A 288,358-nucleotide genomic window follows, 5' to 3' on the forward strand; every position below is an offset into this window, starting at 1 on the left:
CTGGAACCACAAACGTGGAATGAGGGCCAAACTCGGAGGTTCCTGGCTGAGCGTCCACCACACATCCAGGAAGTTTTCTCTCTTCAGTCCCTTCCTGGGTTAATGGAACTAGCTGCCACCTCTGATGATGGTGTCACCTCCCACAATAAGATTCACATTCTAACCCCAAGAGCTGCTCATTTTAATTCCTTTGTTCTCTACTGTTAAGAATTCATGTCCTTGCTCCCTTGTAAAACAGATGCCCAACCTTCTGGTTTCCTGGCATCACTGCTTATGCACCTCTGTGTCTCCCACTCCCACTGCTGCTCCCTCCAGGGCACCCGGTGAACTGAGGGCTGCGCCAAAGGCCCCCATATGCCAGTTCAGGCCCACCTGGCCCACAAAAACCTCCCGCATGATACAAAAAGTACCCTAAAGTGGATCACAGACTTAAATGTAAAACAAAAAATTATAAAACTTTTAGAGAAAATAGGAAGAAGTCTTTGGGATGCAGGGCTAGGAAAAGAGTTCTTAAGCTTGACTTAACATCACAATTCATAAAAGAAAAAAATGACAAATTAGATTTTATCAAAATTAAAAACCTTTGTTCTGAGAAAAACCCTGTTAAGAGAGTGAGAAGACAAGCTAGACTGGAAGAAAATATTTGCATTCCATATATCCATATGTCTAGAATACATAAAGATTTCTCAAAACTTCGTAGTCGAAAAGTACACAATCTAATTAGAAAATAGGCAAAAAACCTGAAGAGACCTTTCACCGAAGAGTATATACAAAAGCAAATAAACATGTGAAAAGGTGTTCAATATCATTAGCTATCAGCGAAATGCAAATTAAAATGACAATGAGATATCATCACACAGCTACCAAATTGGCTAAAATAAAATAAAAATGGTAAAAGTATGGCACACATCCGTTTCTGGTGGGAATATAAAGCTAAATATGCAACCGTCTTCCACCCCAGCAATTATGTTCCTGAGCATTGATCTCAGAGAAATGAAGACTTATGTTGACACGAAAACCTCTTTAAAAGTGTTTACAGCAGCTTTATTCACATTAGCCAAAAACTGGAACTCTCCTTCACTGGGTGAATGGTTAAACACGTGGTGGTACAGCCACATCAGGCAATGCTATTCAACAAAAATAACAACAACAACAACAAAAACAAACAAACAAAAGCTATTGCTACATGTAACAACCTGAAAGAAACTCCAAGGAATTATGCTGAGTGAAAAAAAGTGAATTTCAAAAGGTTGCATACTGTATGATTCCGTATGTATGTAATATTATTGAAATGACAAAATTATAGAGATGGAGAACAGACTCGTGGTTACCAGGGCTTAAGGAGGGGATGGAGGAGGGAGGGAGGAGGGTGTGGCTGTAAAAGGGCAGCACAAGGCATGCTTGTGGTGCTGGCACTGTTCTCTGTTTTGACTGTATCAATGTCAGCATTGGCTGTGATGTTATATGAGAGTCTTGTAAGATATTACCATTGGCAGAAACTGAGTGAAAAGTACACAGGATCTCTCTGTATTATTTCTCTCTCAACACATAATCTTTGCTTTTTCCCCTTATCTACCGGATGGCTGGAGACACTCCAAGGACCCAGAGGCCAAGCCACAGAGGGAAGGAGTCTGGGTCCCTGAATGACTGTGTGGAGTAAAGTTGCCCCCTCACTCTCGCACACTGGGCTGAGCTGTAATCAGGAAAAACTTTTCATGTGTTAAACCACTAATGTCTGGGGTTCGTTTGTTACTGCGATCACTTCTACTTACCCTGAGTAATGACACATGGGAGGAACTGGGGTTTTAACCCAAACTCAGTTTCCATGGGGAACGGACAAAGTGTGCTGATTTTTCCATAAAGCTATTTTGTTTTCTAGTACAAAGAAATTACCCCATCTTCATGTCTGTGTGCAAACCTGGGGTCAACTCCTACCTGCAGTGTGTACCAGCTTTTTGAATTTGAGTAAGTCACTGGATATCTAAGCCTCATTCTCTTTGGCTGCAGGACTCAGGAGTTAGGAAGGGAGGTGCCCCTACATGGAATTACTGACTCTGCATGCCAGGATTGGGGGGTTGTGTATCCAGCAGCCTCCTCATTGTTCTCTTTGTGATCTGACTCCTCTGGCCTTCAAGTTACTCTCCGTCTAAGCCTCAAAGTAACCTTCTTTAGAAAGGAAACTGATCAGTTGCCTTGGTTAGGAAATTGGAATAATGACAATAACAAGTGGTAGTAATGCTATTATTGATAATAGCTGTCATTTATCAAGCACCTACTGTGTTCCTAGCCACATTTGTAAGCAACCTCAGTCTTTACCCTTGAGCTTGTGTTGGCATTTCCAAGCCCAGCACCTTCTAAATGGCTTCCTCCCTCCTGCACTGCAGGTGGTCATGCTTCACTTCAGCCATTTATCACCATGGCCATCCACGACTCACTCGCAGGGCAGTGTGTCCCTTGTTTGAGGCTGTGACCTCAGAAACAAAGTGTAGGAGGGCCTGGGCTTTACCAATTACTGAATGGATTTACATGGCAGGCACTGGGTAGAGTGCTTTGTGTACAGCATCTTACCTGGTTATACACAATGTCCTGCAGAATGGGAAATTGACAGGCTCTTCTTAGGACTGGCTCCTAAAACTGAGGGCCCCAGACCTCTGTAAGGCCATGATGACGTTTCACTGATTGTACTAGTTTTCTATGCTTTCTGTAACAAATCACCACAAATGTGGGGGCTGAAAACAACACAAATGTATTGTTTTGCGGTTCTGTAGGTTCGAAGCCTCACTGGGCTAAAATCCAGGTGTCAGCAGGGCTGCATTCCTCTGCAGGGGCTGGGGGTGTGGAGGACTCCATTCACCTGTCTTCTCCCGCTTCTAGAGGCCAGCCTCACTCTTCAGCTCATGGCTCTTCCTCCATCTTCGTAGCCACAATCTCAGTAAGGTCTTTCTCACATGACTTCACTCCTACCTCCTCTTCTGCTTCCCTCTCCCACTTCAGATTACATCGGACTCGTGACTATAGTGTGCCGGCCTGGATAATCTAAGAAAATCTCCTCATCTTAAGGTCTGTTCTTGAGCAACCTTAACTCTATCGGCTGCCTGAATTCCCTTTGCCATGGAAGTTAACATATTCACAGCTTCCAGGTGCTAGGAGGCGGCCATCATACCTACCATACCAGTCCACAGCAAAATGAGAAAAATGACAGGATAGTGACTTTCCTATGAAGCTATTACGTTTTTTAAATTATAATTCTGGATGCATGAATGTCCTTGTGAGGAAAAAAAAAAAAGTAGGCAAACTGAAATTTTTCTGGTCCATAAAATTCTAACCTACAAGAAACAATACTTTGGGCCAAATAGTCTCATGGATGCATACCCGACTCCCTCCCCAGAGCATTGTCCGACAGCAGCCACGGTTGGCAACATCGAGGTGCCGCTGAGGAACTGGGGTCCTGAAGGACTGTGGCATGGCCGAGAATCGTGGAGATGTGAGGGATGCCGGTGAGGGATGCCCACTGGCTCCCTGATCAGCACCCAAGTCAGGCTGAGGAATGGGGGCCTAGGCTGTGAGCAACCTCAGGACAGCTATGGGAGGCAAGCTGAGGTAACTAACATGTGTCACCATCCTTAGCTGACAGATGGGGCAAGTGAGACGTATATATATATATACACACGCTTGCCTTTGACAAGTTATTCAACCTCTCTGAGCCTGTTTCTTCATCATCAATAAAATAAAGAGCACAACTTCAAGGGCCTTAGGAGCCTAACCAGCCAACCTACATCAGAACTGCGTAGTTTACATACACATGTTGCATTTTAAGTAAACAAATACCAGTTTTTACCTTACCTTGTGGAGAATAGCTTTCACATTTTTGAGGGTTAAAAAAATCACTATAATCTTTAACATAATCTGGCTTTTGGTGTTGCTATTGTCCTTGATTTTAGAGAAATAAGTTAAACCAGAAACAACTTTAAAGTAGCTTCTAAGTCTACATTTCAGTTTCAAGATGGTAATAGAAAATTCACTGAAGAGATAGGATAAATCCAGCCTTTGACAAACAAATTAATTTAGTTCAAAAGTTGTATATTTATAATGCTTTCAAACATCTAGTAATCTATTAGTTCCACAGGTATTTACCAACTGGTGAGGCCTCTTAAAATATCAGCAGATGATTTAAAAGAATAGAATAAAAAAAGAGAGAAAGAGAAAGTTTTGATTTTGGTTGATTGGTTTAAAAATCATATGAATCACTTTTCCATAGGTAGGAAAATTAATATATGGATATTGATGTATATATAAAAAAACATACAAAGGAAAAAATAACTGTGACTCTTGTCACTGCTACCCAGAAATAAATGCTGGTGATTTTGTGGCATCCACTTCTGTTGTGTCATTTTTAACCAGCAAGAATAAAGCAATTTTCACATTGTATTGCTAGCCCACAGAATCCTACCAATGTAACCAACTGACTTTAGTAGAAAACAGAAGATGTTTTAATGTTTTTCTAATCATTAAATAACATAATTCTCTCCCAATATTTATAGATGCCCAGCAATATCTGCTTTGACTTCATATTTTCTATTTTTTCCTCTCCTAGAAACTCCTGGAATCTTCTAGTATTTTCTACTGCACTAGTCTAATAGAACACAGCTTTTAGAACCACACCGAGATTCATCTTTGGTCACAGATACCAGGGAGCCCAGGAACAATGAATGTAGGGAGAGAAGGGGACACATGAGTCCTGTTCCACATTCCTGTCCTTCACGCGTTTATTTCATGACCACCATGGTAGCATGGTGGCTGGGGGCTCAGCCCTCGTCCCACCTTTCTTCTGACTCACCTTTCTGATATCCTTGGCCTGGAACACTAAACAACTTTACCAAACTCTCTGGCACCTGAACTTTCGCATGTGAGTTTGAGTTCATGACAGGTTTGGGAGATGAATGAGGAGGAAGAGTGTTTGTGATTTCTGGGCAAGCTGTGGATGGACAGCAGGAGGCATAGGGGGCTTCCATTTAGCTGGGATGGATGGCAGTGGGAAGGTGTGGTTTCTGGAGCTTGCAGCAGTGTGGCTGCTTCTCAGTTACAGAAGAGGGAGCAGCTCCTTGGTGGCTTGGTTCTGCAGTTGGCTTTGGGAATCATCCCTGAAAGCTCAATCCGTAGGTGGTTTTTTAGCCCTCCCACCAATTCTATAAAACATTTTGCCTAATTAAGCCGAACTAATTTACATTAGCTAGAGTGGATTCTGTTCTTTTTAGCTTAGCCCACACTGATACTGCTATTCTATCAGATCTACCTGGAGCATCTGCAAAGAATCCACATTGTACCAGGCAGGAAGGGTCTTCAGAGAAGTAATGTAATAGATCACAACGTGCCACACTAACGTTAAGTCAGCAGCCGTAGGAGCTAAGTACTAATCTTATACAGAAGAGGAACCTGAGTCACAGATGGATTAAATAACTTGCATGAGGTCACTCATACAGAAAGAGGCAAAGCCAAGCTTTGTCCCTGCACAGTTCAGCTCTAGGGCCTACAGTCTTTAAACTCACTTATGTACCCTGTCCATCGTACCTACAGTTTGGGCAAAGTCTGATAGTTGGTTTGATGTCTCATTTCTTTTGCACAGGATAAAACCAAACACTGTAATTATAGGCAAACCTCAGAGATATCGCAGGTTTAGTTCCAGACCTCTGCAATAAAGTAAATATCACAATAAAGTGAGTTATGTGAATTTTTTTGGCTTCCTAGTGTATATAAAAGTTATATTTATGCTATTCTATAGTCTATTAAGTATGCAATAGTATTATATCTTAAAAAAATGTGCATACCTTGATTAAAAAATACTTTATTGCTAAAAAATGTTAACCATCATCTGAGCTTTCGGTGAGTCATAATCTTTTTGGTGGGAGGTCTCCCCTGGATGTTGATGGTTTCTGAGTGATCAGGGTGGTAGTTGTTAAAGGCTGGAGTGGCTGTGGCGTTATCTTAAAATAAAAATAATGAAATTTACCATGTAAAATAAAACAATGAAGTTTGCCATGTCGATTGACTCTTCTGTTCGCTTGAATACTTAGAGGCCATTGTGGAGTTATTAATTGGCCTAATTTCAATACTGTTGTGTCTCGGGGGGTATAGAGGCCCAGGAAGAGGGAGACAGCTGAGGGAAGAGCTGAGCAGTGGAGCAGCCAGAACACACACAACAATTATTTGTTAAGTTCACCATCTTACACGGGCGCAGTTTGTGACGCACCAAAACAATTACAGTAGTAACATCAAAGATCATTGATCGCAGCTCACCATAACAAACGTAATAATGAAAAAGTCTGAAGTATTGCCAGACTTACCAAAATGAGGCACAGAGACATGAAATGAACAAATGCTGTTGGAAAAATGGCTCCGATAGATTCGCTCAAAGCTGGGTTGCCATAAACCTTCCATTTGCTAAAAAGGAAAAAAAAGCAATATCTACCAAGCTCAATAAAGTCCAGGGCCATAAAATGAGGTGTGCCTGTACAGTTATGAAGTGGGCTGTTTCTTGACTCATTGATTTTGTTCCTCCTTATTTGAGGGTTTGTAAATTAGACCTGAGAGGTTTTCAAACCCCAAATCAAACAAGGGGCCCCGAAGATCACACTTCTATTATCTTTTTCTATGTAGAGTATTTAGACTCTTTTCTGCCCTCCCCCAACATGATTCTCCAGCAGAATAATATTCCACAGGAAGCCCATTTAGCTCTTAGAAACTGATTTCTTATGTCCTGCATTTAAACTCTGGAATATTAACCAAATGATTACTACCACAAAAGACATTTTCAGTCTGTGCCTGGGCATGTGAATAACACACCCTACATAGTTCTTGCTTTCTTTGTAGGGAAGATTAGTGGGAAAGTTGCTTTTCTCTTCACTCCTCCAGAGATAATTTATCACTATTTGAAGAGTTGTAAGTTTCTGTGGTTGCTTGGTTTGGAATTGCCGCAGACATTCAGATTTCCGCAAAATTCCATTTCTGATCTGCAAGGAATGTGACTCAACTCACCAATGTCTTCCATAGAGCAAAACTAGCCCTATTAATAACATAATCCTCAGCGCCTAATGACACCTAGAGCCTTGCCACTGACGCTATCAGTCTCTTGATTTCATGATTTCACTGTATACAGCTAAGGTCTTCCCACCAACCCCTGCCCTGCTCCATCCAGCGCAATGCTAACTTGATGGAATTAAAAAATGCCAAAACCACACAAAGGAATGTAGGCCTGGGTGTAGCACTCATCTGCTAAGCATGAAATCTTTCCCCCGTGTGAGTGTTCCACAAACAAGGTCAGTCCCGAAAGCGATACCACCTTAGCCAGGGAGGAGCTGATGGCGCCATTAAAAACTCTTGCCAGCACTTACCTCAAACTATGTAAATACAAAACTGGTGCTTGTGTTTATTTAAAGTTATTGGCATCAGGCCCACTCCTGGTAGACAAAAATTATCTTGTTTACAGCAGCATCCAGATGATGGACAAGACTCTGTATAATATAAATCGAACTATGGAAGGGGGGAGCACTCGTTAGCATAAACAGCTTTCCTCAAGCAAAAACAAATCCTGCCAAGACTCAAGCTGGAATTCATTTATTATCCAGCTCTAAGCTGACTTGTTTCAACATTAAACAACTGCAAAAGCGAAGGGACAAGAACTGATGTCCAAGGGCATTACAAGCCTGTCCCTTCGACTGCTAACATTTTTACAAAAGGTGTTTCTGGCCTTGTCGTTTTGCAATGTTCACTTCTCTGCAAATGCTGTCACTCGTGTCACCTCACAGGATGGTGTGGCTGTGGACTGTGCATGCATATAGAAGGCAGGAAGGGGCCAGGAGACCACCTCAGACTTGCCATTGTCCTTTCAAAAGCATTTGGCTAGCAGATAAACCTATATTGGGAACTTCAGCGAATTTCACGATATAGAAACAGATACTAGGATTTCAGCGTAAAGGTACAGAGCTCTAGTTGGGTGATGACTTCTGCCCAGTTCTGGGATTCAGACTGGCCCGGGGAACCACAGGGCCCTCTGGGAAAGGTCATCTAAGTGAAGAGAGAATCAAGCAGACAAGCCAGCCTCAGAGAGAGGAGTGACTCAAGGCCCTGCCTGCTGACTCAGTGGGAAAAGTTGGGACTGGGAAACACAACAACCCTCCAGAAGAGAGTGTGGACATGAGAAGGAAGAACAGCCGTGATGGAGGTTACACCGAGAACCTCCCAAGGAAAAAGAAACTCTGGTGGGGGGCGGTGGGGAGAGGAAAAGGGCAAGAGGAAGATCAGATTCCTGCCTCAGTTGTTGGGAGTCCCCTCTCTCCTGCACAGCACAGGTGACACCAGGTAGAAGCGGCCAGTGGAATTTTGTTTCTCTAAAGCCAATTTTCCTCTCAGGGATTTTCTGCCTTCATTGTCTGTTTCTCCTCTAGATTTGGACCGCCTACTTCTTTATCTTGGTATCCCTGATAGCCCTAAAATGGGAGGGTTCGGCACTGGGAGTTATTTACTCTATCTGCTGGCCCACCTGCAGTCTGCTATCTCCTGGGGCGGCCGGGGTCCTGAGTGCTTTATGGCTTATTTAGAGGCTGTTATGCTTTCACTCTTTGAAAAAATCTCTCCGAAGCCTCAAGTCACCCAGAGAAGACACTTTTATCCCCGTCATCTATTGGCCCAAACCACTTCCCCATATATGTTCAGACTTTCGGCATCTGAAGGTATGTCGTTTTCCCCCAACCTAAGCCGCACTGCTGTCCTGGTGGCTTCACCATCCCTGAGACTTATCTCCACTGACCCTCACCTTCCTGTAACCTCATGCACACAAACATGTCCCCCTCAAACAGGAAACCCCACCCTCTGACTTCTCTCTGTCTTGCCCACTCACCCCCACTCCTACTCATGTGCTCTCTGATTTCACAGAGACTTCCAGGGCCATGACTTCTCATCTATCTGGTCCCACTTAATTCTGTGGTTCAGGGTCTCTCACAGGTTGCAGTAAAGATGTCAGCCAAGGCTGCAGTCATCTCAAGTCTTGATTGGGGCTGGAGGGTCTGCATCCAAGATGGCTCCATGCCTGCTGCTGACAGGAGGCCTCAGCTCCTTGCCACAAGCACTTCTCCATCATTACGACATGGCAGCTCACTTCCCCCAGAACAAAACAAATGATCCAAGAAGAAGCCACAAAGTCTTTTGCGACCTAGAGTTGGAAGTCACACACTGATTCTTCTACTACATGCTATTCCTTAGAAGTAAGTCACTAATTCCAGCCCACACCAAAGACCACCTATGAGAGGAGTGTCAAAGAATTTGTGGACATACTTTAAAACCACAACAGTTGATCTCATTCTTTCTCTTTCATGACAGCAATCACTCTACTTTCCTGTCCCTTGATGGCAGCCAGAGTCAACTGGTGAGAACTTAACTTGTATGGGTCTTGTTATCCACTTTCTTTGCTTCTGTGTTTGGGCAGTTGAGCCCTGATGGAGACAAATCCTAAAAACGGGCCATGGGACCAAGCTGTTGTGTTATCTCCAGCCAGTCAAGCTCTTCCTGCGTCTGGTGCATCTTCTCCAAGACCCCAGGTGACTCTTACTGCTGTGTCCTGGTGGCACATCTAATATTTATCTCTCTCCTCAGTACTGATCACCACCTACCCACTCCCCTCTCTCTTAGTGGACAATTTGCCTCCGACTCTGTTGATGACATCTGCTTCCTCCCGTCTTTCACAAATGAATCTGTATTATACACTATCTTCCCTCACATCTTAGGGGAGGAGGAGCTTCTTTCCTTTTGTTTAAGCATGATCATTCCTTATCTAATTCTCCATCCTTCCAGCAATCAGCACAGATTCCTCTCAATCTTTAACCTTTCTAGTGGGTTCCACCTTCCACTCCCTCCCCCATCTATATAAAAACTCGTGTTGGTTCCAGTCTTTTTTTTTTTTTTTTTTTTTTAAGACAAAAGAAAATAATAACCCATTCTTGGCCCAACCTTCCCCTCCTCCCACCTCCGGAAGACATGCATAGATTCCCTTCAGAGACTGTCTGTATCTCCTTCACTTCACAGTGAACTTCTAGAAATAGTGGTCTGCACTCTTGGTTTCTTCTTCCCTCCTTCTGGCCACCATCCACCTTTCAACCTATAGCAACCCAGCGTCCACCTCCATGGCCTCTATATACATCAGGGGCCACCACATGGCAAAACACATAGGCATCGTATTATCCTGTCTTGTGTAGATAGCCCCAGTCTCCCTTGGTGATATCTCCTTTCCTTTTGGGTATACTTTCTTACCCCATTCTCCTCTGGCTCCTCATTCCCCTTTGGCTCCTCTGCCTCTTCCTCGAATGTCCTTTGCCTTTCTGTGGGATCTCACCAAACTCATGTCATCCTCACCTTGGCATTCCTCAACTGCACTTCTAGCCCAATCCTTGATTAGGAGCTCAGAATCTATTATCCAGTCCTTGGCACTGCTCCCATCTGGATGTCACACATGAACCTTAACCTCAACATGTCCAAAACTAGACTGATCACATTTCTTCCCAAACTTGGCATCCCTGTCTACCTGATCACTCTACCCAGAACCTGGGAGAACTTCCATCTCCCCCCACCCCCCATGACTAATCAATTAAGTAATCTTGGCAAACAAAACAATTACAACAAAATGTCTGAGGCCATACTTCTGGGGTTCACAGCTGCCTCTGCCACCTCTCAACCTGCTGGCACTGGGAGGCTCTTAACCTCTGTGCCTCTGTTTTCTCATCTCTAAACTGGGTATAATAACAGCATCTATTTCATACGGGTGTTGTACTGATTAACTGATGGGTATAGGCAGTGCCAGAGAGTAAGAGCTGGGTCAGGGTCGGCTCTCACTCTCTGGTCCTCTTCACCCCCAGGGATGGACACTGCCCGGGCAGTGCTGCTCAAAGTCTACTCCACAGACTGCGGCCAGTTTGGGAAATGTTCCTTATTGGTCTGTAATGAGATAAGTGCAGAAGTTGAGAGTAAGCATTTAAAACTGTTATATAGCAATTTGACAGGATCATTTTATACCTGTTGAACCTAATGATAAAAAATTGTTTGTTTTTTTCTATATCAAAAGACCAAAAATTAACAAGTGTTGGTGAGGATGTAAACCTTTGTGCACTGTTGGTGGGAATGTAAATTGGTGTAGCCACTGTGGAATAGTATTGTGGTTCCTCAAAAAATTATAAATAAAATTACCAGATGATCTAGCAATTTTATTTTTGGGTATATACCCAAAAGAATTGAAAGCAGAAACTTTAAGAGATATCGTACACCCATATTCATGGTGGCATTATTCATCATAGCCAAAAGACAGAGAGACTTAAGTGTCTATTGACAGATGAAAGGATAAACAAAACGTGAAATATTATTTAGTCTTAAAAAGAATGGACATTCTGACTCATGCTATGACATGGATGAATCTTGAGGACATTGTGCTAAGTGAAACAAGCCCATCTCAAAAGGATAAATACTGTATGATACCACTTATATGAAGTACCTGGAGTAGTCAAATTCACAGACAGAAAGTCAAGTGGTGGTTGCCAGGAGCTGGGGGGAAAGGAAATGAGAGTCGTTGTTTAATAATGTAGTTTCAGTTTTGCAAGATAAAAAGGTTCTAAGATTGGTTGCACAACAATGTGAATGTGCTTAACGCTACTGAAATGTACACTTAAAATGGTATATTTTATGTTATTTGTATTTTACCTGAATTAAAATATTTTTGATTAAAAAATTAAGGCTTGGATGTGGTTCCATAGTGTAGCGATTAGCATGTCTGCTTTACATGCAGAAATTCCTGGGTTCACACCCCAGTGGAGCCATAGTCTATGGTCTATGGCCATGCCACCCTGAACAAGCCCAATGTCTGATCTTGGAAGCTAAGCAGGGTCAGGCCTGATTAGTACTTAGATGGGAGACCACCTAGGAAGACCAAGTGCTGTAGGTATAAATAATAACAACAACAACAACAAAAACTAAGGCTTATATTTTGTACGTCTTTAAAATTTTTCTTTTTCTAGTATTTTTACAAAGATATCCGTACAGGAAGGACTGGAAACAAAATAAAATGGGTCCTTCACTGCACGACACGAATGCTTCCAGAAGCACCGCCCTGGGCCAGGTAGTCCTCCCATCCTCACTGGTCTGCTTGCCTCACTGTCACCCCTCTCCAATCCGGTTCTCAACTTGTGGCCACCGTGATCTTTCTAAGGAGCGAGTTTAACTTCATGTCTGTCTTTACAGTTTTCCAGTCTTTTTTGTTTGCTTCAAGAAAAACCCCGAAGTTCTCAGCTGGACACACAGGGTCCTCTGGGCTCCAGTTGGCACTTCTGTCCAGCATCGTGGCTCCTCATCCCAGGGATGGGCCTGCCACTCCTCCATGGCCCTGGGGCCTCGGTGTCCCCTCTCTGAGGCACTGGCTCTCCTTTTGTTTGCAATGCCTTGGCCCCTGTGTCCCACCCACAAGCAATTCTTGCTTGCCTGTAAAAGGCCACCTTCTCCAGGAAGCTTCCTCTGAAGGTCTAGGCATCACTGTTTCCGCATCCAATGATTAGCCAGGGGGAAAATGAGCCTCCTTTGCTTTGAGGCAAATGTAAGAGGGTAGGCACTTTGGCCACCGGGGGGGAAGCTTTAGGCAAGCAGTCTACTTGACACTCCTCAAATGATTCCTGGAATGTGTTCCTGCCACTTGCCATGTGGTATCTCCCCAACCCCACCCGTTCCCTGCTGTGGCCTAAGTCTCTCTCTTCCATCCTGCTGGGGGAACCATTGTGCTTCCTGCGGGAACTGTTCGAGAGCCTTCTCTGAGTACCTGGATTCCAATTATGTGCCCAAACCGCCAAATAAATTTTTCTAATTGCTCCAAATGATAACTGCAGACAGAGGCATCTCTTTCGTTTCATGGTGGCTACAGAAGGGGCAGCATAGTCCTAAGGCCAGCCTCCTGGTGTGTGTGTGTGTGTGTGTGTGTATGTGTGTGCGCGTGCGCGCGAGTGTGTGTTTTTAAAAAATTAATTCTTTATTATACATAGACCCAGCATAGGAATTAGGAATTATTTATGGTTTCCTGCAGTCCTCCCAGGTATAATATGTCAGATTCAAACTGGAAACTATGTCTGGGATGAAATCTTACTTGAAACAGTTTCTTGTGGTTCATATATTAATGACTGATGACTGGTGGGTTTACACAAACAAAACGAATATTATAATTTTGTGGATAAGCAAATAAATTACTTTTATAGGATTTAGGCACTTTCCACGGAAGCTTTGATTTATCCAAAGAAGTGCCTATGCATACACGTTACTAAATTGCCAACTTGCAACTCTCGAGGCCTGGTTCTTGGATTAAACAGGAGGCAGACTTCCTGTTTAAACGGGGAAATATAAAATGCTTGATAAATAGAAAGATTCTTTGTTGACATTCTTAAGCCAGCTGGGAGCCTTGAGAATTCGAGATTTGACCTCCATACAAGGGAACGGACCTTTCACAGGCCATCCAGTGCCTGGCAGGGATTGTGGAGGACAATGGCATGCTAGAGATAGCCAGCATTGTATCTTGGCCACACGGAAGCTCTCTGGCTCTGCCAGCCCTTGGCTCTTGGTGAGATCTCTGCTGGTTTTAAATTGCTACAAGGTATGAGCAATCCTTTTGAGTTTTCATAGCTCTGGAGCATGACATTACTGACAGATAAAAAGACTTCCACAGGATAACTATCAAAGCTGATGGGCTGTATTTGTGTAAATACCCAAACAAACCCACCAGGGAGCTATATGGTGAGAGACAAACTCTCTGGAATCTGAGGCAAAGATAAACAAGCCAGTGGCAGCGACAGAACCAGATTTCATAGGAAATATTCTTCGAAGAAGCTTTTGCTGGCACAGACCCCATGAAGAGAGAGAAGGCTGTGGAAAAGAAGCCTGCTCTTAGTAAAGCAGGCTTGGCCCGGTTCCACTTGCCCCAAGTGAAATGGGGCTCTTTCCTGGAGATTTCAGTAGAAGACGTGGAAGTGACTTTTCAGACCTGGGGTTTCTGATCTTTCTTTGATGAAGGGAGGTATGTGGGGTACTGGACTCAAGGCCCAGAGTGTGTGTGGAAGGCTCCGAGTGCTGGACACCCAGGCCCTGCCTGGGAGCTTTGAGGAAGGGGAATGAGGAAGCCATCAGCTACTCCCTGCCCCCAGGCGCAGGCCTTGTTCAGCTACAGGTCTCTAGAGGGTCGCACCTTGTCAATGACCCCATAATGTGCCACTGAGGAGTTGGGAGCAGATGATTTAATATTTCTACCCTTATTTGATTCCAACGTTGTCCAGAGTAAGTTAGATCTAATCATTTTTAAAAGATGGGACTGTGTGCTGTTAATGTGAATGGAGGATGGCCAGCCTGACCAGGCTTGGGAGCGAGGGGTGGGGTGGGAGGTCAGGTCTGCAGTGACCAGGGATGGATTGTGTTACTGCTGAGCTGAACTAGGCAGTGGGTCCCCAGGGATGGGAAGGAAAACGTGCTCAGGGATCTGCATACTTAATTTTTATTTGCAAATAGTTATGTAAACACATATGCAAGCTGGCCACTGCCTGGAGGGTTCTGGCATGTAGTCAACCCCTCCTGGGGGTCTTGGTCCTGGGGTGCCTCAGCTTTATAGCATTTGGAAGGCAACTAGATTGGGGCAGGCCATGGACTTCGCTGATGCCGGGAAATTATTTTCTCTTGGATTCAAGCCCTCTTTTCCTTGTTGAGAAAGGGAGACAGCTTGTTCTGGCTGAGCACTGGTGAGAGATACATCATTCTGGTTCTTTTGGATGCCTCCAAGCCCCCAGCACAGACCTATGAGTGCCCTTGGTGGACAAGCAACAATTTAGGCCTTGGCTCAAGTGTCGCCTCCTTAGGGAGACCTTTCCTGACCAATATTCCCAAACAAACAAACAAACAAACAAACATAAAATGACTCATCCTGGCCTAATTCATTGATACCACTTAATCCTACCTGGAAATGTTTCTTTTGCTTGTTTATTATCTTTGTCCCACTGGACATGAGCTCCATGAGAGCTGGGACCTTGTTTTCATGGTTATTGCTCTATCCTTGGCATTCCTAAACAGTTCCTTAAAAAATTGTGGAATATTAATGAATGTGCTTTAAAACGTACATAGGATTTATTTTTATAATGTGGTTAAGACACACAGAAATGACTGGCCTGACAGAAACAACTGTAATGAAGGAAGGAGTCTATATGCACAAGTCCCCAGAAACAGGAGGCACAGCACAGCACGCAAGCCACCTGGGGAAGCTCCAGGGTCCATCAGCTGGCGGAAGGTGAGGGGAGAAAGCATGGGCATAAGCCTTTATTGTGGTTTTCCTGGGAAGGAATGGGCGAGGCATGGTAAGTGGCTGAGCAGGTTTAGGATTAGACAGTTGGACTAATTTGTGGGGGTCTCTGGGCTATGGTGGTGACCCTTAGTTGTCTAGTACGTGGTGATTAGGGCAGATGAATACTGCCTCCTGGAAATTTTTCTGTTTCCATTTGTCTTGAAATCAACATGTTTCCTTTGGGTGGTTTTACCAATGGAATCCTCAGTGGGCATGATTTTTTTTCTGATACTACTGCCTCTCAATGTTTTATTGGAGTACAGCATACATACAGAGAATTGCATCTATCAAAGGTTCACAAACTGAACACATGCAGGAAGCCAACACCCAGATCAAGAAAAAGGACTTTACCAGCAATTATAGCCCCTCTTGTATCCCTCCCGTTTCCAATGGTAACCGCCATCCTGACATCCCATAGCATAGGTTAGTTGTGTCTTTTTCGCATTCATATAAATGGATTCAAATTGTGTCTAGCTTTTTTCTAATTATGTTTGTGAAATTCATGCATAAGAAAGTTGATTCTCATTACTGTGCAGTATCCCATTGTGTAGATATTTCACAAGTTATTTATCAATTCAAATGTTAAGGAGCCTTTGAAGAATTTTCAGATTGAGACTACAACCTCTCCACTAGCTTTTCGCCCTCTGGTGTGACAGTCAGTCTTTTAGTTGTGAGAAATAGAACCGAACCTAGATAAGTTGATTCAGAAAGATGGATTGATTGGAACCATTCTATGTACAGAGTAGGAGGAAAGGGCGGGTATAGCCAGGCTTTGAAAAGGATGTGAATCAGGGCTCCCCCTACTGGGGAATCCTGGCAGCAAGAAGGTGTGGACGACCTCTCTAAAACAAAAAAGTAAGTCACTCCACTTGCCTGGAGCCAAGTTTCCTATCTATATTGTGTGGGATATAGGAATATGTGGTCTGTAGGAATTTTATAATGTTTCATGGAAAAAAATTAAAAAAGACTCTACAGTTAAGTCAGTTGGAAAAACTCGTTAAAAAAGCTGATTCTTCTCCAGACCTTTAATATGAAAAAGCATGTTTTAACCTTCCAGGAGGGCAATGGTTCCCAAACGTGACTTTTCCCATGGAGCATAAATTTACCTTTTAAAGGGCATTCATGTTCCATGGAACACAGGTTTGGGAAATGCCAAGCCAGAGCAGAGTGGGAATGAAGGGGAGAAGTGGAAAATGTGTTTGGGGCTGAGTTCCCAATGCAAAGATTAGAATTTGGGATGTTTTTATTCTAGAAAATAGGGAACCATAAAAATAAATGGCAGTGTCGTACTTCAGGAATAAGTCTGTCAGGTGTTACAACAATACCGTATTTCTGTGTGAGTTTTGCAGGTCAGAGAGTACATTCGAGCACATTACCTCGGTCTCCCTGAGGGTGGGAGTTATCAGCCCAGATGACAGATTCGATCATTGGTGCTTTGGGCTCTTAGCAAGCTGAGAGTCCTGGACAGACAAGGTATGCAAAGTGAATCAAGCTGCCCACTGACCCAATTTAAGACTTGGTTCTAAACTGTGATTGTAATTTAAGCATGGATGTGGGTAAGATCACCCGGGCGAGAACGTAGAGAAGAAGGCCTAGGGACACGGCTTGGATAATATCAACATATAAAGGCACGCAGATGAAGATGGACCTGCAAAGAATTCTCATAAAGAGCAGCCAGAAACATTTGAGGAACATCAGGAAAATACTGAGCTATAGAGGCCCAGGCAAGATGACATCTCAGAGGAGGGAACAGGTCCGTGTTGCAGTGCTTCAGAGAGGTCAGGTAAGATGAAGGCTGGAGGACATTCACTGGACTTGTTGCCATGGTGGCCGTGGCAGTGTGGGGTACACAACTCAGATGTCCCTTCAAGAGAGAACCTGCCCCAAAGAGTGCAATGACTGACGGCCTCTAGCTGTGGGTGATTCCAGGGTCTGCCTGAGTGTTTGAGCAAGCCATCAGCCAGCGACTGAGCCAAGTGATGATATAAGGGCTCATATTTCTGGCCAAAGTGAGTAAACTCTGCACTTCAGCTCCATATAGGCTGCCTAGACTTTCTCAGAGCCGCCTGCAGCCCAAAGCGCTTCCTACGCTGTTCCCTCCACGCCTCTCTCCTTCATAGGTATTAGCCCTGGGACGCAGTCGGAAGGCTCTCCTACCTCCTTCTCTTTGCCACTTGATCTTCCACAGGTGTTACTCAGAGTGAATCTTGTGTATCTGAAACTCCACCTCGGAGTCTGCTTCTGGGAGGACCTTAATTGATTTGGCCATTGATGACTTCAGAGAGATGTTTAGGTAGATTTATGATGCTAGAAGCCAGACTAGAGTGAATTAAGAGTGAGTAGAAATCGATAAAATAAAGCCCATGAGTATAAACAATTCCTTTAAGGAGGCTTGGGTGAACCAAATGCTTTTGGCCATTTGAGATGGAGCATCTTCTAAGCATTCCTGCAGTCCTCAGAAAGAGGTGAGCACCATATAAAAGAAAATCAAAGTAATAATGATGATTCATTTTCTCTTTTGTGGGCACATCTTTCTCAAAGCTGCATTTCTTTTTTATGTCTTTGCATAAAAGAACATCCCAACCAAGCTGGTCGATTAGCATTGCCTCCTCCTTTCCATTTATTGGATAGTCATCAACTTCTCACTTTCTTTACTGCCCTTACTGGATAATATAAAAGCTGTTTGAAAGCCCTTTAAGATATAAAGGAGTTAACAAAGTGCTAAAATCAGCACTTTTCAGAAAAAGATAAACTTGGAGTGTTTTCTCCAATAAACATTAACTAAAGGAAATTCTGGGATGCACTTCAGCTAGTAGAAAAGGTCCGTGATGGACAGTCTGAGAAGCAATAAGAATTGATGAACAAAGAAAGTAAAAATACTGGCATAAATGTAAACAGAATTATCTGTATAAAACAACAACAACTGCGATGTCCTGTGGGTTTCTTTCTTTTTCTTTCTTTTTTTTCTTTTCTTTCTTTCTTTCTTTCTTTCTTTTTTTTTTTTGAGATAAACATGATTAAAAGAGCACATAAATTGGGATAGGAAGCTTGGAGTTAAAAACGTTCTAAAGTCCTTGGGTTGTTTGGGAAGAGGGTAAAAACACTGATTACCCGCAGGTTTGATGTGTTTAGTATGCATGCTAAAATGTTTAAGGAAACAAAACAAACAAAAAATAGAGTGTTTGCTTTTATCCAAGGATAGAGAAAAACAGAAATGAGAAAAATACTCCAGTTTCCAAGGCTTGGGCAGATCTCATTTGTAGAGCGTGCACCTGACGTATGGACTCCTGGGCCTGAGAGGTGGCCAAGGGGTAGGTATCTGGCAGAGCTGCAGGGTTATATGAACAGAGCTGGGATGTCCACATCATTGTGAGTGAGGCCCCTCTTAGCTGAGTGATGGAGCCATGGGCAGAGAGGTTCTAGGTTGGGGCCTCCATTTGTAATCTTGGCCAGGGTTCCACAAGTGTTAGGAAAGGAAATTGGGAAGGAAGGAAGGAAGGAAGGAAGGAAGGAAGGAAGGAAGGAAGGAAGGAAGGAAGGAAGGAAGGAAGGAAAAGGAAAAGGAAGGAAAAAAAAGAGAGGGAGGAGGGAGGGAGGAGAGGAGGAGGAGGAGGGAGGGAGTGGGGAGGGAGGAGGAGGAGAGGAGGGAAGAGGGAGTGGGAAGGGAGGGAGGAGGAGAGGAGGAGGGGAAGGGAGGGAGGGAGGGAAGAATAGAGGGAAGGAGGGAAGGAAGGAGGGAGGTAGGAAGGAAGGCCCTCTAAAAGTGGCAAGTAAACGACCACCCATCCTAACTGGAATGGAACTGCTCCTAACCACCCGATCGGTTAGGAGCTACCAGGCAGGAGGGTGGTAGGCATTTCTGACTCTGAATCCCAGATGAAGGAGTAAGAAATCTTGAGGCTCCTGGCTTTAGATTAGGATAACTCTAGGGCACAATTTACTCTCCAGAGTTTTCTGTGAGATTAGGTTCAACCTATGTCCACTAGATGCAGCCTGAAATCACACCCTTTCTTGGTTTCCTCCTTTTCCTTCCCAGCTTCCCTCCCTCCCTCACCCATCTCCCCTGATGGTACTTCTTTAATACTTCATATGCAGACCAATCTTTGTCCTGGGGCTGCTTCTAGAGAACCAAACCTAGACCCAGGAAACTCATGAACAAAGTGTGTGTGTGTTGTGTGTTTTTTGTGTGGTTTGTATATGGCGTGTGATATGTACATGAGCATGGTGCATGTGGCATTTATGTGGTGTGTATATGTGGTATGTGTGTGTGTACTGTGGTATGTGTTTTATGTGTGGTGTGTGTGTGGTGTATAGTGTATATGTGTGCGGTGTATATGTGTGTCATGTGTGTTCTTATATCCAGGGTGTGAAGTGGAAGAGGATGAGCTTGTGACAAAGACAGTACCTCTGACCCTGCCATTTGTTGCTGAGTTTGCTTTATTCACCTATGCATTCAATACCCCAGAAGAGGGGACCTGCAGGAGAACTCTCCCACTTTCCCCCACAGCTTTCTCTTCCCCTTTCAGTGATTCCTGCTTCCAGCTTCCCCTCTGCCCCCCGTACCCATCCCCGCCCCACCTAAACCAGTTATTAAGCTCCCCATCAACCCAGCTTTGCTCTATTATGTTGGAACTATCACAGAACTCTGAACCTTACCCTCTACCAGTAGTGGTTACTAAAGAGAGCCTGCAGGGCTGAGGCCTGAAACAGACCCGCACTCCCTTCTGTTTGTTTGTTCCTGTTCCTGTCAGCATTGCCCCCAAATCCTTGTGACTGCAACAGTGGCCATGGTTTCCTGTTTTTGGGTTTGCTTCCCTCAGTCCTAGGACCAGCATCATCTCCTCTGTCAGAGAGCTCAGACCCACTGACTGGCACATTCAACTCAGAGATGTGAGCTCATCTCTGCGGAGGCCCACCTCAGGCCCAGCCAGGCGCTAAGGTCTGGTTCCAACGCCTCAGGCAAGGCCCCTTCTCCAAGCTTCTAGAACCTGGGTTCTCAAAATCCTAGCTTCTTCCCTTGGCTCCTTAGAGACGCTAGCTATTTCCTTCAGGTACAATATCTGTGTCCCTTTTAGTCCATCATCACCCATTCAACTAATTCACTATGTTAAATGGTCTCTTCAAATAAGGGGTGTAGTTTGTCTTCCTGACTGAACCCTAACTATAAGAACTCTCTGCCATCACTCACTGCCATCACCTGCTCTGTTTCTTTTAATTGCTTTTAATGCTTTTTATGCTAACATCTAAAAAGTACGGACATTGATGCTTTGGGGGAAAAAATCAATGCCGTTTCAAAATGGAGCACTCAGGTTCTCAACACTGAGCTTGTATCATGCCCATGGCACACACTCTACTAATCAAATGGGCCTGGGCTGTAATGAGAAGGCATCTGCCTCAAATAGAGACTGAAAGGTTTTCCCCCATCTCCTCTGGGTATAGAACAAGAAATACTGGAAGACGTGAAGTATACAAGATTTAGATAAGACTTCAAACCATCGTGATGGGAGGAGTTGCTGGGTGCTGGAATCTACAGGTGAGCCACATTATTAGGACCACATGCTCTAATAACCTCTGGATGTCGATCAGAAGAAAACGTAACCAGAGAATGTAACCAAGGAAGAGTGGCTTTCTCTTTCTCAAGATGAATCTTTCTAACTTTCTGGTGAGGGTTGTTTTAGTATCAGCGTTTATCTACAGAGACAGTCAAACTCTCAGGTATCCTTAGTAACTTTACTTCTATTTTCTTAAACACTAATTGCTTCCCAGAAGAGAACAGAAGAAACCACCTAAAAAATGTTACTAACTATTGCTTCAGTAACCAAAGTGAATGAAGCCAGCTTTTGAAGGAGAGTAGGACTGAGTGGCAAGATGGAGACACTGGGCCTGAGTGATGTTCACTGAGCTTCCATACCAAACCACTTCTGAAATCAGCCTTATACCAGTAATGTTCCTTTTTGTTTAAGCCAGCTTGTGTGACTTGCATTAAAAGAGTTCTACCAGATACAAAAGATTTCTTTAGAAGACTTAAGGAAAAGACTTGAAGCCGTTGCAATGGTTTAGGCATTGGAAAGGAGGAAGTAGGGTCAAGATACTTAAAAGGTAACATCAGTAAGACTTGGTTACTGAATACACATAGTGAGAGAAATGGAAGCATCTAATAAAAAGATGGTGCTCAGATTTGGGTATTAAGGTCAATGACTGACAGTAAAATCATTGAGTTAGGAGTTAAATATAGGAGAAAGACAAATGCAGAGTTAAAGATAATGAATTCCATTTTGAACACGAGTGTGAGGTGCCCATACATCATCCAAGGCAGTATGGTCACACCGAAGCAATGGGGTTTTGAGTCTGAAACTCAGGAGAGATGTCAAGGTCAGTGCTGAGGATGTGCGATCGCCCACTTAAAGATTAGTTAGAAGCATGAAAATGAATGGAGATTCTACAGTGTGAGACTAACCCTAGATTGAAGGCAGCATCTTAGGAAACATAGGGACAAATTGAGAAGAGGGAGCCCACTAAAGAGACCAAGAAAGTACTGGCACAGAGCTGCAAGGACAGCCAGGAGCACAGCCTTCAAGTAAGGGAGCAGAGCATTAAAGGAGGTAACGATTTGCTGTGTGATGTCATGGGCCACCTCATCTCATCTAGGAAAGCAAAATGAGTTCTTTTCTGAATACACTTGGGCCAATGAGGAAGACTTTAAATAATCGATGTCCTGACTTCCCTTCATCCATTTTGCTTATATGCTCTCCACTTCCTGGTCACCAGCACCTCCGCCAAAAGGTTGTGAAGAAAATTACTAAAACAGAGATTCTGACGAGGGAAAAGAAAGCTTTGGGGTTGCTTGGTGCATGCTGCTCTGCCTCTTTTTATGAAGTGACTAGACCATGGCCAGGCACAGGGGTGGAATCACTTTGGTTACTGAAGCAATAGTTAGTAACATTTTTTAGGTGGTTTCTTCTGTTCTCTTCTGGGAAGCAATTAGTGTTTAAGAAAATAGAAGTAAAGTTACTAAGGATACCTGAGAGTATGACTGTCTCTGTAGATAAACGCTGATACTAAAACAACCCTCACCAGAAAGTTAGAAAGATTCATCTTGAGAAAGAGAAAGCCACTCTTCCTTGGTTACATTCTCTGGTTACGTTTTCTTCTGATCGACATCCAGAGGTTATTAGAGCATGTGGTCCTAATAATGTGGCTCACCTGTAGATTCCAGCACCCAGCAACTCCTCCCATCACGATGGTTTGAAGTCTTATCTAAATCTTGTATACTTCACATCTTCCAGTATTTCTTGTTCTATACCCAGAGGAGATGGGGGAAAACCTTTCAGTCTCTATTTGAGGCAGATGCCTTCTCATTACAGCCCAGGCCCATTTGATTAGTAGAGTGTGTGCCATGGGCATGATACAAGCTCAGTGTTGAGAACCTGAGTGCTCCATTTTGAAACGGCATTGATTTTTTCCCCAAAGCATCAATGTCTGTACTTTTTAGGTGTTAACATAAAAAGCATTAAAAGCAATTAAAAGAAACAGAGCAGGTGATGGCAGTGAGTGATGGCAGAGCTTGCCCCTGGGTGAGGAAAACTATGCTTTTTTGAACGCTTTGAATTTCATACATATTATGCATTTGTACAGAAAAATAATTAAAAATTATATTAAAAAGCCATAGCACTACTGATAGGATATGTATTCCAGGAAGAAAAAAGAGCATATGTATTACATAATAGGTATCTTTCATTCAGAAATAGAAAGTAGGGGATTCACTAGAGCAAACACTGGTCAGATGGTCCCTGTGCATTGCAGTCTCTGAGTCTCTGCCTGTTTTATCCAGGTCATGGAAGGGTGGGTGGGGAGAAATCACCTTAATTCCTAGGCAGGAAATGGGGGCCAGGGCCTCTTGTGGTGTGATTTGTGGGTCCTGAAAAGGGGACCACGGCTGAATCCTGATTTCCCAGCCATTACTTAATAATAGAAATCTCACCTCTCCAGGACAAAGGCATCCCAGACAGTGCCTCATTCGCATGCAAAGGAAGTGGCAAGAGGCTGATGCTTGGCAGGGCTGGGGATGGGAGGGCACTGGGGGTGTGGAGGGCTCTAAGGAGCCTGTGTTTGTGGAAGAAGGAGGAGAATGTCACAAGTCTGTTGTGGGGTTAGGACACCTGTGGTGTCTGCTGGATGCAGCCAAGCAAGAGGAGGGTAGAGGAGGCTGTCAGGTGAGCACCAGGAGGAGGAGCCAAATGTGGAGACTGTTTTAAGTTGTCCATGCCCAGAAACTCAGATGACTAATCCGTTAAAAGCAAATGGAAGAGCAATGGGGCCTCTGAGGCACTCAGGATCAAACTTGACCTGACATCCACCTGCCCTATCCACTCAGTTAACAGATGGTCAGTGCCACCTGGCCCTCAGGACACAGCTGGTGCCGTGGGTCATTCCACGCTGTTAGGGCCATCAGGGCTTTCTGCAGAAGTGCGCTGAAATGGTGGAGAAACAGACTCAGAGGTGGACTGCCTGGCTCTGGATTGCCTCTGCTGTTCACAAGCTGTGTGACCCTCGGTGCCTGAGTTTCTTCCTCTATAAAACAGAGATGATAATAATACCCAGAAGGGTTGGTGGGCAGTTAAATGGGAAAATCCACCTGACATTTAAAAAATGACACATAGTAAGTCCTCAATAAACGTGAGCCCAAGCCCTCAGAGCCCAAGTCCCCCTCCCTCCCCTGGCCTGCTCAACAGAGGAAAGATGAGGTTTACAACCGCCAAGGTTCCTGTGTGTTTTAACACGCGCTTCGGGGGAGCAGTGTGGAAAATGGATTTAGGGAGGAGGAGGCTAAAGCCTAGGAATCCACAGAGAAGTCTGCAGGCGTCCAGGTGGGAGGTAGAGGGGTAAGAACTAAGCCCTGGGATTCAGGAAACATTTTGCAGACGTTCTCCCTAAGACTTGATAACAGGTTGGGAATGGGCACTTGTGGAGGAAGTTGGAAGGTAGGGAAGGCAGCTTCAGGGAACATTTTAGGGGGTGTGGGCGGGAGACGTGAGGCTGGGGACTTGAAGCAGAAGCAGCAGACTCAGAGGCGGCGGTGAGTGCAGGGCTGGGGTTCACGCTAGAGGTGGAGTATTTCATGCCCGTGGGGGGCCAGCTTCCGAGCGCAGCCGGCCTCTGTCTAGGAGCTGTGTGACGAGGCGCTAAACCCGATCTCCAACTTGGACTGGCAACTTCGCGGTTGTCGGGTGTGCCCAGGGCCACTGGCTGACTCCGCACTTGGGACGGGCCAGGAGGGCCATCTCGCTGAGCTTCCGTCCTTCCTTTCTCCGGTACCGTCCTCAGTCAGACCTCCCATTCTGCTCATCTCCCCGCGCCTCCGCCTTACAGCTTCCCATGACCTCAGACGCGCTCGGGATCAAGTTGAGGCTGGTTTCTCAGCGGGCCGCGGGCCAGACCGCAGGAACCGCCGCTGTTCGCACCCAGCGGCCGCGCGCCATCCGCGGCCGTGAAGGGACCGGCGCGCACGGAGAGGTTGGAGACCCTCTTGGCTCGATCACCGCATCACTGGCTGCGGTCGGCGGAGGGGCTCGCCTTCCACAACGAGAATTGTGACCCCCACGGCGCCCGAGCGGTGTCTGCGCGCGGGGCCGATCGCCCGCTGGGCGCTGCTCACTGGGCTATGTTTGCGCGGGAGTAATTCGCGCGCACCGCGAGGCTGGGATTCCCGCGCCCCGCCCGCCCACGCCTACCCGCAAGCCGGGATCCCTTACCCGTCCCCGCCTACCCCCTGCAAACTCCGGCCTCGTTTCCCAGACCGCGGGGTTTGAAGATTATCTGATGCTCCAAGCGCCCGAAGCTCGAGGGGAGGCAGAACCTCACAAAGGGCTGCCCCTCCGCCTTCACTGCCTCCCTTTCCGCGGTAGACAAGCCCCGGGCCTGCTGGAGAGCAGCGGCCGACCACCTATCGCTTTCTGCGCACGAAGGGGGTTGGGAACTTTCCTGAAGTTTGAGGCTAATGTGGCAGATAATGTTCTCTCTCGAGGAGCAAGCCACTGGAGTTTACTTTCAGGTTTTCCATCAAATACAGCCTGGACGTCGGGGTGTGGGGATGGGGATGGGGAATGTCATTAGTTGCTCTTTTACCCAAAGAAAAAGACCCTGAATAGAGGAGCAGATAGTCCTTCTTGCTGGGAGTGGAGGTGAACTGCTGCTCGGGTTTGGTGGCACCACAGCGGGGGTTTCCAGTCAGGACCCTCAGCGGTGGCAGGTGGCCTTCTGGAAACTCGAAGAGGAAAGTTCAAACGAGCTTTTTTTTATTGGAAGCAATTTCTACCTACACATGCTCTCTAATATTTGCGGGCCCTGCGGGAGGGTTGGGCGGAAAGCGGATGGAGGCGAAATCACTCTTCATTGCTATTCTGGGGGTAGGCGTGCAGGGCCCAGCAGCAGCCCGGCTCCCGGGGGCCGACACCGTTCCATAGAGTAACAGGCCAGGGAGGAAAGGCCAAACAGAGCCTCGCCTCACAACCACCACCTTGCCCAGACTCAGGCTGTGTCCTGGGCCAGAATCAGGAGGAAAATTTCTGCGTGGCGCCGGCGGTTCCTAGACACTCAGGACACTTGGTCTGGTTCTCTCCTGCCCTTTTATGCTTCCACCCCAACCTGCGCCGGTACCTAAGAGGTTAATTGTCAGAAGCTCTTATATTCGGCTCATCTACAACACGGACTTCTCCACTAGGCCCACATTCCTGCTCATCTGGGGTTTTAAAGGCCAAGGGAGACTGGAGGACGTGATGTTCTGGCCTTCTCATTCTTTCACAGCTGGCCACCAACCCAGCTCCAGAATTTGGGGGTGGACTTTTCTGGTCAAAGCATGTTTCTTTTCCCAATTTCGGTCTTCGGAAGCCTACCTTCTTTCCAGCACCTATTTGTGCCTGGATTCCTGGTGAGTTGTCTTGTACCCTTACATGCCCTCCTGGAAGACACTGAGCTTCCTGAGAACAGCTTGTTCACCCCGAAATTCCACAGGACACTTCTGTTCCCTAAGGACTGCAGGAGCTCTGGGCTGGTTCAGGAGGCAAATTGCACCTCTGCAAGGGCTCCATGGACTGTTTGTTTTTGCTTTTTCCTGGCAGGTCAGTAAATTGCTGCTCCTAGGGGTGACTTGCCAGGTGATGTGGCTTCTGGAATGTCCCAGGTATGACATTCAGAACTTCCTCCCACCGTGCTCAGCCTGCTGAACTTTGCCGGTGGCATTTCCTGACCTAAGTGGAGCAGGAAGGTGAGGTGTCTACTTAAATGGGGGAATTGGGGGAGTTTAGAGGCCTGAGTATGATGCAGTATTTGGGGAGAGGAAGTGGGGAGGGAGAGCTATTAGGTTGCTGGGCAGGGCATGGAGGGCTCCATGAAACTGGTTAATAAGATGCTTGGGGGAAGGATAGGGGGTGCGGGGAGGCAGTAGTCAGGGACTGACCTAGAAGGGACTTGGAGCTTTTTGAGGAAGGCGGTTTAGGGCATTGGCAACGGGGAGAGAGGGCAGTGAGTACTGGCTAGGGAGCAAGAGTTGACTGTTGGAAACACAGTGAGGGTGCTGGCGGGTGGTTAGGGCAGGTGGAATCTGATCAAGTGAGATCAGAGATTCTTAAGGAGCATTGCACATGTTGGCATTTATGTTTTGAAAATTGAGATTTATTTTGTTCTTACCAATGCTTTCATAATAGTTTTAGAAAAGAAAAAATATATATGCAATAGCTATATTGAGCCTTCTTTTGAAGTCTTTCAGTTCAGAAGCATGTCTCACTTTAGAAAAAATAAAGAAAATCCAATGTTAAAAGATTTTTGGGGAGGGGTAACTAATTCATATTTTACTTTGACAAGACAACTCACTGGAGTTTCCTTAGAAATTCAGAGATGCACACTTTCCCTTGTTTACATAAGCTCAAACAATACAGAATGATTTTCAGTTATTTCTTTCAATGAGACAGAGGGGCCCATTTAGGTATAGCCAGAAAGACACCTGTAGAAAGAGGCATTCTTGATTTTTAACTACAAAAGCAGTAAGAAACCAAAATGTCAACCAGACATTATACATAACAGTGACAGAAAAGCATCATATTCATATAATTAAGACTGGTCTTAAATTTGGACATATAGGGGGTAATATAACCATCACAATTTGTTAACCTGTAGCAAAGCAAATAAAGTATAATCAGAGGAACAATGCTATGAGTTTAGTTGCACAGGTGCTATTTTCACTCTGTGTGTAGGGGGGTGAGGTGCTAGGAGAGGCTCAGTGAAGCAGAGGGAAGGTCAGGCAGGTGAGTCTTGATCAGCAATAAAGTCTCAGACAAAACATTAGCACGTCGGAATTATTGTGAAGCTTAAAAAATAAAAATGGGTGCTAGTGCTGAACCTTAGGCTTCCTGAACTAGAATCTCCTGGGGAAGGACCTGGGCACCTGTGTGTTGAAAATGTTCTACACGAGGTTCTGACTTGCCATTTCAGGGCTGGTAACCGCACAGCCTCTGACTTCCAAAAGGAGGGCCACTCTGAATCTTTTCCTTTAGGAGCAGGGAGTAAATACTCAAAGGGCTGTTTTCATACTGAAAACTCTGCACCCATGGTTGCCCTTTATCAGAAGTGTGCTGTTCTGCCCACCTGCCACAAACACCATATGGAACCGGCATTGGGGTGGGGGGAGGAGGAGTGCAAAGAGGAAGTGCACGGGGCTGTTACTCAGAGCAAATGCAGTGTCACCAGTGTGAAGATGTGTTCTTGAACTTATGAGCCTTCTCTTTAAAAGGTCCCTCAGAACCACTAGGTGAAGGATGCTTTAGAAAAGCAGATGGGGATAGAACTGGGAAACATGACCACATCAATGATGGTTAAATGAGAATTAGGTGAGAAGCCTAAAAGGCACTGTGCACTCTGGGGTTTTGGAAAGCGATGCATTTTACAGGATCTGACTTCCTTGGTGGGTCCTAGATCCATTGTTAACTGGATTTATGACATAGTGAACATGGAGCTCTATTCCCTCTTATATGGTAAAAATGATCTTTGAGGCAGGCAGCAATCCCATTCTTTAAAATTCTATAGACTAGTAAAAGTCAAATAAAACTTTTGGGAATTGACATATGGTTATCAACTTTTATATCAAGTAAAGACAGTGAAAAAGACTAAAAACGACGATGATCTATTATCGTTTTATTAAAAGAGGGCTATTTTAATATCAGAAAGGAAGGATAACTTCAGAATTTAAAAACTGCACACATTGAACTTTGAAAACAACCCTACATTGCCCTTAGCTTTCTCATTTTCTGTGGACTGATAAGTTTATCACCAACTAATCTCTGCAAGCTAAGGCTTCTTTGCCTTGAACCCTTAGGGCCATCCATACCACTTGCAGATGTTGTTAATGTACTCTAAGAAACGGTTTCGGGGATTTAGGGAACCCTGAGGAATTCAAGTGCAAACGTCTCTCAATATCTTGCCTCGGTTTCCGATATTAATAACTGTGTTGAGTGCCAGCAGCCAGGAACTGTATCATTGCTTTAAAGAGAATTTAAAAAGACAGATTATGTCAAAAACACTCATAAAACTTGAATTTGGAAGTTTTTTTTAAGTAATAATCTCATCGCTGAGGATTTTCAAACTCGTGCTCCATGGAGCCATAGCACTACTGCTTGAACCAATAGACCTCCATTTTAATTGCTTTAAATAATTGAGCTTCCCAATTAGAGTTCAATTGCTTTAAAAAAAAAAAAGTGCTTGAAGACCACTGATCCAGTCCATTTTAAATGCAAAGGGGAAACTGGGGCTGAAAGAAGCCCTGGAATTAGCCGGAGACCACCTATTTTGTTGGCAGAACTTGGTGGCACAACACTATTGGAGTGAGGAGGAAGGTTTCTTACTGTCTCTGTCCACTCTTCAGAGTGTCTGTTCCCAGATTCATCAATGGCTGAACCAAATCTTCCCAGTACTTCACTGCAGAGAAAGTCAACCCTTACAGTTTCCCTTCTGGAACATTCTGACTGGCTCCCTTTCATACTGGACCCTGTACTCTGCTTGGCACATTGTTCTTGCATGATAATAATGACAAACGTTTCACTGATAACTGCTGGAAAGTAATTTTAAACTCCAAGTCTGTATTTTTTGCTCCCATTTTGACTATCACTGATAAAAATCTCTTTAATAGTACTTCATTATAGATGAAGAGTATAGAGTTAATATTTGTATGAATATTTGATGATTCTAAGGTCATGTCTATGTAAAAAATTCAAAAGGTATTTTATTTTAATGAAAGATACGCTTTTATTAAAATGTCTGAACTCTGTTGTCTGGTATATAAACAAAGATGAAGAGGTATCTCTGTGCTTATCCAAGTTCCCTGAACAGCTGGTTACACAGCGGGCTAATAACGTTTATATGTCAAGGCTACCACATACTGCACAACACATTCATTTTGTAGCAAGCACTTCAGTGGTGAAATGTAGCATCTGATAAGTCTGGACATAACTTGGCTTTATGTAGCAAAAAAAAAAAAAAAAAAAAAAAGGGAAAGAAAAGAAAGAAAGAAAGAAAAGAAAAACTCTATATAACTTAAAACAGTGATTTTGAAACTGTGGTTCCCAATCATTAGTGAGTCATGAAATCAATTTAGTGAGTTGTGAGAACATTAAAAAATATACATGCACAAGAGTCAAAAGTATAATAGAAGATAAAATATCAAAGCGTGTTGCATGCCTTAAGAGTACATATTATTTCATAAACATTTTATTTCAATTATATATATGTATTAACACAGATATACTGCGTCATGATATAAAGTATATTTCATAGCCCTCAGTATTGCCCTAGTGAAAAACATACTTGGTCATTCAGTCCCTTGAGAAAAGATTTCTTTCTTCTTTTTTTTTTTTTTCATTTCTGGGCAATGGCTCCTCATCCTGAGTCCTATGAAGTCCCTCTCTCCTCAACACAATAACAATGATCTCTGAGCACCACCATTTCCTGGTTCACAGCTAACTACTGGACACTTCCTCCTGTCATAGCCCCATGAGCTCAACTGAGCGAAAGTTTCTACAGCAACATCCGAATGTGGGTCAGGAGAAGCCGCAGGTGCCTGCTACCATGTGCCAGGCATGAGGCCAGGGGCTACAGAAATGACTCTTTACAGACAGGGTTTCCTTTCTTTTACCTGTAGCAGTGCCACACCTGGACATCTCAAGCTCCTAGCATAGTATACACAGAGGCTGAGTGAATATTTCCAAATAGATGAATTCAACAATGAACATATTCCATTGGTTATAAACCATATAAATTCAACAAAATATAAGTATCAAATAAAATGAACTATTTAATCATTTCTTTATACTTAAGAAATACAAAAGTACTATAAAAGCTTTACCTGTATTGATCAAAACATGACAGTTGTATAAAAAGCTGAGACACTGGCGTTCTGTGGCAGAAGTAGTAATTATATTACTTCAGCATCATATCTCATGTGGTAGTTATACGACATTTACCCTTTGATTTTAAGCAGTTATAAACTTACTATTTTAATACTATATATTCAGTTCTAGTAATTACTGTCATCTAAAATAATTTAATAGTAGTAGTACACGATATTGAGGGAAAAAGAAAAGTTAATAATTTCCCAAATGTTTGTAAGAAGCACATCAATGTACACCTGATTTGGAGGGTGAATATAATCTGGCCTATGATTTAATGGAATCCAGAAGAGTGAACCAAAGCTTTTTAAAATAGGATACTCATGTCGATCAAGTTCAAACCCTTCATCTTCCATATTAGGAAACAGCTGTACACCAGAGTAAGTGACTTATCTGAGGTCACATAATTACTCAGTAAAACAGATGTCCAGGTCTCCTAATATAGAATCTTTTCCATTCCATAACAAAGGTTTATATTACAATAAAATCACTTTTTAAAAAGATCAATTAAGATATCAAGGAAAATAAATACATGATAACATTTTAGACTTAAAATAATAACCCTAGAGCAAGAGTTTAATAAAAATATTTGTTGACAAGTGTGTTCAAGTTACCATAATTAGTGTGGAATACAGTGTTATAAATATTGATGGTAGAAGTTCATTGGTACAGTAGTTCATTTGCACATTTATGTATCAGTCTTATGTATTAGTTATGTTTTCATCTGTATCACTTGAATTAAATTTTTTCCACAAAAAGTTCTCATTTGATTTCCAAAGAGAAGTTTCCAGTTCCTCTTTCCTTTTGGAGGATGCAGCAGGGGGCACTTTTTCACATAGAGTCTCTATCACTGCCAAGTTGGTGAGTTTACTAAGAATGTCGTCATTCTGCTCATTCAAGATGTCCCAGAAATCTTTTGGTCTCTGTTTTGCTTTTTCCACGGGCCCTGAAAGAACTTTCTTTGGCAGTTGTGTGGGACTATTCCCGTGACTTTTAAAGAGGTCATCGAGAATAGAGGTGTCACCAAGTAAGCCTACCACAGAAGCATTTTCTAATGCTGGATTTTCTATCTTTTTGTTTTCCACTTTGAAAAGGGATCCATTTCTTGAAGTGCCCGTTCTTGTGAGGTCCTGCTGGTCTTTCATGGTATTTTCTAACGTTCTCTCATATGCTTCAGACCTACTGTTTAGGGAACTGGATGCTATAGTATCTTTGGATACTTGGCTGTTTTTCCCATTGTCAGCCTCTTGGGTAGAGCTTATTGGTAATTTCTTAGTTACTACAGCATTAGAAAATACCTCTTCTCTATGGAAACCATGATTTTGAGACTTAATTGATTTTTTCCTGTATATTTTTGGGCTGCAAATTTGAGGAGTTTTTTTGGTAGAATCTTTAAATGACAAAGTTTCAGAATTTGGCAGCCTTTCTTTTATAAGAGACTCTCTCTTTTCAGACTTATTCCTGACTCTCTTTCTTTCCTTGTAGGCAGGTTTAATGAATTCTGTAGCAGAATCCACGAAAAATTCCTTTACTTCTGGATATTGAGAAGCATAAAAGTCTTTTAGCATTTTCTGTCGTTCTTCTGATGTGGCATTAGTTATATGTTTAGCAAATTCTTTTACAGAAGACAAATTGAAATAAATAGCCATTTCTTCAAATTGTTTTCTGAAGATTTAATGAACAAAAGCAGTGGTTATTTTTCTTACATTTTACTTTTAAAGAACTCATCATCAGTGATATGAAATGTAGAAATGAACCAAAGTAATCTTATTCATGTAGTATATATTAGCTTAACTCCTTAATAAAAATGAATTTTATACTAGCAGAATGTGGCCTCTTTCCTTGAACTATTGAGAAAAATATTCTAGCTTATGAAATCATCAGCTTTTTAAATTATTCTGATTTATATTATGAGGTATTTCCAGGGAATTATGGGATCTCAGCATGCTCCTCCAGTCAACCAATTTATAACTGACATGAGAATCATAATTTATATAATCTGTATTTCAAAATTTGCATTGCATTCAAGTTCCATGAAATAAAGTTGTCAAAGAAAGTCCTTAATAAACAGAAAACAGAAAATTCTGAGGAAAATAGAAAGGAATTTTTACTTCTCTGTCCTTTTTTCCCTTTCTTCCACACAAACAGAACAACTTTTTGATGAGCCTAAAGGAAAGTTCTAAACTGATAAACCTAGATTCTTTCTTCCCCCAATTGGTCCAACTTCAGCATAGAGAGCTAAACTAAGAAGTAAGATGCTACTTGAAGAAGCAAGTTTAATTCTTAGTATAAGATATGTATAAAAGCTCTTACACGCATATGTGAGTAAATGGGCCTTCTGGAACTCTGGTAAGATGGAGGCAGAAAATTTGATCAAGAACCCTAGGCACTAGACTCTGCTCTTTTCCCCAGTTGAGGGTGCTGTGGATTGAACTGTATTCCTCCAAGTCATATGTTGAAGCCCTAATTCCCAGTGTGACTATATCTGGAGATAGAATCTTAGGAGCTAATAAATAGGAGCTAATAAAGTTTAAATGAGGTCATCAGAAGTCATCAGAGAGCTCTCTCTCTCAGCTATGAGAGGATACTGTGAGGAGGTGGCTGTTTGTAAGCCAGAAAGAGAGCCTTCACCAGGAATCAAACCAACTGGCACCTTGATCTTGAAACTTCTCAAGCTCCAGAACTGTGAGAAAGAATTTTCTGTCATTTAAACTCCAGCTGTGGTATTTTCTTATGGCACCCCAAGCAGATTAAGATAGAGGGTACTGCTTTGCTGATGCTGAGTTTGGGTCATGAGTCAGGAGAGCCCAATGTTTGTAAACATTCCTTTTAACAAAAGTCATAGCCAGTATTGTAGCATGTGATTCAAAGTCCCAAACTTTTAGGATTATATCTATATTTTATATAATACTTCCTTAAAACATTGATTTAGTCATTCAACAAATACTTATAGAGCCCTCTTATGCGCTAGACACTGTAGTAGGAACTATAGAACAGTGAACAGCCCTAGTTTCTTATCTTCAAGGACTTTATAGTCTAGTTGGAAGAGACAGATGCATGAAAATCAAACCAGAAGGGAATGGTAAATCCCATGATGGAGGTTAATGCAGGGCCCTGTCGGCGCTTACGTTAGAGGTGCCTAAGCCAGTGACTGGCAGTGGGCAAGGCAGCAGGCAAGCCTTATCTGCTGTTGCCTCAAGCCAGTCAGGCAAAGATGAGTGAGGAAGCCTTCTAGGGAGAGAGGGTATGTGCACAGGCCTAGTTCTGAGAGGACCTGGTGTACAGAGGGGTAGGAAATAAACTGCCAAGGAAGAGGCTGAAAATCATGAGGGGTCTGTATGCCAATTTCAGAAGTTTGAATTTTATCTTGCACACAACAGAGAATCCTGAGGGTAGAATAATATACTTTTTAAAAACATGTGTTTAAGTTGGAGCTTTAAAATCACTATAAGTTTTGCCACCCAGACCAAGTTCTATAAAGTTTGTCTTTCCTTTGATTGTAGTGGTAATCCATACTGCATGCCCATGACTTTCTTTCGTGGCTTCAGGTGAGCACCGTGGCTTCCAGTCCTTACCACTCCTGTTAACTGTTCCAAATCCAGGTACTATCTCTGCCTGATCAACCGCTACTCTCATCGCCAATAAAATATTTAATAACACAAATACAAACTTCTAAATTTCTGTCCTGGAAAAAATTGCCAATGTTCTTGTTGGAAAGCAACAAGCATGTCCTGAAAAGGTTCCAATTTTCACTTCACATGAAGCAGTGAGGTATTATTTTGTTTAGTTATCATCTCCAAATCTATTTTCATGGTCTTTCTAATAAATATTTGTGCCATGAAGATTAAGTTATCAGCAAGGTTACAGGCTGATGTCTTTTATTTACCCAAGACTTGGTGCTGTCTCAGAAGCTGCCAAAGGACTTATGCCTTTGCTGTGCTGACCTTGCCATGACCCTGTGATTCTGTCACCGCTGGGAGGAGAGCTGCTTTTGACCCCATTTTATTTTAGTATGCAAGTCAATTATGCTGCATGGTTGCCCTCTACAGAACGAGTTATGATTGTAATTCATTTTATTCTGTCTTTTAACTTGCTTTCATAATTCTGGGTCTTTAAAAGAACTTTCTCTAAAAGTTTAAGGAACTGCAAGGTATGTCCACGGGGTATAAGCTAGCTATTTTGTGAGGAAAATTTAGTAAATCAGAGCCACTTAGAGAAAAAAAGAAAAGAAAACCAAAAATAGGTATCTTTCAGCAAGTGTATCTGGAGTGGTTGTGTATTATAGATAAAATTAAAATTTCTTTCTACTTTTCTTAAGGAATTGGGGGAACAGGGTGGAACACAGCTAAAATGATCATCTCTCTGCTTAAGCTTTCTAAAGAGAAGGTAAGACTGAACACTTCATTCAGATGATCCATGGGGCTGCAGCATGGAACAGTCTTGATTCTCATAAAGTAGGATGGTTAGCAGGGAAGAGGCGTCAACAGTTTGGACACTGTTCCCTAGTTCAGATGTTGGCATTCCAATATTAGACACTCTTCGCCAAACCACCAAGGAAAGCATCTGGAATCCACAGTGCCACCATGACTATCCTCAAAGGCCATGAGGACCAATGCCTCCCATCCCTGTTTACCTCATCCTATTCCTTGGTACCATAACCGCTGACCTCTCATCTCCTCCCACTCTGTACATCCCCTGATCTAATCCAATTACCGATCGTTCCAGACCATCCCTTGGTGCCCCTGAACCAAGCTATGATACCAGTTCCTCTGTGTCTCCTGTGCTGAATGGCCCCTCAGTTGCTTCTTGAGACTGCCTTCTCACATGCAGCCCTTATAGGTCAAGGCTCATACCTCACACCCCAACCTTGGTTCATGCTTTATATTGCTGCGTCCAGACCATTTTCTTAAAAACTCCTTTTCCTCTATAAGGTTTATGCTATCCAGTTAAACCATTCTCTCCCCATTTTGTTAACTGACCCCTTAGTTGCTTCCTGCTAGTGACTGAAAACTCAAGATCCTGGATTACTGTTGCTTCCTATCCATCCCCTGCCATCATTCTGATACTTACCGTCAATATCCATGTGGATGTCCTACCCAACTCCTGGTCCACCAATTTCTTTACCTCCAAAGGCTCAATTCCATGTCAGGTCCCTGTTCTCAAGGTCCTATACTGCCACTGTCATTACCATTAACTGTACCACCTCCAAATTGCTGAATTCAATCATCACCTCATGCTCCAGCTCAATTACCCTGTGACAACAATGTTGGAATCAAGTCTTCCAATTCACTGACTCTTCTGCTTTCTCACTATCCCTTCGTCTAGCTTAGGTTCAATTTTATAATCACTCCTTGGCAAACGTCCTTTAGCCTCTTTGCTTCTCTCTCCCTCCATTCTAACCCCTAGCAAAATCTAGCCATCTCCTATTCTGTGTTTGCCATTGAGCAGCTGAAGTTTGTTGAATGAAGTCTGCATGACTGCACAGATGTTTTTACTGGAATTGTTCTCAAACAAGGATTTAATATCACCAAGAATTCTAGTCCTACTAAGCCTGCTTTCCTACTTTATAAATGATTTATTTCATAACTTCTCTCTCTCTAAATCTCTCTCTGAAATGATAACTTTAATTCTCAATTAATTGAGGAAATATTACTGTATCTTCATCTCTTCTCTTTCAATGCCTCTCAAAGGCTGGAACTACATGAGAGGTCTAGATCCCGCCCTCACCTGCTTCCAGGACTCCACTCTTCCTATTATCACCTCTCTGGCATGATCTCTTTTCCCCGCTATTAGTCTATTCCCAACACACAAACAGGTTCTATTATTTCACCAACTTAAAAAGCCTATACTTGATCTCACAGTGCCCTCCACCTACTGCTACTTTTCATATCCAAACTTAAAGAGCTATGGCAGGTCTGCCCAGTCACTGTTTGCCCACCTCACCTGGTATTTGCCTACCCAAACTGCTCATGTCAAGGCACTCAATGAGTTCTCTGCTGCCAACTCCAGGGGGCACTTTCCTACTTCATCTGATTCTGGTTCTTAGCGACATTTGATAAAGTTAAGAGCTCCCTCCTTTTTGAAATTCTCACTTCTCTTGGACTTCAAGACCTCACACTGTGTCTCCTACAATAGTGCCATTGTTACCTCCAGGTTCAGTCCTGGGGCTGCTTCTCTTCTCTTTATGCTCTATCCATAGGCTGTTCACACAGTCCCGTGGCTCTAAAAACCGTTTATAATCTCTATGATGATGACTTCCAAATTTAGATCTCCAGCCCCCAAATCCCAGAGTAGCATATCCACTGCCTAGCTGACATGTCTATAGAACCTCAAATTTAATATGAGCAAAAGAGAATTTGTGATTTGTTTTTAAACTTCAAGCTTGTTTCTCTCCTAGTTTTCCCTATTCAGTTAATCCAATCTGTTGCTCAAGACAGAAAGCTAGAGTAATCCTATCTTCTCTCTTTCCCAACAACCAGTTCAACACTAAACACATCCTTTTGGCTGTGTCTCCAGAGCAATCACTCTGTTGCAAACCTCCATTACCTAGTTCCTTATGGTTTCCCCTAGTCCACTCTGCCCTCTTCCACACAGAAGCTGGAACAATCTTTTAGAAACATACATCAGATATGTCATGCTTCAATAGCTTTCTACTGCATTTGGAACAAAATCCAAACTCTCCCACAATCTATGAGGCTTTGCATAATCCAGCCCCGTCTATGCACTACCTTCATCTCATGCCACTCTGCTAGGTTAATTAAGTACTAAGTGCACTAATCTTCTCTCAGTTCCTCAAATACACCAAACTTCTTCTCTCTTCAGAGATATTCTTACTCTGGTTCTTTGCCCAGCTATCCTTCAGGTCTCAACTTAAATGTCACCTGTGTAGCAAAGGTCTTCCCTGACTGCCCAATAGAAAGGTAGCTGCACACTTCCCAATCCCATTATTCTCTATTAAAGAGGCCTATCCTTTTCTTACTTATAACACACCATTTTATAATTAGTCTTTTATAAGTTATTTTTACTTTTAAAAATTTTATGGTTCAATGCCAACCCCTATATCCCACTGTCTTTTTTTTTTCACACTGTATATTCGGCACTCAGCACAATGTCTGGGTGCATACCAGGTGTTCGATACATGTTTAATGAGTGAATGAATATAATGTACTTAATTATTTTATTTATCTATATCAATTGATTTCATTTATCAATTCAGGCATTAGCTTTCTAAAAACATCTAAAACATTTAAAACTTATTTTTTAAAGTACACAAATTCAGATTTTTCTGAAATATGCCAGGTATGATTAAAATTCAAATAATTTGTGTATTTTACTAAGAATTTATATTTCTTTTAAGAAATATAAATTCTTTTTTTTTTTTCTTTTTTGCTGGGAGAAGCTGATTTTAATCATTGTCATTTCATCTGATGTAATATTTCCCTGGGTGCTTTTAGCTGGGCTTAATTTTCGGCTCCCAAATAAGTAACACAGGGCACGTTTCTCACATTTCTTGACTCCTCCACGAATTATTCTTAAAGTCCAATGTTGTTATAGATAGCATACCTGCGGATCCCTTTTGGTGTTTCTCCAAGTATAAAGGTTGTCTGGTCTGTGTGGTAGACTTTTTTCTTCTTCTGGCTCACAGGGTGTGAAATGTAAAGGGGACATGAAATGCCTCCTTCACTTGATTGTTGTCCTTTCTTTGTATGTGTCAATGTATCTGCCTTCATTTTTTCTTTATTTGTCTGAAAAAAGGGAAGGAAGCAAAAACTAAGTCTCGAAAAATAGTCATTTTTGGTCAAATACGATTGTGTTACTTTTCCCCAGTATTCTTTATAATCAAGTATATCATTTTCTCTTACTGATAGCATTGTCAGAAGATGTTAACCTAGATCTTCTGGATCTTTCTTAAAGACATTGAAATAACGGAAATACTATGTTTCCATTATGTCTATGGTTTAAGATATATGTTAAAGATATATATCTTTCTTAAAGTAATGGCAATAATATCATATTTCTATTGTCAAGACTGTGGGCATACTGATGCACATGCTGACATCTTAAATAAGGATGAAAATTAATGATTATATAAATAATGGCATAAAAATTGGATATTAAAAATTTTTTAATTCAGTACTTTCTCTCAAATTAAGTGAACTTGCAGTTATTTAATTTTACATAAGTAGCCAAACTTAAAAACAACCATCTTTATACAATAATTAAATAGGAAATCATTTTCGCAAATTCTACTTTTCATCTCTACTGGGTTATAAGAATATTTAGTGATTTTAACATGCTTAAATCAGTTGATTGAAATTATAGATAGAATCACATTTATTTTACAGACTATGGGTTGCTTGTTTAACGTAAGTTGTTAAAAACAGTGGGTCAAGAAAAAGTAATTTTAAACTATATGGTTCCAGTTTCCTAACAAGATAGTATGGTGAATATGTGGAAAATTGCAATCTCATTCCACAAAGAGAAATACTGGATACGATTTGACAGCAACGATGAAATTCTATTTAAGTTAAAAGTAAGAAAAGAAAATCTTTAGGTGCCAAAAACAAATAAGTAACATAGTGGTGAGTGGGAGCTGATGCTCACAAGCCTCCAGGGATAGGGTCTTATGTCATAATCTGCAGGACCTATGTGTAGAGAGAAGAGATAAAAATGATATAACTCCTTAAATTAAAAAACAAACAAACCAACAGGAATTAAAAGATTATCAATGTGCAAATTGAAGCTAGGAAATCCCAAATGCAGACACGGGATAGAAGCAGGTTATCTTCTTACTCTAGATAAAAACAATCACTGGTGAAAAAATGGAATGCCCAGCCTGTACCATTTGTAGAACTTGATTCTGTAGCACTTGGTAGTATGGAAAGTCTAAGGTAAGAACTAACATAAAGAACTGGATTAAAATTAGTGAAAATCATAGATCTAAATGAGGGGTGAATACGAAAACATACTACAAGACAACTTCCATAATCTAGAGAATACTTGTGATTCCAATGTGATTGGGGGAAGGAGTTCGGGCAAAAATTATAAAGAACATATAAAACCCACCATCATGAAAGTGGGCAGATGCAACAAATGAGAAGCCATAACTGAGGAAATACAGATAATAAAGCAATCTGAAAGAGACTAAATCATTAGCATGTACAGAAAGACAAAGGAAGAACTGGGTATTATATAGTCAGATCTGAGAAAAACTGATATACAAACTCTAAAAAGGAAATACGGTTTTGAACTGAAAAATAGAGATAGAAACAAACTCAAAATATGGATTAAAGAGCAGACTAAACAGCCCTACAATGATAGTTGATAAACTGGTAGGATGAAATTACTCAGAATGCAGTAGAGATTAAACAAGGGGGTGAGGCGGGGCGAGAGAGAAAGAGAGAGAGAGAGAGATAGGGAGGGAGAAAGGGAGAGAGAGAGAAAAAGAAATAAGGAAAGAAAGAAAAAAGAAGTTAAGAGACAGAAGACATAGCCAAATTTCTAAAATACCAGGAAAACAGAAAAAGTGGAAGAGATAACGGCAGAAAATTGAGGAAGGCATGAATCTTCAAAATAAGAAGAATCTCTAGTGGAAAAAATGAAAATAAACCTTACCTTGTTATATCATAAAAGGAATATCTTTAAAAATATCAGAAAGAAAAGATAATATATCGCACAAAAAATGACAATCAACCTAAAGGCAGATTTCTCATTACCACCACCACCACCAGAAGATAATGAGATAGTGTCTTCAATATGCAGAGAAAAAAACTGTCAACCTAGAATTCTATACCCAAACTACATTTGAGAAAATTTTCAGACATACAAAGACTACAAGAGTTTACTAGATCAAGATTCTTGTTGATGACATATTGTTCTTTTATAGGTGTCTGATGGGATTGAAGTGGCACATATCAATGAATGTGGGTAGGGAATGGCTTTTTCATTTTACAAATATTTACAAAGTACCTATTGTGTTCCTGGTACCATGTTCTGCAGTTGAGAACAAAGATATTTACAAATACAAAGATACAAAATACCCTTAAGGGAATATGTAAGATACCCTTACATATACATATACAAAATACCCTTAAGGGAATTAAAATTGACAAGCTCATTTTTTAAAAAAGATGGTACATTTAGATTTTTTCTTTTTAAAAATATATTTATTTTTATCTCAATTTATATTCAGGTTCATCTTACAGAAATAAACTGAACATAAGATAAAACAGACACAACTATATGCTCTTTAGTAACACTAGTAACGCATAATTTCTAGAGAAAATAAAATGACTTTTCGAAATCTACTATGACTCAGATGAACAAACACAAAATGCTGAAAGCACTTTCCTTAAAGATTTAATTTGTTAAATCTTAAAATATTATTAATAAAAAGAAGAAAATGCTGTCCTTTAAAGATAATTTTAAAAGATATTTGATGCATTTATTTTACATCTCAAGAAAACAAGATGAATGCTAAAAGTTCCTAATAAAAAGGCTCATTTTCTTAGATGATCCCCAAGAAAGAATTATCCATTAATTATCCATTATTGTAAGGAGGGATGTGAATGTTTACATGACGGTAAAGGGAGTAAACAGAAAGAGAAGTAACTGGGCCAACCAAGAACACTCCCTCCTCATATATTGCAATTTCTGAAGCCGTGGGGAAATCATGCCAGGAAATGGCAATTTTTAGTCATTTACATGATTACTCTGGGTCTTTCTGACCTTGGCAGCATTGCTAACTAAGCTCACATTTTGTACAGATATATTTTTTCATAAATCAATTTATAAATTCTTCAGGAGATTTCAGCTTTTCCAACCACAGCTATCAGACATGTGGATCTTTAGTTTTTGTCACATATTCAACATTTTAAAACTTGATTATTTTACACAACAGTAAAAAGAGAAAAGCATTCATGTTTCACATGGGCTCAGTATCTTTTATTTAAAAAATATCTATGTTCAGATTTCCACTTTAGTAGGGTACTTTAACATTTTACTGAAAGAAGGCTGTGAAACAAAATTTTGTTAGTTAATTCAATAAACTTTGATGCTCTTTTATCCTTTACAGTAGTATGCAATCCAATATAGAGATGAAATACTTTACAATAGTATCCTTTACAGCCCTTTACAAAAGGATACAATAGTATAGTTTACAACATCTTTTACAAGTGATACAAGGAAAATAGTGCCATAGTGGAGCTGCAATTGTAGTGACAGCTATAATTTATTAAAAAGCAAAGTCCACGGCCTATGGCCAAGATGAAAAGATTCTGGATTATGTGAACTGGACTCAAATTTATTCATTACCACTTATGTCAAAGCCGTGAAGTCATATTACACTGAGGCAACCCTCAGAAGAAGCAATTGTAATGAAAGCTCAAGTAACAAAAAAATTCAGTAAAATGAGCTAGATTACGAATTTAGGATAGAAGATGAGCTTGCTTAAGAAAGCAAAATAAATCTAGTCCTCTTTTGCCCAGAGAATAAAATGGCCAACACCAGGAACATTATGTCTATATTTTATAGGAAATTTTGCAAATGTGAAGAAAGCAGAAATTCTAGTTTTTGAAAAATAATCTAATTGTTCCTAACTTTTTCCTAAAAAGTTTTCTTCAAAATAATCCATCAAGATATGCCTTGAGGAAGTACCTCTATATTCCGTGATTCTGATGAAGGTTTCCTTCATCTTTAAATTTATGGTTATTTTGAGGAAGGTATTATGAAAACAAGAACTTTGTACAGTATTTGTATAGTATAAATACTTCTGTTAATAAGTATTTTAGAAAGCTTGCCATTGTTAGAGTATAATTTCTAACTTAGTAACTGCCATGTTCATGATTATTTCCATAAGTTACTGGGTATTATTATGTATTTCTACTATAGTATTTATATGAAAAAAAAATCAAATTCAACTTATGGAATCTTTATTAAAAATAAAACTTAGTAAGCATAAGGAATACAGTAATCATTTCTAGATAATGTAAACATAGTTAAAAATCTATTTGATGATGAGATTAATTAAATGGAAATGGGGGTTACTTAAGAAGCCAAATTTGTCAGAGAATACTGAAGTAATAATTCTAATTTATGAGTAATATATCTTCCTTCTTTGGACATATACATACTATATGGAGTAGTCAGTTGAATTGAAAAAATACTACAATTTAACAGGTCTAAAAGCGTATAAAGGGTGTGCTATGGCTAAGTCCAATTTGACTTATATAATTGAAAATTTAAACGCACAATCTGTTATCTTTACAAAAGTGATTATTTGTTATTAAAATAAAATTCAGAATATAAAAATTATTTAATTAAAATAATATATATTATTTCTATAAATGATAATTGTTCCAATATATTTTGGCCAAAATAGTCTCCTTACCTATCCACAATTAAATGTTTAATTTGGAAATGGCTCTTCAGAGACTTAATGAATATTTGCTTTGATTTAATTTTGATAAAGTTATAAAATCATTGTTGAATAAATTTAAAAAATCATTGTTGATTTTTCTGATGTATCTATAAAATATGCTTGAAAATGTTTCATAAAAATTACTATTTAAAAATGTATAATGTATATATTCCATAAAAAAAAGCTATAATTATTTTAAGTTGTAAAATAGGATTATAATAAGTGAGGGGGCACTTTTGTAGGAAAAAATTCCTTCCACAGTAGCCAAAATGAATTCACACTAGAACTAATAAACTGTGCATAATTTTGTACAACTTATTTCTTACTATGAAGTTTTAGGTTTATATTGGTTCTACCAGGAAAGTTCTTTATCTTTAGAATAATAGTATGAAACATTCAAATAGCCTTTGAAAATAAATACTCTTTTTCTTTTTCCTTTGAACCAAAAGTGCACTGTTTATGTTTCACGGCATTAGATCTAAGCTTTGCATTATTTTCATTGAACCAATAGTTATTTTTTGAAAGGCATAACTGAAAAAAAAAAGATAAGATATATAGATTTTCAGTATGAAAAAGAAAAAATAAAATTCTTTTAAAAGTTTGCAGATAGCTATCTTTGATGTTAGTATACTGAGAAAAGACAAAAAGGAAATTCCCCCTACCTCACAGCCATGTGATTACATTAACATTTTTCTATTTATTCTGCTACGTATGAAATCTATCTTTATATACTAGGAAACTTCACTGGAATAGTGCTGAGAATGTTTACGGAAAAGGAAACTTCTATTAATAGTCTTTGAAGTAAAAAATAATTTTGGAGGTAAATTACTAAAGAACTGTACAGGGCACCTAGGTAGGAATAGCAAGGAAGTGAGAAGAGTTGATAGGAATCAATCTTTCCCATACTCACATGCCCCATAAAAGATGGGGCAAGAAACATTACAATCCAGGAAAGTGAGTTTCAAAAGCAATCATGAAGTGTCTCTAGTTCCATTTTGGCAGGAGAAATACTATTGTAATCTCTGCCATCTTTCTAAACCTCCTTGGGGCTAATTCCTGGAGATACATCAATAGCTGGTGCATTATCTAATAATGCTGACTCCTTCTCTGCTCATCCATACCCCCATGGAGCAGAGGAATCTTGGAGTGCACAGTGGAGCAGGATGGCCTGATAGGGTGGGTAGGCTGTCCACACTTGACTAATAGAAATTAGTGAAATGCTTTATTAAGCAATTTATTAAGCAATCTGCCTGTGGGGCTGGTTGCTAGAGAACACACCTTACAGAGGACGTACACCAGAATAAAAAACAGTGTATATTTAACAGTGACATATATTGTTTTTCCCATAGTCAGATGGTTAGGCTTGATTAGTTAGTTATTGAGGAAATTGGAAGCAGGAAGAATATTTTTGATGGCGTTGGAAGGTCTTGATGTCTCTGACCCACTGAGAAGCCTGAGTGGAAGAATTAAAATTTCCATCACAGGAAAGCCCTTTGGTCTACACCTAGTTCCTGAGAACAGCACAGAGCTTCACACTATGGTCATTGCCACTGTGGGCATACCGTGTGGGCCATAAGCCCTCACGTTGACCCGATCACACCCACTTTGCCATAAAGCCTAAAAAATCTAGTGCTTTCATTTTCTTCTTCATTAAACCTTAAATAGTGAAGTCAGCAATGCTTTTGTTTACACATCTGTTCAAACAAAAGATTAAAAAAGAAATCTCTCTTTGGGTAAGGGCCAACCCTGTAAACACATAAAATGTCAAAAACTTGCTTGTCTTTGCAAAGCAGGGAATCAGGAGTCCTATAAAAACATATAGCACATGTAAATAAATTCATTCAAATGACATCTGAGAGTCTGTAATGACAAAAATTTTGAGGATCTTTGCACAAGTGTGAAAAAGCCCTTTCCTCAAAGTAATCATTCAAGTAATCTGGCTGAGGTAGGAAATGTTACTTTAAGTGCATTTTTCCAGCACTCGAAAAAACCTAAGGCAACTAGCTATGAGCTACCCTTGAACTGTCTTCACTCACCCTCTAGAGAAAACGCAGCTGGTCGGAGGACCCACCACGAATATATACTGAAGTCAAATTTTCTGTATATGTTTAAAAATGACATTCAAATCTGAAAAAACAACACTGAGATTCAAATCCAAAAATGCTCTGAGGTTAGGTTCCTTTTTTATCCATAAAAGTCAACTTCTTATTGTCCAAGAAGCTTATATATCTAAAAGACAGGACAAAGTGACAGCCTTGGGAGAGCACACACTACAGACAGAAACATGTAAGCCCCATCTCTTTGGGATCTGTTAATCTGAAGGCACTGCCATTCGTGACCATAGCAGTCAACCTGTGGGAAAGGGCCAGGTGGCAATTACTTTCACCAAAGCCTGCAGATGAGAGTTCAAAAGAGGAGAGTTCACTAATACTCTCCGTTCTCCAAAGGCAGGTAGTCAGGAGCAAATTTCCTTTAATATCTCCTACAAAGGCTATAGCAGGATTGGGTCTTTTGGGGTAGATGTCTGAGCACTGGACTCAGCACCACAGGCCCTGATGTCCAGGCTTTACCCGGCCTCTTATTGTATAAACTTGGGGAGATTTTATATTTTTTTGAGCCTTATTACTTTGGGGAATGATGAGGGATTTGGGGATCAGGATCTGGAGGGTAGAGAATTTGGATCTGGGACTCTCATCTGTCTCCTCCATATTTAAAATTCACAATTCTACCAGTCTTTATAGACTATCTGGTAAGTAGTAACGAATAGGTCCTTAGCATCTTAGCCCTGATCTCAACTTAAAATCTTTAAGATGTATGGAGTTTTTTAAATTTCTGGAAAAATTTCTCTAAAGACTACTTGAAGGTCCTATAATTAGATAATACCTATTCTATGAAAAGAACAGAAGGGTGGTGCTGATGGAAAAAAATTTTTTAAAGCCTTTCTTGATAGGCACTCATCCTTGCCTTTCACGGGTGGCACTTCCTAAGAGAAGCTTCTCACTTCCCTCTTCCATGCCCTCTAGCTTGAGTAAGTATAGGCTACTAAGTATAGGCTGATTTGGTTACAAGGCCACTAAATGGCTCTCCAGCATCTAGTGAAAGATATTTCAAGTACCATGACACAAATGGCACTGGGACATTGCAACTAGTTGTGAGGTATAATAATAACAAAGTACTTAAATCTCTGAATGATTCACATTTTTAGTAAATTAGAGTAGATTCCCTATAACTACATCATTTTTACTCTCTCCTATTCTAATATGCTTTCTTGAGTCACGTAGGAGAGGACATAAAACTTTCTTACAGAGAAAGGCCAATTGGAAGCATATCCCACTGGAACTGAATTTAATGATCAGGTGACTCTTTCCTATGATCTAAAATAGCAGTTCTGAAGCTTTTTAACCTGTGGGGGCGCAAAACACAAACAAACAAACACACAAACAAACAAAAACAACTTTCTTCTCACCTACATTTTCCTAGCTGGGCTAATAATCAAATTAACAGAGAGAATAACAGGAGAAAATGTCTAAAATGTACATTCAGGAGTATCATAAGATATGAGACCCAAAGGAAAAGTAGGGCAGGGGTCTGAGATTTCAAAGGGGAAGCAGGCAACTTACAGGTAGATGGAGAAAAAGCAAACATGTGGCAAATAAATCCTTGCTGGGCCACCCAGAAACAATGGGACCACAGGGGAATCTAGTAAACAGATTTTTGCTTGGATCCTCCCTATCTGCCACACTTGATTAATAGTGCAAAGGTGCTAAGGTGACTATGATAAGATTCCCTTCCTGAAGCTGGTTTTCTATCTGAATTTCCTTTAGGCAGAAAGGAGGTGGGTCAAGGTTCTTTCTGAGTCTTTTGTTTCTTAATAACCAGCTTAAAATCAATATCCTGATAGGCACATTATAGGGTGGCAAAACTCTGGTCCCCTTCAGGTCTTAGAATCCCTTTATACTTTAAAAATTATTGAGGACCCTAACATTATTTTGTTTATGTGGATCATAGCTATTGAAGATTTTAAATATTTATTAATTTATTAAAAATAACAATAAGCCAATTACATGTTAACCTAAATAACTGTTGTTTTTTAACACCAACAAAAAAGTCTATGCTATCCAAAGCAAACAAAAATTAGAGAGAAGAGTGGCTTTGTTTTACATTTTTGCAAATTTCTTTAATATCCAGCTAAATAAAAGACAGCTGAATTCTCATATCTGCTTCTGCATTCAATCTGTGGCAGCAATGTTGTTTTGACTGGAGTATATGAAGAAAACCCACCTCATACAAATATGTAGAAAAGGGAAGAATATTTTAAAAGCCTTTTCAAATAATTGTAGATATTCTTTGTTGATACTATATCAAAACTCATGGTTAATTTCATGTAAAATATCAGTATTTTTTTTATATTGTTAAAATTAAAACTCATTGTGATAACTGGTATTTTAGGTGATATTTTCCCCTATGTATGATTCTGTAATATCATTCAGTGGTCATTAGAAAATATTGATTAACTGAGTTATGTAGATCTTTCAAATTTTGACACAATTATACAACACTGTAAAATCATATTCATTGTTATCACCACCTACTGCATCTGAAAAATCTTGAAGTATTGGGAAGGTGTCATGGTCATGGTGGCAGATACAAGTTTTTCAATGTTTTAATTTTCACTTGAAATCTTAAATTTTATCACCGGCAATAAGAACTGTTTGTTATTTTCTTTGAAGTGACATACTAAGTTCATTTTAAAGAAATTATCTACTAAATGCACAAGTCTAAATAACCATAGTTTCTCCCTCAGTCATTCTTTCAAGTACAAATGATGTTCCATAAAAAAAGTGGCTAGTTCAGTTTGCAGTTCAATTATGTGAGTGCTTATGTATACTTCCTAGTTTCATCAAACAGAATATAAAAAATATGAGTGCTAAAGGGTTGAGAGTTAATAAAATTAGTACTTTTTACTGCTTCATCAAGGATACTCATAAGAGAAACTAGTTTTCTTTTCCTGCAAGTTTGTGAAGGTAAAGAATTCAATGGCCACCGGTACAATTTAGGGATGGTAACTGATTTCATGTTAAGCTGGCAGCAGTTTTCCCACCATTGCTTTTACATGATTTGTGCAAATGCCAACAAGTGAGAAGAGCACTTTGTATCATTCCGAAAATAGTCTGACCTTGCAGATCCCTGAAAGAGTCTCAAATAGCTTGTCTGCATTGCTTGTCTGCAATATACTGGCAAGCCATTCAGCACATACTTGATACCTCCATCCAGACTATCTGAACAGGACGATCAAGAGCAGATTTTGGTTTCACCCAGCTTTACGTACACAATGAACATGCAAAGGCTCCCTTCTTGAGTAAAAATTACAGAATAATGATTAGATCTACCTGTTCCAGCTATGGCTTTAGGCCTTCAATTTTCAAATGGTTAGATATCTGCACATGTTGAAAGTTACTTGTCAGAGTATAAACTCTAACATTTCAGTCTGTTCATGTCAGTTTAACCTTTATTGATTATTTCTTTAAAAGGAGAGCCTTTCATAATCTGTTCCCAAACCCCTATGCAGCTTTACTCTCCCTGTTGCCCAAGTCAACCTGATTAGGTCAGTCTTCTCACGACTGTCAAACACATCATGACATATATTTCTAGCATTAAATTTCCTCGACCTTGCCTCTGCCCAACATAGTCCTACTCATACTTGAAAGTCTAGCTTCATGAGACTTCCCTTGAGTACTTCTTTCTTACATTATTATTTCAATTTCTCATTTGATAGATTTATTATATAAATGTACTCTATCTTGATTTAAGATTTTATGTAATCACACATAGCATACCAAATCAAGCACCAACAATTCTGCATGTAGGCCAAAGATCCTAATTTCACCCAACAAAAGGATCAAGGGGCTCTCTTGGAATAGGCAGGGCCCTGTACTATTTTGATTGTTTAGATCTTATTATTATTTAACTAGATCATATATACCTCCAATCCAGAGAACAACCATATATATTTTTTTGTACTGAGTCCTGAGTCATGTACCCTATAGGCTCTCAATAAATTAGTGTTAGATCAATGTAAATGTACACAAATATAAATAACACAACTAAAACAATTAATTTTTCGAAGATATTTACCTACTGACTTTTACAAACAAAGTGAAAAGAGTTCTTCCTCTTAAGGTATTCAATAATTTACCTGGCAACAGTAACAGGACAGCCTTAAATATTGAATAAGATAGTAAGATATGAATTTCCAATTCCATTTTGAAGCAGTTAATGCTAAATAGTAATGAAAACTGTTTATAGATTAATTGAAATTTGATTCTGAGAGTAATTTGGCTACAAGATGACCAACGCAGTTAAAATAAAATGTCACCTTACCAATAATCTTGCTGTAAAAGTTGTAAGACTTTGGTTATAGTAAAAGGAATATTATTCTCCTTAGGAAATTTGCAAAAATATATCATAAATACCATATTAGATCAAGGACCATAGTTCAGATATATTCACCCTGCCTAAAGCCAATCCACCACACAAGAATTCATGCTATAAACTAGAGTAATTCTTCATATTTTTACTAACAGAATCTCTTTGAGAAGGCTTTATTTAGTATCTACTGAAAATTCGATTGAAATCAGTAGGTCTTGAGAATAAAAGATAGAATAAGATGCAGTTCTTAACACAAAAGAGTTTCAGTCTCATCAGGAAAATGGTGTCAGGCATTGTTGATGGCCTATTAACAGACACTGCCTCTCTCTTTGTTGTCTGCGCGAAATTGGGGTTCTCTTAGAAATGTGCTCAGGGAAGGTGGATTGCTCTCTCAATTATTGGGGGATAATGTGAGATTAGTCAAGGCAACGTTCTGCCAGAAAGATTTTCCTCCCCAATGAAAGGATATAAGATGAAAGCCATATCTTCCTGTCTGTGAATATATTTGTATGAGGAAATGAGTTCCTGAGATACAGGAGTTATCCTGAAATATGAGACGAAGGTCCAGGGACTAAAATATAATTTACTAAGGCTAGAGGGGGCAGTAAATGAAAGAGCCTGAATCCTTATGATGTCACTGGGCTGTAGCTCCAACCCTGGAAATACTTCCCTCCAGACTTGCTGATATGTTAATTAGTTAATGATGTATTCTGTAGACCCATTTAGATGGTTATTCTATTCCTCGCAACTAAAAACATCCTGTAGACATATATATAGTATCACATAATACAATGCGATAAGTGCTATGCACATACACACATATACATACACACAAATAAATAAAAATAAAGATGAAGAAGACATTTACACTGCTTTGGAAAAGTCTTAGGGGAAAGCCATCATAGATAATCCAAGGGAGAGAGGTTCAATAGGCAGACACAGGTGAAATGGAATTTTAAACAAAAGAACCACAGGAGCATAGGCATAGAAGGGTAAAAGTAATGTAGGGAAGAGGCATGAGAACTAAATGTTAAATTAGGCTATATTCAGAGTCTGCAATGTGCTGCTGCCAAACCACGGAAATGTACAGAACAAAGGAAGATTCCTACTGGAATTACTAACAAACCATTTACCCATATCGTGATGGGAAAATAGGGTCTTTAAATTCTACCCTACACAAAATCCAACCATTCATTCCCTAGGCCAAAAACCATGAGGAACCTATGGAACAAAGGCTGGGGATTGCCAGCAGGTTTTCTTGCTATATACCTTTATCTTTCACATTGTATACCCATAGGAAAAAAGGTAAACAGAGTCTTTAAACCGTAATTCATAGAAACTAAGAAGGATATCTAAATCAAACTCCCTAAATACTTGGCGTCTCTCTCTGTCTTTCCATCTGTCTTTTTTAATCTCGGTCTTTTCTCCCTCTCTGTCCCTCTCGGTTCTCTCACTCTTTGCCTCTGAGAAGAGACCACGCTCTGTCTATGGAGTGTTATCCTTTCTCTAACACTTTCCTTTTGACTCTAACTCTAGTATGAATTCTTTCCTGCGCTCAGTCAAGAACTTTCTCTCTAGGTACAGGACTTGAATCTCCACTCAGGGGGATCCGCCCTGTCCTGCATCAAAAGGAGTCCAAAAGGTGTGCTTGGAGACTGGTTCATTAGCTGAAGGCTGACTAGAAAGACCATTTGCTTTTATATCCTCAGTGTCTAGCATAATACCTAGCACACAGTGTCAATAATCCTGAATGAGTATCTTGAAATGAGACTGGAAAAGCAACCTAGGGTCAAATTGAAATAGGCCTTGTGTACCATGGAAAAGAAATACAATAAGACATTTCACATAACTGAGGAAAACAGAAAATTAATCATTATAGCGACTGCTGAGATTTCTTAGTGCTAGATGAGGAAAGCTCACAAAGTCATGTATGGGTAGGGATATCTTTCTGACACCATTTTCCATATTCTCCCTTCTTGAGTGAGTTCCTATACTTCACTATGGCCGATGGATGACAAGGCAATAGGTGTTTCCATTAAGTGGGCATGTCCAATTGATACCATGGTTTTCAGAGAGGGATAAAATATAATTTGAAAAGGGCTAAGTGCTTAACATTCTTTAAGTAACTAGGTGGAGTCAATCAAAGTTCAGTGAGGCCTTATGTCGCTAAGCTTTTATATTGTTACTTAAAAGGCATTATTTGAAGAAACGGTATTTTTTTTAACAAGTTAGAATCTTCCAACTATTTTAAAGAGAGAAATTGTTCAAAGAAGCTATATTTATCTTCTATGTAATTGGAACTATGACCAGCTAAAAGAAGAGTTAGAATCAAACTATTTCCTAATAAGCAAAGATTTTTTTTTTGTTTGTCAGTCCAGTCTATTGCCAAATTAGTTTATAATTTCTTTCAAATACAATTTTTTTCTATAGTCGTCTTCATGACAAATCAGCCATAGTTCAAGGCAGATCTTTCATCTACAAAATTAGACGATTGGATTAGCTATCTTTAATAATATTCTAAAGTATTCTACTATTGGTACTATTAACAACAAAAATAATAATATTCTCTATATTCTCCATATTCTCATTATAGAGGATAACAGAGGGAGTTTCACTCATTACCCCTACTGATCATCAATAATCATAATTACAATAATAAAAATTAATATTATATTTTGAGTACATTTAATGCCTTTTTTTCAAGGAGTTGAATGTGTTTTGTACACATTAATCATTATTCTACTAATCCTGGTTAACATCACTGTGAGAAAGGGTGCCACAGTTTCTCAGAGCCACCAGGTAGGAGGAGAATAGGTATATATATTTGCAGTTAACACCAGATTCTTCTTCCTCTGACTAGGTAACAGGTATTCTTTATAAATGACATACTATGTTTCTGAATCAATCCTAGTTCTAAGGATAGAAACACAAAAGCCTTTTTCATGCCAAAAGTAGTCACATAATTTCATACATACACACAATTTTACAAACCTTGATCTCTATTAAAATCACTTGAAAGAATAACTTTCTGATATAAACATCATAAAATTAACACCTAGCTATAGAAAGAAAAATGATAAGACCGAGAAAAATCCCACCCAGTAAGAGTTAATTCTATCACATGCTGAAACCATAAACCTTCCTTACTGAACTGCTTCATAAACTAGTCATTTGTGAACAATTACTTTAAACCATCATGCCCTTCACCATCCTGAAAAACAGGATAATGGAATGCTATATCTCCCCAAAGTCTGCTCATTGTAAACAGTCCATCCCTCCTTGCTGACTCCAAAAGCTGTATAAACATACTGCAATCAAATCCACCAGAGCTCATAGAAATCCTTTCTTTAAGTTGTCTACAAAATGCCAATTTAATACAAATACAAGAAAGAGAAGTTCTTACTAACACAACATTTTGTATTTACAGTATTCTGAACAGTGCTTAAACCTGCACTGGTTATATAAAAGGCACTCCCCCATCCCCCCCACCATGCCACCCACTGCCCCCAGGCTGACAGCATGCTTAGTTCTCTCATTTACACCACACTGCAATAACATAAAGAAGGGTTTACTATTAATCCAGGTTTTACTACAAAGCGACCTGTTATTTCTCTGTCAAATACTGGTGAGAGTGCCAAGTGTCTGTCATCCAATTCAAGGGATTAAGTCTTCTTTTATAGTCTGATACTTGTACCAATTTATAAAAATACAGATATAGTTTCTTAGAGTTGGTCACAGTCTATATTTTGGCTTGGATTCAGGCAGCAGAGGTTGACTATGACAGCTGGCAGGAAGCTGAGGGGAGAATACATCCTCCCTCTTTCAGTCACCACATCTCAGTTGCCATAGTGATTAATCCTTAATTGAATGCTGTCTTTGTACATTTCTTTTCAGAAAACTTTAAGTAAACTTAAGTTGAAAACATGCAGTTGATTGAAAAAATGAGGCACCACATCACAAACAGGTATAGCTAGGTTTTGTGACATACTTCCATATATTAAAAGAACAAATTAACTCTAAAAAAGGCATTTATTATCAGTTCCTTCAAACATTTAAAACATTTCTTTTGGTCTGAGCTTAACTCTGAATCACACAGGTTTTCCCTCTTGTTATCAGACATCTCATCTTTTAAAATAAGCTGTCTTCAGAAATGGTTCTAAAATATCCAAGTATAATTTAAGACAAAACAAATTTTTATTTTATATTGTTTGTATTACTATATAATAAAAGCATAATTAAAAATTTATTTTAGGGGAGATGGGTTTTCATTTAAGACATCTATAAAATGTGTTCTATAAATAGAAATTATTTATAAAAGTACAAACTACAAGAAACCAAAGGAAAGATAGAAATAGATATTTTTAAATATTAGGCCTTATCTTAATATATAGTTAAATTTGAAAAGCGAGTTCACCGCTTTTGTCATTTTGGTTATCAATAATTACATCAAAAGGACTGAGAAACTCTGAAAGGCCATAGGATTTTATCTAGGATTGTGGTATATATTACTTCTCTTTTGTAAGTTTACTGTTTAGTATATTCCTTTGCAATTTAGTTAAGCCTTTAACTTAGACTTAACTATAGTCTTCCTTGGAAAGTGAAATACTTGCATATTGTGGTCACTGTCAATCGTGTATTGCTATCTTACAAATAAATAGTATTTGTTTTCTTAGAAAGTGAGGCAATACATCTGCATCTGCCTGCAGGCACGCATGCACGCACACACACAGGCACAGACCACACGCACGCATGCACACACACAAACACACAAAATCTTTTCAAACGCAAGTAAAGGTCTCTAATAAAACTCTGGTGACAGACATGAAGCACTCAGAAGAATTCTCAGTAATCAAAAAGATTCTGGATGTGAGCCCCAGATGAAAGACACTATACTATAGGTGGGAGGTCTGGGGATTTTTGGAGTCTTCAGAAGCGAGAGGTTTACAGATTTTTCTAACACTATGGCTGAGTCTCTTTTGTCTTCACTTTGCTTCATTTCCCTTCACCTTAGTTTACTCTCTTTTCTTCCCATAACTATTTTAAAATTTTTTCAAAACTGCAAATTTGCTATTGCCACCCACCATCATACTACAAGCTGTAAAACCTCTCAGTGAGTGATATATGTATCTCTAACAAATGTTCCAATGATGTATTCATTAAAAGAGTTAAAGTAATATTGACCAGATATGATGAAATCAGTGATTGTGAACACTTTTTTCTTAGAAATTCTGTGAGATGACTTTGAAATGTCATCAATATCTCATCTATGTGTGATAGTATTATTTTAAAACATCTCTTCAGAAATCCTTAATATAGTTTACAAATAGTTTTAAAGAGAAAAACGACACAACCCTCTTTCTATCTCCCTGACATTACTGAGGTTGTATTTAGTTTCCAGAAGAATGATAATGAGGAGAACCAAGAGTATTATGTATAAAGATAATGCAGAAGGACTAGTCTGAAGGCAGAGTGATGTCTCACTCATTTGACTGTCAGAGCTATGGAGATATCTTAAATTAGAAGGAGTCACTTCAATTGATGAATCTAAAGAGAAAAGGAATCTATCAGCTTTAAAGAGAAAAAAATTACTAGTAACTTCGATTCTCATATAGACTATTATAAAATAAATTAATATAAATTATAAAGAACTGAGTGGCTATTTTCATAAGCAAAAACTCAATAGTCACATATAAAAGTTTGAAAAATATTCTATCATGAACATTCTTGGTTTTTTTTTAAAGGGAGTCTAAAGCCCCAGATCTACTACACCACCCATTCTTTTATTTATAGTTAAATAGGGTTGCATACAACTGTTTATGATTACTTCTAGTTGATTCCCTGGGGATCAACCAGGGGAGTTAGAGTCCTGATATCAGTCTTATCCAATGGTAGTAGTAGCAATGAGTGCTACTTTGTGTCAGGCACTGTTCAGAGAATTTTACAGGTATTACTTCATTCAGTTTTCATAAAAAACCTTTTGAGGTAAGAAGTATAATTATTTGTATTTTAAACACAAGGAAACTGAGGCACAGGGAAGGTAAGTAACTTTCTCATGGCCACACAGGAAGTATGAGGTTCAGCTAGAATTCAAATTCTGGCATTCTGAGTAGAGTGCATACCACAGGCTAGTTATAGCCATCACAATTCTTTCTGCTTATGGAAGATTACAGAGTTTAACAAATTAAAGATGAGACTCATTATATGAGTTATTTAATTAATTTACTTCTAATTAAACTAAAAGGAGAAAAGCATAAGGTATGTCTCAGCGGTTGTATTTTTGTCAAAAATACAGTAGTTTTAGTTTTTGATAATGGTGAAAAACTAAGAACATCACAAATATGTATGACCACTATCTATTTTGAAAATTCTGATTTTCATATAGCAAGTAAGACCTTTTAAAAAAAATAGTAAGTTTATAATATTGTCCCTGAGTAATTTTTATATATAGGTAATACATCACAACATTTAAGATGCTAAAGTACAGCTATATTATTAATCTGATATATTAAATGGTGTAAGTCAAACCTGAGGGATTTATTCTTATTTTGTTGGAATTTTACTGTACCAAGTATTGATTTAAAGAAGTTGGCCACTGAAATAAATGTCTATACAGACAGTTCTTGGCCTGTGAGCTTTGGTGGCATGGGATTGGACCCCTTGTTTAGTGGCTTTAAAGCTTCCCTGAATATTTTATACCAACCATGATTTAGTCATGAAACAACAATTTTCTTTGTTTTCTCTGTAAAAGAAATATTAAGTTTGTCTACGTGTGATAGGGGAAATATATGGCCTCAAAGGGCATATTAGAAGCCCTAGGGGATAGATACTTCAGTTTGTTTCCTGGTAAGAAATATCCCTCACTCTGAAAATCACTGTGAAGAGATGAGGTTTCTGAGGAGAGTGTGCCGTCTACCTCAAGAATGTTGGGGCTGAAAAAGACTGAAAACTATTGGTATTGTTAATATAAGGATAAAATAACTCCCCCACCCACCCCCCACTCCCTGCAAATTAAAGGCAAACTATATTTGCAGTATTTTCATTTTTATAACTTTCCTTAAGAAGGTTCCAAAGGGGCTTTTTATTGCTTCTAGATCTAGGGGTTGCTTCTCGGGTCCATTTTGGGAGGAATTATACACCTGTAAATTTCTTCTCTGCAAAATATTTAAATAAGCTAATAATTAATATCTAGTTAAATCATTTCATTAGCATCTACTACAGAGGTCTGACAAACTCTCTTACTTCTTTCACATTAAAATTTGTTTAGAAAAAGAAAACCCTAATAAAAAATGAGCTATTTAAAAGATACTGATATGTTCTTCATTTTAATAAAGCAAGTTTCTGGCAAACTCAACATATTTTTTCCAACCTTTTCCAGATAGCTCCTACAAGGTAGTTAAACTGTAGAAATGTCTACAGTATATTTCTACAAATATACTGAGAAACAGTATATTTCTGGATCAAATGTCTACAAATATACTGAGAAACAGTATATTTCTGGATCAAATGAGAATAACAAAAAGCAGCATACCTGAGTCTTTTGAAATGAATGCTTTCATGAGTTGTATTTTGGTGTTGGCCCTTTGGATTACATTGAAAAATGCTAAAAGCACAGCCTTTCAAAGTCCGTTATTACATTTACTCTTAGGATATTATAAGACAACTGACTGTTCACTAGACCATTCAGTGGTCCTCATTTAAGAGCCAGGAGGCAAATTTCCTTCAAATTAAGTGCTAGGAAAAGTTTTCTTCTCCTTAGAAGAGCTGGTATTTTTTCCCCCTTAAGGACAATCATTTAGCTCAGTGTTTCTCAGCAGGGTGTTATGGCATTTTAGGCAAAACAGTTCTTGGCATGTGGAGTGTTATCCCCTTAAACAATAATTGAGTATATCTGGCCTCCACACATTAATGCCAGTTGGGCACTTGGTCATTGCGACCACTCAAACTGCCCGCACACATTTCCAAATGCACTAGTTGAGAAAACAATAAATAAATTGTTTATTTCCTTTGTTTTGTCTACTAGGAAACTCAATCAAATTTGTCATTAAAAAAAAAACAAAAAAACCTGGGTAAGAACATCATGTCCTATATATCTGCATTTTAACTTCCTCCCAGTCTTGAACTTCCAGTTTAATTTATGTCTCCCTTGGTCCTGAATTTCATTTTGTATTCTGATTTTATTGTTAAGACAATCCAAAATCCTTTACTGAATCAAATAAACAAAGACAGCTTGAGAGTTCAGAAGCATTCGTTAGAAGCTTTTATTTATTTATAAGAGCAGTACTAACTTGAAATAAAGTACCACTGTATAAGGTATGCATTTTAAACTTCTACACATAAAGTGATAGGAAAACTACTCAGACACTTAGCTCTTAGAAATTAATGAAGGATAATAAGACAAAAGAAAATATCGTTTTCAAACCTTTGATGAAAGTGACTATGTGTCAATAAATATCACATTTATATAAAGCTTAGTTCTATATAACAGCAATTTTAAATGTGAAGAGTCTATAGGAAATATTTATCACTTTTAACACTATAAAAATCATTTTGCTAAAAAAAACAAATTCTATATAAAGTTAGTTTTGTGTCTGCCTTCATTTTAGATGAAAAACTTTGGAGGAAATCTAATCATACACTTCTCTTTTTCCATAGGAGCAGAAGTGGTCTTGATTCTGATTTAACTGCCCGATTCCCTCAGATTCCTCATTTTTGGCAAACTTTTCCTGAGGGATACTATGAATCAACTCACCATTATTACATTTAGATATCAATCTGTCTTTTACTATAAAACATCTTCACTGACTACAATGCCCCAAATAGTATTGTTTTTTTTATACTTATTTATATGTCACAATCTTAGCAGCTACTTTTGAGGGAGTATTTAGAGATCTTACTGAGTAATTTCTATGAAAATGAGATAAACTGAAGATAAAAACTAAAAATGAGATAAAAATATTACTCTACATGCTTCTTACCTTAGAAATACAAACAGCTATGTTAGCAGGAAGCTGGGAAAATTGCTTCAATTCAAATACATCACGTGCAGCCCATCGGCTCATGTGATTTTCGGCTTTGCTTGATCCAATCACATTCTGGTTTGAGTGAATGTAAGCCACTTCTCGAACACCATCTACAAGGTAATTGATGTTTATTCAGTGATGTCTCATTATGAAGCAATATGGTTCCATATATACTTTAAAAGTTAGAGGAGATACACTAAAAAAGTTATGCTTGTTTTGTTTTTAATCCTCAGGAAAAACATTCAGTTTGCTAACATCACAACATTCTTTTAAAAAAAACAGTTCAAATATGTTGGTCTAGGTTAACTTGGGAAGGACTTTTCCCTCTTATTAATATGCGAACTTCTGAGATTAGGTGACAATCTTTAGATTTAAACCTGAATTGAAGGTTTTGGCAACAGAAAAGTTATGGTGGAGGGTCATTTCTATGAATTTGTTGTTCCAGTTGATTAAAAAAATAGTTTACTAATTAACAGAGCAGTGCTAGCTTCATCTGTTCTTTTAAACATGTGTTTGATTACAGTGATAGAGTGGGAGCATGGGGTTTATGACCAGGGAGTTTAGTTTGGTTGGCTTGTTCGGTTTTACTGTTTGTATTATGTCTTTTTTGTACATATGCCCAGAGAATGTCAAGATTGGGAGGAAATTTAGGAAATGAAAAAAAATTAACTTATAGCTTTTATCCAAAAGAAGTTTAAAAAATGACTATATTTTTTATTGCTTTGCTTCTAGGCACCTATAATTTACTTTTAAATTGTGGTCATAAATACAAGGCTAGAACTAAGGTCTGTAAAAGTTCCCTCAAACAGCTCTGGCAATGAACCTTGATTATGACCTTCAACACGTGTAGTGTTTCCAGTCCTGAGTTTCGCTCAACCAGAATTGCCAATCATGCAAAAACAAGATGACGTTAAATAAGATGAGTGAAAGAGCAACTAAGATAATATTCTCCTTACATTTCAAGACACCAGGGGATGTGTATGGTAATAGTATATTTTCTACTATAAATATCACAGAGAGCAACTAGAGAGCAAAACCAAAATGAGATGACAAGATACCCCCATGAGCTCTAAAATAACAACAAGCAGTTGGGGACAACCCACTAACAGCTACACACTCTGCGTGGCATAAGGGTCTTGCACGGAGGAAGAAGGAAGTAACAGGGCAGCATCTGATGGATCTGAGAACAGGGACCCCAGAATAGCTAAAATGTTTTCACTGGAAAACACAATGGGAAAATTGGAGACAGTAGCTGAATCTGGGAAGGTTTTCTGCTCTCCAATGCTGAGTGGGTGGGTGCAGGAGGCTTGAGGTAAGATGTCCTGAGGAGATGGAGCAGGCTAGCACTGAAGAACTTTCCAAACTGACCCACCAGGCTCCCAGGTCAGGGCCACAAGGTGGGGAAAAACTGGTGAATGTCAAAATTAGCAGGACAGGAAGAACAGGGATGAGGAAAAGAGAAGGTCTAGAGCAAGGTAGGGGAGAGGGAGAGAGAAACACTATACAAAACCGCAGATATGGATCTTTGTGAAGTTAGAAAAATGTCCTAAACTCTGCCTTACTTTAAAAATTCAGAGAAAATAATTTCTACATAAGTAAGAAAAAGGATCAAATCTCATAAAAATTGTTATAAAAGTAAAGAGAATAAGCAACAGAATTTATCCCTACAATGAAAACATGCCAGAAATATTTGCTAACAAAACAGATGAAAATTGCAACTGATTTCAAAATGAGGTAAAAGACTTTAATAAATGATAAAATACAAGAACCAACAACATAAGTCAGAATTAAAATAACCTAGAAATGAGTGCCAGAACTCAGGAAAAACTTAGAAATTAAAAACATTATTTCAGAAATGAAGACTAAACTAGAAACATAAGGAATAAATAAAATAGATAATGCTTTAAGAGAAAGGAGAAAACTTTTAAAAAGTAAAAAGACATGAAAATGAGATGAAAAGGATTTGAGAGAATGTGACAAAAATTTTGAGGACAGGAAAAGAAGATTGAACATATAAATAACAGGAGTCCCTGAAGAAGAAAGCCAAAGCAAAGGGATAAAACAAGTAATTAAAAACACTAGTACAAGAAAGCTTTTCCAAAATTAAAACTGAGTTGAAACTAGACTTTGAGAATACTGACCCAGAATAACCAACATTGCTTTGGAATGAGTTTTTGTTCCTTCGTAATACATATGTTGAAGTCCTAAATTCCCAGTGTGATGGTATTTGCAGTTGGACTTTGGGGAGACAATTAGATCATGAGGGTGGAGCCCTAATGAACAGAGTTAGTGCCCTTATAAGAAGATACAGGAGAGAGATGATTTCTCTCTCCACCATGTGAGGATACAGCAATAAGGGGGCCATCTGCAAACCAGGAAAGGGGCCCTAAACAAGAACCTAACCTGGCATCATGTCCCAGCCTCTAGAACTGTGAGAAATAAATGTTTAGGCCACCTAATCTATGGTAGTTTGTTATAGCAGCCTAAGCTGACTAAAACAAACACCAAAACACAATCTAGTAAAATTACTGGACAATAATGAAAAGGAAAAATTCCTATGGGCATCTAGGAGAAAAAAATAAAGAACACATGACACAACACTTCATGCCAGAAGAAAATGAAGATATGTATTTAAAATATTTAAGAAAAGAAAGTGTGAGCCAAGGATTTTATATTCAGCAAAAACGACTTAAGTATAAGGGCGCATTGTGTTATCAACAAGAATCAAAAACAGGGAATATTATTCTCATGAGCACTTTCCAAGGGATCTGCTAGAAAATAAGCTTCAGATGACCAAAATGACTTAAGAGACACTGATATAAGGACTCATGGGGATCGATAAATTTATATTTACCTGCAAACCAAGAATAAACTAAGTCTAAGAGGGGGAGAGTATATAATTCAATGTCTGCATGTCCTGACACCATAGATACAGAATATCCATTTTCGAAATAGGAAGAAATAGAAGAGTATATGCAAACAAACAAACAAACAAACAAACAAATCCTAATGTTTCCAGGAATCATAGTGTAGCAGTATTGGTATTTTTATTCTTTGACTTTTATACAATATGGGATAAAACTAATGAGTAATTATGGGACACTATAATTAAATCATTCCCTATATGCTTAAGAACCAGAATTACCATTATGGAGGAAATGGTACAAAAATGTGACAGAAAAGAAGTTTAGTAAAATATACTCTCATATTAAGTATCGATATAAATATGGAAATATCAACATAAACACATAGTCTTTTATCATGATATATAAAAATATATATGCACATAAATATATATAAACATATGCATATACACAAATAAAAATATATACACATGTGTATACATGCATGCACACGTGCACACATACACACATATACACAACATATAATCTGTCCACTGAAAATGTCCAGAAATAATAACTAAGCAAGTAGTAGCAATGACCATTCCTAGCAAAAGGCTGTGGTCTTGAATCACAGTTTCCCCCTAAAAGACTTCTTGGAGAAATGACTAATTCTAGCTCTGGGGCAGAAAATGTATGAGATGATCCTGGAACATTTTGTAATACTAAGTAGCAATCAAAGATGACTAGTGTCATGTCAAAGGGTCTCAGGAACCAAAATGCTCATGTCCATAGGCTCCTGCTCTCCAAAGAGCCAAATGAGCCTTAATAATGATATTAATTGCAATGGATTGAGATCCATTAAATGTCTTTGAATCACTAAATTCATCCTCTAAGGATGATAGCGAATCGATTTATACTAAAAACTGGTAAAGACAGGAATTATGTTCCCTGCCTTTTCTATATGAACTATAACACTGGGTAAGTAACAGTAGATATAAGTATCCTTTTACAGAAACATTCTAATTCACAAATGAAAAAGAAATAAGAGTAGAAAACATCATTTTCCTACTCTGGATAAATAGTTACAGGCATTTAAGCATCAATGGCTGCCAAAATGATAGAGAGACCAGTGACATTTTGTGCCTCCCATACTTTTGCCAAACACTAACTTTCGTCTTGTCAAAGGAATAAACCTGAATCTGAAATAGTCTCTGATAACGCTAATTTGTAGCAAATATGGAGGGCAAAGGAATATGTTCAGTACATCAAGAGTACATAATTAGCAAAATGCAAATTGAGGAAAACTCTATAGATGGTACAGGTTCTTTAGCAGATAAATTATAAGAAAATAAAAGGGATAAAAAAGGAATACTACAGATTAAAAGAGACTATATAAAAATATTTTTAAAAATGAGACTAAAGTGTAATATCTAGGGATACACGTTTGTGTGATAAAATCATAAAAATGCAAAAAAGTGATTACTATACAAGTTTGAATTCGTATTTATGGGGATTGAGGGGCTGTGATTCAGATGGGGCACATAAAGGAGGCCCTGGGAGAGATAACAAAGTTCTCTATCTTGAGCTAGCTGGTATTCCCTTTATCTTGGCCCCCACCCACTTCATTTGTGCTTCAATGTAACTTCCTGACCGAGAGAGTTATTTTATAAGCTAATTCAAAAATCTCTTATGGAACTATTTGCACATAACAAATGAGTAAAGTTTTTAGAAAGTATATGTCGTTACCTAAAAATTTATCCATTGATTCATACATCTGCTCTTGATGGACAATACTCTCATTTGAAAATTTCACTGGTTTTCTTGGTACGACAGTGCTATTTTTCTTATGGTTAGGAAATTTTGAAGATAAACCGATTCTCTCTTTTACAGTTTTTGGTCTATGTCTCTGTTTAGAGAAACTGATACGGCTAACAGAAAAATCATCATCTGAGGATGAAAATTCATTAATAGTCTGAGAGTTACAATCTTCATCTGTTGGATATAGTTGGTTTGCTTTCTTCATTGTTTTTTCTCTCTTAAACCTCAAAGAACTAGTAGCTCTTTGTTTTCTTACTCTTGACTTGGAGGATATTTCAATGTCATCAGACTCATCACTAATATCACTACTGCCTTTTCTTTTCATAATAGATTTCAAGGTCATGTTCTCAGGATTTAATTGTTTTGAAATTAGTCCATTTCCTCTGACATCGGTCTTTCTATCATCACCATTATTTCTTATTTTTACAGGGTTTTCTGTTTCAGAATCTATAGATCCATCCATGGGTGGCTTAAACCTTACACTATTCTCAGGGAATTTCTGAGTTGTATATTGTGTGGGAAAGATGACATCACTATCTTCCGATTCTGTGACATTCTGTAAAATGCAAAGGTGGTCAGCTGTATTTTTAAAATTTTTCTCATCATCAGACTCAGAAGAAACATTCTCTTCTAAACTCTTCTCACTTTTATCAAAAATACATTTTTCATTTGGATTTAGAATGTTAGATAATGTTTGATGTTTTGAAGTACCAAGAGAGTCTTGACTTTTCTGACAACCAGCATCCTTGTTTTCTGTTGAAAGGCAGGTGGGCTGTTCATCAGAACTTTTATCTTCAGATGTAATATTTTCATCACTATCTTCAACTGATTTACATTTTGTCTCAAGCAATTTCGAGAAACCACACTGGAGTAAGGTGAGCTGTCCAAGAGAACTTGAAGCTTTACTTGAGTCAGATGCTTTGTTTTTAGCAGTCTTTATTCTTGAATTTTCCTCTGCTTCATCATCACTAAAATCACTGCAGAGATCACATACTTCTTTTGCCAGAGGTTCTGCAGGTTGTTCTGGACCTCTGTGTTCTTGACAGTCAGGCTCTCTAGGCTACATAGGAAGCAATGACAGAAATATTTGAAAATGTCAAGATCTATCACACTGGAAAGTAATTAAATTTGGACAGATAATTTGTACAAGTATATCACTTGGTATTTTGTAAAAGTATATTTAATAAACAAATATGAAGAATTTAATATTATAGTCTGGTATACTCTTTTCTCTTTTCAAGTTGAATAACTTTCCAAAGTAAGTAAGAATTTAAACTAGAATACCATGTGACCAAATTATTTATAAGAAAAACAGAGCCGAGTGGTCAGCTCCTAAGAGGCTGGGACCAATTCTGGCCTCGAGAGTGAAAAGTATACAACTATTGCTTACTATAGTCTAGCAGATGCATCTAATCATGCTTTAAGAACAAAACAAATTTGTAGGAGTTAGCAAAGTAAAAAATTCACAACTGGAAAGTGGTTCTAACTGATTAGAAACAAAAAGAGCAAAAAGGATCTTGACAACTAGAAATAAAGAAAATATTGATATTTTGAAGTAAAATTTGCTACAAGTTTAAATCCAATATTTAAGTTTTTCACATTAGTCAAAGCTAAATATATCCTTCAGTTTCCTTATATTGAGGCTTTATTAGTAAAAGATTTTGGAAAAGTATTATTTAGCAATACTTTTGCCAACATTTGATATTCATGTATTTCTATAAATTTAGAAAAATATTCACCCCATATTCTAAATCAATAGGCTATTATAAATTTATATAACTTCCTAAAACCAAACAAGGAAAAACAATAACAAAAAAAAGTCTTCTACATATATTCTTTACTTTTAAAAAGACCCTTTGATGGCAATATAGATTTTGCAGTATGCGAAATGACAAACTACCAAAAAGATTACAAGATTAAGGACTCAAATAAAATAGCTACTTGAATAAGAAAGTAATTTTGATGTTTGGATTTAATATTCTTAAATACATTTGGATTGCTATTTTGCAACTTAATTTATTGTTGAGTAAAAAATTATTTAGATTGGATTGATCACCTATACAGTGTATTTAATTTTGGATTTACAGTTTGGTATAGTTAAAATTCTAGTCTAAATATAAAGATATGAGTGCTCCTGAATTTGTTCTTATGATACGAAATGTTAAATTAGCCTAAATTATTAATTTTAGGGACAGTCCTCTGATATTGTGTCCTTGACTTTTTTAAAAAAGACTTTTTCTTTACACATTGGAAAATAAAGGAAAAAGGAAAGTAAACTTAAAATTGTCACAGTACATGTTTTCTAGGAGTTCTGGGTTACAGATTCAAAAATTGCTTACTGTTTCTAGTTTGTGTCCTGGAGGTTCCTTTTTCAACCATGTTGTGGCTGTCATGATCCCTGCTTCCACTTGGCCTTCTCTCTATAAAGAAAATACATAACTGTAAAATATGGAGTAAAAACAACCAGATAAACAACAGCAGTGGAATGCTAAGACTTGAGAGTTAAGAAAGGAACACTGAGTGCAGCTTGCTTAAGCTCTCTTATTTTCAATTTGCCACATAAGGAACTCATATATACTTTATATAACATTTTAAAATATGCTTAATTCTTAATTCTTAGGTAGTAGCCTGCCACAGTGGAAGTGTGCTGGGCCCATAAAATACTCTTATTTCTTATCTTAAAGCTTATTTTTTCAGATAGAAAACTAATAATACTTCTCAGCCAACTCCATTAAAAGCTCTAGTAGGTGAAGGAGGGTGAAAAAACATATATAGACACACAGTAATGAGTCTATAATAACTACATCTATATAATAATTATAGTAAGGACATATTACCTATATTTCAAACACCACAATAATGTTGAGTATTGGGAACTTGAAATTCTAGCCTACATTGCTAGTGTATTTATTGTTCATATTTATTAAAATGTTCATTGATTCTTTAAGTGTAGTAGACATCAAAATGAAAAGGTCCACCCTAAAATAAAACCAAAAAAAAAGGTCTTAATTATATAACAGGTTTGCTACATATTTTGGGAATGTATCTATGCTTTTAGAGATTTTGCTATATCATTTAACATACATATATATATGTACATATATATATACATATATATGTATATATACATATATATGTATATATATATAAAAAAACTAAACATATATATGTATGTTAAATGATATATACATATATATATGTATGTTAAATGATATAGCAAAATCTCTAAATATACATATATGTATGTTAAATGATATATACATATATATGTATGTTAAATGATATAGCAAAATCTCTAAAAGCATATGTATATATAATTGCCTAGATTCTAGAATATTAAATTTTACTTCAAAAGGAGATTAATATATTTCTCTTTCTAAGGTTTTATTTGTTGATAGAACAGGGGTAAATAATACTACTATCACCAGAGTTACAAATTTGTATATTCATACAAATTTATGAATATACAGCCATACCAATTGCATGGTCCCATCCATGCAATTGGTATGGCTGTATATCAAAACCTGGTATCCAGGGCAACAAGTAAGAATTTCTCCTACAGAACTCTAGAGACTGGTAAACAGTTCCTGAATTGTCAAGAGACCTTTTCTTCCAATGCTAGAAGCCATTACTGCAAGGGAGTGGAGAGTCTCCTTCCTAGCACTGCCATTTATCTTTATAACAGAAGCTTAACTGGCTACAACAGATCCAACTGGCAGCACCAGAAATCCCTCGTTACCAGAACCCCTTTGTGATAGGTCAATGGCAACTCTAGTCCTCTGCTGCACAGCCCAACATCTTGGAGTCATCCTTAACTCCCCCCTTTTTCTCATACCCTTGATCTTATCCATCACCACTATCACCCTGGCCCAAATCACCATGATCACACAGACGAATCATGGCATTATCTTCCTACTTCGATTCTTGCTTCTACTCTTTTACTTTTACTTCTACAGTCTAATTCTAAATATTTACTCCAGATAATATAGATCAGACTATGCCATTCTTCTGTTCAGAACCCCCAAATTGCTTTTTGTCTCACTTGAAGTCAAAGTCAAAGTTCCTGCATGACCTGGCTTTCTGATATCTCTCTGGCCCCATCTCTTACTCTTTTGCTTATCCCCCTCCAGCCACTCTGAAATTATGCTGGGCATGCTCCTCCTTCAGGGCCTTACTATTTGTTCCTATGTTTAAACCGCATCTTCCTTCCTAGTCTCTTCAAAAGGATCAACTGCAATCTTACGGTGAGAGCTTCCTTAGCTGCTCCATTTACAACTGAAATGCTGTTTCCTTGACAGTCTCCTATTTCCCTTCTCACTCTCATTTTTTAAAAATTGAGATACAATTTACATATAACACTGTATATGTTTAAGGTGTACAACATGTTGATTTGATACATTTATGTACTGCAAAATGATTACTACCTGTGGCTTTAGCTAACACCTCTATCATGTCAAGCAATTATAATTTCTTTTTTGTGTTGAGAACATTTAAAATCTAGTCCCTTGGCAATGTGGAAGAATGTGGAAGAATATAATCCAGTACTATTGACTATAATCACTATGCTGTGCATCAGACTTCCAGAACTTATTCATCTTCTACCTGCTCTATAATAAACTACACGCTTCACTTATTTTTTATTATCTGTCTTCCTCAAATAAAATGTTAATATTTTATAGGCAAGATTTTTGTCTATTTTATTCATTTCTGTACGCCTAGTTCTATGAACGCTACCTGACATTTAGCATACACACAATAAACATTTGTGAAATGAACTCTCAATATCTAACTCTAAAAAGAAACCATGATATAGGTAAGTCAATGAAAAATAGAATTAAATTGTTTAGAAATCATCAGATTAAAAATGTTCTATAAATTCAAATTTCTACATCTTAAAACATTTTAAAAGAGATTTTCTACAGCCTTTAAAAATTAAAAACATATCACAAGAAGTAAAATACTTCTTTTACATTGTGATGTATACTTTATATATATACAATATATATATATACATTGTTTGGCAAAAAGCAGCATGAATCTAACTAACCCCGAATAATTTTAAATTCTGGTTGATAACAAATGAGCAATTTTAATTCAATATTTAATAATCGAGTGCCAATGATGTGCTTAGCAAGAAGGTAAGCACATTTTACCACAAACAAAATAAGACATGGAGGGTCCTGTCATTAATAAAGAAACACTACTGGAGGGGACACAGATATACTGAGGATAACCAGAGAAGAAGAGAAATTTCCATTTAATAAGTCGTCATACTGAAATATCTTACCTAACTCTTGTTTAACAAAAGAATAGGTGGCTATTCTCATAAAACGGAAAACTAAATTAATTTGATATATGGAAGAAAACAGGATAAGTAATATAACACTAATATATTTTATAGATAATGATTTCAAATTAGAAACATGAATACAGGTTGGTGTGTTAGGTAGTACTATGAGATGAAGGTAAGATCTGAGGGGGTTCTGGAGGACAAACAAGGTTATCAATTAGAGAAGAGGAGTGGGAAAAACAATTCATAAAAAGGAACAGCATATTCAGAAACAAGAAGAGGGAAGTAAGGGGGACTTTAAATGGGCTACTCATTTCAGAATCAAAGTTACTAAAAAATAAAAGCTTAGTAGTAAACATCATACATTCTATAACAGTTGTAATATGCACAGGATACTAATAAGATAAACCTTCCTGTTAACCATCCATCAGTGATCACCTGCTAACATTAGATTAGATTCGTACTGCTACCGAACTTGCTTAACATATGCTTTCTGATAATACATGTTCATTATGTAAATGTTCTCTCCCACCTTCCATCAAAATGGGTCTAAGTTCTTTAAGGACAGGGACAAATTGTCCTTCGAAGTGTTTTTATTGTACTTACTGAATAAACAAAGTATTTAAGGTTTTACTACAAAGTCCTGAAAGTTAAGGAAAGTATCCTTAACTCCAAGACTGAGTTTCCTCATGATGAGAGGGTTGAAAAAGATGATATTCCAGAATTCTATGATAGCCATATCAATATCAACTAGAAAATAGGTTAATTTCCCTAATAATCTGGCATATTAAAGAATTTAAAAGATTTTTTAAAGGATATAAATATCCTGTTTAAAGAATAAGAAACATCTGTATGCTGAGGATGAACACAACTGGGAGAGTTTGAAATATTGGTGTGGAATTTTTATTGGGAACAGAAAACAAAAATCTCCATGAGACATGAGAGTGCATCTCAGGGAGTATTTGGTAACTTTTAATCAAAACACATTTTATATTTTTGTTTATTTAAGAAAGTCTCTTTTTTTTAGTTCCTGACTTCAACAGCTGTTTTCAAAATAATAAACTTTTCTTTGCCAGTCTGAAAATGGCTTTGTAGGTCACACTATCTACTACATGTATCTGTATTATGTGTATACATTATTTATAACTTTGCATGGGAAAATCTTAGTTTAGAGGTACAACAATTCGTTTCTTACTTCTGTAAAAGTAGAAATTCTAAATGTAAGGCATCTTTATGAAGAAAACCAAAAATTTATCTGAAAAGACACCAGCAATTATATTTCAAGTTTCCTGAGGGAGAAAACCATGTTTAAAATAGTATTGAAAAGGTCAGAAAACAATTTCACACCTCCAGGATGTCCCTCGTAAGACAAGACCCTTGGGATCTTAGTTTGAAGAGATTATAGACCCCAAAAAGCTCTCCTCGATGCTCTTTTGATCCTTGAACTGCTTCAAAATACCGCTTGGCATTTTCACTTCCAACCACCACACAGTGAAGTTGCTAAAACAGAAAAAACACAAGATATTTTTGAAGTGTTTGCTCCAACAATATGTCAGAATTTCCTGGCATTCCCTGTATATACACAGCTTTAGCTGGAGCAGGCAGAATCTCCTTAGGGAGGAAATTTTATTTTAATTTCCCTAGCAGATGTTGCCATTGTGGTGAAATAATAATAATCTGGCCAATCTTATTGAAGAAGAGATCATATATTTCCTATTTTATCTGTTTCCTACCAACTCAGTCAAGATCACATCTCTAAGGACTATCCACCTCACATAAAAAATTAAATAACATGGGCATATATTTGGATACACCTTCCTCCTTTCTAGACTCATTACAATAGGAACTATAAAACTGTCAGAAATAATCACTATATTACCAAAGTTAAATTATAACCTGAAGTAATTATATAACTATGTTAGTGTCAAACTAACTGTGGCCATGTTTATACTGTCAACTAACAGCAAAAACCCAATCACTATTTAGAAACATTGTTTCTGTGAAACAATTTTGAATACAGAAAGAATACTGACATGGAACCCTTAAGGATATATGGCACTTCAGTATCAACATTAATGTGCCTCTTTATTTACTGGCTGTTCTACTAAATGAAATGTAAATACAATCAGATTAACTCCAGGTACGCTTTAATTTCTTGGAAGAAATAAAGAATACAAAGAATGGAAAACAACTTTAGTCAGTTGTTGATTAGTAAGAATTAGTAAGAAATGATATGTTATGGTGATTATCATTAGAGCTGACTTGCACTGAAATAAATTACTATAGGCAATTATAATTATTCTTAATAGCTGTTACTTATTAAACACTTATTACATGTGTAGCATTTTTACATTCTCTCATTTAATCCCTACACCCCAGTAAGATATTATCTCCCTTTTAGAAATAAAGAAACTATAGCTTCTCTATTTTATAAATAAAATTAGGATTTAGAGAAACTGAGTGCCTTGTCCACAGCTACCAGTTAGGAAGTGTCATTTCTAGAATTTATACCTGGCCGAATCTAAAATTTATACTTGTAATAATTTTTTACCTCCAGGATGTCTCTCTTAAAACAAGGCTCTTGGGACCTTAGTTTGAAGAAGTTATGGATCAACATACCAGCTTAATCAGTTTGATATCAACGTCCCAGAAACATGGGCTATAGTCCTGGGAATATACACTCGCAATATCAAATGATGCACCTGATGGCCCAGTTACCTGACTTTACCCTTGCTACTGACTCTAAAGGCAGACTATATTGTCAGACTGCAGAACTAATAAACAGAATCACCAAAGTAATTTCTAAAAGGATTAAATCTGAATCTTTATAAATATTCTACCAAAATTTTATCAAAAACCTTATAAAAGGCACATTATTTTTTACTTAAAATAAGTTTTTCCAAAGTGGTTCAGGTAAAAGTGAAGGCCAGATCATCCACCTGTAGACTAACTATAGAAAAAAAATCACGCTGGAATTCAAGAGGGTAGGGGAAACAAAATCAGTAACTAGAAAATGTAGCTTAGCTTTTAGTTTAAGAAAAACTCATACAAGGCTACAAAATACTAGTATTTTGTATTTTGTATGATGAGAGGATTGAAAAAGATGATAGTCTTTACAACAATATACAAGATATACAGGAAGGAATGTTCATCATATTAAGGATTTCATAACCCCTTCCTCCATTTTCAAGGCCAGCAGCATGGCATCTTCATAGTATTCCCTCTAACCCTTTGCTTCTGCTGCCACATCCCTTTTTCCTCTTTGACCCTGCCGCCTCTTCGTTCTGTAAGAACTTTTGTGGTTACATTGGGCCCACCCAGATAATCCAGGTGGGTACAGGGGGTTAAGGATGTGGACATCTTTGGGGGACCATTATTCAGTTTATCACAGTAAGGAAGTGTAAAAAGAATGATGGAGGCTTGTCAAAATGACACAGAAGCCACCTTGAAAGGGTTCCCACTGGCCCCAAATGAGACAGTTCGAATATCAAAATAGTAATGTTCAATATGTTGTAATCTGTTACTAAAATAGGATCCCATGAGTCCACACAGATTAAATAAATAAACAAAAGAGAAGGGAAAAACCTTGCTCTTATGTTAGAATGCAAACAAATAAAAAAACAGGAATAATGGAAATAGAAAAATCACCATCTGACACTCATCACAGTGGTAGCTGGTTCAGCTGGGAATCATCAATAAATGCTAAGGTTGGTGGGTATCAGTTTGATGAGGGACAAGATATTAGCATAGTCTTAGAGATTTCCCCATAAAATACAAAGGAAAAAAATGGCGACTTAGCAGGAGAAAGCTGGCAGACAGAAACCTGACCTGTGATCAAGGATAACATCACCAATGATGGGGCAGGTCACCACCATGTGCCTTCTGATCAATGCAATGAGTAGAGTACAGCATTGTTTCTATACTATTCATGCACAGGCTTCTTGGCTTAGTCTGGACATGAGGAAACATCAAATGAACTTATGTTGAAGGAGAGGCCTTACTCTTTAAAGCTATGAAGATCATTAAAGACAAGGAAACTCTGGATAACTATTACAAGTTTAAGAAAACTGAAGAGACACAAGAAGAAATATTACCATGATCCTGGTTTGGATCATGAACCAGTAAGTGAAAAGGAGATGCCAGGAAATTTGGTGAAACTAATATAAAATTAAATTAAATTAAAAAAAATAAAGATCGCTACTCGTAGGGGAAGATGGAGGACTAGTTAAAAGCAGGGTTCATCTCCTCCAATGTCTGCATTGGAATTACACCCAAATTATAAAATAATCAACGTGGAGAATCACCTGAAGTCCAGTTAATCATAACACCTACATTTGATAATATAAAGGAGCCATATTGAAGCCGATCCAGCATAGGCAACAACCATCAACGGATTGCCTTGTAGTTCTCACTGGGTAGTCCTGAGCAATCAAAAACAGCAGCTGACCTTGGCCTAGAGGGGAGCCTCTCCCAAGGGGCCACAAAACCAACACATCTGGAGGCTGACACCAGACAACAACAGAGCAACTCCGGACTAATTCCATTAGTGAGACAAACAAAGAGTGGTTGCAGCAAGTACACAAGCCTGTTAGGGCAAATCCCACTCAGTGGAGTCAGCCCCCACACAATAACTCTTATCCTGTGGGTGCAGCTAATTCCCACAATTAGTCAGCCTGAACGTTAATCCCACCCACTGCTATACTAACCACAATAAAGGCTTGGCGACAACAGAAGATCACACACAACCCACACAAAGGTCATGTTCAGAGCTCCCGGCATAAGGCATCAGGGAGAGTGTGCCACTGGGCCACACATCAGGCCATCTGGCCAAGGCTGAGAGACGAAACAAATATTCCTGACACAGACACGAACACAGAGAGGCTAATAAAATGAGAAAACAAAGAAACATGATACAAATGAAACAACACGAAAAAACTGCAGAAAATAAGCTAAATAAAATGGGGGCAAGCAACCTACCAGAGACAGAGTTCAAAATAATGGTTACAAAGATGCTCAATGAACTTAGGGGTAAAATGGATGAGCACAACGAGAACCTTAACAGAGAGACAGTAAGCATTCAAAAAGACACAGAAACCATAAAAAAGAACCAGACAGAAATGAGGAATGCAATAACTGAAATGAAGAATACACTAGAAGTATTCAACAATAGATTGAACAAAGCAGAAGATCGAATCCTACTTGGAAGACAAGTTGACTGAATATACCCAATCAGAACAACAAAAAGAAAAAAGAATTTTAAAAAATGAGGATAGTTTAAGAGAACTCTGGGACATATGACGTGTAAAAATATATGGATAATGGGAATACCTAACGAGAAAAAGAGAGAGAGCAAGGGATTGAGACTCTATTTGAAGAAATAAAGACAGAAAACTTCCCTAACCTGGCAAAGGAATTAGACATACAAGTTCAGGAAGCACAAAGAGTTCCAAACAAGAGGAATTCAAACAGACCTATGCCAAGACACATCATAATTAAAATGCCAAAGGTCAAAGACAAAGAGAGAATCTTAAAACCAGCAAGAGAAAGGAAGCTAGTTACTTACAAGGGTACCCCTTTAAGAATGTCTGCTGATTTTTCAATGGAAACTTTGCAGGCCAGAAGGGACTGGCAAGAAATATTCAAAGTTATGAAAAACAAGAATCTACATACACGAATACTCTACCCAGCAAGGCTTTTGATTAAAATGGAAGGTGAGAGAAAGAGCTTCCCAGACAGGAAATAGCTTAAAGAATTCATCACCAACAAGCCATCATTACAAGAAATGTTAAAGAGTCTTCTCTAAAAAGAGAAGGGGTAAAAAAGAAAATAGAAAATAATAAAATGGCAGTAACAATGTATCTATCAATAATCACTTTAAATGTAAACAGATTAAATGCTCTAATCAAAAGACATAGGGTAACCAAATGGATAAGAAAACAAGACAGCATATGCATGGGTCTTGTTTTCTTATCCATTTGGTTACCCTATGTCTTTTGATTAGAGCATTTAATCTGTTTACATTTAAAGTGATTATTGATAGATACATTGTTACTGCCATTTTATTATTTTCTATTTTCTTTTTTACCCCTTCTGTCTACAAGTGACCCACCTCAGATGAAATGACACTCACAAACTGAAAGTAAAGGGATGGAAAAAGATATTTCACACAAAAGGAAATGAAAAAAAAAAAAAAAAGCCAGGGTAGCAATACTTAAAGCAGATAAAATAGACTTCAAAACAAAGGCTTATATAATAAGAGACAAAAAGGGCATCACATAATGATCAATAAAGGAATCAATAATCAAGAAGACATAACTCCAGTAACATATACGCACCCAACATAGGAGCATCTACATACTTAAAGCAATTATTGACGGACATAATAGGAGAGATCAATAGTAATACACTCATAGCAGGAGACTTTTACACCCCATTGACACCAATGGACAGATTTTTCCAGGCAAAGAATCAACTAGGAAACAATGGGCCTAAAAGACACACAAGAACAGATGGACTTAATAGATATTTTCAGAGCATTTTACCCCAAAGCAGCAAAATATACATCCTTCTCGAGTGCACATGGAACATTTTCAAGGATAGATCACATGTTAGGACACAAATCAAGTCTCAATAAATTTAAGAAGATTGAAATCATATCAACTGTCTTCTCTGATCACAATGGCATGATACTAGATATCAACTACAAGAAAAAAACTAGAAAATACACAAACACATGGAGGCTAAATAACATGCTACTAAACAATGAATGGGTTATTAATAAGAACAAGGAAGAAATCAAAAGATACCTAGGGACAAATGAAATGAAAACACAACTCAAAATCTATGGGGCACAGCAAAAGCAGTCCTAAGAGGGAAATTCATAGCAATACACTCCTACCTCAAGAAACAAGAAAAAGCTCAAATAAATAATGTAACCTTACAATTAAAAGAACTAGGGAAAACAAAAAACAAAAAACAGCAAACAAAGCCTAAAGTGAATAGAAGGAAGGAATTAAAGATCAGAGCGGAAATAAATGAAATAGTCTAGAAAAACAATACAAAAGATTAATGAAACCAAGGGCTGGTTTATTGAAAGGATAAACAAAATTGACAGACCCTTAGCCAGACTCATCAAGGAAAAAAGAGGGAAGACTCAAATAAATAAAATCAGAAATAAAGGAGGAGAAATAAACATGGACTCCACAGAAATACAATGTATCATAAGAAAATACTACAAGCAATTATATGCCAACAAATGGGACAATCTGGAAGAAAAGGACACATTCCTAGAAACATGCAATCTCCCAAGACTGAGTCAAGAAGAAACAAAAAATCTGAATCGACCGATTACCACCAATGAAATCGAGTCAGTAATCAAAAACCTCCCAAAAAACAAAAGTCCTGGACCAAATGGCTTCATAGGCGAATTTTCCCAAACATTCAAAGAAGAATTATCACCTATTCTTCTCAAATTATTCCAAAAAATTCAAGAAAAGGGAAGGCTCCCTAACTCCTTTTATGAGGTCACCATTACCTTGATTCCAAAACCAGGCGAAGACATTACAAAAAAAGAAAACTATCGGCCGGTATCTCTTATGAACACAGATGCAAAAATCCTCAACAAAATATTAGCAAACTGAATTCAGCAATACATTAAAAATATCATACACCATGATCAAGTTAGATTTATTCCTGGGATGCAAGGTTGGTTCAATATCCGCAAATCAATTTATGTGATACCCACATTAACAAATCTAAAGATAAAAACCATATAATCATATCAATGGATTCAGAAAAAGTGTTCGACAAAATCCAGCATCCATTTATGATAAAAACTCTCAGCAAAGTGGGAATGGAGGGAACATACCTCAACATAATAAAGGTCATATATGACAAACCTACAGCTAACATCATACCCAATGGGGAAAGGCTAAAAGCGTTTTCCTTAAGATCAGGAACAAGACAAGGATGTGCACTTTCATCACTCCTCTTCAACACTGTATTGGAAGTCTTAGCCACAGAAAGAAGACAAGAAAGAGAAATGAAAGGCATCCGAATTGGAAAGGAAGAAGTAAAACTCTCGTTGTTTGCTGATGACATGATATTATATATAAAGAACCCTAAAGATTCCACCAAAAAACTGTTAGAACTGATCAATGGATTCAGTAAAGAAGCAGGTTACAAAATAAATATTCAGAAGTCAGTGGCATTTTTACACACCAATGATGAAGTTTCAGAATGAGAAATTAGGAAAACAATCCCATTTACAATTGCATCAAAAACTATAAAATACCTGGGAATCAAATTAACCCAGAAGGTAGAAGATCTGTTTTCAGAAAATTATAAGTCATTGAAAAAAGAAATTGAAGAAGATACAAATAAATGGAAGCAATACCGTGTTCATGAGTAGGAAGAATCAACATCGTTAAAAATGGCCCTACCCAAAGCAATTTATAGATTCAATGCAATCCCTATCACAATACCAATGGTATTTTTCAGAGAGCTAAAACAAATAATCCTAAAATTTATATGGAGCCATAAAAACCCTGAATAGCCATGGCAATTTGAGAAAGAAGAACGAAGTTGGAGGTATCACACTACCTGATATCAAACTATACTATAAGGCTACAGTGATCAAAAAAGCATGGTACTGGCATAAAAACAGATACACTGATAAATGGAACAAAATAGAGAGCCCAGAAATAAATCCATGCCTATATGCTCACTTAATATATGACAAAGGAAGTAAGAATATACAGTGGGGTAAAGACAGTCTCTTCAATCAATGGTGTTGGGAAAATTGGACAGATACATGCAAAAAAAAAAAAAAAAAAGAAGCTGGACCACCTTCTTACACCGTATACAAGAATAGACTTAAAATGGATTAAAGATTTAAATCTAAGACCCGAAACCATAAAATTTCTAGAAGAAAACACAGGCAGTAAACTCTGATATTACTAACAGTAATTTTTTTCAGATATATCTCCTGGGGCAAGGGAAACAAAAGAAAAAATAAACAAATGGGAGTATATCAAACTAAAAAGTTTTTGTACAACAAAGGAAACCATCAACAAAACAAAAGACAACTGACTATTTGGGAGAAAATATTCACTAAGGATACATCTGATGAGGGGTTAATATCCAAAAATATATAAAGAACGTATATACAACTCAACAACAAAAAAACAAATGAGCCAATTAAAAAATGGGCAGAAGACCTGAACAGATACTTCTCCAAAGAGGAAATACAAATGGCAAACAGACATAGAAAAAGATGCTCAAGGTCGCTAACCATCAGAGAAATGCAAATTAAAACCACAATGAGATATCACCTCACGCCTGTCAGAATGGCTATAATTAATAAATCAAAAAATAAGTGTTGGTGAGGATGGGGAGAAAAGGGAACCCTCATACAGTGTTGGTGGGATCGCAAATTGGTATAGCCGCTATGAAAAACAGTATGGAGGTTTCTCAAAAAATTAAAAATGAATATAACTTTTGACCCAGCAACTGCATTTCTGGGTATTTACCCAAAGGAAACCTAAACAATAGTTCAGAAAACATCTATGCATGCCAATATTCATGGCAGCACAATTTACAATAGCCGTGATATGAAAGCAACCTAAATGCCCATCAAGAGATGATTGGATAAAGAAATTATGGTTCATATATACAATGGAATATTAAAAAAATAAAATCCTACCATTTGCAATGACATGGATGGACCCAGAAGTTATTATGCTGAGTGAAACAAGTCAGACAGAGAAAGATAAATACCATATGATTTCACTTATATGTGGAATCTAAGGAACAAAAAGAACAAACTAATCAAAAACAGACTCACAAATACAGTGGACAATTTGGTAATTTGATGGACCAGAGGATTCAGGGGAAAGCTGGAGAGGGAGAAATGGTGAAGAGGGTTAAAAATGTACAAATTAATAGTTGATAGTTGGTCACGGGGATGGGGAGCACGGCAGAGGGAATGCAGTTAGCATTAATATGATGGCTCGGTGGAGGATCAAGGGAGGGAGTAATTGGGGGGATTGTTTTATGAACTATATAGATGTCTAACCAATGTACTATATACTTGAAACTAATTTAAGTAAATAAATATAAAATAAAAAAATATAAAGATTATAGCTGAGAGAAAGAGAAAACAAATGTGGTAAAATGTTAACAACTGGGGAATCTGGGTGAAGACAATTGGAAGTTCTCTGTGCTGTTCTTGCAACTCTTCTGTAAATACAAACCTATTCCTAAATAAAATTATATAAATATAAAAGATAAATTTCTGAATGCCAATCTTTAGATTACATGCAATGTTCCAAACTTGAAAGAGTACAGCTGCTATATAAGTGATGTTTTTATTTTAAAAAAGTATAAAATACCTGCATGTCTGATCTCAACGAGTACAAAGAAAACATAACAAAATGGAAGTCCCCCTTAAACAATACAGATCATCCCTTATCACTCTAACCAACAGTGTAATGTTTAGGTGTATCCTCCTAGATCTCTGTTAATGCAGTTAGAGTTATTTACACATACAAAGAGAAGTAGTTTTATGCATAAACAATTGATATACTTGTTCTGCAAGTTAATTTTTTTTGCTCCACTTAAAAATCTTACAGATCTTGCCATATTAGTACATTTGCTCAGACTATAACTTTTTTGTTGTTGCTGCAGAGTATTCTATACTATGGTGTATCAAAATTTATGTAATTATTCTGTTACTATTGGGCACTTAGACTGTTTCTTTTTTCAATTTTTAAACAAATACTAACACAACTGAATATAAATCCTTGTCATCCTTCACTATGCATATGTGAGAGCATTTGTGTCAGGTAGATAGGGAGAAGGCACTGTGTTTTAAAATGCTCTTAAATTAGCCTGTAAAATAAATTTACCAAGTTGTATTTTCAAAATATGAGTGCCTCTTTGTAATACCCCCACCAACAAAGAACAATACCTATCCCCCTACCTCCATAAAAAAATTAAAAAATAAACAAACAAAAACCTCACAAAACAAAAAGTGTTTGGCAGAATGTACAGAACACAATCTTATTTCATTATGTATTTCTAGATTACGATTGTGGTTAAGCATCTTTTCATAAATGTGTTAACTATGTGTATTTTTTCTTTAGTGAAGTATCTAATCACAGTCTTTATTGTTTTGTGGGCGTTCTTTATAAGTTGTAGATACTAATCCTTTGTAAAATATATAAATATTTCCTCCTACTCTCTTTGTCATATAGAAGTTTCATTAAAAAAAAAAAATTGTAGTAGAATTTACAGTATTCGCCTTAGAGACTCCATTAGCTGAGGCTGCTATATAACACAGTATCACAAACTGGGTAGCTTAAAAATGCAGAAACTTATTCTCTCACAATTGTGGGAGCTAGCAGTCTGAAATAAAGATGTTGGCAGGGCCATGCTCTCTTTGAAGGTTCTAATGGAAAATCCTTCCTTTCCTCTTCCTATCTTCTGGTGGTTGCTGGCAATCCTTAGTGTTCTTTGGCTTGCAGCCACATCACTCCAATATTGGCTTCCCTTGTCACACGGTGTTCTCTCTCTGTGTCTGTCTGTATCCAAATTTCCCTCCACTAAAGATGTCAGACATTGGATTAGAGCCCATCCTAATGCAGTATAACCTTATTTTAACTTGATTACATCTGTGAAGACCCTACTTCTAAATAAGATCCCATTTTGGGCATCAGGGGTTAAAACGTCAACATATCTTTTGCGGGGGTGCACAATTCAACTTCTAACAGAGGCTTTGTTAAAGATTTTTATATTTATGTTAACGAGAGATATTGGTCTGTTTTTGTAACATCTTTGTCAAGTTTTGGTATCAGGATTCTTTTATCTTTCTAAAATAAGTTGTAAGTGTTCCCTCTTCTTGTTTCCAAAAAGAATATTAAATGCTTGATAGAATTCACTGCTGAAGTCATCTATGCTAGGATCTTTCTTTGTGGAAAGTTTTGAATTAAAAATTCATTTTCTTTGATAATACAGAACTGTCATTTTCCCTCACTTGAAGTTATTGTTCCTAAGTATCACCAATAAGAAATTACATGTCCATCTAATTCTAGTATTATTGTACATAATTTTTTTTCTCTCCAGAAAGTTTATCTATAGAAATTTAAATAATTTTTTCGCTTTATCTTGGTGTTTTACAATTATAGAAAGATGGTTTAAGTGTGGACCTATTTTCATTCATCCTATTTAGCACTTGGTGGGCCCATATAAATCATAGACTTGTTTTCTACTTTTTACATGTTTCTTCGTTTATTTGGGGCTTCTTCCTTTCTCTTTCTTCTGTTCCCTTATTCAACTATAAGACTGATACTGGAACTTGTAGATCTAGCCTTCACTTATGCTAACTTTTCTAACGTGTATTCTAGCTCTGTCTTTTTGCTCTGTAATCTAGAATTGCTTGGCTATTTAGATGAAAACTCTTGGCTACTCAGCCTACCTCTGGAATTTTTCATCTTTTGGATCTCTGGTGGATTCCTTTCCTAGTACTGTTCTTGTTTCCAGGGTCCTACAATCTCACTTATCTTTTGAATACATTATTTATATTTCCTTTAAAATCTCTTTTACTCTCTTCTATTGTTTTCTCTGATGTTAATTCTTTTGTTGAGTGCCTGTATTAGTTCCTGTGGCTCTTGTAACATTATCATAAACTTGGTGGCTTAATAAAACAGAAATTTATTCTCTTACAGCCTGGAGGCCAGAAGTCTGAAAGTAGTATCACTGGGCTGAAATTAAGATTTTGGCAGGGCCATGCTCTCTCCAGGCTCTAGGGGAGAAATCATCCCTCTCCTCTCAGCTTTTGGTGGCTGCCAGCATTCCTTAGTTTGCAAGTACATCACTCCTATCTCTGCCTCTGTGGTAACAGTCCCTTGTCTTCTGTCCGTGTCAGATTTCTCTTTGCTTCTTTCTTACAAGGACAATTGTGATTTAGAGCTCACAGGGATAATCCAGGCTAATCTCCCCATCTAAAAATCATTCATTTAATCAAATCTGCAAAGACTCTTTTTCCCATATAAAGTAACATTTACAGGTTCCAGGGATTAGGCCTTGATATCTTTGAGTGCCATTTTCAGTGTTTATTTTCCTAAACTGTTCAATAATGATTTTTGTTGGGTATTTATCTGTCTTCATTTATCTTATGTGCTTATCTCAGCCTACTAAAGTGATTATTCAAAGTCAGGGAGGTGTAAGTATTTAATTTTCTGGGCAATAGGTGGAACTTTCTTCTTGTATTCAGCAAAAATTTAGAGCTCTGTCTTGCTTCATTGCTTTCAGTATTTCTAATTAGTGTTCCTACTTGAGAGAAGATACCTCTGTTGGCTGCAATTTGGTTCAATGGGATAAGATTGTACGGGTTAAACTAGCCTACAGAGGGAGTACCACAGTTATTCCAACGCTCCTTTATATTTTTATTATCTGATGACTCTAAGTTTAGAATATCAAGAAGTTACACCTACTTTTTTTGGTAGCCTTTTCCTGACTGAGTTTAACTTGGTTTCTATTTCTAATCTGATCTCAATTGCTTTTTGTTTTTCAGGGTTCTTTTTAATTTCTGGGCCATAGAGAAAACTATTCTTGTCTTGCTTTCTAACATGTTTACAGCTTTTTTTTTTTTAATGTCATTTTTGAATTTTTTTTTCCCCAGAAGATCTGAGAAACACTTGGGTGGCTAGAGTGTGTACACCATATGTACTGTTGGTTCAAACTCCAATCAATCTTTTAATCATATTTAATGCCTTTTCCTCACATGATTGTCATCTTATCTTTATTTGTGTCTACCAAGTTGTATGGCTGAATCTTCCCTAAGTGGCATGCATTTAAAGAATATTTTAATCAGTAACTAGATCATACAAAGTTCTGAAAACAAATTATCCTCTTCGTAAGCCTTATTACATATTATTATATACATTATATAACAGGCAATTTTATTTCATTATAGAGTCAGATGAATAGTTAAAAAGGATATACATATATATATGCATGTATATAGTAATGAGATTGAGAAAAATTACTGTATGATTGAAGATTCTTACTTGTGATAAGGCTAAGATAGTATTCTAAAGAACTGCTCCTAAGTTGAAAAAATAATACCCTACTTTTTTCCAAGATTGGTTAAATATGTTTAAAAATAACTTTTAAGTAGTTGTGTTATACCAAGGAACAAAAAGATGAAAGGCTTCTTACAGAGCTAAACGCTTTAAGAAAAAAACAAAAACTTCTGTGTACAATTCTATTTTTAGAATTAAGAAAACAGCATTAATTTAAGATTGGATCATTCTTAGGTTAACTACCACCACATGTGGCAGATGTTTGCTCTTAAAGAGATGCCAACTCAATATATAGGGAGTAATTCAAATTTAACATTTATAATTAAACTTGAACCTCATTCCAGATCTTCTCAAGTGAGCAGTTATAAACTAAATAAATTTTGTTTATTTAAAGACATAAATGGAATAGTAATTGATACACTTAAGGATATTAAAGAATTAATGCAATTTTAGATAAATACTAAAAGCACAAGCAGAATAGTTAGGGCACTTGAGTTCCATTCCTATAATTCCATTTTCTGGAGTGGCTGTGTCCCAGTTTCATTATGTACTACATGAAATAGTTGCATTAGATATCTCTAAGGCATTTCTCTCCACTCCTCTTAAGTATGGCACATACAGAAAATGGTAACATGAACATCTGGAGTAAACAGAGGTTGTTACTCAAGGTTGAAAGCTGGCTTAGGTAATCTTGCTGCCCAGAGTTGTGGGATCAATGTCTCAGGGCACCTGTATCCCATCTGTGGCATACCATGTCTTGGCCCACAATATGGTAAACTAACCTTGCTTCTCTAATTGTGGTCTACAGACTAGTATGTTTACACTCCTTGGAGCTTGTTAAAAATGCAGAATCTTGCTTGGGCTCCACCCAGACCTACTAAATCAGAATCTGTATTTTAAAGATCCCCAAGTGATTCCTGTGCATATTAAAGTTTAAGAAGTACTGCTCTAAGAAACTTTCGGCTCTACAATTCAATGAACCTAAGAAATAATCTGTTTTATAGAAGTGTATTCTAGAGTATATTTCATACTCTTATTAAATTCCATATTATAGTTAGAGTAAAATTAAAAATATATTTTTACACAAATTTATTCCTAATTTTTGAAAACAGAGAAATGTTTACTTTTTAATTAGAAAAAGAGAAATATATTTACCTGCTTATATACTTGTCGTAAATACATGATCTCCTCCACAGTTCCCAAGGATATCAGCCTAAACACTTTGACATCCCTGCATTGCCCAATCCTATATGCTCTGCAAAAAGATTAAAATAAAAAACAAACAAAAATCAAGTGAAACAACTTTGGATGCAGGCAATATCTTTTGTAAAATAAAAATGGAACATTAGTAAAATTTTAATTAATTTAAAAAGAAAAGCTTTACGTTTAAATTATGTTATATATACTATTTAATAATAATACAAAATAGAAATTCATATAAAAAGATCAGTCATAGAAGACAAAAGTATTATAGAAAAATGTACATATCAACTTCATTTCTTTTATAAACATCGCCTTTCAGTGCCCAAAAACTTTTCCCAAATTCAGATTTTTCTTTGCTTAAACTTATGAATGTTCCGAAATGATTCCATTTATATAAAACTCTCAAAAATGCTAAGTAATCTATGATAGAAAGCATATCAGTGGTTACCTGGGAATAGGGGCCTGAGAAGGATAAGGAGGGGTGGATTACAAAGTGGCACAAAGAAAAATTTGGGGAGGAGGGATATGTTCATTATCTTTATTGCAGTGATGGTTGTATACATGTATAAAAACTTATTAATTGTACACTTAAATATGTGCAGTTTGTTGAAACTTAAAAAAAAAAACCTGAGGAAAAGCAGTTAATCAACTGGCAAGCCTATAGTACTACAGATTTATAGCCCCCATCCAGAGATTTCCATGGGGTCTGTCGGACTGAATCACTCAGTTGACTAGTACCCTAGATGTTTTGATAGGAACCACAGTGCTAATTAAAACTCTAACCTGACTCACCACACTGGTTAACCATGGGTCTAGTCCCTGCAGCTTCTCCCAGGTGGAGGTTTTATTGGATGCTCTGAATGAGGTCATCTGCTTCTAAATACCTGTTACAGTCGCCAGGGGGATCAGGGGCAAGGCCATACTGCTTCATGCTTGAAAATGTTACAATTTGGGGGACATTTAATTTTGACCTTGTAAAGTTACTCTATGTTGTTATAGTTGGTGTTCCCTCTGCCTCATTTACCTATTCCCCTTTACAGAGAAGAGGTTTACTAGAGGGCATCTTGGGGTTCTGAAAATCTTACACCACCAGAGGAGTATGGGGGCTCCTGACACAGCACAGAGAGGGCTAAGTTACTGTATTGTCAATTTCGTCCTGCAGCCTGCATACAGAGGGACTCATAATCACTTTCTCTACCACAATGAATTTGGCCTCTAAAAAAAATGTATCTAAAAAGTCTTTTGGGTATATGCTCAGCCAATTGTTTGGTGGATGAGATAGATTCTGCCAGAATATTTATTCTTTAACCTTTTTAGAGAAAGCCTTAAATACATGTTACTTTGGACCTATGTTTCAATAATTTCTTAGTACATAAAGCAGATACATTACATGATAGGGCTTTTACTATGTAGAGACAAGTGTTGAGAAATTGTTATATAGTATGGAGGTCAAGATCTTCATTTCTTTTCTTGGTTCCTCCCACCAGACTCAATGAAAGGAGCGGGAAAGAGAGAGGAATGTTTTGTTCATTTAGTTTTATTGTCAGCTAATGTTCATTGAGTTCCACAGCACTGTGCTTCATTGGGAATACTAGGATAAATAAGATATTAGGTCTTGATGGCCTAGATGAAATAGAACAAAATTACAACAAATATCATAAGACAAAGAAAAATGTCTGATCTTTTTCTGTGATTTTCATTTGATCATTTTTCTTGACAGTGGCCAGAGGCCAGTTAAACACGAAGGCTCTGCAGTCGGATTGCGTGGATGCAGATCCTGACACGCCAATTATTGGCTGTGAATTTGAGCAAATTACTTAAGTTTGGTGTGCCTCAATTTCCTCATATGTGAAATTGGTATAATAGTGCCTATTCCATAAGGATATTCAAAGTATTAACTGAGATAATCCATAGAAAGTGCTTAGAACAGTTTCTGGCTCACAGTAAACATGCAATAAATGCTGCTGTTATTTCTTTGTCCTTATTCTTACTACCAATTAAAGAACTAAGGCTAATTTGCTTTGTTTTATACCCAGCATAGTATTATGTGTATTATAAGTGGGGTTATCTTAATAATAGTGTATTATAAGCTAAATTATATTTATCAGCAGATAGTAATGGATGATTTTAATTTCTGTAAGGACAAAATCCACATCTGATTGGCTTTGACTGCTATGGCATCTAATGGGACATCTTATAAATGCTCAGTGATCAGTAAGTATTTTTTGATATTTATTTGTATAGCATTAAAAAATAAACAAAATATCTCCATTAAAAAAAATGCACAAAACTGGGCTTAAATCCTTTATAAAGTTGTAAATCTTTGACTATCTTTTCAGTTTCTTCTAAGATGATTTGATTATGTTTTCACTTCATCTTTAGTCAATGTAAATACTTTATAATTCTTCTAGAAAAAGGTCTTCATGTAGATTTCCAAATGTATTTGAATACTATTTCTTTTGTTGGAGTACATCCTTAAATAATGTTTTCAGACCATGAGTAATACATTTTTCAGTTACTGGACATCGACGGTTGCTTTATTTTGCCCTCACATATTGATATTTGAGCCACTGATCATACCATCATTTTCTTTCAGTCATATGAATATTGTCACTTTGACGACTCCTGTTTTCTAGAATCCTATAATGCAGATTAAAAGTTTGTTCTTCAAAGTCTGATCTGCAGAAATAAGTGTGATTCTCATTTCTTTGTTGATAAACTGTTTTACTGTCTTTGTCTATGTTTTTATAAAAAGTTTTCTCTTCCTCTTTCTCACTCTGGCATCTTTTAGTCCTTCTCTTTACCTTTGGATCTTAGAAATATCACCAAGATATGTCTATGTATGTTTTCTCTCCTGCTCAAGTCATTATTTATACTCATTTCTTTTATTTTCCAGAACAATTTCCACTTTTAATCCTCTCCACATTATTATTCATAACATCTATTAAGTTATTTTGTTTTGGCAATAGTTTTAGTCGCTAAGAATTTCTATTTTTATTTTCCATGCACTTTTTTTCAAGGTGTTCTTATTTTATTTCCTTCAGGATCTGTTTTTCGCCTTGACTCTTTTCTTTCATACTACTGATTTATTAAAATGTCTTGTAATTCTTAACTTTCTATTCATAATTACAAATGATGAACTGGGTGGTTTGTACAGGAAAGTTAGTCAGGGATTCCATGAAGGTACACAGGTCTATTTGATCATTCTCCCTTTTTTGTGTCCTGTGAAGAACTAGGATTATTTCAGGTTCAGCTCTGCTTATGATCTGGTCCCAATGGCCTCTATAAGAACATTTGTCAGTCAGATTCTCCACTTATTTGTAAAATTTATGAAATGATTCTTTCAGCTTTAATCAAGGAAAGCCTGTTAAAAGCCAACTCCTTTGTGTGTATAAGATGTAGAAGAGGAATTTGTTTTAGAATGAGATCATTTGTTAATTTCCCAGAAGGATGCACTCTGGTCTACTCCCACATCCAATAGGTGCTGACCCCACACATAAAATTTCTCAGTGCTCTCCTGTCGACTTTGGATTGTGTTTTTTCAATCCTGGTTCCTTCATCACGGAGATTCTGTTTGCCTTCTCTCTTCCAGGAGTTTCTCAAAACTTCTGATCTACTATTAAGTAGAGACCTTTCCTATTTTCCTGAAGTACTGTAGATTTATCCTTTTTTCTTAAATCGATTCTGTCATAATAATGAGATTTTTGAGGTGAATGGAAAATAAATGGCTATTATCAACCTACCAATTGGATTCAGAAGTTCATGGCTACCTCAAATAGAAACTTTTTACAAGGCTTTCCCTATCTTCTAATCACAGTCATATGATAAGCAACCTAAACAACTCAGGAGAATGTTTAGATTAAAAATATTTGCAGGTCATTTTAAATTTTGTCAGTATTATACCTGTCAATGGCTTGAAGATCATTGGCTGGATTCCAAGTAGGATCAAACAATACAACAACATTGGCACCAATAAAATTGAGGCCTAGCCCACCAGCCCTGGAGGAAACAGAAAGAGCACATTAAAACAGCAAAAAAAAAAAAAAAAAAAAAAAAAAAAAAAAAATTGTTGCTCTGTAACTCAATTGTGCCAGGTTTCTATAACTGAATCAATGCAATATTGCATTAATAGCATAAAAGTAAGGTGATTAAAACACAAATATACCACAAATGAAATAGCTATGAAGTATACTACTCTAGAATATCCCTAAAAAATTTGACCATTAGGTCCATGTAAATAGACTGTGCTGGTTATACTAAAATATGATTTCTGTAAGATTTTCTTAAGTTTTAAAAATTGTTAGTATATTTTAGCTAAATAAAGTAATATACACATTTCAAAGAAATCAAGTCAGAAATAGATGCACTTCTCCTTATTCTTAAGTGCAGCTAAATAAAAACCCTGGACATTATATATAAAATAAACCTAAGCCTCTGAAATGTAGAGAGAATCTAGACTGGCTAGGAACTATAAGACATAAGGAATGATATGGCAGTGAGTTTCCTGGCTAAATTTGCCTAAAATAGCCCAGACTGGGTTCTGGAGAAGTCAGTGAACTAGAAATGCCAATAGTCACAGACAAAAAAAGCCCCAATAAAATCGTCTTCCTTTAGCCAAAGAACCAGGAAAGGTGCAGCCTTTTAAGAGAAAAACAAACAAACAAACAAACAACCAGCCTATTCCTGCAAACCACAGAAAAAATCTGTGGTCCACCCTCAACCTGGTCAGTAATGGCTGAGTGAGATGACCAAATTTCCACCCTTGTTTAATGTAATGAGATATCTTTCATCTCTGCTGGGGCGATGTCAAAGAAGACTGATTGAGGAGCTAGGACTTTCATTTCTGCATAGTGATAAACAGGTCCCCCTCTGTAGTGTCAGTGAAGGCTGTGCAGAAACAGTAATAAATCACCTCACTCTCAGGAAATCAAGAGAAGCCAAGCAGAAAACATGGATTTCCATCCCTATGTGGCTGTAAAGTCTTATAACATAATACTAGAAATGTCCAGCATACAATAAAAAATTACAAGTCATACTAAGATCTAGGAAATCTCAAATTGATATAGTTTTCTGAAATAAAGGTAAGAGAAATACAAAACGATTTTTTCTCAAGAGCCTTTCAAACTATGATTCGTCATATTGGAATAGAGGCACCTATATATTGCTTGACAAATTCAAAGTACCCTGACTTAAAGTTCAGTTTCCAATAGAAATTGAATTTTATCCTTTGGAAAATTACTTTTTAGAGGTAACAGTATAAAGATATCACAGAGACTTGAACTCAAAGAGGGAGGTGGGACAGGGAGAAAGTTTTAGAAAGGATAAAAAATGAGTAAATTATAGGAGTGGTTGGGACTTAGACACAAAGTAAAGAGAAGTTAAAAGTTTATCTAATATTGTGATGGGAAAAAAATTGAAGCGACAAGGTTCATAAGATTATATAATTAGATTATCATATGAAAAATCAACGAGACATAACTAAAATAAAATGGAAAATTAAGAAATATTTTCTAACACTTAAACAAACAACACCAAAAATAAATCTAACCAAGTGTTCTAGTTAGTTTCTTGTCAATAAAGTTTGACATGAATTTACTGCAGATGCCCTATATGAGCCACAGGAAGGCCTCTACCAGTTTAGGTGGAGATCTTCTAAGAGATTCTGAAATTATTACTGAAGATTGGCTGAGTTAAGCAGAGGCAAAGCTCCTTTCAAAGAAAAAAAAATTTCTAAACTCTTATTCCTAGAGATAAGATGATTTTGTTTGATGATAAGGCAACTCAGAATCTTAAACCTTAAAATCTGTAACTCTGTTCTTATATGACTAACAGCAAAGTCCTACTCTTTAAGTAATAAAATAAAATACAGACCTCTTCAAGTTGAGGACTGGTATCTTAGATCCATAATGAGCATTCAGGTTATTCATTCCTTAGGTCCTCTACATTCTATTCTTATGTCAAATCAGTACATCAAAAAGTATATTTAACCATATCTTAATATTCCACAAAAAATGCCTTTGATAAATTTTTATTGTTATGTATTAACTGTTATAAAGGGTCAAATGAAATATTCATTTAAAGAATGATTCTGAGAAAACCTAAATAAATGTAGAGATATTATGGATAGGAAGGCTAGATATAAAAATACCAATTTTCCTCAAAGTCACTTATAAAATCAGTGATTGCAATAAAAATCCCAATCCAAGGAAAAATGCCAGATGACCCTTAAAGATAGTTAACTGAATGAGATATTTATGGAAAGCTAGGCTTTAAGGTATTGATGTTACAGAATAAAGACTCGGAAAACAAAGGATTTGGAGCACAATAACTTAGAAAGCAAGAAAAATTTTAGACAAAAAATTATTTCAAATAAAATAATAAATAAAACTGTTAAATGACATTTCTCAGAATATCGAGCAAAAAGATAAAAACACATATTGTGAGAGAGATTTGAAGCGCTAAAATCTGACAACCTGGCATGAGACAGAAAGAGAGATACCAGAGAAAATGGAAGAGAAGCCACTGTCAAAGAAATAATCAAAGAAAATTTTCCAGAGTTGAAAAAGAATATAAGCCTTCAAACTGTGCCCAGCACAAGAAATGAACAAAGACCCATACCAAGACTCAAATATCACTATGAAATTTCAGAATGCCACAAATGAAGAGAAACTTTTTAAAGAGTTCTCAAAGAGGAATGAGAATCAGATTTGCTTCAGATATCTATTCAGCAACATTAAATATCAGAAAACAATGCTTTAATACCTTCCAAAATCTCAGAGGAAATTATTTTCAATCTAGAAATCTATAGTTGGTCAAAGTAGCAATTAAGTGAGAAGGCACATAGAAGACATTTTCTGATAGTTGAAGATGCAGAAAATTTACTTTCTACATAGCCTGACTTACAAAGTTACTTGAGATATTCTCCAGTAAAACAAGGGTGCACACCAAGAATGAAGATGGCATGAAATTAAAAAAAAAAAAAAGGATCCAATGCAGAAGAGCAGTGAAAAATACTTCAAGGAAACAGCTCTTAATCAGGTCTAGAAAACAACTAATCCATATTAAAACCAAAGTATAAAAGGCTTCAAGAGAAAGTTCTTCAGGATACAAAGAATTCAAGAGAAGAAAAAGTATGAATGTGAATTAGTAATATATTGAAGATTATTATTTTTTTATATTGAAGATTATTGTTATAAAAGGCAAAAATACACTGAGGAAAAAATAATAAGAAAGTCATGATTGAAATATAGAGTGAACTGAACTGTGCAAACATAAAATAATAAATGAAGTGTTAGAAAAGAGAACTCAGTAGAGGTTGATATAAAGGCTGTTCTCCTTGAATTGGCCAAGAGGTCATGAACATTCAGAGAAATTATTTTAGCACTAAGGGGTCCAGCATTAAACATTGTTTTAAAAATCATAATAATGTAAATGCTATTTTTTAGCCTCCAAATTCTAGAGCCAACCTATGGGCAGATCATTATTATTGCAGGACTTAATGAAAATTCCTAATACTCTCATGAAGTAAAAAGTTAAAATAGTTGACAGATAATAAAACAAGTGACAAATGTAGAAAAAAGGAAGGCTGCCTGCTAACTATCTCTACTATCACCCATTATAAGCACTTAGATATACCGTAGGAAGTGAGTAGACTAAAATATCAAAAATCGAAGTACATTATTTAAACTTACAAAAATAATTTATAGACAAATAATAAAAATAGTAAAGAGTATGTGAAAAGTGGGGAGAGAGTAGTGTAACTTAGACTAAATCCTCCTGTTTCATAATAGACTCCAAGTTGTATACTGTTGATAAATGAAAAGACAATGAAGACTTAGGATTCTGAATGACGGACAAAGCTAACGTGATAATTCTTCTGCTACAACACCCAGAAATTAAATATAAACTATCACAAAATAAGAAAAACAAAACAAAGTGAACTTATGTGCCTTTCGCAAAACACAGTTGAAGAACATATTGATTATGTTACATGAGGTTCTTTATTATGTACAGACTTATGTAGCAAATTACTCCTTGAATTCAGTAATGGGAAAATAGGAATCCAAAACTTCTTCCCTTCCTTTAGTTGGGATGCCTAGGAGAAGTCAAAGCAAAATCACAGTAGTAGAAAATTACAACCAAAGGATTTCCACAGAAGAAAAAGACCTACTAAAGATAAGCTCAAAATAAAAAATTTAAAATGTGTGAAGAAACCATCTACCATAAGGAAAAGCCGGAAGAAACATCAAATAGAAGGATCAAGCACTCAAAGTACAGGAGTCAATAGAGCAAAAAGGCCATTCAAGAGATTAAAATTACTAAAGAAATAAAGAAAGGCTAGAATTCATCAAGAACAAAATAGAGTAAAAATTATCAGGCACATTTGAAAAATACCAAATAGAACTTCTAAACATAAAAAATACATTCTTTAAAAATTAAAAATTTAATAGATGGGTTAAATAGCAATTTCTAACATAGTTGAAGAGATAATTAGGAGCTTTATGGCAGATCTTATCAAAACAGACTAGGGGTGAGATGACTGTAAGACAGCTGCTTGTCATCATAAGTTCTGTACTATTTGAACTGTTGTTGAAGGCATTTATTACTTTGAAAAACATGATTTAAAAGTTAAGAATACTTATGCATGTTTTATAAAACTTAATACTGTTTTATAGAAACAGTATTCTATGTCACTTAAGGCTCTGTACATAAGGACTCATGTGAGAAATTACAACTTGAATTCATTCACAGGAAATTGAGAATCCAGAGCTTCTCTCTTTCTGCTGTAGTTGCAGAAATTCAAGAATAATTTCAGTGCTCAACAGTATGATTTCAGTGCTCACTCATCATATATATATCATTTTCTTTCTCATTTAAGTAACTTATATTTTGACTTAATGTCTACTTTTTGGATTTTACATATGTTTATTTTTAAAGTCCCTTGAAATTCTTTTTGAAAGACAGTGGGAGGAAATCTATAAAATACTTATTACATTAGATGCCAATAGTTATGGATTTGTTACCCCCCAAAAAGAGATTAGCTTTATTTTGGTGTTTTCATCAACTTAATTTATATTTATATTCTTTAAAAGGTTTTAATTAGAGATTTGTAACTAGGTGTTAGAACTGATTTAACTTTTATAAAACCTATAAATGTGGAGCTGCTCCACATGTTTGAGACTAGGTAGAGACAAAGGAGAAAAATGCCTGGCCCATGAGGTCCATGGGCTCTCTAGAGCTCCTTGAGAACAGTTTGAAAACTGTTGCCATAAATGATTCTCAGTTATTCAATTAATAACTCAATTATTCAATTCAGTATCATTGACATGAGTCAAAACACTGCTACAGAAAATTCCTAGAAGGAAACATTCATTTTTTTCAATTATTATCTTTATAAACTCAGACGTATAAAGGGGAATTCAGTAATGATAAGGGAATAGAGAGAAAAGTTTAGATAAAACTCAAGAATTGTTATTTTGGCCATAATTAATAGCATTTTTGCTGCTTCGCTTTAAAGCCAAATCAAACAAAGCAATATAAGCAAAATCATTGAAAATTAATCTGTAATAGTTTTTAAATTATCCTAAATCTTAAAAGTAATTAGATAAAAATCGTTATCAAATTTTATTTTCTTACATTGTAGAGACAAGGCAAATGTTAACATCTTGTGTACTATTGAATTCTTTCACAATCTTGATTCTTTCCTCTGATTTTGTACTTCCATCAAGACGTCGGTAATCAAGCCCAGACGCCATACAGTACTGCTGCAGCACATCGAGCAACTGGAAGAAAGGTACAGAGATGGGCAAAGACAAATTCATGGTTTAATAAGCTTCATTCCATTATAAAAATAAAATTTACTAAGTATTAAATACTGCTGCTCACAATTTCTTATAATTACAAGAGCAATATTTTTCTGACTTCTGACCCATATATTCCATTATCCTGAAACTGACTTTAACATTCAGCAACCTTTCTTTCTTTCTTTTTTTTTTAATCAATCTTTCAGGGAAAAAAAAAGCAATCTTTAATTTTTAAAATTAAAACCAAATAAAAAGTATTGGCCAAATAATTTATGTAAATATATTTCATTTATTTTGTGGTATTTTCTACATTCTAAATACTCTTAAATGTCTTAAAGAACATTTTAATTATCAACAAAAACATCAACAGATATAACTGATATAATTGAGATTTAAAAGTTGCCTACCTCTCTATCATTTCCTATGATATATATAAGAAAATGTGGCTGAATGCTGTTAGGTCTCTTAGGCTTTATGCTTCAGGAATGAAGACTAGGCCAATCAAGAATACACTTCAGATGAAACTCACCTTGGTAGAAAAGGAGAAAAGAAGAACTTTATCATTGTTTTTCCTGCAATGATTTAAAAGCTGCTCAAGGACCTGGAAATCAACCACAGAACATCAGTGAACTGGTTCTAAGAGTACACTTTGTACATATAAAGATCACTTGAGAATTTCTTAAAAAGTATTTTTATATAATATAACCTCAGTCACTTTTCCTAATTCCTTTCATTTTTGGCAAGTTAGAGAAATAAAGTATTAGATATTATGTGTTATTCATCATCATATTGTCAATAATGAGGTAAAGTTCCCAAAGACTTTTATTTCATCTCATCTGGTTTTAATAAAAAAAAAGCATTTTAGATTATGAGATGCATTTAAATGGATTAATTTAATTTCCAAAATACACTTTCTTTATACCTACAAGATGTTCAGAAACTAAATTACAGAGCAGCATTCCCTTTAGGAAGTATCTAAATTTTCTCTAGATAGACTTAATGAAATACGTTTAATTACATCTAGGTTCTAAAAGTCTTGATATTTATTTTCTTAAAATAATCAGTCAGATATATACCTCTTCTCATTTTCTCCTCTCTGTTTCTCTATTTACAGTAAGCCCTGACTTCCAGATTTGAATTTGACCTCAAAATGCCAATAATCTGCCCCTATACACAATGCTTTCAGGGAGGAAGCAAATAATCCAAAGCCTGTGTATAATAGTTATACCATTATTTTTAAAACAAGAATTTCCACATCTGGCAATGACAGTTCCAGAACACTGTGGAAAAGCAACCCACGAAAGAAAAAAAAGGAGTTTAATGTATGAACTCTAAGGTTTTTCGGAACTACGCAATAAAACAAGAAATTTAATTTATTCAATGATACAATTTAAAATTTTAAATAAAAAATTTATATTCAATATAACACTCTTTTAATATTTGAGCAAGAGATGACATTGTACTAACTCTGAACCTGACCATCCAATCCCTCAAAAAACAGCTGTGGAGTTTTATAAAAATCTACTCAGATAATCAATCAAATGGTGAATAAAAATGTCACAGATCTGGTAAACATTATTTTAATACTTAGAGAACATATAAAGTAGTTTTACTGGCATTAGCTTTTTTTTTTTACAAAATAAATGATTCTACATGAAATATGTACATTTTAATTTCATACAATACATTAACTTTTTAAAATTAATACTTTATTTTTTAGAGCAATTTTAGATTTACAGAAAAATTAAGTAAATAGGTTTCCTCTTCCCTCACTCCCACACCTCCCCTGCAGCTTCTTCTATTATTAATATCTTGTTTTAGGGTGGAGCATTTGTAACAACCGATGAATGAATACTGATAAATTATTATTAACTTAAGTCTATAGTTCACATTAGGGTTCACTCATTGTGTTGTACAGTTCTATGGGTTTTGACAAATGTATAATGACTTGTATCCACCATTACATCATACAGAATAATTTCACTGCCCTAAAATTTCCCTGTGTTCCACCTATTCCTCCCTCCCTGCAAACGCCTGGCAACCACTGATCATTTTACTGTCTATAGTTTTGCCTTCTCATTAGTGTCATGTAGTTGGAATTATACAGTATGTAGCCCTTTCAGGCTGGCTTCTTTCACTTAGCAATATGCATTTAAGGTACCTCCATGTCTTTTCATAGCTTGACAGTTCATTTCTTTCTATTGTTGAATAGTATTCCATTGTCTAGACATTTACCCATTCACCTTTTGAAGGATATTTTGATTGCTTCCAAGTTTAAGCAATTATGAATAAAGTTGCTATAAACATCTGTACACAAGCTCTTATTGGACATGTTTTTAACTCATTTGAGTAAATACTAATGAACACGATTGCTGGATCTTATGGTAAGGGTATAATTAGCTTTATGAGAAACTGCCAAACTGTCTTCCAAAGTGGCTGTACCATTTGGCATTCTCATCAGCAATGAATGAGAGTTCCTATTGCTCCACATCTTTTTCAGCATTTGGTGTTGTCAGTATTTTGGGTTTAGTCATTCAAACAGGTGTTCAGAAGTATCTCACTGTTGTTTTAATTTGAAATTCCCTAATGACATATGATGTTGAGCATCTTTTCATCTGCTTATTTGCCATCTGTATATCTTCTTGGTGAAGCATCTGTTCAGACCTTTTGCCCAGTTTTAAATTGGATTGTCTTCTTATTGTTGAGATTTAAGAGTTTTTATATATTTTAGATAATAGTCCCTTATTGTTTTGCAAATACTTTTTCCCAGTCTATGGCTTGTCTTTTCATTCTCTCAAAGACATTAATATTTTAATTCAAGGATATACTGCACAGAAATCCACTCTGTTTGGAATGGTATTATACCTACTGCATTTTCAGGTATTCTTGAATATCTAAAAATGAAAAGAGTAGTAAGAAAAATGTATGTTTTTGGACTGGAAGTCTCTATTAGGCTAAGTTATAGACTTATTAACAAAATGAATAACTATGAACTAAAATCCCTCACTAGAAATGTCAGAAATAACAGAGTAGGCACTATACTTTAGAGTTTTAACAATACAGACTCAATGTTTTATCACTCATATGTCTTTCACAGAACAGGGCAATTCACCTGAAAAGGAACCCTAAATTTGAGGATATTCACAGCTAAGGAATCTTGGGTCTAACTTTACTCAAATTAGTCAGGACTAGAGATTAACATGACTCTTGTATGATTCCAGCAGCATTAAGTTGGGTTTCCTAGTCTTTTTCCCCACCCCCACAGTAGGTCACTCACTCTGTGGCATTTCCCAAGAGAAAGAAAAATGAGGACTTTTATCTTGATGCTTAAGAGAAAGAGCTAGAGTTCATGGGTGTAGCTTTGAGGCTATGAAGGGCACAGCGGGTATTATGCTCACAAATAAATTGCACATGCAGGCTAATCTATAAGAGAAACAGAACTAGGATCTTTTATCACCAGAATTAAAGAAGTACATGCAACTTCGAGTTCTTAACCCCGCAGGCAATCATTCCATAATAAGCCTGTAGATTTCGAATTACTAAGTCACCCCATGATGCTGCTAACTATACTGACGAAACACAGTCTTAAAAATATATCCCTAGTTTATGACTATCAGTCTTTGGTTTGTTGGTGCTCTCTCACAAATCAAGTAAATTATGTGCTTTCTTCACATATAAAGGCAGCCAACCTCCTACCACAATTTATGCTTGCTTTTTACCCTTCTAAAAATCATAATAAAAAATAAATCTAATAATTATCTTAATCGGATGCTAACAGTATGTTTTAAATCATACATTTAATGGATATGTAAGAATATAAAATGCAGAGTTATAAACTTTCATTTAATTTCAAGAGTGGTAACTTTTTAGTGAAGAGTCACAATGGATAAAATTTAAATGAATAGCAATGGATAATGCAGTTTTCAAGGAGGCTATGATTTTTGGAAATATTCTATTGGCTTAAATTATGGGATAATAAGTGCTCTTTTCTAAATTAATTGGGCTTTTTACATTTTTAAATTTAAAAATAATTAAATAAAAGTCAATAAAATGACAAAAATATATTTACTATTTTTAGGAATTATTATTAGATTTGCAATATTTGTTGTGATAATAAACAGAATATTATCACTAGATTAAACTCATTTATTTTTAAAATTCACAACATTCAACAAAGTGGGCATAGAGGGAATATAATATAATAAAGGTTACATTCTCAATGGTAAAAAACTGAAAGCTTGTCCTCTGAGATCAGGAACAAGATAAGAATGCTTACTATTGTCGCTTTTATTCAACATAGTATGGGAAGTCCTAGTCAGAGTCATTACGCAAGAAAAAGAAACAAAAGACATCCAAATCAGAAAAAAGAAGTAAAATTGCCTCTCTTTGCAGATTACATAACATTGCGCATAGGAAAACTCTGAAGACTCTACCAAAAAATTGTTAGAATAAACAAATTCAGTAAAGTTGCAGGATACAAAACCAAAATACAAAAATCAGTTACATTTCTATATACTACTAAGGAACTATCAGAAAAAGAAATTAAGAAACACAATCCCATTTACAATTACATCAAAAAGAATAAAGTACCTAGGGATAAATTTAACTGTGGAGATGAAAGACCTGTAGACTGAAAACTCTAAAACGATGCAAGAAATTGAAGGAGACATGAATGGAAAGATATTCTGTGCTCATAGAACATCTCATTTAACATCTCATATTAAAAGAATGAATATTGTTAAATGTCCATACTACCCAAAGGAATCTATATGTTCAATGCAATCCTTCTCAAAATTCCAATGGCATTTTTCACAGAAATAGAATAAACAATCCTAAAGCTTGTATGGAACCCTAAAGGGCTCTGAATAGTCATAGCAATCTTGAAAAAGAACAGAGCTGAAGGCATCACAATTTCTGATTTCAAAACCATATTACAATAATCAAAACAGTATGGAATTGGCATAAAAACAGGCTCACAGATCAACGGAACAGAATAGAGAGCCCAGAAATAAAACCACTCATATATGGTCCATTAATTTACAACAAAGGAAGCAAGAATATAAAATGGGAAAGGACAGTCTCTTCAATAAATGGTGTTGGAAAAACTAGACAGCCACGAGCAAAAGAATGAAACTGATCTCAAAAAGATACATGCACCTCTGTGTTCAATGCAGCATTATTTACAATAGCCAAGACATAGAAACAATGTAAGGGTCCACTGATGGATGAATGGATAAAGATCTGGTATACAATATTATTTATCAATAAAAAAGCAAAGAAGGAAATCCTGCCATTTGAGACAACATGGATAAACATTGAAGGAATTACGCAAAATGAAATAAATCAGACAGAGAAAGACAAATACTATATGGTCTCACTTATATGTGGAAGCTAAAAAAAGAAAAAAAGAAAAAAAAAGAAAACACCCAAACTCATAGGTACAGAGAACAGGTTAGTGGTGGAGGCAGTATGTGGCGGAGGGGAGGTGAAATGGGCAAAGGTAGCCAAAAGGTACAAACTTCTAGGTATAAGATAAATAACTTCTGGGGATGTAATGTATAGCATGGTGACAGTAGTTACCAATACCATATTCTATATTTGAAAGTTGCTAAGAGAGCAGATCATAAAAGTTCTCACAAGAAAAAAAAATCATAACTGTGAGGTGATGGATGTCAACTAAACTTATATAATTAATTCACAATATATACATATGTTAAATCGTTATGTTGTATACCTGAACTAATACAATGTTATATGTCAATTATATCTCAATACAAATATATACTTGCAAGTTTTTAAGGTAATTTTCCTAGCTTTTAGTTTATATCATTGAATTTAGAGGTCCAAGCAAACTAAACTATAGTGAGCTTATGTAGATTAACTGCTATAACTATTTCCAGGATTTTAAAGGAAAAAAAAACCTACTTTGAATTACTTCCTTTTTCCTTTTTATTTTTTGCCAAGAGAAACAGCATAATTTTTGTAATTAAAAGATAAAGTTGGAAATAGTTCTGTAAAAATCTTTCCATAAATAAAAGATTCTTGATAGTTATTAAGGGGTCAAACAAACAAATTCTTCTACAAGGAGGCTAGAAGATGTCAGCATTTCATGCAGCTGTGACAGGCAATGCCCAGAGGTCTGGGTCATAGTTGGAGAACTAGCTTTACTTTTCACACTCCTCCCTCAGCAATACATCACCAAGAGCAGCACCTACAGATCAGTTTTCCAGTGTACAGCAAATGCTCCCTTGCCACAAATGAGAAAATTTAGTGATCACAATCTAAGTTGGCAAGTAAAAACAAAAGGAAGCAAATTCAGTCTAAACATAGAGGTCTTGAAAACTCTTTGATAGAGGTCTCATTGAGAATTTATAGAGAATGCTTCAAAAAGTTCATGTATCTAATTCTGAGCCCTTACCTATCTTCACCTTCCTGTTTGGTATCAGCATTTTTACTTCTGGTAGATTATCTCCTTAAACATTTGAAGACAAATTATTATACGTGTGGCAACAGTATATGTTTTTAAGAAGGCATAAATCCAATACATCAACAGGAAAGTCTGAAGTATACTTGATGTACTTTTAATTGAGAACCCATGGGATACAGTATTCACAGTGAGCTAATAAGTACAGATACAACTATACCAGTTGTCTTTGGCCACCCCCTCTTCTGAATGATGGAGCATCTGTTCTGATTAATTGGTATCCCTGACATACCATTTGATAAATATTTTGTACATCATCCTTATGTGTATACAACCTAAAAGAAGAACAGTTACCTTCATTTTTCCACTGTATTTTGGGTCAGAAAGTGTTTGAAAGGCTGCATCTTTGCTTTTCTGCACATAATCTGGGAATCTGGAAAATACCTGATCACATATCCTTTTGATAATCATTTCCTTAAGGGAAAGAGGTAGAAGAAAAGAAATATCAACTCATTTAAACTTGTATAAATTGAATATAAAATTTAAAAAAGAGTTATTTTAAGCTTAAATTTTCTCACTTTGATTAAAAATTTAAGTGTATATACTTTGACACCTAAATTTAAAAAAATGAGCAAGTCAGTTTCCTCTTAAATGTCATACAAAAATAACTTAAGGATATTTGGCTAGGAAATTTTCTACCAAATATAAAATATTTCTACCATACAGCACGAAAAAAGAATTTTAAAAGCCAAATCAAACCTGTTGTTTGGAGGTACTAGCAGCTTGCAGTAGCGCGACGTGGTTAGCTACCTTCTGAAGAACTGCAAGGTAACTGAAATACAAGGTTTTCACCGTTTCACCACGTGAATTGGTCTGTAACCAGAAAAATTCAGTAAATAAAGATGAAAAAGGGACTAACATGGCTATGTAACTATTTACATCACAAAACATATCACAATATTATTTATTATCGGGTTACTATTGGCATAATACATTCTGATGTATGGAACAGTTTATGAGAAATATCCATAGACCACAAAAATATTCATGAATTGCTAATGTGGAATTATACTTTTGGTGAAGTATAATACAGTGATGTTTTTAATAAAAGAGAGGAGAAAGTCTTCATTCTAGAAAGTATTTATTCTCTAGTATTTATTATCTAGAAAGTATGATACACAGTGACAGAAGTGCTGCCATAGAGGTTCCTGGTAATAAAACTGCTTTTGTTTACATTACGAGGCTTCCTATGAATCTGGGCTATTACAAAAAAAAGTGAAATGGTTAAAACAGCAAAATAAATGAGAGATAGAATAAATTTTGATCTATATAAATATTTATTTAGGGTCCTTCTATATACAAAGTTATGTGACAGATAACTTGATAAAAAAATAGAGGTAAAAAAAGGCAAATAGATAGAAGGTAAAAATTTTTTCTAAATAAAAATAATATTGTATACAGTTTCTATTAAAATAATATTATATCCCATATCAGAATAATATTTTAAGTCTGCTATGAAAGAGTAAGTTTATTATCAGTAGATAATGAGAGACTTGCTAAAAATGAATGAAATTTTAAGATAAAAGTGGGATACTTCCCAATAAAAGCTGAAATGGAGGATATCAAATTGAAGTTATTTTCAAAAACAAGTTTTTCGAAGATATTTGAATAGTGTATTTCACTATGATACTATTTGATACTGAAATATATTTTTTAATTCAAAAATATTTTTGAAAGTTATCCCTTTTTAGTAACTTATAGCTTCTAAAGTTAAAGAACTATCTGAGAAAAACTTTATCGGCTACTTACTCTGACAACAGAATAGAGTACTATATAATGAAAACAAGACAGAAAGATATACTGAAATGCTTGCCTTATAACAACAATTTCTCCTTTTTCGGCCACTACTGCAGGTACAAGGCTCAGAAGATTGAAGTATCAAAGTCACATCTTCTGTTTCTAATACTGTTTGATAGACAGCTTTCTGAAAATCTGTCAGAGAACAATACACTATCTGCCAAGAAAAATATAGGCAATTACTAGTATCTTTTTTTATAACATTAATAATCACAATGCACATAAGAGTTCATAGATTGTAATAGTGAAAACTACTCACAAACTTATTTATTTTTCTTCTAAGTACATTATTATGACAATGGCTCCCATTGCTCCTATATTCTTTGCCAGCACCCTACCCAAACTAAAAAAATTATAACTTTATTTCCAAATAAATCTGTTTGTTTTAAATTAAGAGGAATCAAAATATGAAAAAAAGTTATGTAATTTCCTTATATATTTCTCAAAAATTGTGTCTTTTCAGTGTTCCACGCTTTTAGTCTATCATGCAAATAAATGATTAAATTTTAGGTCAAATAAAAAACTAGGGATTCTAGGAAACATGGCAGAGTGAGAGACATCCCCAGATCTCTCCCCTTGAAACAATAATAAGCTGAACATTTAAAATTCAACAAAAAACACCTAAATTGCACACCAGCATGTCTGAGCATGGAATCTGCATATAAGAGCTACCATAGGTCAGAACCCTGGGTGTCGGGCAGCGGACTAGGAGAAATAAAGAAGCTGCCTCTCCCAGCCGCCAGAGCTCCCTGTAGGAGGAGGGGTAAGGGAGAAGATGCAAGGACTTCCCTGAACAGCCCTGCCTGGGAGTGCTATGAGTTCCAGGAAGCTGGCAGCAGGGCCCAGTCATCAGGGCAGAAAACAGAGAAGTGGGATGGAACCGCAAAGAAACAACAGTTGATTTTTACCAGCTGCAGTTGCAAAACCAAGGCTGAGCCACAGCCCCCAACTCCTAATCCAGAGGGCCCCTACCCCATACCCTCCAAGACCGAGCACCGTGGAGCCCCAGGGGAATCTGAGCAAATGCTATTGAAACTGTCGCTGACAATGACAAGGGCTGAAACTGAGGGTAGCAAGCATGATTAAATATCTACAAGAAAATAAAAAAGGCATTATTAAGGCTTTATATACAGCAGGGATCCAAGAGGCTTGAGACGCCACCTACTGGAAACCAAAAGAAAAGCGCCTTCCTTGCAACAGGCTAAAGAGAGACCTTTACATAATAAATCTTCCTTTTGGAAAAACAACAGAATACACTTCCATTAATTCCCAGGAGGAGAAATAGTCCATTAGAAACCATGAACAATCAAGGTCACAAGGTATCTCAGGAAGAAAGAGAAAAATGACAGAGAATTCAGGATGGTACTTCTGAAAAAAAAACGAGTTCCGAAACAAGTCATATCAACAACTTCAGGAATTGAAAAAACAACTAGATGAGCAGAGCAAGGTGACTGAAACCCTCAAAAAGAATGGAATAGATCTTCTGGAGATAAAAAACACACTACAAGAGTTGAAAAATAAAATAGCAAGCTTGGGAAATAGAGTCAACCAAATGGAGGAAAGAATCAGTGATATCAAAGACAGAAATCTAGAAATAAATCAGAAACCAAAGAATGAAAAATAATGAAAGAGAAATACACTAACTAGCTGATACCATGAGGAGAGGAAACATAAGAATAATGGGCATTATCAAAGGCGAGAAAAAGAAGCAGGGACTAGAAAACATTTTCAGACAAAAGTGGATGAGAATTTCCCAAATCTAAGGAATGAGCTGGAGCTTGGAATTCAAGAAGTCAACAGAACACTCAATTATCTGAACCCAAAAAGGCCTTCACCAAGACACATTGTGTTAAAGTTATCAAAAATCAACAACAAAGACTAAATTCTCAGGGCAGCCAGGGAGAAGAAAATGGTTACTTATAAAGGAAAACTCATTAGATTATCCTTGGACTTCTCAGCACAACTCTTACAAGTCAGATAAGAATGGAATCAAATATTTAAACTATTAAGTGAAAGGAAAGACTAGCCTAGAATAATGTATCCAGCTAAGCTCTCCTTTAGATATGAAATAGAAATTAAGACCTTTCCAGACACAAAAATTGAGGGAATTCTCCAATATAAGGTCTGCACTACAGGAAATACTGAAAGGGGTCAGTTTACCTGAAACAAAATGACAAAAAAAGAAAATACATAATTAGGAGTCAAGTGACTATTAAGCAAATAGAAGCACAGGAGTGCAACCCTAACTAAGATCAGGGCATTATAAACTTAAACAATAAGAAGAGAATTGCTATAGCAAGATAGTAATGAACATTCAGCATACATAGGGACAAATTGAGATAACAATGACTGAAAGGGAGTGGGGGTTCAAAGATCCAAATTTGCAAAGGAGAATGGAGAAAAAGCACACACGTGTATGTATATGTGTGTATATGTATATATATATATATATATATATATATATATATATATATATATATATATATGACTGTATATATATATAATTATCCTTTTCATATTCATAATGATAACCACACACCAAAGATTCAGAACTGAAGTATGTAACATAAAACAAGAAGAACCAGAGGAAAAACCCACAAAAGTCAACCAAAATAAAGAAAACTGAAACACAGGAACAAGAAAGCAATGGAAACACCGAGCTACCAGAAAGCAAAAGATAAAATGGCTGTTAAGAAAAGCTCATATTTCAATGATCACCCTAAATGTAAATGGACTGAACTCACCAATAAAAAGGCACAGAGTTGTAGAATGGATCAAAAAACAAAACCCAACCATATGCTACCTTCAGGAGACACATCTCAGCTCAAAGACAAATACAGACACAAAGTGAAAGAGTGGAAAATGATATTTCAAGTGAATGGCATTCACAGAAAAATGGGAGTAGTGGTACTAATATCAGGTGAAATAGACTTCAAAATAAAAAAAGTAAAGAAAGATACTAAGGGACACTACTTAATTATAAAGAGAATTATGCCCCAAGAAGATATAACATGCTCCCAATCAGGGAGCCCCGAAATATTTAAAGCAATTACTAACAGAACTAAATGGAGAAAAAGATCAAAACACTATTGTAGTAGGAGACCTAAATACCCCACTGTCGGATATGGACAGATCATCCAAATAGAAAATCAATAAGGAAATAACATCCTTATATGACACATTGGACCAACTGGACATAACTGACACTTACAGAGCCTTCTATCCGAAAACAGCTGCTTATACATTCTTCTCTAGTGCACATGGAACATTCTCAAGAATCGACCAGATACTGGGACGCAGAGATAGCCTCAACAAATATATGAGGGTTGAAATCATACCAACCATATTTTCTGATCATAATGTTTTGAAACTAGAGATCAACTGTATAAAGAAAGAAGGAAGAACCACAAATATATAGAGATTAAACAACATGCTACTGAAGAATAACTGGGTCAGAGAAGATATAAAAAGAGAGATCAAGAGATACATAGAAACGAATGATAATGATAGTACAACATATCAAAACTTTTGGGACATGGCAAAAGCAGTCATAGCAGGAAAGTTCATATCATTACAGGCCTATCTCCAAAAACAAGAATGAGCCCAAATAAACAACCTAATGCTTCATCTTAAAAAACTAGAAAAGGAAGAACAAATGAGGCCTAAAGTTAGCAGAAGGAAAGAAATAATCAAAATTAGAGCAGAAATAAATAAAATTGAAAACAACAACAACAACAAATAAAATAGAAAAAATAAATGCAACGAAGAGCTGGTTCTTTGAGAAAGTTAATGATATTGACAAACCCCTGGCTAGACTCACTAAAGAAAAAAGACAAAGGACACAACTAAACAAAATCAGGGACGAAAGAGGGGAAATTACAACTTACACCACAGAAATACAAAGGATCATACAAGAATACTATGGAAAGGTATATAACACCAAATTTAATAACCTAGAAGAAATGGACTAGTACTTAGAAAAATACAATCGTCCTAGACTGAATCAAGAAGAACTGGAAAATCTAAATAGACTGATCAGCAGTATGGAAATTGAAACAATCATCAAAAACCTACCAAAAAGAAAAAGTCCAGGACCAGATGGCTTCACCAGTGAGTTCTACCAAACATTCAAAGAAGACTTAATACCTATTCTCCTCAAACTCTTCCAAAAAACTGAGAGGAGGCAATGCTTCCCAACTCATTTTTTGAGACCAATATTACTCTGATACCAAAACTTGTTAAAGATAATACAAAAAAAGAAGAAAACTACAGACCAATATCTCTCATGAACACAGACGCAAAAATCCTAAAGAAGATACTAGTGAACCGAATACAGCAACATATTAAAAAGATTATACACAGCGATCAAGTGGGCTTCATCCCAGGGGCACAGGGATGGTTCAACATACGTGAATCGATCAATGTGATACACCACATAAACATATTAGAAAATGAGAATTATATGATCATATCAATAGACGCAGAAAATGCCTTCGACAAGATACAGCATCCATTTATGATCAAAACAAGAAAATCGGTATAGTAGGGAAAGTACCTTAACATAATAAAGTCCATATATTGCAAACCCTCAGCCAATATTATACTTAATGGTGAAAAACTAAAAACCTTCCTTCTAAGATCAGGAACAAGGCGAGGCTGTCCATTATCACCACTCTTATTCAAAATAACATTGGAGGTCCTAGTGAGTGCAATCGGACAAGAGAAAGATATAAAAGGCATCCAAATAGGAAACAAAGAAGTCAAACTGTCATTATTTGCTGATGACATGATTCTCTATATATAAAACCTTAAAGACTTCACAAGAACACTACTAGAAACAATAAGCGAATACAGTAAAGTTTCTGGATACAAAATCAACGTTCAAAATTCCGTAGCATTCCTTTACTCTAACAATGAAGTGTCAGAAAAAGAAGTAGAAAAAATAATTCCTTTTGCAATTGCAACAAAAATAATAAAATACCTAGGAATAAATCTAATGAAACATGTGAAGGACCTATATAATGAAAACTATAAGACCCTATTAAAAGAAATTGAAGAAGATACTAAGAAATGGAAAGATATTCCGTGTTCTTAGGTTAGAAGAATCAACAAAAACATACAGTGGAGAAAGGAAAGTCTGTTCAATAAATGGTGCTGGGAAAACTGGAAAGCCACCTGCAAAAGAGTGAGACTAGACTATTGTCTATCGCCACACACCAAAATTAACTCAAAATGGATTAAGGACCTGAATATAAGAAGACCCGAAACAATAAAATGCATAAAAGAAAACATAAATAAAAGAAAACTCAAGGACCTTAGCCTTAAAGAGGATTTTATGAATTTGACCTCAAAGGCAAGGGAAGTAAAAGCTAAAATAAATTAATTAGACTACATCAAACCAAAAAGCATCTGCTCAGCAAAAGAAATCATTAAGAAGGTAAAGAGAGAATCATCTGAATGGGAAAATATATTTGCAACCTACACCTCCGATAAGGGCCTAATATCCAAAATATACAAAGAACTCATACAACTCAATAACAACAAAAAAACCAAATGATCCAATCAAAAAATGGGCAGAGGACCTGAACAGACACTTCTCCCTAGAGAACATATAAATGACGAACAACTATATGAAAAGATGCTAAACATCACTAGCTATTAGGGAAATGCAAATCAAAACCACAATGAGATACCATCTCACACCTGTTAGAATAGCTATTATTAACAGGACAAGTAATAACTAATGTTGGAGAGGATGCAGAGAAAAAGGAACCCTTATATGCTTCTGGTGGGAATGAAAATTGGTATAGACACTATGGAAAACAGTATAGAGGTTCCTCAAAAAACTAAGAATTGATCTACCATATGATCTAGCAATCCCTCTACAGGGTATTTACCCCAAAGACTTGAAAACCCATATCCAAAAAGATATTTGCACACCGATGTTCATTATTCCTAGTGGCCAGGACATGGAAGGAACCAAAGTGTCCTACAATAGATGATTGGTTAAAGAAGCTGTAGTACATATATACAATGGAATATTACTCAGCCATAAGAAGAGATGAAATACTGCCATTTACAACAACATGGATGCATCTTGAAATAATCATACTAAGTGAAATGAGCCAGACAGAAAGTTGAAAATCACATGATATCACTTATATGTGGAATATAAACCTAAAAGCAACAAATAAACAGGAGAAACAAACAGAGACTCATGGACATGGACTATAGACTCGTGGTTACCAGAGGGTAAGGGGTAGAGGAGGAGGGGGAAGGTAGACAGGGTAAAGGGAGTCAAATATAAGGGGGTAAGGGGAAGGCGAAGTGGGTAAAGAGGATCAAATATATGGTAGCTGAAGGAAACTGGACTTTGGGTGGTAAACACAATAGAATATACAGATGTCAAAATATAAGGTACACCTGAAAATTATATAATTGTATTAACCAATGTTACCCCCAATAAACTTAATTTTAAAAAAACTAGATAAGAAAAATAGAAGATTTTAGAATTGTGATATGACTTGTAATTACTGAATTTCTTGGAAAACTTAGAAAAATATCAAAAACTTCATATTACTGAAAACAAGATAAAGTATTTGTATTTAATATCTTTCTATAAATTCCTAAGTTCAGTAATGACAAGAATTAAATACACATAAAAGAAACTATAAATTGCTATTTCGTACGCAAATTTAAAGAGATAAGAAAATATGATAAAATAGTGCCATAAGTTACGAGGGATACAATTTACATTTCTAGTAGCTCTGGAAATTGGTAAAATTGTTCTAGCTATAGCTGCATGTAAGTAGGGTCAAAAAACTAAATATACTCATAACAGGACTTTGAGGACTATGAATGACAGGAAACAGCTATCTATTCTATTTATAAATATTTATCTGTATATCACTACAACTGAATATTACTGCCCCCAAAAAGAGACAAATTTGTGCATCCAAACAAATACAGAGAAGTCTATATAAAACAATGCTGGATTTAAAAAAACTAATAATGAAGCAATGAACATGTGAGTTCAGATATCTCTATGAGAATAATTTTATTTCCTTTGGATATATACTCAGAAGTGGGATTGCTAGACCATATGATAGTCTTATTTTAAATTTTTTGAGGAACTGCCAAACTGTTTTCCATAGTAGCTCTATCAATTTACATTCCCAACTGTACACAAGGGTTTATTTTTCTTCATACCATCACCAACACTTGTTATCTCTTGTCTTTTTGACAATTGCCATTCTGACAAGTGTGAGGTCATACCTCCTTGTGGTTCTGATTTGCATTTCCCTGATGATTAGTGATACTGAACATTCTGTCATATACTTGTTGGCCATTTGTATGTCTTCTTTAGAAAAATGTCCTTTTATATCCTCTGCTGATTCTTTAATCAGATTATTATTATTATTATTCTTGCTATTGAGTTGCATACATCCTTTATATACTTTGGATATTAATGCACAGAAATAAAATGCCATTGGAGTTTTGATAGGGATTGCATTGAATCCACAGATGGTTTTGGATGAACAATTTAACAATATTAATTCTTCCAACCCATGAACATGGGATATCTTTGCATTTATTTGTGTCTTCAACTTCTTTCATTAATGTCTTATACTTTTCAGTGTTTAGGTCTTTTACCTCCTTAGTTAAATTTATTTTATTGTTGAGTGTTATTAAAACATGTAGTAACATTTACTGAACACTTCTTAAATGTCACACTTTTCAAAGCAATCATGTGAGGCAGACACTGTTATCATCATTCCCATGTAACAGACAAAGAAATCAAGGTTTGAGAAACTTAGTGAATTGCAAGGTCTGAAAACTCATTAGTTGAGGAGCCAGGATTCAAACTATGGTATTTGATTTTAGAGCCCAAGCTCTAAACTTCTACTGTAACTCTCTCTTCCTATTTTTATGATTTGTTTTCCTACTAGGTAGACAACTAAATAATATACAATAAATTGCAAAAACATTTTTTAAAAGTGGGAATTCATGAAGTTTTCCAATTAAATAATATCTGCTTTAGATCAAAAAGTCAAATGTTATATCAATTTCCCCAACTTGCATATCAGTATCATATTTTCCTTTCAAATCTACCTTTTTAAAATAATAATCAATAGGCTATCTTAAGACTAGAGGACATTTGATAGAATTGCCCTTATTTGGGTCAACATTAGTTAGATTTAGTTCACAGTAATTTATAGAACCTTTATTTCATTGTTTGAGCTAGAAGAACCAGGAGACTGGAAACTAAAGAAGAGAATCACTATGTTAAAAACAAAAAAATCCTTTTAAGGTCAACTCCTCAAATTTTCTTAAACAATTAATAGAATTTCATTGTAATTTTCTTACAAAGTTATAAAAGTAAGTTAGTTATATCACTGCAAATACCATTCTACAAGAAACAAATCTATAATAATAAAAAGCTTTTAATCACACTGGTTCCATAGCTAGAATTAAAGTACCAAAGAATACACTGAGTTGTAAATAGTACAGTGTAGGAAGGATAAAATGTGAACAGAAAACACATCAGGAAGAGTTCTTCTTTCTTCATGGAAGAAGAATTATATCAAAGGTCTTTTTGTTCTAAAATAAGAGAAATGAGTTTAATGTATACTAACAGCAAACCTATTAGCTAACAGGTTAGTAAAGTTAATACTAACCTCAATTAATGTTTTCTGAAGTTCGGCATATAATTTTTTTAACACTGAGTAAAAGGCAAAAAAAACCAAAAACCTATATTCATAAAATACCACAGGAGATATATTTCCTATTAAAAATAATTTCTTTCAGGAAAAAAATAAAAGACAACAAGAAATTATTGCTATTCTTACCCGGTCTTCCTTCTTAGGCAACTGATCCTTGATTAGTGTCTTGGTACGCCTGAGAAACCATCCAGACATCTTCTTTGCAAGCTTTTGCATAGCTTTTCGGCCAGTAGCTAGTTCTCTTTTTGTTGCTGTGTGTCTCTGACCATGTTCTACTGGGTCAGAAAACTGCTTCTTGAAGTGGATCCTGCTACCTAAAAGTCCTGGCACAGCCCTTCATAAAGGCAATAAAAAGAAGTTAGGGCTTTATTAAATTATCTAAAAAGAAAAACATTGGCTTTTTTTTTTTTTTGCTTCTGAGAAATACACTGTTGCTTCTTTGTTAATGACAACAATAACAAAAGGCAAGTAAACAGAACATTCTCTATGACAGTTTCAGTAAATAATTATGAAATGATGACAGAATTGGTAAAATAGTTCAGATATTTACTTCATGGACCAAGACTAATGTATAAAGACAGATTTTCATGAGACTTTCTATTTTATATACTATGTTTGAGATCAAACACTTCTGTTAAGACAAAAAAATGTGTTTTCCCCCCCCCGGAAACTAATAATTAGCAAAGTAACATTAAATTAAAGATATACTAAATAATTTTCAAAAAAATAAAAAGTGTTTTCACTCACCAGTCCATAACACACCACAGTTCTTTCATGTTATTCTGAAGAATGGTTCCAGTGAGGCCAATGCGAACATTACATTTTAAAGCTTTCATAACTTCTGTTACTCTAGCCTTTGGATTCTTGATTCTATGAGCTTCATCCACAATGACAGCTGACCATTCCAAACTATTAAGTGAGAAAAAAGGGAGAAGTTGAGAAAACTTTCTTTTCTTAGCCTATTTAATTTTCAGAAAGCAGCTTTCTCTACCAAAGTTTTAGAGATTTTTCCCTCTTTACTCTTTGATGATTCCATAGGATTCTCACCTAGTTAAATGACAACCCATGGAAAGAAAACGTGTATAGAGACAAAAGGGTATATAGAGAGATTCTGTTTAATGATGGTGGAATAAAAAAACTCATTTAAACATCACTAATGACAAAAAAAATTTTAAAGTAATAAGCCATTGAAATAAATATAAAATATATGAAGCAAAGCTTGCAATGTTAAATCTGAATGGAAAAAAATCAATACGAACTCATGATTTTAAAAGAAGATTTATATAGTTGTCTGCTAAAAAGGTTTAGATTGATTGTTACCCCAGAAGAAATAAGCACCCACAGCAGGCAACCCACTAAAATGAACCAGAGCCCTAAGGAGAAATGGTTGATTTCAGGTGTGCTGCAGGGAAAATACTGAAGAGCCAGAAAGCACAGATGTATCCAAAGATAAATAGAGGCAGTCCAAAGGACAGAGGATCCAGGCTAATCAGAAAATTTGAGCATTACCAAGAGTGACTATAACTGAGTACAAAACATTTAACAAATAAAAACCTAGGGAGGAGTTCTAAGAAAGAAAATTAATTTAGATTCTCACCTCTGAGGAGAACCAAAATATGTCTTTGGGATATTGACTTTCAGCTGGTTATTAAGAAACAAGACTCTGAAAGAACCTCTGACCCTCCCACTTCCTGTCTAAAGGAATTCAAATTTTTAAAAAAGCTTCAGGAAGGGAACCTTAGCATATTCATTTTAGTGTAGTCACCTTTGCACATACAATCAAGTGCGGCAGACAGGGAGGATCCACGCAAAACTCTGTTCTCTAAATTCTCTTTTGTGTCCCACTGTTTCTGGGTCACTCAGCAAGAATTTGTTCACCATGTTTGCTCTTTTTCATCTACCTGTAAATTGCCTGCTTTCCATTTCAAATCCCAGATCCCTGCCCCTTTCTTCCTTTGTCCAAAGTGGCATTGAAACTTCAACTGCCCAATGGGTCTTCAGGTCTCATATCTTATAACACCCTTGAATGTACATCCATTATAAATTTTGGACATTTTCTCCATACGCTGTCTCATGTCAATTTGATTATTAGCCCAGCTAGAAAAACTTAGAAGGTGGGAGTAAAAGTATTTTTTGTGCCCTCACATCTCACAAAAATTAACTCAAAATCATCAGAACTAAACATAAGAGCTAAAATTATTAAACTTCTAAAATATAGGAAAAATCTTGTGACTCAGAGCTAGGCATACATTTCTTAGAAATGACACCAAAAGCAAGGTTAGTGAAAAAAATTTTGATAAGTTGGACTTGATTCAAGTTAAAAACTTGCTCTTCCAAAGGCACCGTTAAGAAAATGCAAAGACATGCTACAGACTGGGAGAAAATATATGCAAATCTTAATCTGATAAAAACTTGCATATAGAATATTTGAAAAACTATTACAACTCAATACAAACTTAAACAATCCAATTTAAAAGCTGAGTAAAAGATTTTAATAGACATTTCACCAATGAAGATATACAAATGGCAAATAAGCACATGAAAAGGTTATCAACATTATTAGTCATTAGTCATTGGAGAAATGCAAATAAAAACCACAAGATACCACTATAAATCTATTTGAATGACTATAATCAAAAAAGACTGACACTATCAAGTGTTGATAGGATGTAGGGAAACGGGAACAGTGCTTCTCAATATGTATATGTATTTTTTCTCCTTTTACATTCACAACACTCGCATAATTAAAATCATTCGTGAAAAATCACTGTTTTAGTCTTGAGGCACCATATGCATAAAAGGTTGTACATAAGATTTAGGACAAGTCTTATTCTTTAACAGGCACTTTTTGGAGAAGTATAGAGGAAACAGAATAAGAAACTGTGGGAAATCTGGTGTAGGTTTTTTCTTCTTAGAAAATAAGTTAATTATTCTAGACTATATCAATAATTCTGAAAGGAAATTAAATCATATGAGAGAATATCGAGAGCTTTTAAAAAAATCACAATATAAAGGGAAAATCAGAATTGATGTAAGAGAATATTAACACAATCATTCCTATTATTGCCATTACCTGTTAAGGTCATCCAGACATAAGCGCAGTGTTTCATAAGTTGTTAGAGCAATTTCACATTTCCTCTGCTTTACACGAATCAGTTCATTATCTTTTTTGTTACCATGTAAAATAGTGACTCTGAAATATCCCCAGGTGTCCAATTCATCTCTCCAGTTGTAGAGGACAGAAAGAGGAGCAACTATTAAGAACATCTAAAAGAAGAAGAAAAAAAAATTCTGATATATTCTGAAAAAATCAAAAAGAATCCTAAAGTAAAATCCAGAATATCAACAGCTTTTTTCTTTAATTTTTGACTCTGTAGTTAACAACAATAAATTAAAGGAGAAACTGGATTTATCTGAAAATAGAAGACTATCAAAATATACTTAATTGTTTACTTAGCTTTTTATTAGGACAAAATACTTTGTTCAAAGGAACAGCTATTTTTTTATTCCCCCTCCCCAAAAGCAGTTCAGAGACAAGAGAGAAATAATTTTCCAAAATGGAGAAAATAGTATAAGGATCCCTATAACAACTTCAAGAGCCAAGTGGGTAATATAAATATGCAAAACAGGCAGGTATTTTTCTTAAAATATACAGTCTTCTAGAGCTTTCTTTTCTTTTCATTTCTGTAGTCCATTTCCTCTCTCACCCCACCTCAGATACTGTCAGTTGAAGACCTGGAAAAGTCACTGGAAAAATCAAAGAAATTAGAAGAAAACCTCCGCCTCTCTTACCATTTCAGGCATACCTCATTTTATTGCACTTCGCTTTACTTCATTTTCCACATGTTGCTTTTTTACAAATTGAAGGCAAGGCCCTCCACCAGCAATAAAATTACGACTTGCTTTATTGTGATACTCACTTTATTGCAATGGTCTGGAACCAAGCCCTCGATATCTCTGAGGTGTGCCTGTGTATCAATAACCTACCTATATTTATTTCTATATATTCTGCCCTCCCACAGTTACCATGAATGAATTGTTCTAGTCCTTATCTAAAGACAAATCCTGAATACATTCAGTAGCTTCTACCACTTCTTGACAACTTAAAAACAATGCTAGAGAAATTGCCCATGATCTTCCCTACATGATTAACTTTCCTTTTTTAATTGATGACATCCATCCACAAGTAAATATGTTCTAACATTTCCCAGGGTTACAAAACAGTACCAAAAAATCTCTTTTTAAACCATACATCTCTCTCTAGCTTTCCCTCGTTATTTAACTTCCTTTATAACAATGAGCCTCAAGAGTTATCAACACTTATTGTTTCTACTGACTTTCTTCTTGTTTCTCTTGAACTCATGTAAATGAGACTTCTGACCAAACCCTCCAGCAAAGCAGTCCTTTTCAGAATTAAAACATATCTCTGTTTAGTCTTCACATGAGTGATTTGGAGTTCCACTGACCTTTTCCGTACTACCCCTAAATCCTGCTGTCATCAATCATTTTAATTTTGGAATGTTTTTATTTATTGCTGTTCTCACTACTACTGAGCTATTATATTTAATAGGGTTATAAGTAAGTTTCTTTTCTAAAGTTTTATACTTGTCTTACTTGGTACTGATGAAATAATTAAATACACTAAAAATTTTCAGTTTAACAACAACAAAAAAATACACTATTCCTCTAAATCCTTCTCTCTCTTCTGTGAAATATTTCAGCTAGGCCATTTGTCAGCTATAAAATGTCAAATCTGTGACTGTTTTGGAAAGAGAAAGAAGAAAAAGAACAGAAGATTAAGCTACTGAATGTAAGAGTTCCTTTTCCCCACCCTGTCACCAAGGTCAGAAACCCGGGTATTGGGCGGTAGACTGGGAGAAATAAAGAAGCTGCCTCTCGCAGCCACCAGAGCTCCCTGCAGGAGGAGGGTGAAGGTGTGGGAACTTCCCTAAACAGCCCTGTCTGGGACTGCTGTGAGCAACCCACACTGGGTGAAAGGGCCCAGTCATCAGGGCAGAAGACAGAGAAGCGGAATGGGAACGCAGAGAAACAACAGTTGATTTTACCAGCCCACTAAATAAAAAAGACAAAGGACACAACTAAACAAAATCAGGGATGAAAGAGGGGAAATTATGACTGATATCACAGAAATACAAAGGATCAGACAAGGATACTATGAAAAAGTATATGACACCAAATTTAATAACCTAGAAGAAATGGACCAGTATTTAGAAAAATACAACCTTCCTATACTGAATCAAGAACTGGAAAATCTAAATAGACAGATCAGCAGAATGGAAATTGAAACAATCATCAAAAACCTACCAAAAAGAAAAAGTCCAGGACCAGATGGCTTCACCAGTGAATTCTACCAAACATTCAAAGAAGATTTAATACCTATTCTCCTCAAACTCTTCCAAAAAATCAAAGAGGAAGCAATACTTCCCAACTCATTTTATGAGGCCAATATTACTCTGATACCAAAACCTGGTAAAAATAACACAAAAAAAGAAGAAAACTACAGACCAATATCTCTCATTAACACAGATGCAAAAATCCTAAAGTAGATACTAGCGAACCAAATATAGAAACTTATTAAAAAGATTATACACCATGATCAAGTGGGCTTAATCCCAGAGACACAGAGATGGTTCAGCATACACAAATCGATTAGTGTGATACACCACATAAACAAATTTAAAAGTAAGAATCATATGATCATATCAATAGATGCAGAAAAAGCCTTCGACAAGATACAGCATCCATTTATGATCAAAACACTTCACAAAATCGGTATAGAAGGAAAGTACCTTAATATAATAAAGGCCATATATTGCAAACCCTCGGCCAACATTATACTTAATGGTGAAAAGCTAACAACCTTTCCTCTAAGATCAGGAACAAGGCAAGGCTGTCCATTATCGCCACTCTTATTCAATATAACATTGGAGGTCCTAGCGAGTGCAATCAGACAAGAGAAAGATATAGAATGCATCCAAATAGGAAATGAAGAAGTCAAACTGTCACTATTTGAGGATGACATGATTCTCTCTATATAAAACCCTAAGATTTCACAAGAACACTACTAGAAACAATGCGCAAATAAAGGCTCTGGATACAAAATCAACGTTCAAAAATCCATAGCGTTCTTATACTCTAATAATGAGATGTAAGAAAAAAAAGTGGAAAAAATAATTCCTTTTGTAATTGCAACAAAAAGAATAAAATACCTAGGAATAAATTTAACGAAACATGTGAAGGACCTACATAATGAAAACTATATGACCCTATTAAAAGAAATCGAAGAAGATACAAAGAAATGGAAAAATATTCTGTGTTCTTGGATTGGAAGAATCAACATAGTTAAAATGACCATATTACCTAAAGCATTATACAAATTTAATGCAATGCCCATCAAAATCTCATCGGCATTTTTTAAAGAAATAGAACAAAAAAATCATCAAATTTGTATGAAAGCAAAAAAGACCCCGAATTGCCAAAGCCATCCCGAGAAAAAAGAACGAGGCTGGAGGCATCACTCTGCCCGACTTCAAATTATACTACAAAGCGACAATAATGAAAACGGCATGGTATTAGTAGCAAAACAGACACACAGACCAGAATCGAGAGTACAGAAGTAAACCCGTATTTATATGGGCAAATAATTTTCATCAAAAAAGCCAAAAACACTGAGTGGAGAAAGGAAAGCCTCTTCGATAAATGGTGCTGGGAAAACTGGAAAGCTACCTGTGAAAGAATGTAACTAGACTGTTGTCTATCACCACACACCAAAATTAACTCAAAACGGACCTAAATTAAGGACCTAAATAAAAGACCTGAAACAATAAAATGCATAAAAGAAAACATAAGAACTAAACTCAAAGACCTTGGACTTAAAGAGGATTTCATGAATTTGACCTCAAAGGCAAGAGAAGTAAAAGCTAAAATAAATGAATGGGACTACATCAAACTAAAAAGTTTCTGCTGAGCTAAAAAATCATCAACAGGGTAAAGAGACAACCATCCGAATGGGAAAATATATTTGCGAGCTACACCTCCGATAAGGGCCTAATATCCAAAATACACAAAGAACTCATATGACTCAATAACAACAAAAAAACAAACAATCCAATCAAAAAATGGGCAGAGGACCTGTACAGACACTTCTCCCAAGAGGACATACAAATGGCCAACAAATATATGAAAAGATGCTCAATATCACTCACTATTAGGGAATTGCAAATCAAAACCACAATGAGATACCATCTCACACCTGTTAGAATAGCTATAATCAACAGGACAAGTAATAACAAATGTTGGAGAGGATGTGGAGAAATAGGAACCCTCATACACTGCTGTTGGGAGTGCAAATTGGTACAGCCACTATGGAAAACAGTATGGAGGTTCCTTGAAAAACTAAGAATTGATCTACCATATGATCCAGCAATTCCTCTACTGGGTATTTAACCCAAAGACTTGAAAACTCATATTCGAAAAGATATTTGCACACTGATGTTCATAGCAGCATTATTCACAGTGGGCAGGACATGGAAGCAACCGGAGTGTCCTACGATTGATTGGCTAAAGAAGCTGTAGTACATATATACAATGGAATATTACTCAGCTATAAGAAGAGATGAAATACTGCCATTTGCAACAACATGAATGGACCTTGAAATAATCATACTAAGCGAAATAAGCCAGACAGAAAAAGTTGAAAATTACATGATATCACATATGTGGGATATAAACCTAAAAGCAACAAATGAATAGGATAAACAAACAGAGACTCATAGATGTGGACAATGGACTAGTGGTTACCAGAGGGAGATGGGGGGAGGGAGGAGTGAGAAAATAAAAAAATAAAATGTAAAAAAAACCCCAAAAGAATATACAGATGTCATTATAATGTACACCTGAAAACTATATAATTGTATTAACCAATGTTATCCCAATAAACTTAATTAAAAAAAGAAATCTAGCATAATAATATTACCAAAACCTGACATTCTATATCATAACATAAAATTATAGGAAAATAGCAATTATATCAATGGATAGCAAATCAATAAATATCAAATCTTGCAATTAAACATTGAAAAGTAAATAAGATATAAAAATGGTAATGACTAGTAAAATTATAATTATTTACAGAAAACATAAACTAACTAAATGAACAATAAATGAACCATTGTAAATAATAAAAAAATAAATAAGTATAGTTTTAATAAGCACAAAAATATAACTAGTTAGTAAACAAAATTTAAAAAATTCCATTTGTAACCAGAAAAATAGAAAACCTGGTTAATGTATAAGAAACAAAGACAAATGAAGAAAACTAGAAACTCTGAGGGGCACGAAATAACTCTTGAATATGCAATAGCTATAGTGTAAAAATATTCATTCTCCCTATATAAACCTATAAATTTAATGTAATACCAACTAAAACATCAACAGAGTTTTAGCGACTAGTTGGAAAAATTTGAGGAGAAACTAGTCCCACAAAATGTTAAAATACATTTGAAAGCTAAAATAATTAAAACTGTTTAACATTGGAAGAGAAATGAAAAATAAATCAATAGGACAGAAAAATATGTCTAGCAGTAGACCCAAATATATAAATGAATTTAATTTTTGCCCAAAAGTGACCCTTTAAATCATGGTGAAAAACAGCAATTATTCAATAAATGAAATTAAGATAAATAGCTAACAACCTGGGGAAAAAATAAACTGGATTATTAGATCAGTCTTTATAGCAAAATTAATTCTAGCTGAAAAAAGGTATAAACATATAAAATAAATCATACACATTATAAAAGAATCGTGGGTGAACATTTTTACAATCTCAGAGTACAAAATACTTTTTTCTAGGCAGACATAAAACCCTGAAGCTAAGATAAATATATTTAACTACCTAAAAATTTTAAATATACAATAAACAAGTCAAAAGCTGACTCTGAAAAGTGGGGAAGAAATATTTGCAAAACATATTATAGATTTAAAAATTAGTATCTAGAATATATATATATATATATATATATATATATATATATATATATATGCCTAAGGACTGGTAATAGAGGAATATGATTCAAAACTAGACTTGATTTAAAAATGGGCAAAGCCATTAAAAATGTCTTTTAAGTACCTGAAAGATATTCAGCCTTATTTATAATTAAAGAAATGCAAATCAAAGCAAGATACACTTTTTCTAAACTCTCGGACTGATATAAATCTGTGTGTTTATAACTAAAGTAGATGAAAATGTGAGAAACAGAAACTCTTATACAATACTAGTGGGAATATAAATCGGCGCAAGCTCTTGAAAGGGCAATTTTACTTCCAGCTATCAAAATGTAATATGTACCTATCAATAATTTCAGTACCTCATACTGTATAATTCTAGTACTAAGAATTTATCTTACAGTTATAATGGCAAAAGTTTCAAAGATAAATGCATAAAGATGTTCACATTAGTATCATCTGCCAGATAATCCTCTCAGTACAAATCAGGAACTAAAGAAATAGTGTATAGTAAATAAAATAATAGAAAATATTTTGGTTCGATCATCATTGAAACTGCTTCTGATGCTGGTATTGCAATTGCTAAACCTCTGCATTAACACTAATTATGAATTTTACCTATAATCTCTAAAGTTTTATCACATAAGATAATGTTTTATTATGATTCATTTTCATGAAGACTGGATTCCAATCTTGGCCTAAATCTAAAGAATCATTCCAAAAATTAACATTGGAAATTCACAGCTTGTATCTTTTCCTCTAGGAATTTATTCTTGGCACAAAACACTCATTCTTAGATGATTTATTCACACATGAAAAGTTTAAAAATGTATATAAGATGTATCATATTATACACACACATACCTCAAACCTACTACTACTCCTTAATTTGTAACATTCAATTCATTAAAAGGATGTTTTCAAGGATTTCCAACATTAATTTTATAGAATTCCATTGTAATTATGGCATTAGCATAATAAACATAAAGGAATTTATTTCTTCTCTAGCTATTTCATAGATTGTTTTTTAAAAAGGCACAAAGTTTTAAATGGACCAATATAAATTTTCCTTTCAAGAATTTCACTACACAAAATTATAATTTTTGTTTTGATTTACTTCTGGGGTAGGATGTCAGTGGTAATCCCATTAAAAACTTTCTTTATGGAACAGTTCAAATTATTAACTAGTTTTTTTATTCGTCGATGCCAATGAAACAAAATAACAAAAATAAAAATAAATCAATGATAGTGTTAAAATGCCTGGAAGGGCGCTACCATAAGGTCAGAACAGTGTGTGAGAACAGATGAGAACTGACATACTTGAAGAAATGAGGATTCCATCCAAGATCTATGTAAGGGAACACTTTTTTTTTTTTTAATAAAAGAGTAAGTTTTCCTAGAGGGCACCTAAAAATGATAACAACAAACAAAATAAAACAATAACAACAAACCCAACAGAGCCGAGGCAGCTGAAAGGACTAGATCATAAAAAAGAATGTCACTGTAAGTATAAATGAATTAAATTCTCTAATCAAAAGACAGAGTGGCTGAATAGATTGAAAAAAAAAATCAGGACCCAACTATATGCTACCTACTTGAGACTCACTTCATGTTTAAGGACACATAGACTGAAAGTGAGAGGATGGAAAAGATAGTCCATGCAAATGGATATCAAAAGAAAGCAGGGCTAGCTATATTGATATCAGAAAGAAAAAAAAAAAGATTTTAAACCAAACACTGTAACAAGAGACAAAGTCATTAGTAAATTATATAATTGAGGATATAAAAATTATAAGTTTTTATGAAGTCAACATCAGAACACCTAAATATATAAACCAAATAACAGACTTGAAGAGAGAAAATGACAGCAACACGATAATAGTAGGGGACTTCAATATCCCGCTTTCAACAATGGATAGATCACACAGACAGAAAATCAGTAAGGAAACATTGGACTTAAACTACACATTAGAATAGACCTAACACACATATACAGTATGTTCCATCCAATAGCATCAGAATACAAATTCTTTTCAAGTGCACAAGGAACATTCTCCAGGATAATATTTTAGGCCATAAAACAAGTCTTCATAAATTTAAGAAGATTGAAATCATATCAAACAGCTTTTCCGACCGCAATGATATTAAACTAGAAATCAATTACAAGAGAAACACTGAAAAATTCGAAACTACATGGAAGTTAAACAATTTGCTCCTCAACGACCAATGGGTCAAAAGAGAAATAAAAAAAAAATATATCATGAGACAAATGAAAATGGAAACACAACATATTAAAATTTACGGAGTGCAGCAAAGCAGTTCTAAGACGGAAGTATAGAGATAAAGGCTCACATTAAAAAAAAAATGAAAGATCTCAAATAAACAACTTACCTTAAAACTCAAGAAATTAGAAAAAGAAGGACAAATTTAACCCAAAGTTAGTAGAAGGAAGGAAATAACAAAAGTCAGAGTGGGAAAAAAGTGAAATAGAAACTAGAAAGAAAATAGCAAAGATCAATGAAACTAGAGCTAGTTTTTGAAAAAAAAAAACAAACCCAAAATTGACAAACCTGTAGCTAGACTAAAATAAAAGAAAGATGACTGAAATAAATAAAAGTAGAAATGAAAGAGAAGACATTATCACCGAGAACACAGAAATACAAAGGATCATAAGGCACTACTATGAACAATTGTAGGCTACCAAATTAGATAACCTAAAAGAAATAGTAAATACCTAGAAACATACAACCTACCCAGGCTGAATCATGAAGAAATAGAAAATCCAAACAGACTGATTACTAGAAAAAGAAACTGAATGAATCAGGAACCAAAAATCTCCTAACAAAGAAAAATCTAGGACCAGACAGCTTCACTAGTGAATTCTATCAAATATTTAGAGCAGTAACACCAATCCTTCTCAAACGCTTGTAAAAATAAAAGAGGAAGGAACACTTCCAAACTCATTTTATGAAGCCAGCATTACCCTGATACCAAAATCAGACAAGGGCATTATAGGAGAAGAAACATACAAGCCAATAACTCTGATGACCATAGATGCAAAATTGCTCAACAAAATATTAACAAATGAAATTCCACAGTACATCAGAAGGTTCATACACCATGATCCAATGAAATTTATTCCTGCTTTGCAAGAACAGTTTAACTTATGCAAAACAATAAATGTGACACATCACATTAACAAAATGAAATATAAAAATTATATGATCATCTCAATAGATGTCAAATAAAACATATGATGTAAAAAAAAGCATTTGACAAAATTTAACATCATTTAATGATAAAAGGCTCTCAACAAATAGAGTATAGAAGAAAATTACCTCAACATAAAAAAAGGCCATATATGACAAACCAAGCTACCCTCATACTTTTTTACCTTGTCCTTGACTAAACCTGCCTTGTTCTTCCCCCTCTCTTCCTTCCTCCTTTGCTCTCTCCCTCCTTCCCTTCTTGTCCCTCCTTCAACATTTATTATGCACATTCTATGGGAGCCACTGAGTTATAGGTTTTATTGTAGTCATACATGACTTATGATTCATATCAAAATTCCTGAAGCACCTGGCCAAACTCGGGTCATGTGCCTGCCCCTTAGCTGGTGGGTTGAGGGGACACAGTTATTGTAAGGGGCACCTGTGAAGGGCCTTGTGAAAGAATAGACAAGTAACATATCCATCACATGTTTTTCAAATGCATGTAGATCCTGTTGTGATTAGTAAAACATTGTGAAGATACTATTGGGATTCATAAAATATATCTTAATTCATATCAAATTAACATTGCTTTTGTCATTATTATTTTTAATCAATATATAAGACTATTATTTTGTTAGTGTCTATGGATTTTCTTTTTGATGTTGAAAGGGGGTCCTTTATACCACCTAAACCTCAGGCTTTGGAGTAAGACAAATTTGGGTTCAAATCTCACTTCTATAATGTATTAGTTGGGTGACTTTGGGCTAGTTGCTTTTTTTTTTTAACATGGATTTTGTTTTATTTATTTATTTTATTATTTTATATTAGTTTCAGGTATACAGTACAATGGTTAGACATTTATGCAATTTACAAAGTGATCCCCCCGATTACTCTAGCACCCATCTGGCACTATACACAGCCACTTCAATAATATTGATTATATTCCTTACGCTGTACTCTACATCCTTGTGGCTGTTTTCTAACTACTAATTTGTACTTTTTAATCCCTTCACCTTTTTCACCCAGTCCCCCAACTCTCCTCCTCTCTGGCAATCAGCAATTAGTTTTCTGTATCTGTGAGTCTGTTTTTGTTTAGTTTGTTAAATTTTTTTATTCCTTAATTTCCACATATAAGTTTATTCATAAGGTATTTATCTGATTTATTTCACTCAACATAATATCTTCTAGGTTTATCTGTGTCGTTGCAAATAGTAAGATTTTATTTTTTTATGGCCGAGTAATATTCCATTGTATATATGTACCATATCTTCTTTAGCTAATCATCTATTGATGGCACTGAAGTTGCTATTGTGAATAGTGCTACCATGAACATAGGGGTACATAGATCTTTACGATCTAGTGTTTTGGGTTTTCTTTGGATAAATACCCAGAAAAGATTGAAAATACAGTAAATGAATTAAGAATTCAACTGAAGGAGGTAGAAAAATAGCAATACAATTTTCATGTAACCTGGGAGAGAAGTTTGAAAAAACTACAGCTAATGGCAGAAAAACTCATACAGTGCATTGGTTCAACATCAGGAATGGGATGGGAAGGAAAGCAGAATAACAAAAAAAGTAGAAGATGGGAAACTACTAGTGGAATGCATCATAAACAATGTCACCTATACTTGGGTCTATGAAAAAGTAGAGTAAAAATTCTATCATCCTTCTGGACAGGAATTAGCTGTGAGGATGAACGGGCTCAGTTCAATGAGCGAATCTCTCTATGCTTTTTTTTTTCATTATTGTGTTCAATTATCTTTATTACAAACATTTTACATGTAACTATTTCTGAGTGTTGGTTCAATTAGGATCATCCCTTTGGTTAGTAATTAAATGTGTTTATGTTATAATAATAATAAAAATGAAGAGAATTTAAAGTTATAATAATTATAAGACCATAAACTAATACTTCTCAAAATTTTGCACTGAAAAGCCCCTAATGATACACAAAAGTGAACCTGGACTTCTCAGCAATCATATATGAGACTCTTTTAAAACTTTTGGAAAGTTGTTCATTACCCTTAATATAATAAAGATTTCATAAAATTATTTTCTTCATTTCTATACAGTTTCCTGGATACTGAGTCACATAAAAGTCAAACACATTAGTATATCTTTTTTGCATTTCATTATTTTGTTAGAAATCTCTTATTTTTTTATAAAAATCATGTGTAAGATATTTATAAATATATATGTAAAAAGGAGAAAGCTGACATATGGACATGAATAGCACTCATAGTCCCATGGCAGAGACAGACACAAGCCTAGACCTTAATCTTTCTGATGCCGACTTTGATATTCCTTGTATAAGAAGAATTTATTTTGTATTTTGGAGATGTAGTCTGCTAAGCAAATTAAATATCAATGATACACCTTTGCTCCAATATCTACAATGGTCTCCTTTTCATTCCCACATAAATAAAAACAATATTATGAACTTTAACTAATTTTACATACACATTAATGAATATTTAACAAATTAACCAAAGTAAATCACATAAATCTAGCCAAACAAAAGATTGAAACCCCAAAACAAGTTCAAGCTGAAATTATATTTTGCCATTCTGAGAGTCAATCATATTTAACTTAAGGGCAAAATAGGCAATCCTTCAAAAATTAGGTCTACGAAATAAATATTTTAATAATGTTTTTAAATTCTTAGGTTTTAAATTTATACTATAATACATGATGTTTAAAATTTTCTATGTTTTTGCAATACCAGCTTCATGAGTTGTATACTTCTAGATATCTTACCTTTTTTGATATAGAAAGAGGGGGCTCCTTTTTCAGACTTCTTAGTAAAAATTCTGGCATGTTATTTTCAATATCTTCACGAGTTCCCCTTTTATGCAAAACTGCAGCCAAAAATGAAATAACCTAGAAAAAAAACCTTTCAATCAATGTGTATAATGTATCATGATGGACAATTTTACTGCTTATATGACTACCAAACTCTAGTGATAAACACTATTGGTTTTATTTGTATTAACAAACAAATGTATAATATACATGTTATCCTTGAATACAGTAAAAAAAATTCTAACATTGCCATTTCTTCATGATAAGTTCTACCTACTCGATGAATTATTTTTTCATCTCATCAGCTGGGACATTATCTTCTTAATTGTTTAGGAGACTAATTCTTCATATTCTCTATTAGAATAAACTGTGTACATTCTTTTTTCCTTATTAAAAATAAACTTCTTAAGGGTAATATTTGGCTCATAAATTTGTACACTTTTATCCAATAAGTAAAGGTGGAATAATAGATTGTTATTTTAAGATAGACTAAGATAATTTATCAACATACACATCATTCCAAAAATCAAGTGAGAAAGACAAACAGATATAGAAAAAAGGAAATATAACCTCATATAATGAAGAGCAAGAAATAGCTAATCAATTAGACATTGGTTCAAATTTCAGCCTTAGTTGCTTGGCAGTTATGTGGACTTGGGCCAGTTCGTTAACCTCTTTAAATAACTGTAAAAATACCTAAAAATAGCAAAAATAATATCGGCAGAGTTGTTTTAAAGATTAGAGGGGGGAAGTATGACATATCCATATGGGGGAAAAATTGATCATTATTTTTGAAAAATAAATCATTAAATAAATATTAAAACCTAAGGAAAAAAATGAATTAGCCAAGCTATAGAAAAAGAATATTTTAGCATAATGTAGATACCTATAATCTGAATCCTACCTGACAGAAGAAAAAGAATGGTGCAAGAGAAGTATTTGAAAAGATAAAGGCTGAAAATTTTTAAAAACTGAATTAAAAAAAAATCAAACCATTTATTCCAAACGTGCTAAGATTAAGCCAAAAAAAAATTTAAAAATCTACAAGTAAATGCTTCATTAAAAAAATCTGCTCGAAAATTAAAAAAAAAAAAAAAAATTTAAGCAGCCAGAGGAAAAAAGAGATGACCTACAAAAAAGTAACAATTTGACAAATAACTGACTTTGCAGCCGAAACCATTAAAGAGCTATACAACTGAATGCTACTTGCAAAGCACTGAAGAAAATAAAAGCAATCTTGTTTTATAACCAGTGAAAATATCATTCAAAAATGAATATAAAGATATTTTCAGACAAACAAGAACAAACCCAATTTATCTCCCAAAGAGCCACACATTAAAAAAAAAAAAAAAAAAAAAAGAAATTACTAAAGGATTTTTCAGGCATAAGGGAAATTATCCTATGTAAACAGTGATTCAGGGTAAAATTAAGATCAACAAAAATGATAAATATATAGAAAATGTAAATGTATATTGACATTATGAAACAATAATAATTATTTTGTTGTGATCGAATTAAAGAATTAAAAGATATTAAAAGTATCAAATAACAAATGTGAATCAGAAAGTGCACAGTGTAGTTATACTATTCTGAGGTCCTTTTGCTGTGCAGGAGGAAATAAAAATACTAATTAACATTAGATTTTGACAAATCAAGGGTATCTGTTGTAATCTCTGGAGTAATCAATAGAAGAATGCAAGAAATAAAAGTAGAAAAATCCACAAGCACAATGGTACATTTTGAAATAACTCGGTAAGAACAAACAAAATAATATGTAACATGGTTAGCAAACCTGACCTAAAGAACATTTGATAGAACACTGCATACTGCTGCAAAAAAAAAGTTCCAATGAAAGTTTGTGTATTATGTGCCACTGAATCGGCTCTCTGACTCTTGGTGACCCTATGAATGAGTGATGTTTACAACATCGTTTTGTCAACAGCCCTGATCAGCTGCTGTAGACTCATGTCTATGGATTCTTTCATGGAGTCAATCTATCTCATATTTGGTCTTTCTCTCCTCCTGCTGCTTTCTATTTTTCCCAGCATTACCATCTTTTTCAAAGTAACTGCCTTCTCATGATGTGCTTGAAGTAGGATAAGTTCAGTTTTGTCATTTTTGCCTCCAGCAATGTTTTGGGCTTAATTTGCTCTAGAACCCACTTGTTCATCTTTCTGGCAGTCCAGGGTATCTGCTGAGCTATCCTCCAGCACCATATTTCAAATGAATCTTTTTTTTTTTTTCTTACGGTCTTCTTCACTGTCCAACTTTCACATCTGTACATAGTATGAGGGTGTGGATGATCTTAGCCTTGGTCTCTAATAATACATCTTTGCTCTTGGTGATCTTTCCTAATTCATTGCTGCCCTTCTGAGTTTCAGCATTCCCTTGATTTCTTGGCTGCAGTCTCCACTGGAATTGATGACTGAACCATGGTAAGCAAACTTTTTAACAATTTCATGTCTTCACTGTCTATGTTAAAGTTGTGTATTTATTCTATAGCCACAATTTTTGTCTTCTTGATATTCAAATGCAGTCCTGCTTTAGCACTTTCTTCTTTCACTTTTATCAGAAGTCATTTCAAATCATTGCTACTTTCTGCTAGTAAGATGGTGTTATCTGCATACCTCGAGTCATTGATATTTCTTCCATTAATTTTCATTCCTTCTTCTCTGGGCATAGACCAATTTTTTGTATATGTTCTCAAGTACAGATTATACAGTAAGTTAAAATGCACCCTTTCTGACACCTTTGCCTATAGGGACCATTTCATCTCTCCATAGTCTGTCCTGACTGACGGTGGCTTCCTATCTACAATACAGGTTACACATCAGGACAATCAACTGCTGAGGCATGCGCATTTCTTTCAGAGCAGTTCATAGCTTTTCATAATTGATGCAAACTAACCTTCTGAAATTCTTTGGAGCACTCCAGTATCACATGAAATATTTACCGAAGCTGACAATGCCAAGTCATAAAGCAAATGTCAACAGAGCTCAACAGAAATCATACAGAATATGTTCTTTGATCACAATGCAAGAAACTATAAATAACAAAAATATAAGCAGAAAAACCCCCAAATGTTTAGAAAGTAAGGAATATGCTTTAGAAAGTAAGAAACACTCACAATGAATACTAAAAAATAATTTGAGTTGAATAATTATTTCATATCAAACTTGTGGAATACGCCAAACGCCATGCCTTAAGGACTTAAATGCATGTATTAGGAAGGAAGAGAGGCTGCTAATCAAATGTTTGAGAATCTATTGTAAAAATTTATTTAAAAAAAAAACCAGAAAACTTAAATAAAAAATTAACAGAACATGAAAATGAATACAATAAAAAGGATCAACAAAACCAAACGATCATTGTGTGAAAAAATTTTAAAAGTGATAAACTCCTGGCAAAATTGATAAAGAAAAAAGAGAAATTAAGAGGCAAATACACCAAAAAATATATATCGGACATAATAAATGCAAAAAACTGAAAATTTAGATGAAATTGAGAAACAGAACTTATTGAACTCATCAAAACTAACACAAAAGGAAACAGAAAATTTACATATTTATATAACTATTAAAGAAATTGAAATACAAAATTATAATCCTGCCACAAAGTAAACTAAGGGCCAAATGGCTTCACCAACAAAGTCAACCTATAATTCTTAAGAAAGCTATAATGCCAATCTTAAACAAACTCTTCCAAAGTTTAGAGAGATGAAATGTTCTCAACTCATTTTATGAGTTCAGCATAATCTTAATAAGAAAATTGGACAAGATTATAATAATACCAGAAATTTACAGGCCAATTTCTTTTATACAGAAGCAAAACCCTTAAAACATTAGCAAATGGAACATAGAAATATAAAAAAGGAATATACACCAAAACCAAGTTAAATTGATTCTGGGAATGAAGTTTGGTTTCACCTTCAATATTTAGATATTAGGTGTTAGGTAGGTATCATAGGTATGATACTTAGCTTTCCTAACTCTTACTTTCCTTAAAATAAGAATAGGATGACCTATTTTATTATGAGATAACTACATTTTATATAAAGTGGTACATTCACTTTTAACACACTGTGAAAAGTGGAGAATGTATATTTTCATCACTTGAGCAATCACCAAAAAAAATAATGCAAAGAATATTTTAAAAATCAATAGACAAATTAAAATGGGATTCTAAAAAACATCCTATCAACACAAAAGAAGGCAGGAAAGGAGGAATAGCAAAACAGAAAACAGTGTGTTCAAACAGAAAACAAATAAAATGGTATATCCAAATCCACACAAAAGAGGAATTACATCAAATATAAATAAACTAACTACTTGAATGAAATATCAGAGATTGTCAGACTGGATAAAAGAGTTGTCTACAAGAGATATACTGTAAATATAAAGACAGATTGCTTGAAATAAAGGGTTGGAAAAAGACATACTATGCAACCAATAAGCATAAGAATATTGGAGTATTAAATCAGATAAAATAGATTTCAAACAGTATTACCAGAAATAGACATTTCATAATTATGAAGGGGTCAATTCATTAGAAAGACATAACAATCAGAAAGGTTTATGATCCTAATAACAGAGCTTCAAAATACATGAAGGCAAATTTGTTAGAATTAAAGGGAGAAATAAATAAAACCACAGTCATAGTAAGGAATTTTAACTTTCCTCCCAGCAATTAATAGTAAAAGAAATAGAAAATCTGAACACTATCAATCACTTTGACTTGCTAATTGGTATTTATAGACTATATCCAACTGCAGACTACATATTCTTTTGAAATACACATAGTATATTCAATAAAATGGGACATTAAAAAACTCTCGGTAAATTTTCAAACTACTAAAATCTTATAGACTAACTACTATAGAATCAGAAAACATTAATGATGAGATATTTAGGAAAAAATACGTAAATACCGGCAAATCAAATATGCACATAAATAACCCAAGGATCAAAGAAAAAAATCACAAGGAAAATGAGAAAATATTTTGAATTACGTGAAAATGAAATATAACATAAAAATTTGTGGGATACAATAAAGCAATGCTTGAACATAAATTCAGAGCATAAGAAGGTAGTTATGAAATTAATGACCCAAGGTTCTATCTAACAAGCTAGAAAATGAAGAGTGAAATACATCCAAAGTAGGCAGAAGGAAAATAATGGAGATGATTGCAGAAATCAATGAAATACCAGACAACAATAGAGAAAATTAACAAAGCTAAAAGCTGGTTCCTTGAAAGGATAAATAAAAATCAATAAACCTCAAGTTAGGCTAATCAAGAATAAAATAGGGTGTATACAAAATATCTATTAAGAATGCAGAGGTATCACTCAAATCCTACAAACATTAAAATAATAATAAAGGAATATCATGAATAACTTTATGCTAATCAATATGACAACTTATATGAAATAAATTCTTTGAAAAATACAATTTGCCAAAACCGACATAGCAAGAAGTAGAAAATTTGAATAACCTCATATCTACTAAAGTATCTATTAAATTCATTATCAATTACTTTCTTTTTCCTTTAAAGAAAACTCCAGGTCCAAAAGATTTCACTAGTAAATTCCAACAACTATTTAGGGATAATATAACACAAACTTTATACCAACTCTTCAGAAGAGAGAAGGAAAAAAACACTTCCCAATCTATTTTATGAGGACTGCATAACCCTGCTACCAAAACCACACAAACATACTACAAGAAAACTTACAGACCATTATCTGTAATAAATGTAAATGCAAAAATTCTTAAAATATTAGCCAATTGAAACCAGCAATATATAAAAATAGGACCTCATTACTAAATTGGGCTTATTCCAGGAATATATTGGTTAAACATTAAAAAACCAATCAATATAAATCATATTGATTCATATACTAATATATTCACAGAATAAAGAAAAAACATGATTATCTAAATAGAAGCAGAAAAAGTATTTGATAAAATTTAATACACATTAACTATAAAAAAATCTCAGAAAGTAGGACTAGAAGGGAATATCCTGTATCTGATAAAAGAAACCACGAAAATTCTACAGCTAATATACTTAATACTAAAATACTGAATGCTTTCTCCCAAAGATTAGGAATGAGATAAGGATGTTACTCTCACTCCTTCTATTTGAATTGTACTAGGGTCCTACCCAGCCAGTGATGAGGCCAAAAAAAGAAACCAAAGACATAAAAATTGAAAAAGTAAAACTGCCTCTTTATGGATGAATTGATTGTCTTTATAGAAAATCACAAGGCATCTACAAAACAACTACTTAAACTAATAAGTGAAGAATTGAGCAAGGTCAATACACGAAAACAAATTTGATTTTTATATACAGTCCCCCCTTACCCATAGGGGATATTTTTCAAGACCCCCAGTGGATGTCTGAAACCACAGATAGTACAGAGCCTTATATATACTATGTTTTTTCTGTAGATATATAACTTTTCTCTTAAAGGAATCACTTTACGACTTCTCTTTGGAATATCTGAATTGTCAGAATCACTACTCTTGTGTTTTGGGGCCACTGTTAAATAAAATAAGGGTAACTTAACACAAGCACTGTGATACTGAAACAGTCAATCTGATAACCAAGCCAGCTACTAAGTGACTAACAGTCAGGTGGCGTATAGAGCATATATACTATCATGGACAAAGGGATGATTCATGTCCTGGGCAGGACAAAGCAGGATGACTCAAGATTTTTCACCATACTACTCAGAATGATGCACAATTTAAAACTTATGAATCGTTTATTTCTGGAATTTTCCATTTCATATTTTAGACCACAGTTGACCACGGGAAACTAAAACTGCAGAAATTGAAACCAAGAATAAGGAGAAACTAATATACTACCAGCAAAAAATTGGAAAATTAAATAAAAAATACTCTACTGATAATACCATCAAAAATATATTAAGAATGATTATTTTCTATTCCTTGCTGTGTCAGTTTTGGTGAATGAATTTTTAAAAAATATGTGTAAGGCCCAAAATAAAACGATAAAACTGCTGAGAGAAATTAAAGACCTAAATAAATGGAGCTATTGCTCCATGTTAATTCTCTCCAAATGTTCTATAAATTCAATTTAATTCAATACCATTAAACTCCACAATCCTAACAAAAATCACAACTGATTTGTTCATGGAACTTGACAAACTGATTAAAACTTTACACGGAAATACAAAAGTATAAAAATAAACAAGGAATAACAAGAAAGTAATTAACACAAATTTGAGAATAAGGATAGTCAAATTGAACAAGGGTACAGAATAGAAATACCAGAAACAAACCCATACATATATGGACAATTCAGTTAAAAAATGGGCCAAGGACTTTCTTAGTCACTTAAGGCTGCTATAACAAATTACCATAGACCAGGTGGCTTGAACAACAAACTTTTATTTCTCACTTTTGGAGGCTAGGTAGTTCAAGGTCAAGGTGCTGGGCAATCTGGTGTCTGGTGAGGGATCACTTCCTGCAAATGGCAGTCTTCTCATTGTATCCTCAGATGATGGAGAGCAGAGAGGAGGCAAATTCTTTGGAGTCTCTACTTACAAAGGCCATGAGGACTCAACCCTCAAGACCTAATACCTCTCAAAAGACCCATCTCCAAATACATTGAGAATTAGAATTTCAACACATGAATTTGGGAGTGACACAAACATTCAGTCTATTGCAACTTGAATACACATTTCTCCAAAGATATACAAATAGCCAAAGAGCACATGAAAAGTTGTTCAATATCATTGGTCATTACGAAAATACAAATCAAAACTATAATGAGACACCACTTCACATGTACTAGGATGGCTACAATGAAAAAATAAAACAGGAAATAACAAGTGATGGCAAGGATGTAAAGAAATAGAAAACCTCATATACTGCTGGTGGGAATGGAAATAGTATAGCCACTGTGGAAAATGGAACAGTAGCTACCCCCAAAATTAAACACAAAATTACCACATTTCCCAGTAATTCTACTCCTAGGTATGCATACATGAGAAATGAAAGTATATGTTCACACAGAAACTTGTACACAAATGCTTATAGCAGCATTATTCATGATAGCCAAAAGGTAGAAATAACCCAAATGTCCACCAAAGGATGAATGGATAAACAAATTGTGATATTTATACAATGGAATATTATTCAGCTAGAAAAGGAATGAAGTACTGATACAAGCTACAACTTGGATGAGCCTTGAAAACATTACACTAAGTGAAAGAAGCCAGACACACAAGGCCAAAATTGTATGATTCCTTTTGTATGATATATTCAGAAAAGGCAAATTTACAGAGACAGAAGGCCAATTAGTGATTGCTGGGGATGGCGGGAAGGGAAAATGAAGAGTGATTACTTAATGCGTACGAGGTGTTTTCTGTGGTGATAAAAATGTTTTGAAACCAGAGAGAGATGAGAGTTGAACAACATTGTGAATGCATTAAATGCCAAGACTCATATACTTTAAAATGGTTAATTTGTTATGTGAATTTCAGCTCAATAAAAAATTATAGCTTGCATTTTTATGAGAATGCATTTGTATATTTTTGGAATTATCAATATTATTTTAGTTCTAAAAAAAGTAAAAAATATATGTAAAATGTCAAGCTGGTACATACTAATGATTCAATAAACAGGAGCTATTTTTGTTAGCATCATTTTACTTAAGAAAGAAGCCTTTATTCCCTTAAATAATTTTGTATATCACAATAAATAAAGTATATTTTCAGTAAATTGTTACTAAAAGATTAAAAATGATGATATACAAGAATGGTCAAACTTGTGCTGAGTTTTAAAATTTTCTAGCAAAATTTGCATTCCTAACTCACATTATATAAGGCAGTATAATGCAGGAGTTGTGGCAAAAACTTTGGAGTTTGACCAACTAGCTTTATATGTGACCTTGGGTAATTTACATTAACTCTATAAATTTCAATTTTTTCATCAATAAAATGGGAACAATATGCCTAATTAACATGTATGTTTAATGGAAAATGTCTATCATAAGCCTGGCATATAGGGATCATTAAATATAAGCTATAACCACAGAAACATACGATACCCAATTCAACTTAAAATTCATGAGTACATTTAATAAAAATATATTTATTGCCTACTACATGCCAGGTTCTGTGCTGGATGCTGGAAAAAGTTAGATGAAAAGCTTATTTCTATTCTCCAGCAGTTTGAAATCCAGCTGATTCAGAGGGAGATCTGGGGTATGGGTGGAGGGGTGGAAAGAAGATGAGTTGAGAAAGCATGGTTGAGAAAAAAATAAACCAATGAACAAAAACTAAAGTTATTGAAGAATTCACCAAACAATTGATGTGAGCAAAAATTCCGATGCACTATGTAGAACCCAGATTAAAGGAGGCAGGAAGAATATTCCACAAATAACTGAGTTTAAGCATTGGACAATTTAAATATTTTTAATATAATCTCAGTAAAAGAGCTTTGATGCATGCTCCACTTTATAATTATTTTAGTATGTTAAGTTAATGTTATTTATTCTTTGTATTAAAAGTATGTAATCTAATTTTGGAATTTACTGAATTCCCAAATGATATAAATATTCATAATATTTTAGGTTCTGACCACTTCCTGGAATATAATTTAATGCTGAAAGAATCACAGAAAATTTATAATTAAAAATTTAAGCAACTAATGAGAAAGAAACACGTGGAAAACTTCTACAGTTAAGGGAAGTGTCCTATTTCTTGATTTGAGTATCGGTACTTCCTCAATCACTCGCTCACTTGCGCCCTCTCTCTCTCTCTATATATATATGTATATGGGTATTTGTCAAAACTCATTGAACTGTATAATTAAGATCTGTGCATTTTATTATTTGTAATCACACTGATACATATATTCTTCTGCATAATAGGCAATTGGTCCTCGAAGTCTACTGAAAAGGCAAAAAAGATACCTATTACATACTATATGGCAATTTAAATGAGGTAATATAAAACCTAATCTGTTGCTTTGCTCTTAACTCATCTATGGATTGTTTCATTATAGGAAAACTATATTCCTAATTATGATAACTCATAATTCTACCTGTTCATCTATGCACGATGATATATGCAATCTTAATTCTAACTTAATTTGTGAAATTCCATAAAACAAAGATATGTGAAATGTCTATTTTGTTTAAGAATCTCACTTTTGTAAGAAGTTTTGTAGAAGGAAACCAAATTAATAAACTCTAATTATGGATTAGCTTTACTTAATAAAACCATTAATGATTAAAAAAAAAAAAAAATCTTTGCACCTCATTTAAATCATCTATACTACCTCCGAAGATTACTCACCTATCCACCCTCCAAAAAAGTAAGTTGAAGTAAAAATAAACTTGACCTTAGTTGAGAATACACACTAACTGGAGAGGCTAACTAAAACCACTGACAAACTTTTAGCTCAATATATTAAGGTAATGCTGTCAGTTATAGCAGTAATGTGTCAACATCTAAAAGGCACAAACAAGGAGAACAGGAAGAATAGCACAAGTGAGTTTTACAGACTGGGATTGTAACTGACACTCAGCACTTCTGCCCTCATTTCTGTTGACCAGACCTTTCACAAGTCCAAAACATGCAAAGGAAACTGAAAAATGTTCTGGCCCCAAATCTGAGAAGGCGAAGTGGAGATCTAGCCATCTCTGTCATGCTATACTAGTACAGTAGAGGTCAATCTTAAGTCACAGAAGGTGAATGGCATATTTACAATGGTTTGAAAAACTAATCTTTAAAAAAAAGAACATTTTTAAATGTGGAATAGTTATAAAATTGTTCAGAGATGAAAAGAACAAAAATGAGCATTTAAATCAGACACATATAGAATAGTAAAAGTCCAGAAACTGCATTTCAGAAATAAAATATCAGTCTGGGAAGATTTCTGTTTTTACAGGCATTCCTTTCTACATGTCAGGCAAACATTTTTATAGGCCATTTTCCTTACAGTAAGCTCATGATATACAGAGTAAATCAGAGGCAGGGAAATAATGCAACCAACCTTAGATCAACAGAAGGCATAGCAAAAATTGTCTATTTCTTAGAGGATCAAAAAAAAAAAAATCCTACATTCCTTATTTTTCATCTCCCTAGGAGACAGAAAGGTGAAAGAGTACTTTGAATCATACTTCGAAAAGTATGATAATTTTTTCTTGCTTAAAAACATTAACAAAGCACTGTTTTAAAATGGGGACTAGTCCATTTGTCTTCAAAAACTTCTATCCCTGAAATCTGAACTACATGCCAGAAAAGAAAAGCAATTTATCTTTAAAGCAAGAGAACATTTTTGTTTCCTCTTTAAAGGGTCTGTGGCTCTGGAGATTAATTAGTCTCTCTCGCATTGAATATTATGACATTTTCTCCATGAATGAAAATACAATCAACATTATTTTTTCTTTATTACTATATTCCTGAGTGAAGAACATGACTCGTGATCAAAAAAACTTTTAAGTTTAGTATAAGTTTTGAATCTAAGATCACATTATCAAAAAAATGTTATTGACAATAACCTAAAAAACTATAATTACCAGCAGTCTCGCCATTTCCCTTAGGAATGAGGTTTACTATATATAGCTTTTTAAAATGATAGCCTTCAGTGATGATGTCTTTGATTATATAATATTCAATAATATAGAGACAAAGATTCAAAGAAAATCTTTATAGTTTACAAATTTCTCTCTCTCCTCTGTTGCTCAAAAAAGTACTATCTTCAAATAGTAGATGGGGAAATAAAAATGTAAAATACATGTTGTACTTATTTAATAGTTTTTAAGACTTTGTGCCTATGAAAACTAATTACCAAATTAAGACAAAAAAATAATTTTGATTCAATGAGTGAGATCTTCTTTTATGATAAACCTTTCAAACACTGTACTAGAGCTATGCCTTCAATGAAAAAGAGAAGAAAGAAACCCTTAATGTCTGAATTGATATCTCTCAAATTAATTCTAAATTTTGGTAGATTTCAAAAGCAAACCCAATAAAAAGCAAAGGACCGGACTAGATAATGACCCTTTGGCTTCGTTTCTTTTTATCACCATTTGTGAACTGTGTAAGTATAGTGATCATGTGCATTTATATTAGGTTCTTTAGTGTCTAAAACAGGGGCTAACTCACATTAGGTGCTTAATAAATGTCAACTCTTTGAATAAATGAATACAGTTAATTAAAAGCTGAGTTAAAGACTGCCAGATAGAGGCAGCAAAGGGGAGAAAAAAAAAAGTACTGAATGGAATGAAAATAGTGACTTCCTATATATGACCTTAGATAAGGAAGTCATTTAGTACTCCTGTGTCTCAGTTTCTTTGTTTATTAAATAAAGAAGCTGAATAGGATTATCTCTAATATCATTTCCATTTCCAAAATTTTATTTTTTAAAAAGTAATCATCCTATGTATATTCACATAAACTAAACACTCTCTTAGCCAGCCTTCACTGAAATAATTCACCAAATTAACCAAGGTTTTTCATCCTCTCTGAAAAACAACAGTCTAAGCAGATGTTCTCAAACTTTAGTGGGCCTCAAATTAACTGGAGGGTTTGTTAACATACAGATTGCTAAGTCTCACCCCCAGAATTTCTGATTCAGTATGTCTGGGGTAAGATCCAAAAATTCACAATGCTAACAAATTCCCAGGTGATACTGATGCTATTGGTCCAGGGATCACACTTTTGAGAACCACTGCTCTGTAGTAATTGCCCATTCACCTCCCTTCCTATCAGGTGAGCTGTTTGATTATCAGAAGTCAGTTCCCCACACCTGTATAGTCCAGTTGAAATTATTATAGTTACATTAGCTAATTAAATGTTATGTCAATGTATAGAGGGGAGTCATTTTCAAATTACCTATTGAGTTAGGTGTGAGAGTTCTAGAAAATATTGGGAAATTTTCATATAAATCTAGGATTTTGCATTCCTTCGCAATTTAATTTCTTAGTCCGATTAAACACTGAAAGTGAAAACAGTACATGATGAATCACTGGTGTTGAACATATCATTGGCACAAGTGGATATGAGGAAACTTTTGGGGTGATATGTTCGTTATCTTGACTGTGGTACTGTAGTGATCATTTCTTAGATGTATATATATGCAAAACTTATCAAATTGTATTCTGTAAATTTATGCAGTTTATTGTATGTCATGTATACCTTAATAAAGCAAACAAATACCATGTACACACAAACACACATGCACATAGCAAACACATACACAACCAAACATATACTCACATACCTAACAAAACTGCTAAAATTAATACTCACAAAACCAAATTTTATAAGGATATGGAACAACCATAATTCTCATACATTGTTGGTAAGAATGCAAAATGGCACAAACACTCTGGAAAAAGTTTGTCAATTTCTTATAAGACTAAACATATATCAGCTCTATGACCAAGAAATTCTATTCTTTATTATTTACCCAAGATATGAAAACACAAGAGATCGTTCAAGAAAGTTCTTAACGGTTGTATTCATAATGGCTAAAAACTGGAAACAGCCCAGGTGTCCATCTGCAGGAGGATGCTAACAAAATGCAGCATCTATACAATGGAATACTACTCAGCAATATAAAGGAATTTGTACACTCAATAACATGGATGAATTTCATAATATTACAGTAAGTGAAAGAAGCCTTACACAAGAGTGTCCTATATGATCCCATTTATATGAAAAAGGAAAATTAATCCATTGCACAAAAAAGCAGAACACTGGTTGCCTCCTAGGGGTAGTGGCAGGACTAGGAAGGAAAATGATGACATTTTCTGGAGTGATGATAATGTTCTGTATCTTCAGAGGGCTTATTTGGCTTATACAGAGGTGTATACTTGTTGATACTCATGGAATGGTGAGTATACTTAAGATGTGTGCATTTTGTTGTAAATTTTACTTTAAAATGAAAAAAAAATTGTAAATAAATATTGAACTCTAGCTAATGACATGTATGCTCCAGTGTTTGCAGATAGAATATACTAATGTCTGCTCCTTTAAAATGCTACATAAGATGGCTTGATGGATGGACAGATATGTGATAAAGCCATGTATAATGAAATAGAAAATTAACAAAATCTAAATGATGGATATTCATTGTAAAATTCTTCCCACACTTGTATATGTTTGAAAAGTTTCATAATAAGATGTTAGGGAAAAATCAGTTTGTAAGATAGTAATGATTCACGTTTTGCATATTTATGTATGTCTATGTGTCCTTGGACAAGCATATATGAAGTATATGTTATGTGTATATTTATGTATGTTGTACCAAATATTCTACTGGCCCCTCTCAATCATATCCTTCTAATTCATTTAAAAATTACATAAGTTCCTCCTATCATTAAATGATACAAAAGAAACAAAAAAGAAACTCCCTCAAAATCTCATCCTCCTTCAGCTATTACTAGGTCACTTTTATTCCTTTTCAAAGCCACATTTTTTAAAGAGGTGTGGCTATTTCCTGTGTCCATGTCTTCACCTACTTCATCAGGCTTGTGCTCCAAATTCCAGTAAAATGGTTCTTGCTAAAGATACCAGTGATTTCCATGTCACTTGCTCAAACACACATTTTTTCAATCCTTAAATTTGAAATGAGAGAGGCAAACTTTATTTGGTATGTATAATAAACTGTTTTCAAAAAGAAGAGTTCGATTTCATATTAAGGCCAAGTTAGAAGGTAAGAAGGGGGAAATTTAAAGGACTGATAACAGGAAAAGGGTAAAAAATGAAAAAGAAAAGAAGATAATACTATAATTTAAACAGTAAATGCCAATAGTCTATTTTCATAGACCATTTTTATCTAATTCTACTGCATTTTGAAATTCTAGTGAACTTATTAACTATTGTTCACACTTCTTCAACTGGCTTAGTCATTATATCTATAGATGCTCTATCTTATATGAGTTTCCCAAACCTCCTATTTATCTGGAAATTATTCTGAGTTTCAAGAACCAAAGAACTAGGTCCCCAAGGACCAGACAAATCCAGCTAAGTATCAAAATTAGGACAGAAACTATATTTTCTAATCTTCAGGAGATGAGCCCTCAAAGACTTTCATAGCACATAACATAGTTTGAAGCCTTCCAAAGATTTCAGTGTGTCGGGTAATACAAAATTATGCAGTAAAATCACTTTTAAAGTAATCCTATAAAATGTAAAATAAGGGGAACTTCTTTGTAATATGTTCTTCAGAGATGAAATTTGAGCTTAAAACATGCAGAAGAATTTGAATGGTATTTCATAGTTTTAGGGTGGGGGTTCCTAAACTGTAGGTCACATTTTATAGCACCCTCATGTTTCTGACTTTGAAGAGGAACAGGTATTGGTTAGTCAAAGAAGCATGAAAAAGAACATTCTAGCTGGGCAAAAACAGTAAAAGTATATGCAAAGATAGTCATGGAAGGGCTTTATTATTTATTTCCCTCTATAATTCATCTATATATCTTGGTCACATACAGTAGTTTCTAGAAGCCACCTTTCTTTATTCTTGCCACCTATTCTCCTAAGAAAGCAAATTTGTTTATTCCACAAGCAATTATTTAGCACCTTCAATATGTAAGCCTAGAAATATATGCACTGACTTAAAGGAACAGAGAGTATGGCTAATGGTAATACACTATGATTATCAAAGGACTGAATTTTACTCTAGCTTTTTACACCAGAGCTTTACACATAGTTGCATTATTTGCCTATGTTTTAAAAATGTTAAATAAGTTTTTCACTTACCTTTGAGTTCCACTAACAACAGAGGTGCCAAGAATAAAATAGCTTAAATTCATTTATAAGAAAGGAAACATGGAAAGACTTAATCACAAACTAGACAAATATCTATGCAAATCCAGAATGATTATTTAGTATAAAGTCTAGATTAGGAACTCTAAACTCTTTGGATCATACACTTCTTCAAAAATCTAATGAAAGCTAAGGACCCTGTGGTAGGCATCTTCTGAAAGGGCTCACAATAATCCCCACCTCTTGGTATTCACAACCATGTTTAATCTTTCCTTGAGTATGGACGGACTCAATCTAGCAACTTGCTACTAATGGAATGAACATGGCAAAAGTGATAAGTTGTCTCTTCTGTGACTAGGTTACAAAGGACCATAATTTCTGTGCTCTCTCTTGCCCTCTCACTTGCTATCCTAAGTGAAGTATGCTGCCACGTGAAAAGCTCCATGCAGAGGCCCATGTGGCAAGGAACCAAGGGAAGGCCTTCATGAATGGCTCACCTGAAACTGAGGCCTCAGTCTAACAACCTACAAGGAACAGAATCCCGCCAAAAACCATGTGAGCCAGAGAGTGACTCCTCCCTATTCCAAGAAAGGACTGCAGCTTTGTGAGAGGAAGAGCCAGAGGACCTAGCTAAACTACACCTGGATTTCTCACCCACAGAAACTGTAATATGATAAATGTGTATCATTTTAAGCTGCTAAATTTTGGAGTAACTTGTTACACAGCAATAGATAACTATCAGATCCTCTCTGCAGAAAAGTATGTAGTACATGGCCAAATTTTGACACACATTTTAAGGAAATAGAAGGCCTCTCCGAAGTCTACCAGTAGAATTCCCATTGGCCCAGGGATTCCAGATTAAGAAACATCTGATACAATATGCACAAAAGGCTTATAAGAAATCAATTTAACCATGTTATACAGCTTAACAAATGTCAGAATACTTCCCTTTCATAAAGTATTACTGAGACGGTTAAACTACTTTGTAAATATAATTAATATCTTAGTACTAGTATTATCAAGCCAAATTATACCAAAACATTATTTTGAATAATATATTTCATAAATACTATGTAATTACTGAGGATAAAATGATGACTAAGGCACTGTCCTTAACTTTGAGGACTTAACTGTCAAGTGGGTGACACACACACACACACACACAATGGCTACCATAAGAAATGGGAGTACAAATAGAGATCTGCATATGGTATCTACTCATAATGACTTTACTAAATTTTAATTATAAAGTTATTAAAATAGTTACCTGTACTGTTTTTCCAAGTCCCATGTCATCACCAAGAATACACCCTCTTCCTTGGATGAAGTGTCCATAAAGAAACTGGGCTCCTTCTCTTTGATAGTCTCTCAAATACCTATTAATAGTATAAGGAATAGACTCTCCATCTTTAGATAATGGAAATGCAATAGCAGCTGATGGAAATTTTCGGTCTGGGAAATAAGGTTTTTCTAAATCTTCATCATCAAATATGTAATTCCGGGAGCAATCTTTGACAGATTTTACTTCTTGAAGTTTTTTAAGAGGTACTTTCTTTTCTTGAAAATCTGAATATAAGACAATTGCAAATGACTTCCCATTTTCATCTACTATGATAGATTTTATACTTGCTTCACAAAGTTTTTCATTTTCTGGAGAAGGGACAAGACATCTTTCTCCTGGATGCCATATGTCTGTAATAATGAAGAAGAAAACAAAGTTTACAAATTTAGTTTATAAAGTAACACCTCACATAAACACTCTTCCCAAATAACTGAAACAAGATAAATTATACTTATGATATATATATTTTCCTAAAACATATCACCAGATGTTCTATAAAAAGCAGAATAAGTGGTACATAATTTACTTCCAGTAGTTCTCAATCTGGCTATGTCATAATCTCCCCATACATGCTTGGATACTACTTCTGTTCATTCTGATTCAGTGGATATTGGCCATGGGTATCTGGTTTTATTACTTTGGTTATTGTTGAATTCCAAGGTGGTTCTGAAGCACAGCCAGGGGTGAGAATCACTGATTTAAATATTCACGATGACTAACGAACATAACCTATGTATGCTTTTGTGATTCTTCCGTCTTTTTTGTAGTAATTCTATTTTCTTCCTCTGGAGACAGCTGTTTCTTCTGTTAATATTGCTGCTTCTAAACTGTTGCCTTAATATGTGTACAATTAACCAAGGGAACCACCAATGATGGGTACCAGCTTTGTTACAACTTTTCCTTTCAAAGTTTTGAAGAATTGAGGTTCTTAAAAAAGAGATGAATTCTAAGGTCTCTTTTTGCTAAGATTCTATTATGTTTTTGAAGAGTTTAACCTCTGTATAAATGAATTTATTCTGTCCTTAACTGTACAGCTATTTTATTTTCTATTCAGAAAATATAGCACTATGAGTGGGGTGGGGAGTCTCTACAGAGTATAATATTGGTAAATTAAAAAATACCAAATAGAGGAAATTAAGTAAAAACAATGTTACAAATATAATTTCTTATAACAAGAATCCTGGTCTATGGCCATGCTACCCTGAACAAGCCCAATCCCATCTGATCTCGGAAGCTAAGCAGGGTTGGGCTTGGTTAGTACTTGGATGGGAGACCACCTAGGAAGACTGGATGCTATAGGCATAAAAAATTAAAAAAAAAATTAAAAAAAAAGGGATTGTAAACTTGACAAGGTCCTTGTAATCTGTGAGGTCAACCAAGCGTTGCCTCGCCCCCTCGCCCCCCAAAAAAAGAATCCCAAGGAATTATATGGCTACAACTGTAAAAACTGTAGAAATTATTTTTCTCACACATTTCTCATTGAGATCAGATAACTACTGGTAGTTTCCTGGGTTCTTCTTGATGATTTCAAGTTTGGTTTTTATAACATTCATGATTATAATATAACTAGTATGTCTATCCTCTCTTATGCAAAAATTGCTCATTATGCTATTTCTCATCAGTTGTTTCTTCAAAGTAAAACCATTATTCCCACTAACTTTGGTGAGGTTGTGTTTTGCATAACAATCAGAAGTACACAGAGAAAAATCTGTTCTTTCACTCTAATCTTTGGATTTAAACTATCTGAGAACTGGTATACTATTCTAAAAGACAGTTTAAATGTGAAACTAAAACTCTGATCCACTGTACAAGAATAACAGATAGGTCAATGGGCCTTATTTTCAAAATAGTACTTTTTGAGCCTAAAACCTAAATTAACCACTATAGCAATTCTTAATACATTATTTCAGTTTCACATTTGTTTGCCTACTCAGCAAATGCCTACTAATTTTAAAGACCTAATTCATTAATTTATTATTCAACACATGCAATTTTATGCCAATAATTAACCAGATAGTCTTCCACACAAAATGAAAAAAAAAAAAGATAAAAAAAAAGAAAAAAAATATAGTGATTAAATGGCGTCATCGTCTAACTAACTTTTCAAGATAGGAAACTTTTTAATTAGCCCTTATTCTTCTTTTTATATTACTCCCTACTTCCAATCCATCAGAATGTCTGGCTGATTCTACTTCAAATATGTATCATTTCCCTCCATGCTACCATCTCTCTCAAAAAACTGCTGGAGAATTATTTCTGTAGAGTCATATTTTAGCTATTTGTCATTTTAGATTTTGCAGGCTATCCTCTCTCTTGCCCTTGTAACACAAAAGCAGCTACAAACACATAAACATATGGGCATGGCTGTGTTCCAACAAAATTTTATCTATGAAAAAAATGTTAGGCCAGATTTGACCCACAATGGTAGTTTGCAAACCTCTGCCCTAACTTTACCTTCCTCCGAAAGTAGTGCTATAGATTCCTAAGCATTTTCTCTGCTGCCACTAATTTCCTCCTACAATCCATTTTCCACATAGCAGCAATAATGATTATTTAAAAATATAAATTAACAAATCTTTAACTTAAAATCTTTCAATAACCATCCACTACAAATAAAATCCAAACTCCTTACTGTAGCTTACAAGCCCCAGTATGATGTGCCTCTACTTACCTCTCCAACATAATCTGTCAAATTTTCCCTTGACTCAAACATGCTAAGCAGGTCTTCTCTCAGCTGTTTTTATGTCCCAGAGATTTTGTCTCTGACCACCTTATTTAAAGTAGGATACTCCATTATTCTCTATCTCAGTATTTTATTACCTTCATAGCACATATCACAATGTTTAATTACCATGTTTACTTGTTTTTATCTGTCTCACTAGAAAGTAATTTCCTTTCCAAGAAAATGTCTGTATTATTAAAAAATTTTATCCCCACAAGCAACACACCAGTAGGCATTTAATAAACATATACTCAATTTTTTAATGAAAATACATCCTTGATCTCACAGATCCTTAATATCTACTGAAGGAAAGAGTTATTAAAGAGTTCACGAACATGAAATTGTAATAAGTGTTCCAGAAGAAAAGAACAGTATGTTATGAGAAAGAAATACTGAGGAAACATAATTTAAAAGGGAAGAAGGTCTCCGAAGAATACGTCAGTCAGAGGGTACAGCATATGCAGAGGCCTATGGCCTTCACACGATTAATGGAAATCTATTTGGTTCCTGAGTTTGTATAATTTCTAGAACTAAATATATTCAGCTAACTTTGGGCTAGGGCTGAAATCTTTCAGTATTCAAACTCCAGAACAAATAGCTTAAATTGGGAGAATTTCCTGGTGGATTAAATAGGGGTGGAGGGTGAGCGTAAGGTTTCTTATGATCTGGTCCCTGGGTTCCTCTAACTTCATTCACTTCTGACTCTTTCTCCCTCTTGCATTCCAAACTGGCCTCCTTGCTCTTCCTCACCATGGCAAGCATGCTCCCACCTCTGAGGCCATGAGCTTTGTTATATCACTATAAATGATGAAATCTATTAATTCGAGGGCAAGAAGGCATCCCAGATGACTTGTGACAGATAACCACACCCTCCTTAAACCCTCTTGGTAACTCCTTAAAGGCGGATTGTAAGGCCCTCAGTACATCATATATTAAGCTCTTTGTGCTATAAAGTACAGTGAACTAAATACCTCAACTTTTTTTTTTTTAAATCTACTTAACAACAACAACAAACTACCATTCACAAAGAACTGGGGCATACAAGGATAAAGAATAAAAATATCAAATATTTACTGAGAGCTTACTACGGGCCTGACGCTGGGTCTCATAAGTGCTTTGCATAAACCATCTTATTTAATAATCACAAGAACTCAGCAATGATCTCAATTTTGCTCAGGAAGTAACTGTCTGAGCTAGCACTAGATCCAGGAGCAGTATGATTCCAGAGTTCGGGGTCTCAGCACTGAGTCGCAAAGAATTGATCTCAGACTTGGAGAGTTTCACAATCTCCTGCTGTCACTCAGAGGAGCCACAGAGTGAAACACCAACCCTAAAGGAACCGGCAGAAACGGTTCCAAACTGGCGCAGTAAAGACAGGTGTCAGCAGAGAGGCGAGCTCGGAGCTTATACCTTTGCCGGCGGTTTCTGCGCGAGGCTTCGGGGCAGAGAGATCCATCTGGCAAGGGGGACGGGCCTGGCAGCCTGGGTAATTTTGACACCAGACAAATCGCGGAGGACCGCAAAGAGGAGGCGAGCAGACGGCCTAACCGCGGCCACCACCACCTTCCGCCGCCCTCCGTACATCGCCCTCCTAGAGCTCGAGCCACAGGGCGAGAAGGTGCAGTTTGCGGCGGGGTCCAGGGAAAAGGGATGGCGGCATCCGAGGCAGCAGCAGAGCCGGAGGACGCTGGAAGGTTGACAAGGCGGCGCTCACCTAGTCGTTTCAGGCTCCACCGCCGAGAGAGTACAGCAGGTAGGCAGGTCGAACCCTAATCCTCCCTTTCAGACTTGGGCCTCTCTTTACCGCCCACCGCAACTTCCAGCCCTGACTCAGAAAATCCCGCGAGAACGAGCTCCAGAACTGTCATCGGGTTCTCACGAGAACAGAATCTTGGTTTACATGGGCGTAGCAATCTTTCTGCAGTCTCCTCCCGCAGGACTGCAGCACAAAGATCTATGATAATTGCAAGTATCGCGAGGTCTGATATTGCTCGCTCTTGTGGCGCGCGATGTTGTAGCTCGTAAGGGAGGCAGGAAGATAGATATTTGTGCTCTTGGTCCTGTTGTAGTGTTATAAGGACCAGTAAGAAAGGTGGCGGCTTGGCAGGAGACGGTCTTCCCCGCGATCTTGGCATTCTGGCTTATATTTGGTGCTTAGTTTCTTCTCCAAACCGCAAACCCAGGAACTTTGGAAAGCGAATTATTCCCTCAGGACAGTCAGAGGAGGCTGAGTGAATTTAGCGCGTTTATCTTGTCATACACTAAAATGTAGTAAGTCATAAGTAACTAATGTGAGTACAAAACCATCAACACGTGCCATAAACAGAAGACAAAGGTAAAAATGCTACGAAAATTTAGTATATTTCCCTGTACCATTTAAAGTTACTAGTGGTTTGTATAACACATGGGGAAATGCCAAGCAAACTAGCCTGTTTTTGTAAGCATCTTCAGGGCATACCACTGATAAGTTAAATGAATACTGCTTATTTAACAGTTATCCAGACTTTATAGGTTGATTAATACAAAAATGGTTCCTTATAAATGGTTCACTTAATAAAGTATTTTCGTATACTGCGCAATATTTTATTGAATTAAGTTAGCCTAAATGGACCTGTATTTGTTTCCTATGGCTGCTGTAACAAATCACAAACTTGGTGGCTTAAATAGCACAAAAGTATTATCTTAAAATCAGCACAAATTTATTAACAGTTCTGTAAGTCAGAAGTTCTACATGGATCTCATCTAAAGCCAAGGTATCAGTTGGGCTTCATTCATTTCTGGAGGCTCTGCAGGAGAAATCCTTCTGCTTTTTCCAGCTTCCAGAGTCTATATACATCGCTCTCTTATGGTTCCCTTTGTCTGACTTCAAAGCCAGCGATGTTGCATCTTTTTGACCCTTCTTCACGTAGTCACGTCTCCCTCTGATTGCATCTGGGAAAGATTCTTTGATATTAAGGATTCATATAATAAGATTGGGTCCACCTGAGTAATCCAAAATAATCTAATTTCAAAGTCTGTACCCTTAATCACATCAATTTAAGTTCCTTTACTATGTAAAGTAACATATTCATGGGCTTCAAAGATTGGATGTGAACATCTTTGAAGGGTTGGGGAGGAGGGAGATTATAATCTGCCTACTACAGAGTTTTAATGAGGAAAACTGTATGGCCATTTGCTCTGCAAATAGATACCCATTCTTCTATAGATACTAAATATTAGCAGTATGTTTTCATAAAATTCTTCTGTTTACCAGCAGGTAAAAACTTTGTATCTAAGAGAAATATCTAACTCATCTACTAATTATGTGAGATGTTGACCTTAACACATCATCAAGAGGTTAAGTCATTTAACCTCACTGCTTCAGTGTCCTCACCCATGACAGCAAAGAGGCTAATAATAGTAATCTAAAAATGGTTATTGTAAGAAATAAGTAAAACACCTAAAACAATACCTGGTAAGGAATATATGTATTGGTATTACTATTGTTATCAGTGGAATGCATCCACTCGAAAGTGCATTCTGTATAACCATTGCTTCAGTTTAATATTTTTGGCTAATAGTTGATAGTACATTATTACTTAGATTCGAATTTTGGACTAGATTCTAATTTAAAATACCGTGGACTGTAAGACATATTATTTAGGTACAGCTAATAAGTAAATAAATATAGGAAAAACAGCTGATCGTAACTCTTGATTTTAATATGCATCCTAAAATCGGAAATTTTTAAATGTAGGAAAAAACACTTTCTTGGAATTGGTGAAATACATTTTTTACTCTCCTCACACTGTCTCTAAAATCAATGGCAAGTGGAAATTTCAATCAAGCTTACTTTTTTTTTTCTATATCTACAAGAAAAGAAGTTTAATTTTTCCCCCACACTGAAAAGACTATTTGTGTAATATTGCCTTATTTTTCCAGAGGTCCACAGATTTAAAATGTTGAACCTTAAAAAGCTGGCCTCTAAATAGAAGTGATAAAACAAATTCAGAAGTAAAATTTGATTTTAATGAAAGAGATCATCTACTAGAAGGAATACCTTTGTGACTAATGGAAAAGGAGGGGGCCTCTTTTTCTGAGTGTTTATTATTTAAACTCACAAGAGTTGTTATGATACATAGTGAAGTAGAAATAATCATAACATAAAAATATATTTTAGTGAATTACATGCCTCATAAAATTAGATATCCTCAAATATTTCTTCCCCCTACCACTTTAACAGTAGCTTTAGTCTGAGCCCATAGTAAGGACATTCTTGTCTAGGTACTGATGTTGTAAACATCTAACACTATGATGCTCGTCACTGCAAAGTAAAATTGAAAGTCTTGCAAAGGAATTCCTAAGTCAATATAAATGATGTTGGATAACTAAATCACATGCAAAACCATTGGCATGAAAAGATCTAGCAAAATTAAGCCTATTAAAATTACAAAAACAAACAAAAAACCCCCACAGATGAAAATAGCATTGGCATTTCAAAGAATATTACTTAAATATTAAAGATGCTTTTGAGAAAGATGATTAAATCCTCAAATATTTTACCAAAAATTAGTATGTTTATGTTCACACTGCAAAAGTCAAATATGTGATTCATAGCTCTCCAAAGCTGTGAGTTAATCCAGCAAAAAGGCTCAAGAAAAACACATGTGCCTTAGTCCATTTGGGCTGCTCTAACAAAATACCACAGACTAGGTGGCTTATAAACAATAGAAATTTATTTCTGGAGGCTGGGAAGTCCAAGATCAAGGCATGGGCATGATTGCATTCTGATGAGTACCATCTTCTTTGTTCATAGCTGGTGCCCCCTTGCTGTGTCCTGACGTGGTGGATGGAGCTAGAGAGTTCTGTAGTATCTCATCTTTAAGAGCATTAATTCCATTCTAGAGGGCTCCATCTCATGACCTAACCACCTCCCAAAGACTCCACCTTCTAATATTTCTAATACCATCACATTGGGCATCAAGATTTCAACATATGAAATTTGAGGGGACAGAAACATTTAGACCATAGCAATATTTGAAAACATAAGACAACACAAGAAATTGAGTCTTAGAGTTTTAGTTAGATGATTTTAGGTTGTACCCTTTCTCCATTGATCCCACATTCCAGCTATTGTATCAAGAGAAAGAAAGTTATAAAGAAGAAGAGATGAGTGAGCGTGAGGTAGAAATGGTAAAAATAGGTGTGTCTTTTTTTTGTGTGTGTGTGACCTAAACCTTAAAGTTCAAAAGTCGAGGTTGCACAACAATGTGAACATACTTCATATTACTAAAAGGTACACTTAAAAATGGTTAAGAAGGTAAATTTTATGTTATCTTTTTTTACTACAATTAACAAAACAACACAGGTCAACAAAAGGACAATTTGAGGCTTGACAGGTATAGTGAAAAATATACAGTGAATGGCAGGTTAATGTTATGAATGTGATGAGTATTATTACATCCTAAACCTTCACAGTGCTGTTTTTACTTCATAGACCCATTGAATATTAGCACTTGAAAAATCTTAGGGATCCTTTGATCCAGTGCTCTAATTTAAAGATAATTAAATAGTTTAAGAAATATTAGGTGACAAAATTAGAACTAGAACATGATTCCTGATTCTCATTCGGATATGATAGGTGTATAAAAATATTTCACAACAGATTTTTAGATTTTAAAAGTTACAACCTATAATTTTATTTCATATACTATTTTGTATCTCACATCAGATAATAAGCCTAAACATCCTGCAATAAAACACAAGAACTTCTGGTTGAAATACTTTTATAAAAATACTCAAAATGAATGGCTGAGCTTGCAAAAAGTATGTAAAATACTCATAGGTCAAAAATAATGAGGGAACTGAAAACTAACTTATTAAGCTGGCACTTATGCCACTGCTGTCCTGCAGGCATTTGCCATTTTCAATTACCAAACAGTCTAAGTTTTAACAGTCTTCTAGGGACAGAAGACATGGTCTTAAGCTCTCATAATGTCCCAAGTTGGAACTGAAACTTATTGAAATCAGAAACCTGGAAAGGTATAAGTTCTTAATAAAAAGAAGGATAATAAAGTAAATTTAATCAATCTAATACAAGGCAGGAAAGGAGAAAAATAAAGGAAAAGCATGATTAATAAAAAGCACAAAATAGTAAAAATTCATATATTTCAGTAAAAGCAATAAATGAATTAAACATTAACGTTCCTGGTGAAAGAAACTCTCAGGTTGGATAAAAACTAAATACAGCTGTATGTCACTTAAAAATAAAGTCAAGGTTGCAAGTAAAGTAAAAAGATATAACAGCAAAATAGTAAAGAAAAAAGAAACATTTAGAATAGCTCAGAATATTAATATCAGACAAAATAAGCTTTAATGTAAAAAGCCTTAAGGATAAAGAAATAAACCACATATATTTTAAAGGCATAATTTACCAAGGAGGTTAACAAGTTCTCAACTTATCATCACTTACTAATAGTCTGATATATATGAAAGTTGTCAGAATTTCAAGGGGTAATTTTTAAGTCCATAAACGTGGTAGGAATTTTTAATATTCATTACAATAATTGTCAGATTAAAAAGAATAGTAGAATTGAGCTACACGATTAACAGTCTTGATATAACAGACATGTATAGAATACTCCATCCTACTGTTAGAAAATAAACATCTTCACAAGCATTTAGGGAACATTTATAAAAGTTGACTATTATGAACAATGTCATAAAGAAAGTCTCAACAGCTTTCCAGCAATCTGCTTTACAAAGATCATGTTCTCTGATCTCATGAATTAAGTTAGAAATCAATATTTTAACAATATTTTTAAAAGGTGATATATTTGGATATTTAAAAACACTTCTAAATAACGTAGGTCAGAGGGAAAAAATCACAAGGGAAATTAGAAAATAAATATACAACAGAATTTAAAAAAATGTTTTAGACTTTCAATCAAGGTCGTAAAATGGCAAACCTCACATTTTAATAAAAGGTAGTCTTCTGTATAAGATTTTCAAAGAAAGTCAAACTACTGGAGAAATGCATCAAGTAAAAAGAGAAAAGATACAATAAAACATTAGGAATAAAAAATATGGCAAAACTAAAGACAATTCAAAGATTAGAAAAATATGAGAGTATGTTATAAACAATTTCATGATGATTTTAATGTGTATTTTCTTTAAATATATCAAAAAGATAAAAAGAGCTGGAACAATACTATAACTGTTAAAAACAAAACAAAACTGAGTCAGTAGTTGAAAATACCCCTTCAAGAAAAAACCAAATCCATAAGGCTCTACAGGCAAATTCTACCAACTATTCAATGGAATAGATAAATTTAGTATTATATAAACTCTCCTAGAGAATAGAAAGAAAAAAAGAATACTCCTCAACTTATGTTATCAACTTGTTGAAATCTTGACAGCAAAATCTAATTATGATAGCATGACAAACAAAAATTACAAGCCTGTTAACCCATTTCCCATTTAGAAAAAAAAAAAGTGCAGCTCGCTGCCAACATTAATTTAATTTTACATAAACACACTCTTTGAGGCAGAAGCAAATCTGACTGGTTTTCAATGTGAAAATAAAATACAAAAACTGTTCTTGGAGTTATTTCTAAATAGAACTTGTCTCTAATCCTAATGTAACAGAAATGTAGATATAAATCATATTCATCAAGTGGATCTTCAGCAAACAACTATTCAAGAACGATGTTAACATCATGCGTAGTAATGCTGTGTTTTCTAGGATTTGACATTTTCAGCAATTGAGACTTACTATATTTTGTAACTAGACATACCACTACTAAAAACAGAATGCTATAAATAGAATGATGTCATTTGTTTCTGAAGACTGTCGATATACAAGAGCAATGCAAAAATAATAATAAAAGTGAGATATTTCGTGGCAAAATTTGAGGGTAAAGTGAGGACTATAATCCGTGAGTTATCCTGAGATAAACACTTCAGTTGCAAGCGCTGCTGGGAAGTATTCTCAGGGCAAATGGGAAATGGGTTAAATTATTAAGATTATAGATACAAATATCCTAAATAAAATACTAGTGAACTGAATTTAATTGAATAACAACAACAATAATAATGCATCATGTCCAAGTTAAGTTTATTTCAGGAATGTAAGTATAGTTTAAAATTAAATTATCTCGTAGTACAATTTATTAACAGATTAAAGGAGAAAAATCCTAAGATCATCTCAATAGGTGGAAAAATCATTTCATAAAATTTGACCAAATACTAGTGAGATATCAATAGAAGGAAACTTCCTTAACTTAATAAAGTTATCTTTTCCAAACCTTCAGGAAACACTATACTTAGTGATGAAGTGGTACACTCACTCCTTTTAAAACCGTGAACACAGTGATGTCTGTTATAATGTCTGTTCAACATTGGTCCTAGCTATTTCAAAAACAAGGGAAAGCTAGGTATATATTATAGATATTAGAAAGGAGGAACCAAAACTGCTATTATTCAGGAGTAAATTCTGGATCAATTGTAGAGTAGGAAGCACCACAAGTCTATCTCCCCATCTAGACAACAATTGCACTGACAGATCTGTTTCAAACTATTTTTATAATCTGAAGTCTGTTGAAGGTTTGCAACTTCCAGGGGAAGACTCAGTAAACTGGTTAATTTTGGTCAATTTCAGATCTTAGCACAGTAACACCAATCCATACCCTACCCCTAGCTAGTGGCAGGTGGCTGTGCATGTATTCCTTGAGCAGCTTGCATAAAGCATGTAGGGACTAGGATGTGCAAAAAGGATTCTGCAAATATTGGAGATCTGTGTTCTAATCACTGATTACTGCTTCTGATCACAGAGGTGTGGACAAAGAGGAAGCATCCATTGTTGTTGTACTTCCATTTATTGTTGCAAACCCCCTCCTCCTCTTGCTGAAGCGACTTAAATAGCCAGCACCTATTTAAGTCCAAGGGACTTAAATAGCCAGCACTTTTTTCCCCCTCTCCTTCATTTTGTTGCTTTTCCTCCTTTTTAGAAGACAAACATTAAGAACTAGGAAATTCAAAAACAACTGCGTATATGGGGAAAATTAGAAAGTGACCTCACACACCCAGGGAAAGGCTCAGGAAAGGCAGAGTTTATGCTTTGGGTTGCTCCTCGGCACAGAGACAGCCTATGACAGTTGCAACAACAACAACAACAAAACAGAAAACTTGTGGAAGGGTGAGAATCTGATTTCCAGAGTTACTATATTATTAGATTTGAATGTCCAGTGATTAACAAGCACATCACAAGACATACAAACAGGAAAGTATGGCTCATTCAAGGGAAAAAAATAAATCAACAAAATCCATCCCTGAAAAAGACCTAATGGCAGATATATTAGATGAAGACTTTAAGGCAACTGTCTTAAAGATGCTCAGAGAACTATAAGAAGATGTGGAGAAAGTCAACAAAATGATAACTGAACAAAATAAAAATAGCAAAGAGATAGAAATTTTTAAAAAAATCAAATCTTGAGATGAAAAGTACAATACCCGAAATGGAAAACTCACTAGAAGGATTCAAAGGCAGATTCAAGCAGGCAGAAGAATCAGTGGACTTGAAGATCGACCTATGGAAATTATTGAGGCTGAGGAACAGGAAAAAAGGATTGAAGAAAAGTAAGCAGAGCCTAAGAGGCTTGTGGAATACTATCAAGCAGACCAATATACACATTGTGGGAGTCCAGAAGAAGAAAAGAGAAAGAAAGAAAGGAGCAGAGAGAATATTTGAAGAAACAATGGCTGAAAATGTGCCAAATTTGATGAAGGACATTAATATGAACATCCAAGAAGCTCAACAAACTCCTAGTAAGATAAACTCAAAGAAACCCACACCACAACATGATCAAACTTTTAAAAGCCAATGATAGAGAGAATCTTGAAAGTAACAAGAGAGAAGCAAGTCATTACATATAAGGGATCCTCAAGATTATGATCAGATTTCTCACTGGAAACTTTGGAGACCGGAGACAGTGGGCTTATATATTCAAAATGCTAAAAGAAAAAAAAAGCAAAAAACTTCCAACCACCAATCCTGTATCTGCAAAAACTGTCTTTCAAAAGTGAAGGAGAAATTAAGACAGTCTCAGATAAACAAAAGCTGAAGAAGTTTGTGACCACTAGACCTGCCCCGCAAGAAATGATCAAAGGATTCCTGCAAGGTGAAATGAAAGGACACTAGACAGTAACTCAAAGCCATATAAAGATCTCAATAAAGGTAAATACATGGGAAATTATAAAAGCTAGTATTATTATAAAGAAGAAAACTTTTTGTATGTTATTGAAATTAAGTTGGTATACATTTAAATCGAAGTGTTATAACTTTGGGATATTAAGTGCAATGGCCACAAAGAAAATAGCTATAGAATATACACAAAAGGATATGAGAAAGGAATTTAAACATTTCACTATAAAAATTATTTTAACAGAAAAGTAGACAGTAATGCAGGAAATAAGGGACAGAAAACCTATAGGGCATATGAAAACCAAATAGCACAATGGCAGAAGTAAGTCCCCCTTCTCAGTAATTACTTTAAATGTAAATGGATTAAATCCTCCAATCAAAAGACAGAAATTGGTAGAATGGAGAAAAACATATGAACCAACTATACGCTATCTACAAGAGACTCATTTTAGATCCAAAGACACAAACAGGTTAAAAGTTAAAGGATAGAAAAATATATTCCATGCAAATAGTAAACACGAAAGAGCAGAGGGTGGCTGTGTTAATATAAGACAAATAGACTTTAAGCCAAATAAGTTATAAGAGAAAAAGAGAAATATTATCTATTAAAAATAAGTCCAATACAGCAAGAAGATATAACAATTATAAACATTTATGCACTTAATGACAGACCATCAAAACATATGAGACAAAAACTGACAGAATTGAAGGGAAAAATAGATAGTTCTATAATAATAGTTAGAAACTTCAATACTCCAGTTACAATAATGGATAGAACAACCAGACAGAAGATAAGCAAGGAAACAGAGGACTTAATAAATCAACTAGATCTAAAAGACGTAAAGAACACTACCCAACAACGACAGCATACATATTATTCTCAAGTGCCCATGGGACATTTCCTGGAATAGACCAACCATATGTTAGGTCACAAATGATTTTAAAAGATAGGTATCATACAAAGTATCTTTTGTGACCACAATGGAATGAAGTTAGAAATCAATAATAAAAGTAAAACTGGAAAATTCACCAAAATATGCACATTATTACACTCTTAAATGACCAAGGAAGAAATAACAAGGGAAATTAGAAAATACTTAGAGACTAATGAAAATCAAGATGCAATGTACCAAAATTTATAAGATGCAGCTAAAGTAGTGATAAGGGAAAAATGTAAGGCTATAGCTTACATTAAAAAATATCTCAAATCAACAACTTTAATTTTACAACTTAAAGAACTAGAAAAAGAAGAACACTAAACCCCAAATTAGCAGGAGAAAGGAAATAATAAAAATTAGAGCAGAGATAAACAAAATACAGAATAGAAAAAAGCAATGAAAACTAAAGTGAGTTTATCAAAAAGACCAACAAAATTGACAAACCATTAGCTAGATGGACTAAGAGAAAGAAAACTCTAATAACTAAAATAAAAAATTAAAGTGGGGACGTTATTACCAATTCAGAAATATGAATGATTATTAGGGTATTATAAACAATTGTATATCAAAAAATTGCATAACTTAGATAAGATGGACAAATTCCTAGAAACAGAAAACTTGCCAAGATGAAATCATAAAGGAATAAAAAATCTAAATAGTCCTATAATCAGTAAAGAAATTGAATCCATAATCAAAAACAACAGAGAAAAGTCCTGGACCTGATGGCTTCACTGGTGAATTCTACCATTTAAAGAACTAATACCAATCCTTCTCAGACTTTTCTAAAAATTGAAGAGGAGAGAACACTTTTTAACTTTCTACGAGGATAGCATAACTTTAATACCAAAGCCAGATAAATATACTACAAGAAAAGAAAATTGCTGGTCAAATTCCTATGAGCATTAATGCAAAAATCCTCAACAAAATACTAGCAAACAGAATTCAGTAGTATATTAAAAGGATTATATACCATGACTAAGTGAGATTTATTCCTGAAATGCAAGGGTGGTTCAACATACAAAATTTGATCAAAATAAGGAAAAAAAAAATCATCATCTCAACTGATGCAGAAAAAAACATTTGACAAAATTCAGTACACTTTTATGATAAAAACACAACAAACTGGGGATAGAAGAAAACTACTTCAACATAATAAAACCCATTATGGAAAACCCACAGTTAACATTATACCCAATGATAAAAGATCAAACGTTTTCCCTCTAAGATGAGAAAAGAAAGCCTGCTTTCACTACTTGTAGTCAGCATAGTTCTGGAAGTCCAATTAGTACTGGAAGCCAGAACAATTAGGCAAGAAAAAGAAATAGAAGCCATCCAAATTGGAAAGGAAAAAATAAATGATCTTTGTTTCCAGATGATATGATGTTATATGTCAAAATCTCTAAAGACTACACCAAAAAAAAAAAAATAGTAGAACTAATAAATGAAATCATCAAAATAGTAGAATGCAAAGTCGACACACAAAAATCATTGCATTTCTATACACAAACAATCTGAAAGGGAAATTACAAAACACTTCCATTTACAATAGCATCAAAAAGAATAAAATACTTAGGAATTACCCAAGGAAATGAAAGATTTGTATACTGAAAACTACAAAATATTTCTGAAATTAAAGAAGAGATAAATAAATGGAAACACATTCAATGTTTATGGATTAGAAAATTTAATATTGTTAAAATGTCAATACTACTCAAAGCAATCTACAAGTTAAATGTAATTCTTATCAAAATCCTAATGACTTCTTTTGCAGAAATTATAAAACCCACCCTAAAATTTATATGGAATCTCAAAGCACCCAGAATATCTAAAATCCATCTTGAAAAAGAATAAAAAGATGGAAGACTCGCACACACTTCCTGATTTTAACACTTACTACAAAGCTACAGTAATCAAAACTGTGGTACTGGCATAAAGACAAGACATACAGATCAACAGAATAGAATAGAGAGACTAGAAATAAACTCTTGCATATATGGTCAAATTATTTTCAACCAGGGTGCCAAGACCATTCAACAAGGAAAAGGGCAGTCTCGTCAACAAATGGTCCTGGAAAAACTGGATATCCACATACAAAGAATGAAGTTAAACCCTTACCGAACACCATATACAAAAATTCACTCAAAATGGATTAAGTAACTAAATGTAAGACCAAATATAATAAAACGCTTAGAAGAAAACAGAACAAAGTTTCACAACATTGGATTTGGCAATGATTTCTTGGATATGACATCAAAAGTACAAGTAACAAAAGAAAAATAGACAAATTGGACTTCATGAAAATTTTAAAAATTTGTGCATCAAAAGATGCTATTCACAACAGAGAACGGGAGAAAATATTTGCAAATCATATATCTAATAAGAGATTTATATACAGGATATATAAAAACTTGTAAAGCTCAACAACAACAACAAAACCAAAACAATCAGATTTTTAAAATGGGCAAAGGACTTAAATAGACACTTCTCCAAAGAAGATATATGAATGGTCAATAAGCACACGAAAAGATGCTCAACATCACTAATCATTAGAGAAATGCAAATCAAAACTACAATGAGTACCACCTCACACCCATTAGAATCCTCTACTATCAAAAAATAATTGTTGGAGAGGATATGAAGAAATGTAACCCTTAATCATTATTGGTATGAATGTAAAATGTAACAGTTGCTATGGAAAACAGTATGACAGTTCCTCAAAAAATTAAAACAGAGTTACCATATGATCAAACCATTCCACTTCTGGGTATATACCCATAAAAATTAAAAGCAGGGTCTCAAAGAGGTATTTGTACACCCATGTTCATAGCAGCATTATGCACAATAGCTAAAATGTGGAAGCAACTCAAGTGTACATGTACAATGAATGGATTAGCAAAATGTTATATATTCATACAATAGAATATTATTCCACCTTAAGAAAGAAGAAAATTCTGCAATGTTCTACAACATTGATGAACCTTGAGGACATTGTGCTAAGTGAAATAAACCAGTTACAAAGAGACAAATACTGTATGATTCCACTTATATGAAGTACATAGAATAGTCAAAATCATAAAGACAGTGTAAAATCAGTTGCCCTGGAATGGGGGAGAGGAGAATGAGTTATTGTTTAATAGCTATAGAATTTCAGTTTTATATGATGAAAAGAGTTTTGGGGATGGATAGGGATGATGGTCACCCAACAATGTAAATATACTTAATACCACTGAATTGTACACTTAAAAATGGCTAAGGTAGTAAATTTTATGTTATGTGTGTTTTACCACAGTAAGAAAAAAACTATTATTCACAAACAAATGAGCATTCACAGAAAAAAAAATAAGAATATGCAGATAAATCTTTAGAATAAGATAATTCAATAAGATTTATGGGGGCATGTACAATTTATAAAAACAGCATTCCTATACACTAGCAATACAAATTAGAAAATATAAATTTTTAAAGAACCTACTTATAGAAATAATCACTAATATATAAGAACAGCTAATAATTATCTTTTAAAATAAATGCAGGATATTTATAGAGGGAATAATAAAACTTTATTGGCAATCTACATAAAAGGAGAGATATATTTATGGTATGAAAATTTAATATCACAAGGATGTCAACTTTCCCCAGAATTAATCTATACATTCAATGCAGTTCCCTATCAAATTACTGGCAGGGTTTTTTTTTTCTGGACCTTGACAAGGCAATTATAAAGAAAAATTATTAAGTACCAAGAATAATCAAGATAATTTTGATAAGACACCAAAAGGAAAGGAGCAACTGTTCAATAAGTAACTGTTCAAAACTGGAACAATTGATTTTTTGCAGGAGAGAGAAATAGAGTTGAATTTCTAACTACACACAAAATTAAATTCCAAGTAAATGAAAAACCAAATGCAAAACTTTAGATTTTTTAGAAAGTTTTAAATTAAGAAAGAAAAAAAACCACCAACCAACAGGTTCTTTTCTCATATTAAAAATTTCTAGTCAGCCCAGCATAGCTATCAAATACCAAATGAGTGGTAAAGTAGTAGAATGATGAAAGAAGTAGTATAACTATACCATCTGTAGGAATATGTACAAGGCAGTTGCCTTTCTAGATGTCTTTATTCTGAGTCTTTAAATGACCAGTATTTTATTGTTTGTATATCAAAATTTGCATGTTAATGATGTAAATATAGTTATGTTGGAAGTATTTCCTTTAGCATACTTTTTATTTAATATAAGATTTTAATTTAATGGCAATGAAATGAAAAAAGATATGAATGTGAAACTTTTATAAAAGACCTATGTATTATTTATTATAAAATCTATCAGCATAAAACACAAGCAATATCCAAATAAGAACATGCTATTCAACTTTAAGTTGGCATTATAGAAATGAAATACGCTGTTTAAAACTTAAATGTAAAATGAAATACGCTGTTTAAAACTTAAATGTAAATCAATGTGTTACTATTGCTTTAAATAAATACAGGATTAATTATAATGACATTTTAAAATGCCAAAACTATCTTCTAAAAGTTAAATTGAAATTTGAATATAATTTCAGAAAAAATATTGAAAAACAGTATTTGGACTAAATCCATGTATCCCTCCCCTCATATTTGTACATAAGTGTGGTAGTATAGAAAATTAGCTGATACTATATAAAAAGGCTTTTGCCAAAGTAAGTAAATACTAATGAAGATGTATTTTTTCCAAGGAATTAACTAAACTCCAAAAAGTTTAGTACATATTCATAGTAGAATCTTTTTCCCTCAAAAGATTCCAGTTAAAGTAATGGGAATTACATTTGAATAACATCTAGATAATGCAAAAATATAGATTCAACTTTACTAAGCAAGATATAAACATTAATTAACTGGATTACATTAAAAATTACAGAGTAAAAAATGTTTCAGTCCTTACCGTAGCTCCCTTAATGGTCTTTTAGATTACATAATCTATAGAGTCCATTTCAAGTCTGAAATCCTATGTGATTTCTGTTAAAGATAACTTTCCCCTAAGTTACTTTAGACCACAGCACCTCACTGTTGGTGACTTTACCTGAATTTCACTGCTTAAATTCTCAAACCAAGCAACTGTTTCAAAAGAGAAGCTGTATACACATGGGTTAAAATATTAAAGATCAAATTTTAAAGTATGCCTGTGTACTTTGGTTGCCAAAGTTTTACATTTCAAATATATTCCCAAAGGGAGTGATACCTTAGGATCCATGTAACAATGTGGTCATTACAGGATGTACAGGCTTGAATAGGAGTTTATTCTGAAAGCAAATATAATATTATGCTTCCTTCATCAGAATCATTTTATCTCACTGACCTATATTCATCAATATATTTGAATGAAATGGCGTGAGTTGGAATTTGATAGTGTTTGGTTAATAAGCTAACTTGAGGAACTAATTAAGACAGGGAAATATGAAAAGCATGTAAAAGTTAAATGAGTTTATTTTTAAACTGGATACTATTTTTTTTTTTAATATAAAGCAACTCTTTCAGGAGAACTGCTCTCTCCAATTTATGCATAGATTATTTGGCAGACCAGTTGAAATACTCCATACCACTTTCGCACAGTAGAAATGCAAAACCCAAAGAATTCATATTTTCAAGACTGTTAACACTTTCTCAGATTTCGATAATTCATTCAATTTCTGTAGAAAAACATAGGCTTTATTTTTCTTACTGTTAGTTATTTATATAGTTCAGCTTTATAAACAGATTCTCAATATCTAAAAACCTTTAGGAATTCCACCAGCCAGAGCATTTTCTTAACGTCTATTTATATTTACCAATATTGTCACAATAAAATGCCTCTTCTAGCTATAAATTGTCCTGAGGTTTTCTATATTCACAACAAAAAGAAGAGCTATCTTTTTTCCCCTATCAACTTTTTTTTATTACTTATGTTCAAGAAAGATTAAATCTGTTCCTAAGTCTGTGACAACTTACAAACATGCATGGCCTTTAAAGGCAAATATCATTGCTATGATTTTAGGAGAAGCAGAGATTATGATGATGGGGGCTCACACATGCTGTTTATTATTTGGAAAAAAATACCACTAAGTAAAATAAGCCTAGAACTATAACAAGGGTGGTTTAAGCAAAGAAAATCCTCGTTCTCTCTTCCTCTTCTGTTTTTTAACTTTGCATTCATTCATATAAGTGGATTTTTTATGTATTAAGATGTAATTGACATGTAGCATTATATTAGTTTCAGAGGTACAACATAATGACTTAATATTTGTATATTTTGCAGTATGATAACAGTAAATTTAGTTAACATCCATTACCATACAAGTAACAAAATTTTTTTCTTATGATGAAAACTTTTAAAATCTACTCTCACCTATCAGCTTTCAAATATACAATAAAATATTATTGACTATAGTCATTATTAACTGTAGTCGCTATACTTTCCCTTAAGAATATCCTCCAGTGCATATTCTTGAGGAAAAAAAAGAAAAACTACCATTTTCCACTTCTAAGTATTTTGATTATTATATAGTGCTATGTATCACTAGTTTAAAAGAGTACAGCACAGTTTTTAATTTAGATTATCATTCAAAAACAGATAGTCCTTCCAAGTTAGTCCCAGCTTAGTAGGGGAGAAAGGGCCGTACACGTCACTTATCTACATGGCATATATGAAGAGCTGTTGAATTTTTGATCAAGACTAATATTTTTCAGGCTTCAGATATGTGTATAAACCAATGATAATTTGCATGATTCTTTTCCTAACTATGTATTTTCTTATTTTATATAATCCATAGACCATTTAATGAAACTCAGATTAATGTTAAATTTTATTAAACATCTATTTTTTACTTTCTCCTATAAAATTCCCTAGCTATTGAGATAAATTACAGAAGAAATATTAATACATTTTATAGAATCATACAAAGTTGTCAGTCCCCTTAGTGTCTATTTAGTCATTTATTCATTCAATGAATTTTATTTAGTGCACTTACCAGAAACCCTGCTAGCACTAAAGATTTATCCATGAATCTCGTAAAACTCAAAGTCAATAAAATGTCCAAATTCATTAGCTAAAACATGGAGACTGCATTGGAATAATTTTCATACTTACATCCATTATACTAAAATTTAAGAATAACAAAAATAGACTCTTCCAGAGAGAAACAGCAGATCACTCACAAATGAATAGGTAATATATTCATTTTAGACACTTCAAAAACTCCTGCAAGAAGACAACTGAGTTACATTTTTTAGTATTGAAGAGGAGAAAAATCTCCAAAGCTAGAATTTTGTATTTATCCAGATCATCATTTAAATAAGAGAGTGCAATAAAAAAAATAATCTCAGCCATTTCAGGCCCCAGAAACTTTGCCACACAAAGACTCTCTTTAAAAAAATTTCTTGGCTACAATCATATTAGGAGACTTTAATACCCCACTTTTGATAATGGATAGAACAATTAGACAGAAGATCAATAAGGGAAGAATGGATGCAAACAACATCATAGACAAATTGGACCTAACAGACATATACAGAACTCTCCTTCCAGAAACAACATAATACATATTATTCTCAAGTACACAAGGAATATTTTCCAGAATAGACCATATGTTATGCCATAACAAATCTTAATAAATTTTTAAAGATTGAAATCATACTAAGTATCTTTTCAGTTACAATGGAATGAAACAAAATCAACAGCAGAAAGGAAACTAAAATATTCATAAATATGTAGACTTTAAACAACAAACTCTTAAATAACCAAGAGGTCAAAAAAGAAATTACAAGAGAAATTTAAAGTATCTTGAGAAAAATGAAAATAAAAACACAACATAGTTAAACTTATGGAATGCAGCAAAAGTATGCTAAGTGGGAAGTTTGTAGCTGTAAACACCTACATTCAAAAGAAGAAAAAGCCTCTAATCAGCAACCCAACTTTACAACTTAAGGAGCTAGAAAAAGAAGGAAAAACTAAACCCAAAGCTAGCAAAAGAAAGGAAATTAAGAAGATCAGAGCAGATATAAATCAACATAGAAAAAATAAATAAAACCAAGAGTTAGTTCTTCAAAAAGATCAATGAAGTTGACAAACCTTTATCTATATTGATAAGAAAAAATGAGAGAAGACTGAAATAATGAAAATCAGAAATAAAAGGGGGACATTACTACTGATGTTACAGAAATAAAAAGATGTTACAGAAATAAAACGAATTATAAGAGAATACTATAATGATGTTACAGAAATAAAAAATATTATAAGAGAATACTATAAATAATTGTACACCAAAAAATTGGATAACCTAGATGAAATGGATAAATTCCTAGAAATATACAACCTAACAAGACTGAATCATGAAGAAATAGCAAATCCGAATACACCTATAAGTAGTAAGAGGATTAAATCAGTAATCAAAAATGTCAACAAACAAAATCCCAAGAAGAGATGATGTCATTGGTGAATTCTACGAAATATTTAAAAATGAATTAAGACCAGTCTTTCTCAAACTCTTCTAAAACCTTGAAGAGAAAAAAATCATTTCCAAACCTATTTTATTAGTCCAGCATTGCACTGATGCCAAAGCCAGACAAAGCAAACCATCGACCAGTATTACTTATGAATACTGATACAAAAGTCCTCAACAAACTACTAGCAAACCAAACTTAACAGCATATTAAAATGATTATTACATCATCACCAAGTGGGATTTGTTCCTGGAATGCAAGGGTGGTGCAATATAGAAAAATCAACCAATATAATACACCACATGAAGAGAGTGAAGGGGAAAAAATCCTTATCTCAATTGATGCAGAGAAAGCTTTTGACAAAATTCAACCCCCTTTGATGCTCAACAAACGAGGGATAGAAGGAAACTACCTCAACATAATGAAGCTCATTTATGGAAAACTCATACCTAACATTTTACTTAATAGTAAAAAACTGAATGCTTTTCCTCTAAGATCAGGATCAAGGCAAGGATGCCTGTTTTCACCACTTCTAGTCAGCATTGTACTGGAAGTCCTAGCCAGAGCAATTAGGCAAGAAAAAGAAACAAAAGCCATCCAAACTGGAAAGGAAGAAGCAAAATTATCTGTTTGCAGATAATATGATCTTATATATAGAAATCTCTAAAGACTCCATGCACACACACAAAAAGGTGTTAGAATTAATAAATGAATTCGCAGGATGCAAAGTCACTATGCAAAAGTAAGTTACATTTCCATACACTAGCACTGAACGATTTGAAATCAAACCAATTGAAAAATGGAAGAAGAAGGGCAAGGGGAAATGGAGTAGGTGATAGAGGCTCTGTTCATCCTTCTGGCGACCAAATCAAAGTTGTGATGGAAACAAGGAGCAAACAGCAAAGAAAAATCACCTGGGATGTAGATGAACAAGCCATACAACTAGGGAGAACTAAGAAATCACCCCGCAACGGCAGAAGGTGGGATAGAGCGAGGATGCGATGCTGCCCGATCCTGAGTGGCTGAGTGAGATGGAAGCCATAGTAGTGGCAGCAGCAGAAGCCTCTTAAAGGAACTATGTCCACCTAAGAAGAGATGTTTTTTGTAGTGACAGACCACTCCCTCTAAGCATTAGTGCCGGTTCGACTGTGTGCAAGGGGCACCAGGGACTTACAGGGGTACACTGAGTTGTCAGAATAATGGCTGAGGTGAGACTTGCTCTGTACAGAAGTGCCAGCAGTATCCACTGTTCCTCAGTTGAGCCCTCCCCACACCCAGTGTGCGGACTCAGTGCCACCATAGCAGAGACTTCATCAAACTGGATAACAGAGGTCTCTCCGCCCAGAGGATTCCTTGAAACTCTACCTCTCCCAACTCTCAGCTCCACCCAAGCCACATCCACGTATGTCCTCACTTATTCAGGTGCATCTTGCTGAGCAGCGCCTAGACTCACAGCTGGCCTCAGTTTCTGGTGTGGCATTTTGAGGCAACTATAAGCACAGAATCTGGGGATTGCTTGCTGAATCTTAACAGGTGGCCCCAGAGGGGCACAGGCTGGGGCTAAACTTGGCCTGCAGCTGAACCTCTCTCAGGACTGTGCCACTAGACACCTACTTCACAAATCCACACTAACAAGACCAGGAAACTTAGGAGCTTTGCTTAGTACATAGAAACAGACATAGAAAGGCAGCCAAAATGGGAAGACAAAGAACCAGAAGCCATATGAGAGAAGAGAACAGAGATCCAGAAATAATGGAGTCAAGTAATCTAACAGATGCAGAGTTCAAAACACTGGTTATAAAGATGCTCAATGAACTTAGAGAAAGTGTAGATGAACTCAGTGAAAACTTTAACAAAGAGATAATAAACATAAAAGTTTATTAAAAGTGGAAATGGAAATTATAAAATGGAACTAGTCAGAAGAGGAACATATTATCTGAGATGAAGAGTGTATTAGAGAGAATCAACAGAGTGGATAACGAAGATGATCGAACCACCGATATAGAGGATGGGGAAGCCAAGGACACTCTATCAGAATGGCAAGAAAAAAGAAGACTATAATAATAATTTAAAGAGCCTATGGGACATTATTAAAGGTAAAAATATCCATGTCACAGGGGTACCTTAAGGAAAACCAGACGTTGAAGAACTATTTGAAGAAATAATAAAGAAAACTTTCCTTAACCTGAAGGAAATAGACAAAAAACCGCAGGAAGCTCAGAGAGTCCCGAAGACCAGTAACCCAAAGAGGCCACCACCAAGACACATCATAATTAAAATGCCAAAGGTTAAATACAAAGAGAGAATCTTAAAAGCAGCAAAAGAAAAGCAGTTAGTTACCTACAAGGGAGCACCCCTAAGACTGGCAGCTGATTTCTCAAAAGAAACTATGCAGGACAGAAGGGTTTGGCACAAAATATTTAATGTGATGAAAACCCAGGATCTACAGCCATGAATACTTTATCCAGCAAAGCTATCATTTAGAGTTGAAGGACAGATAAAGAGCTTCCCAGACAAAAATACGCTAAAGAAATTTATCACCGCCAAGCCAGTATTACAGGAAATGTTGGAGGGACTTCTTTAAGAAGAAAAAACATGTATCAAAAACAGGAATAAAGAATAATAATAACTACATTCTTATCAACAAGTACCTCAAATGGAAAAGAATTAAGTGCTCCAACCAAAAGACAGAGTGGCTGAATGGATAAGAAAACAAGACCTCTACATATGCCACCTACAAGAGTCTCACTTCAGGTTAAAAGACACACGGAGACTAAAAGGAAGGAGATAGAAAAAATTATTGCCTTGATGGACCTAGAGGGTATTGCCCTGAACGAAATGTGTTAGATGGAGAAAGACAAATATCACATTATTTCACATACATATTGAATCTAAAGAACAAAATCAACAACAACAAAAGTGGAAATAAACTCATAGATACAGAGAATATTTAGAGGAATGCTAGATGGGAGGAGAGTTAGGGGGAACAAAAAAAGGCAAAGGGATTAAGAGGTACAAATGGATAGTTGCAGAATAGACATGGAGATGTAGAGTGTAGCATAAGGAAGATGGTTAATAATGTAATAAATATGTAACGGGGAAAAGGGGTACTAGATTTAGTGGGGTGATCACTTTGCAAGTTATATGGTCTCTGATCACTATGCTATACAGCTGAAACTGGTATATTATTGTATGCCAACTATAATTGAAAAAAACCTCATTGAATTGTATAATGTAAATACAAGCAACTAATTGTCTATTATATTTCAACAAAGACAGGGGTAAAACAAATAAAGGAAGGATATGTATAGACATTTCTCCAAAGATATGATGCAAATGGTCAATAAGCATATAAAAAGATGCTAATTCTTAGAAAAGATCACTAATAATTAATGAAAAGCAAGTCAAAACACAGTGAGATACCTTACTTAACACCCATTAGGATGGCTATCATAGAAAACAGAAAACACTAAATGTTAGCGAGGATGTGGAGAAATTAGAACCCTATGCATTGCTTTGTGGGAATGTAGAAGTAAAATGATACAGCCATTATGCAGAATAGTATGCCAGTCCTCAAAAACTTAAACATATAATTATCATATGATTCTAGAATTCTAGATTTCAGAATTATCATGAATTCAGCAATTATCTGTGTATATACCCAAAAGAACTTAAAGCAGGGACTCAAACAGATATTTGTATATTCATGTTCATAGCAACAGTATTCACAATAAACAAAAGGTGAATGCAAGCCAAGTGTCCATCAATGGATGAATAGATAAACACTATGTGGCATATATGTACAACAGAATATTTTTCAGCCTTAAAAAGGAAGAAAATTCTGACACCTGCTATAACATGAATGAACTTTGAATACATTATGCTAAGAGAAATAAGCTAGACACGAGGACAAATACTATATGATTCTATCTATATGGGGTACATAGAGTAGCCAAACCTTTAGAGACAAAAAGTAGAATGATGGTTTTCAGGGGCTGGAAGGAAGAAGGAATGGAGATTTACTGTTTAATAGATACAGAGTTTTAGTTTGGGAAGATGAAAATGTTCCTAGATAGAGAGTGGTGATGGTTACATGACAATGTGAATTTACTTAACACGACTAAACTATATACTTAAAAATAGTTATGATGGCAAATTTTATTTCATATTTTGTGTATTTGACCACAATTAAAAAATAAAAAATGATTAAAATGGTATATTTTATGTCATCTATATTTTATCACAAATTTTTAGAAATACAAAGACTTTTAGAAAAAAGAATTCCAATGAACAGAGAAAAATCAGTGTGACATTATAGAGATATGGGGAAAAAGGATGAAAAATAACTTTTTAACATTTATATTTATCTAAAAAATGTAAGGACAAAAAATAAAGAACAAAGAGGGAAAAAAGGATGAAAAATGAAGAAAAACACATTTATAACAATCCAAAACTGAAATTCTAGATGATGTGAACAGAAATATTTCAGGGAAGAACTGAAAAGAGGTGAGAGAATACTAAATTATTTGTATCATTTGAGGGAAAATATAGATATTGATGAACTTGGAAAATAGAAAAATAAGAAAAAATGCAACAATTGGTATTAATAAGTTAGGGATAAACCATTAGAAAAATAAGATTAGAATGTAAATCTCAAACCAGCAGAAGAAATTTTTATCTGTTTGGAGGAAGGCAGGAAAGAATAGAAGTGGAAAAAGAAACAGAATAGTAAAGGGAATGTGAAATGTAGAAATGACATAACAGTAATTACAGTAAATGTTAATGGTACTCATATTGGATTGCAAAACAAAAACTAACTGTAAAAATAAGAGATTTTTAAAACAAAAAGATAAAGGTAGAAATTTAAAATGTTGAAAAATATACAATGGAAATATAAACAACAAAAACAATAAAAAGGGCTAGAGTGCCAATCAATCTTAACCTTAATGTCTGTCAAAAGAGAATTTGAGGCCTAATATTATAAAAGCAACAAGCAAAATTATATATAGATATTACAACAGGTCAAAAAGGTAAAACGAATCAGGAAATTCAGCAAAGATGCTGGCTACAAAATCAATACTCAAAAGTCAGTAATATTTCTCTATACCACTAATCACCATCTAGAAACATAATAGAAAACAAGCACTATACAGAGTGGTAGGAAAACTATGAAGTGCCTAGTAATAAACCTTTAAAATAATAAGCAAGACCTCTCTGCAGAATATTTTAAAATCTAATTACAGGGCATAAAGATCTAAATAGATGGAGAAATAGTTTACCCTTATGGGTAACATAACATTCTAAAAATATCAATTTTCCCCCAAATCCTGCATAAATATTACAAAATGCCAATCAAAACTGTAGTTAGGTGTTTTCGAGTACTTTAAATTCTTACTTTAAAATGTATATAGAAGAATAAAGATTCATAAACGGCTAAATCAACTTTGAAAAAGAAGACTAAAAGGAAGGAATTTGCCCTATTTAAAATACGCAACAAAGCTACAGTAATCAAAAACAGTATGGAACTCATGCAAAAGCAGACAAATAAAGAAATTGAACAGAATAGAGACCTCAGATGAAAATGTGGTGCCACAAAGCCATGAGAAAAAGACAAACTATTTACTATGTGGTAACAGAAAAATTAGTTCACCACATCAAATAAAAACAAAACATCCATCTATATGTTATACCACACACAGACACGCACACACACACAGTGTATGTGTGTGTGTAGATATAAATATATCTCAGATGAACTAGAGGCCTAAATATGAATGATAAAACTATAAAGCTTAAGAAGAAAATATAGAATAAATTTATGATCCTGGTGTTTTAGAGAAATTCTTCTTAAGATATAAAAAGCACAAACAAGAAGGTAAAAATCAGAGGATTTATTTTTATCAAAATTGTTCAATGAAGGATACCATAGCCAAATTAAAACCAATGTGCTAATATTGAGAATGTACAAGGAAACTTCTACAAATTGATCAATAACAAAAAGTCAGAAAAACTAATCAAAAAATGGACAAAGCCTATATGCAGGCAATTTACATAAGTGGAAACTTAAATAGCCAAAGAATGAATACACACACACACACATACACACACGAAGAATGGTCGAACTCATTAAAAAATCAGATAAGAGTAATTTAAACAAATTCATGAATTATAAGTAGGTAGTGATTCGATTAGCAAGCATTTAAAACATCAGATAAGTTCAAGTATTTGCAAGGCTGTACACTGCTAGTGAGAGTAGACTGGTATATCTAGTAAAATTCAGTAGTTAGTACTATTGAATATGCATATACCCTCTGAACTAGCCAGCCCTTACCTGGGTATATATAATCTATTGGAAATTTCACACATAGTAGTCATTGAAGCATTGTTTGTGGTGGCAGGCATTAGAGGAGATTTTAGTATTCATCACTGGAGGAATGAGTAAAATGTGAAGGGTATATACTGTGGAATACCCTTTGGCAGCCTGAATTAACAAATTACAGAGCAACATGAATAGAGCTTTTTTAAAAAACCCAATGCTATGTAAAAAAGGAACAAGTAGAACAAAGTCTACCGAAATATAGGATACCAGAATGCCATATTTTACAAGATTACATATACATTTATGTTATACATTGAACTCATTTAAACAGTTGCCTATGGAGAGGAAGGGCAATGGAAAAGGGAATAGGAATGGGGATTGAGATAAAAACAAAAATATCTAAATTAGGTGTTTTACTTCAGCTATAATGATTGGATAATATGAACTAAGGATTATCTATATAATTAGTTCAACTCTGGTCAATTGAAAATAACTAAAATATCATCTCTGTACCTCATGAATGTTCAGTGTAATATAAGAAGATGAGATAAGACATACTTAACTGTGTAGTTAAAATACTGAGTGAAATGGGCAAGATATAGATATAATTGGAGATTAGTATAATCAAGAAGAAAGCATTCTGGAAAAGATGGCATTTTTAGATGGCATTGAAAAATAGTTATATTTGCATGTGTAAATAAAATAAAATGTTATTCAATAGAAAGTATGCTTTGAGAAAAAGTCAAAAATAGAAAAGATTCATGTCAAGCGTAGAAAACAGTGATTAAGTTTTGCTGGACTATTTGGTGCATTAATGGGATTAGTGAGAAAAAGAGTTTTCATAGGACCTTAAAGGCAAGGCTAAGGTGTCCAATTATTCCAAAGGCAGTAGGAACTCACTGAAGGTTTATAGCAGGAGAGTGACATTCCAAGGACAGAGGGGTCACTGCTGATGTCCCCTGAGTTCCTGCTCATCTGAGCTGCCACTGCTATCTAATTAGAGGCAGTGACTTTAGGGACACAACTAGGGTTCTCATATTTCTTGGTATTTATATTTGATTGAATAAAAGACTTAGCAAACTGGAGCTACCTCCAAGAAATCTGTGAAAATAAGTCTAGGAAAAACCCTAGTGCTTAAAATTAAGTTCTGTGTGTTCTTGGTTTCTTGTTGCTCTTGCAGGTTGTTTCTGTTCCTATTCCCACTCTCAGTCATTACAGTCCTAATTTTATGTCTTTAAATTTGCAAGTCTACCATAGGTGTGAAAATCCAGCTTGGGCTAGGCTGACAGCAGACAAGCCAGGAGTCTGGCAGTAGCTGTATCAGGTCAATGCAATGAGGTAGATATTAATGAGCTAAACCAGAGCCCTAGGTGCCAGGGTTGGGAAGAAGGTTGGTCTGGCAACCTTGGGCCGGCATGGTGATGATAGCAGGTAAGGGCAAATGCTCAGGATCAAAGAGGTCTAATTTGAAGTAGCCAGGTTATCCTGACCTGGAGACTTGGTCTCATTTTCTCTAAACTCACTTTTAAAATTTAGCAAGCAACACAATAGAAAAAATTCAGCTCAGTTATCCTACCTTCTCTTGTCACTAGATGTGAATGTAAATGTTACTGGATTATTCTTTTCTTTTTGCCAGTTCCTGCATGCAAACTTCTTTGCCAAGAACATTCCTTAAGTCCCTGATCCCAGTCATCTAATTCCCTGGAAACCGACCTCTGATATTTAGATATTTTTGCCCATGTCCTTCTTGTCTGACTTTTGAAGATTTCCTGAAGCTTGCCTCGCAGCTGAAGTTCTAACTACCAATAGCAGGCTCACTCACACCCCAGTACATAGAACCAAACCAAATATTAGTAAGTGGAATTAAGTGGCTGTGACTAAACACTTAGATAATCTAGCAGCAAAGATGCTCAGTGATATCCAGCTCTGACCCTGGGCCCCAGTTTTCACAACAGGTTTTTATCTTACTCTTTACCTTGCACATCTTGCTCTACCTGCAAAAGCACTTGCCTTGGCAACATTCCAGGTAATAGTATCCCTCTAGGCAATTACTCAGCCTTGCTCTTCCACTTTGCCTCTCCATCTTCTCTGCTGCCCTCTCATTTATTGAAGCCTTGCCCTTGAACATTGGCTTCTTGGTATTTATATGTCATACTCAGCATGATGACTAAGCCAGAGAGTTAGTAAGAAAATGAACGATGTTCTTCATTTGGTTGTGGACGCAGCATGCGGGGAGGGCCAAGGATCCACTAAATGGGTGTCGTGTAATGCTGCAGTCCTAGAAGCTACAAACTACCAGTTTGGGCAAAGGAAACATCTATTGTTTTATCTTGATTACATCTAAAATTGGAGCTAGAGGGAAGAGTGGTTTAGTGAACTTCACTCCCCAGGAATAAATGTAGAGGGCAAAATCTCAGCGAAGCATAGTAGTCTGCAACGCATATTTCAGATATCTGCCATCCTATATTATTGTAAAGTACCTCTGCTCTGTCTTTGTAACAGGGAAACAATCTCTGTTTTCAGCCCATATTGACATTCGGGGAATGTCTCAGCAGAATATAGAGAACAGGGGCATGCAGTTCCTTTCTAAACCCCTTTATTATTTTGGAAATCTTAAATTACTTATCATGCCTACCTATATTGTTAGCCATCCAAACATAGTGCCCCTTTAGTTCCATGACTTTACCAGCCTCCTTCTTTACAAGCAGTTGGAAGACTGACTACATCTCATATCCAGACTGAACAACAAATAGATGATAAAGAGTCATTTTGAGAGATGATCTTCTTATTCTTCAGGACCAATCAAGCAAATTGTTGGAGTCACCAGAGAAGAGATTATGGATCCTATATGACCTTACCAGCAGCACTACAGTCTCTATACTTCCTTTCTTTGCTGACCTTCAGAGGATGGATACCATCTTTAGATCGCTGACGACTATTCAGGAAAGGTATGAAGAGGGGGGACAAGGTGGTGGGCCATTTTCTGGAGGTACCACAAGCTGGAACCAATATCTTCTGACTGTTGTAACAACTGTCTATATCCGCTAAAATAAATATCAACATGTTTAAATAACCAGTTATAATAACTAGTTTGCTTTTCAGCAAATCCTAAAGAGATAAAACTAATTCATATAATTTAGAGGGGAGAGGAAAAGGTCACAAACAAAAGTCTAATCCTCATAGATCCATTCACTATCTTAAATGGAACAAAGATCAGGTAATTTGATAATTATGTAAGGGTTCTATAACTTTTCTAACTTTTGCCATATTAGCTGCTTTTTTATTCGATTTCTTTTCTGAGATCAAGAATCAGATTCTTAAAAATTAAAAGGGCCTATGTACTTACCTTTAGGTGAAGAAGAAAATAGGAAATTAGGAAGATTGTGCAGTAATGTGGGGAACAAATTTTCAAGGGCTAGAAAGCAATTCAGCCAGAGAGGAAAAAAGGCTGAGTTCCAGGGCCTCCTTCAAAGGTAAAGAGGAAGGTACTAGGAGATAGACTGGGACAGAGATAGGTTTTGTGTGACTGTAGTTCAAAGGCCTGCATAAGTATTTTTTATGGGGTCAAATATGAGAGAGGGAATATTAGTTCCAAGTCTAAATTAGGTTCCAGTATGTTACAGTTTTTAGATGTAATATTCAATATAATCTTTGACATTTTCTTTCATATAGTCTTTTTCCTATCATTATTTCAATAAATATTTATTAAATGTCTATTTTATAGCAGGTAAAACTCTAGGAAAATTGGCAATAAATTAACTGATTGAAAGTCAGTCTCCTACATGCCAATTTAAGAAAGAATCTAATAACTAATTTGCTGAATTTGCCAAATTTATCAAAAGTATATTTTAGGAAATATTCCGTTTGAATATATTAAATGCATATATTCATGGGAACATCTTAAGGAAACTCAACTTGTAGCAAGTGAGAATATAGACAGTCTAGTGTTCTTATGACCTTTTACTTCTACTCTACTCTTTTTAGTAAGTATTGATTAAGGAATTTGGCTTTAAGTTCTTTATATCTGCTATGCCTTCAGCCTGAACTATTCTTCCCTCAAATATCGTATGGCTCATGCTCCATGTTTCTTCTGGTCTCTGTTCAAATGCCATTTTGCACCCCCATATCTCATCCAGTGTAGGGACCAAGGATCCACACATGACTTTACCAGTGTTACTCTCTTTCCTGCCTGTTCTTCTGGGCATAGAAATCAGAGCTAAAACACTGAAATCTAGTATGGAAAGAAAAGAAGGGGAGGTACAGATGGGACTTCATAGCACTTAAAACTACCTGATATTATTTTTAACATATTTTATGTATTCATCGTTCATCTCCCCAAGTGATGAGAGCAGTGACTTTTGTTATTGATGTTCCCTGTTATGGATACAACACACAGAACATGCCTAGAAATAGTAGGTACTCAATAAATGTTTATTAAATGAATGAATTGAATATATATAAGAATAATTTATTCCCAATGGGAAAATATGTTCAAAAAAGATATCAGCTAAAATTAATATTTGGTAAATTAACTTTTAATGAATTGATTTTATTACAATAACTGAAATGAAGAAATACCTTAGAGGAATTAACAGTAGATTAGATGAAGCAGAGAGTTAAATCAGCAATTTGGAAGATAAGGTAGCAGAAAACACCTAAGTGGAACAACAACAAGAAAAAAGAAAGCCCCCAAAATGATAGTTTTAGGGGCCTCTGGGACAATATCAAGTGCACCAACATTCACATCATAGTGATACCAGAAGGAGAAGAGAGAAAACAAGGAATTGAAAACTTATTTCAAGAAATAATGTTGGAAAACTTTCCTAATCTGGTGAAGGAAATAGACATACAACCCCAAGAAGTGCAGAGATACTGCCTACTAGAGACACTTCAGATTGAAAGACACACAGACTGAAAGTAAAGGGATAAAAAAGATGTTTCATGAAAATGAAAACAAAGAAAAGCTGGAAAAGCAATACTTATGCCAGACAAAATAGACTTTAAAACAAAGACTTTATAACAATAGACCCAGTAATCCCACTTTTGAGTATTTATCTGAAGAAACTCAAAACACTACTTCGAAGGAACATGTGAATCCATATGTTCATTGAAGCATTATTTACAGTGGCCAAGACATGGAGGCATCTTGGGTGTCTATCAAGGGATGAATGGATAACAAAGGGATGGTGTGTGTATGCACTCACCATAAAAACTGCTCAGCCATAAAAAGGAATAAAGTATTGCCATCTGCAGCAGCATGAATGGACCTGGAAGGGATTGTGCTGGGTGGAGTAGGTCAGACAGAGAGAGACAAATGTCATGTGTGGAATCTAGAGAACAGGATAAACAAACAAATGGAAACAAGCTCATAGATACAGAATGCATTTTGATAGTTTTCAGATTGGGGAGTGGGAGGATGGGTGAAGGGGAAGAGGATTAAGAGGTACAAATTAGTAGTTACAAAATAGTCATGGGGATATAGAGTATAGCATGGGAATATAGTCAGTAGTATTGTAATAACTATGTATGGTGTCAGATGGGTACTGGATTTATCAGGGTGATCACTTCATATATTATATAAATATCTAATCACTGTGTTATATACCTGAAACTTATATAATATAATATTGTATGTCAACTATAATTGAAAGAAATAAAAATATAATAATTAAACAAAAGAGCTAAGCTCAAGAATGACTAGCACTCTTTACAAAGAATGCCATTAGCCTATTACGAAATAAAATGCTAAGGAAAGAATGCTAATCATCAAGTTGTACGCAGTTGGCCTTACATTATCAATTATCTGCATTTCTAAATATTATGTATGCTCTTAGGATAAATAAGGATGCTAATGGCTTAGAGCAGTACACAACTTTAAGCTCATAAAGATCAGTATATTTTTAACAATTTTCGGTGTCATAGACATCCAACTTTCACATCAATTTTAGAAAGCAGTCAGATGAAATTGCAACAGTATAAAATGTAACAATCTTTATAAGCAGAATGACTGAATAATGTTTTACAATTTAGCTAACATAGCCCATGAATTTAGTTGAATTTACCTGAGCAAGTATAGATATCACTGAAATTGTGTCTTGGCATCTCTGTAATATTGCATCAAGTCAAAATGCTTCTTGTAGGATGCTGCTTTTTTACAGCCCAAGCCAGAGAAACAAACTTTGTAGCAAATTGGTCTACCTGTCAAATATAAAAGTGAAACAATGAGCTGAAGCAATATTTGTGCAATGGTGATAAAAAAAAAATTACTCCTTTAATACCTGGCATTGACATTTATTGATACAATAGTAAGAAATGTAATCAGGAATAATTTACTTATCTAATTCAGGGGATTTTGACAAAATGTACTGATAATTATATAATTTAAAATAAAGTCTATGCATCAACTATGTCATGACCTAAACTAGCATTGGAAGGTTTAAATTTAAACAATTGATGTTAAATAATTTTAATTATCATTGCTATTCACTCTACAATTAATACTTAGCTACTTTTTTTTCTATTTATCTTTCCTTTGTTCTACTACCCTATATATATTTCTCTTCCTTTTGCTTTTCCCTTCACTTTAAATATATGTTGTGAAAATCTCTTATGATATTCTGTGGTTCCCAAAAAGCCCTGGGAACATCCACAAGTACTAAATCATGGTCCCTCTATCATATTCTCAAACCCAGTCCATCACTGTGGCTTCATCTTACAGTAGAGCTCTCATAACTCTCATAACCCGTTCTCAAGTGCCCAGTGATCCAGGTCTGCTTTGAAACACACTATGAATAATATACAAGGTTCTTCAGAGAGGTTAGGAAGAGAAGACCTGGATCTTATGGCATCTTAATATTAAATATTAGCTTTCTAGTTACCTTCAGTTGAATGTAGATTTCCACCTTGCATGCAAAAGCCCACTTTTCAGTCAGCTGCATTCAGAGAGCTTAATGCCGATGACAGCTTCTTAGGAGGGATGTTCTTATTTTTCTGAAAATCTGAAACACTAGAAAAAAGTCTTATTTTTGGATACTAAGTAAAGAACTTTTAAAAAAATCCCTACAGCAAATGAAAGTCATTATCTTCTATTTTAAGAGGTAGAGAACTTGCAGTAAGCGCTTTGCATTAATATAACATTCTGATCTCTTGAAAAGAAAGTTTCCCATTATAGAATTAGTTTGTTGTTATGATTGAGGTAGAGGGCACCTGAAGGGAAATTTCTGCACAGCAATTCATTTCTTCTACAGGAAGATGTCAAAAGGAGACGCTGGTTAGTCATAGTGGGATGGCTTATCAACCAATGAATATGTCAACTGAGTCATACAAGAAACATTTTAAACGGAGTTTCAAGATGTTGAAAAGTTTGCTTCTCTTGATCAGTAGTGCAGGGAGGGGAGAAATAGGCATTCAATGACTAACAGGAAAATGTCCTTTCCCACAGATTCAGGACAGATGAAGAAGCCCATGATTAAATAAATCAGGGAGAAAGAAAACAGTGCCCCTATAAAAAAGAATAGTTTCTTTTCTTATTTCTATGAAGACTGTCTTCTTGTTTGCAGATGCTTATCACTGCAACGATCCAGAGAATTTAAGAAAGTTATGCCAAGAATAAAGCAAAACTTGAAGACTTGCCTTAAGGAACTATGGTTTTATAAATTCTCCATCTCAATTTGCTAGAAGTTCAGACCCAGATCCTTTGTAAAATTGTGAAATGGGGGCATTTTGTCACAACCTTCCCTCCTTCCTTCCTTGTGGTTGCTCACATCCCTGTCCCACCCTTGCTAATGTCCCTTCTGGTCATGTCTGCTCTGTGCACCTCCACGCTTCTCTCTCCAGAACATCTTTTCTCTCTCAAGGATGCATTGATTGGCTTGATAATCTGCCTAGCAGAGGATTTGAAATTTTCCATTTGTATTTCATGGCATAGTTGCTATAGACTACTGAAATTTTGGCTTAAAAAAAATGTTAAAGCATATCTTTCAAGTAGATTCTATTTTATGATGTTGACTTTCAGTATAAAATTAAAGCTACATAATACTAGAATTGGAGTATTGAACAAAGCTCTTAATGAAGAAGCTGATACAATCCTATATTTAAGTGAATTGTTATATGTAAAAATATAAATGATTCTCAAAAATATTAATAATTTCCAAAACATTAAGAAAATGCCATACAGTAATAACTGAAAGTATGCTGTCCCAAGCACAATTTTTGTAAAGTACCTGAAATTTGTGGTACTTTTCACACACTGTACACGTAATTGTGGCAATTCTACATCTTTGTATTAAAACTTGGTAGTAATTTTTTTCACTTTTTCCCATCTTGAAAAGACATTAAACTTTTACTCTTATTTTGTATATAAAAGCAATGTGCTCAAAAAGCACATTGAGATTTTTCCATGCTTTCTATCCCAGAAGATCTGATCAGAATCCTGCTCCCATTTTAGATGGCAGAGAAGTTGGGTTTGACCTCTTCATGGGGGATCTGGCTGTCCACATAAAAGACCATCCTCAATGAGGATATATCTCCTCCTCAGTGCTACTTCTTAAAAAGAAGGGATGTTCTTTTTCCAAGCATCATGGAGCAAGAGCATCCGGAGTTGTGGCAATCACATTCTGATCCAAACCTTCTGATGCCTTTTTTTTCCTTCTCATAAATAGACAAAAATTACCATCTTCTCCTGTTGCCTCCTGATATCCTCTGAGGATCCTGACATAAGATGATTACTGCCAGATGTTATCACAAAATGTCCTAAATTCAGGGTGTGCCATTTCTATCACAACCTAATTCCAAGGCCACACCATTATCTGACTAAAAACAGACCATACCAGTAATGACAACTCCTTGTCTGCTCTGCGCAAACTCAGGATTCTCATATTCCTGCCAGATGTCTGGAGCAATTACTGAAAGGCACTCATTCTCCACTCCTGAGGTTTCCAGGTAGAGGATACCTGTTCATGTGGCACAGTGCTGCCTTATTCTCTCTCCTTCTCTGGGAGGTAGTGACTTATCTGAGTAGGGAGCTTGGCATAATAAACTGAGCACTTATAGCTTAGCTCCTCCATCCTTCTTCATTGTTGGAGTCTTTATCACAGATGGCATGCGCTTCAGGCTATTCTTGATCATGAGGTAAATGATAAATACTTTGTCATTACAGGGGAGCAGGGGGCTAAGGTTTCCCAGCACTGCCTTTAATGTTTGAATAAACCTGTCTAATCCTGAGATTCAGTACTAGGAATACCATTCTTCTCATGTTTCTACATCTTTTTCTCTCATTACTCTATTAGTAATGAGGCTGCCATTTTGTTCTTCATCTGTGTGTTCCCATTTTCTACCTCCAACGGTTCAGAACTCCAGTATAAAACAAGGGTATAAATGCACTGACCTCCTTGAGTGATAGCAATCTATGAACTGGTTCTCTTGGTCCCCATATGTGGCTTCCATTTTTCTCCTTCTACCTCAGTGGTGAAGTCTCCAGGCCTCACAAATATCAAAAACAGTTGTGATGCCCCTGGTACCAAAACCTCTTTAACTAAAAATGCTGCTCTAGCTGTTGAAACTGTAAATGCCTGAAGGTGAGGACATTGCTGTCTCTGCAGAGGGCTCTCTTTGTTGCTGCTGCTGCTGCTGGTGCTACCTTCTCTTATCACAAAAACTGCTAGTATATTGGGCTGTCAGATGTCCCATAGGATTTCAACTGATGACTCCCATTTAAGCTTTATCTTGGGACCCAGGCATGAGAACATGGGAACCAGGCTGAAGGATAATCTGAGGGAAATATTCCATGCTTTACAGCAAAAGGCATAAATCTTAAGTGTGTAGCTCGAATTTTATGTATGAGTGCACCTGTGTAATGTTGACGAAAGAAATTCCAAACCTAAAGAATGGTTAAAAGTTTATTTGAGCCAAGGCTAAGAGCCAGACCTGGAAGCAAAGTCTCAAAGGATTGAGACAATGCTCCCAGGGGCATTTTTTTTGCCATTAAGTATAAAGTTTGCAGTTTGTTTTATACATAAGAATCTAAGGAGAAGACATTAGAAAAGTTATATGAAATCAATTGGTGGCAGATTAAGAAGGTGGGAGAAGGCAAAGCAGGGAAATCTTTAGGATAAAAAGCACAATGGAGAGATACATATTTCTTTTACATTGGTGGGTGCAGGACAGTTTATATTTAACATACAGAGGTATGTGGGTAAAAGATTACAATGGGGAATGTTGGGTTGCCTTGCCCCAGTATGGGGATGCTTATCTCTGGAGACCTGGAGATCATTCTGACATTTTAAGTATGTTTTATTCCAGATGCACAAAAACAATGCACAGGGCTGGCTCAAGGTAATGAATTATCTACATTATGGGTCTAAGATGTGACTTCCCATTATAACCTACTCAGGAATTTTTATGATCAGAACATTTCATATGGTTAATTTCAGTTATTAATCTTGTCAGGCCTGCCAGGGTATCCCCCTGAGCTTGTCATGTCTGTCAGGTAGTCCCCTTTCTGTTCACAGTACTGACCACCCAGATAAAAATATAGAACATGTTCAGCATTCCAAAAGATTCTCTCGTACTTCTTCCTAACTCAAACTTCCTCCTGTCCAAAGGTAATTGTGATCTTTATTTCTATCACAATAGTTTTGCCTGTTCTTAAACTTGATATAAATGGAACAATAAAATATGTACTCTCTTGTGTCTTTTAGGTGAGCCTCATCCATGTTGTTGCATGCAGCTATAGCTTGTTCTTGCCATGTAGTATTCCATTGAATGCAAATGTCACCGTTTATATTTCCATTATGCTGCTTTGATTTTTACAAATATGTTTTTTGATGGGCTTTTCTGTTTTGTTTTAATAGACTTTATTTTTTTAGAGCAGTTTTAAAATGACATTTACCCACCATTATAATATCATGCAGAATAGTTTCACTGCCCTAAAAATCCTCTGTGCTCTGCTTATTCATCTCTCCCTCCTTCCTAATCCCCAGCGACCACTAACTCTTTTACTGTTGCCTTACTTTTGCTTTTTCCAGAATGTCAAATGATTGGACTCATACAGTATGTAGACTTTTCAGATTAGCTTCTTTTACTTAGTAATATGTCTTTAAGTTTCCTTTATATTTTTCTCATGGCTCAAGAGTTCATTTCTTTTTAGCACTAAATAATATCCAGTTGTCAGGATTTACCACAGTTTATTTATCTATTCACCCACTGAAGGACATCTTGTTTACTCCTGAGTTTTGGCAATTATACATAAAGCTGCTTTAAAAATCTGTGTGCATTCCCACCAGCAATAAATGAGAATTTCTATTACTTCTCATTTGATATTGTCATATTGTTCTCATTTTGGTCATTCTAATAGATATGTAGTGGTATCTCATTTTATTTTGCATTTTCCTAATGACATATGGTATGAAACATCTTTTTATATGCTTATTTGCCATCTCTATATCTTTTTGATAAAGTTTCCGTTCAGATCTTCAGCCCATTTTTTAATCGGGTTGGTTTTCTTATTGTTGAGATTGGAGAGATCTTCATATATTTTGGATAACCATCCTTTATCAGATGTGTCTTTTACAAATACTTTCTCACAGTCTGTGGCTTGCTTCCTTCTTCTCTTAAGAGTATCTTTTGCAGAGCAGAAGTTTTTAATTTTAATGAAGTTCAACTTATCAATTCTTTCTATTTTGGATTGTGCCTTTGATGTTGTATCTAAAAAGTCATCACCATACCCAAAGTCACCTAGATTTTCTCCTATGTTACTTCTGGGAAATTTATAGTTTTGCATTTTAAATTTAGTTCTATGATTCATTTTGAGTTGATTTTTGTCAAGAGTATAAGGTCTATGTCTAGATACATTTTTTTTTTGTATGTGGATGTCTAGTTTTTCTAGCACCATTTGCTGAAGACTCTTTTTTCCATTTTTTAAATTTATTTTAATTTAATTAATTAATTTTCTTTAAAAATTTTTTAATTTTAATTTATTTATTTTAATTAGTTTTAAATATACAGTATATTGTTTAGACATCTATATAGTTCATAAAACGATCCCCCCTAATTGGTCCTTTCCTCCCCTGGCCCTCCACCTAGCCATCATATTAATGCTAACTGCATTACCTATGCCGTGTTCCCCAGCCCCATGACCATCCATCAGCTACTAATTTGTACTTCTTTAACCCTTCACCCCATTCTCCCAGCCCTCTAAACCCTCCCCTCTCTGTTCATCACCAAATTGTCCACTATGTTTGTGAGTCTGTTTTTCATTAGTTTGTTCTTTTAATTCCTTAGATTCTGCATATAAGTGAAATCATATACTGTTTATTTTTCTCTGTTTGACTTAAATACCTTCTAAGTCCATCAAAGCAATATCTTTTTCTATCCCTTTCCTTTTAGTCTCTGTGTGTCTTTTAATTCAAAGTGAGACTCTTGTAGGCAACATGTAGGGCTCTTGTTTTCCTATCCATTCATCCACTCTATCTTTTAGTTGGAGCACTTAATTCTTTTCCATTTGAGGTACTTATTGATAGGAATGTAGTTGTTACCATTCTTGATTCCTGTTTTTCATATATGTTTTTTTCTTCTCAAAGAAGTCGCTCCAACATTTCCTGTAATACTGGCTTGGTGGTGATAAATTCCTTTAGCTTATTTTTGTCTGGGAAGCTCTTTATCTGTCCTTCAACTCTAAATGATAGCTTTGCTGGATAAAGTATTCTTGGTTGTAGATCCTGAGTCTTCATCACATCGAATATTTTGTGCCAAGTCTTTTTGTCATGCATAGTTTCTTCTGAGAAATCAGCTGCCAGTTTTATGGGTATTCTCTTGTAGGTAACTATCTGTTTTTCTCTTGCTGCTTTTAATATTCTTTCTTTGTATTTAACCTTTGGCATTTTAATAATGATGTGTCTTGGTGTGGGCCTCTTTGGATCCCTGGTTTTTGGGATTCTCTGAGCTTCCTGGGGTTTTATGTCCATTTCCTTCACCAGGTTAGGTAAGTTTTCCATCATTATTTCTTCAAACAGATGTTCAACGTCTTGTTTTCCTTCAGGTATGCTGATCAAACGGATATTTTAACCTTTAAAAATGTCCCATGTGCTCCTTAAATTATTTTTATAGTCTTGGCATCTTTTTTCTTGCCAATCCGATTGAGTGTTCTTGGCTTTCCTATCCTCTAGATAGGTCATTTGACCCTTTTCTTTATTCACTTTGTTTATTCTTTTGTTTATTCCATTTAATATACTTCTCATCACAGATAATGTGTTCTTCATTTCAGACTGGTTCCCTTTGATAATTTCCATTTTCACTTTTATGTTTTTTATCTCTTTGTTGAAGTTCTCACTGAATTCATCTACACTTCTCAAAAGTTCATTGAACATTTTTATAACTAGTGTTTTGAACTCCGCATCTGTTAGATTACTTGACTCCATTATGTCTAGATCTCTGTTCTGTTCTTTTATATGGTTTCTGCTTCTTTGTCTTCCTATTTTGGCTACCTTTCCATGTCTGTTTCTAGGTATTAAGTAAAGCTCTTAAGTCTCCCGGTCTTATTAGTGTGGATTTGTGAAGTAGGTGTCCAGTGGCACAGTCCTGAGAGAGGTTCAGCTCCAGGCCAAATTTAGCCCAAGCCTCTGTCCCTCTGGGGACACCCGTCAGGATTCAGCAAGCAGTCCACAAATGTTGTGCTTATAGTTGCCTCAAAAGGCCACACCAGAAACCGAGGTCAGCTGCCACCAGTGTGAATCTAGGCGCTGCTCAGCAAGGGGCACCTGACTAAGCGAGGGCACTCCTGGATGTAGCTTGGGTGGGGTGGCAAGTTGTGGAAGGTGGAGTTTCAGGGAATCCTCTGGGCAGAGCAACCTCTGTTATCCAGTTTGATGACATCTCAACTATGGAAGTGCTGTGTCTGCGCACTGGGACTGGGGAAGGCTCAACAGGGAACAATCGATACCACCAGCACTTCTGTACAGAGCAAGTCTCGCCTTGGCCCTGACTCTGACAATGTCTCCCTGTAAGTCCCTGGTGCCCACTGCATGCAGCCACATCGGCACTGGTGTTCAGAGTGAGCAAGTCCATTGCTGGAAAAATCCACTCTCGGATGCGGCCCGTTTAAGAGGCTTCTGCCGCTGCCGCAGCCGCTCCAGACCAGGCAGCCCCACATCCTCACCCCGTCCTATCTTCTGCCATTGCAGGGTGATTTCTTGGATTTCTCCCTGGCTGTATGGCTTGTTCATCTAGATTCCAGGCAATTTTTCTTTTCTGCTGCTTCTTGTTTCCATCACAACTTTGATTTGGTCTCCAGAAGGATGAACAGAGCCTCTATCATCTTAGCCATTTTTTCCTCCCCCCTCTTTTTTCCATTTTATTACCTTTGCTTCTTTGTCAAAGATCAGTTGGCTATACTTGTGTGGTACAATTTCTGGGGTTTCTATTCTGTTCTATTGATTTATTTGTCTAGTCTATCTGTATATTTGCCAACATCACACTTGATTACTATCAATTCATATTAATTCATGAATTCAGTGTCAGTGCTGTGACTATGGTCTTTTCCTTCAATATTGTTTTGGCTATTCTGGGTGTTTTGCCTTTCATGAAAACTTTAGAATCAATTTGTTGATATCCACAAAATAATCTGCTAGGATTTTGATTGGAATTGCATCGACTTTTTAAGTTGAGTTGGGAAGAACCTGATGATGATGTCTTCATATCCTCGACCATGGATGTTCTCTCCATTTATTTAGTTCTTTGATTTCTTTCATCAGAGTTTTGCAGTTCTCATATAGATCTTGTACATATAAGATATACACTTAAGTATTTCCTTTGAAGGGCGGTAATGTGAATGGTTGTGTTTTTCATTTCAAATTATACTTGTTTATTATTGGTTTATAAAAAAGTGATTGACTTCTGTATATAACCTTGTATCCTGTAACCTTACTATAATTACTTATTAGTTCCAGGAGTATTTTTGTTGCTTTTTTTTTTTTTTTTTTTTGATTTTCTACATAGACAATTGTGTCATCTGCAAACAAAGACAGTTTTATTTCTTCTTTCCCAATCTATATTCTTTATATTTTCTTTTGTTTTCTTACTGCATTAGCTGGCACTTCCAGAATAATGCTGAAAAGGAGTGGTGAGAGGAAACATCCTTGCCTTGGTCCTCATCTGAGCAGAAATTTCTAGTTAATGTTAGCTGTAGTTTTGTGTTGATATTCTTTATCAAGTTGGGGATGTTTCTCTCTATTTGTATAGTTTGCTGAGAGTTTTTATTATGAATGGGTGTTGAGTTTTGTCAAATGCTTTTTCTGCATCTACTGATACTGTCATGTAATTTTTCTTCTTTAGTCTGTTGATGTGATGGATTACATTAATTGATTTTGAATGTCAAAACAGCCTTGGATACCTACGATAAATACCACTTAATTGTGGTTATAATTCTTTTTACATATTCTTGCATTCAATTTGCAAATATTTTGTTGAGGCTGTTTGTATCAATATCAATATTATGTAGTCTTTTTTAGTAATGTCTTTGTCTGTTTTTGATGTTAGTGTAACGATGGCCTCATAAGTTAGAAAGTATGTCCTCTGCTTCTAAATTCTGGAAAAGATTGTAGAGAATTGGTATAATTTCTTCTATAAATATTTAGTAGAATTCACCAGTGAACCCATCTGGGCATAGTGCTTTCTGTTTTGGAAGTTTATTAATTATTAATTCAATTTCTTTAATAGCGATAGGCCTATTCAGAGAGTATATTTGTTCTTGCGTACATTTTAACAGATTGTGTCTTTCAAGTAATTGATTCTTTTCATCTAGATTACCAAATTTGTGGGCATAGAACTGTTCATAATATTTCTTTATTATTTTTTTAATTAATCAGTAGTGATGATCCCTCTTTCATTTCTGATGTCAGTAATTTGTATCCTTTCTCTTGTTTTCTGAGTTAGCCCAGCTAGAGGCTTATCAATTTCATTGATCTTTTCAAAGAACCAGATTTGGGTTTCATAGATTTTCTCTATTGATTTCACGTTTAAATTTTATCGATTTCTGCTTTAATTTTTATTATTTCATTACTTCTCCTTATTTTGAATTTAGTTTGCTCTTTCTAGTTTCCTAGGGTGGAAGCTTAGATTATTGATTTTAAATCTATTTTATTGTCTAATATAGACATTCCATCTATGGCCATACCACTCTGAATGCACCAAAACTTGTCTAATATATGCATTCCATGCTGTAAATTTCCCTCAAAGTACTGCTTTTGCTGAATCCCACAAATTTTGATAAGTCGTATTTCATTTTCACTCAGTTAAAATTATTTTAAAATTTTTCTTGAGATTTTTTTTTTGACCTATGACTTATTTAGAAGAGTGTTGTTTAATCACCAAATATTTTGAGATTTTTCCAGCTATCTTTCTATTGATTTCTAATTTAATTCTCTTGTGGTCTGAGAGTAGACATTACATGATTTCTCTTCTTTTCAATGTGTTAAGGTGTGTTTTATGTCTCATAATGTGGTCTGTCTTGTAAATGTTCCATATGAGCTTAAGAATATGTATTCTGCTGTTGTTGGATAAAGTAGCCCATAGATGTTAATTATATACATTTGATTATAGTTCTGTTGAGTTCAGCTATGTAGTTACTAATTTTCTGCTTGCTAAATCTGTACATTGCTAGTAGAAAAGTGTTGAAATCTCCACTGTAATGATGGATTCTTCTGTTTCTCCCTGCCTTTCTATTAGCTTTTGCCCCATGTATGTTGAAGCTCTGTTGTTAGGTGCATACACATTAAAGATCTTTATGTCTTCTTGGAGAATTGACCCTTTTATCATTATGGAATACCTCTCTTCTTTCTGATAATTTTTCTTGCTCTGAAATCTGCTCTGTCTGAATTAATATAGCTACTCCTGCTTTCTTCTGATCAGTGTTAGCATGGTGTATCTGTCTTCATCCATTTACTTTTCATCTATATATGTCTTTATATTTAAGGTGGTTTTCTTGTAGACAATATATAGTTGAGTTTTGTTTTTGGATGCACTCTGACAATCTCTCTTTTAATAGTATATTTAGACCACTGATGTTTAAAGTGATTATTGATATAGTTGGATTAATATCTACCATATTTATTACTGTTTTCAATTTGTTGCCTTTGTTCTTTGCTCCTATTTTTTACTGAGGTATAATTGACATATAATATCATATTAGTTTCAGGTGGGTGACATAATGATTCAATATTGGTACATATTGCAAAACAATCACCACAATAGTCTAGTTAACATCCATCCGATACATACTTACAAAATTTTTTTTCTTGTGATGAGGGCATTTAAGATTTACTCTCTTAGCAACTTTTGCTTTGTTCCTATTTTTAATTCAATTCTTTTTCTGCCTTTTGTGGTTTTAATTGAGCATTTTATATGGTTCTATTTTCTCTCCTTTCTCTGTAAATTGATGATATTTCTTTTTTTACTTTTTTCTATTGGTATCCTAGAGTTTGCAATATACATTTGTAATTAATCCAAGTCCACTTTCAAATTACACTATGCCTCTCCATGGGGTAGGGCAAGTACCTTATAATAACAAAATAGTTCTAATTTCTCCCTCCCATTTCTCATATCATTGCTGTCATTCATTTCACTAATACATAAGCACATATAAGCATATATATATATATATATATATATACACACACATATAAGTAAGAATGAATTATTGAATACATTATTGCTATTATTTTTGAACAAACTGTTATCTGTTAGATCAATTAAGAATAGGAAAATAAAAGTTTTTATTTTACCTTCATCTTTTCCTTCTCCACTACATTACTTTATGTAGATCCTAGTTTCTGACCTATATTTTCCTTTTCTCTGAAGAACTCATTTCAATATTTCTTGCAAGGTGGGACTACTAGCAACAAACTCTTTAAATTTTTCTTGTCTGAGAAAGTCTTTATTTCTCCTTCACTTCTGAAGAATACTTTCACAGGATACAGAATTCTAAGTTGGCGGAGTTTTTCGCTCAACACATTAAATATTGCACTCCACTCTCTTCTTGCTTGCATGGTTTCCTATAGGAATCCGATGTAATTCTTTTCTTTGTTCCTTTATAGGTAAGGTGTTTTTTCTTCTGTCTTCTTTCAGGATATCTTCTTTATGCTCGATTTTTCTATAGTCTGAATATGATACTCTTAAGTGTATTTTGGGGGGCATTTATCCTGCTCAATATCCTCTGAGTTCCTATATCTGTGGTTTGATGTCTTACACTAATTTGGGGAAAATTCTCAGTCATTATCGCTTCCAGTTTTGCCTCTGTTCTTTTCTCTCTTCTCTTTCTCATGTTCTCTTTGTGTAGAAGTTACACCTTCGGTAATTTTCCTGCAGTTTTTGGATATTCTTTTTTATTTTTCTTCCTCTTTTTTCTCTTTGCTTCTCAGTTTCAGAAGTTTCTATCTATATATCCTCGAGCTCAGAGATACTTTCTTCAGTCATGTTCAATCTACTAATGAGCCCATCAGAGGCATCCTTCATTTCTGTTTAAGTGTTTTTTTGTTTTTTAGCATTGCTTTTGGTTCTTTCTTAGAATTTTCATCTGTCTGCTTATATCACCCATCTGTTAGTCTCTGTTGTCTACTTTTTCCATTAGAGCCCTATGGCATTGTGATATAATAAGAAATATGTATTTCCTTTTTGTCTCCAGTTCCCAGTACAGAGCTTCTAAAACTCTTGTAAATCCCTGAGTGATAGGAGTGATAGGAGTGTTTTTTTTTGTTATTCATAATAAGCCCCTTTCAACCATACATGAGTTTATCTTAATAAGATGACTCTTGGAGGATGGGGGTTGGTTGCCAGAGGAAACAACTAATGATTAGAGGATTAAAACTTTCAGCCCTCATCCCAGAACTCCAGGGAGAAGTGAGAGGCCGCAGGTTGAGTTAATCACCAGTGATTTAATCAATCGTGTCTACCTAACAGAACCTCCATAAAAACACTAAGCAGTGGGGTTTGAAGAACTTCCAGGTTGGTGAAGGTGCCAAGAGTGTGGCCTACCTTACTGGGGACAGAAGCTCCTGTGCTTGGCACCCTTGCAGATCTCGCCCTTTGTACCTCTTCATCAGGTTGTTTTTTCTATCCTTTAAAAAAATAAACATTAAATGTAAGTAAAGTGTTTCCCTAAGTTCCATGAATTGTTATTGCAAGTTGTCAAAGCTGAGGATAGGTTTTTGGGACAACCCTGATTTGTAGCCAAGTTGGATAACCTGGGACCCACTACTTGCAACTGGCATCTGAAGTGCTGGGTAGTCTTGTGGGACTGAGCCCTTAGCTTATGGGGGTCTGTGCTAACTCTGGGAAGTTAGTATCAGAATTGAATTAAATTATAAGACACACAGTTGTTGTCCACAGAGAAATTGGAAAATTGCTCAGTGTGGAAAACCCACATGTTTGGTGTCAGAAGTATAATGAGTAGAGAAACAATTTTCCTTTAAGCCTTTATCATATTAATCACAGTTGTTTAAAATTAATGGTCTGATAAATTCAACATCACTGTCATATCTGAATCTGGTTCTGATGCTTGCTCTGTCTCTTCAAACTGTGTTTTTTGCCTTTTGGTATGCCTTGTAATTTTTTTTCTTGATAGCTAGACATAATGTACTGGGTAAAAGGAACTCCAGTAAATGGGCTTTTACTGTATGATATTGGAAGAGGGGAAGCATTCTATAGTTCTATGAATAGGTCTCAATCTTTTAGTGAGCCTGTGTCCCTGGACTGTGAAGTTAACAAGTACTTCTCAGTTTTTCTCCTCTCCTGAGATGGGACAGGATGGCTATAGTGAACTGGAGTTGTTTTTTTCCTTTTCCCATGTCAGATAAAATCCAATAGGTTAGGCTCTAGTTAGAACAGATTCTCTTGAGGGCCGGTCTTGTTAAGAAGAACAAAATTCTCTGTCTTATTTAAAAAATGGTTTCTTTTTCCTTCTGCTTTGCTGGAAACATGAGGGATTTCTCTTTGATATTCACTGTGAGAAGTTGTTAGAGCTCCTGGAACTAAAACTCACAAAAGTGTGCCTCTCCACCCACCCCATGACTAGACACCTCTAGAGTTTTTAAGTCTCAGACTTGTCCCCAGTGAGCCTTCAGCAATTTATCAGTTACAGTTCAGATTTTCCAGCTTTAGTACTGGTTCTCATGGAGATTTCTGCTCATCGGTTTCAGCTGCAGTAAAAGTCATGAGTCTGTATTTGCCTGCTTGTCTCTCCATTTAGGAGGTAGTGCTTTGCCTTGTAACTCACTTCTATGACATATTTAAGGGTTGTTGATTTTTCTGTTTGTTCAGCTTTTTACTTGTTGTTAGGATAGAGAAATGACTTCCAAGCTTTTTACATGCCAGACTGGAAACTCGGATATGCACTCATTTTTGTTACCTGGGGATAAAATTGCTGGGTTATGGAGTATATATTTGTTAATATTGCCAAAGAGTTTTCCAAACTGGTTGTAACAATATAAACTACCTTCAGCAATGTATAAGAGTTCTGGTTGCTCAACATCTTCACTAGTTCTTGGAACTGCTAATCTTTTTATTTTAGCCGTTCTGCTGTGTGTGTAGTGGTATCTCATTGTGTGTATTGACTAATGATGTTGCACATATTTTCATTCTGTGCTGCATTTAACTTCTATTTAAGTCCCTTTGTTCTGAATTTACTTATTTGAAACTTTTCTTGCTTTCTGACGTTGGCTCTGAGATATTTGGCTTGTAGTTCTCCTTTACCTTATGTCTGCTACTATGTGCTTACTCTACCCATTGAATCCTGCACAATTTTTAAAGATTTTCAAGCCTGCCTTTTTCTGCTCTACCTGTGAGGGTAGTTAAGAAAGAACTAAACTCTAGAACTTTGTACAATAACACATGTCCTTTCAACAGAGCTCCCTGGATTCCCATGTGAATAGAACCCTAGGATCCCTACGAAGACTCTTGAGATATCTAATTTCGCCCAAGACTCAGGGAGAAAATGATAACATCTCAAACAGGGACTCTGCTACACTTAAGTAACTCAGAGACACAATTAAATAATTTCAAAATTTGATTCTATGGATTTTTATTAAACATAAAATGCCAGAGATAGAACTTACTTAACTCCACTTGAACATAGCTATGGATTTCTTCTAAAAGCCAGTTCAATTTTGCAGTTCACAAAGACCCTTAAACCAAAATTTAACTATTGAGTGACTGTCATCAGCTTCTGCCATTGAGGACTGGTTATTATGAAGCCACAGGCTTGATAAAGGCCTTTGATAATAAAAGTTGTCTTCTACCTTTGTGCTAATGAAAATGTGTCTTTGCCTAGGGATGATTTTAGTTTTAGGAAGCTAACAAAAGTCAATAATAAAGAGAATTGTCTTAATTTGGAATCAAGTTGTTTCCAGTTGCAGTAGAGCAGGTCATAGAATAACATTGTTTTTTCAATGTTCTTTTGTTATAACGTTGATGAGAAAAAAAAAAATCTATTCCCAGCTGGGGCCACTGTGTGAAGTTTGCACATTCTTCCCACGTCTGTGTGGGTTTTCTCTGGGGACTCCCACATCCCAAAGATGGGAACATAATGTGAATTGGTGTGTCTAACTTGCCCCTCTCTGAGTGAGTACGGATGTGTGTGAGGGCACCCTGCAATGGGAAGTTGTCCGGTCCGAGGTGGAGTACCGCCTTGCACCCTGAGCTTCCAGGAGATGCATTGGCCACCTGCAGCCCTGAACTGGAATAAACAGGTTGGAAAATTATCTTAACTTGTTTTCATTAATCTTTATTAAATATATGTATAGCTCACATTTATTTCAGTGTTTATTATTAGAAGTGTTTTGGGTCTTTATTTAGATGTTTGGAGATGTTTTTGTGACCAGAAATATGTTGTAAGAACTTAACTCTTGTTTATATCAATAAGCCTGTGGTAAAATTGGTTTTATTACATGTTGTTTCAGTGAAGTCGCAGTTTCCAAGAACCTATTGCCAATGTTAAGTGAGGACTTACTGTACTCATGCCTACTGCTGGTCACTGTATTGAATTGAGATCCCCATTTCTTGAACAAACTAAAAGCTTCATGTTCCCCACAGTTAATTATACTAAAAACCATAAATATTACCAAGAACACCCAGAGTATATCAAACACAAAGTGAAAGGAATAGACGATACCATGAGTTTTGAACTTAAGTTCGCAAAATCTTTTTAAAAGCTTTATTCTTGTATTAAAGACTGTTTTCAATAGTAAATTACTCAAGTTTTTTCTGTGTAATATTGAACCAGTTCCTAAATAAAAATTAAAGCATTGGTCTCAAGCTCATAATAGTTAGTAAATCTTCTGTCTTTTAATAAGTTTAGAACAAAATCCACAAAAATCAATCATATTCATCTTTGAAATATAAAAAATTATTGTTTGAAAGTTGAATTAAATCTTAAGGGTTTCAGCAGGTCTATTTTAGCATGCAAATTCTAGCATTGGTTTCCCAAAGTGAGTTTTAAAACAGGTTCTCAAACAATAATATGCACCTGGGGATCTTGTTAAAATGTAGATTCTGATTCATTAGGTCTGGGTGGGGCCTGAGATTCTGCATTTTTTAACAAGCTCTCAAGAAATGCCAATACTACCGGTCCACAGATCACACTTTGAGTAGCAAGGGTCGGTGACCCTTGATGAGCCCTCATTATTTATGAAAACACAGCTGGGAATGGCTAGGAAGGTAATGTGTTGCAACTGGCAGAACAATGCCCCAGTATCAAATGACATTAGTTCAAGTTTAAGCCCTGCCAGTTGTTAGCTGTGCATTCTTGAACAAATTCATGCAATGATTCTGAGCTTCAGTTTCTTTAACTATTGTATGTGTGTAATACCTATGTTACCTAGCTCAAAATACAGTGAAGTTTCTTCTTACTTAAAGGTTAAGTTCTAAATAAATATGTAAAGCAGAAATGTATGTATATGGTATATGTGTATTTATATGATATATAAGTTCTAAATAAATATGTAAATCAGAAATGTATGTATATGGTGTGTGTGTGTGTGTGTGTGTGTGTGTGTGTGTGTGTGTGTGAATGTATGTATATGTTTGGAAGTACCTTTAAATCTCCATCATTTCAATAAATCCAACACAGGTAAGTAGAGGCTTTGCATATTATATTCTTCTGGACAGTGGTCTCTTCCTAGATCGTTGGCATCATGGTTTATTGTAACAACTTTCAAGCCAAATGAGGTTCAAATTCTCTTCCATCACCAAGGAAAGGTAGAGAGTACAGTAATAGTTCAAATCTCCTAGGGATTGCACCTGATCCTCAAAGACAGAGTAATTTTGAATTAACTTTCAAATACATTTGTGTAAAATTTTGTATTCTTTTCCAGAAAGAAGAATCTACAACATTCACTTATAAACAGAAACTTAAATTGCAACAGATGTTTTCCTTTTCGAAAAGGTTCTTGAATTCATTGACAGATCTTTGGCTAAACTGATGAATTAATTTGTTCGGGCCAGATTTCATAAATCCTGCAATAATTCTTCTCTTTACACATATTGACTTGATCTTTGAGATCTACAGCATGTGGTTTAAACTTTTTAACCTTTACTACTTTAATCAACTAACATTTATTTCAAGATTGGATGATGACCGACCATTAAAAGATATAACTAACTAAAAATTAAAGTGTAATTTGTCAGCTAAATAAACCTGGATATCTAAATAATAAGTAGAAATCAATCTGTATGACTGAATATTGAAATGTTTGGCAGCTTTGATGTAACTCTTTTTCTTCCAGGCCTACATTGACAATAAATTTCTAGGTATGGTTACCAAGCTTGGACAAGCATATTGTTGCCACACTTAGATATGGCTGACTTAGCTTGGCTGTATGCAAGCTGGTTTTTAACTATACAAGTAGACCTATTTATGATGTGTTAGACTCTTTTTTTCATTAATACATGAAAGCTAAGTACCAATTTAACATGGTTCAAATCAAACTTTAATACAAAATTCAGTAGAGCTTTTAAAATTTTGGTCTTCTTAGCTCAGCACATGAAACTTGATATGAACATTGCTTACCATAAACAAGTTTAAGATCAAGTTTGGTAAAATTTTTCAAAGGGTGTATATAAACCTTTTTAAGAATACCTGTTAGAAAATTTGATTTCTAGAGCCCAATTAATCAAATGTCATGGGTCTTTTTTTTTTGTGGTTAGTTCTAAAATGGCAATAAGAAATTCAGTGGATCACTTAACTGGTTATAAAAAGAATAAATTTAATTTTGTAACATTTTCCTTTTGATATGAGCACTCTTGTCTAGGATTCCCATCAGATTATTGTAATAAGACTGGTTATAATTTTAAGATAAAATACTTTCAGTAATAGTTCATGTATGATGCATTGCAAAGGCCATTTGGTTATAATTGTCCTAATTATAGGTTGATTAAGTATGAGATAAAGGATAAAATACACTTAGAACAGTGGTTCTCAAACTTGAATGTGCATTAGAATCATCTAGAGGTTTAGTTAAGGCACAGATTGCTACAGGGAGCCCAGATCATTCAATGGGGAAAGGACAGTCTTTTCAGCAAAGGGTGCTAGGAAAACTGAATATCCACATGCAAGAGAATGAATCTGCACCCATACCTTGCACCATATACAAAAATTAACTCAAAATGGATCAAGCTTCTAAACATAAAAACTAAAATTATGAAACTCTTAGAAGAAAACAGGAAAAAGTTTTATAACATTGGATTTGGCATTGATTTCTTAGACATGACACCCAAAGCAGAGGAAACAAAAGAAAAAAAATAGATAAATTGAACTTCATGAAAATTAAAACTTTTGCATATATTCACAAGAACACTATCAAGAGAATGAAAAGATAACCCACAAAATGGGAGAAAATACTTTCAAGTCCTATATCTGATAAGGGATTAATGTATAGAATATGTAGAGAACTAAAATTCAACAGCAAAAAATTAAATCCCATTTCAAAAACAAAGGATCTGAACAGACATTTCTCCAAAGACGATATACACATGGTCAATAAACACATGAAAAGATGCTCAACATCACTAATCATTAAGGAAATGTTAATTGAAACCACAGCGAGATACGAATTCACACCCATTATGGTGGCTATTATTTTTTAAAAAGGGAAAATAACCAGTGTTAGGAAGGAGATGGAGATATTGGGACACTTGTGCATTGCTGGTGGGAATATAAAATGGTGCAGCCACTGTAGAAAACAGTATGGTTGTTCCTCAGAGACTTAACGTAGAATTATTGTATGATTGAGCAATTCCACTTTTGAGTATATACTCACAAGAACTGAAAGCAGAAACTCAAACATATATTGTAGCAGTATTGTCAACATAGCTAAAAGGTGGAAACAACTCAAATAGTTATCAACAGATCAATGGGCAAACAAAATGTGGTATGTATATACAATAGAATATTATTCAGCTGTAAAAAGAATGGAATTCAGATAGATGCTACCACATAGACGAGTACTGAAAACATCATGCTAAGTGAAGTAAGCCAGACACAGACAAATATTGTATGGTTTCATTTATATGATGTACCTAGAACAGACAAATTCATAGAGATAGAAGAATAGAGGTTACCAGGGACTTGAAAGTGGGATGGGGGAAATGGGGAGTTATTGTTTAATGGGTACGGAATTTCTATTTGCGATAATAAAAAAATTCTGGAAATGGATAGTGGGAATGGTTGCATAACGCCAATGTACTTAACGCCAATGAATTGTATATTATACAAATGGTTAAAAGGGTAAACTTATATTATGTATATTTTACCACACACAACCTTCACACACACACACACACACACACACACACACACACACACACACACACACACAGATTCCTTGGCCCTATCATTAGAATTTCTGACTCTATAGGTCTGGGATGGAGCCAGAGAATTTATATTTCTAACAAGTTCTCAGGTGATGCTCATACTGCTGGCCTTGAAACCACACTTGAAGAAAACTCTCCTTTAAAAACTAGTTCTTCTCACCCAACAAGAGAAGGAATTCAAAAGAGGATTTAAAAAAAAAGATTCCAAATTGTGGGTCAGCTCTGATTGAGGGCAGTAGATACCTGAAACTCAATGTTAAGAAGAATTCTTGAATCGTGGCCAGGCTCAGTGGTTAAAATTCCAGGGCAGAGTAGGAATGTACACTATAGGTACAGGAGGAGCAATTGACAGCACAAATGCCACATATGTATCATCCACAAGGTAGACTGGTTTTCATTTTTCTTGTGGCATCCATTTTATACACTCCAATTTAATCATAGCACAGAATTATATCTTTTTGATGCAATGCTAAGGAAACATTCAATCATTGTGGCCCAGCCAGGGTATTGGATTTTACTTTTTGTTGGGGATGGGATAGGGGAATGGAGGAGGAAATGAGAGGATTGGAATAAAGAGAAGAAGGCACAGGATAAAAGCTGACAGATCAAGTTGGAGAAAAGAATAGGAAACAGAAAAGTGTGTACGAAGATTTCTTGTGGATTCCTAAGTACTCAATTAAAAGCAGGCCAAAGCTTGAGAACTAAGTTTGAAGTCTAAAGACTGTGAGGGGGTAAGGGTGGGCAATGCATTTTTCAGGGACCAGCCTCATCACTGGCTCAGAATCTCTTAGGCATGGCTTTTCTTAGGCAAGTTGTACCAGAAGCCTGGGTTACATCTGGAATTCAAGAACTCTCTGTGTTTTGAATACAGCCTAGAGAACACATGTGGTCCACAGGCTGCTTTTTGCCACCCACAACTTTGGGCCACATTTGTTGGAGCCAGTGAAAGAATCAATCTGCTGAGTCAGAACAAAATCTAACACTTTAAAAAATCCTATCCAAATAGTCATTTATACATATTGCCATATTAAGCAGGAGAATATTCCCTTAACAATAAACTCTTTAGACACAAAAGGCATTTACGGCACTAATTACGTTACATGTTATAAATAGAAGGCAAAACAGCTTAAAATCTGAAGTCAAGAGCCCTAAATTCTGTTGCAAGCTCAAACACAGGGCTAAAAAAAAAAAAAGGCATTCACCTCTCAGGTCAGCTCAGGTTAACAATTTTTCTCAAATATCTACGAGGCACTTAGACAAATGCAAGTGCTTAAAATCTAATGAAGGAAGTAAGATAAATACATAAATCAATAAATGCAAGACATGGTATTAGAGATGTTATGAGGGAGATGCAAGCAAAACATTGATCAAACTTAAAAAAAAATAGTAACTTTTCTGTATTCCATTTGAATACTCTTAGCAAATCCAATTCTCAGTACAAAGTAGGCATTTGATAAATGGGTTTTTTTGGAATGAACTAAATGCCCATATCTCTTCCCATGCCTAAGCTATTTGATAATGGCCTAATCTACAATTTATCCACTTTTAATTTGCATAATTGGACCAAGTAACTACTTCTGTGCCACAAAATTATACACAAATTACTCCATTAATAATTGTGAAATGCTTTACAGTCCTGGACTCCTCTAGTAGAAGATGATCAACTTTAGTATAATCTGCTAAATAAAAACAATTCAAAGAGAGGGTTGAAATAAAAGAGGATATTGAGACGGCCATATATAGAAATATAGTTTAAAAGAAGTTAAAATCTACACATAGGGTTAGTTGAAGGAAACGATTATTTACTGTTGATCTGTGAAACTCTTTGTTTCTACCAGAAGAGCACAGAACAATTCCTAAGACGGTTAGAAGTACTGAGAACTGTGTATGAATCAGTCATCCAAGTTTCTCTTAGCATCTAATTCATATCACATATCATATTTGGCACACTGACCCAGTTTTGCAGGAGGCCAAGATGGAATGTTTCTGATGGTTGAAATCCTTGCATTTTGCACACTGGAGGGTAATTCCTGCAGATTAGGCTTCGTGTGCTTGACAATATGGAGCCATGTTAAAAAGGAAAAGGAAAAGGAGTTGAGCTGCTTGGAATTTCTTGGCAGTAGAAAATAAATTTTTTTTAAGAAGTGATTTTAAAGCAGTGTTCTCAAAAGCTCTGAGATTCTAAATGTGTTTTAGCCACTTTTTTTTTTTTAAGGAAAAAGCCCAAAACTGATTAATTTATTTCTGTTCTACCAAAGAATACAATAAATATGTTACAGTTCTTAATCTTCCCATGTAAAATTAACTTCACTAAATACATAAGCAAACAAGAGTCCAGGGCTAGTGAAACTGATGCAGCAAAGAATAATAAATGGAGAGAAACCAAACCTTTTGGCAGAATATTGTGATAGAACACTGCAATACGGAATTTTATTATTTGACTTAGTTTTTATAATAATAAAATTATAATCTCTTTCCCTTTTCTACTTAAAGCATCTGTATTTAACTCACTACTACTTGACAAATAAATGAAAGTCTAAGTAACTAATGTAATAATATCACATCTTACCATACAATTTGTTAGGTAATGATAAGGCATTCCTTCAGCCACCTGCCAAGTGTCCACACCTAAGGATATTATCTAGTTTCTCTAAACTTTATTTTCTGTCTCACTTTGTGTGTCCCCAGAAGCAGACCTAGAAACAGAGATTTGAGTGCAGTTTACTTAGGAGGTACAAGAAGTCGTGTGCTAGAATTGGCAGGTACTTGCTGGAGAGAGCTGACTGTGCACATCTCTCTTCAGTTCCATGTTCAGTGATGTCACACTGAGAGCTTGAAATAGGCCATGGTGGGAGTACTTACACCGTGGAAGTTAGCAAATGCTAATTTGCTAATCAGGGCTGGTTTTGTTTTATTGTTGTTGTTTGTTTGTTTTCTTTGTGCTTTGAGTACCAGTTTACTAGCACAACATAGAAAACAGAGCAGAGTGGAGCAGTAAGACAGGGAAGAGAAGGCATCCAGTTAAGGGCATATCATTACGCCTGCTGCCCATGGAATTAAGCTGGAGCTTAATTCTGTGGAGAAACTGTGGGAAATGGCACAGGACAAAGGTTTAACAGAGTATGAAGGTGTAAAACTGCTAGAGTAGGGGAAGCTGGGGTATTTATACACTGACTGGAATCAGTCATTGCAAAGGCTGTGAGGTCAGGGATGGCTGATTCCCCTGTGCACTTCTGCCTCCAATGAGTGGGAAAGAGTAGTCTTGCCTATTATCAGCAAAGGGATGCAGCTCCTGGCAGCTGGAAAGTGGCAGGCCAGCATTGAAGTGATAAGGACCCAGTGGGATACCAACAACATCTGCTACAATATTTTTGCCTATAAAATGAAAATAAAAACATCTACCAGCTCATCTTCATTGACTTAATGGAAATATTCTAATAAAATGTATATATATTTATATTCTTTTATAGAAAATACTTGATATTCCTAAGAGAAAGGGAAGACATCCATTCACTATATATTATCATCATAAAAATGATAATAATAACACAGCAATCTAGAAACCAGGAGAAATAAAAGAAAAAACAATTCCTTAACAGAAAATCTGTTCATCTTTTCATAAATAAAATGTCACTGCTGGCGACCAACAATCTGTAAAGCTGAAGTCGATAGATACATAGTACACAATTTGGGACATAGGCAAAGACATCTGCTTAAACTTACCTTCTGTCTGGACTATTCTGATCTCTAACGTTTCTCTTATTGGTTCCCTCACGGGGTTTGGAGTATGAAAGGCCCTGGTGATAATTAAATAGATCATTTTAAAATTATGAACCCACAAGCTTCGCTGACATCCTTGTAATGATGATTTGTCAGAATGTTGGATGCTAAAGAAATGGACAATAGAGGAAATTTTTACAGTAGAAGAAGGTTGTGAAAAGTTTAGAGCCTGGAATCCGGGATGAGGACAAGGCAAGTACAGAATGGAGAAATCAGAAAAGAAATGGCACTCCATTCCCAGATATGCCAGAGCTATCTCTGTCTCCACTTGCTCCTCCCAATAACTGCATAGCATTGCCAGGGGCTGCCCTTAATATATTAAAGTAGTTGGATGGCAAGTGACCCTCACTCTCTTTCTGATGCCTGAAATTCTGTTGTTATTTTGTGGGCTTAAAATAGAAATTCTCTGGAGACTGTAAGCAACCAAGCCTTTACAGTAAGTTAACAGTTTGCTCTTACTGTGTGGGTGAGGGGAGAAGGCAGTAGGGAGATATACAGGACACAGAATCCCTGGAATTCTGTCTGGTTTAAGGCAGATCAAGACAAGAGAAAAGGAAGACCACTAGGAAAAGAAGAAACAGACCATGAACCAGATGTGGGCATGTATTCCAAAATAACCTAAGCCAATTTGGCAATACACCACTCTTAGGTTCCATTTGGTCTAAGATAATGGTAGCTAAGGGTTCGTGACTTACCTCACTATCAGGTTATAATCAAAATAAGTCACCAAATTCTACTACTTTACAAATATTTATCAAGAACACATTCTCAAGCACCAGGCCCCAAACCCTTCTTACCACTTTTCCATACTTCCCGGTTTCTATCCTCTTAGCCTCTGACCACTACATTGCATGAAAGGCTCACCTAAGGAAAACATGACAATATTCCAGATGCAGGACTCTGTTAACCTTATTAGTTTACTTATCAGAACTCAACCAATGTCTGGACGCAGAACTGTTCAAGGATCAAGTGTGAGTACTATGGCAAAGGACACAGCTATAGACTCATTTGAATCTTACATCCTTACATTCAAGGGGCAAAGTTTAAAAAACAAATTTTTTTAGCCTATCCATACATCTTGAATACCTTTAAATTCAATGTTTAGAGCTTACTTATAGCGTTTATCATGACAGTCAACAGGTCACTATTTTCACCAATAAAATCCCATTTTCGACATTCACTATGCTAATTTTAAAAAACCTCAAGTGTTAGTTAAGGAATGGCCTGTGAGTGTGGCTTTCTTACTAGAATGCAAGTTCACCATCTTAGACTATGGATTCTTGGTTAGAAAAACTGATGGTGCCTGGCTCTGCACAAGTATTTTGTAGTCAATTGTGTACATCATTAATTGTCCACATTTGAAGGGGGAAGGGGAGTAAGGGTACATCAAAGACAAAATCCACATTCTTTCCAATTTTGAGTAAAACTAACCTGCTGACTGAAGTTTCCTACTCAAGTATTTTTCTGTTATTTTATTAAACACATCCTATCAATTTGATTTCTCAGGGCTTAGATTTCCTAGGAAAATAAAACTGTTGGCTCTTCTCCAAGAAAGAAAAATATTTACTCTTTCTTATTGCCACTGGAGACATGTACTTTCCTTACCTCACTCCTCCAGTACACCTAAAAGATTAAAAATTAAGAATACATTTTTTCTTACCTCTTTCCTGAGAAGCAATTGCTGGTTACCTAGCTGGTTTTTATGAAGTTACCTGTAACATATATCTTTCAATAACAACTATTTTTCATTGCTGTTACTTCTTGGAGTTAAGACACCAAAACTGCAGAAATATACTGAAATGTCAGGTTGGAGGCATTCTAAGTGAACAATCTTTAAACCTCCCTAACTTGGGCAATGTTTCTACTAATGTTCTAGCAAAAAGTAATCTAAATTGAAAAACTAGGTTAGGAGTCAGAAGAGTAGTCAAAGAAGAAAACACTTGTCCAAATCCATGTGTAATCACAGAGTAAATCCATTCATTGGCAGAGAAGTGCAAGGAGACTTTTACTGTCATCTTCCCATCGAGTGATCAGATTTGGGGATTGTTAATAATTAACTAATAAGCTGAGCTGAAAATCATCAATTCCTACTTAAATTTTTTTCTGAATGCTCTGGTTCTTGAGTCTAATTATATGTGTAGAATAAATGCAAGGTTAATGAACATGAAACAAAGTGAGAGTGTCATCAAGTTCATAAAGCTTATTCAGTGGGGCAAAGAATTCATGAGCCTCGATTTGACTGTTTTGTGGGAGCAGCTTCTTTGCTGGCTACATTAATAAACAGTTTAAAACAAGCTGTGACTACTCCACACCTGGAAACCCTGTCTTTGATTTAATAGATACTGCTGAAATAGAAATAGTCTGGCTAAATAAGAAGGTCAGCATCTTAATTAAAAGTCTCAAAAACAAATACAAATCCACTTAATTTTGAAAATAAACTGGTTTTAAAAAAAATAGAAGAAAATTAAATGTTAATAGGAGACAGCCACATAGGCCACCAATGAATAAAGACTTGGGGACACAATGACACATGATATGGATCCAGTTTGAGATTCGATATTTCATAGTTGTAATCTGGTACCTCTCTCCTCCACCCATCATCAGTACAATACAACTGGTTATTAGTAATAATTTGGAAGGTGGCACTGGATGAAGATCTTTATGCCTCCAGAGTTGTTTTAATTCTGCCATGGATCTGGATATTTAATAACTATTTACTATAATGAAAGCGCAGGAATTAATCCTTCAAGATGGACTCACAGGTGCCCCATAATATTTTCAGAAGCGCTACTTTCCATTTCTCTCAATCACACATGAATCACTATCTCCATGTCCCCACAGGTGTCTCCATCTAATATTTTGTATGAGACTTAAATGAGCTTCATTTAGTGACAATGAGTTTCCTACAGACCTTTTCTATACATAGCTTTTTCTTACTGAGAAGATAGCTGAAGTATTTCTCAGTATTTATTAATCTGATGCCATAGGCTAAGCCATAAAAGCTCAGAGGATTTTGGAATCCAAATATTCTGTCAAAGCCTGTGTGGTCATACCACTAGCAGAAGTGTGTAGATCAAAATAATAGAAATCAGATTTCAATCTTAAGTGGTATAAAATATTGTCTTAGCTCTTCTTTCTGTCAGTCGTAAATCTATTTGCTGATTCAACATGCTGATGTCGTGGTTTTTAATTATATAATCCAGTAGTTATGATGAGAATCTGTTGAATCTGTTGGACAAGTGTTATTGGAAAAAATGTTGAACATAATAAGCAGAAATTATTGTTAGCACAGAGGCTTTAGCATTTAGATGGAAAATGTAAGTAATTTCAATGATTAGGTCAATTTTATTTGTTTGCTTGTTTTGGGAGGGGCAAGAGTTCAATTCCTACAGACTTTTTCTTCTGTAAAAAGTGTCATATAGTAAAAAATATATATCTTTTTAATGGATCAGGTGGGTATGTTAGTTTGCTAGAGAAACCATAACAATTTGGATTGTATTTCCTACAATCCAATTGTAAGCCACCACAGACTGGGTGGCTTAAACAAACAAACAAAAAAATGTATCTTAGACTTTTGGAGGCTGCAAGTTCAAGATCAAGATGTCAGCAAGACTGGCCAGTTCTGAGGCCTCTCTCCTTGGCTTGTAGATGGCTGTCTTCTCCTCATGTCCTCACTTGCTCTTACTTCCGTGTAAGTGTCTGTGTCCTTTTCTCTTCTTCTTATAAGGATGCCAGTCGTATTGGACTATGACCAACTCTGATGACTTCATTTTTAACTTAATTAGTTATTTAAAAACCATATCTCCAAATACAGTCACATATTGAAGTACTGGAGGTTAGGGCTTCAACTTACAAATTTGGGGGAGGACACAATTCAGCCCATGAACAAGCAATGAGAAATACTTGTCCTGCTAATTCTAAACAAAGTTATCTCTTCTGTGCTCTGTAGGACTGAACTCTGAGGCACCTAAACAAATCCAAAGCCACTCTATGAGAAAAGGCGGGCCAGCTCCTTACCACTTACTGGATATCACCATTGATAAGCCTCATTTCTATGTTTGTAATAGAACTCTTTGCCTGTCATCTCCCCATTTCAGCAAATGTTAGAACTTTCACCTAGTAACTGTACAAATGTTAGAACTTTCACCTAGTAACTGTACAAAAAACAAACAAACAAAACATCCTTCTTGATTTTGTGCTTCCTTTCATACCACATATTCTATGCTACTGCAAATCCTGTCTATGTACTTCACAGTGTGGTCTGAATCCTACCCTGCTACACTGCCTCTGCCACTCTAAACCTTGCCTGGATTCTTGCAATACTTCTATTGGTCTACTGGCTTTCGCTCGTGGCCCTTTACAACGATTTTCCCCATAGTAGCCAAAATGATTCTTGTAAAATGTAAGTCAGATCATATCACACCACTCTTAGGAAATACAATCCAAATTAAATTCTTGCTGTGGTCTACAGGGTTGAGCATGATCTGACCCTGGCTAACCCTTTGACCTCCATTTCTACCAGTTTTCCCTTTACTTGGTCTAGTTCACTATTTTCTCGATGTCTGTCATATAATATTTGGTCAATAATATCAATTACTTGAATGAGTGAAGAAATGAGTGAAAGGATGTTTGTAAGCCCATTTCTATGAGGAAGCTGGATGGCCTTCCATCTAAGAGGTAAAAAAAGAAAAGTAAGTTGAGTTGTTTAAATTTTCTGACAAAGTGACAACATGACATTTCACATATACAATTCTAGGTCATGGGAATCTTTCTGCCCAGGCAGCCACACAGACTCCTCACTCTCTGGCAACTTGGCATTGAGTAGGAACAAGAACTGGCAGCCCAGTAGCCTCTGCCTAAACCTGCTCAAGACAATTTCTGTTTGTGGAAACATGTTCTATGAGACATATTAACTTTTTACTTCTCCACGTATTCAAAGCCTTCCCTCTATACCAAATTAGAACTTAAAATTTTCTATTTTGAGGCAACATAATCTCATAGAAATGTTCTGTGTTTTTCCTTGGTCTTAATTGGTATTGTTCATAGCAGGATGGCAGACTATATATACTTTATAAGAATAACCCAGATAAATATATTTTTGAATTTTTTTATTGCTATTGAAGATATCTGTGATGTTGCTCAAATATCCTTTGTATCTGGATCTTTGTGACAAATTTGACTTTGAGATGTTATTCCAGGAAAGTTTTTCTCTTCCAGTGAATTAGAGCTCTTGCCTTAGCAGACCATGAGGATCGCAAAGCATGTGTTTTCCTTTTTATCTTGGCTGCCAGAAAGCAACCTCTGCTTCAGCCAAGGCACAAGCACAGACCAATGAAAGCATATAAAGCATATGTCTCTTGTGTCTACCTAGCTCAGAGTTGTTTGAAAATTTAGCAATTATTTAATTAAACCTATCCACTTAAAAATCTAAATTCAATTTGAAATTGCAAATCTTAACTTGTAATTAGTTAAAATAGTCAAGGTGGTTAAGTGTGTAGACATAGCAGCCCTACCTAATACATAGAACGAAACCCAAGTAGGCAGCCAAAACGGGAAGACAAAGAAACATGTCCCAAATGGGAGAACAGAACAAAGATCCACAAAGAAGAACTAAACAAAATGGAGACAAGTGATCTACCAGATGCAGAGTTCAAAACACTGTTATAAGGATGCTCAATGAACTTAGGGGAAGAGTAGATGAACTCAGTGAGAACTTTAACAACGAGATTGAAAATATAAAAGTGGAGATAGAAAACAAAAAAGAATCAGAAATGAAGAATACAATAATTGAAATAAAGAATACCTTAGGAGGAATTAAGAGCAGATTAGGTGAAGTAGAGGATTGAATCAGTGATTTAGAAGATCAGGTAACAAAAAACACCCAATTAGAACAGCAGCAAGAAAAAAGAATCGAAAAAAATGAGGATAGTTTAAGGGGCCTCTAGGACAACAATCAAGTATAATAACATTCACATCATAGGGGTATTCCAGAAAGAGAAGAGACAGAGCAAGGAATTGAAAACCTATTTCAAGAGATGACAAAAATCTTCTCTAATCTGGTGAAGGAAATAGACATACAAGCCCATGAAGTGCAGAGAGTCCCAAACAAGATGAACCCAAACAAGATGAACCCAAACAGGCTTACACCAAGACACATCATAATTAAAATGCCAACATTAAAGACAAAGAGATTCTTAAAAGAAGCAAAACAAAAGCAATTAGTTACCTACAAGGACGCTCCATAATACTATCTGCTGATTTCTCAACAGAAATATTGCAAGCCAGAAGGCATTGGCAGGAAATATTCTAAGTGATGAAAGCAAGGAACTACAACTAAAATTACTCTACCCAGCAAAGCTATCATTTAGAATCAAAAGACAGATAAAGAGCTTCCCAGACCAAAAAAAAAGCTAAAGGAGTTTATCACCACCAATAACCAGTATTATAAGAAATGTTAAAGAGATGTCTTTAAGAAGAAGAAAAAATTGAAAATGTGAATAATAAAATGGCAATAACTACATATCTAGCAACAATTAGTTTAAACATGAATGTATTAAATGCCCCAATCAAAAGACATGGGTGGCTGAATGGACAAGAAAATAAAACAAAACCCTTACATATGTTGCCTACGAGAGACTCACTTCAGATCAAAAGACACACAGACTGAAAGTCAAGAGTTGGAAAAAGATATTTCATGAAAATAGAAATAAACAAACCAACAAACAAAAAGCTGGTGTAGCAATACTTATACCAGACAAAACAGACTTTAAAACAAAGGCTATAACAAGAGGCAAAGAAGGACCCAGTAATCCCACTTTGGGGTATTTATCTAAAGAAACCCAAAACACTACTTTAAAGCGACATGCGAATTCATATGTTCATTGCAGCATTATTTATAACAGTCAAGATATGGAGGTCACCTGGGTGTCCATCAGTGGTGAATGGATAGAGAGGTGGTACATGTATGCAATGGAATATTACTCAGCCATAAGAAAGAATGAAATCTTCCATCTGCAACAACATGGATGGACCTAAAGGATATTGTGCTGAGTGGAGCAAGCTAGACAGAGAAAGACAAATGTAATATGATTTCACTTACATGTGAAATCTAGAGAATAGGATAAACAAACAAACAAAACAGAAACGAGCTCATAGATAACACAGAGCATTTTGATGATTGCTGGACTGGAGGGTGGGGAAATGGGTAAAGGGGAGAGGAATTAAGAAGTAGTTAAGAAATAGTCATGGAGGTGTAGAGTATAGCATGGGAAATATAGTCAATAATATTGTAATAGCTATGGTGTCAGATGGGTGCTAGATTTATTTAGGTGATCACTTCGTGAATTATATAAATGTCTAATCACTATGTTGTACACCTGAAACTAATATAATATTGTATGTCAACTATAATTGAAAACAATTTTATAAAGTGCTACTGGCAAAAAAATTACTACTTTTTCAGTATAATATTCATGTCAACATATCCTTTTCACCTTCCACATTATATACCATGTATATAAAGGTACACACAGATGAGTATACATAATCTGAGAAAACATGGATACCCTACTCCTCCATTTTAAAAAATCCTTAAGCTCCTATAATATTAGGCAATACTCACTGAAACCTCATGAAGAACAAGGTACTTTAGATTAATGTAACATCCGAGGGTTTTGATTACTGGAAGGATGCTCTCCTTTATAGAACTACGGATCCTATTTATCTGCCTAATTGCTTTCAGTTTTATTCCCCACACTTTCCCTCCTTTATACCATTTCACTGAAGGCTAATTCCCATAAGCTTCATTTCCTGAAAGCTCTCTTATTAAATAGTTTCCTGCGGGTTTGGTCAATGAGAGACACCAGTTAGAGATGGGAAGTCAGCAAGCAGGAAGAAGCCAGAATGTTACTCCTTCTTCCTCTCTGCACGGGCTGCATTTCCTCTGCGCTCTCACTAGTAGCGCCAGCTCCTGGAAATGGTTCTCCTTCCACTGAAAATCTAGGGAAAGAAGGCAGCTAAAGGATGGCTCTCCCCCTCTATGTAGGAGTCTTCTAGACAGAGGGGTCAGCAAGGGAGGTGGGAGGGAACCTTGACTGGAAGATTGGGTGAGGTACCATGTATTGGGAGGAGGGGATAGTCCTGCTGAAAAGCTGAGAATGATGAGAACAATGTGACCTGGCTTTTCCTCCTAGAGGTCATTGGAGGTCATCAATGACCTTGGAGATGCCTGTCTGTGGAATGATGAAACAGAGGCCCACCTGGTAGATAAGAGGCAGAGGTCACGACAATAGATAATTCTTTTGAGATATTTTGCTGAAGAGGAGCAAAGAAATAGGACAGAAGCTGGAGGAAGATGTGACATACCTAGTAATGACACAAACTTTTTTCGAGGAATATCTCATATCTCAAGCTCAGTTCATGTGGTTGGAGAGAGGCTCAACCCCCTACTCCAGAGGTAGAGCATGTGACCCAGCTTGGCTAATTGGAGTATCATATTCCATAGCCACAGTGGTTGGTTAAGAGATGGGCACATGACTTGAATTGGTGCAACCCAGAACTTCTTTGGAAGCTACAGGGAATTTTCACCAGAATTTTAACCTGGGAGGATGTGTGACTGGAACTGCAAGCAGCCTCCACAGAAAACCTTAGAATAAGATGAAATAGTCTGAGAGCAGAGCTAAGAGAGAGAATCATTTGCCTGGTTTCATCTGCCTCTTGAGTTAGTAAATTTCCTTTTTTCACTGGTCAGTTTAGACTGAGTTTTCTGATTTCTTGTAAAATAAAATGTCCTCATAACTTACAAAGCTTATAAAGGGCACCCATACACAATTTCCTTTGACAAAGGCAGGACGGATATGGTTTTTATTCATTTCCTAGGGCTGCCATAACTAAGTACCACAAACAAGGTGGCTTAAAATAATATAAATTTATTCTCTCACAGTTTTTAAAGCTGGAAGTCTGAAATCAAAGTGTGGGCTCTGAAGGCTCTAGGGGTAAATCTGTTCGTGACTTTCTCCTAGCTTCGGTGTCACCAGTAATCATTGGTGGTCCTTGGCTTGGCTCGTATATGCACCACTCTATTTTCTGCTCTATCTTCACATAATCGTCTCCTTGTGTGTCTATCCCCATGTCTCTTCTCCTCTTCCTGTAAGAATACCAGTTGTGTTAAACTAGGGCCCACCCTGATTACCTCATCTTAACTTGATTACATCTGCAAAGACCCTATTTCCAAATAGGTCACATTCACAGGGATCGGGGATTAGGACATCAACATATCTTTTTAGGAGACACAATTCAACTCATAATATTACTATTATTTCCATTTTGCATATTATGTTTGCATTTTACATAACAAATTAAATGACTTGCTCAGAATCATATAATTGGTAAATTGTGGAGGAATATTTTGATTTTAAGTTACATGTTCTCAAAGGGTGGTGTAAAACATTTCCATTTGAATTTTTTTAAGTATATAATTTATTGATAGAGTTTTATTATGTTTCTCATTATGTCTCTTAGGCTGTCAAAATAGTGTTACTCTTCAAGGCTGAGTGTGATAAGTTTGGACTATTAGTTATTCTTACAATCACCTTTAGCTTCACGCCCATTTGTGATTGTTCTCTTGTATCATCACCATCCAGGAAATAGAGTCCACTCCTCCATGTGGGGACCCTTAAAAGACAAACTGCAAACTCACTGCAAACACACCTGAGTAGCACAACGCGCATGTGCCTTGCCAGGGAACCACACATTTCAGCGTTAAACCCGCGGTAGAGTGGGAGCACATCCTGGGGCTAGGGTGGTGAGAAAATATGGCTGGGCTCTGCCACCAGCTTTGCCTATAGTTCAGATCTCCCCAGGAAATCTGGTGGGTGTTAGTCTGAACCGGAATATTTAAAGGAACTAACATTTACACCAATCAGGAAATTAGAATCTTAGCAAGAATAAGCAGCCTGAGAGAACCTATATTTCTTCAATGCTGAAACCAAGTAAAGACTCTGAATTGGGACATCATTTTTAGAGCTTTTATCTCTCCTTTTAAGGATTGCAGAATACTTCTTTTGCATATCAAAAATTAAACCCCAAGATGTAGCCAAATAAGAAGTTTAAGAATACCCATGCTGATAATAAAAGATTACATTATGATAACTAATATTAGAAGAGGAAAAAGAAAAATTTCTAAAATATTTTTAGTTAAAAAAAAAAAAACTAACAATTTGCTGACTATTTTATGTGAGTGTCATGTGCCCAAGAACTAAAATAATTCAGGAAAAGGCCAAGACAAGCAGACAATAGACCTAAAAGTACATAATCACTTATGACCTGGAGGGGTGGTTTACTTGGAAATTTTGATTTGGAGCTGGAGGAAGAGGTATCTGAATGTTTGCATCTCGTGGTCTTTGACTGCCCTAGAACGGAGTGAAGGGAAAATAAGAAAGGTGATAATATTTTTAAGAGCATAGAGTCCCGGGAATATGACTGATTAAAACTCATTGTATTTAGCATAGTTTCCAAGAAGCTCCCACGAATGGCTCCTGCTTACCTCTCCAGTCTCCTGTTTCCCTCCATCCTTCCCAGCCTTTGTTCTAAGGATGTCGACCCATCTACAGGCTATATCTTTTTTTTTTTTTTTTTTTTTGCTTTAAATGGCAAAACTTAGCAGAATGCCTGAACCATAGAAGGCATACAATAGATATTTGTTGAATGGGTAGCTGAAAACCTTGTCATAGAATGTAGATGGGATTCCACTTACTCTTTCTCATTTCCTTGTGCCATAGAAGGGAGGAAAACAATAACAATAACTGAAAATATAAGGAGCACCATTTTCTGGGATAATTAGGACATGTCTACTCTTTTAGAGAACTCCTCAACTTCAGGAATAAGAGAGAGGAGCAATAGGGAAGGGCTTAGGCGTTTGGAACCATTGATTTCTAACAGGAACTGACAAGCTTACTCACACTTTCCCATATTTGAACATCTATATGGTATCTGACAGTAAATAAACTCACAAATCCTTCTCTAAATCTTAAGTTTCACCCAAATTATTTTCACACTAGAGAATTTTTAGTAGTCTTATTTTCCAGAGGCTCTATGCTTAGGGAAGAGGAAAGCCCAGCTCCTTTCCTGCCAGTTGGGACAAATTCTGAGATGCAACAAACACTCTAGAGTCCCCTGCAGGATCAGAACACCCCCGCTACCTACCTCGGGATTCCTCCTCTTACTAATTGGTCTCCTGGGAGCACTTTCTTATTAAATCCTGCACACAAACCCCCATCTCAGAGAGTGGTTTCTGGGGAACCCCATGAGCACTTACTGTATAAGGGATAGAAAAACATGTATAAAATGTGGTAACAATTCTCAAGGCATTTTTCATCCAAGTTGAACTTGATTTGGAGTTGTATGTGTGTTTCTCATGGGAAAGTAAATCTCCAATAGGTCTAAAAACAGCACGATTACATTGGTGTTCCTGGAATCTTGAGGACAACTGTTTTTATAGAAGCTGCTGCTTTGTGCATGGCAGTAGGTTTGACGATTTGGACTTGCTTCACTAAATTAAACATAAACAAGCATTATCGAATGTTTAGATTTACTGGAGCCTCTGGCTTCAAGTAGTTTGTTGAGTAATTCCTGACAATCTCACAAGCAGACCTTCAGCCATATTAAGGCCATAAGCTTTGTGGTGGTGAGGTAGGGTTCCCTTGTTTTATTTTTAATCTAACAACATAAACGATGCTAGCCACACCAGTTAAAACAATAAAGAGTTAACCTTTTAAAATGACCACAGTCCAGATGGCAGCATGGAAGTCATCAGAGCCACTTAATCTTCCGGGAGATTTATCACTGCAGTAACCTAAGTCTTTCATGTGGGTTTCTGCCACAATTCTTACTGCACACACACAAAAGGAATCTGGAGTTCATGGGTATGACATAGCAACATGAACATGGATTTGTGCTGTAAATAGGACCCTTGAGGCAGAAGGATTGCCAGGAGAACCATGCAGGCTTTACCCACTAGGGTTTGTGAAGATAGTCATGTTGGTGACACGAATATTCAGAGCTCTTGGTGTTACTTCATGACTCCTTTGCTCTCACTTCTTCCCCTTTTCTGTCCTCATTCTTAGCTCCTTCCAAATGTCTCTTTTGAGCTATTACACATTCTCATTCCTTCCGATTCTGCCCCCAGATACTTTCCCAAGCTCTTTTCAAAATGCCTCATTTTCCCCTTCAAAAACTGTTCCTCAAGAATTATTTTCCCCCAGGAGTTCTACACTGTTCTGTCGTACACTGGTGAACTGAAAGCCTGGAAAGAAGGACCTGAATGTGTTGCCTGGCTCCCCAGCACAAGGGCAGGGCCCTCATGTCTTCATACTCAAGTCTTATTTCAGACACACTGAAATCAAATATAGGAGGCTCATTCTCTGTGGTCATGAAATTTTACAGACTGCTACAGAAAACTGAATTTAGATGATACAACCGCTTTATTTTTAGTACGATGTATTTTTAGTGAAGGGGGTTTTCAGAGGAAAGACATATCTTTAAAAAAAAACAGGAAATGTTTATAGGGTATCATGCTTGTCAAAAGCAAGTAAAAGTACATAGAGCCCTCAAAAAATGTTCAAATGTAATTTAGATATAGTTTGGTTACCTGATATAAATTTGATCAAAGTTTCCTATATATGAAATATAGCTTAAAACACATTACTCCTGAAAAAAATGAAAGTTATTAAAATGCTTTTGTCAAAAAATGGAGCCACTTTAAAATGGAGCCAGAACAGCTATCCCAAAGGAACTGCCTTGAACGTCTTATGCCTCAAATCTTTGAAATGTTAAAACAGAGCAAAATAATCTTTGGACTGGGACTAAAACAACATTATGCCCCAAAGAACTGTTTGCAGAGATAACAAGAAAGCAGATGGCTCATCTCTGCTCCATGTCTTCTGTGGCTTCAGCTGAGAAGACTGAACTGACAACTACCAGACTGAAAATTAAAAACACTATTTAGAATTAACCTCTCTATGTTATGTCATCTGCACCAATAGAAATGCCTTCCTTCTATTGTTATAATTATTCCCTTTCCCTTTCTTATAAATACCATTGCCTTTGTCTCCTAATTGGAACACTATTTGGGCTTCTGCCTGAATCAGTGTGTCCCAAACAGCTATTCTTATTGATCTCATATAAATGTTGTTGCCACTCACTTTGAAAGGCCTTTTATTGTGGGGTTAGCATTTTGATTTAAAATTGCTTCCACCAGCCATTGATTTAAAAATATCATTTGCCATGTAATTCTAAATGACTTTACGGACTATAGAGCATGGAATTGCTGTGTTAAAAGGAGACTTCAATCATTTTACAGAAGCCAAATAGACTTTATTTAAACTTTATATGGAAAGATGCATCGATTATTTGGCCCTAGAACCTCTTGTTTCAGATACTTGTCATTTAAATGAAAGGATTTAAAAAAATACAGGACATTTCTAGAAAACTGGTCCAGGATTGATATCAAATGAAGGATTAATTTGCTGTTTCTATAGTCAATATATTTCCATGGCACACATTGCTCATTCCTATTAGACATATGATCTTAGATTCATTCACACCGTCAAGTCAGTCCAAGGCAAAATTATTAGTCTTATTATCTATTGCTGCATAAACAATAGATAATGGCATAAACAACAGCCATTAGATTATGCTTATGGATTCTGTAGGTTGAGAATTTGGAAAGAACGCAGTAGAGATGGCCTGTATTGGCTGCAGGTTGTCTGTGGCTTCAGCCAGAAAGACTGGAACGGCGGGGGCTGGAGGGTTCACTTCCCAGATGGCTTCTTCACATGGCTGGCTCCCGGGCTGGGCCACTCAAAGCCAGGCTCACTAGGGCTGTTGACCAGGGTGCCTAAATGTATGGCCTCTCCATGCAGCTTGGGCTTCTCACGATGTGGCTGATAGATTCCAAGAGAGAACATTCCAAGAGTGAGTATTCCAAGAGCAAAGGTTCCAGGAGAACCAGATGGAAGCTGTCTGGCCTTTTCTGACCTAGGCTTGAAAATTATACACTATCACTTATGTCATAATTTTATGAAGCACTCCTAAGTCCATACAAATCAAGGGGAGGAGTCAATGAGAGGAAGGTCAAAAGATATATGGCCATTTTTAAAACCCACCACTATTGTGGTTTTGGCAAGATGGAAAAAATGAGTGAGGCTTTGAATCCTAATTTCTCCATTTCCAAATTGGTGGCCTTAGGCAGTTACCTGACCTCTTCCTTCACTGTACACACACAGATAGTGGTCAATCACAAAGTTACTACGAATAGGCACAAGTTTGTGTTAGAGAGCATGGGTGTCCATAAGCAGTCAGCTAATTTGAATCCTCTCTTTGTTTTTCTTAGACACCTTCACCTCCTTTCTCAGGCAGGAACATCCTCAATCTCCCTCCCATAATTTCAGCATGAGCTCTCAAAGCCAGTGTTTGGAAGGTGAACTCTCCCGAATGCCCCTCAATGGCTGAGGAAGGAAACAGTGGAACACCCACTGCAGCTGCACCTTGCAGCAGGCACCTACTCTACCTAAAAGCCCACTCCCTCTTCTGACTCGAATTCTAAATTTCCCCTCTTGTGACACCTGTAGGGGCTGTTGACAGACATTCTTTAGGCCCTCAGAAATTTCCCTTTCCTTTAAAGAAAGTGAAATGGAATTCCAGATCAGGGGTGCACAGGATAGACTGATATGTTTCTATTCTACTTCCGATCCCCCTGGTGTCAAATCAATTGAGGTAAGGGTATCCTGAGACTGTAAAGGGCACTTTCAGCCTAGCTTCTCCTTCTGCCTAAGTTCTTTAAGTCTTTAAGCACATTACTCAAATCTACTACAGCTGCCAAAGTAGTTTTATTCATTGCCAGATCCAAAGAACACATAGAATATTCCAAATATGGGTAGTGGTAAGGACAATATAGCATCCAGTTATGACAAAAGAGGCCCATACTGAGTTTGGCCTCAACTCCTGTATTTATTGTCATTGTTAAATTCTTTAGCCACCTCACTGGCCTCCCTCCTGTCACTCTTGGTCTCTCCAGGCTCATCTTCATACCAGAGATCCTTTTATAAGCATGTCAGGCCACTCTACTCCCCTACTCAGAACTCATCGATGGCTTCCTAATGCACTTGGAGTAAACTCTAAAGTCCCTCAATGGCTTACAAAGGCATTCATAATCAGCTTTAAGTATTTCTCAGACGTCACTTCCTGCCATAGATCCAGCCAAGCCAGCTGCCACCTGTCCAGTTGCCCAAGCTCTGAGCTTAGAAAGGCCCTGCATTTTCATTTTGCACTGGGCCCTGCAAATCATGTGGCAGGCTCTGACTCCAGCCACACAAGCCCCCTCTGGTCTTCAAACGGGCCATGCACATGGCCACTGCTGCCTCAGGTATCAGGCACCCACTGCTCCTCCTCGCTTCTGAGAACCTTCACCTGTAAGATCATCATTTGGCTGCTTCTCTCCTTCACTCGGGCCCCCCTCAGAGAAATCTTCTCTGACCACCACGTCCACAATGTCACCCCCTCCCCATATGTTGAACCATTCCTTTAAAGCACATGTCTCTGCTTGGGATTATGTTGTATATTTACTTAGATGCCATTGCTTCTTGTTTTCTTCACAGACATTCCTCCAGGTCAGAAACAATGCCTGGATTGGTTATTTCTTTGTCCCTGGGGCCTAACACACTTCCTGGTTCATAGGAATCTCTCAGTACATTTTTGTCGAGTTAACTTGTTCCTCAGTAATACCATGAATGGCACCTATCTCACCAGCAGCACATTTTAATTCTATGAACTTGGTTTTGAGAAAAATTCAGAGGACACATTTGGAGATACATTGTTTTGCCATAATGGTGGTCACCTGGCTTTTCTCAGACTGCCATGAACTGTCATTTTAATCTCTCTGCCTTTTATTCCTCTTCCTCCTTTCTCTTTCACTGTTTTTTAGTGACTCTAATTCTGTGTTTCGAACATTCAAGGTATGGAAAGTTGGGATTAATTTTATAACTTCAAAAAGAGAAACAAGTCACAGGAAGTATCAGAATAATCCCCCTGAACTGGACCTTCTTAGCCAGAGGAGATGGCAGTGGCCTTGTGTCATAACTACCAACCCCAGTGCCCTGACACAGCCCACATGGCAGCGTGGACCTCAGAGCCAGAAGGTGCCTTTGAGACCAGCTAGATCAAACTCACAACATTTTGTGTTCTTTCATGGTGGAAAGGATGTTTTGCTTTACATATGGAGAGAGGACTGTAGGGGGAAAGACCATAAAAGGTATACTTGAATTATTCTTGCTTCTGAGAAGAAAATTTGTTTCTTGAGATTACGAAACTGTTTAGTTGTAGGGCATATGCAAAAAAATTCACATTTTCTAACTTTCTCCTTGACATTAAATGTCCTTTAATTAAAAAAATGATCATTGACTCCTAAATTTCCAATATAATCTGGTATTATTGCCATTCTCGATGTTCATTTTAAATGAGTTTTTCAACCATTGCTCATTTCACGGTCTTGTAGTTAAGAACTGAGCTGTCTCTGCATGTGGGTATTAGTGGCCTCGAATGCCCAAAAGGCTGCATATAGCAGGTGCCAGGTCATCAAGTTGTAACTAAGGCCTCCAGCAAAGTAATAGGGGAGCCAGGGTGTCCCGGCATGGGGGCGCCTTGGCAGAGTCCTGCAATATCACATCTTCTGTTGTTTTCTCATTCTTTTTGCACTTCGGATAAATAGAAATGGGTTAATTATAATCTTAGGTTCTTGATATACTCTTATCATTGGCCCGTGCACGCCTGTCTATGGTTTATATGTAGATTTGTTTCTTTGTAATAATTTTATCAGCTCCCATGAACTCAACACCCAACTCAGAATCTAGAACCCTGATAATACCACAGTCATCTAGGTAGTCCTGTCTTTCCTGGCCCCTTGCCTCTCCCAATGCCAAACCTGGGGCAACCACTATCCTGAGTCTTGTATCCTTTAGTCCCTTTTCTTCCAAACAAAGATTTTTTTTTTTTGAAATCTATGACATTCCTATATGTGTTCTCAAAAAGCATATTTAGTTTGGGTTGTTCTTAGCTGTGAACAAAGTCATTGTGTTGTAGGTAATTTTTCGGGGCTGCTCAGAAAGGGGAACTGATCTCATGCCAGGACCAAATCCCTCTGCAACAGGTGGGGTGGAGAGAGCCTGCAACATTGAGTTGACTCTGGCCCTGAAATGACCCACCAACATGGAGAGCCCTACTGGTCACTCCTCCCTCTGGAGAGGGGAGCTGATAGCACCAGAACACACGAGCCTCTTCCTGGATTTATTTCTCCTCCAACAGCCCACCTGTGCTCTGGGAAGGGCTTCCAGCCACCCACTTTGCAAGGCTGCTTACTCCTCCACCTGTACAAACACAGGGCTTCCTGTCACCACGTGGCCAGAGTAGTGCAAGGTTGTGGACCCGGAGCTTCGCGTTTTAAATTTCCTAATGAGAACGATTGTAGGCCTAGAAAACAGCTGTGATCCCAGGGGCCACAACACAGCGTAATTCAATTGCGCCTTTATGATTTCTGTCTTGTCCTTCACAATTTCCCACAAACCTGAAACATGTTTCGCTACTCACTTTCCAGCTCACGGTGATCACAGGACTTGGCTCTCAGGGAGACTCTTGCAGCACCGAATGGTTTTCACTCTGCAAATTCCATGTGGAAATCAGAAGATATTGAGTTACTCACAAAATCACAATACAACATACGGACAGTGAGGTTGCAAGGATAACCCAGTCCTAAATAGGGTTCCCTTTCTTATCCTCTGTTACTACCGTGACCAACCATTTAAAAAAACAAGAGGCTGATGTATCGTAGTGGAAAGATTTGATATCAGAAAAAAATGAGTTCAAATCCCACCTGAGTCATTTGCCCATTATGTGACCTTGGACCTCTCTCAGTTAGTTTTCTGATCTGTAAGATGGAGCTAGATAACTACTCCACTGGGTGTTGTGAAAGTTACCTGAAATAGGGGGTGGAATGGTAAGGCTCACACAGCCTGGAACATAGGTTACAGCCTAGGTGCTTAATAATTGGTAGCTTTAGGCCAGGCTCTCATCTCTTCCCTCTGAGTCTGCCGCAGTCCCTCTCCATTCTGATCTGAGTCATCCCAAAGTAGTGATTGTATATATCACATTTCCTTTCCTCCCAGACCAAACCCATACCCCTAACAAAACGGAAACCTTCCGCGGTTTCCCAATGCCTTCAAGATGTTCAAATCCCTTAAGTTGGCATTTCAGCTTGGCCACAATTTAGAATCAATTTACCCCTTCACAGTGGTATTTTATTATTCCTACACCTGAATCCTGTTGCTCTCTGAACATGCCAGGTATACTTCAGGTCCATCTCTACCTCTGCACTCCACGCACACACTGTCCCCCTTGCACAGACTGCTTACCTCCTCCTTTTCATTGGTATACATTCTAGTCTTTTTATTTGTGGTGTGAGTAAAGTCTCCACCTCTCTACTTCCTCCCCTTCCCTTCCTATTGGTTATTTGATGTATCTTATCATACTTTGTCATTAGTCATTTGTGTATGTGGCAGCCAGCACCTGGCACAGGTTCTGTAGATGTTCATAAATGTGTGGTAATGATTGCAAACATAAAAGCACAAATTTCAAAGACATTTCCATGTGGAAATGCCTTCATAAACAACTGAAAATCAACTCATGATAATTTTTTTCCAAAACTTTTGAAATATCAATAGCCGGATTAAAATTATCAAGTATTAAATTTATGTATTACTCTGTGCATGCGTGCGTGCGTGCGTGCGTGTGTGTGTGTGTGTGTGTGTGTGTGTTAGGGAGCTATGCTGAGTACTCTCACTTCAGCTCCAAGCGAGAAAGTTATTTTCCCTCTCCTTAACTTGGCTACTCTCAGCTGATAATCTTTCATCAGACCACATTGGCTGTTCAGGCATCCAAAATCACACCAGAATTTAAGAAAGATATCTGAAGAGAGCCTGACAATTATAGATCAGATTCTGCCCTTTATGTTTTCTCCCAGCCTCCCTGCACAGTTTAATCTTGTAATAAAATGTGCCAAGGTAAGTCATCTTCCCGGAATTCCTGGTAGATGAGGGAGGGGAAGCTCTCACTATGTTGGCAGTAAAAGGACATATTGAGGAAGGGGGTTCTGTTTAAGCTCAAACTTGACTGTTTAGATTCTAGGTATTCTCCGTTAGCATTACACCTAACCCTGAACTTGGACAAAGACCAAAGGATTGTGCATTAGTACTATACCCAAAATATTTGGGGATTCTGTCAGATTGAATGTTGGCCAGTATCCATGTGTAATGGTGCAGCCTGAATAATATTGAATTGGAAGTAATTAAACAATAATACCTTGAGTTAATGGTTTTGGAGTTTTTTTAAGAGGCTACTAACTGGCATTCATTTTTCTGCCTAATGTAGGAAGAGCTTTCTGAATTCCAAGAAGGAAGATATTCATCCACCTTGGAAATGCCGCATTTCTTCATTGTGCAGAAGCTTTCTCAGAAGAAGGCTTCCACCAAGAACACTTGCATATGGAACCCTCTGAATGAAACATGCTATGTCACATAGCCACAGCAGCCCTTGCAGCCCATTGAAGGGATTAAGACTTGCATAGCAATCCAAAGTTATAGAACTGGTTTAGGTCCAGTTAAAGATGGCAAATCAAACACACACATTGGGTTTAGTAAACAACACTCCAGATGGAGCCAGTCACAAAGCTCTTTGAATATTTCTTCAAACAGATGAAACTGATTGCTTCTGAAGTGTGTTTGAACATATTGAGAGGAGAGAATACAATTGGGGAATACAATTGAATTAATGATAAGTCAATGCGAAGCCAAGAAAATTTAAAAAATAAATATCTCAATATCATCTCCAGGAAAAAACAAAATATTATTCAAAAAAGGAAAAGCATCTACAGTGCACTGCAGAGGTTAGTTTTATATACCGTTTGCATTGTCATAATTATATAAACACTAAATATCTATCTATTTAAAATTACAATGTAACTTTTTGGAGAGGGAAGAGTTGGCAGTAGGTATGCAGGGGCATGATGAGGATGAGAGAGAAGGAGAGAGAGTGGAATATTCATCTTCCACATTGAAAACTCAATAGATAATGCTTAAATATGAAAGATCAGGTAGTAGTATGTTATTTTTACATATGGTGATTGCTTCTGGGAAAAACAAAAGAGAATAGGATTATCTTTTTTCTTTTAAACAAGCTATATAGATGAATGTACAGATTAAGCTGCTTTAACAAAAAGACTCCAAAATACTAAATGAAAGAGAGAGAGAGAGAGAGAGAGAGAGAGAGAGAGAGTGTGTGTGTGTGTGTGTGTGTGTGTGTGTGTGTGTAGTTTAATATGGTCCAGAGAGAAGCAATCTGATTTGGAAAGTCAGCTTTATGACCCTGAAAATGTGCCTTTCATCTCTGAGATCAAGACAGCCATTCTAGTTCTTGTCATCCCAGCCAGTGGGAAGATAGAATGGGTTGGGGAGCACATGTGCATGCCTTGGCAGAAACATGATCCAGAAATGACACACATACATTGGTCAGAATGTGGGCACATGGCCTTACTAAGCTGCAAGGGAGGCTGGGAAATGCAGTGATTAGCTGTTGGCCGTGTGCTCAGCTAAAATTCAGAAATCCTATTGTTCATGAAGGTAAGAACTGATGTCAGTGTTCAACCAGCAGCCTCTGTCAAATAAGCTCTGTAGAATTTTTCATTCTTTCAATTAGGTGCATATGTTACTTCAATACAAATAAAAACTAAATTTAAGACATCGTGTTTACAAATCATCTTTTGAATAATTGAATAAGTACTCAAAACTTAGAAACAAGGGTCCTGAAGCAGAATGCAGGGATCCCCAGAATAGCTAGTGAGGATGATGTGGAACCCAGAGGCTCCAGGCCTGTTTGGTGCTATAGTTCAAGTCCCTCTATTTCAGAATGCTTACAACTCCCGTCCTTATCTGGGTATGCTACACATGGCATCCTTGTGAACATGTGATTTCAGAGTAAATTATTCCAAAAGAAGAAGACTCTGAGATAAAGATCAGTGTGAGGGACGGTTTATTGGGAAGCGCTCCCAGGATCAACATCTGTGAGCAAAGGGAAGGAAGCAGGATGGAACAGGAAGAGAAGTTAGGAGTTCTAGAGCTGGGATGGACCTTTGGAGGTGTTGTGGCAATGGGGCCAGACTTTTCTATTCCAGTATTTCTGTCTTTACATGCAGATTTCCCTAGGAACTTGCTACCTTGGGGTGTAATCTTGGATGAAATAGCTGGCTTCAGCCTAGGCAATTCCCGGAGGGGGTTAAGTGAGGCCCACTTCCAGCAGAACTCCCAAGTAGCACTGCTGGTATCTGAGCACTGCATCCCAGCATCTACTATATATGAATCTAAGTAGCTTGATCTGGGTCTCTGAAATCAATCATCGGAATTTGGATTCCAGCAGTGATGGCTCTTATATATCTCTATATGAGAAATTCAATGGTAGCAATTTTGTTAGTATGATACAAGGATTAAGAGGTGCTAGAGGGTTTGTATGGAAATTACACGAACATAGCAAACATGCAGTTTGACTTAGGCTATATTTTTACTGGAAGCAGCTTTAGGATAGCTGTTGCGAATTAAAGGGAGGAGGACCTAAAATTTAGGCAAACCAGATGATAACTATGTTTATACTTTACTTTCATCTGTGCCTTAGGGAGATCAGTCAACAGTGTGGGTTAACATATAAAGAATGCTTATCGGGAATTTAAGCTCCAGAAGGGAGGAATGCAAGGGCTTCAAATAATCCTGTCTCCATTTGCCCAAGAGGGTTTATTAGTTATTCTAGATAATTCATTTCACTTACATGATCTCTGCTACTGGACTTGGACATGAGCAGGCTCAATACATAGCTCAGGTTCTAGAATGAAGTCTGTGGCACCTGTGGCATGGCTGTGGAAGACTCCTGGCTTTCACTCCTAGGTGTAAAAATCAAGAGGATTCTAATGGGAGAACATAACAGAAAAATAAATACAAAGTCTTGCTTTGGTTAATGTGATTTAGAGGAGAAACAGCCTGGGCAATGCAGCTAGACAAATCACACCATCTAAATATTGTCTGTAAGAGGATTAAAAGAAGACAGAGGATAAAAAACGATGTTATTATGATAGGAATCTGCAACTCCTGGAGTTAAATGAGATTTCCCACCGCTCCTTTACACAAACGCTTCACTCTGGCAAGGCATTTTTCCTCCAACCCTCAAGAGCTTGCCCGCACATTTACATTTTGGCTCATGAATCTTCGATTACCCTTCTGATTGCTCACAAACCCTCACCACCCTTTAACAGTTCCTTCTTCTGGTAAAAAGCTGCCTCCTCAAGCTCCGTTGGACAACATTGAGCCCTCTGTCCAAACTCTCCTAATTTTGTCACTCATGCATTAAACATTTTTTCTTCTTGAGATACTAAAATAACCAAATTGATTAAGTATGTACATATAAAGGCTCCATAATAATATGGAATCCGAGGACACATCTGTCAGTTGAAGCCTCTATGCCATCATGAGCTATGGAGAACAGGGAGTAGTAGTTTGGATTTCAAAGGGAAGGAAGGCAATCCACAGGTAGATGAGAAGGAGTAAATAGTGGTAAACAAATTCTTGCTGGACCTTCTGGGCCACCTAGAAATGAAGGAACAGAGAGGGGAGTCCAATGGACAGATTGCTAGTCCCCTCCTTGTCTGCCACATTTAGCTCATATTATGCTAAGCTCTCTTTATTTAAGAAAGTTTTTCTATCTGAATTCTTTTAGGCAGCTAAAGGGAAGGTAAATGTTCTTTCTGAGTCTTTTGTTTCTTAAAAATAACCATCTTAAAATAATCAATATCCCCAAAAGACATATTCTCCATCAATAGTAAGCAATTTCTGGCTCCCAAATTCGGAAAAATAAATTTATAAATGGAATAGCAGAGATGCATTATTTGCTCCATTCTGGACTTCTCCCCTTAACCCAACGTTTGTTTCTGGGCAAAGGACCACCCCAGGAAGTCACATTCAGACTGTGCAACAGCATCCCACTGTGAAGGAACAGTTCTTCTCTGAGAAGTAGTGTCCTCGGGTCTTGTCTTGATCCTAAGCCCAGTTCTCTTCCCTTTCTGAGTCTGTGTCAGGCCTCTGCTCAGATGTGGTCTGCCAGGCAGTTGTGGAGTGGGTGTTTGAGAGAAGGTGGGCAAAGGATGGAAATCATCCTTTTCTCTCCATATGATGCTGTTCGGAGGCAGAAACCGGCTTGTGCTCCTTCCCTAAGGATTTGGGATATGGATGTTGGCATCTGAGAGAATAGAAAGATCCATCCAGATCAAAAGCCAGTTGAGTAGAGGGTAGAAATAGCTTTCTTCTAAAAGAAGGTTAAATATGGAGACATATCTCCAGAGATGTGAGAAACAAGGAATGAAACTAGGTGAAAACAAGGAATGAAAGAATGAAAGTTGAATACAAATTATTCACTTTGCTTTTTTTGAAAATACTCATCTAAAAATAATATCACGTGGAGGAGAAATGACATATTAGTCTGTTGCTAACAACAGCACTTTTGGGGTCTGCAGAATGAATTCAGAAAGAGGTTTCTCTAAACTGAAAACCATTACTCACAGGCCTGCTACCAAGGCTATTGAGAGCTGGAGTTTTGCTGCTGCAAAACTGTTTACATACGAGGATACACAGGGACAAAAGGTCATGGGAGGTAAGCAAACCTGGAGTCCTCAAAGCAAAAGACAATAAACACACCAACTTTCAAGGCTTTTAAAGAAGCACTATTGGGCCAAACAAATTCCCACTTTGGATGTAGATTCACAACAACTTGTGGCAGATAGAAACAGACTTGGGCAAAAGCTGGTTCAAACTGAAGCAATATTAAGCTTTTTAATACCAGAATTAAAACTGAACTGGCATTGAGGAGAGGGACCCAAATTCAGGAACAAGGGGATCTGTAAGGATCCAGAGAGAGGAAAACTTTTTCAGAAAATTTGTAAAACATGAGTAGCCACTCTGCTGTGATGGAAAGAGCATTCAGTGATATGACAAGTAGTGGATTCGAGGTCCAGTGCATAGACTCTCAACTATGACCTGAACAGGTGTTTCATCAGCAAATATTTGGGCACCTTTAACTGAAATGCATTTGTAACAAAAGTCAATTCCTGCCCTCCCCAAATTGTTAAAATATTCTCCTTGGAAATAACAAAGAGTTTTTGTCCTAAATTTGACTACTCACATTAAACAATCTAAGTAAATATGGTGGGATGTGGCACCCCTCTGAAGCCCAGTGGTCCTATCCAAAACGCATCCCACTTCCTCTTTTTCTCTTACCATCAGGCACTAAGGTTCTTCATAAGTCACAAATGCAAATCTGACTCACTTCTTGCTTATTGAGCAATCACAGTAACTTGACTTTGAAATTCGACTTCAAGAAAAACAGAAAAGTCTATTTTTAATCAGAGAAAAACCTCAAGCTGAGTGAAAATCGCTTTGCAGTTCCTGCTGAATGTAGACTGAAACGACTTTTGAGGTGATCATTAATTTTATGGAAGTAATATACACCAGAATCAACTTTCATCATACTTTATAATCAATCAGTTAATCAACAAGTCCAAGGGGAGTATGAGTGCTTTGCGTTCTCTCTGGAGTTGTGTGAGGTTATGGGGGAACAGAGTGTCACTCACTGTGTATTAATTAAATATTCAGGGCTGGGATTCAAGTAATTTTAACCATAGAACTCAAAATATCAGGAGAAGGAAGGAAATGTAGAATGACTTAAACAACTAGTTCATGAAAGGAAAACATCTATTACTTGTTTCAATGTCCCCATTTGGTGATATTTCTTCTTAAGAAATGTGGCAAATGATATCTTTGAGAAAAATCTTTAAACTTAACAATGTTTATGAACCATACATGTACAATCAATGAAAAACACTGGAAAATGCATTTTGTCTATAGTTCATCCATTTTATGTATTTTTGTGAAATAATTATGCATTAATATTTTTCAAAAATTTTTCTCTAATATTCTTTTTAAAAGCCCAATTCTAGTTTATTACACTTTGAAACAACCCTCTCTACCCAGACTCAACTAGATTCCAGAGCCTAGTTCATATATCAGCTCAAAAGTTTTCTTGCACAAACGTCATAGCTATTAGACGAGAGGAGCTTGAATTTATAATTTATAAATTTTTTATAGAAGCAAACTTTGAAATTGAACCACCGTACTTGTCGTTATTAGGACTATATTTCTATCATTGCAGCTTTGAAAAATAACATTGGCTAGTGTTTCTTTAATGCATAAAACTATAAAATATTAATGTTCTATAACCTTACCATGGAGATAACCTCTGATAACATAATTTTTAAAATTAATTCATGTACGTAATAAAAAATCCACGCAGTACGGAAAGTGGTAGAATAAAAAGTAATACTATACTTCCTCACCTGGTCATTTTCACCTTCATTATTAACAATTTTTATAGTTATTTCTGCATTGCACAGACACACACACACTTACTTTAAAGTTTTTTCATGGAAGTGATCATACAATCAATACCCATTTGCTTCATCTGGCTTATTTTCACATAATAAGATGTCTTGAAGAACTTCCTATGTTAACACAAATAGATCAATCTCAGTCTTTTTACTAGCTGCATAGCATTCAATTCTATTAGATTTGGATGCTACATACATCAATATATTCTACAACGTATTTCAGTAGCTTTTTTTAAATTGGCATTTAAGCAGTTTCCAGTTTCTTTTTTTAAATGCCACCTGAAGATTCTTTCATAGCTTGGCTTTAAAAAGAAAGTATATTCAACAATTAAATTCCTAAAAGTGGAATTTTTTTAAAACTAAGTTTTATTTTTCAATCTCTTCTAACATTTTATGTAACCTACAATTTAGAGATGGAAAAGCTTTCTAATTTTACTTAGGTTAGAAAGAAAAGAATTGGTAAGCATAGTGACATCCAGTGTACTGGCCCAGCTGCCTTGATTTATTTCAAATTCAAGTGTGGAGGTGCTCATCTTGAAGAGACACTTAGAATGAGATCCATAACATTGTTCTTCTCTTTCTAGAGTTACATAGAACAATGCTGTTAAGCTAGCATTTCTAGTTTACCAGAGTGTGAAGAGAGTTCATTAATAAATATAAACATTTACAAATTATTGATACCTGATCAAATTTTTGTGATTAAGTACCATTGTCAAGCTTTGCCACACTGAACGCATAAAGCCAACTGAAAGAAACATCTACCCTGGGTCTCTCTCAGAAAAGATTTGTAAAGTTGTTAGACCTGAACCTCAACTGGAATCATTAAAAGACATTTCTCTGGATAAAATAACTCACCCCTGGATATCACCCCTGGATATCCCCAAGCCATGTACACTTTTACAAGACCTAGATATTATAGCATAGAAGCCAATTTTTAAACTCTTGCTTTTATTAAATGTGCAATGTTCATCCTGCTAGGAAAACGTGACTCCTTTTGTCAATATTAGCAGCCAGGTCAACCTTTCTATAATGTCAGCACCATATGACAAATTCAAATTATGCCTAAGTTGCTGGGGTTCAGGAGAGGTTGAAAGGGACTGTGTCCTTAACAAGAACAACATTGCCAATGTAAGTCTGAATACAGAAGTTTCATCTTAAGGCAAAGAGAAACTTTTCTGGGTGAGGCTAGATTTGCTTCATAAATCAAGCCAATTTCCGTAAGGCCCTTTGGTGATATTTCTAGTGGGGTGGACCCCTGCCACCCCTGAACCTTTGCCATCTCTCCTAGTCCCCATCCTCTGTACCCAAGAGAGAGGCCCTTTGCCCATTGAGGCAATACTGGCCTGTTTGTGAGCACAAGTGGGCTCCTCTAGGTGATTATCTTTAGGACATTTCTGGGAGTTTGAGAAAACTGACACTTCATGAGTTCTTTTAATCATGAATAGGAAACATTCTTCCATAGGTTTTCTGTACTTTTATAAATGAATAGTCTGAATTTGGGTGGATAAAAAAGCAGGCAATAGCTACGGTCAATAATATATTTCTGCTCTTGAGAAATCCCCACTGGAAATTAGATATTTATCTTAAATAGTGAACAGGAATAAAAAATAAAACAAATGGAAAAATTGCAAAAAGAGATGGAGATATCTATGAAGCAGAACAGAATTGAATTGCTTTGATTAGATGTGCTGTTCCATTTTATTCATTAAATCCTTTTAAGAAATAATTTTGAGCACCTATGCACCACACTCATAGATATAGGTATACAAAGATTCTACACCATAATTAGTTCAAGTAATTTTTTAGATTTAAAATGGTTTTATCACAACTACTGGGGTACAACAGCGGAATAAGCAAATAGAGGAAGTACAGGGACAAAGAAAGAGCTGATAAATGCTAGGAAAGAAAACCAAGTTTGTGAAATACAAGTATTTCTAGAATCTGAAAAAAATAAATAACTATTTTGTTATTATAAAAAGAATATATTTTTTCCTCAAAATCCAAGAAACATTTATAAAATTAACCATATATTAGACACATAAACCTTAATAAATGTCAACAATATTTTTAAAAATACAAATCATATCCTGATCACAGTTTTGGGGTTGATGGGTGCAGATATCACAAAAAAAAAAAAAAAAAAGAAAAGAAAAAAATGGAGCCAAAGCTCATACAACCTTGCGGACCTCTGAATCAAATCATACCTGAAGACAATTCAACTTTGAACTTACATTTATTTCTGCTGGGAACCTCCTACCACTCTTTTTTAAAATCAAGCTTTCTGATACAACAAAAATATTTTAATGTGATCATCTGGAAATTTTATGCTCAATCTAATTATAAATTAAATGATTAAGTAAAGATATCTTCAGAACAAGTAGAGTTCTAATACAGCCTTTCTCAGTCAGTTATATTTAGAGATGAGCAATACAAGGATCTGAGACATAGTGAATTGAACCCAAGAGAATGACAAAGGGAGGTTCCGTGATACAGCTGTGCAGCAAACCTAGGGAAACAAACAGTATGGGAGAGCTAGGTGACCAGGAAGGAGGTATCTTAGAAAAGGAGATTTTACACATTTGATAGTATTCTTTGGAGAATGGAATACAATTTAAAGATGCAATAAAGCCAATAATGTCAGAATAAATAAGCAATTCGAAGTTTCAGGGGGACTGAGAAAAGGAAATATAAACATTGCACATTACTTGGATCTGCAATAAACAGATATACGTGGTCATAATAAAAACTTTATCGATTTTCTGCTTTAGATTCAATGTATTGACACAGCACACATGCATTTATCATTTCAGAGCAGAATATAAATAATAAATAACATCAGCCTTGGCAACGTGGAAATTGTTAAATATAGATGGCAGAACATGGGAAGTGGAAAGGGGGGAAATGACAGGAGGATCAATTATGAGCCTAAATTCCTTATCTTAGTAATTGACCAAAAAAAGAGAGAGAGATACGTAAGTATATTATTCAAAGTTACAAAAGCAACTGATAAAGATAAAAATAGTGACAAGACTACATGGAAGATAAGAGGAGATGAGCTAAATCCTTACAGTGAAAAGAACTCGAGAGAGCTACTTAAGGAATAAATCAAGAAATATAAGTTTATGCATATTATTTAGAGGTATTAAGTAAATCTAAAGAAATTGAAAATCACACAAAGAACTAAAATCAGAAAATGGTACACGAGTAACATGGTTCTTCTGGGGAACAGGACTGAGATGGGATTAGGGACTAGTGCTTTGCATTTTAAATTTTTATAATCTAATTTAATATTTAAACCGCGTGTAAATTACTTTGATTAAAAAAAGGTCAATGCTTCAAAAAGAAATTGTACTCAACCCCACTTATAATTTAAAAATTTTATCAAATTACTTTCAATTTATCAATTTTGCAAAAATATGGAAAATTTGATGATTCTCAAGGTAGGCCAGGATGTGGGAAATAGGTAGGAGGGATACTCAAAATATTTTAACTTATTTATTTTAGTTTCAAGTACACATACATTGGTTAGATATCTATATAGTTCATAAGACATTCCCCCAATTGTTCCTTCCCTCCCCTGACCTTCCACCCAACCAGCGTATTAATGCTAACTGCATTCCCTATGCCATGCTCCCTGTGCCCAACTATCAACTGCTAATTCGTACTTCTTTAACCCTTCACCCCATTGTTCCAGCCCCCCAAACTCCCTCCCCTCTGTCTGTCACCAAATTGTCCACTATATTTGTGAATCTGTTTTTGATTAGTTTGTTCTTTTTATTCCTTAGATTCTACATATAAGTAAAATCATATAGAGTTTATCTTTCTCTGTCTGACTTAAATACCTTCTAGGTCCATCAAAACAATATCTTTTTCCATCCCCTGTGTGTGTCTTTTAATCTGAAATGAGTCTATGTAGGCAGCATACATAGGGGTCTTATTTTCTTATCCATTCAGCCACTCTATCTTTTGGTTGAAGCACTTAATTTTTTTCCATTTGAGGTACTTATTGATAGGAATGTAGTTGTTACCATTCTTGATTCCTGTTTTTCATATATGTTTTTTCTTCTCAAAGAAGTCGCTCCAACATTTCCTGTAATACTGGCTTGGTGGTGATAAATTCCTTTAGCTTATTTTTGTCTGGGACGCTCTTTATCTGTCCTTCGACTCTAAATAATAGCTTTGCTGGATAAAATATTCTTGGTTGTATTTGCTGGGTCTTCATCACATCGAATATTTTGTGCCAAGTCCTTCTGTCCTGCATAGTTTCTTTTGAGAAATCAGCTGCTGGTCTTATTAGTATGGATTTGTTCAGTGGCAGTCTTGATCAGGGTTCAGCTGCAGGCCAAATTTAGCCTAAGCCTCTACCCATCCAGGGCCACCTGTTAAGATTCAGCAAGCAATCACCAGATGCTGTGCTTATAGTTGCCTCAAAAGATCATGCCAGAAACCAAGGCCAGCTGCCTCCAGAGTGAGTCTAAGTGCTGCTCAGAATGGAGCACCTGACTCGCTGAGAATATACCTGGATGTGGCTTGGGTGGGACCCTGAGTTGGAGGAGGCGGGGTTTCAGAGAATCCTCTGGGCGGAGCGACCTCAGTTATCCAGGTTGATGACATCAGGGCTATGGCGGCGCTGTGTCCGTGCACTGGGAGTGGGGAGAGCTCAACAGAGGAACAATGGATACTGCTGGCACTTTTGTACAGAGCAAGTCTCACCTTGGCCCTCATTCCAACAATGTCTCCCTGTAAGTCCCTGGTGCCTCCTGCACACAGCCAAATTGGCACTGGTGCTCAGAGAGGGCAGGTCTGTCACCGTGAAAATCTGCTCTAGGACATGGCCCCTTTAAGAGGTGTCTGCTGCTGCCCCAGCCGCTGGAGAGTGGGCAGTCCTGCGTCCTCGCGCCCATCCTACCTTCTGCCATTGCAGGGTGATTTCTTGGATTTCTCTCTGGTTGTATGGCTGTTCATCTAGCTCCCATGTGATTTTTCTTTGCTGTTGGTCCTTGTTTCTGTCACAACTTTTGATTTGGTCGCCAGAGGGATGAATAGAACCTCTATTATCTACGCCATTTTTTTTTCCCCTCCAAAATATTTTAACAACCGATATAGCACAAACTCCAATCATTCGGAACTGCTGCCAGCCATAAAACTCCAAATGTCCATCCTAGTGCCTGCCCGCTGAATAGGGAACAGGTGTCTTCACACTACTGTGGGGAAGTAAGTTGAATAAGTTGGATGCAACCTTTCTAGAGGACATTAGTCATTATCTTTTGTATAAAGCCATTAAAAATGGTTACTGATTTTAATTGTACGTTCATCTAAGTAAAACATAAAAAGGGCATCATTTTTAAAGTCTTTATTGAAATATAATTCACATACCATACATTTCAACCATTTAAAGTGTAAAATTCAATGGATTTTAGTATATTCCCAAGGTTATATACACCCATCACCACAATTGATTTTAAAACATTTTCATTATCTCAAAAAGAAACCCCTTACCGCTTAGTTATTGCCTGCCAATGCCCCCATTTTTCTCAGCCCCACTAATCTACTTTTGTCTCTATAGATTTTTCTATTCTGGATATTTCATATAAATAGTTGATTTTTATATGAATTTTAAGACCACCTTGTCAATTTCTACAAAGAAGCCAACTGTGACTCTAATAGAGACTGTGTTGAATCCGTATATCAGTTTGGAGAGTTTATTGAAATTACGCCGTTGCCTACATATGGTGTTCGATCAAACTGCATGTTCCAAACTCTGAGAAATGTATTATTGTTTACTGCGACTGACCATCTGGGCCATGGACTAAGCAAGAGCTTAGATGGAGAGAAAAAGACCCTCTTCTGGAATTTGAGGCCTGGGCTCAGACTCCAGTGTGGGGGGAATTGGTCATTGGCATGCCTTTCCGTTGAAGGTTAATTAGCCTCTGCTTGTCTGATTTTAGGTGCAATGGTGTGGCCTCTTAACTTATTTTCTAAGTGTCTTTTCTGCTTTGCCCACCATGAGAATTCTTTGTAATGGTGAAGTCAAGGAACTAATCTAGGAAAATATAATTGTCCCCTATTACCACATACCTTTTCAGTCTCTCTGTACCCATTCTCTTGCTTTTGAAGCATAACGATCTATAATCAGGGCTGGCAGACAGAATTTCCCTAGAGTGCTGGGAAGGAGACAAAGCAAAACAGGCAAAGACCAAAATTCTCTTTGAGTCTGGGATAGAGAGGGGGCCTAAATTCCCTACCTCAATGACCCTTGTTTCTGTGACATTAGCATGGCGTACAGGACTTTTCCTATCATAGCTCTCGATAAGCACAAATGTTCAAGTGTTTTCTTGCCACTTCTGCCTTTGGACTGGATGTTCCTTGAGGCCAGGGACTTGTTCAGAGCTGTTTCTCCAGTTCTTAGCTGAGTTTGTGGCACGCAAACAGGCACTCAACCATTTATAGCATAAATATGTCATGTTCCAAAGGAGAGTAACTCATGTAGTTGTAATGGCCATCAAATCAGAATGCATGAGGAAATGATAATAATTTTAAGGACCCGCGAATATAACACATTAGTTTTCAAACAGAAATGTTTAAGAGAAGCAAAATCTGAGTGGGATATCAACTGAATTTTCTAGTGATATTAGAGGCACTTTCCCTGAATAAGAAATGAGAACAGTGGTTCGAATGAAATATGATTATAAACACTCTGGGTTCAAAATTTTAGTGGCTGTTATGATGTCTCATGCAGATTTCCAATTTCAACTTATGGCATTTAAATAAATGACAATAGATAAGATCTTTTATTACTAAACATTTATAACAGTGTATGTTTTAAGTTTTATCTTCTCATGACGCTCTTTTCATACAAGTTTGTTTTTATTGGACCACCAGCAGAAAATTCCTGCAATTTTATAGCCATGTGACACTGTTGTCATTGCTTTCAGCACAGGCATCTGTTAGTAAAAAGACTAAAAGTATTCTCTTATGAGTCACTAAAATACACTTGCCAAAACCAATTAAACTAGTGCCAAATATGACAAGTCACCAGAAGACTTTTAACAATTTACAATGTTTTTGCTGGAGAAGGGAAATAAAGAAGAGAGAGAGGTAAATTTGCATAATTTTTTTTTTCTGGTGAGCTTTAAAAGTTATAATCGCTGAAATTTAGTAATGCTGACTGCATTACTATTTCTTCTGGTGTTTTTTATCCTATAGACCAGAGATGATAATTAAGAGTTTTGGTGGTTGGTCCTTTCTATCTCCATAGTACAAAATATGCATTGTTCTTCCTGAACTGGAAGTGCTAGCCAAACATAAATGAACAAAATATAAAAGAAGCAGTGCTGACTTTTCGGTTTCTGAACAATCAAGTGTTGACCAGATAATCAACAGGCAACAAGGTCAACTAGCAGTGAAATTCTCTGTATGAATTAGCCTGCAGGTAGGAAACTTAGCTCAAATAAAGGACCAGCAGGGGAGCTATATGTTGCTATCCTCACCTCGCCGAGATCAAGAGAAGTAACTAGTTGGCAAGACTTTTAGGAAATGGGGAATCTCACCACATGTAAGTCTTAGAGAAAACAATATAAATTTATCATAACTTAGAATGTAAAGAACAAGAAGTTTGACCTTGTATCTTCCCAGTGAGATCCTTGCAAACTCATCAAGTGGAGAATTGGGGCAGTTATTTCAGCAAAATTGGGGCTCTAATATTATTTTTTTCCTAAAATATTCTAAAAATAGAGGGAAATATACACTTAGTTGGAATAATCATGCTTCACTAGTAATTTCATTTTACCTGTGAAAGCACAACTTTCCTCACTGTTGTTCAGGTAGTTCACATGAAAGAAGTAATTTCTCAAAAAGTGAATTCTTTTTAAGAAAGATGAGATACTTTGTCTTGCAAATAAAATATTAACAGCCATAGTTCTGATAGTCCCATAAGAAATGCAAAATAAGTAACCCCTAGTCTCAGAGATTTTTTATGAGGGTCCAAGCCCATGAGAAATGACTAATATTTTATCGTTATATTTACCATATTATTAAATAGAACTCCAGTAATTCACATATCAAGGACTAATTTGATGTGTGATGAATATTACTCTAGGATTTTTTGTTACGGGGCTAAGAGATAGTCATGTTTTAATTTAAACATTATTTATTAAAATAAATGTCCATACAAGGTTCCTTCCTCATTTATTACTTACCTTCAAATAAAGCAAGACCTTAAGTTTGCAGTACCATGTTAGCATATAGCGTACTGAAATTAAAATTTCCACATCAGACTTGGAAATATTTATTCTTAATTCTTCCTTTGGCAAACAAATTATGCTGTATCATAAAAAATAGAAATCAATAAAATGAAACTATAGAAAATCCTTTATGCCATAGAAGGATATTCATGATGTACTGTTAAGGGGGAAAAACATGTTATGACAGAATAAACAATATTATTATACACACACACACACACACACACACACACACACACACTCACACACAGAAATGATATTTACCAAAATATTAACAAAGGTTAAACCTACCGATTGTTAACTATGGATGCTGTTGATTATCTCCCCAATATGTAGTTCCTCTGTTTTCCTTTAGAATAACTTTCTTCTTTTGTTTAAATGTTCTCCAAGCCCCATTTATTTATGAGTCTCAGGGGCAAATGATAACTCCCACAGCTTCGAAGACTCAGAAAGGAGTGCTATGCCCTGAGTAAGCACTGGGTAAGAAATGAGCTTGTCACCCAGCTCTGGCTAACAGGTTTGCGGAGGAGTTCAATAAGAAGCTTTTAAAATAATTTTTTTTCACTTTTAAAAGAGATGAAAAAGTCTCTTTCTCTCAACATAATTATGTCTGCATGTGACAAGACTGATGATAAAACTGCACAGAAGATGGCTGATCAGAGAAGGAAAAGAATCTAGATTTTTAATGACATCAATGAGCCACTGAATAAACCAGCCCTGAAACCCACCCTCCCCTGGACTTGCTATTATGTCAGGAAATAATGGTTTGTGTTGTTTAAACCGGAGTTTCTTTTTCTAGAACTAAAACCCACAAATAGATATCATGGATAATTTTAATTTCTTCTTTTTTGCTTATGTGAGTTTCCTAATTTCTTTTGTAATATAATAATATTTTTGTAATATTTTGAAATAAAACACTAAAATATAAGAAAAACTAACTTTTCATCTTCTGAGCAGTGAAGTACGCTTTTTTATTTCAAATCAAAAATCAGCTTAATTCTTTTCATTTAATCGTTACAAAAAATGGGAGGGGGAAAAAAAAAAAAGAGCTTCCAGTTAACCAGGCCCACACGTGAAGATTTTGCAAGGCTACTTGTAGCAGTCCTGATGTTAACAAAGATTAACAAAGGTTAACAGATGAGGGTCTCACATTGTATCCAACAAGGTTTCTAGGTCCACATGAAACATTAAAATTCAGGAGGCACCTTGTCAGGAGCTCTTAAGATTCAACCATATTTTATGTAGTATGTGTCAGTCACAATGTTACTCCCACATTCATTTATACATATATTTTAAAAGATTGCCTATACTCATCAGCTCTAGTTTTTAACTCTCCATCACTTTTGAAACCACAATGATCTGGAGTCTGGCTCCATCACTCCATTCTTTCCAAGACCTCAGATGATCTTCCTATTAGTAAGTTCAATGAGTGCTCGTCAGTTATTGTCTTACTCGTATTTTTGTCCCCTTACTATCCTTTGAAATTTTTCCTCCCTTGATTTCTGAAACTCTTGGTTTCTCTCATTTCAGGCTTTCTCTTGTTCTGCTCATCTATAGAGGCTGAATTCTCAAGGATTTTTTCTTATCTGTTCTATTCTCTCTTCGGTAGATAAAATCCATTTTGATCATTCAGTAGATAAAATCCAAAGAAACTTCAATAAAAGAATATCTGTGCTGTCCAATATAATAGCCACTAGCTACTCATACCTATTTAGGATTTGAAATGTGGATAATGCAATTAATTGTCTAAATTTTAAATTTTATTTTAACTAATTTAAATTTAAGTGGTTACATGCGACTAGCAGCTACCTTCTTCAACAGGGTAGCTCTAAATAATACTATCTGTACCAAATTTATCCAACCTAAGATGTTTCCCCTTTTCTAGATTTCTATAAACAATGGCAGAGTCGGTATGTCATTTGCATGTGCCATAGGCTCCTGAATTAACCGTGTTCCAAGTTAACCAGTCCAGATTGAACTCAGCATTTTCACGCTCTAAGCCTCCCCTTCCTGAATCACCCCATATTGTTAAATGGTATTATAAGCTGACCAATTGACAAAGCCCCCTTTATCTCCCCAGCTTCAGATGCCAACCAATCTCCAGTTCTGTGGAACAGAGTTTCTCAATAGCTCTCAAACTAGCTCTCGTCTCTCCATGCTCACTGCTCAACCACTGCCATAATTCATATCTTTATGATGTTTTGCTAAAGCCTTCTAATTGAGTTTCCCACCTCCAATCTTATCTCTGTGTGGTTCATTCTTCACATATTGTCAGAGATCTCTGTTTCTTTTAACAACTTTATTGAGATATAATTCACATACCATAAAATTTACCATTTAAAGTGTACAATTTAATGGCTGTAAACAGATTTGCAGAGTTGTGCAACTATCACCACAATCTATTTTAGAACATTTTCATTACACCAAAAAGAAATCTTGTACCTCTTAGTCAGCACAATCCTAGAAATTATCCCACCTCCCCCAGCCCTAAGCAACCACTAATCTATTTTATAGATTTGCATATGTTGGATATTTTGTATAAATGAAATCAGATAATACACAGTCCTTTATGACTAGCTTTTTTCACTTAGCATGTGTTCAAAATTCACTTACATTATAGCATGGGTCAGTACACTGTAATATAGCTTATTTATTTTTACTGATGAATAATATTCCATTGTGTGGATATACCACATTTTGTCATAAGCATTCATCTGTCGACAGGTTGTTTCCACCTTTTGGCTATTGTGAATACTGCCGCTATGAACGTTCATGTAAAAGTTTTTGTTTTAACACCTATTTTCAGTTCTTTTGGGTAGAGTAGGATTGCTGGATCATAGGGTACTCTATGTTTAACTTTCTGAGGAACCACCAGATGGTTTTCTACACCAGATACACCATTTTACGTTCCCACCAGCTGTGAATAAGGATTTTAATTTCTCTACATCCTCGCAAACACTTGCTGTTAACTGTCTTTTTGGTTATGGCCATCCATCCTAGTAAAGTGGTATCTCATTGTGGTTTTTATTTGTAAAGATCTTTCTAAAATACAAGTGTCACTCTATGTTTTAGGTATTTCAAAATCTTTTAGTAATTTCTCATAGTTTTCAGAAAGCATCCAAACCTCTTCGTGGAATGAGATGGAGAAAATTTAATTTTCTAGAATTCCTAGAAGATGTTTATCAGACTAGTTGGTGGTGGAGGTTTACCTGTATGGCCATCAACTCTCCTGGTTTATCTGGGATTGAGAGATACTGCAAGACACGGGATTTTCAATGCTAAAATCAGGAAAGACTCATGCAAATCAGGACAACTGGTTACCCCACTTACCTTATAAGAAGCCAATAGAATGAGATTAGAGATGGCAAGTTAGGGAAACTACAATCAGTTCCCAGAGGTGGTAGAACGGTAGGTGGGTTCACACATAGGAGACACAAGCTTCTGGGGAGTGGGGTCAGAATATGAACAAAAGAGCCAGCAGTTTGGCAACAGAATGTTGTGTGTTGGGCATTATCATTCCCTTCATAGGACACATTCATGCCTTTAGTATTATATAAACCATGGCATGTTTGGCTCCAGTAGATTTTTTCATAGAAATGGGCCCATGGAAGAATCAAGAAGTTAGCAAACTCAGAGCAAGAGACTGGAAGAACCACGAGGAATAAATTTGAGGAAATTAGAAAGGACTTTTAATTATTTCATGTTGTGAAAAAGGTTAGGGACTCATTTATCTTAAGCTGTAAGGGGCAGAGAAGGCCCAGGTGACATCCAAAATCATGTTATCATGACATACTGGCCCCTGAATGCTTTTTCTCATACTTTCAGCTCTAACTGTACCTTCTGGTCCTTTGAAATTTATGCTCTCGCCATATTGAAGGGGCACCAGGTTCTCCTTTCCACCTGGTGCCTTTCTTTTCTGGAACTGTTGATTCTAAGTATGCCGGTCTTGCCTTGTGCTACCAAAGACAAGTTCAACAAAAAAGATTTGACTATGAGGAACTCAGTTCTTTAATGATTTGAGAACTTTGAAGTGAAAAACAAATCAAAATAATTCCTTGTAAAGATGTGCTACTCAAATCTTTCCACCAAAAGTACTTTCCACCAAGGGTAGTTTGACCACAGGAGAGAGAAAACAGGAATCTGGGAAAGCATTACTTTTATACTTTATGTTTCAACTTAAACATTCATGCAGATTTTCTCTTCTATGACATAAAATATTCATGATATTTCAGTTGAAAAATAGTTATTTTATATAATAATCAATTAATTTATTTTAGCTTTTCCCTCAATTTTTGAGTAAAATAGACACATTGGGAAAATATGCAGTGGCTTTTTTTTTGCCACCATCACAAGACGCCTTAACTCTTGGGGAGGACCAATGTCCTAATTTAAGAGATCAAAATAAGTTGCATCATTTTGCTGTAAATTTTTGCCTAAGTCGTGCTTATTTGCAAGTTCCTAAAGGACAAGAATCCTCTCTGGTAAATCTCCACCACCCTCGTGGGCGCTTGGATGGCTTTTGGTGAGTAGTTGATGATTGATTCAGATCTTCAACAAAAATAAAGTGTACAAAAACTTGTCAGTTATTGTTCAGGTCTCCTTAAAAACACTTATCTATATAACAAAAGTGTATGTGTACATCAATACCGATTATTAATTTGTCAACAGAAGACTCTGTCTTAGGATAAAAATAGAGCTTTTTAAAGGACGTAAAGAAAAATTTGTTACAGGGAGAGAATGAGCACTATTTTCCTATGGGAGGAACCCAGGAAAAAGTAAAAATTTAGCACCTTTCAAAGCCTTAATTCTTTAGTGGGTCATAATCAGGTGACTAGAGCAATGCTTCTAAAATTTCAACATACATATGAAACACTTGAATATCTTTATAAAAAAGATTTCAATTCATTAGGTTTGGGCTGGAGCTGCTCGACTAACTTTCCATTGAAGCTGATGCTATTGGCCCTAGACCACAGGATCAAGAGAAACTCTTCCAGTAGGACATTCTGTGCTGAAGGAAATGTTCTGTAATCTGCACTGTCCTATGTAACAGCCAGCAGCAGCCACATGTGGCTACTGAGCACTTGAAATGTGGCTACTGCCACTGAGGAACTGGGTATTTCACTTTAACTAATTCAAATTTAAATAGCCACAGGTGGTTAGTGACTACCATACTACACAGCACCTAGTTAGAGCCTTTCATAACCCAAAATATTCTCCTTCATTCTGAACTGTCTCAGTCTTTAAATACTTCCAAAAGACTAGAGGAAAGAAGAGAGAGGGAGACAGAGAGATGGAGATCTATTTGCATATATTGCACATGACAATATGTAACAAATCTCAAAGCAGAGATTCTGATTAAGATCTGGATGGGCAGTGACAGGCTCTCAACATTACCACCTGTGCCAAGTAGAGCAAAGAAACATCACAAGCAGAGGGAGACAGAGCAGACAGCCAATGACAAAATTATCTTTCTCTTCCAATGAGGATGCTACAAAGTGCTGACCTGATTGGGCTCTCTCTTTTGCCCTGTGGTGGGATGGGAAGCATTAAGGATGTATTTCCAGTTGAACTGAGGCTCATTATGCGGTGACTAGGTAGAGGGAACTTTTTTTCAGCAGCAGAGGCAAAATGGGCCCACCAGCCAGAGCATAACTGTCCATCTGACTCTCCATGAAAGTCTTTTGATTCCCTTCTTAGCTCCAGCTAAATCATGCCAGCAGTTGAAGTTTAGCAGAACTCTACCCACTGAAAGAAGATCCAGCTCTGAAATCCAGTCTCAGACATACTCCATTACATTTATTTCCCACACACTGAACACCGAAAGCTGACTTCATTCAGTTCCATGCCTATTTCCAACCCCTTTTGTTTCTCTATTTGAATCAGTTCTCCAAGAAAATTCATAAAATGTTCTTTTCTTGAGCACTTTGCGATCTGAAAATCTAGATCCCTGCAAGGAAGATTCCTTGGTGTCACTAAAACTATTAAATCTGCCTTTCGTGCATATCTTCACAATAGATCAGAGCAAGCAAGATGCTCCCCTGGGTTTCAACCGTTCTTTGCCAAGAGCAAGAAGAGGAGACAGGATATAAAGCTATTGAGTGTTTGGTGGAGGTTTGAAAAGTTGGAGAGAGCTCTGATTGAGTGTGAACACTCAAAACATTCCATGATGACAGTACTCCTTAGAGAGAGGATCTGGGACTTACACTTTTTCTTTAAGCATTCTCTACAATTTCAAGATTGGTTCTATTCTAGAAGATGTCTTCTAGTAAGTTGAGCCCTAATTATGTGCCAGCTATTGGTTCTAGTTGCTGGAGATATAGCAATCAACTAAGCAGATAAAACTTTCTTTTTTCACAGACCTCTGTTTATATACCCTTCAAAAAGTAGGAGAATCATGAGCTATAACTCATATACATTTACTAATTATCATTTCAAAAGGGATAATTTGTTTCAAAATGGGATAATTTGGAACATCATCTTTCTGCAAACAGTTTCAGAATGTTAATGTTTATTTTTGGCAACGGAAAAATTAACATTTCCTAAAAGAATTAAAAAAAAATAGCTAACATTTATTGAGCATTTCTATGTGCCAGGAGCTATACTAAGTAACTTTATATAAATTATCTCATCTTATCCTCATAACGATCCCATGAATTGGTGCCATGTTATCCTCAGTTTACAGATGAAGAGTGATAATATTGGAAGAATAACAAACCAATAAATTAATGGTTCCAACAGCAGGAGCCAAGCCCCATGGACCGAGAGCACAGAGTCTCTTCCATGGTGTAAGGAAGACACTCTTCATTGCCCTGGAGAGGTAAAGCACCCACTTTAGGGAGAGATCTGTTTAGACAAAGAGAGAAAGAGAGCCAACCAGATCGAAGGCCTGGAACTCACCACCATCTTTGCTTGGCTAGTGGTTTTAGCAATCTCTTAGTCATTAGCAAGAAAATAAGCCAAGTTGACTTTCACTGACAGCCACGTGACAGGATTTGAAGAGATGAAACAGGTTCATGATAGCATGGAGGGAAAGAAAAAACCTTGGTGAACACAGTGTATCTAGAGTCCAGCCTACCTTTGGACCTCTCACTGTGTAAGATAACACATTTTCTCAGTGCTTCAGACAGTATGAATTAAAGTTTTGTGTTGTTATTTGAAGCTACAAAATCCTAATTGATACAGTGACACTGCTTCAGAGACTGCAAACCATGCATCTTTACCAGGGGCCAGATAGAAGAGAAACTCAGAAGGGCCTGGGCATCAGTGAGAGTCGAAGAGAGGCTCAATCTAGGAGGACTGTGGGGTCTCACCAAACCAAGAGAACAAACCGTAGGTTACCAGGCAGAACTCCAGGACAGCAGCTCAAAGATATCTGGGGCCAGATGATGCAGACCAATGCAGATGGCAACAACCAGAATCCCAGGGCAGTTCCCAAGCTGAGGCTCCTCCCCTCAGCCACAGGTCACAACCAACTTCTCTCCCATTTCCAGATACCTAGGTAGCCTCTGTGGAAGAGCAAAGAGAAGAAAAGAGTATATGACAGGCCAAATTACTAACCCATTCCCAAGGACTATTTAAATGAGAAAAAAAATAAAATACAAAAAATTGGCACATTAGTAGTTCCCACCACCTCCCTCCTTTCCCTGCAAGGTATCCTTCCAGCCACCCAGCAAGGTGACTTGCAAGGAAGATTAGATCCCTTTAGAAAGCAAACAGGCTGTATCTTTTTTTGTTCATCTAAAATCATGTGAAATGAACCCCACAATATAAGACTTACAGAAGTCACAAGAGTGTCACAGAATTTGAAAACAGTCAATGTAACTCTAAACCCTTGTTGGCTGCCACTGTTTTATTCTATAGGAGATGCAGTTATCTGGTCTATGTGCTGCCTTTTTGCCCTATGGGGTCTTATGGCAGGCACCACTGACTGAACCTTTATCCTTTGGAGCCCAAACAAGGCCTCGGAAGCCTTATCAACGCAGTGCTCCACAAAACTAGGGCTGGAAAATAAATGGAAAACGATTTGCAAACATTGATTTGATGAACATCAGAAATCAAGATTCTTACTTCATGTCTTATTTGAAGGTAGTACTTCTGGGGAAAAAAACTTCAAAACTCCAAAACTGAAGGATACCAGTGCTGCTCCAATTCAGGGAGAAAAGTCTGTGTTACTCAGAGCCTTGCTTAAAGAACCTGTATTTTCATATTGACTTTTAGCCCAGCAACGAGCAGACTTTTTATTCCTCCTTCCTCCTTCCTCCCCCCTAGGCATCATAAAGCACACAGGATAGGCTCTTCTCCAGAGCTTTTCAACTGGTTCCAGAACCATACGTAATACTGCTGTTTTTAAGACACCTCACTGCAGCCAGAGTTTAGCCTTCTGGTGTGGGCTTTCCTTGACTTTTAGTGTGGTTGAACATCTGACAACCATTTGATGGAATAAGTGAAGGGATTAGAACAAGAAACACAACCTTTTGTTGACTTTTCTGCTGATCCATTGGAAATTCATTTAGGCCCACACAAGCTTGCCGATTCTTCCTTTAATATTAAAAATGTAATTTCTGCAGAAGCCAATTCCAATCTCAGATCGGATTAGATTGACAGATGGCTGTCAACACAAGATTCCTAAAGGGGAGTCTTCTCTCATCCTCGTCTTTGCCCTGCCACCTTTGAAAATTATCCCAGCATTCTTGAGAAAGTGCCAGATGGATGACCTCAGCCAGTGATGTCATTTGTTCACCACCAGGCTGGAACGCCATGCCAGGCTGCTGTGTCACAGCATGAGAAGCCACCTTGCCCAAGGAAGCAGTTACAGGACTACCTCTAGGCAGACTCAGTTCCAAGGGAGGCTGATTCAACCGGGCCCAATGCCCTGAACTGTCTATACTGTGGGCATTTTACCACAATTGGCTTCTTTCCCTTTATCTCCTCCTCTGCAGTCTCTGATGAAATCTGCAGAACTTTTGCAACCCAAATTGTCAAGTTGCTGAGCACATTAAATCTGAAAATCTTTATAAACCTCTTGGCCTTTTCATAACTCTGAAAGCTGCACATGAAACAAGTATAAGCTCTGGAAGAATTTCCCAATCAAAGTAGCATGTCCTCAGAGCAAGGCAGTGGTGACAGAGTCAAGAGCATGGCTTTGACAGCAGACTGGCCTGAGCTAAAAATCTCAGCTCTGTCACTTCTCGCTATGTGTCCTTGGACAGGTTTCTGAAGCTTTTGAGACCTCAGTTTCCACATCTCTAAGAAGCTGCGTAATAAAACCTGCTGCTTGGGTTTTTAGGATAACTGAGAACAATTAGGGGAACGAATCTCTTTTCATGGTTCTTTGCTTCCCTCTTCCCTGCCCTCTGTACATATACACGGGGCTGGAAAACCTCCACATTGTTTCCCCATCGTTTCTTTGTGGTCGGGAAGAAAGGGTTGTTGTGGGGTGAAGAGGATATGTTTGCAGGAGAATGAGAAACAGAACCTCAACCTCTTGAGCCTGCTAAGGGCAGAGCTAATAAATAACCACCTGCTTCTTAAGTCTGGGAGCCTCTGCAGGGTGGGACGGCTGAGCTGTTTGTTGAGCTACCCTTACCCTAGAGAAGGGCACCTCCCATGCTGGGACAGCAGTGGCCCGCTTGGCTGTGCGGCTGCCTCGGGGAAACCTAAAACCGGGTGTGCTATCGAGTTCTGCTGTGGGATTTTCACACAGGCGTAGTAAATACCGACCTGGGAGCGAGCTGAACCGGTGACCCCAGTAGTGTAGGAGCTCGGGTCGCGTTACCGCCTCCCAGCTCTCCCCCACTGCTGCTGCTTCACCTTCCCCACGTGCTCCCAGGTGACTGAGTCCTTCTAGGTCAAGACTGTGGCAGTGGCCCTGGCTGAATGGCCCCTCGTTTCCAAGGAAAGGCACTGGGGAGAACAAGGAAAGGCAAAGTTTTAAAAAAGTAAAGTAAAATAATTAGTTGACCCCCGAGTAGATTTTCAGCATTGTTGCCATCTTGTTTTAAAAGTGCGTATATTGAAACCTTGGAAATGCGTAGATTCAATTAATCGGCAGAGTAGGTGTGTGGTGACTGCTGGGACCCTAGTTCGTGGTATGGTACGTGGGCCCTGGGCTCATAGATAATAAGTGTTTAGAGCTGGCAAAGGAGGGGAGAGGTGATATAGGCCAGGCTTTCACCTTCCAGATGATGAAACCAAGGCACAAAGAGCTGAATTAGTTGGAGAGTAGGGCCTGGGACTCAACTGTCCCACTTGTTTCTCTTGGTCCCTTCCCACCAGCATTTCCCCAAGTATGCGCCATCAAGTACAAATCGAGAATGGACTCTTCACACTAACTCTTCCTCTTGAAATACACAGTGCTCCTTCACGTAAAAGGAGGAATGTCATTTGGAAAATATTAATGGGTATTTGTGGAAAATACCACAAACTGCGGAACACTGGAGTAAATGAAAGGAAAAGGTGACTTCTTTAGCCATTCCCAACCACCTGTGGCTCAACCCGTATGGACTTCTGCTGACATTAGCAATAAGCATGGCAGTGGGCATTTCCAGGGGAAGTTGGGCTGCTTCACAGTACTGGGCACTAGATTGGCATCTCCCGTCTCAGTTCTCGCGGTCCTCCCCTCATGGTTACGGGATGGAGGCTGCAGCTCCAAATATCATATTCTCTCACAAAACCTCAGGCGAAAGTGGAAAGCGAGGAGGTATCAAAAAGGAAGCACATTCTCCTTGCATTTCTCGTTTTATTCCCAGAAGTCCCCAAAGACCCCATCCCCTCAATAAGTCTCATTGACCAGAAGAACTGAGTCACGTGCCCACCCCTTGCTCATCCCTGGCAAAGGTGACTACAAGTTCTATGGTGGCCATAGAGATATCATGATTCAGTTCCTGGGGCCAGGCCTATTATCTCTTGAACAAAATCTCAGTTTTAGTGGCAAAGAAGAAAAGAAAAAGAAAGAAAAAGAATGGCTATTCAGAAGTTGCTAATAGGATCTACTGTGAGAAGCTTCTTTACTCCAGGACCTCTGAAAGCTTTTCTATCTGAATGTGCTCTGCCATCCTCGAGAGAGAGAGAGAGTTAATGTACGGCGTTACAAACTTATCTGGCCATGGAACCCCTGTCACCAAGCATCTCATGAGACTTGGGTTCTGTGGCAGGAACTTTGGGAAACACTGCCCAACGTATGCCCCCAGTATTTTTCTTCTTAATTTGCATAACATCACTTTCAGGCTAAACAGAAACCTCTGCAGTCTTGAGTAAATACAGTTTTCACAAATTTCTGTCTTTCTGGTGTTTTTTCAAGTCATTCCCTGGCCAAGTCAAACCTGGATTCAGAATGACAATTTTTCTGTCTCTGCCAAAAGCTTTGCACATAGACACTTATCCTAAAATGTCATCAGTCCTTACGAAAGTTTTCAGAAGTTTAAAAAAGAGGCAAGATGAAGTCCTGAACCTAAATTCCAGCGGCTGTGCTAAAATGTTCTAACAACTCCATCCACCCATGAACGCCATGTTCACTCTGGTGTCCATTCCATGTGTCTCTGTCTTTTCTCTCTAACTGACTAGATATTTAAGGCTCCTTTCTTCCAGGAGGCTGGCCATGGTGTACACTCCAAAATACTTGCTACAAGCTCTATACGGCTCAGGCTTAAAGGAAAACTTTTGCTTGTAATGAGTTTGCAAAGTTTTCTTACCTTCTAAGCAATTAGACTTGGTACAAATAGGAAAAAGTGTAACCAAACTCTCCCTGAGATTTGGCATTCTGCATGTGTGTTAGGGGTGGAGTGTAATCACACTTTTCTCATTAAGTAAAATCAGCTTAAAACTCTTCAAAGAAGAAAGCATTTCTAAAAGGGAAGCTTGTCTGATGTATGGGAAGCAGCAGAGCACCAATCCCACACATTAAAATAAAAATAGGTAAAGCCAACATTTTTCGAAATCTCCTATATGGAAGACACAATGCTATGTGCTTTACACAGTTCTTTTCAAGTTCTTAAAACCTTCTCGAGAAGTACGTGTTATTGCTCTAAATTTAATAAATCGGAAAACCAGGGTTTTAAGAGGTCAATCAGCAAGGTAAAATCACAAAGCTAGATGTGGATGCAAATGCGGTGTTGAGAAATGCAAGATGAGTACAGGCAGAGGAGTCTAGGCCCTAGTAACCAAGGCCACCACCTTCTCCTGCCAGGCCCAGTGGCCTCCCAGAGGTACTGGCCAGCAGCTGAAACGGCACCAAGACACCAGGTTTGGACAGTGATGCTGCGGCCCCCTCAGCTTGGGTGCAAGACTGAGAAGAGTTAGCCTGGCCTGTACCTTCAAGCCAAGACACAGGGAGCTGGAGGGGAACACTTGGATCCTCAGTTCCCTATCTGCACAGAAGGCTAGTAATTGCTGCTCGTACACTCAGCTGACCCAGAACTTGCCTGTCAATTAACAATGCTCATAAATCATTATGAACGCATTGGAAAGGTGCTGGTCCACTCAAAGAATATTTGACATTACTCTTCCTGCTTTTATTATACAACCTTTGTTATTAAAATACAGTTCAAAATGTCTGCTTGAATTGAAAATCATTGACAATGCCCATTGTCTTGATTTCTGGAGGAGCTTCGTCTGTGCCTCAAAAATCTCTTTAAAAAAAAAAAAAAAAGCCAGAAGGTAAATTCAATTCCACTTGGTGAAATAAAAGAGAATGTCTCTTTCATATGTTCATACTTAGGCTTGGCTGCTTTTAAGATGTTTCAAGGGATTTTCTTTCTTTCTTTCTTTCCCTCCTCCCAAACTACCTTCTTTGTTTAGGGACCCTATTTGCCCTCCTGCCTTTTCTACAGAGTCACTTATTGCTTTGGCAGAGACTGACTGAATGTGAGGACACAAAGGGACAATGAGGCTTGTTACCCGAGGCAAGAAGCCACCTGCACACATTTAGAGAGGCTCCTTCTCATGTATCTTGCCAGTTTGCACCAAAGGCACGAACAGAAGGGCCACCGCCCAGCTCTCTTACTCAGGGGAGGGAGGAGATTATCTCCTCATTGCTCCCAAACTGATGAGTTCTGAGAAAGCCAGGGGAAAATGCACTGTAATAATAATGATGATGATGATGATTAATTCAATCCTTTTCTACTACAAAGAGATAGCAGGGCAATGGATCCCTCTTGATTCACATTAAATGTGTCTGATTATAACCTGTTTTTAGGCATAAAGAAGCCAGTGTCACTTAGGCCAGACTGCAAGGGCAGACATGTTAAGTGGCCTTCCCAGTAATTACTCACCACTGTTACCTACTATAACCTGGAAAGTCAAAACAATATGAAGAATTCAATATGTTTTGTTCTCAACCTGAGATGCCAGCTAAGGAGATTACAGACCCTTTTGTTTTCCATCCTAATGATTGGCTTTCATTCCTTATTTTCTCTCCTCCCCACCCCTTGCCAAATTGTATGGAAATAAAATTTGGAGATATTAGGAGGAAAACACTACACAAAGGCCACACACTAAATACACTTATAACTGCTGCCTTCAAAGGCAAAATATAAAGGAAAAGGTACCAGGGGAAATCTCAACATAATAAAAGACCATCTGGGCAGTGACAAGATACCCAAAATCATATCATCGAGAGTAGGAAGAAAGTAAATGATGATCGTTGACTCAGAGTAAATGAAGGGACTATTTATTCAAGAAACTAGGTTGCGTCTGAGAGCACATATACACAGAAAGTCCGTGCAGTTTGCTTGCTTCAGATTTTGCCAAGCACAAAAGACAACTGCAAGGTCCAGTTGTGAGGTATTTGTGCCGTGGGTAGGTAGGATGGATAGGGGAGGAAGATCTGCACAGTGTAATGGCATACTGCTCTCAGCATTAATCACCACAGGGGAGAATGCCTCTAGCACAGGTTCTTCTGGCCCCTAGCTAAGGTGCCCAGTTACTGAATTACCAAAAGGACTCCAGTCTCTTCTAAAGGGTCAGTCATGGTATGACACCAAGGATGGTGTAAGAGCAAGGTCCCATTACAGTTTTCATTGGGAAGCTGAGTTGCTTCTTCAAAGATTGTGTTTCGGATCAATCAATGACCAGAGCCATTATGGTGTCTGGTTCATGGTAGGCATTTAATATTTGTTGAATGAATAAATGACCACAAATTCAACCATGACCTACATGATCTTCTGTTCCTGGTTATACTGACTGTTCTAGGGAATAAATATCTTAGAAAATGCACTGTCTTCCTTCATCATTATATAAGCTATAATATAGCTGCTATAATGCCAAGTGGAACAAAATAAAGAAGGAAGAAAGGAAGGGAAGGAAAGAGGGAAGAATAAATATCTTTCCAAGTTGATGAACAAAATTCTGTGTTCAATTCCCAAGGTTAGGGAATGGGGAGGGGAGCCTGCACCAGCAGTCAATGCAGTGAGCTGGTCTGTGAGGCAAGGAGTATTTCTTTTTCATAATCATATCAACGCAGAGCCTATGGGGAGAGAGACACAAGCAGACAATTCAAGACTATGACACCAGAGCCATGTGTTAAGACTCAGGCATAGACCCAAACAGAACCAGGAAGTCAAGGAAATGACCGAGGGGGAAGGAAGAGGGTTGAGAGTAAAAAGAAGTAAGCTGGAATACAAAGAATAAGAGAAGCTCTAGATAAAACTTGAGCACTTAAGTAGAGAGATGGAAGAAACCAAGTTCTCAGGGCAGACATGTTGTGAACTTTAAAATGAGTTTAAAAAATAATTGATTTTTAAAGTATTCCCTAACCTTATTTTCTCTCAACATTTTATTATAAAATGTGCAAATATATAGAAGTTGAAAAACTGTGTAGTGAACATACTTACCACCTAGGTCTACAATGATCATTCCACTTTATTTGCTTTATCACACATAAATTCATCTATTCATCCCTCTCTCCTTACATCAATTCATTCTAAGTTTTTATATTTTCATTCTTATGAAAATGTAGTTCTATTATTAAATGCTTATGATTTTTTAAAAAATTCTTTTATTAAGTTTATTGGGGTAACATTGGTAACTTATGATTTTTGTTATTGTTCATATCAAGGTGAGTATAGCTGGGATGGCTAATTGTCTCACAGTATGTATTCTCTTCTTTTTCCATAGTAGAATTTTTTATATGTGCATTAAAATTTAGCACAAAGGAAGCTGTTTCCCAGCTTCCTTTGCAGCTAGGTGTAGTCATGTGACTAAGTTCTGATCAGTAAAATGTAAGAAAAAGTGTCATATGATGACTTCCAGGACCCTTCTGTAAGAGACAGCGCACCACAGCCTATGCCCAGTTTGCCTTCTCTTTTATCCCTTTCTCCATTCTGCTGCCTGGAACATGGGCATCACCATCTCAGACCATGAGGATAAGGACCACAGCCTAGGGGTGGCATTATGGAGCTACGAGCGAGATGAATTCTATGGCTCTGAGGACTCCATGGAGCAGAGCCACCATAACCGACACGAGAGGAAAATAAGCATCTCTCTTGTTTACACTACTGGTATTTTGAGTGTTCTGTCACTTGCAACTAAACCTAATTCTAACTAATGCAATAAGACTTAAAAATCAGTACCTAAGGGCTTATAATGAAAATCAAGTGATACACCCTGATGCCTCCGCAGGTCCAGTTAAGTTCCCCAGAGGCAAACACTTTTACCTCTTTTAAATGGTTACTTCTACATCTCTAAATAATGTTTCCCTTCTTATTCTCCATTTATCCATTACCGACACTTTGGATTGACTTCAGCTCACTTGAGCCTCCTTTCTATTTCTCCTTCATTCTTTCTGCCAATAGGGTATTTCACTACTTTGTTTCTCGAATATAATATTTTTGTCTGTAAATGTAGTATTATTTACATCATTATTTCTTTTTTCATTAACTAAAGATGAATTTTCTTGTTTCTCTGCTTTGTAAGATAAGAACATTAACCCATCTACCTCTAAGCCTTTCTGCTTCTCTCCTGTCTCTCTGTCATCTCAATCACTCCTGTTTTTATGTTTACGTTGTCAATGTTGGTGGCATTTACATTCTTGGTTGGGGGAGGGCTACCTTTATTCTTTGGACCCTGAAATACCAGAATGTAAAAGGCTTGGCTCTAGGGCACCAAATCTCACATTTGACTGTAGCTGTATTGCCTCCAATCTAAAACTAACACAGTCTATTGTAATTATGTGTTTACATGTCTATCACATCCAGGCCTTTTATCCTTAGTAACACACAGATGTCTGGCACATGGAGATATAATGGCCTGCTAAATTTTTTGAGTGACAAGGTGCTGAGGTAACTTCATATCCATTGCTCCTGGAGATTTCTTGATAAGTCACTGTTCGAAGACCAATATGACAGGCCCACATTCTCCAGTAACATAATAAGCTACATTACTTCTTGTCAGGTAAAACCGAAATTTGCACCAACACATTTAGCATGCTTCTTTTTCTCCAAGAGTCTCAGAGGCTCCAGCAACTCTGGTGCACATCTTGGAAACACCAGCCATTGTCCGAGCTAAAGAACCACATCTCTGTAAAGTTAGGTTCAAGCCGAGAACACAGAATGCCCACCATTAATGCCTATTTGGTGGCTCACAGAGGAAGGCTGTTGAAATCATGAGATACTCCTCCAAACATGCTGTTGGTTCTGTGCATGTTTTCTCTACAGAGAAACAGATGAGAATGTAAGAACACATGTTCAGAGGCATTTAGCTGGGAAGAATGGCAGCTCTGTCATGTGTCTTCTTGGCACAAAAATCCAAACCATATTTGACATAAGAAGCACATGCTTATACAGATCGCTTTAAGCTTGGAGCTTTCACATTGTCAAAAATGAAGATGGAGATGGGAATTACCTAATTTTTTGAAAATATATTGATATGCCTTCCCTACATTGTTTCACGCAAGTTCGGATCCGTCTGACTTCTTAGCTTGCAGCTTTCAACAGTTCCATTGGTGATCTCAGGATTGTAAACTTAGAGAAAATCAGGAAAGGTGATTGCATCCATCCTTCTCAACCACGGCAAGATAGCATCTAAACCACTTCAGGAAACCTTTAGTTCAACTCCACCTCTTGCCTTGTTGGTATTGTTACATCTAGATCATATGTAGTAGTGATTAGTGGAAAGAGCTCATATAAGAGCTCAATAAAAAGCCTGTGAGTGACCCATAATGAATGAGCAAATGATTCAAGTAGTAGAGAAAAATCCCAGACAGAATCAGGTTGTCCCACAAAAGGGAATGAAGTGAAAATGTGCCAGTCTCCAAATCATACTTTCTTCTACAATCTCACATGGTCAGTGTGCCCACCGTTCCACAGCCACCTGCACAAACCTCACACTTCCTACCACACCGCTCTCTTTACAACCAGGCAGCTCACAGGGTCCTCAGTGCTCAGTGGCTCAGTTCCCCCAGGCCATCAGTTGTCATTCCTGCCTTCTCCTTATTCGTTCTCCCTTATATGGCCAAAACCATGTTCGACTGCTGTATGGTCTACTATATTGCCATCTTTCCTAACTTACCCCCTAGTCTGCTAGCTGTCCCCTCTAGCATCCTCTCCTTCTTCTTGTAATAATAGAATTCCCCAGTTTAACTGGTCACATGGTAACTTAGGATTAGGACTACATTTCCCAGTCTTCCTTGCTAGCTGTGGTCATGCAACTAAGTTATGGTAGGAATATGTGTGATTTCCAGGTCATGTCCTTAAAAAGAGTGGTTGTGCCTTTCTCTCACCCTTTTCTCCTTTCTTCTGGCTGGAACGCAAAGCCATCATACATGCAGGGAGCCAAATGGGCCAGATGAACACCCTAGGGGGAAGGCAAAGAGCTTGGCTTCCTGACATCGTCAGACCACTACTATAGCCCTGGATTGCCTACCCAGTCCTTGAGTGAGAGAGAAATAATCTCCTTTTTTTTTCAGCCACTATATTTTTGAGTCTCTTTTCTATTGCAGTCCATCTCCTGGTCATTTTTACCATGTTTGCAAGCTATCCCAAATGCCAAAGCTCTGCTCCCACGACCCCAGCACCCACTGAAGCCCTCCTCCACCACCTTCAACCAAATCTTACCTGTCCCTATGTTCATTTCCCCTTTGCACACTGCAGTTGGAGGTCTCAGAACTAGAAAATTAGTGGTTAGTACTTGGTGGAGGTGGTAGTTCCTCATTAAAGAGAACAGAAAGGTATGTTTGGATTCCTAGAAAGTATTCGGTAAATGCTAGTTAAATGAAGACATGACTAAGAGAAAGTCTTACCACTAAATGCCAATAAGTAGTTCACTAGAATTTTCTCCCTCAGATCCTTTAAAATAATTATCATCATCTCTTACATGCATTTAATCAACATGCTAGATAATGTACTAGTAGACAATTTGCATGCATTGTTTTTTAATCTCATAATGCTATAAAATATGTATTATTATTACATCCATTTTACAAATGAGGAAACTGGGCTCAGAGAAGCTAAGTAACTCAGCTCAGACAAGTTAAGTGACAGAGCCAGACTCAAAGCTACATCTGTCTTGTTCCAGTGCCATCTGCATCCTTAACCATAGTGTTAAATGTTTATGACAAAGAAACAGGTAAGTGAAGAATGAGTTGCTGTAGCTCTTATTGTTCATACTTGCTGCACTGGGAAGTCTGCCCAAAGCCTGAGCCCTCAAGAAAGCAACTGCGCATGGGGAGCAGATCGTGCAGGGACCACAATTTGTCATCATGACCTAGACATTCAGATTTCTGGATAGCTAGACTTCCAGGAGCACTTAATACTTAAAATTATTTTTTTAAATATCCAGAAGCACTTAATACTTCACATTATTTTTTAAAGCACAATAACTTACATTTGTGTAGCACTTTATGGTGAATAAATGCTCTTATAAACACTAGCCCATTTGACTCATAAAGTCATCTCGTGGGGTAATCAGGCTAATAACATTCTTCTTCCCATTCTCCAGAGGAGGAGACTGAGACCCAGAGAGATTGTGGCTGTGCTGATAAGTAACCGAATAGGGATCTGAACACTGGATTTTTGTTTCCTTCCTGTCCCATGCTCTTTCTAGTTAGCATATTTCATCTCTTCTGTACCTCATGCCTTCTTCCCCAAGGCAAGCTATGGAGAAATTATGAAAAAAAATAGTCTTTACGGAGGGTAAAAACAAAGAATGCTAAGTTTTGAAATATTGTTTTAAAATGATTTTTAAAGGCATCTATAGTCCTATTAGCTAGAAAACTTGTAGAAAACACGAGTTCCGTGGTTTGAATTTAACTTGAGCTAGGAAAAATGCCATCGATGGCTTTCACCTAGGTGGCCAAGCTGCCTACTTTTTTCTAGTACATTTGGGAGTTGGCCCAAGTCCACATGTGAAAAAACGATTTCGAGCCCTGAGAAATCTGCTTGTCCACATCCGCAGAGACAGGATGAGCTGAGACCAAGGTAATGAAAAGCTCAAGGCAGGCAGGCTGCGTGTTGCCACGCGAGTTGGAGCCTGTGCTGGGCACCCATAGGATGCTGGTTTCCACAGGTGCCAAGCACACATGAAATGCCCTGTATTTTATTTCTCACTGTTCAAATAGGTCAGATCCAGAGCCCACTCACCTGGATGCAGAACTTTTTAGCTGAAAATTGACCAGATGTGAACAGGGAGTTTTTGTCCTGGGAATTTTCCCCTGGACAATGATTCGTGGCAGTGGGGTGGGGGGAGGATACAAGTCTGCAAACAAAAGGCTTTGGGGCCTCAGCCTGCTGGGAAATCCAAGCAGGGACCGGTTGCTCAGAAAGACTGAGATGCCTGTGGTGACAATCAAGTCCGATGAGAAGAGTGTGCCTACAACTCACAGCAAACCCGCTGGGAGGAAAGTGGCTGAGAGTGCCCAGCTCAGTGGGGAGAGAATAGATAAGAGATGTGGGGCTGTTTTCACAGAGCAGCTGCTCCGCTTTGGCTGCCTTGCTCCCTGGGCCACAGTCGAGGAGACCGGGCCTAGTTCATTCTGAACCACCAAACAGCCCTGGTAAAATCAGTCCTGTTTAGAAGAAAGAAAGGGGGCTAGGCCCAGAACCCCAGACGAGGGCAGGATCTGGGGTGACGGTGTGGGAGGAGAAAGAGATGGGGAGAAACAGGTCCTGGAACATGTGTGAAAGAGAGAATAACCAGGTGAGGCGATGGCCCCAGGGAAGTGGTGGACATTACTTCCACTCTCATCTCATTCTAGTTCTGGCTCAATGTCTATTACAAAGCATCACCTCCACCCCACCCTCTCCCCTCTCTCTGGCCTCATACACCGCAGGCATTGCTCAGCCCTTCCTCCCTACTTGCAAGCTGCAGCAGCAGCCACCTCTTCCGTTTTCCCAGCACTGTTTGAGATGGCTGGGACACTCTAGACAGTCCTTTGGGCACCTTCCAAAACTACGAGTCTAACAAGAAACAGAGGTTGTAAAAGAGGCCTTTAAAATGAGGGCTCCCTCACCTTCCTTGAGTAGGAACAGACTCAGAAATCTCCTCTGCAGCTCATTGCTGTTTGTCTCTTTGGAGAGATGTCCGCTCCCACCCCCCACCCCCTGCTGTCTGTCGGCAGGGAGGGCGGTTTTGGAAAGCCTTCAGGATAAGCAACAGTGGGAACACTGCGCTTTCACCCGAGGAGCTACACACGAGACAGTGCAGGAGAACACACACACACACACACACACACACACACACACACACACACACACGCACACATACATACACGTGCAAACAAAAAGAATTCTCCATTCAGTCCATCTTTCAGCATGATGAAAACGCATGGCAAACACTGCAAAATCTGGGTTTGGCTGGCGGTGGCCATGGGATCTTATATGGGTCTTAAAGCTATCGGTAGACATTAACTCTTTGTGTGCCACTTGTCATTTTATCCTTTACATGAGAATGAAGGAGGAAACTGGGTTTTCAAAAGGCCTCAAAAACAATCAAAGTAATGGTGGATAGAGTATTTAATTAAGGGAGAAAAAGCAGCACACCAAATTGAATCTTTGAATAATATTAATATAAAGTTAAAATAACATTTTAAAAGTCAGCAATTGCAATATTGATTATTCAATATTTATAATGAGTATACAGGAGATAATAAGGAAATGTATGGCAATGTAGTTGTCAGATTATCTAGTTTGGGGCTTCTCAAACTTGAATATGCACTCAGCCCACAGGGGTTTGGTAGAAATACATACTAATTCAGCATCCTGAGTGGGGCTCTGCTGACATACACCCAGGTGATGATGACAGCAGCTAGCAAGGGTATACATGGATTTTTTTTTTCTTCTTTATATCTTTGATATTTTAAATTTTTTTTTCTAATGAGCATATCATTTACTTTGATAATCATGAAAATATTTTTCTTTTGAAGATAAGGTATCTACAGATTAAGTCCAGTGCCTCCTCTGACCAGATCCTGGGAGACGAGACTTCTCAACAGGAAGGGCAACTCAAAGCTTTGATTCTCAGCCTGGAGTGGGGGTCGCCAGGGAATCCCCAGGAAGCTTTACAAAGCGTTCGCCCCCTGAGGACTTGTTGGAATGGTGAGGGTGGGGGGGAGTGCTGTGTAATTGGAGAGCTCCTGGACCACACACCGTGCCAACTCCCCAGGGCGGAGAGCCACCACTGCAGACGTTCAGATCAGACTTTCCGCTACACTGTCATTCAGACCTAGGCCTGCATGTGGCTATGCCTGCAGTGGCCTGGAGTGGCAGCGCAGAAATACTTTATGTTCTCAAGCAATAAAACCCAATGTTTTATATGCTTATCTAGAGTAAATAGGGCTATTCGCTGCTCACACTTTGTACTTGTGCTAAAGAAACCATTTCACAACTCATTTTTATATATGTGATTGAGAAACAAAGAACTGGTGGTGACCTTGTTGCTATCTTAAATATATTGTGCAGGCTGATGCAGGTAGCCAAACAGAACCTCATACTATGGATTTTAGAGTTTCACAAAGTAGGTCAGTGGCACCAAGAATCTCACAGTTAAAAATACCAGGTAAATTGGCATCTTGGTGTGTCCTTCTGTTAATAGGATAACAGAAGCATAACAGTCTGAAGAGAAAAACATTACTGTTCTTTGGAAGTACAGAGAATCTGTGTCATTCAAAATGCTGTCATAGATACAACAATATTAACTTAATCATCAGTAATAGGCACATGGACATCTTTTATTGTCTTGTTTTAGGGATAAAGAAAATGAGACAGGCTGGTTTGTGTGCTATATCCTCTGTATCATTTGATTAGTCAGAACTCTTCCAATTCAAACTTGTATAAGCAAGAAAATGGGAATTTATTAAATTATGTAACTGAAAAGTCTACCATTGGGCATAGTGGGATCTAGGCACCCCAACGATGCCATCAAAACCTAGCTTCATTCTCTCCCTCTCAGCTCAGCTTTGCTCTGTGTTGACCATTTATCAAGCAATATCACTATTGGGAGACAGAAGCTAGGATGTTCGGGCTCATTCGTCAACCTCTTTGAAACCCCAGAAAAAGAAGACTCTGTCGTAACAATTCGAACATCCCCAAATTAAGGCTTATTAGCTGGACTTGAGTCTCATCCAGGAATCTAGACCAAACACTCTGACATGGGGGCTCATTCTTCCATGCCTGAGGCAGATTCCCCCTCCCCTAGCCATCCACTGAGACCACAGAGAGTCTGTGCTCTCTGATTGGCCAAGCCTGGGGAAGGTGCCCAGTGCTGGATCCAGATGGGGATGTAGTCAGGAATTTAAGAGTAGAAAAGTAGGAGGTTTTCCAGAAAAATATGGATTCTATGGTTAAAAGAAGGGAGAATAAATCCTAGGCAGGAAAAAAAGTAACTGTCCCATTCAGCATATAATTATCAACAGACTAATATTCATAAAGGGTGTTTTTAAAATTTTACAATTCATATCACTTAATTAGATGAGTGGTAGCCAACCTTTTGTACATCTTGGTTCACATAGAATTATAATATTTGGAGGCAGCCTGAGGTAATGCGGGGATTTGAGATTTGAAGAGGCCTCTATAGTATTAATTGGCCAGGAGCTCCAGATACTCCAAGTTCTGACGGAGCAATAACTTATATGGGGTCAAATCTTGAGAATCTCAATGTCAGGGCATAACACTGATGCTTAAGACCCAATATAGCAATTTAATATAATTGTGTCAAACACCAACATGGACATACTAATATGTTCTCAAACTTCAGACATGGCAGGAACTTTTGAGGCTGGAGTCTTACCTGTTTGTGTTGTAGACAAGGGTGGCACGAGGCTTGTCTCTGACTCAGGATCTTACGATGGGACATAAGACTCAGGCGGAGACTGTATTGGTTATCTCTAGCTGCATAATAAATTATCTCAAAATTTAGTGGCTTAAAACAATGACATTTTTAAATCTCCCAGTTCCTGTGGATCATGAAACTGCACACAGCTTAACGGGGTCTTCTCCTTCAGAGTCACTCAAGGCTGAGGTCAAGGTGTTGGCCCCACTCACCCACAAATCTGTAACAGATGTTCAGCTGAGACAGGATCCACTCCCAAGCTCTCTGGGCAGTCATTCATAGGACTCAGTGCCTCCAAGGCCGTTGGAGTGAGGACCTCGGTTCCTTGGTGGCTATTGGCCGAAGGCCACCCTCAGTCCCTTGCTATGTGGGCCTCTCCAACAGGGCAGCTTCTTTATCAAAGCCAGCAAGGAAAGAGAATGCGCTAGCAAGATGGAAGCCACAATCTTTGGTCACTAGGTACAGTCTGTGCCCAGGGCAAGGACTTCATCAGGGCACATTTCCTGAGACTAAGGGACTGAGTGTGACAGGTCATCTTCAAAACAAAGTCCGCCTTCTCCAAGGATCCTGGCATCTGTGTTCAGGATTTCTCTGAGTCATATTTCCTTGGTTCTTTGCACTGTTTTCTACTAAGTGACAATACGGCCAGTCCCCACCATGTAATTTCTTTAGTTCTGAATGCTAGGGCACTCTTTCATTCCCTTCCTCCCTCTGCTTTTCCAGGTTTCTCTTCTCTTAGTAAAGTTCACTCGAAGAGGCTTCTGCCACGCACCCTCCCTCTGAAGCTGACCACATCTCAGCCAATCCACATGGCCAAACGACTCTTACTTACTCAGAGGGTTTTAACTCTATTTCAAGTCTCCTAGTCCTGGCCAGACTCAACACCCACGAAACCCACTGAGACATCTGGGGAGGGAAAATTTTCTCCACTGGGAATGTGGAGCAGGAAGCATTGGTCAAACTGAGAAATGAGGCCCTGACAGGGGGATCAGTGGAACGTTCGGTCCATGTCCACTGCTATCGGGCATTTACTGAGAGGGTGGTTTCTCACAAGCTCTCAGATCAATGACGATAACGGATAACTCCAAATAAAGAAAATTTTAACAAGCCTGCAACAGCCCAGTCTATGCAGGTCAGACTGCATTGCAAAAAAGATACAATTGAGCTTTTCTTCTGAGATCCAGATAAAGCAAATCTGCCATTGGTAGGGCATGGATTCGGGGATGACTGTGGTCTTTGTCGCATTCCATTCATAATGCGACATATAGAAACACTTCAAAGTGCTACGTCTGTGATCTCCAAACGAACACTATGCTGAACACATCCAGATGAAAAGATCTGCTAACATACACTTCCTTTGCCCCTCCTCTTTAGTCCATTTTACATATTTTATTATATATTTTCTTTAAATCTTCCTTTTCTGTTTTGGCATCCACCCGTAGTGGCTGTTTTGAAACTGTCTGCTGAATATTTGAGTTACTTAGATTTTTTTCCTTTCCTCTCTCCTTCCTCCCTCCCTCCTTTCCTTCCTTTCTTTCTTCCTTTCTTGCTTGCTATGATGCCAGGCCTCTCATAACCTTGAATGCCCTTTGCAAACTCAACTGACTTTTCCAAAGCGGTTTTTAAAAACTCATCAGAGGGAGGCAGGGAGTGTCTACAATGCTTTCCCCACAGTCCTGCATGCCTCTCACCAAACTTAATCCCTTGAAGGCTGGCTGTCCTGAGATGGTGTGGCCTTCACCACAAGATTAGTGTGTCTGGCCTTTTGGGGCAGGATGCCATCGACACGTCTTACTTTTATTCTTCTTGGGGTACCCACATTTCTTTAAGATGGTTTCTCCTCTTATCCTTACAGCTGGTTTTTAAAGAAAGCTTTCGTTTCTACTTGGAGTATCAAACATGTTGAGAACGTCTCTTTTGGTTATTCTTTTAAAAGAACTTTTGCTGTTTTTTTTCTTTACATGTTTGTGTGCACATTTTTCTCTCATTGGCGAACAGTCATTGTGTCAGTTTGTTGGGGCTGCTGTAACAAAGTACCGCAGACTGGGTGGCTTAACAAAAGAAATTTATTTCTTACACTTCTGAAGGCTGGAAGTCTGAAATCTGGTTATCAGCAGGATTGGTTTCCTCTGAGACCTCTCTCCGTGGCTTGTAAATGGCCATCTTCTCCCTGTGCCTTCTCATGGTCTTCCCTCTGTGCCAGTCTCTGTGCCCTAATCTCCTAACAAGGACATCAATCATATTGGATTAGAACCTACCATATGACCTCATTTTCACTTAATCGCCTCTTCAAGGGCTCATCTCCAAATATAGTCTCATTTTGTGAAACTGGGGTAAGATTTTAACAAATGCATTTGGGGGAGGGGAAGACATGATTCAGCCCATAACACTCATAAAATACAGATAAGCAAAAAGAAGATAAAAAGCCACATATAAACTCACAATTTCTGGCCTTCCAGTGGCTTCTGATTGTGCTTAGCGTGAATTCCAGCCTCCTTACTTCAGCTACAATTTCCTGCCCAATTCGACCTCATCCCCTTCACTCATCTCCTTGATCACTCACTCCCAACACACTGGCTTCCTCGTACATGCCCAGTGCCCACTCTTCTCAGGGCTTTTGCATGGCTGATGCCTTCTGATACCTTCTGATAATGGACTCGGGCGAAATACGGAAGATCACAGAGGCTTTCTGCATGCCCCTATCTGATGTTGCCCTCTCCCCACGCATTCCAGAACAGAGCCTCTTCTTCTAAGCACTATTGACATCTTGGGCAGGGTAACTCTCTGTTGTAGGGGCTGTCCTGTGCATGGTAAGATGTTTGGCAATATCCCTAGCCTCCAGCCACTAGATGCCAGTGACACCTTCCCAATTGTGACAATAAAAGGTGTCTCCAGACATTTCTAAATACCCTTTGGGGGGGCAAAATAGCCCCCCATTGAGAACCGCTATTCTAAAGAAACAGTGTCATGTTGTGAAAAGCATGTCTGTGGGAGCATTGATCCTGACTCTCATCTCCGTGCTTCAGTTTTCTCATTTATAAAATAAGGATAATTATTAACAATATAGTAATTCATTTAGTATGAGTTAATTTAATTAGTTAGTTTAATATGAAATAGATTATTGTGAGGATTCAATGAGATAATATATACCAAGTGCTTGGAGCAATGCCAGACCCAAAGTAGGCATTCAATGAACATTAGCTATTATTATTTTCTCATTACCCTGCTATTTTCTTAATGTGTTTGTTTATTAGTCTGTAAATGCCACAAAGCAGGTGCCTATAACACCACGCACACATTGTAGATGCTCAATAACTACATGCCGAATGAAGGACCTCCCCTTCCCCCACTCTCACCCCGCCCATGGCTACTCTCCTTTTACCTCAGTCCATGCCCAGGGGCAGTGACCATCTTACCTACCTGTAAAAACAATCATGGCCTCCCCCTTCCACGACTAGCGGGCAAATCTATGGTCACACCACCCTACTGGGAGGTGGACTCACAATCACCCAGAGAAGCATAGAGGGTACTCAGGCCCTAAATGTCGCACTGTTATTGCATGGGAGATACCAAATACTGGGTTTCCAAGCATCTCAACCAGTCAACTGCTCAGGGCAAGAAGTTTCCAGTGGACTCTTCACTATATTCATAAGTCATGTCCACAGTCTGAGTTCTGTGGTCACACTACTTTAGCTCTCTGATGCCCACGTGTAGCACAAGGAGGTGGAGCAGACCATTTCTAATGTAAAAGAGACACAAAACACATCGGTATTTATTGAGTGTCAGGCGCAGTTCCAAGTGCTGAGTACCTCCTGTAGTCCCCTGACCAGTCCACAGGGTTGGTTACAATTCCCTCCCCTTACAGATAAGAAAACTGAAGCACGAAATGTTGGAATAGCTTGCTCCAGGTCTAGGGGGACTAGCTTGTCCTAGTTTGCCCAGGATTTTCCTGGTTTTAGTGCTGAAAGTACTACATCTCAAGAAACCTCTCAGTTCCTGGAAAACCAAGACAGTTGTCACCCAACCCAGGTCACCCAGTTTATAAGTAGCGGAGCTGGGATTTGAACCCAGTCAGCAGGCTCTAAAGTCCACATTTTTAACTTCTATTTACAAGTGGCCTTGGAGATACTGTGATGTACAGTAACCCAAAAAACTCAATCTACCAATTAATCAAATTAAGGGAGATATTCTGAAATGAATCTTATTCCCATAATGACAAAAACAGGCTGAGACTGTATAACAAAACCATAGAAATTATAGAAGAAAGAAAGTTATTTCCCCTTCATCTAAAATTATTCAGTTTATGACTCAATCTTCCCCCTCGTCACTGCCCATAAAGACCTAGTCACTCATTATAGAATTTCAATCCAGAAGATGTGTCCATTTCTAAAAGGATGAATCAATGATCTCACATGTTAATGTTAGGTGAACATGCAACATACCCTGCATTTAGTTTCCCCACTAAAACTGGCAAAAACTGAAGAAAACTGGCCCTTTAAGAATTTCCTCCAACCAACAGTATTACTTCCTATATGACTTAGAATAATAAAATAGGGACACCAAGGTCAGCTTTCAGACTGAGTGTAAATCTGTCTTTAGAGGGGGTAAAAAACCCAGCTAAACTTGATTATTGCTATGTATTTGCTTTTGCTTAGCACATATTAAGCTTATCGCAGATATGTAGCCATATCCCTTGGCTTAAGGGCTTTTTCTTAAAGTCAGAAGGGCATTTTTGGCCTCTCTCTGACCTCAAAAGTCTTGGCTAAAATCTATTCAGCAGTCGTGGGCTGCTTGGCCTGTTGCTGTTTATAAATCTGATTCTCTAACATCCTGGGGAATTGGCGAAGACATGTATCACCCTCAATTCTGAATGTTCCCGGGCTAGGTTCTTGCCTTGTACAGTCAGGGGCATTTGTGGTATTTGAGACAATAAGAAATCTGAGAGATTAGTAAAAAGCCATTCTCCTTAGGATTTAACCAGACTTCAGAACACATTTCTCAGAGCGTACTATACATAAGGATCAGCTAGAGGCTTTATTAAAACGCTCCCTATCCCACCTAGAGATTCTGATGCAACTGAGCTGAGGTGGGCGCAGGCACTCTCATTTTTGACAAGCTCCTCAGATGATTCTGATGGGTTTTGAGATCACATGGTGAGAAACTGCCCTGAGAAGTCAGTTAAGGTTTGCCTCACCTGTGCATCCTTAAAATCTTCCATATAAGAAAAAAATGGGAATCTAAAATGTAATGTGTTTCCCATATTTTCTCTTTGCTGTATGTTTTAACTTCTTCATCATGGGTGTTTCGGCAGGTATGTCATCACATCACACATTTTACTTGTATAGGAGCAGCCCATTCATTTTCATTGCTATAGAGTATTCCAGAATACGACCACACCACAGTGAATATCCAGGTTAGTTCCAACTTTGAACAGTTATGAACAATGCTAGTATGAACATTTTTTCACATGCAAGCTTTAAAAGGTCTAAAAGCAGAAGTCCATCTTTACAAAGGCTATCTCCAGTGAAGACAAAGTGTCAAAGACTAACAGGTTAGAGAGCTAGTGGGGACAAGGGACCAGCAAGGCAGATCAGGGGCCTCTCCGCAGAGAGATGAACATGTCTAAATTTTCAGTTTTTTAATGAATTCAAATAAAATAAAAAATAATTTATAAGAAACTAGATTTAGGGTCAAGAAATGTCTGAGCTGGAAAATGTTAGGTAACAGATGCTGTAATTTCACAGATGAGGCCCTGTGAAGTGATTTTCCCACAGCGAAGAGGTTTGAAATAATTAAAAAATAAACTAAATTATTTCATCAGGAAGCACTCTTTCTAAGAGGATAGTAAAACTGTGAACAGGCTGTGGAGGGTCAAACATTTGCTATCAGTTGTTATTCCTTTTCCATATTCATGTTTCAATATTCTGCATTTGAAATGAGGAGAGAAAATTGGTGTTCCAAATGTTTTTCCAAACGCTGTGTCTCAGCCCTGCTGACTCAGTCACTTCAGCTGTATCAATGATGGAGGGAGATGTCAGCAAACCAGCCAGGCCACAGAGGCTGGAGCTAGATCTAAAGGGGGCCCCGATGTGTAGGTATCCTCACTCCAGCTTTTTTCTGTGCGTACGTGGTAAATACAGCCTAAAAACTGTACAGTTCCATTATTTGGGGACAATCGCTCAGCCATATTCTACTTTAGTAAGGCATCCCTTTCTTTACACATTTAACATGGATTCCACAAGCACTGGGCCTCTATTAAATACTAGCACTGGGGGTACAAGGTGAAGATGGCACAGTCTTCCCCCCAAGTAGCTAGCAGCCCAGTAGAGAGGAGGACAGAAAATGACTTAAAACTAGATAGTGTGATAAAGTGAGGTACACAAAAAGATAAAACTGTAAAATATTTGCAGTGACCTCCTCCTTGGTGGGCATCCAGCCTGGACACTCGCTCCCAACTGCCTGACCCCTGCCATCAATGCAAAGACGCCAAGAGGCAGGCTACCACCAGAGGGCAGTGTGGGGATGTTGGCCTGCACATGCTCAGTTTTTTGACTTTGCCATCAATCTGAGATAGAGGTTTGCAGAGCAGTTCAGCAACAAAATCAATTATTATTTTTTAGTCCAAGAAATAGTGTATAGTACTTCTTACAAAGGATACTATAGCTGAATACATAAGCTGGAAAAATGAAGTCTCTAACTTTCTCACTGGGTTGCAAAATTCAAACCAATATTTTTCATTGTTTTTTTCTGTTTTTTTGCTGTTCATTTTTCCTTCCCGGCCCTCAGAGGCATAAAGCCCTGTCTGTAATGGACATATTAAACATTTTTATCATTTTTATTTAAAAATTAAATAAAACATAATGGGAAAATAATGTCTTTCCATTTCTTTACAGCTTAACATGCTTTAGACCTCTGTGGACATATTGATTTTTATGCTGGGCTCATGGAACACAAGGATAACAATACAGAAACAATGGCTTCACCAAGTCACCAATGGGCAACTGGTGAGCAGAAATTCCTTGGACAAAAGAGCAATAGGACTTGACAGAAAATGACAATTCTCCAGTAAATTAGTGAAGACTGCTCTTTGCTTGCTTGCCAATTGGTTATGGAAAAAAAGAACATCTAGTCAGTAGCAAAGATAGAGTATAACACATACACATATACTATTTTCTCTTTCACTACGAGATCATTCTTTCAATGATTTATATTAAAGAGGACAGGAAGGGTTGGGACAAACTGGTTATACAATAGAGGATCCCAGTTAAGCGTCCCAGGTGAAAGTGGAAAAAAATGCAAAGGCCCTGCCAAAATACCCTGGAGAGGAATTCCCTTCAGAACCCAAATCTGGCAAAAACTTCAACATCCATAAAAGTCACCATAGCTAGGTTTCTAATTTCATTTTCCCCTGAAAATATATAGAAGGTAACCTCACTCTGGCAGGACTTTAAGAGTAGAAGTGGTAGCTGCTAATCTTAAATTCTAACTTCTAGTTGCTGGGAGACTTGGCATAATCTGTGTGCAATCTTTCCCCAAATATGTAAATGATATTTTAACTTACATATGGTGAATTTGGCCTGGGAGCTGCCTGAAAGAGAAGCATGTAAGTTTTACTTTTAGAAAATTATTAAAATTTTATCAAAGAATTCTGTTAACAAAACTTCTAGATAAACACTTTATGATAAAGACAAGGAACAAATTTATGTCGTCCCTTTTGCCTTTTAGAAATTCTCTTTCCTTTGCCAAAATGAAATAAGATAGGGTATAATTTTTAACTTAGTAAATAATAATGATTAATTTGATGTCTCTAATCTTATACTTTTAAGAAAAAAAGGCCAAGATTTTTTGTTTTTGTTTTCTTTTTTAAAGTAGTGGACTAATAAAATTCTGATATTTATTTGTAAGAAATTTGGGAGCAGAAAAAAAGATTAATATTTATTATGTATCAAAAACTGACCATTGTGCCTAACACATTATATTATTCATAGGGAAGCAAAGGCTTCACATGAAAGAATTCTTACATTAAGAAGTCAAGAGAGGATGTGAGGGTGAATGGGAAAAGCATGGCCTTTTGTATCAGCTAGAACTCAGTTTAAGTCCCAAGTCAATCATTTACAAACTGTGTGACCTTAGATAAATTTCTTAACTTCTCTGAATTTCAGTTTCTGAAAATTGGGGATACCAATAATTATAATCCCACTTTTTCAGGGCTGGCGCCCTGATAAGAGTATGACTTCGGAAAATGATAGCTAATGAATTATTGTGCTTTGCAGATACTGCATTTTTTTTTTCAAACTGAAGGTTTGTGGCAAGTCTATTGTGCCGTTTCTCCAATAGCATTTGCTCACTTTATGTCTCTGTCACATTTTGATAATTCTCACAATATTTCAAACTTTTTCTTTTTTCCTTTTTAAATGTATTTACTTATTTTTTTTTTTATGGTGACAATGGTTAACGAAATCAAATAGGTTTCAGCTGTACACTTTAAGAGTAAGGCATATATATGATATATGTTTACTCTGTGTTCACCTCCTATAGTTAGATTTCTTTCTGTCACCACATATTTGACCCTCTTTACCGCATTTACCTCCTCCTCCCCCTCCCCATCTACCTTCTGGTAACCACTAGTCTATTGTCCATGACCAGGAGTCTCTGTTTGTCCTGTTCATTTGTTGCTTTTAGGTTTATATCCCACATATAAGTGATATCATGTGATTTTCAACTTTTTCTGTCTGTTTTATTTTGCTTAGCATGATTATCTCGAGGTTTATCTATGCTGTCACAAATGGCAGTATTTCATCTCTTCTTATGGCTGAGTAATATTCCATTGTACATATGTACCACAGTTTCTTTATCCAATCATCTATCATAGGACACTATGGTTGCTTCCATGTCCTGGCCTCTGTGAATAATGCTGCTATGGACATCGGTGTGCAAATATCTTTTCGAATATGAGTTTTCAAGTCTTTGGGGTAAATGCCCAGTAGAGGTCAAACTTTTTCATTATTATTATATTTGCTATGGTTATCTGTGATTGTGACCTTTGATGTTACTATTGTAATTGTTTTGGAGCGCCATGAACCACAACTTTATAAGACAGCAAACTTAATCAATAGATGTTGCTTGTGTTCCGACCGCTCCATCAACTGGCCATTTCCCAATCTCTCTCCTTGTCCTCAGGCTTCTCTATTCCCTGAGAAACAACAATATTGGAATTAGGCTAATTAATAACCCTACAATGGTCTCTAAGCATTCAAATTAAAGCAAGAGTCACATTTCTCTCACTTTAAATAGAAAGCTAAAAATAAATAAGCTTAGTGAGAAAGGCATGTTGAAAATCAACACAGGCTGAAAACTAGGCCTCTTGTGCCAAATAATTAGCCAAGTTATGAATGCAAAGAAAAAGTTATTGAAGGAAATTGAAAGTTCTATGCCAGTGAAGAGGCAAATGATAAGAAAGCAAAATAGCCTTATTTGTGGTGTGGAGAAAGTTTTAGTGGTCTGGATAAAAGAGCAAACCAGACACAACCAAAGCCTATCCCAGAGCAAGGTCCCAATTATCTTCAATTCTTTGAAGCCAGAGAGAAGAGAGGAAGGTGCAGAAGAAAAGTTTGAAGTTAGCAGAGGTTAGTTCATGAGGTTTAAGGAAAGATGCCATCTCCGTAACATAAAAGTGCAATGTAGAGCAGTAAGTGTTTATGTAAAAGCTGCAACGACTCATCCAGAAGATCTAACTAAGATCATTAATGAAGGTGGGTACACTAAACAACAGATTTTTGATGTAGACAAAACAGCCACATATTGGAAGAAGATGCCATTTAGGACTTTATAGCTACAGAAGAGAAATTCCTTGCTTCAAAGGATAGGCTGACTTTCTTGTTAGGGGCTAATATGGCCTGTGACTTTCAGTTGAAGCCAATGTTCACTTACTTTTCTGTAAATCCTAGGGCCCTTCAGGATTATGCTAAATCAACTCTGCCCCTGCTCTATAAATGGAACAACCAAGCCTGGATGACAGCGTATCTGTTTACAGCATATCTGGTTTACTGAATATTTTAAGCCCACTGTTGAGACCAGCTGCTCAGAAAAAAAAAATCTCTTTCAAAATATTACTGCTCATTGACAATGTACCTGGTCACCCGAGAGCTCTGATGGAGATAGACAGTGAAATTAAGGTTGTTTTAATGCCTGCTAACACAACATCCATTCTATAGCCCATGAATCAGAGAATAATTTTGACTTTCAAGTCTTATTATTTAAGAAACACATTTTGTAAGGTTATAGCTGCCATAAATAGTGATTCCTTTGATGAATATGTGCAAAGTAAATTAAAAACCTTCTGGAAAGTATTCATCATTCTAGATACCATTAAGAAAAACCATGATTCACAGGAAGAGGTCGAAATATCAGCATTAACAAGAGTTTGGAAGAAGTTGATTCCAACCCTAACAGATAACTTTGAGGGGTTCAAGACTTCAGTGGAGGAAGTAACTACAGATGTGCTGGAAATAGCAGAGAACTAGAATTAGAAAGGGAGCCTGAAGTTGTGACTCAATTGTTGCAATCTCAAAATAAAACTTTAACGAATGAGGAGTTGCTTCTTATGGAAGAGGAAAGACTGTGGTTTCCTGAGATGGAAACTACTTCTGGTGAAGATTGATAATGACAATAAGAATTTAGAATATGACATAAACTTAGTTGATACAGCAGTGGCAGAGTTTGAGAGGATTGACTCCAATTTTGAAAGAAGTTCTTGTGTGCTTAAAATGCTATCAAACATCATCACATGCTACAGAGAAATCATTCGTGAGGGGAAGAGTCAATTGATGTAGCAAATTTTATTGTCTTACTTTAAGAAATTGCCATGGCCATTGCAACCCTCAGCAACTACCATCCTGCTCAGTCAGCAGCCATCAACATCAAGGCAAGACCCTCTACCAGCAAAAAGATTACGATTCACTTAAGGTTCATGTGATTTTAGCATTTTTTAGCATAAAGTATTATATAATTACAGTATGTAACATTGTATATACCTTATTCGTGTGACTTATGTTATTACAATATTTGCTTTATTGCAGTGGTCTAGAACTGAACCCTACAATATCCCTGAGGTATCCCTGTAATGTCCACTCTGTCCTGGGACATTGCTGTTGCCCTGGATGTGCTAGCAACCTGATTAGGGATATAGAGGAGCAAATACATCCTTTCTAACTTCAATTCTACATTTTCAACTACTTTTTGGGTATTTCTATTTGGCTGCATGGGGGAAGAAAAATAATTTTTCTTCTACCCTTCTAAGTTCTTAGAGCTGGTCTAATAGTCAAATTGACATGAGGCAGATTAACAAGAGAAAATAACCAAATTTATTATGTTTGCACATAGGAGGGCTCCATAAGAATAGGGGACCCAAAGACAAATCAGTCAGTTGAGGTTGATATGCCATCTTGAACTAAGGAGAAAGCGGGTAGGGGTTGTAGTTTGGACTTCAAAAGGCTAAAAGGCAATTCACAGATAGACGAGAAAGAGCAAGCATGTGATAAACAAATTCTTGCTGGACCATCTTGGCCACCCAGAAATAAGGGGACACAGAGGGAGTTCAACAAATGGATATTGCTAGGCTCCTCCTTGTCTGCCACACTTAATTCATATTATGTTAAGGTGATAGTTCTGTTTAAGCACGTTTTTCTATCTAAATTCCCTTAGGCTGGTAAGCAGGAAGCAAAAGACTCTGCTCGAATCTTTCGTTTTCTTAAAAATAACCAGCTTAAAATAATCAATATCCCAAAAAGGCTTATTTTGGGGTAGCAAGCTCTGTTCTTCCTCAGATGCTTCACCCCCATATTAAAGTACAGAAAACAAAGATTTTCTTTCATTCTTCAGAATTGGCCAGTTTCAGTAGAAGGTATTTATTTTACTTTCCCAGTCACTCAGACTCAGGCCTTGCCTCCAGCCGTGGTCTTGTTGAATCTCCTCACTGATTCCAGGAGATTCTTTCTCAAAGTTCTCTTAGATCTTCCTCTCTGATCCAGCTGCCTCTGAGTTGCTCAGCCTTATGCTTCAACTGGCATCTGTCTCTCCCTCGGGCATCTTACCTCTTTAAGACACTGGACCTTTTCGTAAGACCCGCCTGCTTACAAATCACTGCTTTCCAGCCCTTCCTGCTGAAGTATTACAAGGAAAAGACTGACTTCTTTGCCAAGATCACAAGCTAGTTGTAACCTGCTTCCCTAATCTTAACTTGCACAGCTCCTTTGGGGCAGTTAAACTGCCCATATGAAAGCCACCTTATGCACTCTGTTGCACCTCTAACAGTGAAATTTCTCTCTCAGTCTCCACCTGAACCTGATCACCTTTGGAAGCCATTCAAGTCCAGGCCCCTTGAAATCTTCCTGTTTTCCAGCCCCTTGTTCCTTCCTTGACTACATGCTGGCAATATTTATTCTCTGGAACACTGCTGTCAATTCTCTATGGCCTTGAATTGTTGATGACTTTGTCTGTGAAAGGTCTTGTCTCCAGCCAAATTAGGGATTCCCAAGAGTGGTTTCCAGTCAAATGGCTATAGCTCCCAGCAGTGCCTTGAGCCATAAGCTTTCTTGTGGCAAATAGGATGTGTGTCAGAGAAGTCAAGACACTTGCCGAAAATCCTACAGTGGAGGAGTCTGGAACCCAGCATTATGGGCACTCTCCTGGTGCCCTTCTCACCCCAACATGGCCTGAAGTTAGCCATCCTTACGCCCTAGTGGCTCGGAGATTCTGAAAACGCTGTTCATGCCCAGTGCTCAACTTGGCTTCCCTGGGGAGATGAAAGCAGAAATGGGGCTGGACCAGTGGGCTCTGCCTGCTCCCCTACACTCCAGGTGAAAGAACAGGTGTCACTTTTGTTATTTAAATGTTCATTTCCCATACTCCCTTTCTAGCCTTTTATTTCCAATAGAGGCCAGCCTGAGGCCAGCCAAGGGTTCATTTGCAACCATATTGTTTACTGAAATGCTTTTTTATGCAGCCCTAAAAGGCTCAATTTGGTATCCACAATTGTTTCAGTGTAGCCACCCTATCCTCACTTTCTTTTAGCAGAAGAAAAAGAAAGAAAGAAAGAAAGAAAGAAAGAAAGAAAGAAAGAAAGAAAGAAAGAAAGAAAGAAAGAAAGAAAGAAAGAGAGAAAAAGAAAAAGAACTATTGGCACTTGTAAAAGCTCACTTTTAAACAACTCTGTCCATGCATTTCAACCCAAAATTGCGGTCTGAGACTCCAAAGCGCACAAGATACTTTAGAGAGTTCTATCTTTGGAATTTCCTTTTCAACTCCAAACGAAGTTAAGAAAAAAGATCTGATGCCCCGGACGGCTGAAAATGTCCAGGACTGTTGTCATTATCTGTGACCTGAATCGAGACCACAGACAGGGCACTTCAATAGGAACCCCTCCCTGCAAACAGCCATTTGGACATCCTGTAACCTGAAACATATACTTTCAAGCAGTTGAGAGGGGTGCAAATGACTGTCAGCTACACAAATAATTTGCCCCCAAAATGTTTATCAGCTCCCTGCCATGGCCACTTGCATTTATAGCTTATAAACAGTTATTAACTGGCTCCTTCACATCTGATAACCCGGCCCAGAACAGGTGGCAAGAACGGTGGGTGATTACAGGCCCTCCCTGGGAGGTGCTGTGTGTTTGCCTGTGGGTGGTCTTCCTGCCTGAGTCCAGTGCCCACAAGAGAAGACATTGTAGAAAGCCTCCAATTTAGGAGATAACAGTCTGTGTTGTCTGTTTGTGTAAAGTGCTGTCCAAGTACAGCTGGCTTTGCTTTCTGGCCAGCAAACATTGCCAAGAAGGGTTGAAAGTTCAGCATCATCAGCCCACCAAACACAATCTTTTCCCCCTCCTAGTCTTGGGCAAACAGTCCTCAGTTCTCCTATTCTGTGGATTCCTTAGGAGTTTGATTCAAACTGAAAAGTTCACTCTAGCTGAGGGAATGCTCACAGCCCCCATCCCTCCACTGCCAGTGCACAGAAGCCAGAGAAAGACGCCCAGCTGGAAGGAGGGTATGCTCTTAGTGCTTCAGTGCTCTGTGATTTTGTTCTCTGCTAAAAAAAAAAAAAAAAAAAAAGCTTTACAAGTCTCCACAACTTGCTTTTCTCAAAAACAGTGCCTGGTGTGACAGACCACAGCATCATCAGGCCCTGGTCCTCCTGGAATTTCTCAAGCAGAGATGACAGGTAGGATAAATGTCGAACCAGGGCTTCTCAACTTCGGCACTATCGCCATTTGGGCTAGGTGCATCTTGGTTGTGGGGTACTGCCCTGTGCATTTTAAGATGTTTAACGGCATCCAGGACCTTCACTCGTGAGCTACCAGTAGCAGCTCTCACTTCAGCTGTGACAAAAATGCCTCCAGATACTGCCTGGGCAAAATCATCCACAGTGAAGACCCACTGATTTTAAGTCTATGATAAACAAAATAAATGACGAGCAAGCCTGAACTACCCTAGTAGGATAGGAGAGATTTCACAATACTAGAACGGTGTCAAACAGACCCTTGGTAATCATTTATTAATTAACCAACAGAATTCTAATAAAGTTGCTTCTTAGGAGAAAAATGCTAATCGGCAAGTGAACCAAAACAAGGCAATTTTTGACAACAAAATTGAGAGGAATAAAAAACTGATGTCATGTTCCAAAATTGAAAAGGAGACTACAGTAATGATGACGTGATTAGTTAGAATCATAAAGATAATTGCTAACATTTTTGAGGATTTTCTATGAATCAGGCATTGTTAAAATATGGATTATTTTCTTTAATCCCAGCTGCCGTGAAAGAGGTGGATCCTGTTACCAAGCCCATTTTACAGATGGAAGACTGTTTCCCAAAGTACCTCCAGAATGTTCTCTGACTACAAATTGTTTCCCATTTCCTGAATCCAAAAATGAGTCAAAGAACTGGAATATATTTGAATAATAGGCACTATAATATAATAGGCTTTTAAAAGTCCTAAATGCAAAAGAGTAATTTAAAAAAAATAATAATAATAGCAGCTACCTTTAGTGATTGCTGGTAAAAGACAGGCCTCAAGCTAAATGAGTTGCAAACATTCTTTTTTGAGCCCTCACAATCCTCATGAAGAAGGCAAGATCCCTCTCCTGAGTGAAGAAATCCCAGACGTTAAGGGACTTGCTGGAGGTCCCACAGCAGAAGCGAATTTCAACCCCTTCTGGCTCCAGAGCCCAAGCTCTGGAGGCTCCTCCTTCAGTAACATCTGCCACCACATGGCAAACTGCTGCCTGAGCTGCCTTAGGTGACGGGCTGGTGGAACTGCCCATCTCGGCCCAAGGTGACCTGTAGTCTCTCTGACTTGGGACACCACGCCCCTCCCCCCACAGTGCCCAGAGCTGTTCCACAAAAAAGGAATTCTTTGCCCCTCATTCCCGTATTCCTTTTTCTGTTCCAAGACTTGCCTCAGCAGTTAGGGCAGTAAGTAAATAGTCACCAATTTTGACATTGGGCCTGATAGTCGTTGGTCCCCATAGTGTGTGCCTGGAATCCTCTGGGAGCATTAAAGCACCCCATGTGTGAGCTGCACACATTTTCCTAGAAGAGGCATGGGAAGACTGTCCCCTTACTAGCTGCCTGAACGATCTCTGTGGGCTCACCCTGTGGGATCTTCTTAAACCTCTGTCCCTGGCTCACAGTGCTGGTCGCCCTCTCAACACTCTCTTGGGCGAGAGCCTGATCGTGCAGGATCCCATGCCTTTGCTCAAGGTCTCCCACTCTGAGGACCCTGAAACCCTCTTTGGTGGCCTGTGTTACTCTTAGAAAGCTCTATTTGTCAGGATATTCTTTCCCTCCTGTTGGCTGTAGACCTGCCTCCCTGAAGTTCTGCCACTGGTTTAAGTTTTGCCTTTTAAAACATTAATACTTTTCTCAAGACAGCCCTTTACATAGGTGTGAGGGAGCAGGTGAGGAGGGAGAGGCATAGGCTTTGGAATCTTACTTGAACTGAATACAGTTCCCGCCTACACTCAGTGTGAGCTGGGGCGAGCTCTTAAACTCCATGAGAGTCAGTGTTCTTATCTGTAAGAGGGGGCATACTTATAGAATCATTATAAAAATTATAAATGACATGTGTGACGTGCCCCACCAACATGGTCATTTTTCACTCATCTCTATAGCACTCCTAGGAAGAGGATGATTTGGGCGGCACATTCAAAAGGGTTAACAGGTTAGCAGCATTTTAAAAAAGAAAACAATTTGGAAAGTTGGAAAAATAACTTTTCATAATTAATATAGTCTTCCCTTGGCTGCCCACCCATCACATTGGCACCAGAGTAGATCTACTCCCCGCCCTGACAGCACTGTTTTATGTACTCACCCTCAGCATGTTCCAGTAAACGCACCACCTTCTCTTGCACGGCTTCACCCTATGCTCCATCCAGGAACTCACTCAGTAGGCACATCCCCCTCATCATCGCCCAGCCCATCTAGCTTAACATCCTGACCTTTGGACGTTATCATAACAGCACACACAGGGCCCCAGTGGTAGATAGAATACCTTGATGAAAACTTGGCGAGGTTTTCCACAGTGCGATGATGGAGACAATGCCTGTCTATGGACACTTGCAAAAACAACAAGTTTTACTATTGTGAATACCTTTAGAGACTGTTCTCAGGTTTTTCTTCTTTGAAGGCAGACAGATCTTTAAGCTGCTCTTTGCTGACATGACCTTCGAGTCATTACATCGTGGCTACCAACTGCACTAGAATTCAGTGTGGACTTGCCAGCCTCGGACACTGAGGCCTTCCCAAGATTTCATTCATCCATGAAACACTTACCCAGTGCCCATATGCACCCCAGAAATGCAAAGACAAATCACACCCTCCTTCCCACATAAAAAAGCTTGGTCGAGAAACAAATAAAATAAGTAAAAGCATTTGCAAAGTTTTAAAAAGCAGTGCATAGGTAAAATTTTTCTTTGGAAAATGAAAGGTTTTTAATAAGCTCTCTCAGGTCCTTTTCAGCCCTAATTTTAGTTAGACTAGGTTTGCAGGATGGACCGGCTATGCAGTTTGAAACTGAGCATGTGAGAACATGCTATGTGCATTTGGCAGCTTCTTGTAACTACCCAGGATTAGAGATTTTCCTAAAAGGGGTGAAATGATATGGTAGCTATCAAGCGTGTGATGATGGGAGTTGTCTAGTCCAAGGGCACAATGGAATTAGTTGTTTGAAAGAAGTTAAAAACAGCCAGGAAGTCCACCACAGGACTTCCTGTGGCTTTTTATTTTCACCATGTGCTAGCATTCTAAGCAATGCCAGTGATTAAGTGCTCCTCCTTGGGAAAAGAAAAAAACAACTTCTGTTGATCTTTCTAACCAATTGCCGTGATTGCTGTTGAGCTTTAATAATAAAGATATAAGCTTTAAATCAGTGCATGTTGAGATTGGATCCTTTAATAACATTGTGTTGTACATGAGGTTAGTTTGGAGCACTCCCACTGATACAGTCAGCCTCCAACACCTGCGGGCTCAGCTCTAGGCATTTCAAGATTACCTTCAGAAGGGTTTGGAAGGCTCAGGGTGCAGCCCTTGTAGTGCTCCATCTTCCTGCATGTAAACAACAGGTTCACAATAAACAGCAATGGCACCATGATTGTAAAGATGAGGAACCAGAACGCAGTTACTTTAATTCCATTATTCCAAGTGATCACTTGGAGTCTTTATGTTTAAAATTTAAAACAGTGAGCTAGAGTACAAGCTTAAAGGAATATATCTTTTCATTAAGTGTAGATTTTACTTTATGTCTGAAATATTTTACCAAATGTGAAACATAATTTTATACTAAAATTTATTCTTTTTTAAAGTATTGTTTTAGAACTAAAGAACAAATTAAGAAAACTGTGATTATAAATGATTGTTACAAAAAGTAATATTATTGTATAGGGGAGAGTATTAAAATATTGATCCTGCTCCTAGAGTCAAAAACATCACCAATGATGAGAACGATGTCGATTTCTCTCTATCACTATGACCAGTTGAATCTGGAAGAGCAGCTCATAGGAAATGGCCAGTTTCATCCTTCAGGCCTCAAATGGGTCTGAAACCCAATGGGAAAGTCCAGTGACTGAACTGAACATTTACATACTATTCTTACTGAGATATGTAGTATTCATTTCCAGCCAAAGAATAGCAGAAGAATAGAACCTATTCACTCACTCGTTCGTTCACTCATTCATTCACTCATTCATTAATTCATTCATCTAACAAATCTTCATGGAGTGCCTACTGCTACATATCAGACACTTTTCTGGAAGTTGAGGGTATAATGACCTCTAGTCTTGTGGCAATTCCACCCTAGTTTTGGGGGAGGGATGTAGGGAATCAGATAATAATAAGAAGAACACATAGGTAAAACATATAGCAGGTAACAAAGTGCTGAGTGCCATGAGGACCAGCAAAGCAGGGAAGAAGACAAGGGAGCCACATGGGGTAAGAGTTGGTGTGCTTGTTTAAATGCCGTGGCTGGGGAGGCCTCACCTTAAGAAGGTATCACTTGAGCAGAGACTCAAAGGAGGGGGCTGGAGGGTTGCATATGGATAGTTAAGAAAAGATAATTCAGAGAGTGGGCCTGCAAGTGCCACGGCTCAGAGGTAAGAGCATCCTTGGAGTGCCTCCGTGTGGATGCAGAGAAGTGACCAGAGGAGAAGTGGCAGCGAAGAGTGCTAGAGAAGGCGTAGGTCACATGGCCAGGCGCCAATGAAGGTCTTCTCCTATGAAGCTCAGGGAGATGAGAAATGATGAGAAAGCTAGTTGCTAAGGAACGATGAACTGGCAAATTTTACAGGGATTGGTTTACTGTTGTATAATTAGATCACAGGGAGTTGGCAAACTTTTGGGCCAAATCCGGTCCTCCATCCTTTTTTATACAGCCTGAGATATAACAGTCTTTATATTTTTAAATATTTGAAAAAAAGTCAAAAAATATTTCGTGGTATGTGAAAATTACATTGAATTCAAATTTCAGTATCCATTTTCTTGTATAATATCTGTGGCTGTTTATGTGCTATAAGGCCTAAAATATTTACTACCTGGCCCTTTGCAGAAAAGGTTTGTGACACCTGGATTAAACCACAGAGGGCTGAGGGAGCTAGCAGGGAGACCAGTAAGAGGTTCTTGCAACAATCCAGGAAGACACGGTGGTGACTTGGATTAGAGTCCAGCAGAGGCAGTGATGAGAAGTGGTTGGATGGCAGGTACATTCTGATGGCAGAGGCAGCAGAACTCAGTGATAAATCCGGTAGAGTGTGTAAGGGAAGGAAGTCCAGGATGATGATGCCCAGTTGCTATTTATTGAGATGCGGAAGCTCAAGGAGGAGCAGAGATTTTGTGGGAGAGGAGACATGGGTTCACTGAAATCATGTCACAGTCCTGCCTTGGTAGTAACCATTGAGTACTTTTTCTTCCATTTTCACCTAATTCAGCCCTGTTACCTGCAGTGGTCTAATCTAAAACAAATAAATGGCGATAGTTATGAAGTCCTCCACACATGGAATTTAAAGTCACCTGTATGTTAGACAAGCCAGGAGACTCAGATTAATCTAAGGGACTTCGCATGGGTTGAGATGCACAAAAGTGTGTCACTAGAATAAATACGACAACTATTATGCAACAATGTGTTAGGTCAGGATCTTCCAGAAGCTGATTTTGAGACACAAATTGTGCAAGAAGTTCATTTGAGAGATAATCTCAGGAATCACAGGTGGTAGCCGGGGAGGGAAGAGAGAGGAGAGGAATGCTTTCAGTCAGCAGGTCCCTCTTCTGGCAATAGGGATTGTCAGTGCTGAGCTGATCAAGAAGGGAAGGTTTCGGTGGTAAGACACCCAGTTGAAAGAAAGCATGAGGAGCCGACGTGAGAATGAAATGGCAGGCACCAACTTTACTGCCAGGAGCGAGCGCTTCTGTGCTAGGGGACCTCATGGGTTTTATATATGTCAGAGAACAATGGTGGCATTCTGCCACACATGCGTAATAAACAATAAGTCATACTTACATAACTTAGGCGCCTGCGCCTTACTACATTAATGTAACATTTTAAATCTTGAGTCCTATCCCTAGCCGCGAGCCTGGATCATAGCCAGACCTGGGACCTACACTGTGGGTCCCACTGTAGACCTGGGACCTACACTGTGACGCGGGATCTGGCCTGGGGGTGCTTCCTTGAGCCCACAATCCACAACAACAATATAAAGAACAACAAAATACTACCAGGCTACAGGCTACAAGGGCTAGGATGGCTACTGCCAGGAGGACCCCAAGGAATTCCACCAAGTTGTCAAAGGGTCTTCTCCCAGGGCATGGATGGCTTGGACTTCAGCATCCATTTGCTAGAGAGCTGCCCGTGCCTGCTCGGCATGATCAGGAATGTAGACACAGCATTCTACATGGAGTAGGACACAGGTGTCACCCTAGGCAGCAGTTAGGAAGTCAAGGGCCTTGCAGTTTTGCAGAACTACTTTCCGTATTTGCGCGATTTCATCCATTAAAAGGGTTATAGCCTGACGCATAGTGTTCAATGCCTGTGAGGTGTACTGAGCTAAAGCTTCTACCTGCAATTCTACATATTGGGTTCCCACCCCTGGAATAAACAACGCCAGGGGGTAGAACCACCACGCTGCCCGTTTCTGCTGGTGCCAATGGTGATATACGGGATCCCAATTGCCAGGCAATGGGGCAATAATATGGATAATATGCATCCAGCTAAATAGGGATATCCCCAGGTACAATGGTCGGTCCAATCAGCGGGCAAGTAGGGCCAGCCGTAGTGCCCATAGACCTAGAGATACCCTGCAGGTAGCCAGTCGGTAGGCTCCATACCGAAATAACGTTGCCCATTCCACCAGACCTTGGAAATATTATCAAGGGTGATGTTAGCACACAGCTTGTGGGGTATCTACCCCATGATATGGTTGGGCACAGATCTTGCTCTATGCAGTGAGGGGCCTGCTCCCACAGTTCCACATGTTCTCCCGCCAGCCATCCCCACCCATTGGAAATGGTATAGCCTATGAGGGGTGGGGAGTGCGATGATCGCGGCAGAGCAGTGCTTCCATGGCCCGCCGTTGCTGGTCCCATTCAGGTGTGGTATTCCAGGTACACAGCCAAGTCCAATTCTGAGCTATAGCCAGAGTAATGTGCCACAGCAATCCCTCGGCCACTTCCACTGGTAGTTCAGTACACACCCAGCAGCAGGAAACATTGTGGACAGCAGCAAACACATGAGCCCAGGACATGACACTGTTCCATGTTGTCAGCCTGGACGATAAGATAGAGCAGACAAAGGGACCATTAGGGGCCAGTCCCGTCCTTCTGGGAGGACACAGGCCACCTGCCCAACTTGAGATAGAATGGTGGCTGGGAGAGGAGCTGTCCCTGGCCTGTGGTACCAGATAGTTTCTCCAAGGGTAGTGGGCCAGGGGGTCTCCACTAGCTTCACGGTATAGAGAGGAATGGGCCAGAAGCTAAGGACAAAACTCCCTGTTAACAGTGAATCCTCTCCCATCTGGATACGAAGGCAAAATTCACCAGCAGTGGTATTTACAGTCAAGCCTCGCAAAACTTCAGTCCCCAAAATGTACTCCTGTATGGGGGATATGTACCCTTGATATGTCCGAGGAGGCAATCTGTCAATACCCAATGTCATAGGGACCTGCTGCATGCGAATGATTCGGGCACCATAGCCTTCTATGGTTTCAGTAGGCCCAGAAAACTTGTCTGATTTCCATAGAGCAGGGTGCTGTCAGCACCTATGTCCACAAGTGCTGGACACAGGATACCCTTTGCAATATATTGCGGCGGGCAAGGCGGCGGTGGGGGGGTGGGGCGGGCGGGCGGAGGGGCCACCAATGTACAGTCAATTCTGCACATGGCCTCTGGTCAACCGGCTCCCCTGCCAACCCAGTGTACCGGCCAAATCCCTAATCAGGGAGATAATCAGCTAGCCGAATCTCATAGGTTGTGGCTTTCCCAGGAATAGGAGTGAACTGCTGGTCAAGGCGCAGCTGATTCCACAGCGCCAGCAGCAACTTCATTAGGTTGCTGCTCCATCTTTTCTGCAGTGACCCCTGCCGCAAGGAGATCAAATCACATCTGCCCGAAGCTCACTTTCACAGCTTGTTGGGCTGGGTGCTGCCCCGCCTCCCCTTTTTGGCCACGCCTCCATCCATGCACTAGCTGGTTTGGGAGTGCAGGAGGTGGTACAGCACACACTTGGGTGGAACGCTCCTTGAGTTTCACTTCTACACCCCCCAACCTTGCCATGGCGGATGTTACCTTGTGGATCCGCCTATCCACATAAGGGGCCAGCAGGGCTGCCGTGGTGCCAGAGGTCAAGATCAAATCCTTCATATGGGTTGTAAATACCTCCTCATCGGGGCTAGTGTACTGGGCGTGAAACATCATCTGTCACGTGCCCATTTCCCAAATTATATGGACCAGATCTAAGTACGTGGTCCATCTGCTCACTGTCTCTGGCAGCTCCCCAGGGTTGGCCCACACTATTCATGCAGCGGACATGAGCCAGTTAATGAAGGAGTGGTTGCCTGTACCCCGTGCTGAACATGCCACATTCTGCACCTGAGGAATGGTATCACTGTTATGGAGGCCAGCTGAGCCATCTCTTCCGAAGATAATTCAGTCCCTTCAGGCCTGTCATTCCACAGACACAGCAGCCACCACGGAACCGTCCCCCGGGCTCTCTGCCATACTTGTTTCATCAGGTCCCAGAGTTTGGCGGGGGTGTACTGGATCAAGGTGGTATGCTTTTTAGCCTGTGGGGTACCACAAGCTTGCCCCGCTGGGGCCAACGGCTGCTCGACTTCAACCTGCTGCCGTATCACCGGCCACGCCTGTAGCGGTATCCCCGGTGGGCTCCCAGACCTGGATGATGCAGCTACCCATCAGGGCCCTGCAGCATGTGTTCTGCTGCTGCCAGCCGCCTTTCCCGCGCTTCTTCCTGATGTTGCAATTGTTGTACCCGCTGAGCCTGATCCTGAACCTCCAGGCTGGCCTGCCGCAGCACTACCAGAAACATCCAGGACACCTGACCCGCTGCCTCCCAATGAGCAGTTGGAACATTAGGCTCCAGCAACTCCAGGGCTTTCTAGATGTCATCTGGACACGGCTTCATTCCATTCCTATCCTCTGGGGACGTCCATGTAGCCAGATACGAGGCCACTGGATACCACTGGGAGGTGGTGGCCTACATGTTTTCCACCCAGGTATCCTCCACCTGGGGAACCATCTGGAATGCTGGGGGCTATACTCACTTCATCCTGCTGGCTCCACCACGTGTCAGCACCAAGCTGATCAAGAAAGGAAGTTTTTGGTAGTGAGATGCCCAGTTGAAAGAATGCAGGAGACCCAACATGGGAATGAAACAGCAGGCACCAACTTTATTGCCAGGAGCCCATGCTTCTGCACTAGGAGAATGTCAGAGAATAATAGTGGCATTCTGCCACACATGCGTAATAAACAATAAGCTGAGTCATATTTACATAAGAAAGGTGGAGGGGCCCTACTATTAATGTAACATTTTAAATCTGGAGTCCTATCCCAGGCCATGAGACCTGGGACCACAGGGGTCTAATCCTGCTAGGAACCTCTAGGAGATTGAACAAAACATGCCTGCAAATTGTCCTACTGGTGGGGTGAGGAAGCGGCGGGTATTTATCCCCAAACTCCTTTCAGTTATTGGCTGAGGGTAACTCCAGGGGATGTGAACTCCCTGGTGCTTCCAGCATGTCCCACGTGTGGGCTCAGCATGTCCCTGCAGCTGAGAAAGCCCTTAGGAGCCACCAGGGCAATGGAGAAAGCTAAGTGCGGAGGGGATGCAGGTTGTCGATGAGACAGCAAAGGCATCGGATGGAACATGATAATCACAGTTATGCAAAAGCCCACAATGAGCATCTTCCTGGGATATCTGTGGCCTTTGGGAAAGTTTGGTTCATTAAGGGGTTTGTGTCAACCTACAGCTGAGGAGCTCTCTCAAGACCAGAAGGAGTCTTTGAAGGCTCAAGAATTGTTGCCACTTTTTGACTTTCATAGACTCAATTTAAGATGCTTTTACAATCAGAGCTAAAACACTTTTTATGCAATGTACTTCCTAAATTGCTGCAAACATTTTCAATTACATAACTTCAACATCTATTTTATTAGAAGCAACATGGATTTTTTGTTGTTATTGCTAGTGAAAAGAGAAAACATCACTTTATTACTGTGGACAACGGCAAAATCTTCTAGGATATTGGCCAAAAGTTGGAATGACTACCATTTGTACTAATCAGAAACTGAAGCATTAAAATGCAACCCAGCAGATAGAGCTGACAGCCACACACTGATGAGAGTTTAGAGAGCAAAAAATGCCTTTAGCTGTAGAAGCAGACTTCACGAATAACAAGACTGACTTTGTCTTTAATTTACAGATATTTGAAAGATTGAACAAATTCCATAAACTCATAGTTCCTTATCTTTCCAGAAATTACTCAGATCCACCTACTGTTAGATATAAGGGAAATAATAATCAAGCTGTTCACGCAGAGGGGCGAACAAATAAATGTGAACCTCAAAATCATGTTAGTTATTAGGAAACACACACTCACAGACTCACACACTCGTAAGCTCACACACATACACACACGCAGAAGCTTATTTGCAGAACTGTGTTACTTTGATTTATAAGAAGAAATATGTATTTGGTCTTCGTCCTGTTTCTGGCATAGAGCTCCTAAACATCTTGGAATTTTTTAATCTATAGGAACAGTGGGAGCATCTTTGGTTATAATATTTGTCTGTTGTCTTCAGTTCCTGAAATAGATTCAGAGCACTAAAGGTGAAAGTAGCATCCACTTATTTATAAGGAGCCCTTTTCAACCACTCCTGAATTTATATTAATAGGGTGACTTTTGGAAAGCCCTTAGGTAAACCAGGGATAGGGGCTTGTTACCAGGAGAAGCAACAGCGATTATAGGGTTGGAAATTTCAGTTTCCAACTTCTCAGGAGAGAAGAGGGGTTGGAGTCTGAACGGTCAATGATTTAATCAAATATGCCTAAATAATGAAGCCTCTATGAACCCCCCTCCAAAAAAAAACCAAACAAACCAGGTTTGGAGAGCTTCCAGGTTGGTGAGAATGTGAAGATTTGGGCATGGTGGCTCACTCAGAGAGGGGGTGTGGAAGCTTTGAGCCCCTTCTCACGTACTTTGCCTTACGCATCATTTCCATCTGGCTGTTCCTGAGTTATACCCTTTTATAATAAACCAGTGATCTAGTAAGTAAATATTTTCCTGAGCTCTGTGAGCTGCTCTAGCAAATTAATCAAACCAGAGGAGGTAGAATTTATAGCTGGTCAGTCAGAAACCCAGGTGACAACCTGGACTTGGGATTGGCATCTCAAATATGTGTGCGGATGAGATGTGGGGAGCACTGATGACAGTCTTGTGGGACTGAGCCCTTAACCTGCGGGATCTGATACTTTCTCCAGGTAGATAGTGTCAGAAATGAGTTAAATTGTAGGACACTCAGCTGGTTTTGCAGAATTGTTGGGTGAGAGAAAAAAAACCCCACATACTTGGAGGAGAGAAGTGTTCAGAGTATTGTGTGTAGTATAAAGGGAAACAACTGACTTTTTCCTTTACAAAAACCAAATGGCTCTGAATGCCAAATAAGTAGCTGAAAAACTCCCAATTTCTGGGTCATAATGATAACTATAAATTGCTTAAACATTTCTGTTGAATTACCTGAGTCTTTTAAAGATTTCCATTTTTCTTTACCTGTAAGGAGTGTATAAAACAGGCAGTGATTAAAAAAAAAAAAACTCCCAGGTCCACAGAATTACGATGGTTGTCATGAAAAGGATGTTGTATAGGAAAGACAATGAATAGAAAACAGTAAGAGTAAATTTCCATTCCATGCTTACATGCTTGACTCAGTCATCATGATGAAGTTAACAGATAACTAGAGAAGAAGTAGCATTCTCCAAACAGTACTATTTGCAGTTTAGATATAGGACACTATTTTTTGTTAGGGGTACCAACTACACCTTGCCATTTCTGAGCCCTAATAATTAGTGTCCATAACACCCCGCCCTGAACAATTTTGATTAAAACAATATTTTCAGCTCAAAGTATATACAACCAATTTTTAAAAATTTAAAGGTTACTTTTTAAAAAAAACATTTACCCAAAACAACTTACATGTAAAATAATTTCAGCTCCATATTGATTTAGACAACAAGATACCATCTTGTGGAGGGAGGTCTTTAGCGTGGGGTTCAACTAATGTCACCCACTCACTCCGAAAGTGTGAAAGCTGAGGCATCCAGCTGCTGTGGTGCCTAGATGACCTTCATTCCCAAGATCTTTGCCCCTTTGAGTAGCAGAGGTTGTGTGGCAGAGGGGAGGTCAGTGCAGTGAAGGGCACTGGGTGGGCATAAGAAGCCTGCCCACAGACCTCATGCCAGTCAGAGCTCAGGAAAACATTCAGGATGCTTTGCTCCCATCAAGAGCAATTCTTCGAGATGGACTGCCGTTTCTCAAGCACAGCTGAACTGGGAGCCTGCGAAGGGGGCAGCTGCTGGCCGTGAAACAAGCCAAGGATTCTGTGTGCCAGTGCTTCCCTGGAGAGGACTCGAGGAGATGAAGCGTGAGCTCACAGTAGACTTTGTCTGGCAGAAGCTATGGAATACAAGGAGGGGAGGAGGCGCCTATGCTGGTGAAGGTTCATAAAGGCCGGGGCCAGCAAACCCTGGAGGAGCTGCTCAGAGCGCTCAAGCAGAGCCATTTTGCAGCAGCTGTAATGGCCTAGGAGCTTGTTCTGCTGCATCCTTGGCTTCCGAGGCCTCACAAGAATAAAGCCTGCAGTGATTCACTAGAAACCTAGAAACCTGTTCTCACGTCATCTTAGGTCCAAGTCAACATCCAATGCACTGAAGCAAGACATGGTTTGATATTATTGGTCTCACTGGCCATAAGCCACTGCTTTCCTTGTCTCCTCAAGCCACCCTTTATACCAGAGCAGGATGAAGACTAGACATTTTTTTTTTTCTTTCCAAGCTTCTGTGAACTGTCTGTTTACAATTTTTACCCATTTTCCTGGTGAAGTGTTTGTCTTTTTCTTATTGATTTGTAAGAGTTTTTCATAATTTAGCAAGAAAAACATTTATCTGTTATTAACTGTTGCAAATAATCTTTTAGCTTTTCATTTATAAAAATTTTTGTGGTATTTTATGACATGCAGAATTTTATATTTTTATGAAATGTTAGTCAAGGTCTTTAGTTTTATGATTCCTTTTTTCATTTTTATGTGACGAGGCTAATATCTACCTGTATTTTTCAACTTCATTTAGGTTTTTACTTTATACATTTAACTCTTCAAACCATTTAGAATGTATATGGTGTGAGGTAGGGAATTTAACATTTTCCTCTAAGTAGTTAACCTGCAGCAGCAGCCATCAATTACTGAATAATCATTTCTTATTGGTTTGTTAACAAGAATTTTATTCCCCAAAATTCTCCATGAGTTTTATTTGTTTGAGTGAAAAAAAAAAAAACAATTCTTTTTCCAAGGGATTGCCATACACTTTTGTCTATAGGGACAAGGGATGATCAGGAAGTAAAGAACTTCTAGATGCTCTGCCATCCTAGAGAGACCTATCCTGTAGGGAGATAAGTGGAAACAAAGGTCCCAGTGGCCAATGTGGTACAGGGTGGTACAGGGTGGTACAGGGTGGTACAGGGTGGAAGGGAGGAGAGCTTTGAAGGAGAGAGTGGGGAAGCAATGAAGCAGTTACATGGATGAGAGGAAGGAGAGAGATATGCTAGTTCCTGTGAAAATTGAACTTTGAGAAAAGGAAATATTTCTAGAGAAGATCTTTGGGAGGTTTTCTAAATTTTGTGAACTGACTTCATTAAGCAAATCTATTGTATAATTCTATCATTCTTTAAAGCATAGCAAATGGAATGTGTTTTCCTTGAATGTGTTGGCAAAAATTAGACCTCATGGGACATATTGAGTTACTTTAGGAACCTCATTTGTAAATGCACTATATATACAACCTTTTACTTAAGATGTATTATTATATTCTTAAATATACTAGAACCTCTTTCTGAGGTTTCTATTGTTCTATCATTGTACTAGTTCCTACCCACTTGAAATAGTACATGAATTATCATCATTTTTAACTTTCTGTAGTCCAGCCCTTGAAGGGTGTACGTCAATTGTGAATGACAAAACTAAATTATAGTAGAATTTAACCTCTAGCAAAATGCTGTATGAGAAACACAACTGAAAGCGGTACCTGATTTGCCAGGTAAAAGCAGAGAAGTCTGTTATCAGTTGAACCATATCAATCAAATGCTTTAAGACTACTATTGGGTCCTTAGTGCCCTTAGTGTAATCCAGCCTCTTAACTCTACATATGAAGCTCCTTATCATCCAGCCCTAGTTTACTTTAGAGCCTCTTAGCCAGCTCCATGCTCCCCAACCCCTCAAGACTCCGTTCGAGGGTCCCCTCCTTTGTAAAGCTTTCCCCATCTATTCACAGGTCAAGCAACATTTCTTTTCTCTGAGAAATTACCGCATTTTATGCCTGTATCTATGTAAACAAGTATCATGACATGTCCTAATTACTTTTCAGGATAGCTGTCTCATTCTCTGGAGTCGCAAGTGTATTTCCTTTCCTGTTGTGTATGCAGCCTAGTTCCTGGCACCCAGTGTGGTGCCTGACACAGAAAAATGATCGCTCAATAAATGTTTGCTGAGAGAATGTGTGACAATTTAATGGAATTTTGTTGACTCTCTGGTTTTTGGTTTTTTGTTTTTGACTTAAATTCTCCCTTGGACTTGCTTAAATGATGGGATTTCATGTATCTTTTTAAAAGTCAGTAGAATAACCAGAATAGAGGAGGTTATAATACCCTGGGATGTTCTGTGGTCCAGAACTCCAGTCACAGTCCTCTCAGAGCTGCCTACTAGAATGTTGCAAGGCCATCTCAAAATCCCCAAGCCATGGTTTGGACGGCCTGGGGCTAGAGGTATGAGAGCGTGTGCCTGAAGGAAAGGAAAGAACAAAAAGTCTCTCTGAGATCAGTCTGAGGTCTACCCCTGCAACATTTTCCTGAACAGCAAAATCCTAAGTCTACTTTAGGATAGACGCTAGACAATGCCTTTTCTGAGGTCTGTATTCTTGGTAGCGGGTAGGGTGAGGCAGGGAGATGGCAGATGTGGGGAGAGCAGCATTTGGGGGCATGGGATTACAAAAAGAAATTGGAAACATGGAGACAGACAAAGACCTTGAAGTCCAGCAGAGCACCTGGACACCACTCCATGAGGCCAAGCCTTCCTGGCAAAACTCAGCTGTAAGTTGAAGAATTTGCCCTTCGATAACATTACTTCCATGGCTTCAGAATTTTGTAGTGATCCACAATAAGAAATATATTTTGCACCACAAGCCAACACAAGCGTATACAAACAGGTATATCTAAAACAATGTTCTCCTATTTATTTTCATATATGCATCATAGTATGCTATTTTCAATTTTATTCTATTTCACTGTTTAAAAAAAAAAAAAAACTCTGCTCATGACTCATTGCATTGATTTTAGGATCTGCAGTGTGAAAATCACTGCCCAAGGATAACTGAAGAAAGAACAGTATCTTAATTTCTTGAGATTATGAGAGGAGTGTTTAGGTGCCAAATGCGAAGTTATTAGCCAGGAGGAATGTCATGTGTCCCATCACCATTCATCTTAAGTAGGTGACGAAGACTGGGAGTCCTCAGTTGTTAGGAAAATACCAGCCATAACCTATTAAGTATTAATCATGTGTCAGGAAGAGACAAAGAGATAGAGGTAGGGGAGAGAGAGAGAGAGAGGGGACATAACCTTGGGCTATCATGAGTAGAGTGACTGATATAACAGGAAGAAGACATACAAGACACAGCAGATGTCAAAAGAGTCTTTCTGAATGAGAAATTACACATACTCAGCTTTTTGTTAACCACACAAAATCAAAATATTCTAATTGAATTAATCTGGAGATTGAAACTCATTCTAGATTCAAAGAAGTAAGAGGCTTATAGGTAAGAGCTAACTGGACAGAATGAGCTTTTTAATAACACAAAGT

General features: G+C 36.9%; 1 protein-coding gene, 1 long non-coding RNA gene and 2 pseudogenes across 6 annotated transcripts; 2 read left to right on the forward strand and 2 right to left on the reverse strand.

The window, feature by feature from the left end:
* Positions 1–11,861: 11,861 nt before the first annotated feature.
* On the forward strand, positions 11,862–11,977 carry LOC120616928 (uncharacterized; annotated as a pseudogene).
* Positions 11,978–29,668: 17,691 nt separating this feature from the next.
* Positions 29,669–147,442, reverse strand: ERCC6L2 (ERCC excision repair 6 like 2). Of its 5 annotated transcripts, none has more exons than XM_039880458.1 (19): positions 147,305–147,442; positions 142,794–143,218; positions 125,727–125,849; positions 113,808–114,001; positions 111,482–111,643; positions 110,861–111,068; positions 102,028–102,168; positions 100,914–101,027; positions 100,509–100,628; positions 94,260–94,331; positions 93,564–93,709; positions 87,831–87,926; positions 83,880–83,979; positions 69,988–70,140; positions 65,690–65,770; positions 63,279–64,410; positions 58,645–58,799; positions 38,386–38,567; positions 29,669–32,487 (listed from the first exon to the last, which is right to left on the reverse strand). In XM_039880458.1, the coding sequence occupies exons 2-19, from the start codon at positions 142,815–142,817 to the stop codon at positions 31,524–31,526; spliced, it is 4,167 nt and encodes a 1,388-aa protein (XP_039736392.1). In that variant the 5' UTR covers positions 142,818–143,218; positions 147,305–147,442; the 3' UTR covers positions 29,669–31,523. The 5 variants fall into 5 exon arrangements, with proteins under 5 accessions (XP_039736392.1, XP_039736388.1, XP_039736390.1 ...); XM_039880454.1 differs by having other exon boundaries at positions 147,001–147,410; XM_039880456.1 differs by lacking the exon at positions 69,988–70,140 and having other exon boundaries at positions 147,001–147,411.
* LOC120616937 (uncharacterized) lies at positions 144,052–144,170 on the forward strand (annotated as a pseudogene).
* A 67,390-nt stretch (positions 147,443–214,832) lies between the features above and the next one.
* Positions 214,833–235,557, reverse strand: LOC120616898 (uncharacterized). The gene is made up of 4 exons (XR_005656714.1): positions 235,225–235,557; positions 223,030–223,141; positions 218,752–218,820; positions 214,833–215,054 (listed from the first exon to the last, which is right to left on the reverse strand). It is a non-coding gene; the product is annotated as an uncharacterized LOC120616898 (long non-coding RNA).
* Between the last annotated feature and the right edge of the window lie 52,801 nt (positions 235,558–288,358).

The sequence above is a fragment of the Pteropus medius genome, unplaced genomic scaffold (assembly GCF_902729225.1).
Source record: "Pteropus medius unplaced genomic scaffold, Ma_sr-lr_union100, whole genome shotgun sequence".
Lineage (NCBI taxonomy): Eukaryota > Metazoa > Chordata > Mammalia > Chiroptera > Pteropodidae > Pteropus > Pteropus medius.

Excerpts from the sequence above, each read along its gene's own strand:
- ERCC6L2 (XM_039880454.1), bottom strand. The coding sequence starts at position 147,046 with ATGGATCTCTCTGCCCCGAAGCCTCGCGCAGAAACCGCCGGCAAAG. Across the intron at positions 100,629-100,913 it reads CTAGTACCTCCAAACAACAG|GAAATGATTATCAAAAGGAT; the intron begins GTTTGATTTGGC and ends CTTTCCCTTAAG. Across the intron at positions 65,771-69,987 it reads TTACGAGGGACATCCTGGAG|AGAGAAGGCCAAGTGGAAGC; the intron begins GTGTGAAATTGT and ends TTTTCTTTATAG.